The 234,789-nt window shown below is 43.6% G+C and overlaps 6 protein-coding genes, 1 long non-coding RNA gene and 1 other non-coding gene across 14 annotated transcripts; 6 read left to right on the forward strand and 2 right to left on the reverse strand.

The window, feature by feature from the left end:
• Positions 1-1,069: 1,069 nt before the first annotated feature.
• On the forward strand, positions 1,070-9,013 carry TAC1 (tachykinin precursor 1). Its single transcript, XM_068156822.1, has 6 exons — positions 1,070-1,149; positions 2,328-2,465; positions 2,548-2,644; positions 3,307-3,330; positions 5,021-5,074; positions 8,345-9,013. Exons 2-6 carry the CDS (start codon positions 2,343-2,345, stop codon positions 8,392-8,394), a joined length of 348 nt encoding a protein of 115 aa, XP_068012923.1. The 5' UTR covers positions 1,070-1,149; positions 2,328-2,342; the 3' UTR covers positions 8,395-9,013.
• A 14,844-nt stretch (positions 9,014-23,857) lies between these two features.
• Positions 23,858-42,553, reverse strand: ASNS (asparagine synthetase (glutamine-hydrolyzing)). Its single transcript, XM_068157075.1, has 12 exons — positions 42,455-42,553; positions 40,653-40,932; positions 38,380-38,617; positions 35,821-36,006; positions 35,414-35,515; positions 33,590-33,717; positions 32,465-32,591; positions 30,819-30,925; positions 30,017-30,117; positions 28,434-28,515; positions 27,526-27,681; positions 23,858-26,241 (listed from the first exon to the last, which is right to left on the reverse strand). Exons 2-12 carry the CDS (start codon positions 40,899-40,901, stop codon positions 26,032-26,034), a joined length of 1,686 nt encoding a protein of 561 aa, XP_068013176.1. The 5' UTR covers positions 40,902-40,932; positions 42,455-42,553; the 3' UTR covers positions 23,858-26,031.
• Positions 28,014-28,095, forward strand: TRNAS-AGA (transfer RNA serine (anticodon AGA)). Its single transcript has one exon. It is a non-coding gene; the product is annotated as a tRNA-Ser (tRNA).
• Positions 42,554-46,507: 3,954 nt separating the features above from the next.
• LOC137450482 (uncharacterized) lies at positions 46,508-54,195 on the forward strand. The gene is made up of 5 exons (XR_010989590.1): positions 46,508-46,550; positions 46,909-46,996; positions 48,769-48,904; positions 51,516-51,664; positions 53,756-54,195. It is a non-coding gene; the product is annotated as an uncharacterized lncRNA (long non-coding RNA).
• Positions 54,196-56,601: 2,406 nt separating this feature from the next.
• Positions 56,602-72,897, forward strand: C1GALT1 (core 1 synthase, glycoprotein-N-acetylgalactosamine 3-beta-galactosyltransferase 1). Of its 2 annotated transcripts, none has more exons than XM_068157077.1 (4): positions 56,602-56,667; positions 63,578-63,817; positions 65,390-66,057; positions 68,447-72,897. In XM_068157077.1, the coding sequence occupies exons 2-4, from the start codon at positions 63,595-63,597 to the stop codon at positions 68,654-68,656; spliced, it is 1,101 nt and encodes a 366-aa protein (XP_068013178.1). In that variant the 5' UTR covers positions 56,602-56,667; positions 63,578-63,594; the 3' UTR covers positions 68,657-72,897. The 2 variants fall into 2 exon arrangements, with proteins under 2 accessions (XP_068013178.1, XP_068013177.1); XM_068157076.1 differs by lacking the exon at positions 56,602-56,667 and adding an exon at positions 57,032-57,085.
• Positions 72,898-97,044: 24,147 nt separating this feature from the next.
• MIOS (meiosis regulator for oocyte development) lies at positions 97,045-112,342 on the forward strand. Of its 4 annotated transcripts, none has more exons than XM_068157079.1 (11): positions 97,045-97,188; positions 98,166-99,535; positions 99,743-99,841; positions 101,563-101,820; positions 102,905-103,074; positions 104,271-104,336; positions 104,942-105,100; positions 106,346-106,498; positions 108,143-108,347; positions 109,879-110,008; positions 110,470-112,342. In XM_068157079.1, the coding sequence occupies exons 2-11, from the start codon at positions 98,239-98,241 to the stop codon at positions 110,564-110,566; spliced, it is 2,634 nt and encodes an 877-aa protein (XP_068013180.1). In that variant the 5' UTR covers positions 97,045-97,188; positions 98,166-98,238; the 3' UTR covers positions 110,567-112,342. The 4 variants fall into 4 exon arrangements, with proteins under 4 accessions (XP_068013180.1, XP_068013181.1, XP_068013183.1 ...); XM_068157080.1 differs by having other exon boundaries at positions 97,045-97,159; XM_068157082.1 differs by lacking the exon at positions 110,470-112,342 and adding an exon at positions 109,587-109,650 and having other exon boundaries at positions 109,879-109,983.
• A 2,518-nt stretch (positions 112,343-114,860) lies between these two features.
• On the reverse strand, positions 114,861-118,215 carry RPA3 (replication protein A3). The gene is made up of 4 exons (XM_068157086.1): positions 118,117-118,215; positions 117,537-117,611; positions 115,727-115,835; positions 114,861-115,248 (listed from the first exon to the last, which is right to left on the reverse strand). Exons 1-4 carry the CDS (start codon positions 118,213-118,215, stop codon positions 115,166-115,168), a joined length of 366 nt encoding a protein of 121 aa, XP_068013187.1. The 3' UTR covers positions 114,861-115,165.
• A 26-nt stretch (positions 118,216-118,241) lies between these two features.
• Positions 118,242-206,783, forward strand: UMAD1 (UBAP1-MVB12-associated (UMA) domain containing 1). Of its 3 annotated transcripts, none has more exons than XM_068157083.1 (4): positions 118,242-118,360; positions 126,862-126,977; positions 185,761-185,846; positions 205,211-206,783. In XM_068157083.1, the coding sequence occupies exons 2-4, from the start codon at positions 126,896-126,898 to the stop codon at positions 205,466-205,468; spliced, it is 426 nt and encodes a 141-aa protein (XP_068013184.1). In that variant the 5' UTR covers positions 118,242-118,360; positions 126,862-126,895; the 3' UTR covers positions 205,469-206,783. The 3 variants fall into 3 exon arrangements, with proteins under 3 accessions (XP_068013184.1, XP_068013185.1, XP_068013186.1); XM_068157084.1 differs by lacking the exon at positions 118,242-118,360 and adding an exon at positions 118,532-118,622; XM_068157085.1 differs by lacking the exon at positions 118,242-118,360 and adding an exon at positions 124,561-124,654.
• Positions 206,784-234,789: the final 28,006 nt, after the last annotated feature.

Here is a 234,789-nt window from a genome sequence, read left to right on the forward strand (position 1 = left end):
TCCCATGAATGGTCTTTGGAAAGGAAGGAGGTCTACCACTGTCAGTAAGTCAGTGATAGCATCCTGGGGCAAGCAGAGGGGTGGTGTCAGGGGACTGATCCCAGCTCTTGAGCAGTCCCATCTCTCGAGCACTCCCATCTCTCTCAAAGGAAACACGATTAGCTCCTGATAAACTCTGCACAAGGAACTTGATTCAGGCTGTGGTACCATGCACCATGACAACACAGGTGCTGAGTGACCACCAGGGTTAACTGAGAAGCTTCATGCACAGCCCACTTTGGAGAGGTAAGATGGAATAACATTGAGATGGAATAACATTGAAATGGAAGATAACTTAAGCAGTTATGGGAAAGAATCTAAGCACTTATGAAGAACCTAAGCAGCTACCTGAGCCGAGTGCTAGCAGCAAAGCGAAGCTGTCATAGGGAGGGATGGAGGCAGGAATGCTGCTGCAGGACCGGCTCATTCCCAGTGAAAGCATTTGTCCCAGCAGAGGGACCAGGCCAGCCCTGCACTGAAAGTCCGACTGCAAGACTCCCAGCCAGACACCGGGTGTCCGGCTCCCCAGACCTGCACCCCTAGGGCTAGCCCTTCCCCAGCTTTGTGAAACCCTCGCTTCTATTCCAGGGCTGCCCCAGACCCGGGGAGGAGAGGACAAAGACCACCCAGGCTCACCACGGGGGACTGCCCTTCTGCCGTGCCCGCTCCCCGCTGTGTCCCGGTCCCTGCCCGCTACACGCCCCCCAAACCCCGCAGTGCCGCTCGCTGCGGAAAGCGGCTCTGCCCTCGATGCGGGCAAGGGAAGACAGGAGGGAAGCGAAAAGCAGCATCTTCACCCTTAAATCCGCACCATCCACCTGCACCCCGCATCCGCACCCATCCCCGGGAGGGAACGGGAATCCTCCCCCCACCTCAACGCTGCTCCCAACTGCCCGGGCCCCTCCACCTCCAGGAGGCACCGCTGGCGCGGGGGGCGGGAGCTGCTCGCCGGGGCGGGGGCTTGTGACGGGGCTGGGACGATAAAACCGGGGGTAATTGCGTTTAGGCAAATGAGGCTGCCTCGGCCCTCCCCGTTTCCAGGTATATAAAGTGGGGAGCGCTCCCACCGACGGCTAATGCGCACGGAGAGCAGTGTCCTCGCTGCAGACGGTGCGTATGCCTCTGGGAGCGTATCCTCCTCTCCGTCCGTCCGTTCGCCCGCCTGCCTGCCTGCCGTCCGTCCGTTCGTCCATCTGCTTGTGCGTGTGTCTGTCCGTCCATCCATGTGCTCCTACATGCATGAGGATGTGCTTTTTTCTATGTGCATGAGAGTGTGTGCTTCTGTATGTCTCCTATATGGGTGTGAGAGGGGGTCTCTGTGTGTGCATCTATGGGAGGGGAGGGTCTCTATACATGCTTGTGTCTGTATGTGCCAACATGTTGGGGTCTATATGTGTGTGCGTTTATGGGGAGGGTCCCCTATACAGGCTTGTGTCTCTGAACAAGCATGTTAGGGTCCACATGTGTGTGCATTTATAGAGGGTCCCCATACACACTTGTGTCTCTGTATGTACGAGCATGTTTTAAAGCCTATTCCTGTATGTTTACTGGGATGTGTGTGCACCTATAGACACGTCTGTCTGTATGTAAAGCTGTGTCTCTACACAGGTGTGTGCTTAAAAGGGCTGTGTGTACAGCTTATATACTAGCTGTGCTTGTACCTGTGAGGGGGATGTATGTTGGGGTGTGTAAGGTGTGAATATCTAGATGTACATCTACATGTGGGGTGTATGTGCGTGTGAAACTCTGTATGTTTAATGATACAGCTGTGGTGGTGGTGGGTTGATGGTTCAACTTGATGATCGTGGTGGTCTTTTCCAACCAAAACAGTTCAATGATTCTATGGATGGGAATCTCTGGATGTGTGTATCTGTGTTTTGATGTGTATCTCTAGCTGCATACATGTCTACATACATTGTGTGTGTGTATATCCAGAGGTTTCTGCAGCTGTTGGGGGTGTCGTGGGGGCGTAACTTTGTGTGTGCATGTCTATATGTGCAAGGGTGTGTGCATCCAGGTGTGTGCATCCATGGAGTGTGTGTGAGAGTCTGGGGGTTGTGTGAGGGCTGTGTGTGCAGGGTTGGGGCTCTGGGGATTGTGTGAGGGCTGTGGGGTTTGGGGGTTGTGTGATGGGTCTGTGCCGGAGATTGGCTGTTTCCGGGGTTTTGTGTGCGGGGCTGGGGACGGTGTGGGGTGTGAGGGCTGTGAGGGCACGGCTGCCTGCGGCCGCTCGCCCCGGCGGGTCTCCGCCTGCCGGGGGCTGGTGCTTCACCCTCTGCCCCTGGCAGGACGTGGAGGCGGCGATGAGACTCCCGCTAGCTTTGGCCGTGCTCCTGCTGGCCTCGGCGCAGTCGCTGGCTGAGGAGATAGGCACCGCCGACGACCTCAGCTACTGGTCCGACTGGTCCGACGGCGACCCGGTGAAGGTGAGCTCCGGGGATGCGGGAGCGGGAAGAGAGGTTTAAAGGTGGGGTTCCGCGCTGAGCTCCGGCCGCTGTCACCCCGCAGGAGGAGCTGTCGCTGCCCCTGGAGCACTTCCTGCAGAGGATGGCCCGGAGACCCCGGCCCCAGCAGTTCTTCGGCCTCATGGGCAAGCGGGATGCCGGTGAGCGTGGCCGGGGGCTCGGTCCCTCTCACACCCCTCCGCATGTCCCTGCTTCCAGTGCCCCTCCAGACCGCACAGAGATTGTCACTTGTTTTGAACGCGTTCAGCCTTTCTCCAAATAAGCAGTGTGGCTTGTTTGCGTTTGGGATTTTTTTTGGCGGGGGGGAGGGGAGAAATAAAAATCAGATTAACTGACTGAATGGAAAAGAGTGGGCTTCACTTTAAAGTGCTAAGTGCACACCACTTACAGCAGGCAAACACCAGAAAGGAGAAGCACAATCATTTATGGGTCAGCATTTCTGTTGCCAAACGGCCTGAGTGTGGAAATCGGTTGTGTGTATATTATATATTAAATAGTATATGTAATATATGATTTATAATATATATACTGCTGCCTTTCCCACATGTTTGCTGACCCAAGAATTGGTCTATGAAATGGTAGCTAAAGAGATCTAAATAATGTAGGCTTAGCTAAAACAAGTTCTTATGGTCTCTTCAAAGAGAACTGCAGTTGTAAATGATCTGGTTAAAATTTCCCTTAAGTGGCACACACAGGTTTTGGTATTTGATACTTCAAAGCATTGCACAGCATCATATGTATTTGCCAATCCTTTTTCAACTCTTTTTTCCCCTTTATTTTTCCTCTTTCCTTTTCCAAACAGGATATGGCCAGATTTCTCACAAAAGTAAGTCCAAACCCCAAATATTTGAAGTAATAGAAGATACTCAAATAGAGAATGGTGTATTCGAGGGAATTACTTAGAAAGTGACTGGGTTCAGCTAAAGATTGGCAGCACTGGTGGTAGAGAAATGTTCTGTTTCAGGGTTGAAACCCCTCCAGAGCAGCCCTGAGCCTGTACCTCATCTGAGCTGCTACAAGCTTTGAGATTTCAATCCACATTAATGTGCGGATGTTGCAGCTCTCTCTTATTTCCCATGGGGTGGGTTCTGTAAGTCTTTCTCATAGGCAAGGCAGGCTTGCTGCCAGGCTCGGAGAGGAGCAATTAAGGTGGCAAGATCTGGAAAATTAGGATAGTGAATTCCCAAATCCCCCGGAATAACTCCATGGGCGCTCTACATTATCACATGCTTTATGTATCTGTGCTCTCAGTATTGTCTGGGTGGGAATCAGAACCCCCTCTCCTCTCACAGCAGGGGCTGATTGATGATGTGCTGCCATATAAACAAGAATATCTTGTCCCATCATTAAGCCTGCTTTGCTTTGCTTCTGTATAACACCAAGCAGGAGATGGTATCATCAGCGTGGTGTTAACTTTGTTCTGCACAGTGATAGCTTCATTCTCTGACATCATCTGAAGATGTTTTGATAGGAATCAGAAGACTTTTAATAAGTAAAAATGATCTTGCATTCTGTCAGACCTCCTCTGTCCACAGAGATCGATAACAATCCTGGTCTTCCGTTAGCCATAAACTGTTATCACTAGGATTAATTATTGGAGGACTAATTAGAGACTGATACAAAGCTCATGCCAAATAACCTGCTGACTACAGTAAAAAAATTAACAGCTTGCTGAAGCTGCTGCAGCTTGAATTAATACCTGTGGGCTCTCAGGATCATTCATCTTCCTTTTGTTACTCAAGAAAAAATACTTCTAAAGAGAAATTTCTAAGATTGCCTCAAAAAGTCAGTTTAGAGAAGGAAGAATGGCTTCCTCTTCATTCCTTATCTGAAACTATAGCTAGCACTATATTTGATACATGATGTAGGCCAAAACTTGGAGTAATTTATCCTCCACATATCCAGTGCCTTGAGGAGCTCTAATGGGACAGGAAGGTAAACCCTGGACTCATAAATATTCCAAAAACAGAGGCAGACTGTCTAGCTCAGACGTGTCCAGACATCGAGTCCCACTGGCTTTCTCTCTCTCTGCCTTACCTGTGAGGAAAGGTTTCTTTTTTTTCTTCCATATTACATAAAACAATCCCACTACCTGGTGGAAAAGATGCATCACACAGATGCAGGCTGTACCAAGACACTGCCTTCTTGTGCATTTGCTCAAATCAATAGAAATTGTTGTGGGAGAGGAGTAAGGATCAGGTGTCTGCCATCGTTCTTCTATTATACGTTAAAAACAAACAAAACCCAACAACAATAAATAAACACAAAATAAAATGAGAAGTCAATCAGAGCTAATGAGAAGACATCCACTAAGTGTCCTGTGCCTTGATCTAGCCTGTTTAGTCTGATTAGTCAGCCTGTTCTTCCTTCTCCATTGTCCGAGAGTGGTGCGAACAGCTGGCCTGTGAGACTGAACAGTTTTGGAGCCAGCACCTTCCTTCCTTGTGAGAACACCTTGATTTAAAAGCCTACCTATTTAAAATCTGTTAAACCACTCTCAAATGTATGTTTTTCAGGGCATAAAACAGACTCTTTTGTTGGACTTATGGGCAAAAGGTCTTTAAATTCTGGTATGTATACAACAAAATCTGGTACTTGATAATACACAGCCTCTACATTCTGTTGCCTCTTTGTTCCAGCAGACAGAAGAAGCAGTCTTTATGTAGTCTAGACCCAGAGTTCTCTGAAAAAGGATCAGGATTTTCTCTGTTAACCAAGACATTTCAGGGTCTGCTTTACTCCAGAGCTTCACATAACCAGGCTGGTCTGATCTGCAGGCAAGGTCAGGTAGAAGTCCTGAAGGCACATACATAGAGTCATTGAATTGTTTTAGTTGGAAGAGACCTTTAGGATCAACAAGTCCAACCATTCTCTAACTTGACCCAATCTGGTGCTAAACAATATCTCTCAGCACTATCTTGCCCTGCCCTTGCCAGCAGCACACTATGCCAGTTCTTGAAGTGATAATACAAGAAGAAACCTAAACTTTACTGACACGTCAAGAAACATTAAGAGGCTCATGTAAAGCTGATTTAAACTCATGATCTGAATCCCAATCTCCTCACAGAAAAGGTTATCCTCATTATCTCTGGAGCAGAAGGTGGAAAAGCAGAGATCTGCCATTAACACAACCTCATTCTGCAGGTCAAGCTGTCAAACATTCCCACCCTCTTCCAGTGTTCCATTTTACTTTAAAAGAAAAGTATTTCAAGCTTTGGACTGCTACTGTGAATTTGTGTTATTTCCCTATAGCATCCATAAAGGGCAGAATTCCTCTCCCCCTGCATAACCCCTGTGGGTAACTTCAGACTGCCAGTAGCTCCTGGTTGCCATGTATCTGAAGGGTGCCAACAGGAAAGCTGGTGAGGGACTTTTTAGGATGTTGGGTAGTGATAGGACTAGAGGGAATGGAGCCAAGCTAGAAGAAGGGAGATTTAGATTAGATGTTAGGAAGAAGTTCTTCATCATAAGGGTGGTGAGACACAGGATCAGGTTGCCCAAAGAGGTGGTGAAAGCCTCATCCCTTGAAGTTTTTAAAGCCAGGCTGGATGTAGGTCTGGGCAGCCTGATCTATTGGAAAGTGTCCCTGCAATGGCAGGGGGGTTGGAACTGGATGATCCTTGACGTCCCTCCAACCCTGATAATTCTATGACTCTGTGATTCTGTTTCCTCTGCTCTAGGGCTGCACTGAGAAAAATCACTCACTGGGAACCATAAAGTGTCAGTTAATTCCCCAGAATAGGAATATATATAAAAAAACCCCAAAACCTAATACTTATTCCATGTCTGTGAAATTGCTCTCTCTGTTTTGTTAAATGGATGACAAAAGTTAAATTACTAGCTGACACCTTTATATTATGTGGATACATGGTGTGTTCTATATTCTGCAATTATGGTTGTCAGTAACTTTTATTTTCAATTAAACTCCTGTTCAGGCTGGCAATATTGCTCCCTGCATCATTTTGCAAATTGCCACCTATCCTGACTTATTTCTGTGCAATTTTATCTGTGGTGGCAATAGCTATTAAATGCATAACAATAACTGTAAATAGATCTGCTACCACAAAAGCAAATACCCTGGAAGTAAGATATCGGGATTGGGTTCCACTGGGATTATATTTACATTAATATAAGAATGTAAAATACAGCAAATGGTTTTGGGGTTGGTTTTTTTTTTTTTAATGTAAAGATTTTATTGCCCTAATTTCAAAATTGCTGCTGTGGGCAGGATGCTGCTATGAGGTATTTGTAACAAAAGGCAATAACGAAGTTTAACCCTATTGGGTTCTGCAACACCTGCCTGACAGGTAAAACTAGCACTGGCTGCTTTCCTGCCTCATTCCCTCACAGGAAGATGGTAAGAAGTTGCTTCTTGAGTAGTATGTTCAGTTTTAGGCCCCTCACTACATAAAAAACAGAAACAGAGGTGCTGGAGCGGGTCCAGAGAAGGGCAACAAAGCTGGTGGTGAGTGGCCTGGAACACAGGTGTAGTGAGGAGCAGTTGAGGGAAGTGGGGGTGTTTGGCCTGGAGAAAAGGAGGCTCATGGGACACCTCATTGCTCCCTACAACTATGTGAAAGGAACCAGGTGGGGGTTGGTCTCTTCTCCATAGAAACAAGCAATAGGATGAGAGGAAATGGCCTCAGGTTGCCCATGGGGAGGTTTAGTTTGCGTATTAGAAGAAACTTCTTCCCTGAAAGGGTTCTCAAGTGTGGGAACAGACTCCCCAAGGAGATGGTTGAATCCTCTTCCCAGGAGATGCCTAAAAGAGACAGAGATGTGATGCTGAGGGACACAGATTAGCGCCAGACTAGGTAGAGTCTGGTTGAATGGTTGGACTTGATCTTAGAGGTCTTTTCCCACTTAAACAATTCTGTGATTCTATGATTCTGCTTCTCTAGAGAAGATGGATCCTAATGACCATGTAAGCAAAGCAAGAGGAGTATGTGCTAGGACTGTCCTTACTTCTCCCTGATGAAAAACATTTAACTGGGCAGGACATTTTCTTGGTGCTGTGGTTTTCTTCTGCAGAAAGCCTCTGAATCCCCTGTAGGAGTTTACATTGCCTGATGCTGGGTGTGAGTGTGATGCTGGGTTAAAGCCTCGTGTGATAAGGAAGGGTATCGGGATGCTAATGTCCCAACCTTACTGATTTAGAACTGTCACTGATCCAAAATGCTCCCTGCAGGATGAATCCTGCTGAACCCCCCCACACTAACTGTCTTTCCATGCAGTGGATACTCTGTGAAAGAAATCCTCCTTTTGAGGTAGCGGTAATCTGACTTTGGTGAGCACCTATATGGTCAGGCTCTACCAAGAAGGGCTCTCTCATTGCTCTCTCATTTTAAGACAGACCATTTCAGGCTGCAGTTAGTCCACAGGTTAGCCTGAGGTTTTCTTAGCTGCTGCTGGAGATCACTGTGTGCAGAGCTTGGGGACAGGGAGGGCTTAAACCTGGCAAAGACCTGACCGTGCAGGACAGAAGAGGGACATTACACAGAAAGCCTCTACCCACAGATCAGTTTGAGTGCTCAGATGCCCTCAGTGAGATGGATGATTGGGAGGTAAAGAGGCTCTGAGTTAATGGTGCTTCAAGCTGCTCAATAGCTAAGAGATAGAAAGCGCTTCTCAGACCTTCAGCCTCCAGGGGGATAGTGTAGTCTGAGGGATAAAACTAAATCAGAGCAGCTCAGGGTTGGGCAGGGAGACAAACGCACAGATGGGATTCAGTGATGGGCCAGCAAGCTGCAGGTCTCTGGTGGTTCCTGCGACTTGCTGGGCTTTACACAAAGCTGCACGACGTGCTTCAGCTCTGCTTTTGCTTTTGTTTTTGTTTGCAGGATCCTCTGAAAGGAGCACAGCACAGAGCTATGAACGGAGGCGTAAATGAGACATTCCTGTGCATTATTTATTAACACTTTATTTGTTCCAATGGCCAATGCAGTGTAATATAAACGAACCACCATACAGAATAATTATTTATTTAATAATAACCAAGGGAGCTGGGCTTGGTTTGTTGGGGTTTTGGTTTGTTTGGGGGTTGGGTTTGGGTTTGTTTTGAGTTGTACCTTCAATAAAATGATTATTTTTCATATTGTGGCAGTGATACCTGTTGTGTAGGTGAGTGGTGGTTCTGAAAGGACCCTGGTGACGTCTCACAACAAAGCACATTGTTTGATAGAACTCGTAAAGTTCCCTTCACTATACAAAGAAAAAGCTTCTTTTCTTCATGGAAAACCAGTCTGTCAGCTTCACAGCCAGTGCAGAACAGAGCTGATGTACAGTCTAGTGCCTCAATTTGTTTTCCTGGTTTCTAATGTACTGTAATTCCCGTATCCCAAAATATATTTGTATCATTGCAGCATGTTTTATGTTTTGTGACTACGTATCTATATCTATTTAAAAACAAAAAATGGGGTGGGCAAGGCTGGAGTGGGAATCTGAGGTCTTCATTTCATAGTCTGGAATTTTATGACAGTAACATTTTAAATAAAAACTACCCTGGGGATTTTGCAACATACCTCCTTTTGTGATAGTGATGGAGTTATTTCCCACGTTGGTCTGGAATGAGACTTGGGTCTGAGTGACAGTGGTCTGGGACTGGAAAGAAATAGGAAATTAATGATTTCTTTTTGGAGGGATGACTTCCTTCCTCATGCAGGTTTGGTGAATGCTTTGTGGGCTTTGCTACAGGACGCAGACAACCCTGGGATCGCTCTGGGTCACACGAGGTGCCGTCCATCCTTAATCCATGGAAATCAGTTCTATGATTTGATGGATATTAGGAAAAAATCTTTACTGAAAAAGTGCTCAGGCATTGGAACAGGCTGCCCAGGGAGGTGGTGGAGTCACCATCCCTAGAGGTGTTCAAGAAACATGGACATGGCACTATGGGATATGGTTTAACTAATGGCCACAGTGGTCTTAGGTTGACAGTTGGACTTGATGATCTTGGGCATCTTTTCCAACCAAGACAACTCCATGATTCTAAGTGTGTTGACTGAATAAAAAGAGCCTGACACATCCCCCAGCTTAGAGTGGAATAATTTTCTGAGGAATTCATCCACTAATGCAGGTTTATTATTTGAAACCCAGGCTTTTAATAAATTTTAGTCCTTAGATTCACAATAATAGCACCTGTTGGCTCAAATCCATGCAATATGAGAGATAAATTTGTGAGTGTACTTATCTTTTTAATTAAAATGTCTGGTTACTATATTTTTTAGGACAGTCCAAAAACACTACATCCATCTTACCAGATGCCAAGGCAGCTGGAGATCTATATTCTCTCCACCAGCTAAAAGCTCTGTTTGATGCTATCACAGGAGCTTTCACCACAGTTGAATCAGTAGTGGGAACAGCCAGAGTGTACAGATGAAATTTCAAAACAAATAACACAGAGTGATTAACTGGTTTCTGTTTCACATTTCAGAAGTGAACTCAGCAATCTCTATTTCACACAAGGCCATCCCCACAACTGCACCCATTACGATCAGGTAGATGAAGGACCTCTCTCCTACTAGGTTAGGAGGGACATCTCAGCCTGCCCATGCTTAAAATAGACCAAATTTCCACCTAAGTAGGAGCTGGCTCCAGTGAGGTGGGGGACTAGATGGTGGGAAAACTGTGGCAGACTTGCAATGGGAACCACACTCTCATGAGACAGCGGTTGTAGTGGTACTCTGCCAGCTCTTTGTCTTACTAGGGCTAATTTTCAGACTAATAAACTTCTGCCTGAGCTCCCACTGAGCTCAATGAGGAGGGGGAAGCTGATTGCATGGCAACAGGATTGTTGAATAATGATCAGTGAAGGGTAAACCAAAAAGCTTTAAAATGCAGTTCCCCAAGCCTGGAGAGCTCCCAGAGCTCCCAGTCCACATGTGCTGAATTAGGAGACACAGTAAAGAAAAAGCCCTCTGCTTGCTCCTTGAAGGCTGCGCATCTCACACAACTCCCCACAGAAGTGACCATGGAAGCTAACATACTTACTTCAAGAGAAAGCCCAACAAGACAGAATGGACTTACAGTTTTGCAGGACAGCACAGATATTGGTTAACAGCATCCAGCAAAGGACTGGGATTGTTTTCTCGTAGAGCCACAGAATTATAGAATGGTTTGGGTTGGAAGGCACCTCTGAAGATCATCTACTTATAACCTCCCTGCTTTGGGCAGGGACACCTTCCACTCGATCAGCTTGCTCAAAGAGTCCCTTGCAACACAGCCTTGAACACTTTCACAGGTGGGATATCCACAATGTCTCTGGGTTTCACCACCCTCATTGCAAAGAATTTCTTCCTTATATCCAATCTGAATACACCTTTTTTTCTGTTCAAAACCAGTGCTCCTTGTCCTGTTCCTACAGACTCTGGTAAAAAGTCCCTCTCAGTCTATTTTTATAGAATCATAGAATGGTCTGGGTTGGAAGGGACTTCTAAAGGTCAGCTAGTCCAACCCCCCTGCAGTCAGCAGGGACATCCTCAACTAGAGCAGCTTGCTCAGAGACTTGTTGAGTCACACCTTGAATATCTCCAGGGATGGAGCCTCAACCACCTCTCTGGGCAACCTGTTGCAGTGCTCAAGCACCCTTATGGTGCAGAACTTTTTCCTACCATCCAATCTAAATCTGTTCTTCTCTTATCTCAAACCATTGTCCTTCATCCTGTCACTACAGGTCATTGTAAACAGTCCCTCTGCAGCCTTCTTGTAGCCCCCTTCGGGTACTGGCAGGCTGCTATTAGGTCTCACTTGAGCCTTCTGTTCTCCAGGTTGAACGACCTCAGCTCCCTCAGACTGTCCTGTAGCAGAGTCATTCCAACCCCCTGATCATTTTCATAGCCCTCCTCTGGGCTCCATCAGGTCCATCTCCTTCCTGTATTGAGGGCATCAGAGTTGGACACAGTACTCCAGGGCCTCTCTTTATATAATGAAAAGCTCTCTCTGTTCCAGTATTTCACTACCTTAATTGTAAAGAATTTCCTCATAGAATCACAGAATGGCTTCAGCTAGAAAAGACCTTAAAGATTACCTAGTTCCAACCCTCCTGCCATGGTCAGGGAACGCATACATGGTACCAACACCACCAAAAGCTACCAGTCAAATCCTGTTGGTAGAGGATTGAACAATGGTTGACAGATTTTACTTCTGTGTGGAAAAAAAAGGGGCTATATTTGTGCCTGCTACATTATATGATGGGTACCACTGAGAAATGAAGTTTTTGGTGTGATAGAAAAGAGATATTTTAAGAGATATTTTACATATACCTACAGCTCTCTGTTTGCAGAGGAGAAATTTTGCATATGCATTTAGCTGGGGCTTTTTTATTATCACTCACATGATGTACCCTTGAGTTTACTTTAGTAGAAGTACACCACAGAGCTGAAGAAATCACATTGCATGTTATTTGATTTTCTGAAAGTCTTTTATTTTTTATATACCACCCTGTGGTGGGTTACAGAGCACTGGGACTACACCCAGAGATATAGAATCATAGAATTGTTTTGGTTGGAAAATATCTATAAGGTCATTGAGTCCAACCAACAACCTAAGACCACCATGGCCATTAACCATTTCCCACGGTGCTAAGTCTTGAGCACTCCAGGAATGGTGACTTTACCACCTCCCTGGGCAGCCTGTTCTTATCTTTCCAAGTGTTTTCTGAGGAAAACTTTGTTTTACCCTCACTGTTGGTATTGCTGCATCTAATGTACCTAGCTACCTGCATTGCAGAGGAGATGATTTGTTGCACTGAATATGAAAAGCAAACCTCATGCAGCATTTACCATTACAATGGCACAAAGAATTTGGGCTGGAGCACTTTCCAGCCTAGATCATTTACATCAACTCTCAAAAAGAAAGAGCTTTGCTGCAGAACAGCAGACTAAAACTTCCAGACAAAACAAGACCAAATACCAAAATGACAAATTTCTTTTGCCTCCCATCAGGAAGTGTTTGTGCTGCACACAAACTGATGAGCCCATCACATGTTGCACATCAGCGGAAGGGTTATGGCTCAAGAAGACCTTCTTTAGTATTGCTCTGATATTATTAGTACATTTCAAAGATAATTGTTTATCATCAGTAGGTTTTACAAGTGAACTACACAGCCAAATGGAACTTCTTGTTCCTTTATTCTTTGCCAGACAAAACATTTGTTTTACAATCCTTCCAAGAACTTGTTCAAAAGACACCTTGAGAAAGACAACCACATCTCACTTCCTCTGGTTCCTTGTCCTAGAGTTATGGAGTTATGTGAGTCTCAAATTTGATGCTGAAAGAGAAATAAAGTTTCCAGGCAGTAGGTGAAGTGAATCCTTTAAAAATTCTTCAGAATGAAGAAGGAAAAGAGAAAATGCAGGTACAGTCTTTTATAACATATGGTGGGTTTAATATTGTCAAGGGTTTCAATGAGCAGCTGGCACTGTCAGCACTCCATATGATCGTACATAAGAACTCAGTCACAGATCCTCCAAACCATCAAAATGCTGGGGGGAAGTGTCATCTTGTGTTAGTGATTCCTTTTCTCTGCAGCTTTACAGAGCACTGAAACTTGATTCTATATAATCATTTCTGTGTTGCAGAAGATATCTCTTACCATGGAAACTCAGCTATGCCCTCCTTGGGATTGTTGTCACCACCTCATTCTGTTAATGGCTTCATCAGCATAAACATGAGATGATGATGCTACTACAGCCCCCATCCAGGAGGTAGGCACACCATAGAGTTGTTTTGCTTGGAAAAGATCATTGAGTCCAACCACTGACCTAACACCACCATACCCACTAAATCATGTCCCAGAGTGCCATGTCTACACATTCTTGAACACCTCCAGGGATGGTGACTCCACCACCTCCCTGGGCAACCTATTCCAGTGCTTGACAACCCTTTCAGCAAAGAAATTTTACCTAATGTCCAATCTGGATGTTAGGAACAAGTTCTTTACCATGAGGGTAGTGGAACACTACAACAGGTTGCCCAGAGAGATAGTTGAGGCCCTATCCCTGGAGATACTCAAGGTAAGGCTTGAGAGGGCTCTGGGCAGCATGATCTAGTTGAGTGTGCCCCTGCTGACTGCAAAGGGGGTTGGACCAGAGGCTGTGATTTTTCTTTCATTTTTATTAGCTTTTTGGTTTTAATTCTTCTGGCAATGTTAAGGAATAGATCTTGCAGGAAATAAAAGAGAGGAATTGTTTCTCTTTGTACTAGAGATTAGCAGCTTCATCTGAATGTGATATTTCAGTGGTCTGAGATTTAGAGCAAACCAGACACAAGATCTTTGGTTATAAAAAAAAAAAAAACTCACAACTTTTTTTTTTTTTAATATAATGAAATCTAACATCTTGTTCTTAAGAGTTATTCAAGTTCTTTCTTGAAGGAAACTGTTTGCAGGGGAGCACTAGCCCTGTTGGGCAGCCACAGTCCCTACCTCTCTACAAGATTTCTCTGAGAAAACCACGGTTGGAAACAGAAGCTACTGGAGAAAGAAACAAGATACTTAGTAACTCAGAGCAGCACTGTGGCTGCAATCCTCTCAGATCATTGCACTTATTAAACAAGCCTCAAAATAAACCAATCATGACCCTCAACCCAACACAGGCTTTAAGCATTTGAGCCAGCCGAGGCTGCCGTTGTAGTATTTCAGGATGATTATGGCAAATTTCTAAAGCTCAATGTTTCTTCAAAACCTCATTCTACTAAAACACTCAGGAATCTTTCTATTTTTGTCTCCTAAGAGCAAAGGAAATCAAAGTTATAATAGGGGAAACAACAAAATGCCCCTGAAGTTACAACAATCCTTTAACATAACTCAATTGAAAAATCAGGATCAATATGGCCTACACTTTGGGTTAGGGTTTTGATATTGATTCTTTCAGACTTATCTAAAATAGAAACAATTGAACAAGCCAGTGGGAAAGTCCTGGTACTAAAAGTCCTGATACTGAGAGCCAAGCAAAAAGGCTTGAGTAAAAGGATGTATTTCACAGAGTATCTTGGATAGAGCCATCAATTTCTGTCTGCTGAGTAATCTTAGCACTTCAGATTAAATTAAATTTGCTATTTCCCCATCATTTTTGGTATCTGAAGCAAAACAGATCTTCTCTTGCTCCCCTTTTTGCCTTGCCTTACATGCAAAGACGTCTCTTTTTATGCTGAAATACAGCACTCAAGAGAGCACAACTCCTCTTCCCTCGCTCCTGGAGTTGCTGAGGACAAAATATCTCCATTTGTAGTCCCTTGGCTGCTCTGCAGCTGATGTGTCCTCTGAGCTGGCTTTGCAAATGCCAGGATTTAGCAAACATCAGTTAGATATTTTATTCAAAGGCAAAAGCTAAATAATATTCTGTCACCAGCACTGCAACAATAAAACTATACTTGTACTGAGTGCCACCCACCTGCTTCTTATCAAGTCCTTAAAAAAAAATCAATGTCCTCATAAACCAACAATTTTCTACAAAACTGCCACACTCTCAGCTCCAGGAGCTTTCTGTCAGGCTGGCTAAGGTGAGGCATTTTTATGTGCATCTGTATTAAAGCAATACATTTGCCCAGAGGTGAATCACAGAATTGTTTTGGCTGGAAAAGACCTCTAAGATCATTGAGTCCAACCTTCAACCTAGGTCCACTATGGGCATAAAACCATGTCCCAAGAAGCCATGTCCATGTGTTTCTTCAACACCTCCAGGGATGGTGACAAGACCACCTCCCTGGGCAACCTGTTCCAATGCCTTTCAGGAAAGAAATTGTTCCTAATCTCCAATCTAAACCTCCCTTGGCACAATTTCAGGCCATTTGCTCTCATCCTACCACCTGATACTAGAGAGAAAAGATCAACTGTCACCTCACTCCACCCTCCTTTCAGGGAGTTGCAGAGAGCATTGTGGTCTCCCCTCAGCCTCCTCTTCTCCAGACTAAATAACCCCAGTTCCTTTGGCTGCTCCTCTTAAGAATTGTTCTCCAGACTCTTCACCAGCTGTGTTGCCCTTCTCTGGACACACAACTCAGCCTGAAACTCCAACTGCAGTGACTCCAGCCTGAAAGCTTTGTACCAGGCTGAGAGCAGGCTTTCTGCTGAGCAGACTGCCAGCTGCAGAAGCAGACTCTGAGAGAAAGCATCACCTCATTTCAGCACAATAGCTTCTGTGCAAAACCCACAAGGATTTCCAGCCATCAGTTCCCAGCCTGTGTGTGCACACAGAAAGAAAACCAATATTTGCTAAGCACAGGCTGTGATGGGAAGTTATTAACTCTGCATGACATATTTATTTCCCACACCTACTACAGGCTCGATGCGAGTGTGACCTTCTTCTTGGCACTGAAAAATTAGCAGTGAGGAATTAGCCACAAGTCAGAGGGCTGCAAATATTGCTGTGCCAGGGCAACTTTTACTCACAGGAGTAATGCAGGCATTTCTGATTCCCTCCTAGAGACTTTGGTAGAGTCAGGTCATCGCTGAAAAATATTTGCATATTGAAACTGTTTCATTATCTCATAAATGCTTCTAATTAGTCATTTGCATGGAAAGAGAAGAAGAATGGTAGCAAAGCTGAAGAGGCAAAGGAAATGAATGTAGATATCTCTTCAGAATTTTGTGGAACAAAAGATTTTTAAAAAGAGAAAGAAAATGTACTTATGAAGAAAGAAAAATGACTAAAATTATTAAAAGTCCATCTTGGCCATGATGATTAAGAAGATGACACCATAGTTGTAGTTTCTGTAATAGACTATTTCAATAAAACACTTGGGTGGAGGACACTTGTGTTTCTGCAGAGAGCTACTCACTGCATTTATTTTTTCTGTTCCAAGCTGGGCCCAGAAGCCTTGCTTAATTTAAAATGTGACAGGAGAAGTGTCTGACAGCTCCAGCTGCTTTTGCTCTGTTCTGCACTAGAGCAAAAATACCTGAACAAAGCCCTAGGCTAATCACCCTGAGCTAGCCTGAAACCAGCTAATTCTTTAAGTGTGAAGGAGTTGTGATTTAAACATAAATATATCATGCTGAGATGTCTGAACAAAAGTCCTGTAACCTAGCATCTTCCACAAGGACTATTGAGAAGATACAGGGAGGCCAAGAGACCTCTAAATCATGATAGATTTTATGTTGTTTCTGTTTATATGGAGCAACACTTCCTGCAATTCAACTTACTCAGGGTATCTTACTATCTTTACACAGATCTGTAAAGCACAGGGAGATGGTTGATAGAGGTTCTCGTGCCCCTCTACTCTGCCCTGGTGAGGCTGCATCTGGGATACTGTGTCCAGTTCTGGTCCTCTCAGTTCAATTCTATGATTCGAGAAGAACCTCAGGGAACTGCTTGAAAGATTCCAGTGCAGAGCTGCAAAGATTATGAAGGGAGTAGAACACTTTCCTTATGAGGAGAGACTGGGGGAGCTGGGGCTCTTTAGGTTGGAGAGGAGGAGACTAAGGGATGGCCTCATTCATGTTTATAAATATGTAAAGGGTAAGTGCCAAGAGGATGGAGCCAGGCTCTGCTTGGTGATGTCCAACAACAGGACAAGGGGCAATGGGTTGAAGTTGAGGCATAGGAAGTTCCATGACATGAGGAAATATTTTTTCCCAGTGAGGGTGACAGAACACTGGAAGAGGCTGCTCAGGGTGTTATGGAGTCTCCCTCTCTGGAGACATTCAAAACCCACCTGGATGCATTCCTGAGTGATCTGGTATAGGTGATCCTGCTCTGGATGATCTTTTGAGGTCCCTTCCAGCTCCTAACTTTCTGTGTGTCATTCTGTGTATCATGTATTCATACTCCAACCATAATCCACCACAGTTAATCCTGGAAAGAGAAACCTTAGTCCTGTGGACCTAAAGCATGACAAAAGCATTGGGAATCTTGCAGTGATTTTTGCTGGATTTCCTAACATAAACCATGTTATTTTAGAAAGCAGAGCTGGTGTCACAATACACACACACACACACATTCCCAGTGACCTTCCAGTTGTTAACATATCTTCCCCAGGAATAACTCATCTGCCACAATAGAGTAAGCTGTCATGCCAGGTTTCTCCTTCCACCACACTGGGCTGTGGTGGCAGCAACAGGGAAGAGGCTCCATGACATGATGGAGAACTATGAGAATCTAAATAGGGAGACTGAGGGTACATATGGATGCCCCACAGAGTATCTTTGACCTCAGCAGCATTTCTAACCCTGTTGTTATTGCCACGTTTTTTTCCATGGAAGAGGAGGCAGGAAGGATTTTCTGGGGTGGAAAAGCACAGATGGCAAAAGCTTCTGGTTGCTAAGAAAATAAAAGTCTCAGCAAGAGAGTAACTAATAGAAATGTAACAGCCTGTCATCTAGGAGAGCATGGCAGGGGTGTCACAACAGCTGTCTCACCTTAACCTGGGAGCCTGTCTCTCATGTTTTAAACCTACTGACGACACTCAACACATGAGCCTCTCTTCTACACATCAGCAATTCTTTGATGGGCACCTCTGCCATCTTCTATGGCACCCTCTGAATGAAAAATTCACACTCATTTTGGGGTCCATAAAGCTCAAAATTCCCAGGTACCTGCTCTATCTAGAATCACCTTATGGCACAGAGTTCTTGGCTCCCAGCAGTGAAAATATTTATAAATCAGTGAATTTTGAGGCAATGAATTTTGATAATTCACAGAAGATTTTGTAGGTCTTTTGTGAGACCTGAGCATTTGCAGCTTTGATTTACAGCATTATAGAATGCATCGGGTTGGAAGGGATCCTCAAAGGTCATCTTATCCAATGCCTCTGCAGTCAGGAGGGACACCTCCAACTAGATCAAGCTGCCCAGGACCACATCAAGTCCAATCTTGAATGTCTACAGGGATGGGGCCTCAACCACATCCCTGAGCAGCCTGTTCCAGTATTTCACCACTCTTATTGTAAAGAACTTCCCCCTGATGTCCAACCTAAATCTCCCCTGCTCCAGTTTCAAACCATTGCCCCTCATCCTATTACTACAAGCCCTTCTAAACAATCTTTCCACAGCCTTCCTGCAGGTCCCTTTCAGGCATTGAAATGCTGCTCTAAGGTCTTTGCAGAGCCTTCTCTTCTCCAGGCTAATAGCCCCAATTCTTTCAGCCTGTCCCCACAGGAGAAGTGCTCCAACCCTCTGATCATCTTTGCGGCCCTCCTCTGGATCCACTAAAGCAGGTCCATGTCTCTCTTGTATTGGCTTCCTATAGCACCAACTCAGGCTGGAGGCATGAGTGGGACCATCAAACCTCACCAAAGTTGGGCAGAAGACAGCACCTCAGAACATGGTCGGGAAATAGAACATAATGAGCCCCGATGTCCACAGCTGGCAACCTGTTTACCCACAGCATATCTTCCTCATGCTTCCTTATCAACCTGATTTCAGCTTGAGGAAACAATCAAACCTTCCTGCCCTGCCCTGCCAGGCTGCCAAAGGAGTTCCAATTAGTGTCAATTGGGATAATAGCTCTATTTGCATTTTGAAGCTATTATTAGCAAGTTGTCAGTCAGCCAGTAATTTGTATCACTTTGGTATAATGAGTATTTAAATATTTAAAAGAGAATGTTCATTCCTTTCTACCACCCCCTTCCTCTTTTTTTTTTGTGTGCTAAAATAATAATGGTTTTAATCAAAAGTAATTTGGATTAATATACATTTTGGTCCAGGTGTTAAGAGTAGTCTTAAAGAGCAGTGGTGAGAGATGTTAAGTAATAAGGGTTTATTAATATAGACAACCACATCCATCCTCACCAGAGGCAGAAATGGGAGGCTGGTTTTGCAGCCAGAGCATTCTGACCCTCCTCATGATTATATTGCAGGAATTAAGGTGATTTCCAATAATTTTATGTACCTGGGATTATAATTCTTTAAAGGACATTACAAAGGCTTGTAGTGATAGGACAAGGGGCAATGGCTTTGAACTAGAGAAGAGCAGATTTAGATTGGATGTTAGGAACAGGTTCTTTACCACAAAGGTGGTGGAACAATTGAACAGGTTGCCCAGGATGTAGTTGAGGCCCCAGCCCTGGAGACACTCAAGGTGAGGCTTGACAGGGCTCTGGGCAACCTGATCTAGTTGAGGATGCTCCTGCTTACTGCAGAGGGGGTTGGACTAGATGACCTTTGGAGGTCCCTTCCAACCCAAACCATTCCGTGATTCCTAATTAAGTACCCTGTACCACAAAAAAAACCCCCTTGTTTCTTTCCAAGGTTTGAATCTAGATGCTCAGTCTGCTGCTGTTCATCATCACACAGATCTCACAAAACATCTGGACTGGCCATTTACATAGATGGCAATTTACAGATATATTTAGATTATTCTTTTGAGAAGAAAGCATAAGTATGGCCTTTGTGATGTGCATCTAAAACTTCCTGGTAGGACTCATAGTGTTCTCCCTGTATTACTGTCTGAAATCCTTTGACCCACATGATAATCATGACACAAAAAATCCCAAACCAAACAAAAAACAAAACAAAACAACAACAACAAAACAAGCACAAAACCCCACACCACCCCAAACTTCAGAAGCAAAACTAGCATTCTTCATTACCCACCCCAGTATTATCTTCCACCTTTGCTAGATCTGGCGTTTTATACCTGTTGGAACTCACACTTCTTACAGAATCGTGGAACAATGTGGGTTGGAAAGGACCTTCAAGATCATCTAGTTCCAGCCCACTGCTATAGGCAGGGACACCTCCTACTCAACCTGCTTGCTCAATGTCCCATCAAACCTGGCTTTGAGCACTTCCAGGCTTGAAGTCTCCACAGCTTCTCTGGACAACCTGTCCCAATGCCTCACCACCCTTCACAGGGAAAAATTTCTCCCTCATGTCCAATCTCAATTGAGCTTCTGCCAGTTTGAAGCCATTACTCTTTGTCCTGTCACTCAACCCCTTTGTCAGAATTCCCTCTCTAGCTCTCCTGGAGGCTCCTTTCAAATACTGGAATGCTACTCTGAAGTCTCCCTGAAGGCTTAATTATTCTCAAACTGAGTATTGAATGTCTTCAATACTAACACATTCAGCTATTGCCTTCTCACCTGCAGCACCAGCATGAGAAACTCTGCACAGTATCTCGTGAGCAAGATCAAATAAACACTTTCTTTTTCTGCTTGGCTTTATCCTTGTTCTAATCTCGTACTTATTAAATTCCCTGCTACAAAACTCAGACACAAATCGCACCGACAAGTCTATGTGAAGGAAGAGGCTAAAAGCAGCAGGAGAGCAGGATGGAGGGCAGGAGTTTTCCCCAAGGATGAAGAGCGCATTTGTGCTGACATGCTGCCAGTGGCTGCCATCTGCTGGCTAGAAAAAGAAAAGGTAAAGTTTAAAGAGAAGGAGGGAAAAGTAAAATAAAATAAAAAATCATCCCCCAAAGCAAACCTCTTGCAGACACTGACACACTCTTTGTGACCTGCCGGAGGGGAGATGTCTCCCTGTCGGTTTCCATGGACAGTTCGAGGGGCAATGACAGGAGGCTTCAGAGCACCAATAGTCCCAAGCTGCTCACATGGGAGAAATATGGACTCAAGGGTATTGCCAGCTTCCTGTGTTGTAGCTCATGGGTCACTTGAAAACCAAACCAGAGTACACAGGGCAGCAAAAGCTGGCTGCCCAGCTAGTTGTCTCCTATTGGAAAAGTTTCCAGGCAACTGCAGTGTGCCCAGGCAGCCAAGAGGGCCAATGGCATCCTGGCCTGCATCAGGAACAGAGTGGCCAGCAGGAGCAGGGAGGTCATTCTGCCCCTGTACACTGCACTGGTTAGGCCACACCTCGAGCACTGTGTCCAGTTCTGGGCCCCTCAGTTTAGGAAGGATGTTGACTTGCTGGAGTGTGTCCAGAGAAGGGCAACAAAGTTGGTGAGGGGCCTGGAGCACAAGCCCTATGAGGAGAGGCTGAGGGAGCTGGGGTTGCTTAGCCTGGAGAAAAGGAGGCTTAGGGGTGACCTTATCACTCTCTACAACTATCTGAAGGCGGATGTTGGTCTCTTCTCCCAGGCAGCCAGTACAAGAACAAAAGGACACAGTCTCAGGCTGCACCAGGGGAGGTTCAGGTTGGATGTTAGGAAGAAGTTCTATACAGAGAGAGTGATTGCCAATTGGAATGGGCTGCCTGAGAAGGTGGTGGAGTCACTGTCCTTGGAGGTGTTCAGGAGGTGACTTGATGGGGTGCTTGGTGCCATGATTTAGTTGTTTAGGTGGGTTGGATTGGTTGATGGGTTGGACGTGATGATTTTGAAGGTCTCTTCCAACCTGATTTGGTTTATTCTAAATAAACATGGTTTGGTTTATTCTAAATAAACTAAAAAGATGGAAAGTGGTACTATGGAGAGGGGTGGCTGAAGTGCCCACAAATGGATCTTGGAAAGCAGCAGCAACAAACTTAGCTTGTGTGTCATCTCCCTACCCCCCCTGCAAGATACCACAGCATCATGAACCACTTCTCTGCTTCATTCTCTTCAGGCCCTTCTCTCCTTCCTCAAGCTTTGTAAATGAAAACAAAACAAAACAAACAAACAAAACCACCAACAACAAAAAAACCTAAACCACCAAACATATTTACATCAATAACAATGATTAAGTTTAAATCAAAATGTAAATGTGCATTACCTGCACTCAGGAGCAGACTCATTTAACTCCTTCAACAACAACTCTCTTATTTATGAGTCAGACATTAGGTCTGTCAGAACATAAGGTTGAAGTTCACCCCTCCAGAGCTTCTGTACTTTGATAATTTTACTTTTAACCACCATTTACCTTATTTCACATTAGTTCTGAGTGGACCCAGACCTCTGAAATTTGAATTAAAACACTCATTAAGGAATTAGCTTCCACAGCAAGACAAACACCAGTTCCTACAACCTGGTTTTCTAGAAGGCTTTTTTTTTTTCCATTCTTGGTGAAGACATTTAAATACACATCACCTTATATATGTTCATCAAATGACATTCCCTACACCAAAGGTCCTTGATAAGACACTCTTCAAATTCTCCTAAGCATAACATGCAGCTGCTTTTACACTTCCCTGTGATTTTAAACACAGTTGCAAACATTTTGTTTCATTTCAAACCATGACATCCAAAAATCTCTGCCTAGCAGGTCAAAGGTCCCCAAGGCGGCACCAGGGGAGGTTTAGGTTGGACATTAAGAAAAAGTTTTTCCATGAGAGTGTTGTCAAGACCTGGAACAGGCTGCCCAGGGAAGTGGTGGAGTCCCCATCCTTGGAGGGATTGAAAAGCCAAGTGGACACAGTAACGAGGGACATGGTTGAAAGGCTCTGCATAGGGACCTCGACAGACTGGACAGATGGGCAGAGTCCAATGGGATGGCATTCAACAAGTCCAAGTGCCGAGTGCTGCACTTTGGCTACGGCAATCCCATGCAGAGCTACAGCCTGGGGTTGGAGTGGCCGGAGAGCTCCCAAACAGAGAGGGACCTGGGGGTGCTGATCGACAGCCGCCTAAGCATGAGCCAGCAGTGTGCCCAGGTGGCCAAGAGGGCCAATGGCATCCTGGCCTGCATTAGGAATAGTGTGGCCAGCAGGAGCAGGGAAGTCATTCTGCCCCTGTACTCTGCTTTGGTTAGACCTGCACCTTGAGTACTGTGTCCAGTTCTGGGCCCCTCAGTTTAAGAAGGACATTGAGACACTTGAATGTGTCCAGAGAAGGGCAACAAGGCTGGGGAGAGGCCTTGAGCACAAGCCCTATGAGGAGAGGCTGAGGGAGCTGGGATTGTTTAGCCTGGAGGAGGTTCAGGGGTGACCTCATTGCCCTTTACAACTACCTGAAAGGTGGTTGTAGCCAGGAAGGGGTTGGCCTCTTCTCCCAGGCAACCAGCACCAGAACAAGAGGACACAGTCTCAAGCTGCGCCAGGGGAGGTTTAGACTCGAGGTGAGGAGAAAGTTCTTCACCGAGCGAGTCATTCGGCATTGGAATGTGCTGCCCAGGGAGGTGGTGGAGCCACCGTCCCTGCAGGTGTTCAAGAGGAGATTGGACGTGGCACTTGGTGCCATGGTCTAGTCATGGGGTCTGTGTTGATAGGTTGGACTCGATGATCCTCGAGGTCCTTTCCAACCTTTGTTACACTGTGATGGTTTAGTGGTGACCTGGCAGTGGTGAATCAATGGCTGGACTTGATCTGAAAGGTCTCTTCCAACCAAAACAATCCCATGACTGTACAGCATTAAATCCTGTCAAGTGCTCCCCAGTTCTTACATGCTGGTTTGTACTGGGGAGCTGCCCTTGAGAGCCACTGACAGGGACACTTGGATGTGGACATGGTCAGTATCATACCACACAAACCAATTAACTGGAGGTTAAAATAGCAGGTAGGGTTTATTCAAAAGATGAAGAGCATCGGTGTCACTGGGGTGGTCTCTCTGGGATATAAAAGTTTATTTCTCCTTCCTCAGAAAAAGATTGCAGTGAAAACATAATTTAATAATTTAACCAATCCAAAGCAAAAAAAAAACCCCACAAACAATTAATAAAACCCAATCAATACCCCCCTACCACTATTTTATCCACTGCAAGAACCCTACAGGTTGGAAGGCTGCTCTTGGGTCTCCCTGGAACCTTCTGTTCTCCAGGCTGAACAACCCCAGCTCCCTCAGCCTGTCCTCACAGCAGAGGTGTTCCAGCCCTCTTGATGGTTTTTGTGGCCCTCCTCTGGACCTGTTCCTCTCAGGTCCATGTTGTTATGTGCAAGTTCACATCGGGATGTGGCCACTAACGGCCATAGCTGGACAGCTCATGAGGTCTGTGGTACCACCAAGGGGTTTCAGGAAGGTTTCTGAAATAAAGATTCAAACACAGAATTTGGGGAAGTAATAAATAATCAGTTTATGAAGATTTTAAACCAGAATTGCTTATATTTTGTCTTTTAAATAACAATTGGCTTTGGTTTCCTAGTCAAGATGGACAATAACCTAGACTTGTCTTCATGCAAAGCATGATGCTAACTAATCAAGTCAATCTGCAGCTCAGTTATATTTCTTGACCATCTTTATGTTTAAGTTACCTTTAAAACTGCCCCCTTGTGCCCAAGTAGTCAATAAAAAGTTGTCCTGGGTAAAAAGTCATGTGTCCTTCAGTAGATCACTAGAAGTTCTTGTGTTCCTGAAGAAGCTTTTGCTTTTTTTCTTTCTTTCTCCATTTTTTTTCCAAGCAGGTTGTCTCATCCCATTGTCCTCAGCAAAACTTTTTCCTGAATAAATCTAGGGGTAACAGGGTTGGTTCTCCATACAGCTGACCACGTGTAGTTGAGCCATCACCAACACTCCACCTTCCCATCACACAGGTGGAAAGACTCTCACAAGAAGTGGAAAATCCCTTAAAATACTTAAGTCATGCAACTCCCAGACTGACACAAATCACCCAGTTATTACTCTGTTTGCAAGAGTAATAAATACATACTAAAACTGAAGCCCTTGACTTAGAAACAAAGACTTAACTTGGCTTCTATTGTCCGTTCTGCTCTTTGGTAACAGTCCCAGTATCTCCAGACATTTATAAGAATTGCACCCAGCCAACTGGTGGCTTCCCAGTAACAACTAAGATTTCCTTTCATTTCATTAACACTCAGCCCCAGCCTTATAAACTCCAGTAAGCAACTCTGCATAGCTATGAACACCTGAAGACCTTTTGAAAACCAGATCAAGGTTCTCAGGAATGTTTCAGAGCAGAGTTATAGAGACAGACAATCCAAATCAAACAGCCAGGAACACAAATCCATACCATGAGGGGAGTGACACACTGGAACAGGTTGCCCAGGGAGGTCGTTGGGGCCCCATCCCTGAAGATATTCAAGGTGAGGCTCAACATGGTTCTGGGCAACCTGATCTAGCAGAGGATGCCCCTGCTTACTGCAGAGGGGGTTGGACTAGCTGACCTTTAGAGGTCCCTTCCAACCCAGACCATTCTATGGTTCTATGAAATCTCTAATGAGAGTCCAATCCCTCTTAGCTCAGAGGGTCTGCAGCAGTTTCCATCATTTTGCCTTATTCAAGTCCTCAAAACAGAGCTCATATTAAAATATATTAAATGACTGCAAGGCAAATGAATACAATCAAAGTCACATAAGGAGCAGAGCTGCCAAAATAAGGTAGTTTCTTGTCCAGAAAGATATTTTCCCCTCAATTACAAACTTCTGGTACAGCAGGATGAAATTTTAACAGTACAATAACCACAGAAAGCTCTTATTTCCAATAGCATTGTCAAAATGCACCTTAAAGATCATTTAGGCTTTAGGTTTGCATAATTTATTTGTGTTTTGTTATTTTTTTCCTTTTTCCTCCCCCCCTTTTTGTTTTCTTTTTAATGTGTGGGGTTTTTCCCCCCTTTCTTTTTCTGTTTTGGTTTATTTGGGTTTTTTTTTGATTGGTTGGTTCTCTTTTGCAGTTGGGTGTTTTGTTTGCTTGTGGTGGGGTTTTTTTTGTTTGGGTTTTTTTTTTTATGGTGGTTGCCTTTTTTTCTTTTGCTTTTTTTTTTTGAAGCAGAGTGCATGCAAATTGCTTGCAGCACTTCTGTTTGGGGGGATCATTTCACCAGCCTATTCTTGGGCAGCAGACTTGTAATGTTTCAAGGTTCGAGCAGAAGGATCAGTAGCTTTAACCCATCTTGGCATCCAGTAGTGAGGCAACCAGTTGCTTCTCCCTGAGTAGTGTTTCTCAAAGATCTGGCGGTAGTAGTAACTTTCTTTTGTTCTTGGAGGATTGAAAGGGTATTTCTCTGATGCCTTTTCCAGCAGAAGGTCATCAACCTATAGAAAGAAGCAAAACTCCAGTTAAGCTGCAAGTACATTCAAACTTTTACAAGGCAATTTGCTGCAAGTTGAAGATGTACAAAGATCATCAACCACTGAATGTCCACAGGATTTAAAGTAAAAAGTCTCTTCTGGAGGCAGAGGTTTCTAACAAGTGAATCTTTGTCATAGGGTCCCTTAATCTTTAGGAAAACATAACTATATTCCCAGTGCTGTTAATATTTCTCTCTGTATTATACGTGGAGCCCATTTCTCTTTGGGCTCCATCATCTTTGTTAGGAAGTTCATAAAAACTTCTTTCCTATCCCTCTCTTTGCTGTGAGCCAGTAGGAACAACTTAAAGCAGTCTTTTTGTCATGTTAAGTAGCTTCCTGGATGGTTTTTTTCAGCTCACAGCTTGTTCTGAACAAAAGATCTGGGATGCAGAGTCAGGGACACCTGTGGTTGCTAAGTTGGCTAAGAAAGGGAAGATGAATAGTTAACACCAGTTGAGGCAATTTCTACAGCAGCTTCCACTGCCAACACACTAACTCTTCACAGCCATGAAATAAACTTGCCCCTGCCACACCAATGCTCAGTACAGGTGGCACAACACTGTTGCCTTCCTTGCCTGTAGATATACAGAAAGCAAAATGAAAACAAGCAGTTGGTGACAGAACACACAAACACCTGTACCCAGGTTTGACTATACACATTTCTGTGTAACATATCTCTGGTGTAAATTGAGTGCTATTCCTTTCTCTTGATGATTAAACCACCCCTGTACACCACAGGTATTATCCTTTGTCCAGAGCCAGAATGCTGTAAGTCTTCACAGGTTAGTAATGCAAGCAGAAAGGGCTTACCTAGGTATGGCTGGGTTAAAAAACAACAACAAATGACAAACAACAAAGGGCATTACAAAGCCATTACGCTGTTACTCAGCTGCAGACTAAGGTCATGTAAGTGCCTTCAGCTGAAGCAGCTGCTTTGTGTGAAACCCCAAAATTGTGTTTACAACACAATCTAATTTACAATCCAGATATCTAAATGATGTTACTTTCCTTCAACAGTCACTTCTGTCAGGATCTGGCATTTCTTTGTGTCTAGGATTTCAAATGCCTTTAACCAACTCAGATACATAGAAGACCACTGACTAAACTTCATCTTGCTACTCCATCATGAAGCTCAAGTTACTTGTCACATCCAGATTTAGTCTTCCAACTATGTGAGCTGCCTCTCCTTGGCAGCCATATCTATTACACCTATATGTGAAAGAAAAAAAAGAAAGTGGTTTTGTACCTGTTGATCAATATAGTCCTGAAGAATAGAAAACCAGGATTTCTTTACTGAGGCTATGCCATCACTGAAAGCTTCTTTAGGTCTCCAGAGTATTTCTTTGGGGAGCAAATTGGAATCTTCAAAGGACTGTCTTAAAAGGTATTTTTCAATTCCATTCTGTTTGCAGAACAAACAACAACATTGTGAGTCACAGGAACTGCAGTGCAAAGACCTGACTTTAAACATCTAAAAGATGGTTTCCTTTCAGACAGTCTGAAGATAAAAGGCTTCCCACTAGCACCAATAATTCAGTAAAATATTTAAGAGCATGTTTGACTTTAGGTAGAGAACTTCACCACTGAATTCAGTAGAATAGAATAGAATAGAATAGAATAGAATAGAATAGAATAGAATAGAATAGAATAGAATAGAATAGAATAGAATAGAATAGAGCAGAGCAGAGCAGAGCAGAGCAGAGCAGAGCAGAGCAGAGCAGGTTGGAAGCACAGGTAGTTGTGGCCGAGTGGTGAAGGCGATGGACTAGAAATCCATTGGGGTTTCCCCGCGCAGGTTCGAATCCTGCCAACTACGCAGGGGGGGCAGCTCTCTTTTTCCCCCTCAGGTGGCTCAGTTGGTAGTGCATCAGACCCTTAATGGGAAGGTCGTGTGTTCAAGAGACCCTCAAGATCATTGTGTCCAACCTATCATCCAACACCATCTAATCAACTAAACCATGGCACCAAGCACCCCATCATCCAGATCATCAGTAAAGATATCGAACAGGATGGGGCCCAGCACTGATCCCTGGGGGACACCACTAGTACCTGGCTGCCAGCTGGATGTGGCACCATTCACCATTTGGTGATGCTTAGGACAAGTATCAGTGAATCTGTAAGCCCACACTTGGGTCCCACCCCATTTTTACGCACCTTTGGGACTCGCAGCTCTGCTGGTAGGGATAAATAATAGGAAGTAAACCGATGATCCAAAAATGGGACTCTTAGTTCAAGACTAAACAGGGGAAACAAATACAAAAGACATTGAATCAATCCAACAGCAATCTACTTACAAATTCACAGAATGGTTTAGGTTGGAAGGGACCTCAGAGATCATCTACTCCAACCTCTCCAACATGGGCAGGGCCTCCCAGCTAGACTTGGCTGCTCAAGGCCCCATCCAACCTGGCCATGAACAACCCCAGGAAGGAGGCATCTACAACTTCCTTGGGCAACCTATTCCAGACTCCCACCACCCTCATACTAAAGAACTTGTTCCTAATATTCAGTCTGAACCTACTCTCAGCTTAAAACCATTCCCTCTTTGTCCTATTGCTAGGAAACCCTTATGAAAACTCCATCTCCAGCCTTCCCGTACAATCCCTTCAGGTATTGGAAGACAGCTCTAAAGTACCCCTGGAGTCTTCTCTTCTCTGGAGTGAGCAACCCTAGGTCCCTCAGCATGGGTAGTAAGCAGCATTCCATAACAGTTATGCTTTCCCTGTCTTTCACATACACACAAGGTGTTCTGGTTCTATTCAGAAGTTTCACTTAAATATTCACAACTATCTGCAAGCAATGAATCAATTTGGAAAGCAAAGTGTATGGCCTGCACAGATTCAATAAAGATATCAAGGATTTATGATGCCATCTGCTGGACAGCTGCTACTGCAGTGGATTCAAAGACTATTTAGAGTCCTTCTGGGTTTGCAACAACTATTGTTCCAAGTAAGCAGAAGCACATTTAAAAAGAAAATAAACCCTGTTGCCCTCAGAGAACTAATGAGGTGCTCACTGGGATTTGCATCAGCATTTGTGAAGATGCATCTGTGAAGGATTTCTGCTGTCACTGCTGAAATCCACATTTGTTTTCAAGAAACAATGAAAAGGAACCCATGGGGACACTATGAATCTGCACCATCTGCATAAGTTCTGTCCCACACCAGTGGCATATATAAAACCCCTGCCCAAGCAGGATCACCTAGGGCAGGTTGCACAGGAACACATCCAAATGAGTCTTGAAAGTCTCCAGAGAATGATACTTCACAACCTATCTGGGCACCCTGTTCCAGTGCTCTGTCACCCTTAAAGTAAAGAAGTTTTTCTTCATGTTGAGGTGGTACCTCCTGTGCTCCAGTTTGTATCCAGTGTCCCTTGTCCCATCCCAGGACACCACTGAAAAAAGCCTGGCCCCTTCTTCTTTACACTCACCCTTCAGATACTTATAAACATTAATAAGATCTCCTCTCAGCCTTCTCTTTTCCAAACTAAACAGGATACAGAACTCAAGCAGAGCACAGGGTGCACTCTATTTGCTAATATGATCATCCTGGAGTAGTTTAAACCCAGACAGCATGAATAAAATTATCCTACATCACGATATGCTCAATCACTTAATTCAAACAGTAACAAGTTAACAGTGAATGCTGCAATTTCCTCAACAGCAGCAGAACTTTTTAAAGAGCTTTTTGGGGTTTTAAATACCACAAGTTCCCAACATCCAAAGATTGTTTTACCCATGTGCTGCAGTGGTTCTGTCTGCACGGAGGACATCAAACAGGTAGAGCTCCTTCAGGAGCCTCTCACTTTCTTCTGCAGCTTCCTCAGGAGATGGTGCCTGTAACCAGACATAGGTATGTAGCACATAGACATAATGCAGCTGCACTGCAAGAACCAGCATTTGCTGCTCTGTGCTTCAGTTGCAGTCATCACAGAGTGATCTCAGAAATAACAAAAGCTACATACAGTAAATAAATCTCAGGAAGGTGAATAAATTAACCCCCTAGGATTTTCACAGAATCATACAATTGTCAGGGTTGGAAGGGACCTCAAGGATCATCTAGTTCCAACCCCCCGACCACAGGCATGGACACCCTCCACTAGATCAGGCTGCCCAGAGCCGCCACCACCAGCCTGGCCTTAAAAAATTCCAGGGATGGGGATTCCACCACCTTGCTGGGCAACCTGTCGCAGTGTCTCACCAGCCTCTTGGTTAATAACTTCTTCCTAATGTCTAATCTAAGTCTCCCCTCCTCTAGCTTAGATTCATTCCTCAGTCCTATCACTAACCAACATCCTAAGAAGTCCCTCACCAGCTTTCTCGTAGGCTCCCTTCAGATACTGGAAGGCCACAATAAGGCCTCCTTGGAGCCTCCTCTTCTCCAAACTCAACAACCCCAACTCTACCTCAGGGGGCCTCAAACAAATCCATGGCTGTGACAACTCGCAAGCATCACACCTTGAAGTCTCCATAGGTTTTTTCCCACTGAAGGGGAGAATGAGCTGCTGAGTAGCTTTCTGTATAGAGAATACATTTACCTTGTGAAAATATATATATCCTTGTGTCAGCTCATCTGATCCTTCTCCGGAAAAAATGACCACACTGTCCGTTTTTTTCCGTATATATTTGGAGACAAGATACATACCTTAAAAAAAAATAAAATAGATGAAGGTATTAAAATATAGCTACACATATGCATCATATATATATGATGCTACAAACAGCTAACAGTTTTGGATCTAGCAGTTTACAAGTGTCTCTCCTGTATTACTTTCTTCTGTAGCAAACAACTGCAATACGCTATCACAACATCTCATTGTCATTCAAAGCCACCGACAGCTGCACTAAGAGCTGCAAATGACTCCAGACTCTGTGCTTAATGCTTAGCCCTCAAAATATCAGAAAGATGTCTTTCTGTGATCCTGGGAATGCAGGAGAATTCACGTGGGAACACAAGGAGGAGTTGTTCTGACTCAGTTTGAAATTAAGCCTATGATTAACTCCTGCACAGTCCTTTTGAGCTTTGCAGAACAAAACTCCCAGCAAAAGTTGCTGTCACCGTGGGTTCAACTTGATGAAGTCTTTTCTCCCCTCCCCCAGTTATTTAAATTTTATATAATTATTTATTAACCAGAATTAAGCCTTGCCTTCATTGCATCTTTCCAAACAATATCAGAGACCTTAACAAAAGGGTTTTAATTCATTATTTTCTCACACTAAGAAGCTGCTGAAAGGTGGCTTTGTTGTTTTTCTCAAAGGAACACAGTATTTCTCATCGCAAAAATCTTACCTTCATGTACCAAAATCCCACACAGGCACCTGGGTTGTCACAACTGTGTTGCCTATTTGGCTTCCTAACTTTAAAACAATGTTTTAGGCTGATGCAAGATGAAGTAGGTGAAATGTTGCAGCTGGCATTTGCACAGAAGGTTGCACTGGCTTAAGATTTTTCAATCTTAGGAGGTTGGCAACCCTTTATAAGAAATGCCTGGTGGCTTCCTTAGTTTCTCAGAATCAAACATACATTACAAGAAGTCTACCTGGCTTGAGTACACATAGAAAGTGACAAGAAATAGTTCACTTTACTATTAAAATGATGCAAGGGTAATCGTAATCATTTGGCTATCATAACATTGAATACCTCAGATAAGCTGTAAATTTTCCCCCTTCTTCCAAGGTTCACACTTATCAGAAGGGAAAAGCTACACCTGTAGATCTAGTTTCTTTCTCATATAACTTGTTCTACATCCCAAAGCCTCAGGAACAGCTCTTTACAACTGTTTTGTACAAGCAGTGGCTTTGAAACTGATAACTGGTTTTGGCTTGGTGTGGTATCACAGACAAGACAGGATAGGACATGGGAAAATGGACACAGATTAGAACCAGAAGGTTTGAGCTAAACATAAGAAAGAACTTCAATATTTTGAGGGTGTCAGAGCACTGGGGCAGGCTGCCCAGAGAAGCTGTGGAGTCTGCTGTAGCAGTGCAATTGGACTAGATGATCTCCAGATGTCCCTTCTAACCCCTACCACTCTGATTGTGTGAAAACTGAGGAGCAGAACTTGGGAGTACCAATTCCTAGGTTCTGTGAGAGCTACAGGATCTAGTAAGATGACTCCATGATTTTACATAAGATTTTATCAGGGTTAGATAAAGCAAAGATTTCTATGAACACAACTCTTACCAATTGAAGCTCTCACTGTTGTTATGTCATAGGTTTCCAAGGAGAAGATAACATCCTCTATTGCCTGAATTCCCTCTTCAGAATTAAATATGACTTCATGATGTTCACTGCCTATATGTGCTGCCACCTGTTTGGAAAAGGTCACAACTATTTATTGCTTTTCAATTAAAACACTTTTTAAACATAGCCTGTGTTTAAAACACACAAATTGAATGACAGCATCAGCTCCTTTCTGCCCCAGTGAGAATTCAATGATGTTAGGCCAAAAAGGATGACACTGTAGCAGCCCCTCTGACTTGCATTCAGAGAGAACAGTCTCACTAATTACAGTATTCAATCAATGATTACATTGGACCATCCAGTTGCTTGCCCAAAGCATAACTGAATCTGGAGAGGCTCCAGGTATTTGTGCTAACGACAAAAAGCAGCTCAAAAGCCATGACAGGCTGGATACCTGAAAGGGTACCCCAAATGCCAATCAGTTTGTACAAGGCTCTCAATTCAATAAACTAACAACTAACTTAAAATATTTAACATGTACACAAATGCCATAAGCATAGGAACCACAGCATGGAGATTTACCCTGAAACTCAGAGGCAGAACTGAAATCACCCTGAAGCATTGTCCTTTGGGTTAACAATGCAATGGCAGTCTGCTGTGAAAACCTTCCAAAAGCAAGACAAAAGAAGTATGGCTCAATTATCTCTTTCTGAAGATTTAACTAAGCAGCAAATGTTGTACTAAATGGTTTACAGCAAACTGATCTTACATCATAGCTGTACATAGAGTCTCAAGCTGCGCCAGGGGAGGTTTAGAATCGAGGTGAGGAGGGAGTTCTTCACCCAGCGAGTCATTCGTCATTGGAACGTGCTGCCCAGGGAGGTGGTGGAGTCACCATCCCTGGAGGTGTTCAAGAGGAGATTGGACGTGGCACTTGGTGCCATGGTCTAGTCATGGGGTCTGTGTTGATAGGTTGGACTCAATGATCCTCAAGGTCTCTTCCAACCTTTGTGATACTGTGATGAATGTTTGGTATTGCTATCATAGTGTGAAGCTAGCACCATTACTATGCACCATGTAACACTCAGCAGCTCAGAACAAACCAAGAGCAACATTTTACTGTACCTTTCTGGCAGCCAGTAAGTCAGGACTGTTTTCCATTCCAATTGCAAAGGTTTGTAATGGATAAGTGATATTCATTTCTTTCATCAGTTTCAGAAGAACAGCTGCAACTAAACTGGAATCTAATCCCCCTGCCAAAAAAAAAGTTAAGTATTTGATTTGTTTTTTGTCTCCTCTTAGGGACATCAAACCTAAATAGTGGAATCACATGAGTGGGCTTCATTTTTAAGCCCTGTGAACCCAAGATACTTCTTGTACAAGTCCACATTTGTCTTAGAATAGGATAAACCAGGTTGGAAGAGACCTTCAAGATCATCGTGTCCAACCCATCAACCAATCCAACCCACCCAAACAGCTAACCCATGGCACCAAGCACCCCATCAAGTCTCCTCCTGAAAACCTCCAGTGATGGCGACTCCACCACCTCCCCAGGCAGCCCATTCCAAAGGGCAATCACTCTTTCTGTATAGAACTTCTTCCTAACATCCAACCTAAACCTTCCCTGGCACAGCCTGAGACTGTGTCCTCTTGTTCTGGTACTGGCTGTCTGGGAGAAGAGACCAACATCCGCCTGTCTACAACCTCCCTTCAGGTAGTTGTAGAGAGTGATAAGGTCACCCCTGAGTCTCCTCTTCTCCAGGCTAAGCAACCCCAGCTCCCTCAGTCTCTCCTCATAGGGCTTATGTTCCAAACCCCTCACCAACTTTGTTGCCCTTCTCTGGACTCGTTCCAGCAAGTCAACATCCTTCCTAAACTGAGGGGCCCAGAACTGAACACAGTACTCGAGGTGTGGCCTAACCAGTGCAGTGTACAGGGGCAGAATGACCTCCCTGCTCCTGCTGGCCACACTGTTCCTGATGCAGGCCAGGATGCCATTGGCCCTCTTGGCTGCCTGGGCACACTGCAGGCTCATGTTCAGCCTACCATCAACCAGCACCCCTAGGTCCCTCTCTGCCTGGCTGCTTTCCAGCCACTCTGACCCCAGCCTGTAGCACTGCATGGGGTTGTTGTGGCCGATGTGCAGAACCCGGCACTTGGATGTGTTAAATCTCATGCCCTTGGACTCTGCCCATCTGTCCAGCCTGTCGAGGTCTCTCTGCAGAGCCTCTCTACCTTCCAGCAGATTAACTCCTGCCCCCAGCTTGGTGTCATCAGCAAATTTACTGATGATGGACTCAATGCCCTCATCCAGATCATCAATAATTTGCCTTTGCTTAACAAGACAATCAGGCAACTGTAGAGAAATGAGGACGCACACAGAGAGAGGGGATCCTGCAGCATGGAAAAGAGAAAGCCCCAGGGAGACTTTACAGCAACTTTGAAGGGAGCCTCCAGGAGAGAGACTTTTTACAAACACATGGAATGACAGAAGAAAAGGTAATGGCTTCACACTGGAGTAGACTAGATTAAGATTAGCCATCAGGAAGAAATTATTCCCTGTGAGGGTGATGAGGACTGGAATAGGTTATAATAATTATGTTTTCTTTTTAGAGACCAACTTAAGCATAAGTCTTATACATTTAAGCACATACAAGGTGATTTTTTAACAGGAAAATTACATTTCTTTCCTCTGAGTATTTTTAACTGTCCATTTTTAGCTCAGTATCTCAACAAACCTACATGCCAGCCCAGAGTAAGCTTTAAAAGCCTAAGACTTACAAGACATTTGTAAACTAAGAATCTTTAATCACAAATGAAGAAGTTCTCTGCTCTAAATGAAGATTTGGGGTACACCACAGCAGAGCAGCCAGTATACTTCTAACTAGCATAGGATTAGCAAAAAGGAGATAAAATAGGGAATAATCATTGTGATTTTTTGCTGCTTACCTGACAGAAGACAACCAATCCTCCTGTGAGCCATCAAACGTTTTCTAACAGCATTTTCAAACAGAATACGGATGTTGCTCTTCACTGTTTCAAGATCAAAGCCTGACCAGAAAAGAAAAGTACAGAGAAAAAAAATAAATCCAACAAGTGTTATTTAGACCTTGCTGGATTATGCTCCTAAGAAACAAAAGACATCTGTCTCCATTTCCCTTGACAGTTTGCAAGTTCATCTTTGTATATGGCTACCTACAAACTGTTCTCAAATCCCTACATTATGAAGGTTCTTCCAGAGTTTGTTTTTCCCTTTAAATGTCACTTTTTCAAACCAATCAATACAAATTTCATATTAAAAGATTCTTATATTTTCACTTGAATCAGAAGAAGGTGCCAGTGCTTTGCTGGATTACCTGAAGGCAGAGCTTCCACTGTGTCACACGCAGCATGGAGTGGCTCATCTCTATAGCTATGAAATTTTACCAGTTCCACTGATGCAACCTTGCCAGAAGGCTTTAAATCCAACACTTCATAATGACCTGGCAGAAACGGTTCCACTTTAGAAGACAAGGATGTCGAATGCTTTAAGTTGATAAGTCCTACAGGTAAAATGGGGGGGAAAAATACCAAGTAAGTCACTTTCTGAGCTAGGATGTTATAGCTCACCTCTGTCTTAAAAGTATAAATAAAATTTTCTCCAAGTTCTAAATTTGGTATTAAAAATAAGCATCATTTTGAGTCACAGCCTGTCCTGGTTAGAGCATGATTCTTCTTGACAGTTGCACACACAGTTCTGAGCCATCTCGAGCTGATGCAGATAGTAGAAAAAGGAAGCCAGCAAGTTTTACTGATTGCCAAGTAGCAATTTAAGCCCTGTGAGCATTAAAAGCACTTCTCTAATTGACTACATGATGTCCAGGTCAAGGTTTAACATGCATAGGAGAATTCAAATGCCAATTAACAACTGATTTTGTGTTTAAAACTAAGTCTAGTCAAGCTAATGAAGAGTTTGTAGTAAAAAGATACCACTGGAGTGACAGCTTAATTGACATTGATTTAGTGATTTCATAACTCATCAGTTCCAGACTAATATCTCCCACAGCTACTAAATACCAGGAATCAGACTTATAGCCAAAACTCATTTCCATTCCTCTTGTGAAAGAGGAAGTTATGCACCTGCTGATCATCAGGATGCCCTGTGAGGAACTCCACAAAAAAGATACTGAACTGTGGTACCATGGGGACTGGTAATTCACTGTGGTTACAGGATACAGTCCCTAAGAAGCAGAGATGGCACAGCTCTAGTTCACAGTACTACTATCACAGGAATTAGCCTACACTGGAGCCAGATAATTAAACTGATATATTCCCACCTCAAATACTGGGTCTGTTTCTGGTGTACCCATCATAAGGACACAGATCTGTTAGAGCAAGTCCATAGGAGGACCACAAAGATGATCCAAGTCCTGGAACACCTCTGCTATGAGGATAGGCTGAGGAAGTTGGGATTATTCAGGCTAGAGTCCAGGGGGACCTTGGAGCTGCCTTTCAATCCTACAGGAAGGCGGGAGAAGGACTTTTCATAAGGGTTTCCTAGCAAGAGGACAAGGGGAATGGTTTCAAGCTAAAGGAGAGTAGGTTCAGACTGGATCTTAGGAAGAAGTTCTCCAGTATAAGGGTGGTGACACTCTGGAATAGGTTGCCCAGGGAGGTTGTGTATGCCTCCTCCCTGGGGCTGTTCAAGGCCGGAGGTTGGATCACAGTATCACCAAGGTTGGAAGAGACCTCAAAGATCACAGAGTCCAACCTGTCACCACAGACCTCATGACTAGACCATGGCACCAAGTGCCACGTCCAATCCCCTCTTGAACACCTCCAGGGACAGTGACTCCACCACCTCCCTGGGCAGCACATTCCAAAGGCTAACAACTCTCTCGGTGAAGAACTTTCTCCTCACCTCAAGCCTAAACTTCCCCTGGTGCAGCTTGAGACTGTGTCCCCTTGTTCTGGTTCTGGTTGCTAGAGAGAAAAGACCAACCCCTTCCTGGCTACAACCACCTTTCAGGTAGTTGTAGAGAGCAATGAGGTCACCCCTGAGCCTCCTCTTCTCCAGGCTAAACAATCCCAGCTCCCTCAGCCTCTCCTCATAGGCCTTGGACAATCAAGTCTAGTTGAGAGGCATCCCAGCCCACAGTGGGGAGGCTGGAGTAGACGATCTCTGAGGTTCCTTTCAACCTAAGGCATTCTATGATAAATGGAGGAAACAAGTAACTGTGAAAATCAATTGTAGTCAAAGTGTATTTTAGACAAACTCCCTTTTGGTACTGTTTGGATTTGTTTATGCAAGTGCCAAGACTAGAGATAATTACTTAAAGAAACAAAAAGCAGTGGATGTGTCACCTCAAAGGAAAAAACAACTGCCATCAAATAAAAGGTGTCACCACAGAAATTACCCCAAACTGCAGGAAGTGCCAGTAGGGCTTTAAAATTCTTGCCTTTTACTGATTTGCAGCTCATGTGGCATCATTTACCAGTTCAACACCAAGCATCAGGAACAAATTCCAATACAATTTATTGTAGCATAAATCTAGCCTAACTCTATGGGTTACATTTAGCTGGGGGAACATAAAACATCTTGAGCTCAATATTCTTATGATGACAGAATTATAAAATTAAATAATGATGATACATCTGTAAAATCATAAATAGTTATAAAATTAAATAAGCAAGTTCTTTCAGAGCTACTAAGGACAAATGAACGTCTTAGAGGTTTAGTATCTGTAGGGCTTTTTAATGATGCATAGTTCTTAGATTACTAAACAGATTTACTAAATAAATAAATAAATTACTAAATGTATTTATTACTGAACTTACAGCTCACTTTCTTTTGATACTAAAAAGAAAAGCCTGAGAAAGAAGTCTCCAACAGCAATACCTACGATTATTTAGGCACTAAGCGCAACTGGGATTACCTTTTGCCTCAGAACAGACACCCAAAAATCCGTCATCAGTCAGCACCTTAAAGAGTGGCCTGACTCCATAGGTATCTCTTGCCAGAAAGACTTTTCTGTTTGCAGTATCCAGCAGGATGAAAGCAAAGACACCATCCAGCATAGATGCTGTTTGTTCTATTCCTCCTCTGTTGTAAAGATGAAGGATAACCTCACCATCCACTAATGTCTGATATTCAAATCCAAACTGCTTCTGCAACTAAGAAAATACAAAGATAAACATGTAGGATCATTTGCAAACGTTGACATGAATTGAAAAAGCACCATTCATGTAATTGATTAATAAGATCATAGATCAAAAGTTACAGAAACATTTCTGCTAAAGAAGGAAATGATTCTTTTGGTCTCAAAATATCCAGGATCATCTCTCAGACAATGTACATGGCTCTACAGTCTTCAGCAATTCACATGAGAGCAAGATTTCAGGGATCCACTTCTGAGGATATTGAAATGTAAACCCATGGCCCTGGTGCCCAGAAGGACCAAGTCTCTACATCTCCCACAGAGAAATGACAGAAGCTGGCAGTCACTGTTTCTAATAAAAACACCACCACAGCTCCACAGAGGACCAGAAATGCAGACATTATTTATTGTAGTCTCAAATCATTTATGTAGTCACTGCAATTCCTCACTGTTATTTTTAATGCACAGAGAATTTCCTTCTGCCTCATCTTTCTCCATTCCTCAAACTAACCTACTCACTCTGTCTAGACAGCTGGAGTGGGGGAGGAAGAAATCAGCTGTCAGACTTAAGTCACACCAAATATTCTCCATGTTCTTGTGGTGCTACTCTCCAAATCCTTTCAAATATCTACCAGAGAGGAAAGGAAGGGGTTTTGGTAAAACAAACAAACCAAGAACTACACAAAACTAATTCTTTAGAATTTTAAATAAACTTCTTTGGGTTTACTTGTTATTTATGGGGCAAGGTCATGGATCAAACTGAGTCAGTATTAAAATAATTAAGCCATCGCCCTAAACAAGAAGCCAGTTTCACCAGTAATGCTTTCCTAGGGACTGTTCAGCCACCAGCCTGCAAGAAAAAGCTCTTCATAAAGACAGATCATGTCATAAGAAAAACTGAACAAATTCCTGCAGATGGCAATAAAAGCTTTGCAAAATTAAAGTCCCTTCGGGATTTTGTGTGTAGCACAACTGAGAGTAATTCTTACTGCTTTCAACAGCTGAAAAACCACAATGCAAAACACAACAAGTGTTACAGACTGTTGGTACAACGCATTTCACACATGCTGTAGGGCACAGTGTATGTCACACCTTTCAAACAGCCAGATACTGAAAACTGGGGAGGAAAAAAAGAGGAAAAATCCCCAGCCTATGCAGTCCAATTCCCAATAACATTATTGATGTCACTGACATAACTAACAAGACTTTAAAAAAGGTGAGTTTAGCAGTACTAAAGCACCTCAGATTATTTATACATATATACATAAAACTTTTAAACATTCAATTTCAACATGATTCAGAAACAGTCATAATTGTCAGATGCTTTGTACCCCAAATTTGGATGATCTGGATCACTTCTCTTTACAAGTGTGCCTGAGGCACACAGAGGACATTCAGCAGCACTATCACACGAACAGGGACACTCAGACAATTTTAGGGTTCCTGCTTGTTTTGTGCCCAAAAGACTTATTTAGGTAGTTCTCAAAACCCTTTCAAATCATCTGCCTGAAGCCGCAGACACCCAAGGACTTTGCTGCCACACTAGAATCATCTCCCTAGTGCTTTCTGCTTTTATGTAAATACATAAGCATGCATGCTACGCATTTATGTAAGTGATATTGCTAATCCTGATTGATATGCAGTAATAAAATGCAACACTCAGCAGCTTGGAAAATGACCTACAGGAAGAGGAAGACAATCTAAAAGCATTTGCATCCCAAAGAGTGAAAAAGGTGAGAAAGAGGCAAGAAAGAGGCTTGGAATTCCCATCCTCCAAGAGATAAGGAAGAATGCACCTTTAAGCTGATCAAAAGTGAAGATACAAATTCTTGTTGCCTTTCTCAGGCGATTTCTCAGTATTACAGGCTAAGCTAAACCACCACTGAATCACAGACCGTTGAGGTAATTTACTTCCTTTTAAATCCTAGTTATTTGGTAACTTCAAATTTTTTTCCTGATATTCTAGTCTGCCATGTTATAAACATTTTCTGAGCACCTGCCAGGTGGAAATCAAAAGAAAACAGAATGTCCTATATCTATACAAGGCTTACTTGTTTGAAATTGTAGATTTCTCCATTGTAACACAGCCACAGATAGGGGAATTTCTTCACCCGGATGGGCTGCATACCATATAACTGATCAACAACTGCCAGGCGGTGGAAACCAAAACAACAGTTGGTGAAGCCATTGACGTTCTCAAAGCGGAACGCATCAGGACCTCTGTGTGCTATCTTCATGGCACTTAGACACTGCACAGAAAGGCATTCATCGCTCCCAAACAGAGCCCAGATACCACACATCGTGAGGCTGTTGAGCTACCTGAAGGAGAACCTGTTTGAGAAAGACAGCAACATTATATTAACAGTTTGCACAGGAAGGTGGTGGAAAGCCGTGATTCCTGGAGACATTCAACATCAGGCTTGATGGGGCACTGAGCAAGCTGATCTAATTGGGGACATTCCTGCTTACTGCAGGGGAGCTGGGAGTAGATGACCTTAAAGGGTCCCTTCCAACCCAATGCATTCTATGATTCTATAAGTAAAAGCTAAACCCTAGAAAACAGAGATAGCAATCACTCAGCTATCACGAGGACTGACCAAGAAAAGAGTAGACCTTACTAACATGGGGTAAAACTCAGTTTTCCCAAAGCACAATAAACAACCTTTGGGCAGCAAGAAACTAATCTTAACTTCACCTTCAGGCACATCAAGGTTGTCTATGAGATATATATATATAATTTTTTTTTTTTTTTCAAACTGGGCATCAGGTATGATCTGTAGAATCACAGAATTGTTTCAGTTGGAGAAGAGCTCCTCTTGCATCCACTCAACACCACTATGCCCACTAAACCGTGTCCCAAAAGGCCGTATCTACAAGCTTTTTCTAACACCTCCAGGGATGGTGACTCCACCACCTCCCTGGGCAGCCTGTTCCAATGCCTGACCACTCTTGCAGGAAAGAAATTTTTCCTCATCTCCAACCTAAACCTCCCCTGGCACAATTTCAGGCCATTTCCTTGAATGAACGGCAGAAACGTGACCAGTCCTTTCAGTCTGAGGTCTTTCAGTAGGGAAAGGAGGCTTATCAGAAAAACAGGCTTTTTATCAAGGCCTGTAGCGACAGGACAAGGGGAAACGATTTCGAACTGGAAGGTGGATTTAAGCTGGACTTCCCCAGCACAATGCGCGGGCCAGATAAGAAAGGTGTGGAGGGAGCGGTGTTGTGCTCCCCTTGGCATGCCTCCTGCAGCCCCCGTGGCTCTCTAAACCCTAGCTAATGGCAGAGATGGGCTGAAGCTGTGACCTACAAGTCAAATGATGGCTCTGGGGACCTCGGCCCCGGGCTGCCATTTGGGTTAGGGTTCAGAGAACCACAACGCACAGCCTCAGGGACACTGGGGCTGCAGAAGGCACTGCACCGACATTGCTATCCCCCAGCTTTTCTCAGCTGGATAGGCGACAGCGCTGTGAACCTCAGCACATGGATCCGGGCTCTCCCACCACCTGGGGCCACTCCGCCTGCCTCGGTCTCCGGCACGCTTCCAATGAGCGACTGCAGACAGCTGGGTAGGTTCCCTCCGCGCACGCCCAGTATCCCCAGGCCCCTCCACGCGGCCACCCCTTCCTCCCGGGGCCGCAGCACTCCCGGGCCTGCCGCCCCCTCACCCACAAGCCGGGGAAGGCGCGGAGGCGGCGGGAGGCCGGTGCGGCGGCCAGCTCTCCGTGAAGGCCGCCTGGCACGACTTCGTTCAGCCCCTGGGCCCTCCAGCCCTGCTGCACCCTCCCCCTCTCCCGCCGCCACTGCCGACCCTGCTCGGCTCGGCCCAGAACCGCCGCCCGCTGCGGTGCCTTACCCCGTCGTGGCTGTAGGCGCAGGGAAAAGCACCGTCCTCGCCGCGGCGGGGGATGAGGAAGGCGGCTCCGGGCGGTGCCGGCTCCTCCCCTGCCCCCAGAAGCTGCTGTTGAAACCCGCCGCTAAGTTTCATCATGCATCTCCCCGCCCCTCCGGCCAGGGCAGGCGAGGGGACCTGCCTGCGCCCCGGGCTGGCGGGACCAGGTGAGCCCGGCCCGGGCCACGCCACTCCTCTGCCTTTCCCCTGCACCTCTGCCTTTCCCCTGCACCTCTGCCTTTCCCCTGCACCTCTGCCTTTCCCCTGCACCTCTGCCTTTCCCCTGCACCTCTGCCTTTCCCCTGCACCTCTGCCTTTCCCCTGCACCTCTGCCTTTCCCCTGCACCTCTGCCTTTCCCCTGCACCTCTGCCTTTCCCCTGCACCTCTGCCTTTCCCCTGCACCTCTGCCTTTCCCCGCACCTCTTCCCGGCAGGCCCCCGTGGCAGGGCAAGAGCTACTTTCCCTGAAGGGCTGTGGAGAAAAACGTGTACCACTGGGCATTGCTGGCCTCCTCAGGGCAGCTCGCAGCCATGGGACAGGCTTGTCCCTGCAAATCTGCCTTGTATCTTGTCAAATGTGTTGTCCAGTTACTGCGTGTGCTTGCCTCGAAACTGCTTTAATTGATTTGAGAGCGCGCTCCTGCAAAGCTTACACCTTTGGAACTGTTTCCTGAGGGTTTGGGATTTTGCTATGCAGAACTTGGCTTTGAATAATAGCTGCTGTGTGTAAAAGGGAGGGGTTATTGCTTACCTGACCTTCGTTATTGGATAGTTTTGTCTTTAAGAGTGCTAAAGGAAATGGAATTCAACTTTGAAGGCTAGGATGTGAAGTGCTAAGTACAAACCTTAATTCTCCACACATACTTCAAGAGGGCCATTAGTAGTAATTTGCATGCAGAGCACTTCCATAGCTTCAGAGGGCTTAGTGTAAAACTGCAGTGCTGTGCTTAAAGTGCTTCAAGTTTATGCAGACCATCAGCAGTAAGTATGGGCTGTCTACAGAATTTTTAAATGACCTTCAAGGAATCATTAAAAGGATAACTTCAGGCTTTTAAAAGCGTGCTTTCCGCCACCCCTCCAGGGAGGTCACAAACTCTGTGCTTTGAAAAATACGCCAAAACCCCCAACCAACCAAAAACAGTCAAAAGTGGTATTAACCTAGATTGTTTGGCTTGTTATTTTTGTTAGAGACTTTTGCAAACAGCTTTTCTTTACATCTTTGCATGGAGAAAATACAAATTCTTTTGGACAAGTCTGCTTTGGCTTAAATTGATGTCTGAACATTTTAATTTTATGAGCAATTCTGGTTAAGAACTAGATGTTATATCATACTTTGCGACAGTAAGTCACAACCATTTGATAAAATAAGAATCTTTTAATGAAAGTTGAAGCAGTGAGGGGAAGAAGCAGGTTGCAGAAAGTGGCTGGGTCAGGCTGGGCAAGCACCGCCAGAGAGGAGTCCTCATTAATGTCTGCACTCAGGTCACACTGGTAAGAGTTATGTATTTATCTTCCTCTTTGCTTGGATTTAAAGCTGGGGCTAACTCCTGTATTTTAGTATTTCTTGCATGCTTAATCCCCTATTTTAATGGAGCTGCTGATGTTAGATATGAGACTAATGGCAGAAGTTCCTCTTACAATCTTTTTAAACACCGGCAATGTTACTGTTTGTTGGTTACAATAGCTCAGGTAATAACGGGGATTTCCCTGTCCATTTCTCGCCTTTTCTCTACCGTTGCCAAGTCGCCCATTACTGTCTCTTATATTTAAATGTCGTTATTAGGTATCCAATCTTTCAGCATATCTGCAGACGGATACGTAATTACACTCTGGTCTCACAGATATGTTCTTCTCAGTCACATCTTCCCTTTGTTTTCTCCTTCCCGCAGCTATTACCATGTGTAATAAAGCTGTTTTCTTCTCCACTATACTTCTTTAAAGCTGATTTTTCCCCTCCATTTTTGTTAAGAGGAATTTGAGTTGATGCTAGTTGGATGGATGGAACAGGTTTCAACGTAAATATGATGTGCCATGAGTAGCTAAGACTTTCTTGTATTATCTGTTTAATACCTGAGAGTAATCATCTGGCCACAGGCTAAAACTATCTAAGGATGGCTGAAAAGCACTGTAAGAAAGTTCTTGATTAATTAAGAAGCACTTGGATTAGTTTTGTTTCTAATCAGCTGAAAAAAAAAGGCTAAGAGGTTTCTCTGAAGGCAACAGCTAAATGACTACTGTTGCTTGCCTGACTGTTACACTGAGCTGCTCTTTGTCAGCTCAGCTCTCAGTTCAGCACTGCTCATATCTGAAGTCTGTGGTCCTCATTTTTCCCACTAAAAATAAGTACCTTTGCTGCATCCACCGGATGTGGTGCTAACAGCATGGCTAGAAAACTGAAAATGAGAGTTCTGTGAAATCCACAAAATCCATCGGGAGAGGGGGCAGGACAGAGGAGAAAGTGGAGAGGTCAGAGGCTGTGATTAAGTGAGTCATCTTTTGCCTTTACAGCCATGACTAACAAGTTAACAATTGGTGGGGATTACACGAAGTAGCCTCCTGAAGGTGTCCCTGGTGACTTGTGACTTTTTGCATGAGAGAACACATTTCAGATGGTTTTGTGATGGTTGTTCTCCCAGCTGTCTGTTTCTATCCTGTGCTCTCAGCAGAGCCATACAGGAAAAATGAGTCTTCCTTGAACATTTGAGTTTGACCATTGCTTTCTGTTTCAGATCTTGTTTTATGCCAGCCACAAATGCATCTGTTGTTGATGGTGAAGGTTGCCAGGAGTGGATTCAAGGGCCAGGTCATTATGACAGGACTGTAAAACATCAGAAAAAGCTGAAGTGCCTCTACTTGGCCTTGCACCAGCCCTTTTCACCGCAATTGCTAGTGAGTAGCAGGCATTCTTCTTCCCAGCAGACCATCTGCATAGTCTCAGACAGTTGAAGATGCACCATTGCCAACAATTTCAGAGGTAATAAGGATAATGTTGAAACACTTCCTGGTTTTGGAAAGTGGGAGATTTTCATCTGTAGGAAGAAGAGGGATGTACCTTGTCTACACCATCATGACTCTTTGCATCTCCTGTCTACTTTAGCTTGGGCCAACTACTCTCCATCTGGCCTTGAACACATCCTGCATTGCAATAGCAAAACTTTTGGTTTTTTCCTTCTCCAATCCTAAGTGGTGTAGTAATGGAGTCATGGGAATAGGCGGCTTCGAGTTTGCAGATGCCTCAAACTATCCATTTCTCAACTCCCAGTGACTGAACATTCATGATGTAAGCTAGGCAGAGATCACCAAGATTCCTTTATTTTCCAGCTTGAGTTTTTTTCCTTTAGGTATTTAATGTACAACACTTTGCCATGCATCATCACAGGCCCAGCAGAATGTGATCTGCTACTGTCATAGAATCATAGGGCTTGAAATGGACCTCTGGAGATCATCAGGTCCAACCCTCCTGCCAAAGCAGGATTGCCTAGGGCAGGCCACACAGGAATGAGTCCAGGTGAGTCTTCAAAATTGCTAGGGAAGGAGATTCTCTGGGCAGTCTGCTCCAGTGCTCCGGCACCCTTACAGTGAAGAAGTTTGTCCTCATGTTGAAGTGGAACTTCCTGTGTTGTAGTATCAATTGCCCCTAGTCCCATTACAGGACACCACTGAAAACAGACTGGCCCCTTCTTCTTGACACCCATCCTTCAGATAATGTTCATAAACATTAATAAGATCTCCTCTCAGCCTTCTCTATTCCAGACTAAACAGCCCCACGTCTCTCAGCCCTTCCTCATCAGACATGTTCCAGGCTGTTGTCATTGTAGCCTTCTGTTGGACACTCTCTAGTACATTTGGCAGCTGGGTCATACAGTGGGAGAGATCAGGGGTGGGCAGGACTCAGGAAATGGTGGAAATCAGCTCTTTCTCCCCAGTCCCATGGGTTGATATAACTAAGATATCTCATACCCTGTCTATCTTCGCAGATGCAAAGGTGTGTTGGATACACCTACACTTACCAGGCAGTAATTGTGCCAGGTGTCCTGGTAACACATCTGACATCTGAAAGGTATTGTCATATATAGGCCAGAGGGGACATGGTTTAGCACCAGACTTTATAGAGTTAGATAATGGTTGGACTTGATGTTCTTAAAGGCCTTTTCCGAGTGAAACAATTCTGTGATTTGATGTGCAGAGAGCAAAGGCTTTTCCTAGTTTGGTTTTCCTTCCTCAGGAGAACGGTAACAAGATGCTCTTCAAATCTGAGTGCTTGCACTCAACATCTCAAGCAGAACCATTCTTTAATCCCTCTATCTGATTGTGTGTGGGGGGAAAAGGTGAAAAGATAAACTAGCAAATTCAAAAGCTGTTTAGATACCCAGAGCTTGAAGCTCCTGTTTGTCTCATGTAGTCTGCCTTTTACCCAGTGGGACTGCACACATGCCAGCTACCTTTGAGCTTGAAGCTTTTAAAGAACTTACCAACCCTCCAGAGATGTTTGAATGAATTCTGAAGGTAATTTTGAATATTTTTGTTATTTTTTTCTCTTTTCTTTTCTCATCATTTGGAAGGACATGCAGACTACTCTTCTCTCCTCCAGACAAAATCCTCTCTCATGGTATAATAGGAGCTGTCCTTCCCACTGGGAGTTAGTTCTCTGAGTTAATCCTTTTTTCTTTTCTTTCTGCTTAATTATGTTAAGCCTCAAAACAAATAAGGCTTGCTCTGACCTCAGAGTTGGAGGTCACAGCACTGAAGTGTTAAAAGAAAATCTTTTCTAGAGCCTGGGCATTCAGAACTGCAGTAAAGCACCAGGAAAGCATGTCTAGTGCAGCAGCAAGGGAGGACACAAAGTAAGGTGATTTCTTACTGTGTCACAAAAGAGTAAGCATTTTGCTCTACTGCCACATCTCTTTTTTAACATCCCAGCCCTTCCATTATCCCCCGTGTTTCTTAGTATAGACAAGAAAGGGCTGTTGAAAGAGCTGTTGGCCATACAGAGCAGACTGCAGGCAGGGCATATGGCATGCCAATGGCTCTATTGTCAGTAGGCCCCACACCACAGAGGAATGAAACACTGCTGACTTTTAACTGAATAGTAGTCTTGGCTAATGAGGAGGAATCCAGGGTAATTTATTCTCTCTTCCTGGGGAGGAGCTGGGGGGTTGCAGGGGGAAGGAACACACCACAAAACCAAAGCACTACTACACATACTTTTTTAACCACTTGCAGAATAAGAAAGAAAAATGAGTTGCATGGTATTGATTCTATAACTTCAAGCAGAATAATTCTCTAGAGCAGTAATGGCAGAATTAATTTAAACTCTGGTTCTTTTTTCCTTAGAGTAAGAAAGATTAGGTGTCACTGAATTAGCATTTAAAGTAACCCTTGCAGTCAATGGAGCTGGATTAGCTGCATATTGCAATCTTCAGTTCACTTTTTCATTGTAATACACCCATTGCAAGGTTTCCCCCAGTTCAATAGATGTTGTAATACAAACAAGACCCTCTTCAGGTTGAATACACCTAAATTCTGCTCCAAGACACATGGTTAGCTAGCATAAAGCTGTAACAGCTAAATCCATGTTTGAACATAAGGAACAGAGGTTTAAAATCCATTGGGATAACTGGACATGGATCATATAAAGTTATTTTGACACACATCAGTTGTGATGCTTTAGTTTTTCAAAGCACTGTATTTAATGTTGTGATTTGTGTCTGGGAGACAACACAAGTGTCCAGTGAAATGTGCTTAAATGCACATATATGCTTTCCTAAATGCAAATGAGAACACAAATGAGAACAACAGAGGAGGAAGAATGACTACTGAACACTGAATGAGGATCTTTTGTTGTTGTTAAAGAAGGTTAGATAGTCTTTTATTTAGAATAGTTCTGTCTTTTCTAAAAGATAAGGATGCAACTGCTCTTTCCCTTCACTAGGTCGAGCTATTACCTCAGAATGAGAAACTCTCACCCTGCTGGTATTAGCAGGCTTAGAGGTGCAGGACAAATACAGCAAAGGTCTGCACTGAAATAACTAGACTGGCAAATGTAACACTTTACAGAGTAGAAGACATTCCACTACCACACACACTAAGCCAATTATTTTATGCAACAGAAAAGAACGTGATAGTGAAGGTGATTTCCCCCCATTTTCTCACAGACACACCAAAATCAAGCTCACTTCATGTATCTGTTGGTGTCTTACTGATTCTGTTAAGTAGTATTGAACCCTTCAGATGATTGCCTTGGTCCTTCATTATAGCTGCTTTGCTTTTTTTCCTAGGAATTAGTTCTGAATTTTGCACAGAAGTTAACTTCACAGAATGATAGAGGTTAGAAGGGACATCTGAAGATCATTGAATCCAACTCTTCTGCCAAGCTAGGATCACCTAGGGCAGGCCACATAGGAATGCATCCAGGTGGGTTTCAAATGTCTCCAGAAAAGGAGATTCCACAACCTCTCTGGCCAGCCTATTCCAGAGCTCTGTCATCTTCACAGTGAAAGAGTTTTTCCTCATGTTTACAGGGAAGCTTCTTTCCTCCAGCTGCACCTATTGCCCCTTGTCCTATCATTGTACATCACTGAGTAGAGCAGAGCCTGGCTCTGTCCTCCCAACACTCACCTTTCACATCTTTGTAAACATGAATGAGGTCACCTCTCAGTCTCCTCCAAGCTAAAGAGCCCCAGCTTCTTCAGCAGGGAGACAGATGTTCTACTGCTTTCAGCATCTTTCTGGCTCTGCACTGGACTCTTTCTAACAGTTCCCTGAGGTCACTCTTGAGCTGTGGGGTCCAGAACTGGACAAAAGGGGGCAGAGTAAAGGGGGAGGAGAACCTCTCTCCACGTACGAACTACACCCCTTCTAATGATATACCCCGGGATGCCATCGGCCTTCTTGGCCACCAGGCCACCTTGCTGGTTCATGGTCATCTTCCTGTCTACCAGGACCCCCAGGTCTCTTTCCCCAGAGCTGCTCTCCAAGAGGTCAGCCCCAAACCTATAGTGGTCCATGGGGTTGTTCTTTCCTAGATGCAAGACTCTACACTTACCTGTCTACTGCTGCCTTCCAAACAGTACAATGTAATGTCTCTCCTCCTTATTCTTCCTTGTCTATAAACTCATCACAACAGGCTTTGTAAAAATAGGTTTAGCTCTTTACATACAGAGAGAAGAAAGAATTCTGATTACAAGAAGTGAAGAGAACCAAAAAGAGAAAAAACCCCAAACACCTAAAGAAAACCACTTCTAAAGGAACTCAACATGCAATATCAATTCAACAGGATTAAAGGAATTACACAATGATTGTAAAGTAGAAGAGTTAGTTCTGCAGTCTAATTCCTACTGAACAAATACCTCATCTCTTATCACAGATGCCAGATGATAATGTGGTTATTTCTACTAATTTAACAGGAGAATTTTCAATCTTAATGCCAGTATTTATTAAATTGTTAGTTTTGCTTTTATCAAAGAAAAGAAATTAGACAAATAAAATCTTCTATCAGCTCTCACAGAGATACAATTAGATGAGATTGATATTTTATAGCAGTGTTGAGTTTGAATCCCATTGTAGGTGACAAGGCTCCCATGAACTTCTTTGGCTACAAATAGGCCCTTCACCATGAGGTGAAGAGACACTGGAACAGGTTGCTCAGGGAGGTGGTGGAATCCCCATCCCTGGAAGTTTACAAGGTCAGACTGGATGTGGCTCTGGGCAACCTGATCTAGTTGGAATGTTCCAATGCCCCCTGTGGCAGGAGGTTTGAATTAGATGATCCTTGAGGTCCCTTCCAACCCTGACAATTCTGTGATTCTATGACTCTAAGATAGACAAACAAGATATCTGCAAGTGTTGGCCATGCCCAAGCTGTTCTGAAATACCTCTTTTATTACATATTTTATCATTAGAAAATGTATGGGTGTATTATTATTGAAGGATTTGACACAGAAAATATTTGTCCTTGCCCTGGCTAACTTTTAAGGTGCGTCCATATGTAAAATGCACAGAAATACACTCATCTATTCAGAAATATATCTGTAACAAGAAAAAGAGAGATGTGTTTATCTAAAGTGCTTAAGTAGGCTTTGCAAGGCTAGTTCTATAAATAAATCGGGGCCAGAAAGTACATTTGAGGACAGAAGGGTGACTAATGATCAGCACACACATCGGTGTGATTTATGTCCATGCCAAGAAGCATTCCTTGAGAAAATCTCTGGGCAAGGTTTACAAAGCAACACCTGCCAAGAGCTATTTCTAATAAGCAGTATGGACAACACTGAGGTTTTGGTCCCTCTGCAGTGAAAGGCTGCCCCAAGGGAATCCCAGAGGAGTTCCTAATCCGCCGATGCTCCTGCATGCTTCCCCACCACATGCTGCAGCACTGAAAATCAGTGTGGCTTTCTCAGTTTTGTGGTAATGAGGATCTAATTCTGGTGGGCTGCAACACGGCCCACAGTCCTCAGCTTACTTTGAACTGAAAAGCTGTGAAAAAATTATTCCAAGCAGTGGTTCCTGGTGCTGTTTCATCCATAGAAATATGGATGTAGTCCAGAGCATGCTGAAGTGCAGGTCTGTAAGCAAATACAAGATGAGAGGAAATAGCCTCAAGTTGCCCCAGGGGAAGTTTAGATTGGATATTAGAAGAAACTTTCTGACTCAAAGGGTTCTCAAACACTGGACCAGGCTGCCTAGGGACATGGTTGAATCCCCATCCCTGGGGGTGTTTCAGTGAGACAGGGATGTGGTGCTGAGGGACATGGTTTAGCACCAGACTTGGTCAAGTTAGAGAATGGCTGGACATAATGATCTTAAAGGTCTTTTCCTATGGCTGTGAAAAGTGCTTTTCTTGCAGAATTCCCAGATCAATAGCTTATTACACTTTGTCTGATGTTTCCAATCAAAATACAAAGACATTTAGTATTCTCTTACTTTGATTAAAAAACCCAAACAAAACAACCACCTTTTCTTCAAACTTTTTGAAATGTTCTTTAATTTATTCATATTTTGATTATTTCCATGTTCTGCCACTCAGGTTTTTTGGCATACACTGAATCATCATCTGTGAGCTCCCAATGGCTTGTTTTAAGTCAATTATTTGTTGTTATCAGCTCTGGTGAAGACAAATAACATTGTAGAGCTTGTACATTGTTTTAACTACAAACAGCACTGCTAACTACAAAGGTAAGTAATGTGAGTTTTTACATGGCAACTGTGCAAGAAATACAGCCAGTAAAGTTCTATATCGTAACAGGATGTTAGACTTTCAGCCAGCTGGTGCTCTTAATGGGAAGAAGGAAGGTGAGGTAGAACACTTGAACAAGGAAAATCCTCTTACTTCCTGGCTGCCTACAGATGGATGGGAAAGGGTTTGCTCAACAATGAGCTTCCCAGCTGCTGGGAGTGACCCAAGTGCTGATGCAGAGAAGGGAGATGTAAGAGGCAAGCTGCTGTTGGTGACAGTACAAGAAGGATGTGGACCTGTTGGAGCAGGTCCAGAGTAGAGCAGAAACATGATGCAAGGGCTGTGAGGACAGGCTGAGACAGTTGGGGTTGTTCAGCCTGGAGAAAAGGAGGCTTCAGGGAGAGCTTTGTGTGGCCTTTCAGTTTTTAAAGGGGTCAATCAGAAAGCTGGGGACAGACTTTAGCAGAGCCTCTTGTGAGAGGACAAGGGGTGATGGTTTGAAACTATAAGAGGGAGATTTAGTCTGGAGAGAAGGGAGAAATGTTTTACCATGATGGTTCTGGCCCAGATTGCCCAGAGAGGTGGTGGATTCCCCATCACTAGAACCATTCCAGGTCAGGGTGTTTGGGGCTCTGAGCAACCTGGTCTAGTTGCAGATGTCCCTGCAGGGGAGTTGGACTCAATGACCTTTAGAACAGAATAAACCATGTTGGAAGAGACCTTCAAGATCATTGCGTCCAACCCATCAGGTTGCCTGCTTAGTAGTCCCTTCCAACCCAAACGAGTCTGTGATTCTGTGATCTATTATCAGAGAATCACAGAATTGCCTAGATTGCAAAAGCCCTTTAAGATCATTGAGTCCAATCTTGAAGCTAACACTGACAAGCCCTGGACTAAACCACATTGCTAAACCATACCCCTATAATATAGATTCTATTATTATACATCTCATGCAGTAATCAAACACATGACAGTAAATAAGTGAAACTAGTTCTGCAATTCCATAAATGGTTACGACTTTTTCAGGACACCACAGCACCAAATTAATGTGGCCTGTCCCAAAGTCAAGGGGGCACAGGTGTGCTAAATTGAAATTCCACTCTCCTTCCTAAAGGCTTTTTTTCTGCTCCAGGAATTAGAGTAGGCATGGATCATAGTCCTACTTGATCAGGTCCAACTGTGCCTGCAGCTACAGTTTGTGAGTTCACAAGCTGGCACAGAATGGGAAGTAGGTTCTTCAGAGAGGAATGGCCTCACTAGATCTGAATGGCCAAGTTAGGGGAATTTTTGGTCAATAACATTAAGCAAATAAGGCATTGCATTTAATCTGGATGTCTGTTTGATCAAATAGGAGTAAACAGAACACAAAAGTAGCTTTCAGTCAGGACATATGGAAATGACTCATTAATCTATATTTCTGATGATCCATAAAAGCAATGGCATAAAGTAAATCAGCATAAGATAATTTATAATTTAATGTTAAGAAAATGAAAGAGTTCTCCACACAAGTGTGTGGACTGTGATCTGGTAAAGCTGGTTCCTTGTCAGCCATTAGCATGTAGATAGCTGCTTACAGAAGGAAATCACAGTTTCACTGCAGATATTTATTAGATAGCTAATTAAGCATTTAAGTGTCATGCATGCCAATGGTTTGCCAAATTGCACAGCTCACAACAGCTGCAGCATTTTGCCTCCCACCTTAACTTTCTGACAGCTTTCTTATTTAGATTCCTGTATTCTTAGACTCCTGCTCATGGAAGCAAAGAGTTGAGAGCAGTAGCTGATCTGTGGGTGGGCTTTTATGGTAGGGATGTACTCTGGAGCATTCTGCAGAGGGCACAGGGGTGAAGATGCCCTACAAAGTAGTTCATGAAGACCTACCTAATGATTAGGAATGGCATCAAGGGCTTGCTTTGCTCTGCACTCTCTGGAAGCGTGCAAGAAACAGTATTTCTGTTGAATGTGGCTAGCCCTCCAAAGTAGGGAAAGATCTCATTCCTTTATATATGGTGCCATGAAGACCCAGGTGATTTATTCCCTTTTAAATTAAATTACTACAAATTTAATTTCTTCTCCTTTTTTTTCCACAGCCACACATGCCAGAAGGTAAGTGATACTAATCTCACTGCCACATTTGCTGTGACATCAGTGTGTCTCCCATCAGTGCTGGGCTTACCCAGTAGAAGAGGAGAGTCTGCTGAAGGAGCAGCACATTTATATAGAAAGGGACTGTGGCCAAGCAGATCTGCATGCACCAGGCCTGCTCCACCTTTCCCAACTGGAACAAGAGAATAATTTTTCCCTCTGCACAGCCACCCAGAAGCTGTTCGTTATGCAAAGCAGTGTTGCACAGCAGGTGTTGAAGTGTTTGCTACCACTGCACACACAAGGCATGTTCAAGGGCTCTGAACTACCAGAGAGTGCTCATCTACCCTTAAGTGAAAAATAAACAACCCTGCTTGTATGCCTGCTGTGTAAATGTCCATGGTATGTAAATATCCAAGGTATGTAAATGTCTCCATATAAAATGAAGCAGACATTATGATGTGGCCAAACCAGTCACATTTGTTCAAGCAACTTTGTGCACTCCAATATTAATAGACAAGCTGTGGCTGCTCTCTGTTCAGTGACAGTTTTGGGCTTCCCAGGTCAAGAGAGATAGGGATGTACTGGAGTCCAGTGGAGAGCTATGAGGATGATTGCAGGACTGGAACATCTCTCCTATGAATAAAGACCCGAGGCTGTTTAATAGGAGAAGGCTGAAAGGGGATCTTATTAATGTCTATAAATTACTGAGGGGTGGGTGTCAAGATGAAGGTGCCAGCCTCTTTTCAGTGGTGCCCCTAACTCTAATCCTGAAGTAAAACAGAGATTTATGGTGTTTAGATTAATTTTGAATAGCTTAGAGGCTCGATGTGCTGTTTCTAAATTGCTATGGACTGAGTTGAGGAAGAGTTGGGCTTCAGAAGTGCAAATTGGTTGACTCAGTTCAATTGAAAATTAATCTAAAAACCGTAAATCTAGCTTTTACCTCAGGGTTTGGGTCAAGGTCAGTGTCAGAATGAGAGTAGGAGTGAGGATCAGGGTCAATGTCAGGGTTAGGAACAATAGCTCCAAAGTGGAACACAAGGAAGTTCCACCTCAACATGAAGTAAAACTTCTTTATCAAAAGGACAATGGAGCACTGAACAGGCCGCTCAGAGAGGTTGTGGGGTCTCTTTCTCTGGAGATTTTCAAGACTCATTCCTGTGTGATCCATCCTAGGTGGTGGATAAAACTGTCAATGTTTGGTAGGGATTAAAAAGGAAATGAGAAGACAGACATCTCTGTTTTGTCAGCAGCCTTTGCAGTTTCCATTGTCAGTGTTTATAGTTGAAGTTCTTATTGCCAAACACTGAAACTTCCACCCTACAACTACTGCTCAGCTCACTTCTGCCCTTTCTGCTATGATGAAACCAGCTCGAGGTGCCATTCACCAAGTTACCTGTCATTTTTAAGAGAGTTGCAATGTCTGGGATGGGCAGGAACGTGAAAACTATAGCCTGGAGCCATGCAGGACACTGAAGCTTCTTACACTGGTACAAAGAGGCAGGATTTCCTCTCTGTCCGGGGTGGGAGGGGGGGAAGATAAAAATAAGAGGACAAAACAGCACACCCCAAGAAGGTGGTTGTTTTGGAGAGAGGGAAGCAAAAAGTAACCACAGATCTATAGCCATGAAAGTGCAAAGGTATGGTTTGGACTGAACCCCTGGACAGGCTGGAGGAAAGCCTGAGAGCCATGGAGGAGGAAGAGACGGGGGGAGATACCAGTGTATGCAGTGACATCCACTTACAGCAATGCCCGTGACCCTCAGCACGGACCAGTTGTTTGCAAGTGGCTGTGCCCCAGTCCTTCACCTAAATAAATAAATAAAACATGAACCAAACAAACCTTTACTGCAGAGCTCCACTGTTTGCAAAATGTTGTATTGCAAACGACCTTTTACATCTACAATCGCTCTTCACACTTAATAGATTTTTCCTGTGGAAAGCTATCGAGCAATGCCACAGCCGTGAAAAAAAAGGTAGGCAGCATTAGCACGGGGAGATAAGGAATGATTTCAGAGGGTTCGGTTACCTAGCAACATCCTTTGCAGTTGCCTAATGGTATTTTGGAAGTGCAGAGGCTCCAAACCGGCTGAAGTCAAGGGAATGAGGGGCTGGAGAGCAGCGGAGCTCCGCAGCCTGGCCTGAGCTTACGACACCACCGCTTCCCGGCAAGAGCAGGCAGCCAGGAGCAAGGTAACCCTATGAAAGGGTGGAGAGTGGAGGTGCCCTGTCCGAGGCATTTCTTTACTAAACGTGTCTGGAGAGGCAGAGGAGGCGGCACCTCCGCTGAGATACCTCACCGCTTACAAACCTTCAAGCCGTCAAGTGACACTCCGCGCTCTCCCGCCTCTGCCTCGCCCCGGCAAGCTCTCTCCTTTCCACTCTCTGCCTTTTTATTGTCACCCGCACGCCTCGAAATCCTGCCCAGACCACTGAGCGAGCTGGCCTCCGCCCTCATGCCGCAGCACCGGCCCTGGCCACTCGCTTTCAGGGCAGATGCGGGCTCCACTCGCGGCCCTCCCGGCGGACGGGCTTGGGGGTAGAGGATAGAAAGGGCCGACTCTCATCCCCACGCGTGATTCCCGCCGGAGGGGAGGGGGCGGAAGCCCCACTCTCCGCAGAGCAGCAGCGTGGGACCTCGCGGTAACGCGCGAATCGCCACGCGGCTAGTCCCCCGGGGCGCGCAAGGGTTAAAGGCGCGCGGCTGCCCCTGGCCACGCCCCAGCCGCTCGCCACCCAATGAGCACGCGGCGAGGCGGGGTCGGGACGGCCCCGGGGGCGCGCAGCGCGGGGCAGCGGGATGGTGCCGGCCGCGGCGGCGCGTGGCGGCGGGTCTGGCGGCGGAGGCCTGCCTTGCGCGTGGCCCACGGCTGCTCGCGGCTCGCGCGGCTGAGGGCCTCCGGCAGCCGCTGAGGTGAGAGCGGGGCCGGGCGGCGGCGCCGCTGCCGGGCCCTCGGGTCAGGCCCTCGGTAGTGGGGGAAGCCGGTGGGCCGCTCAGGGTAGCACCTCGATTGGGGAGGCGACGTGAAGGAAGGTGTCTCCCTGTGGTGACGGAGCGGGAGGAGGTGGTCGGGGCGGTGCGGTGCGTGTCGTGTCACCTCAGCGGCTGTCAGGAGGGTGCCCGCAGGAGCTGCTGCTGAGGGAACGGCAGGTGTCTGGCTGCTCGCCCGGGAAGGAGAGGCTCTGAAAGAGGGGTCTCCTGGAGGATAGAGAGACCCTCAGAGCCGGCAGGGAGCTTTGCGGGGGTGGCACTTGCTCGCTGTTCCCCGCCCAGCCGCTTTCTGCCCCATGTAACCGGGGACTTCCTGGACTGACGTCGCCAGCTCTCTTCAGTAAGAGCTAGGGTGCTAACGGTCTAGAAAGCCGTGCTTTGGGCATGGTAACTTGTTGCTGAAGGAGGGTGTCAGTTTTAGGAATGAGGAAGAAGGTTACCAGGATCTTTCTTCCTCCTCACTTGTGCCTTGGATTGTTACATAGCTGATTTCAACGCTGCTGCTGGCCGCTTGTACCGAAATGCCTTGCTTTTTGCTGTAGTTTTCGGCTGAACAACCAAAGAGTTTTTGATGGGAAAAATTCCTCTGCGAAGAAATGCTTACAGCATTAGATTTATCTAAAAAAAAAAATGGAAGTGAAAAATACAAATCTGTGCTTAGTGGATAGGAAACGGCAGCAGTTCACAGTGATCCTTGGTGCAGGCAGCGTTAGCAGAGGTACCACTGCTTTGCGCTTAGTTCCCTTTCAGAAGCATGTAAATATATTGGGCTGATCTTAAAGGCCCTTTCCAACTGAAACGACTCTATGAGTCTCTGTACATAAAAAGCTTCTAGAAGTCATGGGACTTTCTGAGCAGAAGACCTTTCTTGGGCACTGCACAGCTAACTGTTTTCTACTTTAATCATGCTGATGCATCGCTTGACTGTTAAGGACACGGTAGCAAAGATCAATTTCATTGCTAATGATGTGTCTTTCCAAGGGCATTTGCATTCTATTTCATCCTGAGGCCTCAGAGCTTCCCCTTCCTAAGGGATACAAGGAAGAATCATGTCTGTAGATGGGCCGTGTTTCTCATAGTTAATTAGCAAATCTGAAAGTGATTATGGAATGATATTGGGGGAAATATATACAAAAATGTCTGGAGTTATGCCCTGCATTCTGTAAATTTCAAAATCCCAGGTTTGATTGATATTGGGGGGTGGGGGTATGGGGAGTGGTTTGTAATTTGTTTGTTTTAATTTTATTCTTCTATTTGTTTCCTCTTAAAACAAGTTAAAAAAGTTACACAGTTTGAGCTTGCTTAAGAGTATTAATTGTAAAGGTAGCTGAGGGGTTGGGGTTTTTTGATCAAGCTCCAGTATTACATATTCTTATTGCATAGAGAATCCTTAAGCTTGCTTTGGTTTAGGTTGCAGTGAAGTGGGAGTCAGTCTGTTCTCCCTGGTATCAGGTGATAGAATGAGGGGCAATGGTTTGGAATTGTGTCAGGGGAGATTTAGGTTGGATAACAGGAAACATTTCTTTCCTGCAAGAGTGGTGAGTTTGGAACAGGCTGGTGGAGTCGCCATCCCTGGAGGTGTTCAAGAAACGTGTGGACATGGCACCTTGGGACATGGTTTAGTGGCCGTGGTGCTCTTAGGTTGATGGTTGGACTCAGTGGTCTTAGGGGTCTTTTCCGCCTGAAACAATTCTCTCTGATTCTGTGAAGGTGACCTTAACCCTTGTTGGAACAGCTAACAGAGTGAGACGGTATTTTAGGTGAAGGCTCATCAGCTGGACAGCACAGAGGCAGAGCAGGGGAGAGACCCCAGTAATCTTGTTAGAGAAAGCGGCTCCCAGTTCTGTCACTGGAGAATCATTAACCCCATTGCCCAGCTGTGACGCACATCAAGATTAGTCAACATAAAGGGTCTTTGGAACAGCTTACAGTGGGGATAACTGACCACAGAATGTGGGATGTATTATGGGATGCGGAAGAAGAGCACCTTGTGACTGTACAACTCTTATTATGGGATTCTTAGGGAGGGGACTAAAGGGAGCAAACAAGATGGTTTGAGGGGGAATAATATGGGGAAATAGAAGGATGAGGGAATAAAAGACCTGGTCAGTTGTAAACAAGTGGCTGGTCACTGTGTTTGGCCATGCCTGTGCCTGGTTACCCACAGCCTGTCCTCATGTCTCGTTAAGTTTCATTTCCAGCTCTTTCCTGGATGGGAGGCCTCTGTGCTATATTCACATGAGCATATTGAGGTCTGGGCATCAGCAACTGGAGTGGTGCCATGAGTTACAGGGACCTCTGTGTGTGGTGTGCAAGCAACTGGAGAGTCTGGAGTGGGCAAGGGTCTGAATGCCAGCAACTGGAGCAGAGACTGTAAGTCACAGAGGCTTGTGCATCTGCAGTGCCAATAACTGGGGAGACAGGAGTGTTGTTTTGCCTAGTAGGCCAGTGTGTGGGTGCTAGTATCATGTAGGGCTGTCCAGTGAGTTGTACAAGAGGCATGGGAACCAGGTTTTGAGGCAGCTGTCAGTGTGGGATAGGTGCTAGTGAGATCAGATTTTCAGTTTGTTAGTTTGATGATTCAGGAGGCCCAAGACAGCTACTGGAGGGACTGTAAGATCTGGGAGCTGTTTTGAAAGCTTGTGTGGGTGTGTGTCTCCAAGTGAGGTACCTGGAGACAAAAGGATCCAAGGGTCAGTTAATGAGTAGGCTGAATGTCTAAGGCCATTTACTGGATATTCCTGTAGGGAGCCGTGTGTCTGAGGACATCTGCACCACCAACTGGAGTGGGGCTCTGAGGAGGTGGAGGATTCAGGGTTGGTTCCTGGATTCCAATGGCAAATCTCTCTTTCTGGGAAGAATTTCTTCCTAACATCCAGCCTAAACCTCCCCTGGCACAGCTTGAGACTATGTCCTCTTGTTCTGTTGCTGGTTGCCTGGGAGAAGAGAGCAACCCCCATCTGGCTACAACTTCCCTTCAGGTAGTTGTAGATGGCAATAAGGTCTCCCCTGAGCCTCCTGTTCTCCAGACTAAGCAACCCCAGCTCCCTCAGCCTCTCCTCACAGGACTGTGCTCCAAACCCCTCCCCAGCTTTGTTGCCCTTCTCTGGACACCTTCCAGCATCTCAACATCTTTCCTAAACTGAGGGGCCCAGAACTGGACACAGGACTCAAGGTGTGGCCTGGCCAATTTCTGGAGGGACCCATGTTGCCCAGTAACATTTTCCTTGGTCAGATAGTGGGTGGAGCAGCTAAAGGCCTGTCCATGCTAGTGTTTGTGTGAACCCTGGTTGTAGCTATGTGGATCTGTACGGGCAGCCATGTGCGTGTTTGCATGTGCAGCTGTGGAAATACAGCCAGTGCCTTGTTGCTGCCTGAACCTGGGGACATGGGATTCTAGCAGCCTTGTCTCCTTTTGGACTGACTGCTTCAGGAGCTCCTCACATAGGAAAATTACTTTTTCTGTAAATTTGAAGGTCACTGACTCTCAAAACTTGAGTTTTGGAAGATAATTGGAAGATAATGGAGGATAAAGGGACAATGGCTTAAAACTAGAGAAGAGTAGATTTTAAATTGGCTGTTAGGAAGAGGTTCTTTACTGTAAGGGTAGTGGAACAGGTTGCTCAGGGAGGTAGTTGAGGCCCCACCCATCCCTGGAGATACTGAGGATGAGGCTTGACAGGGCTCTGGGCAGCCTGATCTAGTTGAGGCAGCTCCTGCTTACTGCAGAGGTGATTGGACTAGCTGACCTTTGGAAGTCCCTTCCAACCCAGACCATTTTATGATTCTGTGATACTATGAAAGTAGTATAAAAACTGAAGATTCCTTTCTTGTTTATTCATGATGTTTATAAATACATACGGTGTGCACACATATGTGATCTTTAAAGGTCCCTTCCAACCCCATCATTCTAATATTCTCTACAACGGTCCAACCTGATATGAAATGGATAGAACAATGAACAGTTAGATTGAAAACTATAACTAGAAGCATTTAATATCAAATATGAAGTGCAGCTTCCCAGAAATCCTCTTTGCCTATGGGGTACTGCCAGGTCACCTTCTGATTTTCAAATGTGAAGAATGCCCTTCCCCCCCTTTAAACATTTCCAGTGCACTTAAAGTTTTGTTGTGGTTGTTGTTTTTTTTTCTCCCTTAAATAATCCAATTTAACATCATTCCATAGTTTAATAAGCAGCAATTGCTTATCAAGTACTTTTTTTTTCTCTCTCTAAGCAAGAGTAATTTTAACAGCTGCCAGAGCAGATAACTGAAATTGTATGGCAAAAGGACACCTAATATTGAGAAGTGGAACAACAGAGACTTTTTCTTCTAGTGATTGCTGTAGCTGTGCTGTGTATGTGCATGGATTTTCATTTCGCCTGCCTTTTGATCTGCTGAGGAAGGCATTATTTTATTCTATCTCCCTCTCCCTTTGTGTGTCACAGATTTTGAGGGGACTTTGTGGTGACAGATAGGGGAAGTCATAAAAAACCCAAACTGATTTTAGTACCGTGGATATTTTTCAGTGTCACAGGCTGCTTGTGCATATAGGCTTTTCCTTAAAAGTTTTTAGGGTTTTTGCCTTTTTTTGTTGAAAAGCACCTGATTGAACTCCTCATGTTTTCTCCTCAAGTTAGTAACACCTAAGACAGTAGAAATAATGCTGGGAACCAAATCATTTTTACAAGGGCCTGGGTCACAAATGGTAACACATTCCATTTTATTCTTGAAGATGCGGTATCTAAAGGCTCCACCAAGATGTAAAACTGGATTGAGGAAAGGCATATGATTTAAAAAATACTGTAATGTCCTTGTTTTATATTGAAGGAGAGACTGAGGGAGCTGGGGTTGCTTAGCCTGGAGAGGAGGAGGCTCAGGGGAGACCTTCTTGCTCTCTACAACTACCTGAAGGGAAGTTGTAGCCACGTGGGGTCTGGTCTCTTCTCCCAGGAAACCGGCACCAGAACAAGAGGACACAGTCTCAAGCTGTGCCAGGGGAGGTTTAGGCTGGAGGTTAGGAAGAAGTTGTACACAGAGAGAGTGATTGGCCATTGGAATGGGCTGCCCAGGGAGGTGGTGGAGTCACCGTCATTGAAGGTGTTTAGGAGGAGACTTGATGGGGTGTTTGGTTGCATGGTTTAGTTGATTAGGTGGGTTGGATGATAGGTTGGATGTGATGATCTCGAAGGTCCCTTCCAACCTGGTTTATCCTATTCTATTCTGAAACTACAGCAGCTCCTTAGCAGCCACAGCTCTAATTATGTGACTTTGATACACACTTTAAGTATTATTTTTATTTTGTGCTTCAAGTGATGTTCCCAGTTTCCTTTGTTCTAGCAGTGTGGTAGGAAAACTGTCATGTTAGGGCTGCTGTGCTCTCATATGCTGGAGATCTGCATGTGTGCTGTACATTTGGTCATGTCTGAAGGTGATCTGCATACCTGCTCTCTGTCTTCTCTGCTTTCCCTTCAGCACGGTGCTCAGACAGAAAGCTAATGTTTGGAGCATGTGTGGTTGCAGGGTGATCCATGCATCTTGCTTGGGGACAATCTGTTTCCAGTAGATTGCACAGTGAGTGAGTGAAGTGGATGCAGGCTAAATGAGTTGTTTTGGTGGCTGCAGCTCTTCCCTGATCCATGCTTTTCAGTCCATAATTTTCTTTTTTTGGCTCCCTAACTCGATTGGGTTCTGCCCGCTGACGTTAGCAATGAGCCTGCTGGAGGGAACATCATCCACTTGTTTGTAAGGCTCTGGCTTGAATCCAATATATATTTAACAGGCAATGTTCGTGGAGTTTGGTCATGAATTATTAGAAAATGTCTCAACCCTTTGCAATTATGAAAAGGCCTCAGGTCTCAGCAGCCTAAAATTAGTTTAAAAGTGTTTAATATATAAAAATTCAGACTTGTTTTGCATGTATAAAGTTTACCTTTTTGCAGGTGGAGGTGCTGATGCTGTTTAATTCTATAAAAGGTTATCCAAGTCCTTTAATTTCTGAGGAGCATGTGTGTGGCTGAAGTAAAGAGGCTTTTGTTACTGAAATATGAAGGGTTTGATGAGTAGAAGAGGCCTCAAGGATGATGTAATTTCTTGTTCCTTCAAATGCCTTTTAAAAATGGGTGTTTCTCTATGAAAATTCAGATGTTGTCATAGCCTCTTCAAAGTCTGTCTTCAGTACTTCCTAAAGTGGAAGGACTCCACAATTTTAAAGGTCTTTTCCAACCAAAACAGTTCTGTGAAAACTACTCTAATTTGAGGGTAAACTTGCTTTAGTAACTCTTCAAAATCCTCTTGGGTTTGACATCTGTTCAAGAATTCCTGTAATATACTCCTGGAATTTAAGTGCATTTCATGCCCATGTCGTATCTTGACCTGCAGGTCACCTTTGATGATCATCTTTTAGCTTTTTAAGAGACTTGGACGTTACATTTTAAAGCACAGATTTCTTGGAACAAAACCAATAAGGGAATGTATATTACAGATTTATAATTAAGATACTGTACCTATATTTATACAAGAATATATACATTTAAATGAATGTTGTATGTGTAGTCACTACTGTAATTTATGAATGTCCTTTATGATTTTAAGCTAAGGATGATGTGGTGTGCCTTTGGCATGAAATTTATCAATGGCTGTACAATTTAATACTCATATTTCCAGTGCTCTTGGGCTTCAACTTCTCTGCAAGCTCAGGGGAGCTGAATCTGAGCTAGAACTGAGATCTCTGCTTCCAGAGATTCAGGCCTTGATTTCTCCCTCCAGTCTGAGACTTGATTTCTGTACTAAGTAGCTTTAAGCTTAATATATTTTTCTTTTGTTTTTGACAGTGTATTACCATCAGGAGATGGCCTCTTCTAAGTCTTTGATAAGCCTTCTAACCTTCACTTTTGGATCAGCAATCGGATTTTTTGTCTGCTATCTCCTGTTCAGCATTATACTAGAAGAGCAGGCTAAGATCCAGCCTCATATCCTTCACAATGATCCACATGGTCAACACTCAGCAGAAACTGATAACATTCAGCTGCAAGGACAAATGAATTTCAATGCAGACTCTGGACAGCATAAAGGTATTTTGTTACACCTGTGTATATAATATTCCTCTTTTTCATGCATTGCAAAATGTTACTTTCTTCACTGCCATGAATTTGTATGAATCCCCTTTTCTTTCACTTGCCCCATGTTCAGGTTACATCTGAACAACTTTGTTCTCTTGAGATCTACTGAATGGTGGTTTTCTTTGTTTACATTTTTATTACAATACTGATTATTTTCCTTAGAGGCCAGCTTTTTCTCTAGTTTCTGTAGCCAGAGTTGTTTGTAGCAGGAACTTCTCAAATGAACTCCTGTCATCAAATGGGTGTTCTGCTGAGACTTGGAATTGAGGCCATGGGGCAGAGAGGAGCACTGTGGGCATTGCCAAGCTGATTATACAGCAGTCCAAACTCAGTAAAAAATGGAGAAATTCTGGTGCACTCTGACTTTTTTTTGTTGTTGTGCTTTGCTTCCAAAGCTAGACCCTTCTGATGTTTCACACCTTTGACACATCTCGTTAACACAGTTAGTGTCATAGCTGGGACAATTTGGATGAGAAAAAAATGCACTCTAACCCCTTTACTGAAGAAGACGTTAATAAGTAATTTGCTGTTTCAAAGTATTTAAACTGCAAACCTTGTAAGACAACTTTATGAGCATTTCACATGTAACTGTAGAAGATTGTTCTGAAGAAATGAGTTCAAGCCTGCAGTGGGCAGTAGTGTCCTCCCTACTCTAGTCATGAGGTCTGTGGCGACAGGTTGGACTCGATGATCTTTAAGGTCTCTTCCAGCCTTAGGAATACTGAATGAAATCTGATCTGTCATTGCAGAAGGTGTAAGCAGGAATAGCTTAGGACCAGTTATGCAGATCTCACTCTCCATGGAATATTCTTTCACATGAATTAAAATCACTCTGTATGTTTTCAAGTAAAAATGTTTCTCTGAGGGAAATGAATGGTTGTAAAACGTTGTTTTACACACCTCAGACAATTGGGCCTATTGTGGTGAATTTCTACAAGCAAAACCTTTTTAACACAGCAATAATGCTATTTTTTTGTAGTGTCCAAACTTCTCAGACTCTTTTAGGATAGGATTGAGCTTGATTTGGTGATAAATTCTTTCTGACTTTCCATCAAAAAAAATGATGCTGTTTTAGAGATATTTAATAGGTCTTGATAGTTAACATGAATATATCTAACAGAGCTTATTAGCTTTTTGACCTTTCTGTGTTGGAATCATTAGGTTTTGTTCATTGTGAACACAATGAATAGAGCTTTTAAACTTTCATTAGTTGTCCAGCAGCACAAAGAGGTTGCCTCCAAATTGTACTTTATGTACTCATCAAGTTTCTCTGAAGCCACACATCTGTGACCAGATACTCATTTTGATAGGGCTTTTATGCCTTCCTTTAGTTGAAGTAGCTTTAAGGATTTTAGCTTCTTGATTTTGAGAGTCTTGTTTGTTTTCTTTCCTAAATCTAACATTGATTTCATTAAGTGGTACATTTGGAGGCAAGCTCCTCTCTCTGCATGTCTTTTCTGATCTAGAAACAGATCTCTGTTTTGCAGTCAAGTTAATGCTGTTTTGGAACTTTTGTTTTCTTAGATGAGAATAAAAATATTGCAGAGGGACTGTATCAGAAGGTGAAAATACTGTGTTGGGTCATGACTGGACCTCAAAATCTAGAAAAGAAAGCCAAGCATGTTAAGGCCACTTGGGCCCAACGTTGTAATAAAATACTCTTTATGAGCTCTGAGGAAAATAAAGACTTCCCAGCTGTGGGCCTAGAAACCAAAGAAGGCAGAGACCAACTGTACTGGAAAACCATTAAAGCTTTTCAATATGTGTATGACCATTATTTTGATGATGCTGATTGGTTTATGAAAGCAGACGATGACACATATGTTGTACTGGACAATTTGAGATGGCTTCTGTCCAAATACAGTCCTGAACAGCCAATCTACTTTGGAAGAAGATTTAAGCCTTACGTGAAACAGGGCTACATGAGCGGAGGAGCAGGATACGTTCTGAGCAAAGAAGCTCTGAAGAGATTTGTTGCTGCATTTAAAACAAAGAAATGCACCCACAGTTCTTCTATTGAAGACCTAGCACTAGGAAAATGCATGGAGATCATGAATGTGGAAGCAGGAGACTCTAGGGATACAAATGGTAGAGAAACTTTTCATCCCTTTGTTCCAGAGCATCACTTAGTCAGAGGATACCTACCAAAAACATTCTGGTACTGGAATTACAATTATTATCCTACTGTAGAGGTAAGTCCTTAGGAACCTGGTACTCATTTGATGAAGTACTTCTTACAGTGTGTGTGATGTGTGAATTAACAGCTTAATGGATGATCAATAGAGTTGAGAAAAGAGAATTCTGTTGTGATATCCTGTCATACACCTTTGTGAGGATACATTGAATGCACTAATTGACTAAAAGGCAGTGCTCTGAACTGAGCGTTCTGGAAGAGCTCCTGAAGATTCTATTATGAATGCTGGTTTGCTGTCCTCAATAGACAGCAGAAAAGGATGAAACCTTTTGATGTATTTGTGTACTGGCACCACTGCTGCCTTTCTTGCAGTTAGTTTTCTGGTTTGTTCCCTCATATCTCACACTGTTCCTAACTTCTCCAGCTACCAGCATGGGTCATTCCAAGCTGCCTGTGCTAAAACTCTATGGCTTGGTTACATTACAGTCTAATGAGAAGGAGGGTGGCCCTGGGATACTGTGGCTTCTGTCTTGCCCACAGCAGTTGTGGACACCTCATCCCTGGAAGCGCTTAAGACCGGGTTGGATAAGGCTTTGAGCAACCTGGTTGAGTAGGAGGTATTCCTGCCAGTGGAACTAGATGATCTTGAAGGTCCATTCCAACTCAGGCCATTCAATGATTCTATAATTCTATATCTGCCTTACAGCTGCTTTTCATAAAACCTGTAGAAATAGAACTAATTTTGAGACTTGCTTGTGATGCTAGTTGGTTAACATTGTCTAAGAGTTCAAACTTGTTCTGGTAGGAAAAGACCATTGAGATCATCAAGTCCAACCATCAGAGAATCACAGAATTGCCTAGATTGGAAAAGACTTCTCAGATCAAGTCCAACTATTCTCTAACTCTACAATGTATGGTGCTAAACCGTGTTCCTCAGCATCACATCTGTTGAAACAATAGCACTTACATAACAGTTGTTCTCTTTAGTTTCTTTAAATACTTAATCTTACCAATTAGAGTTAGAATATTAGCAACTTATCAATAAGATCTTGTTAAAAAAAAAACAAAACCCAACAACCAGCCAAAACACAAAACTGTGTTCCAGAAGACCTTGTCCATCCTTGTTTTGGAAGGAGGCTCTGGCAGCTTTTGTGGCAATGCCAGCGACGAGCAGTGTGAGCAATCTGGCAGTGCAGGCCTAGAGCCTGACATGGTGGTAGGCCATGCTCAGCATAAATGCAGAGCCAGCTAGCAGTGTAACAAAGCAGTGCTGTGCCTGCAGCATGTAACTAAAACAAGGCACTGGTAGCTATAAACATAGAAAGTTATCTTGGAACAACAGGACGTGCACCTGCATCAACAAACCTTGCGTGTCATTAGTAGTTGGACCAATAATCTATAATAGTGTGATGTGTGGTCGCTCCTGGGGAACCAATGAAGCTATGCCAACAAGGCACTCTGAGTTTATGTAAGTTGTAGAAGTTCCCTTGCTACGCACTTCTGCCTTTCCTGTCTCTTCTTCTACACTTTACTGTGCTATACTCACACCTCAGGCCTGCTCCATAGGCCTGCACCACTGGGACAGTAAAGGAACAATACTCGATCATATTGGTCAGCTGTATTGATTCCAATCTCCGTCGCCCATAAGCTATGTGTGATACATTTTCATAGATTCATGGAATGGTTTAGGTTGGAAAGAATCTTGAAGCTAGTTCCAAACCCCCCTGCCATGGACAGGGACGCCTTCCACTAGACCAGGTTGCTCAAGTTCTCATCCAGCCTGGCCTTGAACACCTCCAGGGAGGGGGCATCCACAGCCTCTCCGGGCAACCTGTTTCAGTGTCTCACTACCCTCACTGTAAAGAATTTCTTCCTAATCTCCAGTCTAAATTTGCCCTCCTAAAGCTTCAATCAATTGCCTGTCATTCTATCACAACAAGGCCTTGTAAAAAGCCCCTTCCTGGCTTTCTTGTAGCCCCCTTCAGGTGCTGGAAGGCTGCTGTAAGGTTTCCTTGGAGCTGCCTTCTCTCCAGGCTGAACAGTCCTAGCTCCCTCAGCCTGTCCTCACAGGGGAGGTGCTCCAGTTCTCTGATCATCTTTGTGGCCCTCTTCTGGACCCACTTCAGCAGCTCCATGTCCCTCTTATGCTGGGGGCACCAGGATTGGATGCACTACTCCAGGTGGGGTCTCACTAGAGCAGTTTAGAGAGGAGAGAATCACCTCACTCATCCTGCTGGTGACGCTGCTTTTGATGCAGCCCGGCACATGGCTGCCTTCTGGGCAGCGAGTGCACGTTGCCTACCATTATGTTTTGAAGTATGTGCATGACTGATGATGGTGAATTATGTCCTGTGAGTCAAGTATGTGTTGGAATGCTTGCTGGATCTTTAATCCAGGGCCTGCTTTGCAATTAATTGCTGATTATTTTGGCTTGATCTGTGTTTCAGGGTCCTGGGTGCTGCTCTGATCTAGCAGTCTCATTCCACTACGTGGATTCTGTGACTATGTATCACTTGGAATATTTGATTTATCATCTCCGCCCCTATGGCTATTTGTATCGGTACAATCCTGATCAGGCAAAGAAAGCAGAGGAGCAGAGCAAAACTGAAGCACTGGAGGATAATCAGAAGCTAAAGCAAAAAATTTCTGAGAATTAGTTGGACTTGGAAGAGAACAAGAAGCCAGTACAGTGACTAAGAGCCTCCTCAAACTCCTGCGTGAAGCTCGTGGACTAGAAAAAAAGCTCGTGGACTGGCGATTCTTACTTCAGAAATCACCTTGGCAGTGCTTTCTGTCACTGTGTGCACAGCAGAGGCTGGATCTGACTCTTTGGGAGAGTGTGACCTTGCAGCTCTGCTCATGAAGACTTGGGGCCCTAAAGCTGTGAAATAGAAGGTTGTTCTGGTACACTAATATCTGGAAGAATGTGTACAAAACCCGTAGTGGACAGGTTCAGAGATAATCATACAGTATTGCTGTTACCAGTTTTTCTTCTCTATTTCCTCTCAGATGCTCCTTTAGGTCCATTCTCATATTAGAAATTGGATGCTGCACTGCCAGTAACTTCCTGAGGGCTTTCTCTAGATCCAAAATACCCTGAAATTCCTTTGTGTGAAATTGACCTTGCCCCATAAGGAAGGGAGAGGTGTGAAAATGGGAGTCTCAAGTCTGCTTTGCCTTAATCAGAAAGACAGGTTATGATGAGATCCACCCCAAAGGTTAATCTGAATTGTATCAGAAATGGAATTCACTGCTAGGAATTAGCTTAAAAACTTGAACCTGGATCACTGCTTTTCCAGGGAGAAACCCAGAAATAGTTGGTTTTGTTTAAATGGCTGAGATGATGTGAGCTGCTTACATATTTGGAGCTTACTTTTTGGTTGTTTTTTCAATTAGCTTCCCCTATGGAGTAGTTGTAAAAAATTCTTCTCAGAATGTCTCAGCATAAGGTAAGGCAGATGTTTTTGGAAACAGAAATCTCTTCCATCACACCTGTGTAAACTAGAAAGAACAGCATCTTAGCCAAGCTGCAATGGGCATTACAACAACTGGGTTTCAGCCAGTATTATAATCAGTTTGTTTCCATTGAAGTTTTCCTCTCAGTATAATTGGAGGTGGTGGAGTTAGCTTGTTCATTAGTTTCACAGGTACAAACATAAAGTGCAGGAAAGCCAATTTGACTTCTTCCCTACTCATCACTTCACTGAAGTGGTTTTGTTCCCTCCACTTTTCTAAAGTTTCTTCTGCATCTGCTTCTTGTTACTTTTCTCAGAGCAAAGTGTTCAATGATCGTTGTTTCACTTGTTTTGGAGCTGAAGTATATGGTTAATTCAGGTAAGAAAGCCTGAATGCAGGAATCTTCCAAAGTGCATTAACTTTCTCCACTACTTTATGAGTGTATCTGCTTCTTAACTGGAAAGACTTTCTTGGTGTGGGACAAAAGAGGTGTTTTAATCACTGAAAAAGTTTCAGAGGCCAAGCCTGTGTTTTAAAATGGTTAACATAAAGCTTTCTGATTTTCTCTTTTTTCAAAGTGAGTGAATAGCAATATTGGGGATAGGGTTCAGCTTGACACGTAGTGTGTCATTATTCCCCACTTGGACAATAGCTTCTTCATCTTTTTATCACTTTTCACCTTCATCATATTGATGAATTTGGACATAACCTGATTACCTCCAGTCATTGTTCTGGAATGGGCACATACTGGTAGCAGACAGCCTTATTTACTGCTGCTGTCCTTCAGGATGTTCCTGGAAGAGGATGTTACCATAAAGTACTGGAATTACTTTATTATTTTTTCCCAAAGATAATTCATTTACAGGTTGAAGTTCTGCCTGTTGTCCAACAGTAAAGAGTCTTTGTTCTCTTTCTGACCATTGCTCTGCATCATGATGGCAGTCTCTGGCTGAGCTGTCTCCTGGAGCTGAAGCACTGCATCCATCTCTGCCTGCGTAAGGGCTGGGTTCATAGCTCAAGTTTTAGCTAAAGGAATAGTTCCTGCAGGGTTAAATCTGTTGGTCTTTTATGAGCAAGCCTGTCTCTGAAGTACCAAAAGGGACGTGAGCTTTGTTTTCTGTAACCTTCAGTAGAAAATAAGAACTGCACTAGTTTCAAAAAGGAAAAAAAGTCTCTAGCTTGCTGCAGAGGGCTGCTTGTCCAGAGGAGAAAGGATGGTACCATCAGAGGTGCTTCCTCCTGTGAGCTCAATGTTTATCCCACAGGCTGCACAATCCAGTCAGACTGTGAAATCCATCTGTGCTGATAACTCCAGTGGCATTGTTCAGACATGCAGTTAACATTTTCTGGAATACTTTAAGGAGCTACAAAACGAAGTCGTGATCTCAACTTAATCTCTCTGTGAAGTCAGCCCATGTAGAAGATCTGCTGAACTGCTGCGCTGTTCCTTTCTTACAGCTGCCTTCCTCAGTTCATCCTTGGCCATTGAAAGATGTTCTGCCACAAAAGGCAGAACTAGTCTTGCATATTTTCTCCAGATTTGTGTCCTGTTGGCCTGTGCTGCCCTGTGAGGTAACATGTTTTCCTCTTCCTATTCCTGTCCTGGCTTTGCGGTTTCAGTTTCATCATGCTCGAGTCTCTGGTGGACAAGAGGACACAGGCAGTGAGATGGTTGAGCTTCATATAGGTTGGCTGCTGAGGTGGGAAGTCAAACCAGCTGAGCTCATGGTGAAGCCTTTTCTCAGCAGCCATTCTGGGGCTTGTGGGTTTAGCAGAGTGGGGCAGGAATATCCCTTTCCACAAGTCATGTGTGACCTCAGAGGCAACTGAGAAACAAAGGAAGAAGTTCCATTTCTTGAACTAAAGAGCTTACTACCTTGTGATAAATAGGTGGCCTGTCTGGAGAAATAAGAGTAGCCTTTTCTTCAAACATCCATTTCTGCTTTGTTTTCAAGTGTCCTTGTTCTTAAGCCTCTGAATCTGTTTCTCTAACAGCACTGCAAAGAATTCTTTTCCTTCCAGGCAAGCTAGAAAAGTATCGGTGGTTCCATTCTGTGATGTTAACAGAGGACTCTTGTTCTCTGGTGCATTGTATTGCCATAACAATCAGCTGATGCCTCTGAAATAACTGCTTTGGAGCTCACTCCCTTCAAAAGCTTCAGTAGACAAGGTTGGAATGTGACCTGTTAGTATAATTTTCATGTACAATATTACACTACTGTTAGTAGTCTGTTGTTTCACTCTCAGGTCTTTGTGCTTTGAGAAAGTATTTCTGGAGTTGGAATATTTCTGCAGCCTGAGGAGGCTCTTTGGATTTCAGGAGGGTAGATCTTTCTGAAGCACAACAACCTAAGTTCTCTTAGGCTCTACTGATTATTGCTTGGTGGTTTGGGTTTGTTTCTAAAAGGCTTCTTGATTTTGTAAAGCCTCAAAGCTTCCATTAGCACTGTGGTGATTTAAATGATTCATTTAAAAGGTTTGAACTTGCTTTCGTGAGAGTACTGGGCAGCAGTTGCTGCACTTAGATGTGGGCATGTCACAGTAGAGAAGGGTGCCATTTTAACCTTGGTTTAGTGGTTTTGAGCTCAGAAAGAATGAGAGTGCCAAGAGGTTACCCTCTGAGCATTGCTCTTAGTCAAACAATAATGTTAACCTTTGTTTGCAGACCAAGACCAGTTCTACTCTTCTTTCATTCCAGTTCATTTTGTGGTCTGTATTGGCCTTACTTAAGAGGTTAGACACTGGTCGTGTCAGCACCTGGTGGAAGCTCCTTTCTCAGTACCTTTGGTTTTTCAGCAAACTTCTTGTTGTGCTTTGCTAGGGGTATATACTAAAAAATTACTTCCTTTTTTTTCCTTCACATAATGCCATTTGTTCTTCTAGGCTTCCAGAGGTATGGATGTTAGTGGGTGGCTGATAGACCTCTTGCCAACAGTTTGCTGTCTGAGCAGGGTGTTTTCCCTTTGTGTGGCACAAGAGTGTTGGTTGTTTCTCTGGTGTACCTGCTGCTGATGTTGATAGTGCACGCACAGATGAAAATAGATCACTTAATCCAGGACCACTTGGAAAGGCAATTTTGTGCTTTTGTTTGTTTTTTGTTCTGTCAAGAAAAGCTTCTGTGGAACTCCAAAAGTGTAATTTTACCGTGTTGTATTTAAAATACTCCACAAATGTTAATGTTCTAAAAGAATTGGATGTTGCTGCTGGACAGTATGCTCCACTGAAAACCTGTGAATGTTTCACTTTGCTATTATAGGTAGTTGTGTCCCTCATGGCAGATAGAAGTTGGTGACGTGTCTGGAATTTTCACCATAAGGATTTGTTTCTTAAATACCTTCTTTGAAGTGCCTTTGATCAGTTTTTAGCATCAAAATTAAGTTGAGAATCGAGGAAAAAAAGAATAAAATAAAATAAGTTATCTCCTACACAGTTCATGTCTGTCTTCATTCACCCCTCCTGTATACCATGAACATGGCACAGCAACACCATTTGCTCTAATAAAAACATTATTTCTTTTCACCTTGGATGGATACAGGAGAGTCAGAAAGCTCCTCACACTTGCTATGCTTTCTCTGTTGTTATTTGTGCTTTGAAATCAAAGATGGTTGGGGTTTTTTAAGTGTAGAATTAGAACAGAATAGAATAGAATAAACCAGGTTGGAAGAGACCTTCAAGATCATGGCATCCAACCTATCATCCAACACCACCTAATCAACTAAACCATGCAACCAAGCACGCTGTCAAGTCTCCTCCTGAACACCTCCAGTGATGGCAACTCCACCACCTCCCCGGGCAGCCCATTCCAATGGGTAATCACTCTCTCTGTGTAGAACTTCCTCCTGACCTCCAGCCTGAACCTCATAAGTGATGGTTTTAGTCATGTAAGTCACAGAAGTAGGCTCCTGGGTTTGCACTGTCTTGTTTTTTTTAGTGTCCCTATGTTGTTGCAGTCATAGAATCACATAATGGCATAGGTTGGAAGGGACCTGAGAGAGCATCTAATCCAACCTTCCTGACATAGACAGAGATGCCTCACAACTAGACTCAGCTGTTCAAGGCCGTATCCAACCTGGTCTTGAGCAGCCCCAGGGTGGGGCCATCCACAACCTCCCTGGGAAACTTACTCCAGACCCTCATCACCCTCATACTGGAGAACATCTTCCTAAGATCCAATCCAAACCTACTGCCCCTCAGCTTCAAACCATTCGCCCTTGTCCTATTGCTATACACCCTTAGGAAAAGTCCCTCTCTAGCCTTCGTGTAGGATCGTTTAAGGTACTGGATGGCAGCTCTAAAGTACCTCCAGAGTCTTTTCTAGGCTGACAGACCCCAGCTCCCTCAGCCTGTCCTCATAGAAGAGGTGTTCCAGCCCTTGGGTCATCTTTGTGGCTTTCCTGTGGACTCCAATAGCTCTGTGTCCTGCTGCTGGCGGCATGAGAACTGAATGCAGTATTTGAGGTGGGGTTTCATAAGAATCCTGAGTGAACAGACTACAGCTGCTACCTCAAAGCAAAACTACTCAAAACTAACCAACCCTGTCATGAAAAAAAGATTTTCAGTGAACCTCTTCTGAAAAAAACCAACACCCTACTAAGATTTAAATGTTGTGCTTTCTACTCTAGCTTTCAGCTGTTGCTGCACAATAATGTTCAGACTATTTCACTTGGGGAGATGGGAGGTGTCCTTGCATCTGCAGTGTTGGTTGTTAGTAGGCACAAGCACAGCACAGCTGTGTTTTATTACCTGAAGTACTGCAATAGGCCCTGCTGGTGCTACTGACCTCTTCCATTTCCAAGTGTAAGAAGTGGGTGACAACCGATGTAACTGGGCTGAAAAGCCTGAATACTTTTGCTGAGGAGCAACAGTCAACTGGATAGATGCTAAAAGCTCCTCTTGGAAGCTGCAGGCGTAGGTTGTGCCAGTTTAGGAAAGATGTGCAGTTGGTGGAATGTGTCCAGAGAAGGGAAACAAAGCTGGGGAGGGGTTTGGAGCACAAGCCCTATGAGGAGAGGCTGAGGGAGCTGGGGTTGCTTAGCCTGGAGAGGAGGAGACTCAGGGGTGACCTTATTGCTCTCTACAACTACCTGAAGGCGGAGGTTGGTCTCTTCTCCCAGGCAACCAGCACCAGAACAAGAGGACACAGTCTCAAGCTGTGCCAGGGGAGGTTTAGGTTGGATGTTAGGAAGAAGTTCTATACAGAAAGAGTGATTGCCCATTGGAATGGGCTGCCTGGGGAGGTGGTGGAGTCGCTGTCATTGAAGGTGTTCAGGAGGAGACTTGATGGGGTGCTTGGTGCCATGGTTTAGTTGATTAGATGGTGTTGGATGATAGGTTGGACTCCATGATCTCAAAGGTCTTTTCCAACCTGGTTAATTCTGTTCTGTTCTGTTCTATTCTACTAGATCCATCAACTGCTAGGATCAAACTAGATCCAGCCTGTTGCAGGATGATGTGAGTACTGGAAGAGAACAAAAACTACAGCCCTGGGGAAAAAAAAGAACCTGTTTTGGAAGCATGGGCTTGCTTTATTTGCCCCCTTTTTGTTTTTTTTTTCTTCTTTTTTTGGTATGTAGCAGACTGAATTTGATGACCAGTTGTAGACACAAGTGAAATATCTTTAAAATGAAGGTGAGCTCACCTACAGAAAGCTTCAGTTGGCTCGAAAGAGTTAAGAAGACTGTTTCTTTGTGCATGAGTGTGAGACAAAAAGAAATTTTAAGTGTCTTACACCCAAGGAGTGCTGAGTTTGTTCTAAGGTGCAGGGAAGATAAAGCTGTGTAGTGCTTGTGGCAGTTTCCTCCTTTTGGACAATTGTTTCACCTTCATGGGGGCCTTCTATGGGTCCCGGAAATTTGGTAGTGAGGGGTTTGCTCTGACAACTCTGTGAGGAGGAAGTGACAAAATCAGAGGCCTGCAGCAAACATTTTCATTGTTCCCTATGTAACATAGACTTGGGAAAACAGCTGCACCATGGGATCTGACTGCGAGGTGTTAGGGTGGCATCTGGCATTGAGAGAGGAAAAGCAGTCACTGAATTCAGAAGTGCAGCCTGAGCTCTCCAGTTCTGCAGCTTTCTAATGGCTATTCCTGCAAGGCTGCTTGAAATGCCAGTACAAACAAATTACAGAGATTCTCTCAGCAGTGGTTAGTCAAAAAAGCTGTGGCAGGGAGACTTCTAAGCAGGCTTTTGTTAATGCTGCAGTTTAGATCTGATGTGGGTTTGAGCTGTGACCTGCTGGTTTTCCTTTCAACTTTTCTTTCCAGGCTCCCTCAGCCCCGTGTTCCATTGTAATGTTACTCTCTTGTGGTGAAACTGCAGGCCATGAAGGACAGTCCCTTCTTTCCTGCCCCTGTTATACTATCCTGTAAGCTTTGTTTGGTGGAAACCTTGGCTGCTGGAGGTTTGGGGCTGACTATAACTTCATACCCATGAGTCTAAGCTGGGGTTTCTCTGATGTGTTGGACAGCTTGGTCTGAGGAAGTTGTCACCTCTTTTGGACCTCTTTAGAGATATGATTTATCTTTAAACAGATTTTCTCTATTCTTCCCCCCTCCCCTTTTTTTTTCCCTTTCCTTTTCCTGCCAATAGTTTCATTTCCTGCTCTGCAAAGTTGCTTTCTGAGGAACATGTGATGCCAGCTGGGTTGCTGTCATCTTCATGCTGCCAAGGAGCTGCTGCTCACTCGGGTCTGTATGGGATGTAGTAGGTGTCTTCAATAAACGTTAACTGACTTACAGCACAGTTCAGAACCAGCCTGAATGAGTCACTACTACCACAGCAAGTGTTGGAACCATGTTCTCTCATATGATGCTTAAAATACTTCTCAGTTTGGTAGGATGGACAGCTGGACTGGCTCCAAGCTCCAGCAGCCAGTTGTGCTGGAGAAGTATGAAAAAAGTTTTCCTTGGAGAAGAGGGAACTCTTTGCAGAAGCAGTTTCTTCCGAAATGGACATGAATTTTCCAGCTCTTCACTAAGTGTTGCTACAGTCACCACCTTATTTTTCTCTTGGTGAGCAATCTTTTGCCAAGCTGAGTGCCAACAAACTGAGACGGAAACAGAGGTGGGAGTTTCACAGGAATGTTTAGGGAACAGAAACTTGAGGTGAGCAGCTTGCTTATTTCATTTAAACTTTGAGTAGGTACCTAAGCCTGCAGAACTGTCCTTCACTTGTACAAGACCAACCTGTGCTGCACGGCAAGCCCTGTCTTTGGCATCCTCAAGTCAACATGGTGCCTCATCCAGCTGGCGGCCAGTCACTAGTGGTGTGCCCCAGGGATCAGTGCTGGGCCCCATCCTCTTTAACATCTTTATTGATGATCTGGATGAGGGCATTGAGTCCATCATCAGTAAATTTGCTGACGACACCAAGCTGGGGTCAGGAGTTGATCTGCTGGAGGGTAGAGAGGATCTGCAGAGGGACCTCGACAGGCTGGACAGATGGGCAGAGTCCAAGGGCATGAGATTTAACACATCCAAGTGCCGGGTTCTGCACATCGGCCACAACAACCCCATGCAGTGCTACAGGCTGGGGTCAGAGTGGCTGGAGAGCAGCCAGGTGGAGAGGGACCTGGGGGTGCTGGTTGACGGTAGGCTGAACATGAGCCTGCAGTGTGCCCAGGCAGCCAGGAGGGCCAATGGCATCCTGGCCTGCATTAAGAACAGTGTGGCCAGCAGGAGCAGGGAGGTCATTCTGCCCCTGGACAATGCACTGGTTAGGCCACACCTTGAGTACTGTGTCCAGTTCTGGGCCACTCAGTTTAGGAAGGATGTTGACTTGCTGGAACGAGTCCAGGGAAGGGCAATGAAGTTGGTGAGGGGCTTGGAACACAGCCCTGTGAGGAGAGGCTGAGGGAGCTGGGGCTGCTTAGCCTGGAGAGGAGGATACTCAGGGGTGACCTTATTACCCTCTAAAACTATCTGAAGGGAGGTTGTAGACAGGCAGATGATGGTCTCTTCTCCCAGGCAACCAGCACCAGAACAAGAGGACACAGTCTCAGGCTGCGCCAGGGAGGTTTAGGTTGGATGTTAGGAAGAAGTGCTATACAGAGAGAGTGATTGCCCATTGGAATGGGCTGCCTGGGGAGGTGGTGGAGTCGCTGTCATTGGAGGTGTTTAGGAGGAGACTTGATGGGGTGCTTGGTGCCATGGGTTAGCTGTTTAGGTGGGTTGGATTGGTTGAAGAGTTGGTTGTGATGATCTTGAAGGTCTCTTCCAACCTGGTTTATTCTATATTCTAAAAGCCTGGTTTGCTTGAATTTCTAACCTAACTTACAGCAGCTACTTGCCCCCTGCTGATTTCTTTTTCCTCCTATGATAAAATCCTAATCCACAACAAGGAAAGCAGCTTTGTCAGTAACCTCAGTCACCTGAAGAACTGGATTAGCCGCCTGCCTCTTGCTGCTGCCGCCTCCCAGTTCCACCCTGAGTTTTTGGTGTTCCCCAGCAACTCTGGATGGTCTGAGGTAATCAAAGTCTTGAGTCTTCCTCCTCTGTTTAAGAACTGATCAAAACCCCTTAGAAATCAACATGCATTAATACCCTGCACCTTTAAAACCTTGGACTATGATTTAATTTTATTCCTTTCATTGTCCTACATGAATTCTAACCTAGGAATCACCCAAATGTTGTGCTTTTCAGTGCTGTCTCCTTTCTCCTTGCCCATGGACATGGAAAGCACAACACTGAAGACAAGTGATAAGTTCAGGCCAGATCCATGGTAGAAATCAAAACAAATAGGTATGTCTCTGTAGTTTTTTGGGGTTGGTTGGTTGTTTTTTAAGTGATTGTGGTCTTCAGTCTCTTAGCTCTACGAAGTTTGGGAGTACAATTTTAACTGTTCTCTGGCTATTCTATCTCAAATGGAAGATGTGGCTGTAAACTGGAGCCCATAACCTTCCTGGATTTGTAGCCCAGCTGAGCAATCTGTGGGAATTAACCACAAATCCTATTAAAATCAGACCTGGGGATCTGGCATTTTCCCCAGCACACAAGTGCTTCACCAGCACTAGAAGTACTAAACATCTACCAGTGAAACCAGCAGGGTTTTCAGATTCTATTTCAGACTCAGTTCTGGGCCCCTGGGTTCAAAAATGACCTCAGGGAACTGCTTGAAAGAGTCCAGCACAGAGCCACAAAGATGCTGGAGGCAGTGGAACATCTTCCTGCTGAGGAAAGGCTGAGGGATCTGGGCCTCTCTAGCTTGGAGAAGAGGAGACTGAGGGGTGACCTGCTTCCTGTTCATAAAGATATGCAGTGCAGTGTCATGAGGATGGAGGTAGGCTCTGCTGAGCGATGTCCAGTGACAGAAGAAGGGGCAATGGGTGCAGGCTGGAGCAGAGGAGGTTCCGTGTGAACAGGTAAGGTAATGGTGTGTAAAGCCAGTGTTCAAACACTGCTTAGAAAAGCAAACTCCCCGGTGGAGAAGCTGGCAGTGCTTCAGGGTTAACAATGAAACCTTTGTTCCTGTTGGTCAATGTTCAGTAGTAGTGAATGGGTGGTGTCTGTTTACCCTGATTAAAACATAATTTGTCAAGTCTAATCAACAGCATCCTGCTTGTAAAACACTTCCCTCTCAGGTGGCTTAGACTTTGAGCAGCTTGCAAAGCTGCAGCTTGTGCCTCTTGTTCAGATTCCTTCCAGTAAATACTTCTCAGAAGGCATTGGCCATGTTTTCATTTCAGATAAGCCTCATGACCTCTCCATGCAGAAGTTGTCTTATCAAATGTGGATCTGAATGATCCCAGATGCACACCAGTCCCAGTGGGACAAGTCTTGTGCATCAGCTGTTTCTTCTTGCTTTGAAACCATCATTACTGAAGTAGCATTTATGTGTCATTAGCCATTCTACAACTGCTAATCAGAAGAGGACACAAAACTGCTGGAGTGAGTCCAGAGGAGTACTACAAAGATGATCTAAGGGCTGGAACACCTCCGCTATGAGGACAGGCTGAGGGAGCTGGGATTGTTCATCCTGGAGAAGAGAAGACTCTGGGGACACCTTAGGGCTGCTTTCCAATACCTGAAGGGATCCTACAGGAAGGGTGGAGAGAGACTTATCATGAGGGTGTCCAGAGGCACAGGGCAAGGGGGAATGGTTTTTAGCTGAGGGAGAGCAGGGTTAGACTGGATCTTAGCAAGAAGTTCTTCAGTATGACAGCAGTGAGATTATGGAATAGGCTGCCCAGGGAGGTTGTCAAAGCCTTCTCCCTGAAGGTGTTCAAGGCCAGGTTGGGTGAGGTCCTGAGCAGCTGAGTCTAGTTGAGAAGCATCCCTACCCGTGGTGGAGAGGTTGGAGGAGATGATCTCTGAGGTTCCTTCCAACCTAAGCCATTCTATAATTCTAATGCCTTCTCCTTCAGAAAGAGTTAGATTCACAGACCATTATTTCATATAATCCTAGTGTAACTGCAAAAATATCCTGCTGTAAATGCAGTTGTGCCAGGCCATGCTTTGGCCAGCACTTCTTCAAGGAGCTTGAAGAAGAAACTCTCAGGAGTTCTGACTGAAAACCATCCCTTTAGTAACAAGCTGTTTACCATGAGGGTGGTGGAACACAGAACAGATTTCCTAGGGAGGTAGTTAAGGCCCCATCTCTGGACATATTCAAGGTCAGGCTTGACAAGGCTCTGATCTAGTGAAAGATGTCTCTGCAGAGGTTGGACTAGATGACCTTTGGAAGCCCCTTCCAACCCAAACCAGTCTATGATTTACAGCTATGTGGTGGTGGCTCTCGGGTGTGACCTGCTCTTTGCCGTACTCACCAGATCTGCAGCCCAGAGTTTCAGTATTGCTGAATGGGTTTTTTGGAGAGTTGTGGATTTAATGTGTGTTTTCAGCAGAGCATTTAAAAAAATCCATATGTGCTGGTGGCAAATTGCCACCCTGAAGGTTCAGTCCTTGTGGAGGGAGCATGTCCCATGCTAGTCAATAGTAGCAGAGAGAGGACAAACCCTTTTAAGTTTACACTCTTGTGTTATACTGCTGCCTGGGTCACTGAACTTGAGGGAACACCTTCATGGTGGGTTTTCAGTGTACAGCTACAGATCTTCATATTTCCTGCTGCCAGGCAGCACCATCTTCTCCCAGGCAACCAGCACCAGAACAAGAGGACACAGTCTCAAGCTGCGCCAGGGGAGGTTTAGACTCGAGGTGAGGAGAAAGTTCTTCACTGAGCGAGTCATTCGTCATTGGAATGGGCTGCCCAGGGAGGTGGTGGAGTCACCGTCCCTGGAGGCGTTCAAGAGGAGATTGGACGTGGCACTTGGTGCCATGGTCTAGTCATGGGGTCTGTGTTGATAGGTTGGACTCGATGATCCTCAAGGTCTCTTCCAACCTTAGTTATACTGTGATACCATGATCTCTGTTTAATGCCAGCCTAAGGGTCTCCACCTCACTGTTCTCAGGAGCTCTGGGCTGTTCAAGGTGGTCAGGTTTGAGGATGAGGTTTGCTCTTCTGGGATATCTACCTGTATGCAGCAGTGTAGATACTTGAGTAGCCCATCCTGGCCTTGTGCTGGCTCTCCTTTAACCCTGCATGGACTAGAGGACTTCTGTGTCTTTACCACCTGAACAATCCTAAAATGCTTTGTCATCTGTGCAGGGAGGTGTTTTGGCACCTGCGCATCTTCCCTTCAGCTCCTCTGGATCTTGTTGGTCCTTGTTGCTACTTTGCAATCAACTCCTTTCTGCAGCCTGGAGCCTCCCTTCTCTTCCAGGAAAGTGGCAGCTCTGTGAAAGTTCTGCTTATCATCCTGAGCAGTGCTATACAAAACCTCTCTTTTATGTCCTATTTTACAGCAGGGTTGTTAAACACCTCTGTGGTGTCTCAGTGCTAATGTGTACTCTTTCCACCATATGGAGAAGGTACAGTTCTGCTGCCTCGTGTGAGTCACTAATGAGAGGTTGACTTTGAACTCCTTCCAGTGTTGTATCGTGGTTAATGCACACTGGAGTTTATGGGTGTCAAGGTTCCCTTCTCCCTCTGCCTTTGTGCACTCATTGTGCCTGTTGCTTGCTGAACTTGGGGATTGCATTTCCTTTGTGTTAGATCTAGAAGGTTGGATCTGTGAGGGGTCATGCTGGGTGTATTGAGGCACAACAAAAGCAGAGAGCAAAATCTTTACTCCTCTCTTGGATCTCCTGCACCAGCTCATCACCTCTAGAGCCCTTAACCTCAGATTACTGGGATGAATAGCCTAGCTCAGAGTAAATGCTGTTCCATAGCTTCATGTCCAGCATGACACATTCTCCACCTGGCTTTGTACTGGAGGTACAGCTTGGAGCCAGTGACTTGCCTTTACTGCCACTGCTGTTACACTGAGCCCTGACATCCTTGGCTGCTTAGGTTTCCAGAGAGTGCTCCTGGGCTTGACATTCATTTCTAGATGGAGACTTGTTTGATTCAGTGGTGTTACAGTGGGTACAGGTGAAGTGGGGTGCTGCAAGGGATGTGATTGTGGGGGTATGCTGCTCTCTGGCTTTTATGCTTACACTGTGGTGTGTAAGGGCCTTGTCTAGAGCTGTGTTCCTGCTTCACAGAATCACAGAATGTTAGGGGTTGGAAGGGATCTCTAGAGATAATCAAGTCCAACCCACCTGCTAGAGCAGGATCATCAAGATCAGGCTGCACAGGAATGCATCCAGGCAGGTTTTGAAACCCACAACCTCTCTGGGCAGTCTGCTCCAGTGCAAGGTAAAGCCTTGGAAGATTTAGCCATGCAGTGCTCAATATCCGACTTGCTGAATGTCCTGGCTACACAGTGCCCAGTTTTAACATTAGTTGTAAGACAACCTGGACATCTGTCAGAGAGACTGAGGAGCTGGACAGTGGCCAGCAGAACATGTAATCTCATGAGGTGGTTTTAAAAGTCCTCAAGCTGCTTCCGAGTTGAGTTTTGGAAGGTGCTACTTCGATATGACTTGTAAAAACCTGTTGGTGTCTTGCTGTTTGCCTCATGGAGGCATCTTGTTGTTTTCCTCCTGGTGGCACTGTAAGGTAAGGCTGTGGTTGTTGGGACCCTGTACATTCAAGGTGCTGGGCTTTCTTCTTGCTGACATGACAAGGTCTGCAATGCTTGACTTGAGGACCAGTACAACGTCGTTACTCCATGTTAACCTCCACCACTAATGTGGACTTTGACTTATGTAAGGGAACTTTTGTTGGGTGAATTTTCTCCTCTTAAAAAGGAGAATGTTGACTAACTTATGAATTATAAAGAAATCTAACACAGCATAGATTCATGGGATGGGATGGGCTGGAAGGGGCCTTGAAGATCATCTAGTTCCAAGCCCCCTGCCACAGGCAGGGGTGCTGCCCACTAGACCAGGTTGCTCAAGGCCTCATCCAGCCTGGTCTTGAGGACCTCCAGGGAGGGGGCATCCACAACCTCCTTAAGCAACCCGTTCCAGCATCTCGCCACCCTCACTGCAAAGAATTTCTCCCTAATCTCCAGTCTAAATCTGCCCTCTTCAAGCTTAAAGTTATTTTCCCTCATTCTATCACTACAAGATGGCACCAAAAGAGGTAAGAAATCAGCTAAACAAGAAAAGTGCAGGAATGCTGCAATAAATCTACACTCTCCATACATTTGTCTCTACCAAGAGTGGTGGCTGGTCTCAGCCCTGCTATCTGTAGTCCCTTCCCACCCCCCCCGCCCCCCAAGGAATGTCTTTGCCAGCAATTTCCACATGAGAAAACATCATAATCAGTTTCCCAAAGGTATTTGGAACTGCAGTGCAGGAAGTGTAGAGGATCTTCAGTCACTTAAGGGTAAACAGAGGGGAAATGTGAAGATGTAGAAGCAGCAGAGGAGTGCAGACAGCAGGATGGTGAATGAACAGGCAGCCTTGCTAAACAGTCTGAACGGACCCTGGGGACAGACAGTGACTGAACTGAGTTAAGGCAAAAGATGAATTCATTTTGATAGTTGTTAGCAAGAGACTGGTAGAGCTTCCCAAAGTCAAGAACTGCTACTGCTCTACCATGAGCAGAGGGGGTACGACCTGCATGTTCATTTTCTGCATTGTCAGAAGTAAAGATGTGAGGAAAGGCATTCACCTTATAATGATCAGCTCTGCAGGAGAGAGAAGCCATTGTTAGGATCAACCATTTTTAGCTTCTATTGCTTAGAGCATTTGGCCTGACTCAGGCCAGGGCTCTGGGCAACCTCATCTAGCTGAGGACGCCCCTGCTTGCTGTAGAGGGAGTTGGACTGGATGACCATTCTGTGATCCAGCAGAAGATTTAAGGATTTCATGACTAAACTATGCTTGATTTTAACATTCTTATATGATGTAAATAATGAATTTGTTTGTTTGCCAGTGGAAACTGAGATGTTTTCAGTCAGTGAGGAGGTTCTATGGTTTTATCACCAAGGGATAAAGCAGTGGACACTGGCAAGAGGTGTCCTTTCCTGGTTTAGTGTCCTATGGCACCCTTGAGGATGCAGAGCTGGGTGAGCAGACACAGAAGCCATTGTTGCCAGGCAATGCTGATAGAGATTTAGAGCAGAGTTGTTCTTGCAGCAATGACTTCTGTAATTTTTTTAATGGTTTGCTAAATATCAGAGCTCTCCAAGTTTGCAGCCTGGGGATTCACAGAAAGACCTGAATGAAAAGAAGGATACTTCTTGCAGGGTACTCTGATTAGAGCAGCAGAAAACTTGTAAAAAAGCCCTTTATAAGTCTTCACTTCTGCTGCTTTGCCACAAAAGTTTAGTCAGCTCTGCATGAATGTGGAAAACAAAGCAGTGACCTTCTGGCTCACACTGGTTTAGAGGGGTTGAGAAGACTCATGGGTTTCTGCAGGTGGAGAAGCAGCTGCACAGTGCACAGCCAAGTCATCCTTCTCTTCCTTGTATTCAAGGCTCCTGACTCCCATAAGATGGGAGTTCACCAGGAGTTAGACAATGAGATGCAGCTCCTAGAAGAGGCAGTATAGACTCCCAGAATGGTTTGGGTTGAAAGGCAGTTTAGTTTGTGCTGTTGTAGGAAAACCAATGACTATTTCAGTTAATATAAGTAACTTTTTAGCAGGATCTAGTGTGAGGTGTCCCTGTCATGGCAGGGGAGTTAAAACTAGATGATCTTTGAGGTCCCTTCCAACCCTAACAATTCTGTGATTCTATTATTGTGCTTCCTGGGTCCTTGGTATTGGGTTTGGTGGCAAATGGCTTTCGACATAGAGGGACAGTGTGGTGGCCTGCTTCAGTGCTTGCTGGCAGCACTGGGATTGACAAAGCTTTCTAGATCAGGGTCCTCACACAGCTTCCTGAGCTTCCTCAGCATATCTTCAGAGCACATACATATGAACCAGGTGTGCTGTGTGTCCCAGCGGTCCTTCACTAGTACTACATGTCAGGTCTGACAAACCCCAAAGTGGGTTGCTGCCGTCATTGGACATTGTCAGGATGGAGAACTGAATGGGACCTGCTTTTGTGAAAAAATCATACCTGTGCAGCTGACACTTCTCACAGCCACACATGTGAGTTTTATCCTTTACAACATCACCTGCAGGACCAAATCCTGCTTCCTCTGCTTATGCAATCAATCAATATAAGAATGATTTATCATAGATGCCATAACTGATTCCATAGAAGGGCCACACAGATGATCAGAGGGCTGGAGCACCTCTCCTATGGAGACAGACTGAGGGAGTTGGGGCTGTTCAGTCTGGAGAAGAGAAGGTTCCAAGGAAACCTTAATGTGGCCTTCCAGTATCTGAAGGGGGCCTACAAGAAAGCTGGTGAGGGACTTTTTAGTGTGTCAGGTAGTGATAGGACTAGGGGCAATGGGAAAAAAATAGAAATGGGTAGATTCAGATTGGATATTAGGAAGAAGTGTCTCCCTGAGGGTGGTGAGAGGAGCCCCATCCCTGGAGGTTTTTAAGGCCAGGCTGGATATGGCTCTGGGCAACCTGATCCAGTGTGAGGTGTCCCTGCCCATGGCAGGAGAGTTGGACCTAGATGATCCTTGAGGTCCCTTCCAACCCTAACGATTCTATGATTCCATGATTTAGTGAAACCCAAGGAATATGCTGTATTAATTTGAAAATCTTTACTGCTTTGCCAGTTCAGTCCATGCACATAATTAAATTCAAGCCTGACCATCAGTTTTACCATAAAACCCAAGGTGGTATGCATGTAAAAAAGGCAGACCCTCGGATTCCTGGCTCTCATATCCTGCTTGATTACTGATCCGTAAGCAGACTTCTGTGTCAAAATGTCACTCTCTGAACTGAGCGCAGAGCTGAGAATGTCTAGACTGTGGTTTTGAAAGGAAACCATGCATAAATAAAAGAAGACCTGTGAATGGAGCTATCAACATAAAGTTACTCAAACCCCATCTCATTTCTGACATTCACTTCTTCCCATGTGCAGGCTGAGAGCTATGCATATATATATGAAGAATGATACTTGGAGTGGCATTGATACTTCAAACACAGGAGTACAGTTTTAGCTTACAGCTTTAAGTTACAGCTTTAAGTTACAGCTTTAAGCTGCTGAAGAGTGGCCAAAAAGAATGAAGCTTGACGTGACTGTGAGGTGATGGAAGTGGCAGATTAAAAACTCAACAAGCATCAGTGTATGGAACAAACAGGTACTACAGGAGCAAGACAGTTGCCAAGTTGCTCAGAAAGGAGCAACTTGTTCCTAAGAATTGTGTAAAACATACTCACCGTTTGAAAAAAGCAGTTGTTGAGGTAAGAAAATGTAAATGGCAAGACTGTACCACCTCGTGGAATGCAATAGAAACAGCACCAGCTGAGTCTGAACCACCACATCATTAGAGTTTTGATTTCAGGTCCAAAGACAAAGACCTTCCACAGCCAGGTGTTATGTTCCTGTATCCCTAAATTCCACATCCTTTGATTACAGACAGGCCTTTGTACAGCAGTGTGTGTCAGTCATGTTCTGCCACTATGAAACTTCTATGGTACATTAGTTCTCTGTACTTCTAAAATGTGCTAGAGATTAGAATAAACTTTATTAGAATAAACCAAACCAGGTTGGAAGAGACCTTCAAGATCATTGTGTCCAACCCATCAACCAATCCAACCCACCCAAACAGCTAACCCATGGCACCAAGCACCCCATCAAGTCTCCTTCTGAACACCTTCAATGACAGCGACTCCACCACCTCCCCAGGCAGCCCATTCCAATGGGCAATCACTCTTTCTGTATAGAACTTCTTCCTAACATCCAACCTGAACCTCCCCTGGCACAGCCTGAGACTGTGTCCTCTTGTTCTGGTACTGGGTGCCTGGGAGAAGAGACCATCATCAGCCTGTCTACAACCTCCCTTCAGGTAGTTGTAGAGAGCAATAAGGTCACCCCTGAGTCTCCTCTTCTCCAGGCTGAGCAACCCCAGCTCCCTCAGTCTCTCCTCATAGGGCTTGTGTTCCAAACCCCTCACCAACTTTGTTGCTCTTCTCTGGACTCGTTCCAGCAAGTCAACATCCTTCCTAAACTGAGGGGCCCAGAACTGGACACAGTACTCGAGGTGTGGCCTAACCAGTGCAGTGTACAGGGGCAGAATGACCTCCCTGCTCCTGCTGGCCACACTGTTCCTGATGCAGGCCAGGATGCCATTGGCCCTCTTGGCTGCCTGGGCACACAGCTGGCTCATGTTCAGCCTACCATCAACCAGCACCCCCAGGTCCCTCTCCACCTGGCTGCTCTCCAGCCACTCTGACCCCAGCCTGTAGCTCTGCATGGGGTTGTTGTGGCCGATGTGCAGAACCCAGCACTTGGATGTGTTAAATCTCATGCCCTTGGACTCTGCCCATCTGTCCAGCCTGTCGAGGTCTCTCTGCAGAGCCTCTCTACCCTCCAGCAGATTAACTCCTGCCCCCAGCTTGGTGTCGTCAGCAAATTTACTGATGATGGACTCAATGCCCTCATCCAGATCATCAATAAAGATGTTAAAGAGCACAGGGCCCAGCACTGATCCTTGTGGCACACCACTAGTGACTGGCTGCCAGCTGGATGTGGCACCATTCACCACCAACTGAGTTGGCCAGCTTCAGTTCCAGCTGGGCCTTAGCCTCCGTAATTTTATTCCTACATAATCTAACAGCTTCCTTGAACATGTTTATTCATAGCAGTGCCAACATAGCATCCAGAACTCTAGGTACCTCTATAGGGATTGATCATAGAGTTATAGAATCATTGAAGTTGGAAAAGACCTTTAAGGTCATCGAGCCCAACTGTAACCCAACTAACAGGACCACTAAACTATATCCTGAGGCACCACACCTACAGCTTCTTGAGCACCCTCAGAGGTGCTCCACCACCTCCCTGGGCAGTCTGCTCCATTGCCTGACCACTCATTCAGTAAAGATTTTTTTCCTGATGTTGAACCTAAACCTCCCCTGGCACAGCTTAAGCCCATTTCCTCTTGTCCTGTTGGTAGTTACTTGGGAGAAGTAACCGGCCTCACTCCAACCTCCTTTCTGGGAGTTGTAGAGAGCAATAAGACCTCCCCTCCGCCTTCTCTACTGCAGACTAAACAACCCCAGCTCCCTCAGCTGCTCCTCCTATGATGCTCTTCAAATCCTTCACCAGCCTTCTTGCTCTTCTTTGGACACACTCCAGGACCATTGGCAGCTCATATTCAGTTTGTCATCAACTGACACCCCCAAGTTCATCTCCTGCAGACTGCTCTCAAGCCACTCCTTGCCCAGCCTATGTTGATCTCTTAAGGAAATGAGGCTTAAGTGACACTCCCATCTGTTTTTCTACTTCTCTACATTCCTTTTCTTCATTCCCCAGTATATTTTGAAGTCATCAGTTGATTCAACCAGATTAATCAGAAAGACCTTGAGCATATTCATTTTTGACAGTTTTGGTGGTAATTGGAGACTGTGTGAAGGAGATGATAGATTCAATTCATGCTTTTAGTGGAGAAAGAAAACCAGAAGGTATCACCCATTAACCAGCAGGCAGAAGAAAGCAGCTGGGTGGCCAAGTGGAATGCATGTAATGCTGAGCCCAGTGCTGCAGGAAAGCCCAGTGAAGGACATGGGATTCAGGGGACATTACTGGTAAGGGGAAGGCATGGGGACATAAGAGGCAGTTTTATTTTCCTCAGTCTGTAATTGTACAAATGATGGAGTAGTTTCAAAGCAAACCAAAAAGAAATATGTAAGTGATAAGTTAGAGATGCAGAAAATTCTGAATCACGTTCACCACGTCCCTACACCTGTGTCTGTGCAGGCAAGTACAGAAGAAATCTTCTGGTAAGAACATAATTGGACTAGATGATATTCAGGGGTTCCTTCCAACCCCTCCCATTTCATGACTGATCATCCAGTCTATTAATAGCAGAGCCAATTGCAGCATAGCAAAGCTGTGCCTGCAGAGGGAGCATTCTAACTAGGAGAGAGGTGTGGGTGTGACTCACACAAATCACAGAATTGTCAGGGTTGGAAGGGATATCAAGGATCATCTAGTTCCAATCCCCCTGCCATGGGCAGGGACACCTCACACTAGAACAGGTTGCCCAGAGCCACATCCAGTCTGGCCTTAAAAACCTCCAGGGATGGGGCTTCTACCACCAATTTGGGCAACCCATTCCATTGTCTCACCACCCTCATGGTGAAGAACTTCTTCCTAATGTTGAATCTAAATTTCCCCTCCTCTAGCTTGGATCCATTCCCCCTAGTCCTATCACTATCTGACACACTAAAAAGTCCCTCCCCAGCTTTCTTGTAGACCCACTTCAGATACTGGAAGGCCACAGTTAGGTCTCCTTGGAGCCTCCTCTTCTCCAGACTGAACAACCCCAACTCTCTCAGTCTGTCTCCATAGGAGAGGTGCTCCAGCCCTCTGATCATCCTTGTGGCCCTTCTCTGGACACATTCCAGCACATCCATGTCCTTCTTGTAATAAAGACTCCACAGCTGAACACAGTACACCAGGTGGGGGTCTCACAAGAATGGCGTGGAATTGGCATTTGAGTTGTGGAAGTGGTGAAAAGAAACAGCACAGCAAACTCATAGAGAAGGAAGGAGACCAAAGTACTGAATTTTGTACTGCCTTCCTTTACTTTCCAGAAGGAATGCGTGCAGTCATTCTAATTACTGTTGTCAGGTGAAATGCAACCTGGTCTAGTGGGAGGTGTCCCTGCCCATGGCAGGGGGATTTGAACTGGATGTTGATTAAGGTCCCTTCCAACCCAAACCATTCTGTAATAACACAAGCTTCATCTATTTGTAGAACTTTTCATGAGCAGCAGTTGTGCAGAGCAGTCAAAACTTTCCCTGCCCAAACCTCCCTTTGAACCCTGCCAGAGGTGCCAGGGTGGATACACAGGTAAGGCTTTGCATTATAAGTTTATTTTAGGACCCCCTGGGCAGCTGTGGCCTGTGGAACAGCCTGTAAGCCACTGTGATGAAAACTAATGGGAGGAAACCAAACAAGTAAATGATTCCTTATGGTCCAGTATCCACATACCTACAACCTGCTCTTAGAGCAGCCTTGACCAAAAAGAGGGTAAGGTTGACTTGAAGTCATCTGCCTCTTCCTCCCATGGGTCACACATTCTTACACAGGGTCGTTGCAGGTGAAGGATTGAATTTTAGCCCCACATGCTTAGTTAATACCAGATGTCTCCCTGAAAAACTCTTTTGTAGAGCTTTCTACTAATCCTCAAAGTTTCTGTAGTTCTTGGCTTAGAGAAAAAGGCTTTTTTGTTTTATTTGGTGAGTTGGGAAGTGAAGCAATTTTTTTTCCCAAGGTGTGACACTTAACTGTCCTCCAGGGGATTCATTTCAAGAAGGATTAGTAGTGTTCTTTGATGAGGTCTAATTTATTTCCTGTTATTGTGCTTGTAGACAAGCTTGTCACCGTCAGCAAAACAGTGAACCAGAAAAACTCCACTGAAGCAAAAACTAGAGTTGAGTCAAGACATGGTAATGTATGAGATTCCAATGTCTAGTCATAGAATCATACAATTGTTTTGCCTGGAGAAGACCTCTAAGATCATCAAGTCCAACTATCAACCTAAGACCACCATGGCTATTAAGCTGTGTCCTGAAGTGCCACGTCCATACATTTTTGAAGATGTCCACCACCTCCCTGGGCAGCCTGTTCCAATGTCTGACCACTCTTGCAGGAAAGAATTTGTTCCTAATACCCAAGCTGGACCTATCCTGGCACAATTTCAGGCCATTTCCTCTCATTCTATCACCTGAGACCAACTCCTACCTCCTTTCAGGGAGCTGTAGAGAGCGAGAAGGTCTCCCCTCAGCCTCCTTTTCTCCAGACTGAACAACCCCAGTTCCCTCAACTGCTCCTCACCAGACCTGTTCTCCAGACCCTTCACCAGCTTTGTTGACCTTCTCTGGACCTGCTCCAGCACCTCAATGTCTTTTTTGTAGTGAGGGGCCCAAAACTGAACACAGTATTCGAGGTGCAGCCTCACCAGTGCTGGGTACAGGGCCACAATCACTTCTGTACTCCTGCTAGTCACACTATAGCTGATCCAGGCCAGGATACTCTTGGCTTTCTTTCTTTCTTGGCCACCTGAGCACATTGCTGGCTCATGTCCAGCCAGTTGTCAAACAGCACCCCCAGGTTCTTTTCTTCTGGACAACTTTCCAGTTACTCTCCCCCAGGCTGGTAGCATTGCATGGGGGTGTTGTGACTCAAGTGCAGGATCCAGCCTTTGGCTTTGTTAAATCTCATACAACTGACCTCAGCCTCGAGGGTCCTAGTGGATAGAAGGATGACCATGAGCCAGCATGTCCTCTTGTGGCCAAGAAGTCCAATGCCATTCTGGGGTGGATTAGAAGGGCTTTGGTTAGTAGATGGAGAGAGGTTCTCCTCCCCCTCTATTCTGCCCTGGTGAGGCCGCATCTGGTCCGGTTCTGGACCCCTCAGTTCAAGAAGGACCTCAGAAAACTGCTTGAAAGAGTCTAGTGCAGAGCCACAAAAATGATTAAAGGAGTAGAACATCTTCCTTATGAGAAGGGACTGAGGGAGCTGGGGCTCTTTAATCTGGAGGAGACTAAGAGGTGACCTCATTCATGTTTATAAATATGTAAAGGGTGAGTCCCAAGAGGCTCTTCTCAGTGATGCCCAATGACAGGACAAGGGGCAATGGGTGGAAGTTGAGGCACAGCAAGTTCCATGGAAAACTGAAAAAAAACTTGTTTCCCTGTGAGGGTGACAGAGCACTGGAACAGGCTGCCCAAGGGGGTTGTGGAGTTTCCCTCTCTGGAGATACTCAAAACCCTCCTGGATGTGTTCCTGTGTGATCTGGTATAGGTGATCCTGCTGTGGCAAGGGGGTTGGATTAGATGATCTTTCAAGGTCCCTTCCAACCCCTAACATTCTGTGATCTATGCAGCATGTCAGATCCCTTTGCAGAGCATTCCTACCCTCAAACAGATCAACACTTCCCCCCAATTTAGTGTCATTCCATAGCATTTGTTCAAGAAAAGTCATTAAATGACCAGAAGGCTATGTGCAAAATGAATCTTGGCTTCCAAGTACAAGCATGTTTATTTGATACTGAAACACACAGCAGACACTGCCAGGATTCTCTACTGAGAGCTAGTGGATATGAGGGTCTTTGTAAGATGGATATATTAAAAAGAAGACATTGCATCTCTGCTTTCCACATTTTAGCTCAAACAGGCAGGCCCCAAGCTGCAAAGGTTATTTATATTGCAACTGGATCCAGCCCAAATGTCCATGCACAAGGGACTGTGCTGGGGTTTTAATAAGCCTTCTGCTATCCAGTTACTGAGAATGGAGCTTGCTTGCTTTCTAGTGCTGGGCTCTGGCTGTCTGTAAATCCACCTCCTAGTTAGCCACAGTGCTTATAAATTTTTACCTTTGTAAAAAATTCTATTCTGACATGATGTGCTTCTGTTTTAATGCTACAGAAAACAGGGGGCTGCCAGGACTGAATGCATCCCACATGTTCCAGGTTTTGTTTTCACGTGAGTTTGACCTCTGGTACATAAAATTCCTGTCTAGCAGTGTGCACATATGTGAGCCATTTCTGAAAGTGCTGAAAGTGAACAGAGCTCTGATTCAGCTGAGTGGAACATTCCTATGTAATGATACTCAAAGGAATTTCAAATTAACCACTGTGTATATTTATGAGTCTCTTTTATCATATAAATGTTCTCTTTTATATATATATATATGCAAAGACTGTTGCTGCTGTTCTTACATTACTGTATCTTTTTTTTACATGAAAAGGATGAGAATTAGCCATTGCACTTCATTTTATTAAAACCAAAACCCAACCAAACAAAAAAAAACACCAAACCACAAAACAAAACAGAAGATTGTCCATTTCACTAAATAAGGTTTGGGGTATTCCTGCAGTTCAAATGAATTCTTTTTGCTTGTCACACCTTTGTGTCCAGAAAATTAGGAAGTATCAAATATTCTAAACTCTGTGTGTGGTGGTGAGAAAAGCAGAAAGGTGCAAAAAAGATCAGGGCAGGAGAGGAGATATCATAGTATCATAGTATCAGTCAGGGTTGGAAGGGACCACAAGGATCATCTAGTTCCACCCCACACTAGATCAGGCTGACCAGAGCCTCATCCAGCCTGGTCTTAAACACCCCCAGGGATGGGGCCTCAACCACCTCCCTGGACAACCCATTCCAGGGCTTCACCACTCTCATGGTGAAGAACTTCCTCCTCACATCCAGCCTGAATCTCCCCACCTCCAGCTTCATTCCATTCCCCCTAGTCCTATCACTACCTGAGATCCTGAGAAGTCCTTCCCCAGCCTTCCTGTAGGCCCCCTTCAGATACTGGAAGGCCACAATTAGGTCACCTCGGAGCCTTCTCTTCTGCAGACTGAACAGCCCCAACTCCTTCAGTCTGTCCTCATAGGAGAGGTGCTCCAGCCCTCTGATCATCCTTGTGGCCCTTCTCTGGACACGTTCCAGCACCTCCACATCCCTCTTGTACTAGGGGCTCCAGAACTGGACACAGTACTCCAGGTGGGGTCTCACCAGGGCTGAGTAGAGAGGGAGGATCACCTCCCTCGACCTGCTAGCCACACTTCTCCTGATGCAGCCCAGGATCTGATTGGCTTTGCAGGCTGCAAGTGCACATTGAGAGCTCATGTTGAGCTTTTTGTCCACCAGCACCCCCAAGTCCCTCTCCTCAGGGCTACTTTCCAGCCAGTCACTGCCCAGCCTGGATTTGTGCCTGGGATTGCCTCGACCCAGATGCAGGACCCTGCACTTGCTCTTATTGAACCTCATGAGGTTGGCTTGTGCCCACCTCTCCAGCCTGTCAAGGTCCCTCTGGATGGCCTCCCTTCCCTCCAGCCAGTGTGCTCTACACCATGCCTAGTGTGGATGCACAGAACCAAATCAAAGATGTGACTCTACTCAGATAATGCTCAGCTCCAGCTGTTCACCGTTTAGAGAAGCAATAAACATTATTCCCCCCCCCCCAGGATTAATGCACCAATCCAGGTGCATCATAACAAACAACAAAAAAGGAACTAACCAATTGTAAAGTTAAAAAAAACCAAACAACCACTACAAATCACATTTTTTATCAGATAATTGTGATTTTTAATTTGCTGACAGAGACTGTTAGGTAAGCACTGTGAGCAGCCACATTTGATGGGCAACATCCACACTGCCATACAATCAAACCTGTAGATCCATGCAAACTGTTGGATACAGCCTTTGCTGTGAGCATGATGTGCCCTGATTTTGTTGTGTTAATTGCAAAGACAGCTGCTCTGCAGGGTTCTTTGTAATACAGCTCCTGAAAGGAGATGCCTCTTCTCCATAAGCCATCGATATGGTGCATTCTGAATTACCCCACCACTGGGCTAGCTCTGCTTGATGGGCAGCTTCTAACTCCATGTAGCCATCAACAAACAGTGCCACAGGCTCAGTAGCAGTGAATATGCCATGTGAGGAGACCTGCTGGGTCTTCTCCTGTGGACTGACCACTTGCTGAGGGCAGAAATACATTAAGAGCCCTTCCACATTAGATAATATAGTTCAGCTTCATCTGAAGGACATCAGTTTATTGAGTTTGGGACCACTCCAACCTCTTTCTCATCCAGAAGATCTGCTGGGTCTTCTCCTGCTGGCTGACCACGTGCTGAGGGCAGAAATGCATTAAGAGCAGTTCCACATTAGATGATTTAGTTCAGTTTCATCTGAAGAAAATGAGTTTAATTGAGTTTGAGACCGCTGCAACCTCTCTCTGGTCCAGAACCCAAAGCACAGTAAATGACTCCACCGGGAGACTCACTTCAACAGCACATTTCAAATCCAGCCTAAACCACCCATGCACATCACCCAAGAAGACTGAGTTTGTCCATGTGGCTGCCTGAACTAGACTGCACATGCTGAGGTCTTGCTCCTCAGACTGTATCACACCCAGCTCCCAAACCCAGGGCAGGCTTTGTTTTATTAACCTGACAACACAGCTTCCTTTGCATCTGTTTTTCAACAATTTGGTTCATCAAAGTCAAGCTGTCTAATTGTGGTGATCTTTGTGACAATGGAGATGACTTGATGGAAATGGGGAAGACACTTTTAGCTTACATGACAGTTAACAGTGCCAAAGTCATCACTAAAACTGAGACATTTAAATATTCCCAGGCCATCTCTGAGGCTTTGTGTCTGAAGAAGAAATTAGTACTTGTAATTTCTTATATTTACTGTCTTATATTTCAGACAACTTTAAAGAGAGTTAATAATGGAGAAAAAAGTGCACATCTCCAGGGCTTGCAGAAAAGCAGATTCTGAAATTCTAATCATAAAGGGCCAAGAATGTTTTTTTCCCCCCAGGTGATTCGTAGACTCATGGAGTAGCTTAGGTTGGAAGAGATCATCTACTCCAGCCTCCCCGCCATGAGAAGGGTCACTTCTTGTGACCATTTATGTGGTGGTGAGAGAAAGTTCAGTTCTCCCCCACACACTTCTCAACTCATCTCAGCTGCTCAAGGCCTCATCCAACCTGGTGCTGAAAACCTGCAGGAAGGAGGCATCCACAACCTCCCTGGGTAACCCATTCCAGAGTCTCACCATCCTCATACTGAAGAATTTCTTCCTAAGATCCAGTCTAAAGCTATTCTTCAGCTTCAAACCATTCCCCCTTGTCCTGTTGCTAGGTGCCCTTATGAAAAGTCCCTCTACAGCCTTCCTGTAGAGTCCCTTCAGGTATTGGAAGGCAGCTTTAAAGTGCCCCCAGAGTCTTCTCTTCTCCAGGCTGAACAACCCCTGCTCCCTCAGCCTGTCCTCATAGCAGAGGTGTTCCAGCCCTTGGATCATCTTTGTGGCCTCCTCTGGATTCGCTCCAACAGCCCTGTGTCCTTCCTGTGGTGGGGACACCAGAACTGGATGCAGTATTTGAGGTAGGGCCTAAGAAGAGCAGGTGTTTTAAGACCAGGCTGGATGAGGCTCTGGCCAGCCTGATCTAGTATGGGGTGTCCCTGCCCATGGCAGGGGGTTGGAACTAGATGATCCTTGTGGTCCCTTCCAACCCTGACTGATACTATGATACTATGAATATAAAAGGGCAGAATCCTCTCTCTTGCCCTGCTGGCCATGCTTCTCATGATGCAGCCCAAAATATGATTTGCCTTCTGGGCTGCATGAGCACAGTGCTGGCTCATGGTGAGCTTCTCATCAATGCACCCAAGTCTCTTTCTTCAGAGCCACTGTCAACCCACTCTGCTCCCAGCCTGTTACTTCCAGAGCGATCAATTTCCAGAACAGGTTTGCCCAGAGGATGTGGAGTCTCCATTTCTGGAGACAGTAAGAAAACCCAGCTGGGCAAGATCTTGAGCAACCTGCTCTAGCTTGGCCCTGCTAGGGGCTTGATCTCCAGAGGTACCTTCCAACCTCAGACATTCTGTGATTCTATGTCACCAGGGATACCATGATCTCTGCACCTACTGCAGAAATTTCACTCCAAAACCAGAAGGTACCTTTGCAAGTGTACCTTCCTCTCCCTGCAGGTCCTCAGCAACTTCGTGTGTTGGGTACCAGACTTACTAATACGTTCGTCCGACCTCTCAAAGATGGCGAAAAATTCGTTTCTTAGCCTTCCAGCTAATCAGACAGCAGGTCTGACAAGACAACAAACCACACGAAAACACAGCACTGCACTTGGAGCACTGGAAGTCACGAGTTTAATAATGAAAAACCAAAGCAAACTTCACTTTGTCAAAACCGATGACCCAGACACAGAGGTTTGGAAAGAAATCCGCCCAACAAAGCCACCCAAACCCAACCCGAGGGTTTGTTACACTTCCCAGCCTGAGGGCACTCCGCATCCCGCGAAGCGCCGGCAACCGCCGGCGGAGGGGCGCAGGCTGCGGACAGCGCTCTCCGCACAGCTCCCGCCAGCGGCGCCCATGGGACGGCGGCTGAAGGGCGGCAAGCTGCGAGCACCGCTGCCCCGCGGAGCACCCAGAGACGCCCTGCCCGAGACCGGAAGTGAGCGCGGACGCTACCCGGCGGAGGTGTCCCCGCGCGCGCTGATGCCGCGCAACGACGCGCCGGAAGTGCGCCTGCTGCTCGGTCCCAGCGCGCCGGAAGTGTCACCGGTTTTCCTTCCCCCCCGCAACCGGAAGCCGTCCTGTGCTTCCCGTTCTTCCTCTTCGGACGGCGCGGGTGCCTGGTGGCGGGTCGCCGTCCCTTCCCCTTCTGACAGCGGCGGCGGTCGTCATCGTGTCGGAGGGTCCGCGGGGTGGGTGAGCAGCTGCCGCACCCGGGAAGGTAGCAGTTGTCCGTGCTCCTGATTGTCCTCGCCGCTGTGGTGTCCCCTCGGGCCTCAGCGGCCTCCTCTTTCTGCAGTCCCTGCATCGCGTTGCCCCTGGGTGTGGAGCGGCGAGGCGGGCCGGGATACGGCCAAGGGCCTCGGGTCTCGCAGAGCACATAGGAGCCGTGCTGGGGGTAACCAGCGGAGACACGAAGGAGGCTCGGGAGACGTAAATAACGCAGCCTTTTCATGTAGCCTAACCTAGCGTGGTGCTTTCTCCAGTTATAGAAATGATTTGTAGAATCTGTGATTCCTTTTATATCTCTGCACATGTAATGATTACGGACGTGCAGCTACTGAAAAAGTAAATGTAATCCAATAGTGGTGGGTTTTTATGAGTGCTGCTGAGCCAAATATGAGCAAAGACAAGGTAACATTGGGGCAGAAGGCAGGATTAGGAGCAGTAGAATAAGAGTAGGGAGTTGTGTTTTTGTAGAAATCCTCAAAGAGAGAAAACCTTTCTAGGTATGGTACAGCCTTCAGACAAAACAGAGTCTAATTTTGGTCAATTAGTGTGCTTCAATTCTCTTCTACGTGTTTCAGGGAGTGGCTCTGTACCAGCAGCACACCCACATGTCATGCCACATCACATCATGGCTAATCCCTTCCATATTACTGCCCTTAACACTGCTTAAAACCGTGGAGCTTGTAAACACAGTAAATGCTGTTGACAGTTTGTGGGTGGTTGTCTCAGTAGGTTGGTTCTGTCTCAGCAGGTTGGTTCTGCCTCGGTAGGTATGCACCAGCAAAACCAAAGTGTGCTGCAGGGAAAGTGAGGTAATGCAGAGAATGTTTAAGCTTTTGCCCTGAAATGTCTGTGTGTTAAACCCTAAGTTTAACATGTGGGATAAAAGTTATTTTTGTTTGAACATGATGTCAGACTACAAAGGAGTTTGGATTTTGACAACATTCCTACCAATTATTTTCTCAACAGTTTCCATATGCATGGATATCACCTGATGAACCTTCTTGCAAGAGCTTAAATTGTGTCTCGAGTTACCCCAAACATGAGTGGCTCCAAACCTGACATTCTATGGGCCCCACACCACGTCGACAGGTTTGTTGTGTGCGATTCAGAGTTGAGCCTTTACCACATCGACTCTGCTGTGAGCTCGGAGCTGAAGGCGGGGTCCTTGCGCTTGTCGGAGGAAACGACGGCAACCCTCTTGTCGATCAATTCCGACACGCCCTATATGAAATGCGTGGCTTGGTATCCCAAGTACGACCCCGAATGCCTCCTTGCTGTTGGACAGGCCAACGGTCGAGTGGTTCTTACCAGCCTGGGTCAGGATCACAACTCAAAATGTAAAGATTTGATAGGCAAAGAGTTTGTTCCCAAACACGCGCGGCAGTGCAACACCCTGGCGTGGAACCCGCTCGACAGCAACTGGCTGGCTGCTGGCTTAGACAAGCATCGAGCTGACTTTTCAGTGTTGATCTGGGATATCAGCAGCAAATATGCTCCAGAGACTGCAGTTGCCGCGGAGAAAGTAAGACTTTCATCGGGAGATCCGGAAGCAGGCCTGGTGGTAACGAAGCCACTCTACGAACTGGGGCAGAACGACGCTTGCCTCTCTCTCTGCTGGCTGCCACGTGACCAGAAGCTGCTGTTAGCTGGAATGCATCGGAATTTGGCTATTTTTGATCTGAGGAACACAAGCCAAAAGATATTTGTCAACACCAAGGCTGTCCAAGGGGTGACTGTCGATCCCTATTTCCACGATCGGGTAGCTTCCTTCTATGAAGGGCAGGTTGCCATCTGGGATTTAAGGAAGTTTGAGAAGCCTGTTTTGACCTTGACAGAGCAACCAAAACCCTTAACAAAAGTCGCGTGGTGCCCAACGAGAACTGGGCTGTTGGCTACTTTGACAAGGGACAGCAATATCATTAGGCTGTATGACATGCAGCACACTCCCACCCCTATTGGAGATGAAACTGAGCCAACAATAATCGAAAGGAGCGTCCAGCCCTGTGAGAACTACATTGCTTCGTTTGCCTGGCATCCCACAAGTCAAAACCGAATGGTAGTGGTGACTCCCAACAGGACTATGTCTGACTTCACCGTTTTTGAAAGGATTTCCCTTGCATGGAGCCCAGTCACCTCCTTAATGTGGGCTTGTGGAAGACATTTGTATGAGTGTACAGAAGAAGGGAAGGCTAATTCCTTGGAAAAAGACATAGCGACCAAAATGCGGCTCAGAGCTCTGTCAAGGTATGGTCTTGATACTGAACAAGTATGGAGAAATCACCTCCTGGCTGGAAATGAAGATCCTCAGCTGAAATCACTTTGGTACACCCTGCATTATATCCTTTGTTTTACTGCAGTTTATATCCTAAAGTAGTAATACCCCTTTATATGTAAACCAGTTCTGTGAGATGCATGAAAGTCTGTGCCTATAATGCAATGTCCTGTAAATTATTTGCAGATACAGGATGTGATAGTAGACTTAAAAAAACCCAATTCTTTTCAAACACTTGGGGTAAACTCAAGCTTCCTATACATGAAAATACTTATGAAGCAGTATACTGAAGACATGGATCAAAAACTAACAGGAAACAAAGGTCCCTTAGTTTATGCTGGCATTAAATCAATCGTGAAGTCATCTCTGGGTAAGAATATTCCAACTTTGCTAAGTTCTCTTGTAGTCTGTTCACAGAATGGTGTACTCAGGGGTTTGTCTTTTAAAAATGTTGACTATTTAAATGGAAATGCATATCACAGGATGTTAGGGGTTTGAAGGGACTTCTGGAGATCATCGAGTCCAACCCCCCTTCCAGAACAGGACCATATAATCTAGTGTAGGTTGCACAGGAATGCATCCAGATAGGTCTTGAAAGTCTCCAGAGAAGGAGACTCCACGACCTCTCTGGGGAGCCTGTTCCAGTGCTCTGTGACCCTCATGTTGAGGAGGAACTTCCTGCACTGTAGTTTACATCTGTTGTCCCTTGTCTTATCACAGGGCACAAGTGGGAAGAGGTTTGGTGAACTAAACAGAAATACTTTAAAAGTTTATCTTGCAGTAATTTCCAGAATTGTCAGTGTTCCTGGCAAGTTGGTAATCAGAAAAACAAAGTAGCCTAGGAGGTAGAGCTTCAGCTGAACTGTTTCAAACATTTGAGTTGTGACTGTGGTGCTGAAAATTCTTACTCCCCACCTACCTGGAAGAAGGTTGTAGTGAGGTGGGTGTGGGTCTCTTCTCCCTAGTAGCAAGTGATAGGATGAGAGGAAATGGCCTTCAGTTGTGCTAGAGGAGGCTTAGTTTAGACATTAAAATAAACTTCTTGACTGCAATGGTTCTCAAACCCTGGAATAGCCTCCCTAAGGAGGTGGTTGAATCCCCATCCCTGGAGGTGTTTCAGAGAGGCAGAGATGTGGTGCTGAGTGATATGGTTTAGCACCAGCCTTGGTGGAGTTAGAGAATGGTTGGATTCAGTGATCTTAAAGGTCTTTTCCAACCAAAATAATTCTGAGATTCTGTGGTTCTGTAACTTACATTTTCTGAAGTTCCACTCAGGGGTGTGGTTCTTTACTGTAGTCACTGCTAGTGTATTAACCACACTAACTTTTGGATGTTAGGAAAAAATTCTTTCCTACAAGAGCAGTCAGGCATTGGAACAGGCTGAGCAGGGAGGTGGTGCAGTCACCAACCCTGGAGGTCTTCAAAACTGTATAGACATGGCACTTCAGGAGATGGTTTAATGGCCATGGTGTTGTTGGGTTGATGGTCTTGATCTTGGAGGTCTTTTCCAACTGAAACCATTCAATGACTCTGTGTTTGTATAACTATGTTTGAATAAGATGACTTGTCCTTAAGTGGCAATCACCCCTGGTGTATCACATTGTGCCTTTTGTGCTCAGTGTGATTTTTATTAGTAGAGTCTATTGTTTGAGTATTTCTGTCTATGTTCATTTTTTGTCTTATTGTTTATGCTCCTTGGTGCAACAAAACCTTCCATCTTCAGTGCTGGGAAAGCTGGTAGCACCTCAATGCTTGCTAAGAAGAGAGCTGGTAGAGCAAATGCTTGGCTCTGTGTTATGTATTTTCAAGTTGCACATACTGATAACTCTTGTCAACTGTACCCAGAACCTCCAAGATCTTAGGAGGCAGAGGAAAGAAGCAAGACTTGGTTGGGAATTTGTATCAAGTTTAGATGGATCATTTGTATCAGATCTAAATAATTTTGTGTGTGCTGCTCCTTACTGTGGAGTTTTTGATTTAAGTACTAAAATGTGATACTCAGCTTTTGTGTTCTGGTGGAAATCAAAGCATTGGGGTAGCAAGGTAACTGGTGTAAATTTGAGCATGATTTAACTTACTTCCCATTTGTAGGAACAACAGAGAACCTCAGGCACAGCAGGAGTGGATCTGATAGACAGGCAGATATTATTCAGTATCTGAGTGAGGAGAGATCCTTGGCTTTGCAGCTCTGCGGGTGGATCAAGAAGGGAACAGACTTGGATGTGGAACCCTTTTTAAATTCCCTGGAGCAGGAGGGAGACTGGGAGCGAGCTGCTGCTGTAGCCCTTTTCAACTTGGACATCCGGCGAGCGATACAGATCCTGAATAAAGGAGCTTCCTCGGGAAAAGGTGCGGGCTGTGTTTAGTGGCTTTGCTTTTGGCACTGCAGCACCCTGTTAGATTTCTTTCTGTGAAGAGCATTGTGGAAGCTAGTGTGGAAAAAATGCCTGCTGTCTATAGTCACTGTTCCAGTTGTGTTGGAGCTTGAGACTCTTGACAGATCCTGATCTTTCACCCCTCAGGCTATCAGATGTCTTAGCATCTAGTTAAAATAGATGGTGGGGTCCAGAATGCCCTCTTGATGTACACTCAGAACTAGATTCTTTTGTTTTAATGGTTGCATGTCATGTGTATCTGCTTCTGTTGGACTGTCTGCAGCTTCCCACCAGTGCAAGGGCTGTGGAACAACTGAAATGTAATGTTCAGTGTCTGCAGAAGACATTTGTTCCACAGTAATATTTGTAGGAGTTGCCATGTGTGAGGGGACACATGACAGTGGAGCCAGGAGATGGAGGTATTTTTGTTCTGTGTTCTTGCCAGTATTCCTCCTACAACTCCAATTTGCATCTGTGCTCTGTTATTAACTTTAAAAGACCTTGCCACTGAAGTGGGTAGGTAAGACACAAAGGGAGCTGTTTGGATTCTTTTATTTTTCGTACTGCCCCTTTTTGGAGTCATTCTGACAGGAGTAACATTAGAAAAACATGTAGATGAGATAGATTGAATGGGTTAAATGAAGCTGATAGATGCAATTGTCATCCTCTAGGTTTGCTTAGTGATGGCTGTATTTGCAACAGTCTTTATCCTTCTTGTAGATGTGAATTATGGTAAGGACAATCTTTTATCATAGTGCTCTGAAGACATTTTGCAGTTCAAAATGATTTCAAAACACCAGAACCAGTGTAATGTTGCTTAAAGTATAAGTCAGGCTGTCATGGGTGTTGACTTGTGACTTTCAGAGCTGTTAACAGAGGCATTTAAAGCAGAAACTAATAAATGCTGGTGTGTGCACATTTCATTTACCTAGTGTTAATTCTGCTGCATTTTGCCCTGCATCCTGACAAAATGTCCTGTTTCAAGCTGGTGCTTTCCAGCACAGTTAAATTCAGATTGTTTTTAAGTGCTTAACTTGATATTGTTTTTAATAAATCAGGTGACCTGAACCTTAATGTAGTAGCAATGGCTCTGTCAGGCTACACAGATGAGAAGAACTCACTTTGGAGAGAAATGTGCAGTACTCTAAGACTGCAGTTGAACAACCCCTACCTGTGTGCTATGTTTGCTTTCCTGACGAGCGAGTCTGGTTCATATGATGGTGTTTTGGTGAGTAAATTCCTGTTAAAATTCTTTTAAGTAGTAAGTGCCTATATGTATGCATACACATGTAGGTAGGGGAAGTGCTATATACTGCAGGAATTAATCACAGAACCATAGAATGGCTTAGGTTGGAAGGGACTGCAGAGATCATCTACTCCAACCTCCCCACCATGGGCAGGGATGTTTCTCAACTGGATTTAGCTACTCAAGGCTTTATCCAACCTGGCCTTGAACACCTCCAGGGTGGAGGCATCCACAGCCTCCCTGGGCAACCTATGCTGGAGAACTTTTTCCTAAGATCCAGTCTTAACCCTGGTCTCCCTCAGCTTCAAACCATTCCCCCTTGTCCTGTCTCTGGGCACCCTTATGAAAAGTCCCTCTCCAGCCTTCCTGTAGGATCCCTTCAGGTATTTGAAGGCAGCTCTAAGGTCCCCCCAGAGTCTTCTCTAGGGTGAACAATCCCAGCTCCCTCAGCCTATCCTCATAGCAGAGGTGTTCCAGCCCTTGGATCATCTTTGTGATCCTCCTCTAGACTCACTCCAACCATTCCGTGTCGTTATTCTGATTAGGAGTTGTACAAATGACTAATGAGACACAAATGCTACTTTTGTAGTGATGGATTTAAAGCAGTGTCACGTCTAGTAAAAGGATTAAAAAGCAAAGAGTAAATATTCCTGCATTGCAGCAGCTGGAGTGCCAATATACTTGTGAGAAGTCCCTCTTCCGGGTTTCTAGTGTTGGGTTTTGGTTGGTTGGTTTGTTTATTAACTTTGTGATTTTAGGGAGGAACTGAGTCATCAGGCCAGTTGTTTTGTAAACATGGTGGATGAAGGTTTCTTTGGTTTTCTTCCTGCCTGTGATCTGATGTGACTCTTTGCTATCTGTATGTGCTAGAAGCACTAAGCCCAGATCTACAATGGCTTGCAAAGTTTCTTCTAGAGTTCCACAGAGGATGTCTTGTACCAGGCTGTGCTGCCATAGGAGTGTTCCAGTAGCTGCAGTGTTGCTCTGATGCCCCTATCTGAGTGTAAACAATCTGATGTTTAGTGTTGGCTTTGTTCAGATGTGATATTTTCTTGGTACATGATCAATTTCACAGTATTAGTTACACAATAGTGCAAATGTTCTGACTGTGACAAACAACCTGTTGAGAAAGTGGAAGCTTGCTTGTGATGCTAATACTGCCATTTTTCTCTCCCAAGTATGAAAACAATGTAGCAGTACGAGACAGAGTGGCATTTGCTTGCAAGTTCCTCAACGATGCTCAGGTGAGTTTGGGGTTGCACATCTAAGCAAACTGTTAAGCTGGGCTTTATTTAGAGGCAGAAGAAACTCTGGGGTAGGGGGGTGAACAGTAGAAGCAAGGAGTGACTTGCCTTTTCTCATCAGAGTAGGATGAAAGGTCTGGTCCTAATATAACCTGATCTTCAGTTTGTACCTTCAGCTTCATTTGTGTTTGTTTCCACCTTACTTGTTTGTGACTTCCATTAGTATTCATGACATGGGAGTCAGTTGAGTGCATCACCTGTATGCCTGTTTTATTGGTATTTACTCATTATTTACTTCCAGACATTTGCATTCCCCTGAATGAAGGCTTGGGTTTACAGCAGGAATGGTTTCCTTCTAAATTCACTGAAGTATTTACAGAATACACAACCTCCCTCTTTGCACTTCCTAACAGGAGGTGGAGAGTTTGTTGACAAATCCTTGAATTCTTGCACTACAGCAACAACCAGCAAGAAACATATCCAGTCAGCAGCAGAGACTTCATGAAAGCTGTTCAAATGGTGAAAAGTTTTGTCATGCTAACAGAAATGAGTCAGGGATTAACTGCCACTAAAAATTAAACAATGTCTTTTTTTGTTTTTAATAGTTGAACAGATTCATTGAGAAGCTGACAAATGAAATGAAAGATGCTGGGAATTTGGAGGGAATACTGTTAACAGGGCTGACAAAAGATGGAGTTGACTTGATGGAAAGTTATGTTGACAGAACTGGAGATGTCCAGACAGCAAGCTATTGCATGTTGCAGGTTAGTGTTCCACTGGAGAAGAAATGCTTACAGAGGAGAACTAACCATGGCTGCTTTAGCAGTGTAATACTTAAACTTACAGATTCATAGAATGGTTTTGGTTGGAAGGGTCCTGAAAGATCACCCAGTTCCAACCCCCCTGCCATGGCTAGGGACACCTCCTGCTAGACCAGCTTGCTCAAGGCCCCATCCAACCTGACTTTCAACACTTGGAGGCCTGGCACCTCCACCACCTCTCTGGGCAACCAGTTCCAGTGCCTCACCACCTTCATGGGGAAGAATTGCTTCATAATGTCTAATCTCAACTGAGCTGCTTCCAGTTTGAAGCCATTACCCTTCGTCCTGTCACTGTGTGTCTTTGTAAAAGGACTCTCTCCAGCTCTTCTGTAGCCCCCTTAAAAATCCTGGAAGGCTGCTGGAAGGTCTCCCCCCAGCCTTCTCTTCTCCAGGATGAACAATCCCAAATCCCTCAGCCTGCCCCCATAGGAGAGATGCTTCAGCCCTTGAGCCATTTTTGTGGCCTCCTCTGGACCCACCTCAACAATCCCTTGTCCTTGTGTTGAGGGCTTCAGAGGTGGAGCCAGCACTGCAGATGTGGCAGAGACAATGTATATCATGCCTGTTTTGTGGAATCTTCTCAAACACTCAGTGATAACTGTGAAGATGTATCTTCACTCTCTCTGCCTGAAGACAGCTTGAGGAGAAAGAGGGGAAAGAGACCAAAAGAAAACATAGTCCTTTGCACTAAATGTAGTGGGAGTAACTACTCCCCTGCTTATTGCTGCTTTGTTTCCTGACAAGTTTATTTTCCTTTTTTTCTTCAAGGATTTTGGTAGAGAACCCATGGGAAGATTTTTGGTTGTCTATAGGCATTTGTTTTGTTTAGTTTTATGAGGGACTTGTCTTGGCCCTTACACAGTGCTAACTATAGCTGCAACTGCGTTTAACTGCCTGTGCAATGCTGACAATGATACAGACCATATGTGAGAATGTTAGAATCCTTCATCTGACAGGCAGCAATTTTAGGAGGATATGGCAGCACAAGTGTTTTCAACAAGGGAGAGAGACCAAAGAAGACTTTTATCAAACTCCCATTAGAGTTGAAGAAAAGATTATTCTTTTTTCTGGACAAATTGTACTGTATTATTGCTTCTGTCTTGTAGAACACTTGTAAAGCTTTTTGAAACAGTGAATAATATGCATTGTGTTTCTTCAGTGTGTCTGACCTTTTTTCCTGCCTCTAAGGGTTCTCCATCAGATGTACTTAAGGATGAGAGGGTTCAATACTGGATTGAGAACTACAGGAATCTTTTAGATGCTTGGAGATTTTGGCATAAGCGTGCAGAATTTGATATCCACAGGAGTAAGCTGGATCCCAGTTCAAAACCTTTAGCCCAGGTAAATGTTAATTCTTGCCTGAAGTATGACCAGTCCAGAAAGGAAGGTGGCGTGGTGCTTCTGCAGGAATAAAGTTGCTGACTGTACCTTTGCTTTCATGAGGATTTGTGTGCAAAAAAAGATTTCAGCTAAGGCTGCCCTAAAAATGTAGCTGTGTTTCTTTTTCTAAATGCTGTTTTTAGAAAGGACTTGATAACTGCTGTGATAGAAAGTACAGGAATGTGGTAAACAAATCTACAGTGCTGGCCTCTCCTGTTTTATTTGTGTTCTTTAAGCTTTCTCTTTCAAACAACAGATTGTCTGTAACTTTTCAACTTTTCCCCATGTTGAAAAACAAAACCAAGAGATGTGTCATCCAGCTGAATTCAGCATCAGGGTGAGGATGATGTTAAAACTAGGGAACTGATTCAAGAACTAGATCAAATTAGCTCTGTTTTATTTGAAGCAACCCTCAAGGCTGTTTTGAAGCCCTTGAACCTTCAACTAGAAGTTGAAGCAGCAGAAGCTTGCATTATCAGTTCTGAACATACGCTGGATGGAACAGTAACACCCTGTCCAAGTATTATCTACTTAACATCTGGTGGCATTTTTAGCCAACATGGTTTTACCACAGCACTTTCCACTCTCTCCTGTCTGCTAAGTATGTGTGTTACAAGCCCTAGGCTCCCAGGGATTCTAAGGAAGGCTATTTTTGAATTCATGTAGCCATCACAGCTGTTTAAGGATAACTGCATCCATGCTGCTCCAGCTAGGAGAAAGTTGAGTTTACTGCTCCTTCCTGATGGGACCCACATAAACAGCCCTTAATGAGTTTAAACTGTGTGCTCCTTGGTATCAAGCCACAACTTGTTGCATAAGGTGTCCAGATAAAGATTATTAGGAAAATCCTCATGTTGAGGACTCTGAAGTGAGTCACCTGGCAATAAGTTGGGAGAGATTAGATTTAATTATACAGTAAGATGTGTAAAATTGATTTCTTCTGTACTATAGATACAGCTTTTTATTATCTTCATGGAATGGCTTGGGTTGGAAGGGACCTTATAGATTGTTTAGTTCCAGCCCCCTGCCATGGGCAGGGTGACCTCCTACTAGACCAAGTTGCTCAAGGCCCCGTCCAACCTGGCTTTGAACACTGCCAGGCTTGCAGTCTCCACAACTGCTCTGGGCAACCTGTTCCAGTCCCTCACTGCCCTCAAGGGGAAGAAATTTTTCCTAATGCCTAATCTCAGTCGAGCATCTTCCAGTTTGAAACCATTACCCCTTGTCCTGTTACTTCATGCCATTGTTTAAAGTCCCTCTCCAGCTCTCCTGTAGCCCCCTTCAAATCCTGGAAGTCTGCTCTAAGGTCTCCCCAGAACTTTCCCTTCTCCAAGCTGATCTGAAATATTACAAGTTTTAGTTACTGTGCATATTTTTACTTGCTTTGGAGGTAAGTGAACATTATTAAAGCCTGCTTCTCAGGACTGTGTGCCACATTTATAAGCCAAGGTGTTACGAACTCCTTCATAAGTAGCCTTGGCTTTCCAAGGCACTCTGTGGAACGTCTGCTAAAGAAGCGTTTGCTAGCTTGTAAATGAATTCATTCAGGTGTAGCAGAAGTGCAACCAAACCAGAAAAAAATTAACAGGTTTTTATTCTCTCTAGGTGTTTGTGAGTTGCAATTTCTGTGGAAAATCAATCTCTTACAGCTGTTCAGCTATTCCTCATCAGGGACGAGGTTTTAGCCAGTATGGAGTTAGCGGTTCACCAACCAAGTCGAAAGTCACAAGCTGCCCTGGGTGCCGGAAGCCCCTCCCTCGCTGTGCTCTCTGCTTGATCAACATGGGAACACCAGTTTCCAGCTGTCCAGGTATGACTCAGTGGGGATTAGTTACTCAGCTAGAGCTCTGATTAAAGAAGGCCAATGGTGTGTCTGTTGGATCGAGGGAGGTTCTCCTCCCCCTCTACTCTGCCCTGGTGAGGCCCCACCTGGAATACTGCATCCAGTTTTGGGCTCCTCAGTTCAGGAGGGACAGGGATCTACTTGAGAGAGTCCAGTGGAGGGCTACCAGGATGATTAAGGGACTGGAGCACTGCCTTGTGAGGAAAGGCTGAGACACCTGGGGCTGTTCAGTCTGGAGAGGAGAAGACTGAGAGGGGATCTAATAAATATCTACAAATATCTGAGGGCTGGGTGTCAGGAAGGAAGGGACAGCCTCTGCTCACTTGTGCCCTGTGATAGGACGAGGGGCAGCGGATGTAAACTAGCAGAGGAAGTTCCTCCTCAACACAAGGATCACAGAGCACTGGAACAGGCTCCCCAGAGAGATTGTGGAGTCTCCTTCTCTGGAGACTTTCAAGACCTGACTGGGTGCATTCCTGTGCAAGCTGTGCTAGATTCTATGGCCCTGCTCTGGCAGGCGGGTTGGACTCGAAGATCTCCAGAGGTCCCTTCCAACCTCTGACATCCTGTGATCCTGCCTAGGTAGCACTAGCTGTGGGAAGATCTTCCCTTGCACCTTTTCCTATTTGTATTCATGCTTGTCATTTGGAAGGAAGACCATAGCTGAAAGCTTGTCCATGTCCCATGTGGTTTTATGGTGAAACCTCTGCCTCAGTTCTTTGGTATCATAGTTCCATGGTTCTCACAGTTTTCCCAGTGAGATTGTCAGGGAAATTCCATGCTTAGACAAATGAAAAGATTCAAGTATTGTGGTGAGTAGATTAAAGTATTGTGGTGGTCAGTACTATGAGCTTTAAAAAATACAAAATGGGAAGTTTTCCTGAGATGCAGGGATGCTGCAGAAGTCTTGGGATGTAAATGAATTAATCTTCAGCTGGAAGAGGAAGGATAAATTCAGAGTGGTACACTTTGTGTCACTAAGTATGAAAAAATGTGTGGGTCATGCTGTCATAGCCAAGCAATAGCATGACTAGAACCTTTTGGTTCTAAATGTCTTGGTCTCAGAATTACACAATTTCCAAATGAAACTGATTTTGTCTGTATTTTCAGGTGATTTCTCATTTTTCCCCTGATCTGTTATGACTTCTATGTTGTGATTGTTCCAGTTCATCACTTAGGTTTTGTTGATGTTTTTTTCAAAAGCAGATTGTGTGTGCAGTGAAACAGGCCCCACTGAAACAGAAGGGATTCTGTCTGTATCATTTAACAGGCAAGTTTAGCACGTCTGTAAGATGTGAAACAACAGCTCAGCAAGATTGTGCTTGTTTGGGCATTCCACCAGTTCTTAAAGTTGCTTTGTAAGTTTTAAAATCAGGGCACTTCTTCATATGATGTTCTTACTTTCAGACTTACTCTGCTAGTGTTACTGAGACTGAAATACAAATGAAGCATAACGACTTACAAACGTCTTTGTGGGGGTGGGTTTGCTTCTGCACAGGAGGATCCAAGTCAGATGAAAAAGTGGATCTTAGCAAAGACAAGAAGTTAGCCCAGTTCAACAACTGGTTTACTTGGTGTCACAACTGTAGGCACGGTGGACATGCTGGACACATGCTTAGCTGGTTCAGGTAAGCTGGTGTTAAAATCTTTCTTACTTCAGCTGCAGTGAGTAGGACATCCTTCCTTTGCTTCATCTAGACTGGAGAGTAGAAAGAAATTCTTTATAGTGAGGAGAGTGAGACACTGGAACAGGTTGCACAGAGAGGGTGTGGGCATCCCCACCCTTGAGGTGTTCATGGCCAGGTTGGATGAGGCCTTGAGCAACATGGTATAGTGGAAGGTGTCCCTGCCCATGGTGGGGGGACTGGAACTAGATGATCTTCAAGGTCCCTTCCAACCCAAACCATTCTATTTGATCTATCAGTAGAATGTTTTGCTAGTTTAGAACACCTGCAAAACTTACCTATTATGCCATGATTTTTCTGAGACACATTGTCCCTGCACATACTTTAAATGTGTAGATTACAAAGTTCTCGTTAACCTTTTGTTTTTAAAGTGTTTTTCCTTTTTTCCTGCTGTTGCTATCTAGGGACCATACAGAGTGCCCAGTTTCTGCCTGCTCTTGTAAGTGTATGCAGCTGGATACAACAGGGAATCTCATTCCAGCAGAGACTGTCCAGGCATAAATATTGGTTGAGAAGGAATGGATGTTCATCATAGTCCAAGCATGTATTTGAGATAAAGGTCATTTATGACTTACTGTGAAAAAATAAATTGCTGCCAGATTAGTAAAATGCTGTGTGTATGACTGTGCTTGGTAGGAACAAGCCTCTGGGTGTAGAATGTGGTCCTTGTCCAGAAGATGGAAGCAGTTGAGTTCAAAACCCCTGGAATTGTGGACTCTGGATTTGCCAAAATCCAAAGAACTTTGTTACAAGTTTTCAGGGTGATGCTGATCAGCCCTTTGATTTGTTTCCTAAATGAAGCAGTGTTTACATGGTGTGAATGAAAGCGAACACCCGAGAAGTGTTCTTCAGGAGATCACAAAGCCGTGCTGTGGATTCCTCTGCTCATTGTCTGACCACACTTTCATGTATGCAAACCATCATTTCCTTCTGAGTTCATTCAAAGTGCCACTGACAATTTGTGTTCTGAAGACTTTTATTTTCAAGAAAAATCTTGTTTCCTTCTGTTCCCAAGTTTTGTTAGTAGTAAAACAGTATCTTTACAGTTCAAGGTTTTACTTAATTTACCTACAGACCTAGCTGATGGGAGTTGTAATGCTAAAGAACTTGGAGATTTTTGTCTCCTAGGGATGCCTGCACCTTAGAGAAGAGTTCCCTGAGAAGTCCTGTGTCTGTTTCAGTGCAGAGTGCAGGTGAACTATAGCAGGTTTCATTTGATTCATTTTCAAGGTAGTACTGTGAAGATCTGAAATCTCAAGGATTGGAGATCTGTAAATACTTCCAAGTTTTAAACTACATGCTGAGTTTTGATTGAAGACTCTTGGATAATCTGCATTTCCCAGTACTCCTAAAATAGACTGGGAAGTGTGAAATCAACCTGTATCAATCCTGCTTCTGGTCACTAGCAGACACCAGTCTGCTCTCAAAAAGCTGCACAATTGGAGGTCATTGATCAGAAGGAGTTCCAGATCCGTTATCAGCTGGAATTAAGATCATTTATTAACTTGAGAGAGAGTCAGTGATACTTTGCTAACACTGTGCTAGGAGCTAATTGGTGGTGTTGTCCTTGGTTTTGTAGGCAACAAAATTCACACAAATTAGGGGGAAAAAAACCAACCAAACAACCAAACAATAAACCAAACCTGTTTTAAGGTAATGTGATAATAACATCAGTTTATTTGGTGTGTGTTTATTTACTAGTAGAACCAGTATATGAGTTACTTAACACTTGTGTGCTATGAAATACTATGTGGAATGCTAGCAATAAACTGGTACCATACCACCAGGACTGTGAAAATCAGTGTTTGAAGGGAGAACACAGTTGTAATATACCACTGGTTCTAAGTGTTTTGAGTGGAACTGCAACAAGATAAACCATGGAAACTCCTTTTTTCTGTAGATGCACTCATCACATGATGATTATATTCAGGACTCTGGGGTTTATTTTGTTTTAACATTAATATTGGTTTATATCTGCTGCATTTATTCTGATGGAAATTTTTTTGCCTAATGGATAAAGGTCTTTTTAAAGTAAAAAAAAAAAAATATCAAAGTGGTACTTTTTATTTGTAGGCATGGGAGAATAGTTAATTCTTGGTTTTTCCCCTCCTCTTGTTAGGGTATTTATTTCTCTTTCCAGTATGTTTTGCACACTTCATGTTGCTGTTGAAGAGCTCTTCAAAATGCTCTCCATTTGTAAATGTAAACTGGGGTTTAATGTGTGATGCCCTATTTATATAAATACAGGCAATAAAATCTGCTTCATGGAAAAAAAGATTTGGATGTGTCAAGGATATGGTTTTTCTTGATGACTTCTACCTCCACATGAATGCAACTACTAATTTGCAATGCCTCATTCTCTTCTGTAAAGAGAACTCGGTGCTGGTGTTTCTGACTCTACCTGTTTGTGTCAAATTCTGTCACTTAATTAGATGCTTGCTGTGATCCTCAGCATGTCTTTGACGTGTTGTGGATTACAGATGCATGCATAATTCTGGCACAGTACAACTCTCAGCCCTGGCTGTTGTATTTGGTGATCAGGCTTTCAGGCCAGTAATTACACTATTTGCAAAACTGACAAATTAAGACTGACTGCCTGCTTTTGAATGATCAGATTTTCCCTTTGCTTTGATTTTAATTCATAAAGCTGTAATTTGGGGGGTGATTTGTTGTCTTCATTTTGGTAGCTGCAGTTACTTTAACGTTTACTGTTTTCAGGTACCTGCTCAACTCTGTTAAGGTTAACTATGAAGGGAGGCTTTGCACATTAAAACGGTGGGACCTTATGTGATCAGCATGAACCATTTCTTTAATGTCATGTCATGATGTGCTTTGGCCTGGCCTACCTTCCCTGAGGAAGCACGAGCACTTTCTCACTGTATGCACAGGCTGCTTGCACAACATGATTGTTCTGGTGTCCACAGCCAAGCAAGGACAGCAGAGCACGTCTGTGACCAGGATCAGTCAAGATCACAGTGACTGCCAGACAAGTTTGCATTGCTGTCTTGTCAGTGTAGACATTTCAGCCACAGTAGCCCCTCATTCACAGACTCTGTCTGGAGAGGAGCAAATGAATGAGTAGCACATAGCAGACATTTCTAGTTGTACAATGCTCACCTAGCCACAGACCACCACTGCAGGGCTGGATGGACAAGAGGAGTCTTTACTGACAAGTAATCCAGCATCTCCCATTCAGCTGTGTTCAAACCATCCAAGCCAGTCTCTGTAGAGGTTAAAGTGCTATGGCCATCTAGTGGCAGCCTGGATACTCTTGGTAACAAACGCTGCACAATGTTTCTAGCCTGGAGTGTAGTATTTTCTGAAATAGAATAGTACAAAAGTCGTCTAAATGCTGGATTTCATGCACTGCAGTTATGGGCATTCTACTGAGCACTGAAATGTAGCAGTGAAAGAACTACAGGGCATCACATGCCACATCTACTAATGTGCTGGAGGAGACCTGACTCCTACTTAAAGTCCCCTTCCTTCCCAGTGGCAGTAACTCTGTCACTGTCGTCAAACTGATCATTCACTCGGTTTGTAGTAACTCTGGTAACTCAGTTTTAAAATGATCAGTTCCTTCACCAAAACCAGAGATGTCTCTAAAAATACACAGAGCTCACAAAGCTAAATCTAGCCTACACCTGAAACATGCTTGTATGAAAAGTTGATGAACATGGGTAAGGTTTACTTAAAATGCTTTTGAAATATTTATTAATTCATAGAATGGTTTGGGTTGGAAGGAACCTTACAGATAATCTAGTTCTAACCCTGCTCTCAAGGCCTCATTTCACAGAGAGTATTTCCAAAGTTGTATTTCACTTTCATTGTGTTACCTTAAGAGATGTAAGAGTTCTGCCCCCTGCTGTTAAATAGCCTGGATAGTAAAACTGGGAACTGGGTAGAAGTTTAGGTGGTTAAAATCACCATGACAACCTGACTGAACCTGGTATCACAGTATCACTAAGGTTGGAAGAGACCTCAAAGATCGAGTCCAACCTGTCACCACAGACCTCATGACTAGACCATGGCACCAAGTGCCACGTCCAATCCCCTCTTGAACGCCTCCAGGGACGGTGACTCCACCACCTCCCTGGGCAGCCCATTCCAATGACGAATGACTCGCTCGGTGAAGAACTTCCTCCTCACCTCGTGTCTAACACTTCCCCTAGCGCAGCTTGAGACTGTGTCCTCTTGTTCTGGTGCTGGTTGCTAGAGAGAAGAGACCAACCCCTTCCTGGCTACAACCACCTTTCAGGTAGTTGTAGAGAGCAATGAGGTCACCCCTGAGCCTCCTCTTCTCCAGGCTAAACAATCCCAGCTCCCTCAGCCTCTCCTTATAGGGCTTGTGCTCAAGGCCTCTCACCAGCCTTGCTGCCCTTTCTCTGGACATGTTCAAGTGTCTCAATGTCCTTCCTAAACTGAGGGGCCCAGAACTGGACACAGTACTCAAGGTGTGGCCTAACCAATGCAGAGTACAGGGGCACAATGACTTCCCTGCTCCTGCTGGCCACACTATTCCTAATGTAGGCCAGGATGCCTTTGGCCTTCTTGGCCACCTGGGCACACTGCTGGTACTTCTGCTTTGACTCCCACCAAGAATAAAGGTTGTGATGCAAACTCAACAGTGCTTAAAATCCCCAAGCCTGACCAGACATCTTCTAAAGGTTTTAACATCAGTGTAAAGGGCAGCTTGTACTGCACTCTGTTAAAACTGCGTCAGCAAATGTGAACAAGGGTCAACGTACCACTGCAAACAGCACTCTGGTGTGTAACACTGACAGGAACAACTAAACGTAGTCAGATGGTTTTTATTTGAGACCGTTGTCAAAATGCAAAATACCCCTCCATCTTCAATAAGTTTCTATCAAGACAAACTGAAAAAGTTAAATATATACAGACAGTGAGATACCCACAGAAATGTTCTCCTCCTTGCTGACTACATTTCCAAAGAGAACAATCTTCACTGGCGATCCACGACACACCTAACAGCAGCTTCTCACTGTATTTGGTGGAAATAAATGCAACTGTTTTCGTGTTGCCAGCCAAGAAAGTTACAGTGCTGTTGTCACCCCTGAAGCTCTAAATGCATAAGAAAAATCAATTGTTCTTCTCAGTGCCAAATGGGAAATAGTCATGGAATTCATGAATAATTTTTATTGCTTCATTGTAGAGTTCCAGATCTGAAACAGGGCAAAGAAAATGGTTATGGTGCACAGGCTAAATTCTCCACAGGCAAATGTCAGTATCAAAACACTTCTTATTTTACAGCAGTATAGCTGAGCACTCCCAGTCCCCCTCATCCTCTCCAGTTTCCCATTCTCATTGCTGGCTTTCTGAAGGCTTATTTTTAGGCCTGCTAGGGGCAGAGTCACACAAGGTTCAGTGGAAGGTCCAACTGAAGTGGTCAGGAGTGGGAGAATCATCAAACCATGATCTAGACTGGCTCCAGCTGTGAGTCAGCTCCTTGACAGCACACTGGTATATTTTGTACAGAATGTTACCCCTGACACTCTCCTTTTCTACATTCTACTCCACACCTGGCAGCTTGAAGAAAGACCTTGTCTGTAAGAAAACATTCAGACAGGCTCTCAATTCTTACTTATTGAAGGGGAGTTCAGAACACAACATGAAAGTGTCATAATGTATATTCTTACTTACCAAATGGGCTCTTGTCTTCTCTGAACTGGACATACGACATGCACATGATGGTTGCCTGATTTGTTACTCTTCCTACTACTTCAATAACTCCTGAGAGCTCTTCATCTAGCTAGAGAACATATCAAATATGAAATTAGTATCACTAAATTAAGAGCTGTCTCAACCACACAGCACTTCAGCTAGAACTCTCCACAACTAGCAGTCTGTTCATGACAACAGATTCTGTTCCATGTCAAAGACAACAGTGCTGCTGAACACCTTCATCTCCCCCCCCCCCCAAAAAAACAAGACCCAAACCACAAAAGCCTTGAGCCACTAAACATTTACAGGTTTTGTAACAACCAAATTAGCACCAACACAAGAAAAAAAAAACCAAAGCAGCAACAGCAGAGGGAAGGTAACAGTTTGTAAGTATATAAAACTCTGTCATGTAACCCCTGAGCAGAGACTAATCCTGGACACAGCCAGCAATAGAATCCAGATTTTAATGCACTGCATTCAAACCTAAGCAAATTATAGAACTCTCTAAGAGCTGAGGAGGAGGAGCTGGTAGAGAGCAGCTCCAAGGTTCCAGATGAGGTATGATTGCAAATGATGTCTTAAGTAATCTTGTCAGTTAAGTGTTCAGAACAGAAAGACACTGCCAATAACAAGCTTTTAGTTGAATAAAAGAAAAAAATGAAGGCTAAAAAATATATCTTACTCCAAAATTATAAAGCTTGAATATGTTTTGGTTTTTTTCCTTTTTTAAGATACTAATTTTAGGAGTACAGCACAATTTTAGCAACATTCTTTCAATATCTAACTCTTTCTAGCAAGTTTCCTGGAACACAGAAATAGATTCCCTCCCTGCAAGTTTGGGGTTCTCTGTTGAAAGGAGGAACTACACCCATGCAAACAAAGGAGGTAAACAGTTAGAGAGCATTTAAATTAGCAAATCAAAAAGTTCTTCAATTTATGTTAGGCAAACCAGTGAGATGAACCTGACATGGTTTTTGTTTCTGCACACACCTGTTTCTTCCCCCTTGCACACCAACACGGGCTGTAAAGTGCCCAGCACTGTAGCAATGCATTTATGAAATTCAGCCATTTACTCAGTTATGGGAAGTTGTGGAACCCTTGGTCAGATGCTGACATTCTAAGATTGAACTAACCAAGACAGGAAACCTTATCAGCAGCTCAAGAAAGAAAGAAAGAGTTAAGGTACAGGCAGAACTTCTGGGAAAGACATTTTCTAGCAGTTTGCAGATGAAGTCAGCAAGCTCCACATTTACAATGTAAAGAACAGAGTAAAGACAAAGCAGCCAAACAGTGATGTGTATGACAAGGAATGAGTTCTGTCTCTTAACACCAGATGAAAACCAAGGCAGCCCATGAATACGAAGACTGCAAGTTAGCTGAAAGATACAAGAAGCAGAGGCAATGAAACATAGGTGGGAAAGGATGCCTATTTCTTTCTCCCCTGACTAAAACCACAGCCTTCAGAAGGGACAAAACAGATGCACATTTTCCCACATAAACTTAAGGAAAAACTTCTTCCCTTTGAGGGTAGCAGAGCACTGGTACCAGCTACCCAGAGAGGTTGTGGAGTCTCCATCACTGTAGGCATTCAAACCCACCTGGATGTGTTCCTGGGTGATTTACTCCAAGTGATGATGCTCTAGCAGGGGGAATGGACTGAATATCTCCAGACATCTTTTCTAATCCCTACCGAAACTCAATGCATGGACAGCTTTCAGCAGGGATAAAACCTCTGGTACCCACAAGAAGCAACCTAAAATACTTCCAATCAAAACATTCCCTAACTTACAGGTTCGCTCAGCTCCACAGTCGTATTTTTGCCTTCTCCATCGGAAAGCACGAAAAGCTTCCCACTCGGATGAATCTACAAAAGACAGCAGGATGCCTGTGAGCTCAGAAGGCAGCTCTTAATGTTTACCCGCCTCAAGCAGAACCGCTCTCCAGGCCTTTCTCTGAAAGATCCAACCCTTACAGCCACCTCCCGCCGGAGCCACCGGACCCTCCCAGGGCAGGGCAAGCTGCGCGTCCAACCCAACCCTTACAGCCGCCTCAGAATCACAGAATATCAATATGGTTGGAAAAGACCCCAAAGATCATCCAGTCCAACCTGTCACCCAAGACCTCATGACTACTAGACCATGGCACCAGGTTGAAATCAAGCAGGCTGGAGAAGACCTCAGAGCCACCGGGCTCTCCCAGGCCAGGGCAAGCCTTCCAGACGCCTCCCGCCGGACTCTCTCAGGCCAGGACAAACGACAGCAGGCAGCAGCACCCCGGGACAAGGCCTTCCCCGCCCTGAAGCTCCGCGGCTCAGCCCCCACAGGCAACCCAACCGGAGCCCTCCCCCCCGCCCCGAGCAGCTCACGAACCTTCTCAACGCGGCCCACGAAGCAGACAGGCTGCCCGATGTTCTCTGCTAGGTGTGCGGTGGCGATGCGCTTCCGCGGCCCCTCGTGGACGTCCCCCATGGCGGCGAGACTTCTTTTCCCGCCTATTCGCTGAGGCGGCACCGGGAAAGGGGAGGGAGGGAAGCGAGCGAGCGAAGCGGGGAGGAATTGGGGTAGGACTTCCCCCTTCGCTCTGACGCGACCCGGAAGCGGAGGCGGAGGGCTGGTGAGTGGCGGCGGCGGCGGAGCTGGGCGGGCCGGTGGGGGATGGCGGGGCGGGTGGCGCAGCTTGCCGCGGCGGGGAGGCCGGCGGAGGGAGGTGAAGCCCAGGGGGGCTGGGCTGCCCTGCTTCCCGGGGCTTCGCCTCCCCTCGCCGGCCTCCCCGCCGCGGCCTGTGCCCAGGCGGACGAGAGCAGCCTGGCCCGTGTCAGAAACGCTGTGACCAACGGGACCAGGGAGCTGGTTGTCTCCCTCTGTACTCTGCGCTGGTGAGGGCACACCTTGAGTAGTGGGGGGGGCCTGACTGCCAAGGAGGACATTGAGGTGCTGGAGCAGGTCCGGAGAAGGTCCGCGAAGCTAGTGATGGGTCTAGAGAACAGGGCCGGTGAGGAGAGGCTGAGGGTTGCTCAGTCTGGAGAAGAGGAGGCTGAGGGGAGAGCTCGTTGCTCTCCACAGCTCCCTGGAAGGAGGTTGGAGTGAGGTGGGGGTTGGTCTCTTCTCCAGAGTAACTAGCACTAAGGCAAGAGAAAATGGCCTGAAATTGCACCAGGGGAGATTTAGGTTGTGTATCAGGAAAACTTTCTTCCCTGTAAGAGTGGTCAGGCGTTGGAACAGGCTGCCCAGGGAGGTGGTGGAGTCACCGGCCCTGGAGGTGTTCAACAACAGTGAGAACGTGGCACTTCAGGACGTGGTTTAGTGCGCACAGTGGTGCTGGGTCGATGGTTGGACTGGATGATCTTAGAGGTCTTTTCCAACCTTAATGATTCTGTAATACTCTAAAAGGGGAAATGATATCCTGGGGTGCATCAAACACAGCATAAAGAGCTGCTGTCTTGAGGTGTGGCCTCAACCATGAGTGCTATGCAGGTTTGTGTGCTGAAATTACACCCAGGGGAGGGCATCAATGTAGGAGAAGGACTGTTTTTGGACAGCTTTAGAAGACTATAGAGAAGATGTGCCTTTGCTCAAATTAGAGAAAGCTGTGCTTTGTCTTTGAGAGTAATGTAAACACTTTGGAACTGAAGGGGAGAAACTAGGCAGAATTTGGTTGGATGTGTTAAAATATTGTTTTGTTATTTTGGCCTGTTGTATGCCTTAATTACAGGTATGCCAGTAGAAAATGACCAATTGAGATGTGACACATGTGCCTTCTGATAGACTATATAACTTTGCTGTGTAACATAATAAAGGTCTTTGCCTGCTTACATCTGGTCCAGAAAGCATTGCTCTGGGTGCATAAAACATCTATATGACAACAAATGGTGACCCTGACCGTGCACCTGGGTCATGGTGTATCAAGTGAGAAGTGGATAAGGACTCTGGGTTTGTCTGATTTGGAGAAAAAGAGTCTGAGGGTCAATCTCGTGGCTCTCTACAGCTTCCTGAGGAGAAGTGGAGAGCAAGGTGCTGAGCTCTTCTCCCTGCTATCAGTGCAAGGAAGTGGTCCACAGTTGTGCCAGGGGAGGTCCAGATTAGGAAGCATTTCTTTATAGAGGGTGGTCAAACACTGCAACAGGCTTCCTTGAGAAGTGGTTGATGCCCCAAGCCTGTCAATATTTAAAAGCCTTTTGACAGTACCATTAATAGCATGCTGTAACATTTGGTCAGCCCTGAAGTGGTCAGGAGGTTGGACTCGATGATCATTGTGGGTTCTTTGCAATGGAACTATTCTGTTCTGTGATTTTAATAGAATTTCATTTCACCATTAGAGAGCTTATACTTGATCCCCAGGGTTAGAGCCACTGATGGATGTGGCACTCTCATCATGCATCTTAAAAATCACAGAATCATTTTGGTTGGAAAAGTCTTGTAAGATCATTGAATCCAACCATTCTCTAACTACCAAGTATGGTGCTAAAGTCCTTGACTGTCTCTTGTGTGGAGAGGTTCCTCCCAGTTGCTTTTGCAGCAAAGGTTGCTAGTGGTATCCTGGGCTGCATTAGGTGTAGTGTTGCCAGTGATATTTCCCCTCTGCTCAACTCTGGTGAGGCCAAAGAGAGGTGTGAACGTGCTGGAGAGAGTCCAGCAAAAGGCCACAACAGTGATTAAGGGACTGGTGTATGTTACATAGAGGAAAGGCTGACAGAGCTGGGACTGTTCAGCCTAGGGAGTAGAAGGCTCAGGGGGATCTTAATGCATATAAATGCTTGAAAGGAGGGTGCAAACGGAACACAACCAGGCTTCTTCTAGTGCTGTCCAGTGACAGGACCAGAGGCAGTGGGCACAAACTGAAGTGCAGGAGGTTCCCTCTGAGCATGAGGAAACATTTTGTGAGCCTGATCAAGCACTGGCACAGGTTGCCCAGGGAGGATGTAGAGTCACGTTCCTTGGAGATGCTCAAAAGCCATCTGGAACTGGTCCTGGGCAACCAGCTGTAGTGGGCCCGGCTGAAGCAGGGGGTTGGACAAGGTGACTCCAGAGGTCACTTCTAACCTCAGGTGTTCTGTGGTTCTGTGATTTCCTGTTTCCAGAAGCTTTGTTTCACGGTAAAATTGAGAAAATCTAATTCTGCTGTGCTTAAAAGGCTGATCTTGATGCTGCCTGTGTGCTGGCTGTCTCTTCTGACCTGTTATGGGTTAGTTCATCTTCCTAATCAGCACAGAGTGTTCTTTGTTGGTTGGCTGGGTTAGCGTGGTGATAGCTCGACAAGCTGAACCAGCCTGCCAAGGAAGTAAGCTACTGCCAGAAGCTGTGCAGAATGGGCATGTGACTGCAAAGGGGAATGCTGGGGGGGTTGTATCTCTGATGGGGTGTAACTGGTTGTCATCTCCTTAGTGTCACTATGCCATTCATCTTTTCAGTAGCTTACTTGCAAGAGAATAAACCCATCTCCTTAGCATATCTTCAGAGACTTTAAAGGAGAGATCTCCTAACTGTAAAGGAGGAGGATGTAGCAGGCAGCTACAGAGTTGCTTTTACAGAGCTATTTGCCACATTTGAAGGGTAGAAAACCAGGTACAAATTGTTAGAAAGAAGTTGTCAGAAAAGCAGGTAGAAGTTCTTACAAATACTTGTCTGTATCACGCTTAACAGCTGTTGAAGGTTGGTTGTCAAAAGAACTGTTTGCAGGCAAAGAAGTAAGGTTCAATCTATTAGCTATTGTGTTCTATCTAACTAGGTTTCTGTTTTAGCATTCTCTATCTTCTTGAAGGTCTTGAATAGCAGAATCATAGAATTGTTTTAGTTGGAAAAGACCTCTAAGATCATGAAGTCCAACCACTAAATGTTGACACTGGTTTGAGTACTGTCATTCCACTCCTGTCTTTGCCTTTATCATGTCTGCATTTATTAGCTGACTTGGTTGTGGTTGAGTTCTCACGATTCAGCATCTTGGAGTGTTTTTTATACTTGGTTAATTTGGGTTGCATAGTTCTTGGTATTTCTGCATCCCTTGAACTTTATGGAAACTTTAAATATTCACATTTTATGTGAACAAGAATGTCTTTGTTAGTGTTTTGCATGTATCCATTTTTTGTATTCTTATTTCTCTTAACACTTAACTTTCCTGACTCTTCTGTTTCCAAGAAGCATAAACTAAAGGAATATGCCTAATGTTCATGCCAGATAAAAGAAACCTGGTCTAGTGGGAGGTGTCCCTGCCCATGACAGGGGCATTGGAACTAGATGGTCTTTAAGGTGCCTTCCAACTAAAACCATTCTATAATTCTATGAAATATTTGTTCTGTTGTTGTTGGGGTTTGTTTGTTTGTTTGTTTTCTTGTTCTTCTTTGTGTAGTAACTTACACTAGAACCAAAAGCTTTTAAACTTCTGTTTTGGTGTCACAGATACCTTCTTGGCTCTTAAAGTGGTTGTTCTTATGTCATAAGCAGAGTTTTACAGGACTGTAGACATCGTGCTCCTTTTCTGAATGCTTCAGCAGATGCTGATCTGGAAGAGAGAATTGCTCTGATGCTCTGTTATCTCCTTCCATAGATAATATAGCTTAAAGGGCTAGGTGTAAAATTATTCTGGCGCATTCCTATAGTCATTGTTCTGACCTCATGTCATCATTTATGTCATTTCCAGCAGTGCCACTGCAATTCTGCTTTGTTATATTTGTGGGCATCCTGTCTTCATCTAAGTCTGTATCATTGATGGGTTTAATATTAAATTGCCTTTCTCATCCTGCCAGTTGTAAACATGCAGTGAAAAGCTGAAAAGTAAAGCTAAATATGCTGGGATCGTCATTGTATAGAAAATTTCTATTGGATTTAACATATTAGTTTGGCTCAAAGGTCACCCATACTTCTTGTCAAAGGAGACTGACAAAATGCAGGAGGATTAAATTAACTCCTTTGTGCAGCTCTGTAACCCATCTTTGTCCAATCCTACCTATGCTCTGCGAGCCTCGGGAAAGACAAACTGTTTTTTGCAGCCGCTCAGAACTGCTGTAGTTCACAGTTGATTACTTGCTAATGACTGAAGCGCTGCCAAAAGCCTTATTCTTAACTATCAGCGACTGAGAGTGGAGAAAGAAAAAATTGTGTTCACTTTTTGGTGAGGAGGAAACATGAGGAGAAGGGAATTGTATATCCCTACCAAGGGAGATTTTTATCTTTAGGCAGTGAATTCAATTTCAGGTCTCCTATAGAAATAAAATCAATCCCATCTGGAAGGGGAAAGTGCTGTGCTATATAAGAGAAATTCCTGCAGGAACGTGGTGCTGTGTCTGAATGGAGGGTGTATTTGCAGTGATTTTGTGCTGACAGCTTTTGGGGAAAAAAACAACAGCCCACAACTAAGTTGTGGGTTTTTTTTTCTTCCTTTATTTATTTTTTTTTTTCCCTCTAGTCTGTGTAGCCATGCATCAGGGTCCACAAACTTCAAATGTAATTTTTACTCTGAAATAAAACTTGTGTGGAAACGGGTTGTTCTCAGCTTTCATTTACTGAAACCTCATCTTATCTGCAAGTAGTAAAACTCCAGCCTGATTCTGCAAGTGCTTAAACTGCGTTGTTATCTTCAAGAGCACGAGTGTTTCCATTCAGCTCTGTGTTTCTTTGTTGGACAGGGGCTTTGTTCTGTTTTTAACATGTAACTCAAGAAATGTAGGGGTTGCATTTCCTGTTACTGGAGAGATTTATGATTACTTTTGAAGTAATACACTTGATAAAATTCTTCAGAGAGCAAATAGCACAAATATCCCAGCATTGCCTGTCTGCAGCTTTTCCTTTACCTGACTGTAATGCATAGAGCTCTAATTTTTCTTTCTCTGCTCCTCTGTTTTCTTAGTCATTCTTTGTTATTTAATGAAAATTTAATATTCTGTTCAGCAAAGGTACAGAAATACTCCATCCCCAATATGAGCTATGCAGACCTGAGATCTACAACCAGAAGTTTTGTTTCTAAGTGGTGAATACCCAGAGGAGGAAACAGCCTCATTGAGCACCTTAGTCTTTTCAATATGTGGATTTCTTACCACTTCCCCTAACATTCCCAGTCACAAAACACAACATATGTTATTTTCTTACTGCTGGAGCAGTGATTTTAACTGCATGAGAACTTTCAGGTCTGAGCTTAGGGGATATTTTTTATTAGTTTCTTTAAGCAAAGGATGTGTGGTTTGGTTTTGGTTTCTGTTTGAGAAATACTGCTAGCAGCTACAAGGTAAAAATAAAAAGTAATGTACATGGATAGGATTAATAATGTGGGGTTTAGGAAAAAAAAGGGGATACCAGGCTGCCTTCTGTTAATTAAAGGAAAAAAATCTAGTATGAGAAAGTGCTTGTAACATTAATTTGGCTAGTGATTCTTAATTTCCTCTGAATGGAAATGTCAGCAGTGAAGTTTAGGTGTGTTAAATATGCAGGATTTAAATGCATGGTTCCCTATACAGCTCTACTGTGCCATGTATATACTGATTAAGATGCTTTTCTTTGTGCAAGAAAGAAGGGCAGTGGAACGCTTGTGGTAGAGCTGAAAATTGTACGGCAGTGCAGATCTCAAGGAGTAAAAAAAGTGTAACTGGAGCAACTGCAGCTCTGGCACCTGAAGTGGCTGACTGGAACCTGAGCCTTTACCAAAGCTGTCTGTAAGATTTGACACATCACGTTGATTTTGCTTCTTGTTGTTGCACACTTGGGATGAAGGTAAAATTGCATTTTAAACTGTTCCACGACTGCCTCTCCTTCATACATCATTGGAGCAGAAACCTGACTCTTGAGCATTACAGCACAGGTTTTTACCACTTGAGCTATGGGACTGACAACTCTAATTGGTAGCAGGAGAAGACTTATTCCCTGAGGGCTGAAAAAGGAATATGCTGCTGGCGCCATGTGTTGAGCCTGGGTGTGGGGGAAGGTAAGGAATAAATGAGATAATTAGGAGTTTCTACTGTGTAATCTCCACGGAACTGGAAATACCAGTATTTCACATAGTAAAGTAGGAAAACAAGCAGATAAAGGAATAAAGTGCAGACAAGTAACATTTATTTTTTAATTGCTGCATACCTGACATTGGATCACTAGTCATCCTCTTGTGAGCATTAGTGTAGTTTCTTTGGTTGCTAGAAATTGCACTGTGTCAGCGTAAGCAAGCAGTAGCTGGGCGGCCTGCTGGATATTCAGTCTTCAAGTCTCAGGTGTCAGACCAGGGTTTAAATCTTTGGTGCCTTTGCCATGTTCTATTTATGTTCTGTTCCTGAAAGCCAGTGCTTACACTTCACATGAAACTGTCTGTGATCTGGAGTAGGGAAGGGTTTGCAATCACTTGTAAGAGCAGAGTGTGAGGCACTTTATATCTGGTGAATAGTCAGTGCTGATTATGCAGTCAGTTGATACAGGTCCCTGTCTAGGGCAAAAAAAAGTCTTGCTTATGGTATCATGAACACTTGGATAGGAAGTAAGGAATTCTGGCAAACAATGAATCCAGGATTGTTACCTTTCCTTTATATATTTTTATATATATATATATTTTTTTTTTCTTATTTATTTATTTTGTAATCCAAACACTGCATGATAAGACTCTTCTCTCTTTCCCACCATCTAAAGCTTCTTTGTTAAATTTGTTGCTCTTGGTTTGTCTGTCCCTTCTCCTTTAAATGTTGGTGCCTGCAAAGTAAATCAGGGTTCTGCTTCTCAAACTCTACATTATTCCACTTTTCCCAGTTTAATGTTGATAATTTAGCAGAGGAGATCATCACATACCTTTCTTTAAACCATCCTCTTTGCATTTGGCACACGGCCTGTTTCAATCACAGACTACTCCATAAACTGGTGGTGTCCAGTGGTCCCAAGTTCAGCCCTCAAGGGCTGGAATTGATGACATCTTCAAAGGGTGACTGCTGCTGCAGTGTCCCTTTCCCTTTCTTACCATCCCATTAGTAGGGATGGGGCTGCTGTTGTGGGAAGAGGCTGAGGAGACCCTCAGTTACTGCATTCAGTAGTGGTGTTAGGTTGGTAGTCCTCTCAGTGAGCTGAGCCTGTGAAGATGTGCTTTGTATAGCTTTGTTGGCTGTTCTTCATAAGTGTCACTTCCTTATAAAGCTTTTCTTGGAATAAGAGAAACTTCCTTGAGTCTTAAAGTTCAGAATAATTAGAGAATTTGCTTCAGAGAATGTTTCATGGTGTATCCATGTTTATGGAGTGGTTCATAGGACTCAATTTTGTAAAAGCTGGCCCAACTGCCTGTGTTCTGGCTTAATGAATGCTCATGGGGTTTTAAATATGAATTTGTCCCTTTAAAGCTATTCAGAATTGCTTCTGTGTAATCTGCCAGTCTTGAGATAGATACTGAGCATAGATTTTTGCAGCTGATGATTTTATCCCCCCGGTTTCCTTGTTTTGTACTAGCTGTGGTAAGCTGGTGAATTCTTAGCTACTTCGGAAGATTCTTTTAATGAATTACAGCTAGGGAAAAATGGCAGCATAGGATTTTCTTGCATTTTCTTTTAAGGGAATCAGTGGCAACTGTTAATGAAATACACCCAAGTATCTCAGAAACTATGCTAAGATTGCTGGGGTGGGTGTGTTGCTCTCTTCAATTGACGCACAGACACTGAAGACTGAAAATCTCTGATGAAATTTGCATCATTGAAGTATTCCTGTATTACAAAGCTGCATTTTCTATAGGATCATGTTTTACACTTCAGGATTTAGATGCTTTACAACTAACTCTGATGACAAAGTTTGTCTAACAACAATTTGAAGAAGCAGAAAAATAAGGAAATGTGCTGGGTAAATGCTGAAGGGAGTTTCCCTTTTACACTTCTATTTAGAAAGGTTGAAGTTTGGGGTGGTTTTTGGTTGGTTGTTGTTGTGGGGTTTTTTGTTTGTTTGTTTTTTCAATGGTTCCATTCATCATTTTTACAAAAGAAGCTTTTATACTTCACTCTCTCCTGGCCTGTTGACATTACTATTTCAACAGTAAGGTGATCTATTTGACATCAAACGCTCGGTGTTTCAAACCTAGTGTAAAGAGTAAGATGCAATGTTATGGTCGTGGCTTTAGCATGGTGTTAAATTCTTATGGTAAATGCAATTATTTAACATGTTGTGTCTTTATTTTAGGTAACAACTTAGAAGAAGCAGAAAAAAAGAGGCTATGTTCAGCTTCTTCCGAAAAAGTCAGGAGTCAAAGAAGGTTACGGTGCCAGAGAGAGAAGCAGATGGATTTGTTATTGTGGGTAAGTGGTTCTTCTGTATAAAATTATTCTTGTCATCTTTGAAATGCAAAAAGTTCTTTGAGGTACTTAGACCAAATGAAAAGTTAAGAGAAGCCATGATAAAAATGGTTCAGAATTCTTACTTTTCCTGAAGGATATTCCTGTTCTCATCATTTGTTCTAAATGGCTGACATTGTATTTAGGTAGGGATGAACGTTCAAGAGCATTGAAAAACTTAGATTTCTTGTTTTCCCTCTCATATTTTGAGCAAGGAGAAGTTTCCTCCTTTCAAAACAAGAAAGCTTAAAGCTGAGGCTTCTAGCTTTATGACTAGAGTTGTGAGAAGAGAATATCTTACTGTAGTTGTTACAGGACTGGGGGTTGTTTCAGAATCCTTTCTTTTACTAGTACCCTCAAAGTCATTTTTATATTAGAAGCCAAGAAGTATCTTTGTATTTCTAGTCATGCTTAGTTTCTTGAAAATTATGGAGTGTAGGATGGTCAAAGTCTTTTTGCTACTCAAAAACTAATCCAAAGTTTACTCATCTCTGAACTGGTTAAATTTGCAACTATACCCAAGCTCTTTCACAGTCTTGTCAGATGGCTCAAGTGTGCAGAAGATAAAAATTCATTGCTGTCATGCTGTAACTGATCCTTTCATTTTTCCTCTTCTGAAAATTTGTGTTTTCCTCCTTGTAAATCTGTCATCATTAATACCAGCTTCTGCTGCTGTGATTTTTCTTTTTACTTGGTTTTAGCAGGAATCTTACAGTGTTTGTCCATGTAAGTTTTACTTCTTGAGCAGTTTTAAGTCACAAAAGCCTCTAGACTATTAAGATCTAACAATATGAGACTAGTGACAATCTTTCTGAGGAGAATGTGTATTCTTTGTAATACTGCTTCATTAAAACAATTCTGATTTCACATCTGTGACTCTGTGGTGATGGTTAACGGTTGTTTTCCACTAGATTTTATTCATCTGCGCTGGTTTTGATGGCTACTTCAAATCACTTCAGCTCTTGCATCATGAAAGGGTCAGAGGAGACATACTGTCATCCTGAAAGAGGCTGGAGACCATTTAGAGTTTCCAGTTCTGTAACTGGCACAGAGTTCTGCACCCAAGTGTTGCTTGTATCCCACAATTGCTGTTTCTGGGTTTGGATTCAATTTGACTTTATTCTTTTTTCCTGAAGTCTTATCAGGGACTATTTAAACTTAGTTTCATAGTTTCATAGTTTCATTCAGGGTTGGAAGGGACCACAAGGATTATCTAGTTCCAACCCCCCTGCCATGGGCAGGGACACCCCACACTAGATCAGGCTGGACAGAGCCTCATCCAGCCTGCTCTTAAACACCCCCAAGGACGGGGCCTCGACCACCTCCCTGGACAACCCATTCCAGGGTCTCACCACTCTCATGGTGAAGAACCTCCTCCTCACATCCAGCCTGAATCTCCCCACCTCCAGCTTCATTCCATTCCCCCTAGTCCTATCACTACCTGAGATCCTGAGAAGTCCTTCCCCAGCCTTCCTGTAGGCCCCTTTCAGATACTGGAAGGCCACAATTAGGTCACCTCGGAGCCTTCTCTTCTGCAGACTGAACAGCCCCAAGTCCTTCAGTCTGTCCTCATAGGAGAGGTGCTCCAGCCCTCTGATCATCCTTGCTTCATAAAAATTCATATCAAATTAATCTGTTAAATACAAACTTAACAACTATCAGGTTTACTTGAATCTTCTGTATTTCTTATTAATTTTTGCTCAGACCAGTTAATTTATCAAACTAATGAAATGGACTGTAATTTCATCTTCACTGACTTCTACTGGGCAAAAGAATTGCCATCAACCTTGGCTGTGGAGCATATCGGCTGTCTTGCTAGATGGATGTAGTTGCAGAATTGTAGGTCAGGATGTAGTTGCAGAATTTTAGGTCAGAATTGTAGTTTGAAGAATTGTAGGTCAGCACTTAAGGGCATACTTATCTAGAGTTTTTTTTATCAAGGAATGGAGGCAGTCCAACAAAGCATACAAACCCCAATACTTAGCTATTCTGCTAGTTGCCTTTGTATTACACAGATGGGGGGAGGTGTTCTGAAGCCTTTTTAAAATGTAGGTGTAAAATATTCTAGAATACCAGCACTAAATGACTTCAACAAATCTCTGTAGGATTATAAGACCATTAGTGTGAATACTGCTGTAGGCAATGAACACTCTTGAAGAATTTAATTTCTCATGTTTTAAGTTGGTTCCTAAGCCCACTGTTTCATTCAAAGCATGAAAGAACAAAAAGCCTAGTTCACTGATAATCTGTGGATGTGGGCAGGAGTGATTTCCTTTTATTCCCTGGAGAAAGAAGAGGAGAAATACATCCTCAGGGGATTAGGCCTTTGCAGCTTCTCTGGGCAACACGTTGCAGTGTCTCAATACCCTCATAGTAAAGAACTTCTTCCTGATGTCCAGTCTAAATCCACCCTGCTCTAGTTGAGAACCATTGCTCCTTGCTCTATCACCACATGCCCCTTATAAATAGTCCCTCCAGCTTTCCTGTAGGCTCCCTTCAGGTACTGAAAATACCTCAGGTACTCTTGCTCTGTAAACCCCCCTTTTCCCTACTGTGCTTTCCTAGATTCTTGGAGGCCATCTAGAACTAGTAAGCAAAATTTGTTATGCTTCTCACTACTGGAGCAAGCCTGACTTTTGCCTGTTGGAGAACAGAAATAGTCATAAATGTAAGAAATTAAGTGCTTTGAAATCTCTTCCCAGTAAGAACTTGTGGCATTTAAGTCAGTCTTGGATCTGTGAAGTTAACCAACATGTACCTTCTGTTTCAGTGCTGATACCTGAAGAGAAGGAGCTATACAGAGCAAATTTGGCCAGGCTTGCACCAGCATTAAAAACCACACAGAAAAGGAGGTGGAAACAATCCTATTTCATCCTGTGAGGTGGAATACAGCATAAGGCTAATATTTACTTCTTAATCAGAAAGTAGAAGAGAACTAGTGCTAGATGAAAGGTGGAAAGTTCAGGAATTTTTTGTTTGATAAGCAAGGTGTTGTAGAACATCACTACTACATGCTGTGACAAAGCCAGGAATATAACAGGATGCAGAAAGAGTACATCATTAATTCGTTAAGTTGTGGTGAATGATAGCAGAATTTTGGTGGTCAAGTGTGATTTGCTGTTTTAATCTCTGCAAGACATCCAAACTTTGTCTGTCTCCTAAATGAGGGACCTGAACCTTCTTCTGAGGTATTCAGTATTTATATAACTTGGTTAATTCACTATTGTAATTCCTTTATGCAGAATCATTCTCATCTGTAGGCTGGAGCATCCCCACTCAGGGACTGTGGAGAATATGATTTACAGCCAGCTGGATGTTTCCCTTTATTAACTGGGGTTACATTGCAAAAGGGCATCCTTAAATCAGAAAGTCTTCTGTACTGAAGTTATAGAGAAGTAAATGAATCAACCTAAGTCAGTCTTTAGTTCTGGATATCTTTACTGTTCCTGCAGACCAAGTTTATCTATATTGCGCCTCTCCAACTCCCCATTTCTGTTTTGCCATGAATTTATTCTGCATGCAGATTTATGGGGTACTTTTTGTTGTGGAAGGAAGAACTGGATAAATTGCATGCTACAATAAGGTATTATTATTTTCATACTCAGTAATAGCGATCTCTGCATAGCTATTAAAGAGCTTCTTAGGTGTTTGTTTCTGAGAGGAATGTGTATTTTGAAATCTTTAGGAGTGAATCTATTAGGAAAAGGAAATTTAATGTAGTAATTCTCCCAAATTAAAGGATTCTCTTCTACTAGTTTATTACTGCAACTCAAAGTATTTTTTTGGTTCCCCCCACTTTGTGTACACACCTCAAAGATGAAAGCATCAAGAGCTGTGTAAAATCTTAGTGTTCCTTCTGCTGTTTGTTTTCAAGGAATCAGTAGTAATGTGTAGTAGATTCCTCTGAATCTCTACACTGTTTTGTCATTAATTTTTAAAGAGCTTTTAGTGGTGCTAGTAAGGAAGGCTGGGCTGTTTTAAAATATGCTATTACTTTAAAGAAATGCAGAAGGCTTTGTGCCAGTTTGAAACAGGCAGTGTCTCAATGTCCTTTACCTTTTTGCATCAATGGCTTCGTGTTACCTATTTTTTTTTTAATATAACACTAAGTGCCTGTGTAGCTATTTCTAGCCTTGCAGTTTCTGTAATAATCAAGCTATTATTTCATTATGTCATTTCAGATTAAAAGCATTTCATGCAAGCTGAGATTTGGAGAACTCTTTTCATATTTTTATTTAAAGAATAGTTTATACATGTCAGCCTGTAAGTGAATACTTGTGATGCAAACCCAGAAGTTACTGTGTTAAGTGTTTTGTTTTTCAAGGTGCTGCTTTATGGGATTGATACTCAGTTAGGTGTTGAATTTTAGAGAGTTGACTGAAAAGGGAGGAGGAGGAATTCAGAAGAAACAGTCCTCTCCTGTTCCTGTTCTTTAGTTGCATAAGGAGGTAATGGCTACCCTTCATTCAGTAATGAAGTCAAACTAATCCTCTTGGGTACTAATTTTGCACAAAAACAAACTGTTTTTCAGTAGTACCACTAGATGGGGATTTTTCTTGTGTTCAAGAGTTGTAGGGCTTTTCTTTCTCCTTCATGCACATGCACACAGAGTAGTAGTAATTATCAGTACACCATTTTATTAGACTGTAGGTTTTCACCAGATTTATAAAAAGCTTTTTAAAGCCTAATATCAAATCTAGAATGGCATTCCAACCTAATAAAAATAATGAAGCTTGAAATGTTGACAGCATGTATCAAGATGTTGGCTTGTAATTCCTTCCAAACAGATCTGTTGAGGCCCATGTGGGACCTAAATAACACAAAGAAGTAAATTTGCATATTTTACAGCAGGGGGAAAAAACAGAATGCAAAAACATGAATAATTAGGAGCACAAGCTTCATGCTATATTAATACTGTTGAAAAGCATGTGTTGATTGTATTCTGAAAGCCAGTAGTGATTTGGTTGAGTGAACTCAGCATCTCTTATGCAGATTAAAGGAACTGGGTTACAGAACAACTGAAATTCATTGTTTTCCTGTATAAGGAGGTATATTTCTTAAAGGAGTTTTTTTTTTGCTTGGGTTCTGTATTGCACAGGGAATCTTTCTTTTTCATGCCTCGTCAAAGCCGGCTTCTGTTGACAAAGGGCTGTGCAATCCTTCGTTTTGCTTGTGCACCTCTAGATTTTAAAAGCAGTTATCTCACTGCCACAAATCAGATGTTAGTATTTTCAGCACTTCAGTGTACATGACCTACTTTTCTTTTTGTAGCATTTATTTTTGGGTTTGGTTTTTTTGTTGCTTTCTAAGATGTGAGCCCCTGAAACGCATTTGTGATGCTTCCACACTCCAAATTTGCTGACTTCTGAATTTACAGAAATGCCCTTCTTTGAGTGTTAGCAGATGAATAATATGAAATGTTGTGTTGGCTTCTGTTGATGGCAATTTCAGGATGTGTAACATACTTTTTAGGAAGAAAAAAAACCCCACAACAACTTTTAAAGTGGTAAATAGTATTAAAAGTTGTTTACTGATTACTTTGTCTTGCCCCCTTAACTCACAGCTATCTCAAAAATTACCTGGTTTTGAGCACTGTCTCAAGGGAGGAAAAAACCAGAATATGGAGGCTTCTTATTTAGCTTGTACAGCAGTTTTAATTCTGGAGAGACAGAAGAATTATGTGCTGCTGTATTAGAGGGCTTTATTTTAGGGCTTTAGGACAGACAAAAATACACACAACCAAACAGTTTTAATCTGGCTTTTAAGCACATCTTCCTAATTTGCATCACCAAAGGAGGAAAATGGTAAAATGTCCCAGCCTTTTTAGAAGTTGATGTAATTGTAAGAGGTTAAAGAGGCATCTGGCAAAAGGTTGTTTTGAGGTCACACATGCATCTGACAGTTTGCTGCCAGCCCTCTAAGAAAATACTGGTTGGAGTTGTGTTCCTGTTTTTCCTATTAACTGTCTTCTAACTTGATGTAGAGTAATCACTTTCTACGTATCCAGGTCTCCAAACTGCTGAAAGCTTCGGTCCTACTGATTGTAACTCTTGCAAATAATGATGGAAATAGAATATACTGAAATAAGAAAATAAGAAAATCCTTTCCTCTTTTTTTTTTCCCAACCCCCTAGAAATTTATCCTCAGAAAAGATGAAGACATTTCTTGGACATTACTATTCTGCAATGATGTATTTACATAGTTGACATAGTATTCTTTAACCTTTGCTTATAGTGAGGTGTTGGCTTTTGACACCTGGATTCTTACAATTTCACTAGTCAACAGCCTTTGTCTGTTGCTTCATAGCATTCTTAAAGCATTTTACAGTTGGAATATATGAAAGAAAAATACTGATTGCTTATTTTGAAACAGAGGAAAAAAACAGCAAAATGAGGTGTCAAAGTAGGGATTTTCAGGTGCTGGTTGTAAGTATTATTTCCCAGAATATAAGCTGGTTGTTAAATGTGTTGTAGAATTAAAAGCTTCTTTGCTTTGTAATGCAAAGAAAATAGTCCTTGATGTGATAATATATTTTTGGCCCAAGTCTGAGTTTCCCACATAAGGTGAACCTTACACCTAGGGCTAGCTGAAAAAGAGGAGGTCAAAAATGTGTTGCAGGAGTGCAAGTTGCTTACTCTGGCAAGTGATAAATTCAGGTTGAAGTCCCTCTTACAGCAATTTACAGCATGGCTAGGGCAAAGAGAGCCCAGGTCATTAGCCCATGCAATCACTGCCTGTCTGGCTGGAGTCATTCAGACTTCCACAGATGTTAATCAGTGTTGATTTTCTGTGAAGGAAATGTTACAGTGAGCTGATTTTACACACACACCTCCCTCTCTCTGGCAAATAAATGTTTTTTTATATCTTTTCAGTGGAAGAAGAAAAATTACTTTGCCAAAGAGGCATTGTTTGTTTATTTTAAATTAGTATAAAGGAACTCCAGAAGCTTCTGTTGTGTTTCACAAGTGTTTCAAGTCATGTCATAGTAACATATATATATATATATATGGCTTTTCTTTATAAATTGAAATATGGCTTGTCACCTTGTGCATGAAGGTGTTATTTTTTCTTTAGCTGCCCTTTCTTGATCTGCTAGATTAAGTACCTTTCAGTAAGGGCCAAAGAAATTAAAGGATGTAGGTGATTAATCCAGTCAGTTGTTTTGCACTTTGGTGCTATCTCATCTACTTCTGCCATAACACATCTTTAGTGGCTGCCAAAAATATAATGTGCTTTCTGATCTCTGCTCACACAGCTAAATGATCTTCAGCTTTTTCCTGCTGCTTTTCTCCCACAAGTAAAGACTGTGTGGAGTCAGTTCTGATATTGTTCTCTTTTCCTTCAATCAAAAATAAGCTCACAGAATTGACCACGGCTTGCTGGGGAAATTATGCAGTAATCAGTTTTTGGTGACCATGATCACTTCACTGATTTTGTACCTTTTGATATATTATTCTTGTGCTATTTCTTTTGTTAAATTATTCTAGTGCTATTTCTGCTATCATGGGGATGTCCTTCTGTGTCATAGTGAAAAATAAAGAGGAATGCAGTGACCCCTTAGAAATAGTGGGTTGTTTTGCTTGTGCAGTTTGTCTCTTTAGCAGTGAGCACACACTTTGCTGTTACTTCATTTAACCATGTACAGCACAGGATGTAATCACATTCTTAATTCTGTATATTGAATCCTCTGTGAATGCTTATTTGCTACAAAAACTCTATATGGGGCAGGAATTATAGTGGACAGAAAATCATTGAAAAGCATAAGTGAGTTTAACTCAGGAATATTGATACAGTGTGAGTGTTTCTCTCTTTCCCCTTTCCAGCAGCTGATATAAATGTGGAACTTCAAATACACTCAGCAGATGTTTACAGTCTCTTCAACCCCCTCTTGTTTTTGTCAGGGTGTCTGAGGGAAGTTAGGGGAATATGGAGTAGGTTAATGTGGATTTTGTATTTTATCAACCAGAATACAAGTACAAACTGTAGAGAGAGCTTTCACAATTGCTAGTTTTAAGTTGTGAGTGGTGAGGTTCATTTCTTTTTGAGATTGTGTTTGGTTTTTTCCTCCACCCTCTTTTAATTACCTTCAGATTAATGATGAGGTCTTAGAGCATGTGACTGCCATTCAACCTGTACAATATGCCCTTTTTTTTCAGTTAAAATGCACATGTTTCCTTAAAATGATCCAAAGTCCCAGACCTCTCCTGGAACTAAGGAAAATAAAATATTTTTGCTGTTAGACCATATAATCCTAATATCTCTTTCCACTGAGATCTGTTGTCTGCTCCAGCAATATTCTGCAGTTGGTCAGGAGTTTAAGCTCCTAGCTTTCCTATTCTGGGTTGAATCAGAGAGAAACAATTTAAAAGCCACAAGATTTAACTTCTAGCCTTCTTTCAGTTTGCACGAAACTTCAGTCTGTTGAGAGGGAGGGAATGGGACTTTGTGGCTCTTTCTTTGCCACTTTATTTTTTTCAGTGGGAACTTGTCTCTATAATTTTTCCTGAATGATTTCATTCTTCCATCTTGCACGAGGGGAAGGCTGCGACTAAGGAAGATTTGATTTACAAAAGCATTAGCAAAGCTGTTATAGATGAAAGCAGCCAATATTATCTTTAAAACATGGGTATTAAACACACATAGCAATGCACCCTTTATTAGGAAAAGAATTAGGAGGGAGTTTTTATTTTGCTAGAGCTATTTTACTAACCCACAAGTTATGTCAACACTGTTATAGAGATGCACAAAGAGCTTTCCTTAGATGTAAACAAAATTTAATATGCTGACTTCAGATGAATATAAACTTCATTTGAATATACCAACTCTTAGGAGAATTTACTCCTACTTTACCCCTGAGTGAACCAGAGGTGAGATCCAGGAAAGACCTAGTAGTAGTTTCCAACTTGTGCATTGAGATTTTAAAAAACTAGGAAAGAAGTGGAATGAAATTATCTCTGAAGTTTGGGTTACAAAATGTGATTTGAGCTTGTTTACCTAAAATGACCCACTGGCAAATGCTTGCAGACAGGCAGGAGGCTTCAACTCTTGGTATTCTCTAGGCTGAAGTATCTGAATCAAGGTGGTGTACATCAAGCACATCTGTCCACTTGATTCGAAACCAAAAGCTGAAGTTAGTGCAAGTTCTTGAGATATGTTTGGTGTGTAATGTGCTTGTTCAAGCATTCATCCAAGAAGCAGGAGACCTCTAACCTATTTCCACCTGGGCATTGCACATTTAGATGCACCTCTTCTAGCACTGAAGTCTATAATAGTCCAGTTGGGAGGACCTCTGCTGTTTTTATTGGCTGCACATTGGTTCTACTTCAATAATGCAAGCTGTAGGAGCTTCTCTGATACTGCATTAATCATTGAACTTCAGTGACCTGGGAGTAAGGAGACTGGAATGCTGGTCTCTACTCCCTAGCCCATCTGTGTTAAGGGGTTGTGCTTTTTTTTCTTAAACTGAAATGACTAAAGGTTAAAAAAACCTCGAAACACAAACCTCGAAACGACAGCGTGAAGAGACAAGAGTTTCTTCCCAGCTCTTGGGCATTAGGTTGACTCTGATTTGTTTCACCCTTCTGTTCCAGGCAACCTTTCCCTTCTGGATCAGCCAGGTTTAGTTCAAAAGGAAGGGGAGAAAGGTGCCCCAAGCAAATTAAGTGTGGCTGACCTGAAGGGCTCCCTGTGGGAGACAGGAGCTTGAATACCTTCAGGCTGCAGGGACCAGATCTCAGATCCATTGCTTCTTGAGTGAGCCAGTCAGGGGGTGAGGGGGAGAAGCAGCAGCATCTCTTGTTTGCCCCGTTTTAATTTCCAGGCAAAAAGTGCTTGTTATGCCTGGAACATGCTGTGGGGGAGGCAGGAGTTAAAGCTGCTTCCCAATCAGATCCTGGACACTTGTGTTTATGTGCAGAAGTGACAGCTAATGAATTTAAATCCTGAATGCATTTTGTGGCTTCTGAGACAGCTGCTTTTTTAGATTATTGTTTCAAGGGTACTTTTCCAGGCAGCATTCCCCTTCTGATCTTGTACATGGAGAACTACCCTTACTGTGGGAAGACGAGGAGTCGTGGTTTGTTACAGTCTGCTTTTCATTTTAAGTAGCATTAAAAACCAGACAAATTCTATACTCCCAAGTCTTTGCTCTTAGACTAAATTACCTTTTCAGGAATATTAAGAAAGTATTAAAGGAAAGAAGGGGGAGAACTGGAAGAAAAATAATTGAGGATCATACTTTTGAGTGCTGTACAACTTGTCACAGCCACAAATGCATTCATTATTGCTTGAAAGTTGATGAAAAGAGGCTCCACATTGTTGCTGGGAGGTGCGTTGCTGGAGCAGCTGTTGAGTGGAAGAGGGTGCATGCATTTTGTTTGTGCCGTCAGCCTGCCTGGGGGGCAGGGGCTGGCAATGCCAGCTGGTAAAAGAATGGCATCTTCTCCTCTTAAAAATAATAGTAAGAGCTAACCAGCACATTCTCACTCCAGGTGTGATCATAAGAAGTTATTGAGAGCTTCAGATTAGAAAATGTGCTGGAAATTTTAGTCGCCTGCATATTGCCTTTTTTTTAAACCCAAAGCACACAGTGCTGCTGTACAAGTTGGTTTAAAGTTGATTAGGGCCATAGATGTGGTGTTCAGATCCGTAGATGTGGTACTAAGGGCCACAGTTTGGCACCAGACTTGGCGGAATTTGGTAGTGCTTGGACTTAATGATCTTAAAGGTCTTTTCCAGCGGAAACAATTCTGTGATTCTGTAATGCAATAGTGTTGTTCCACTCTTTATGCTTATGCTTCTGAGCTAATTTATCTTGAATGTTTGGGGCATTTTTGTAGTCTTCTGTTTCAAAACAAAAGGGAAAGGCATCTTTATATTATTTTGGCTTTTTAAGACATCCCACCCCGATTTCTTGTGCTATCTTGTACTGGTTAAGCAATATGGGCTCATACCTGCTTCATGTCAGCAGGTATCTCTTGGGTGCACATCACACACCAAGCTCTAGCTACTCTTTTCTAATCTCCCTTCTCTAGCTTCATTTTCTAACTTCTCTTTGATGACTCAGATGTAAAGCTAAGGATGTCTGTGTTGCTCTTTTGTGTTCTTATTTTAGAAGGTGTGATATGTGTAGGTGATTTTGGTCTATTACTTTCCTTCTCCTTTTTCTGCCCTCTCTCTTGGGTTCAGAGAAATTTCTGAATCCTCTGGATTTATATTTCTTGAAATCTTCAGCACATTCCTGGCAGCATAAGCCATCTGTTTGCTTACATTCTGTAGCTAAAGTCAATGAACTTCTTGTGCAGAGAATGAATTACGAAGTTAAGACATTTCTGGTGAGAACATGTCTAGGCACTTTTGATCTTGACTCTGGAGATCAGGCTTAATGCGGGGTGCAAATGAACACACTCTCAGAGGCATTAATGCTTCTATTTCCATTCTGCTAGTGATGAATTCCCTTGTGTGTACCCTCTGTTCCCTTTGCCAACTGTGGAGCAACCAACAGTTAATTTTTTGTCTGTCTGTGTGACTTAAGTAGCATGAGTCCTCTGATGTGTTACCTGGAGCGTTAAGGACCAGTCTCTTGATGAAGTGTTCCAGGATTCCCTTGTAGCCTGCCCCTTTTGAGAGGACTGAACCATGTGCCGTGCCGATCTGCTGCCTCCATCTGAAAGTCTGAACATGATGTAACATGCTTCTTGTCCTTCTTGCCATCCTCCAAAACAGCAGCTTCTAACTGTGAACTCATATTCTCAGTTGTAAGTTGAATGATTTATCTGAAACTGAGTTGTGGAGTGCAATGTACAGGTAATCAGGGTAAGAAATGTGACCATCGCTACTTTAGAAACACACTGAAATGCTAACCAAGCCGGGGCAGAAATATCCTGAAGTGTATTTACTCTTGCTTGTTGTGAAAATTCTATCTACTTTTAGATTATCCTGGCATGTATATTAACAAAAAAAACAGAAGGCTCCTGGCATGTACACTTGATGAACAAAAAAATAAGAGCTTTCTATATTCTTACAGTTCCCACATTCTAGTGGGGCACTGATACAAAATAATTTTCCTTCTTGAGTGGAAACATCTTATCTGTACATATTATTATACACTCTGAAGTGGTGGACTTCATGATGGACTCTTTCTAGGAGATATGGTGAGGAAGCTCAGGAATAGTTTGCAGATTCCCTTGAAACTTTAGAGATGTGGGTTTTTAGGCCTTCCTACTTTCCCAAGCTGGATTTCTGTACAGTTGTTATTTTTGTAGGTAAAACTGAGGTTCACTTGCCAGTGAACATCATTCATGCTGTAGTCATAGTGGAAGTATCTTTGTAGATAGTCAAATAAATACATTTTGAATAGACAGCACTGTAGATCAGGAGGGCTTTGTTCTAGTCAGTTCATTATAAACTGGGGATCTGGTTACTTTTTTCCACCCCTCCCTGAAGTTCTGTCCCTATTTTCCCTTGCTTACATGGTGTAGTGGAAATATTAGGCTATGGAATTACTCCATATGGAACACTACTAAAACTTTACCTCATGTGCACCCCCTGCTTCTGAACATGCTCCTAGCCAGCCACATGTCTGTGGTTTTCTATTGCCAGTGAATTATTTTCTGAATAGTGAATTGAAGGAATAGCCTCAATTAGGCGTGTGCACTGGAGATAAATTTGATAGAGTATTCAAAGCTAAATATGAAGCAAATCAAGTCCAGCAGAGCTCCACAGTTCTTGGCTTTTTCATGTGAGATCTTCTAGCTACATCCTTCACACAGTGAAATAACAGGCAAGATAGCAAAGGGCTGAGAAAATACTGATTGTATGGTCCAGTCTCATAACACCAGTTCATTCTGTGTGCTAGTATTGTTATTCAGTGGGAGTGATACAGTCAGGTGTGTTAGTGTCTTCCATGATCATGCCCTCTTCACAAAGGCAAGTTTCAGGACATTAAGCATTGTGTATGATGGAACTACTGCAACTCAATCCTCTCTGTTAGTGCCTTAGAACATGAGAAGAAATGGGAGAGGGAACAAATATGTCTTTAATTTACCTTTGCACTAACTGATTTCAGGTGGCCTGTCTAGTAGGTTCATTTGTCCATGTAAATTAGAGTGCCCTTTTGACCCCAAAGCTAGCAAATTTCAAACCAGAGAGATAGAAAGAAAGAAGCAGAACTTCCCAAAGACATGATACAAACTATTAACTATCCCAGTTCAGAACTCAGCTCCTGCTGTTCAGAAGACTTATACCTTACAGAAACCAATAGCTTTTGGCCAGTTTCCAGACACTTGGGGGAAAAGTTTAGGTTATAATTATGCTTTACAGCTTTGTTTATTTAACCAACTTCATATTGCCCACAATTTACCCATGTCTGAATTAATTGATTAAAATAAGGTTATTAATTTATTAAACACTCTACCCATGTGAAAATTATAATTCTTTGAAAAGTGAACCTAATCTTTAGGTGATTGTATTTCACAGAGAGATATGATTATCTATATGAATTATTTGGTTCAAGATCCGACCACTGTAAAGTTTTCTTTCCCTCTGCGAAGTGAAAGCCATTTTAGTCTCCTAAGAAGTATATTTACCTGTTACTTATTCCATTGGATGTAAGCTGAAAGCTGGTGACATCTATTTTGTATGCAGCTGTCTGTGCATTTTCAATATAGGAGGAAATACAATCAGTTCAGCATGACTGGATTACTATAAATAGTTCTAGAAAATACCTTCATTTCCTTTCCACATTTATTTTTGTCATATGGCTTACTGACTCTTTACAGGATCTGTATGATGTAATCAACGTTGAGTTTTAGATTTCTGTTCTGAAAATTCAAAGCTGTGACACAGAGTGGTACCTGGACTTGAGGGGGGAAAAAAAAAAAGGCAATAAAATAGAGCTCATCTCATCCAAAACTTTTGAGCATGTTTTGCTCATTGTTTTTTAGGAAGGGAAAGAATTTAATTATTGTAGGTAACAGTGATGAAAGCAGGAATGCAATCTATTTTTCTGTTAAATGCATGGAACTAGCTACTATGTTGCTGCATTAGGAGAAAATACAGATTTTAGTCCTTTTTTTTTCTCCTTCTAGCAGAAACTCATTAGAGAGAAATTGGTTTGCAGTTTTTCTGACTTAATTTATGGATCAAAAAGTTTCAATTTTAAATAGTATAGTGGTGCTTTTTAAATGTATCATCACTGCCAAACTAGTGTGACTTGCCTGCTTCTTGCTAGATCTGGAGCATGGAGATCATGCATTTTGTGGTTTGGGTCAGAGGGGATCTGCAAAATCATCTCACTCCAAGCCCCTTGCCATGGGCAGGGACACCTCCTGCTAGCCCAGCTTGCTCAAGGTTACATCCAACCTGCCTTGAATGCTTTAAGGCTTGAAGCTTCTACAACTTCTCTGGGCAACCTGTTCCAGTGCTTCACCACCCTTTTGGGGAAGAATTTCTTCCTCGTGTCTAATCTCAGTTGAGCTGCTTCCAGTTTGCAGCTATTGCCCTCATCCTGTCACTCCATGCTTTGTCAAAAGTCCCTTTCCGGCTCTCTTAGAGGCTCTCTTAAAATCCTCTTCAGGCTGAACAATCCTAACCCTCCCAGCTTGTCTTCACAGCAGAGGAGTTCCAGCCCTCTGATATCTTTGTGGCCCTCCTCTGGTCTTCCTCTAAGATTTCCATGTCCTTCTTGTGTTGGGGTGCTCCAGGTGAGGTCCCATGACTGTGTAGCAGAGGGGGAGAATCCACTCCTTCAGCCTGCTGCCCATGCTTCTTTGGACGGGCTGGCTTTCTAGACTTTGAGTACACATTGCTGGCCCATGTTGAGTTTCTCATCACCCAGCACCCCAAGTCCTTCTTCTCCTCAGCTCTGCTCTCTCTTCATTTCCACCCAGCCTGTATTTTTGCTTGGGATCGCTTCAACTCAGGTGCAGGACCTTGCACTTTGACCTTCCTTAGGTTGGCATTGGCCTGCCTCTTCAGCCTTTCAAGCCTTAGATCTTCATGCTGACATGCTGTTATTTTTGCTTTCAGAAAGAAGTAGTTCAGCAATGTGGTGTTTTATTGGTCTAATAGCATGGTTTATATGTAGAAGGCTTGATAGATGAGCTTGACATTTACAAAAACTCAAGTAGCTGTAGCTTTGTTCCACAAACACAACTGAAGTGTTTTGATAGGGGCTTGATACTAATTCTTTTGGTTTGCTTTTTGAATGTATACTGTTTTTATCCTTTGTTTGGAATTATTTCATTTAGCTGCCTAAACTCTGGTGTGTTTTACTGCAAGCTTTAGTTTGTTGGGTGTAGTCAAGTCTACACTTGACTTTACCTTACTGAGAAAGTAGCTTTCAGGAGAGTTGCAAGAAGGTCATATGTTTGAGTTGATAAAAACATTAGCACTGATTGTTCCCTGGGACTTGTTTCTCACTGTTCTACATGGCAAGTAAATTTTCCATTAATTGTGCCCATGCCAGGGGAAGATGACAAGCCATCTAGTCATACAAAAGCTGGATGTTAAGGGGTGTGCCTTCCTGTTATGAAACTTGCTGCAATCCCCAAATTCAAAGGAGATGAGAATGTGTGCAAGACATGAAGAGCAGTGGAACAAGGGAGTGTGCAATGAAATCAATTTGCTGGAATGTAGATTGATCAGGCTTCCAATGAAGAAATAAAGCTGTGAGCTTCAGCTGTTCCTAAAGGCATCATAGTTTTATAGATTCATGGAATGGGTTAGGTTGGAGGGATGTTGAAGATTATCTAGTTCCAACCCCCCTGCTGTGGGCAGGGACACCTTCCACTAGCTCAGCTTGCTCAAGCCCTCATCCAGCCTGGCCTTTAACACCTCCAGGGAGGGAGCATCCATGTCCTCCTGGTGCAACCTGTTCCAGTGTCTCACCATCCTCACTGTAAAGAATTTCTTCTTAATATGAAGTCTAAATCTCTCCTCCTGAAGGTTCAATCCATTCCCTCATGTCCTATTGCTACAAGCCCACCATGTTAGGTGGCATATGCCAGAGCCTACTTTCAGAGTGCAATGAGCCAATGATGTTCTACACATGCATCTTTCCATGAAAGAAAGTTGCTTGCTTCTGCAAATCTCTATGCTGACTCGATGCCTGGATGACTTCATATTTCAATTTGAGGCCTTTAAAAGGGAGGAAAGGCATGGATACAAGAGAAACATTAAAAAAAAAAGCATGAATTTTTAGGAATCTCATGAACTGAGAGCAGATTGTCCCTGCTTTGTTCCTGGGAGCACAAGCTGCCACCTGGAACTGTGACGAGTGTTTGCCAGCTCTATGGACACATGCGTGGTTTCCGGAGCAAGTGTTAATCATTTTTGTCTGGAAAATGATTGGTTTAAAAGAGTATTGAGATGAGGTGGTTCTTTAGGTTCAGCAGCTCAATAGAACTTAACTCCTCCCCTTATTTTATGACTAGTGGCTGCTACAGGGTTTATACTGTAACTTCACAGTATCAGTTTAGTCCAGTGTAACAGGGAGGCTATATTTGAACTAAAAGTCAGATGTCTCACGATCTTTTGGGCATGTTCAAGGAAAGGAAGTCTTACTAAATGCCTTTTTTGGGCATCAGTCCTGTTCCAAACCTGTTAGTTCACTTAAATCTCTTTTTAAGTGGTATCATTTTCCCAGAAGTGATTATTTTCAGCCAAGCATTTTAACTGAAATTAGGAGCCTTTCCTTAAAGTTTTAGTATTTACCTTAAACAATGATAACCGTTAGTCATATGTTACAGTAAACTTTGTTCTTTCAGCTGTGTGTCCCATCTTTAGAAACTGAAAGCAGAGTTGTGCTTTTTTAAGGTTATTTTTGGATTGTGTTGCATCTTGTCATTGAGTGACCAGAGTCAGATAATTTGATTTTTAGCATGTACCATTTCTTTTCCTAAGCATTAACAAACGAGAGGGAATGGAGAACAATGTTTACACGTAGATTATATTCCATTTTAGATGTCTGTTTTTAATGACATATCCAACACGTTATTCAGGCACACTCTTGTGTCTTCCATGGCAGTCTCTGTGTATTTTCCTCTTCATATTTGCTTAACTGAAATATTCTGGTTTTATAGTAAAAATCTCAACAGTTCTAGCCCACCCCTGTTCTTCAGAAACATGGGTTTTCTGGAATGGAAGTGAACATCTGAGGACATTCAGACTTTGCCTGTAAAATGAATTGTTGACTTCCCAAGGATATGGTTAGCACTTAAAAGAAAAAAAGTCACAGAATGCCAGGTTGAAAGGGACCCCAAAGATCATCTGGTCCAACCTTTCTAGGTAATAGCATAATTGAAATGAGATGGTCCAGCAGGTTTTATAGCTGCATATGCTGAATATAGGAGAAGTGGAAAGAACTGGGCTTCTTCTGCTGGTGTGATTCTGACTCTGTTGTGCTCTGACTTGTCTGTGGTCTTCAAAATACACTCAGATTGGGGATACCTAGGAATGTTTAGCCATAGGTGCTGTCTTGTTCTTAAACAGTCACTTTTAACACTGTTAACATTTAGGACTACAGTAATTTCTGTTTTCCCTTGGTCTAAAAGTGTTTTATATTAGTTGCTAACAAATAAAATTGTTGGAGGGAGGACAGTGCTTTCTCCACCCATTGTGTTTAACAGATCACAGCAAAATTAGCCAGCTTGGCAGGGCTTGATGTAGAAGTCTTATGAGAAGTTTTCCATTCACTGGAAAGTCCTGTAGGTGTCAACTTTAAGGGTAAAATAGCTCGAGCTGTATACAACCTCTCATGACTAGTTGTCAGGTATACAACCTCTCATGACTAGTTGTCAGGTATACAACCTCTCATGACTAGTTGTCAGGTATATTTACATTTGATTTTTACTGTAGGGTATCTGGACAGCTGCTGATTTTAGAGTGCCACTAAAACTGCAGATGTGGAATATTTTGAAAGACTCTGGTTTGGGTTTGGTTTTGGGGGTTTTTGGGGTCTTTCTTTGCTCAGGAGATTTTTCTTTGACAAATAGCACAGGTTGGACTGGATGATCTTGGAGGTCTCTTCCAGCCAGATACATTCTGTGATTCTATGAATGGTCCAACAGTTAATCTGTAATAGTTCAGTCTGTGTTTGCTAAAGATCTTGTCTGATGCTTTACTGCTTGTTTGCTATTAAGGGCTGCATTCATCATAGTATCAGTCAGGGTTGGAAGGGACCACAAGGATCATCTAGTTCCAACCCCCCTGCCATGGGCAGGGACACCTCACACTAGATCAGGCTGGCCAGAGCCTCATTCAGCCTGGGCTTAAACACCTCCAGGGACAGGGCCTCAACCACCTCCCTGGACAACCCATTCTAGGGCTTCACCTTGGAAGGTTTGGGGGAACCCAGGCTCTTACCATTTGTTCCCTCTTAGACTTTTATCTTGATTAGTAAGTTTTATGTTTTGGCTTTTCTTTTGTCATTTTATATGGTTAACCACCTTAGTTTTCCACTACCTCCTGTGATAAGCGTGTTTAGCTAGCAAAGAACCTCATCCTTGATCTTTTATTTCACTTTTGCGCTCAGCTGAATAACATACTAAAAATAAACTAACTTTTGCTGAGATCTCTTGTTGACATTTGTGTTGGGTGAGTCATTGTAGTGTGTTGCTATATGATTAAGAGCTATTTTGGCTTTTAATCATACATCCATGTGGTGTACTCTTGAAAACAAGTAATTGAATGTGGAAAAATCTGATTTTTTGCCTTACCAATTAATTGAAGTCTAAATCTCTGTATAATATTAGACTCAGTGGTTGTCTGTTTTCTGAATGCATTAGAACTCTGCTACAGTGCTTTATTTTTTTTTTTTTTTGGCAGTAAATGCTCAAAACTTACATCAGCAATGACTTGGATAGTTTCAGTCACCCAGTACAGGAATGTTTATTGAAATCTACTAACTGGGGACACTGCTGATGCTTTGTGAGAAGAGGACCTGTAGAATCTAGACTTCAGATCAGTAATTTCAGGCTAAGAAAATGAGGGACCTGTAGGGGTTTTGTAAATAAGAATTTAGTGCCTGCAGTGTTCTGCTTTCTGTGAAAGGGTTGTAGATACAGATATAGGCTGATACTGAGCATATGTAAAGAAACTCAGGTTCCACCTAGGACAACTGATATAAATTTATATATAGCATTTACTGTCATCCATGGTATTTGCCATCTTGCATACTGTCAGCATAAACTGGTAGATAGTTTTTGTTAGTCCATGGTTCCATGTGTTTTTCTCCTCAAGCCTGTGTGTGTATCCCCTGAAAAGTGGCAGCCACGTACATTCCATGTGCCAACACTGCCAGAGTGCCTGCATCAGAGAACTGATCACCTGATTATCAAATACATGTTGAGAGAGTCTGGGCTGAGGGTGGTGATGCTGGGATAGGGATGCAGGTGGGGAGAGAGGAGATGACAGCACAGCTGATTTCAGCTACAGCTTGCACTTAACTGGTTGTGAAACCAGCCTTCAAGGTAAACCTATAGAGCATATGTGTACTTGCTACGTTTTTGTACATAAACATGCAATGAGGAGAGTCTAGAGCTTCTTGTAAAATGATTATTACAGTTGTCTCGATTTTTATAGTAAATGCTGCTCCTTTTTTTTTCACAAGTATGAATCAGAAAATGTGTGTGGGCAGTGCAGGGGAGGCTTGTTTTTGGTAGCAGTTCTTTCTCTGAAAACTGGTCATTTCTAAAACTCAAGACAGGAAAAAGTAATTAGAAGTGTATCTCAGAATGAAGTGAGCAATCTCTTTAACATAAATGAAAAATCTGTTTTAAGTTAGGGTGTCATGATTGTATTGATGCCACTAAGATAGTTACTCAGTAGTTAGCTCTCTTAATGCTTGCTGCTGTTACTGAGTGTCCTTGGTTTTTAATTACCCAGCTCGATTCATAGAATGGTTTGGATTGGAAGAGACTTTTAAGATCACCTAATTCCAACCCCTGCCCCCCGTCAGGGGCAGGGACACCTTCCACTAGCCCATCTTGCTCAAGGCTTCATCCAACCTGGCCTTGAACACCGCCAGGGAGGGGACATCCTCAACCTCACCAGGCAACCTGTTCCAGTGTCTCACTACCCTCTCTGTAAAGAATTTCTTCCGAATTTCCAGTCTAAATCTCCCCTCCATCAGTTGGATCCATCAGGTTAACTCAGTGAGAAGGTAGAGACCATGATACCTCTGCATACACATCTCCAAGGGGTTTAAGTCTGTTAGAGGCTTCGTCAATATTTTCTGTAGGTACAAAATTATGTCCTGGCACAGTTTAAAGCAAATCTGAATCTTGCTTTCTTAGTATCACCAAGGTTGGAAGAGACCTCAAAGATCATCACCACAGACCTCATGACTAGACCATGGCACCAAGTGCTATGTCCAATCCCCTCTTGAACCCCTCCAGGGACGGTGACTCCACCACCTCCCTGGGCAGCCCATTCCAATGATGAATAACGTAGGGAACATATTTTAAGCAGCTGCAAAAATCTTGGTATGGAAATAATTTTTTTTTCCTCATAAAAAAATCATACCAGCTGAAAAGTCCAGAGTCATTGTGGAGCCTTCAAGCCTGGAAGTGTTGAAAGGCAGCTTGGATGGACCCTTGAGCAAGCTAGTCTAGTAGGAGGTATCCCTGCCCATAGCAGCAGGTTGGAACTAGATGATCTTTTAAGGTGCCTTCCAACCCAAACCATTCTGTGATTATTTTATGATTCAGTTTGCCAACTTATGTATGACTAAGTAACTGTGGATTTTGTGACTATCTTCTCTTGGTTTTTTCTTCTTGTTTTATTCTTGCAGTAGACTATCACCAAATGGGATGAAGTACTTTTAGAACTAACTAGTACCTTCAGAACCCTTTTTTCCTAAGCTGGTTTACTGTCAAGGTTTCCAGAGGTTACACTTAACACTTTACAACCAGAATGCGCTGCTTCATAGAACACTTTGTAAAATTAGATTTGTAGGAAAGCACTAGTAAAATACCTGCTTCTTTATGCCATGCTTCAAGGTAACTATAGTGCAGATGTAAGATTTGTGTGTGTATGTGGAGGGTCTTCCTCCTCTCAACTATAGAAGAGTTTCTGCTTCTCTTGTAGTAGTGGAGTTATTTATCGTTTTATATCACAGTATCACTAAGGTTGGAAGAGACTTCAAAGATCATTGAGTCCAACCTGTCACCCAAGACCTCATGACTAGACCATGGCACCAAGTGCCACGTCCAATCTCCTGTTGAACACCTCTAGGGATGGTGACTCCACCACCTCCCTGGGCAGCACATTCCAATGACGAATGACTCTCTCCGTGAAGAACTTTCTCCTCACCTTGAGCCTAATCTTCCCCTGGCGCAGCTTGAGACTGTGTCCCCTTGTTCTGGTGCTGGTTGCCTGGGAGAAGAGGCCAACCCCTTCCTGGCTACAACCACCTTTCAGGTAGTTGTAGAGGGCAATGAGATCACCCCTGAGCCTCCTCTTCTCCAGGCTAAACAATCCCAGCTCCTTCAGCCTCTCCTCATAGGGCTTGTGCTCAAGGCCTCTCCCCAGCCTTGTTGCCCTTCTCTGGACACATTCAAGTGTCTCAATGTCCTTCTTAAACTGAGGGGCCCAGAACTGGACACAGTACTCAAGGTGTGGCCTAACCAATGCAGAGTACAGGGGCACAATGACTTCCCTGCTCCTGCTGGCCATACTATTCCTAATGCAGGCCAGGATGCCATTGGCCTTCTTGGCCACCTAGGCACACTGCTGGCTCATGTTTAGGCAGCTGTCAATCATATTTATTTATATATGTATTTATACTATTAAACATCATTTTATATATATAATAGTATATTTATATATCATTACAATCATTAAATATAGATTTATAGATTTATCATATATTTATAACATCATATTTATCATGATCATTTTAATTTTCTGCATATAAAACTTAGTGCATAGAATCAGCTTTGTGCATGGCTCCTCAGAACAGTTTTTAATGGTGTATTTGTGTTTTGCAGTTTTGCTTTAAATCACAGAAATGAAGCAGGTAGCTAAATGTCAGCAAGGATCTGTGTAGGCCTACATACACCATATGCATGGCATTATGTCTCTGTTTGCAGTGACAATAGAGATGCTTTAAAGAATAACAAAAAAATCAGTGTTTTGGGATGTTTTAAACAGAAAAAGATTGCTGATTTCTCTAGTTTATTGATTGCAAGTTCCTGTTAAATGACAGCTTGCTTCAAAGTCTTTTTTTTTTTACCAGAAAATACTCTTAAACACAGAACACAAATAATTTATTCCTTGCAACTGAAAAAGTAGATTTAATTTTTGGTTTTCAGTATCTACTTGAGGCACACGGAATGTGCAGTTTTAATTGACTTTGTTCTAGTCTTATGTATTAATTTCCAGCACTCACAAAGCTCTGGGCACAGAGCATGGGACTAGGTGCATGGTAGATAGAATTTTTCTTCCGTTGTCACTGCTCACTAACAAAAGAAACCATGCAGATACCGACACCACAGTTTTTGTCTTGATCTGACAGGCTTTAGTAGACTGGTTTAATCAAAAATGAAATCTCACTTTGAGAAACACATGTACACTATAAACCTGTAACCAGATTGACTTTTCAACCAGTGTGCAAATAGCACACAAAGAAAACTAGAGAATGAAAGAAAAATCACCTCCACTTTGCAGTATAAACAGTGTTCTCAGAGAGCATTGCTCAAGTCATCAATCTTCATATTTACCAAACTTGCATGGAATAGAAGTAGATGTCCAGCTGATAAAGAGTTTGTTTTTTATAGCTTCATTTATGACCCTATTACTGTCCACAGAACTCAGAATGTTATAAATGACTCCCAGAAGTAGATCAACTAAATTCTAGTTTAGTGCAGCAATGCTGGGTGTAGTAGGGGAGTGATTACACTGTGCCTGAGCATTCCTGCTGGCTATTCATTAGAGGAAGGGGTGTTGGATCATTTCTGAGCATCCAGCCCTTGCTTAAGCAAAACACTTTTGTGTATGTGTGAAGATTTTATTGTGTTAGTACAGGGACTGTAGCTTTGAAAGAAACAGTCCATTAGAGGAAAGAACAAGGTAATAAACTGGCTTAATTTCTCCTTTGGACATGGATATATTTAAGGCCAAAGGAAGACATTTTTCACTTGAGGGATGGAATAAAAAACGCTGCCCGTAGCTTTCAGAACAAGGCAGCTGCAGTTACTGATTCTCTTTTTCATCCCATGCCTTTAGTCTCTATAATAAAAGCTCTATTTCTGCTCTGATATAAACAAAAACATTGCAGAGCAGCAATTCCTGTTGGGTAATAACTTTGTCTTGTCTAGTAGCCAACTTTATGATGCAGTGTTAAGAGTCCCTGTCCTCAAGAATTTGCCATCTGAAAGGTAGATGAGAGTTGCACAAATCAAGGGAAAACTGTGGAGGTTTTTTTATCCCTTTTAAAAAGGAAGTTAGGGTGGTTGTGGCTAAATGGCAACCTGGTGTACATGATCTAGGGAACACAATTTTGGGAGTTGTCTGGAAAACTTAAAAATTTTGTTGTGTAATTTTTCCCACACATGGTTGATGGCATCTGGGAATTCATCAGAGAACACAGCTGATGTCTTCATGAGTACACTGGAAAAGAAAAATAGCAGCAGTACAAGTGGTGAAGGCTTGTTCTGAGTAAGGAGCTAATGTGGCAGTGAGGTGAAGCCAGAAAAAATGCTCAGAATGATTTTGGCATCAGCAGTAATTGGGGAATTGAATTATCTGGCACAAATCTTCATCAAATTTTCATGCTTGAGCTAAAATGATGCTCATGACATGCATAAGGACAACCTGTAGAGACTGGTGGAGACTAGAGTTTTGTGCATTACGTAGAGGTTTTTACTGACAGAGTTACTTTATTAATGGATGTGGCAAGTTGCCAGCTGTCACTGATTTAAAACAAATTTTGTCAACCTGACTGTCGTCTCTGCAGAAGGTTTGAGACCTGTCTGGTGCGTGAGCTTTAGTTTATCATGCCCCACACTAGCCTGTGCTTGAGCTTTCACAGAATGGTGGGGGTTGGAAGGGACCTCTGGATATCATCAAGTCCAACCCCCCTGCCACAGCAGGATCACCTAAAGTACATCACATAGGAACATGTCTAGGTGGGCTTTGAAAGTCTCCAGAGAAGGAGACTCCACCACCTCTCTGGGCAGCCTGTTCCAGTGCTCTGCCCCCCTCAAAGTAAATAAATTCCTCCTTGTGTTTAGATAGAGCTTCCTATGCTCAAGTTTATGCCCATTACTTCTTGCCCTGTTTGAATGAAACCTGTGAATGTTTTTTCTAATCAGCCATTTTATTGAGGTCATTACTACCTTTTAAGTAGGGGAAACTCAGTTACTTACACTGTTATAAGTTTTTCTCCAAGTCATAGTCAAAGTATTTTCCAGGGTGAATAGGCCTAGTGTTTTGCTTTGAAAAGAGATGAAGAACCATGAGAATTGTCTGTTCTGCTGAACAGCAGAACAGGATTGGTGACCAGCAGCTGTGGGGATGGGAACTGCTTGAGCTGCTCCAACTGGTGTCACATATCCCCTGTGTGAAGCTGTATTTGAGGGTTTGGCCAGATGGTGTCAGTTATGGAACTGAGAACCAAACTCAGGAAATGCAGAAGTTAAGGCTTGATTGCACAGTGTTAACTGTTTGTCCACACGCATCATCCTAACGGCTCTGATTAATGACAACAGGCTATTTGAAAGGCGAAATGTTGAAGATGTGCCTCTGCTTTGCTTTCTGTGCTTCAGAATGATCTTTGCCTTCTGCTAGGGATTCTTTGCTTTAGTGGCTTTGAACTTAAAAATGGCAGAAATTTAATTGAATTTGCCTTGTGCTTCAAAAGCAGATTGGGCTTTGAATGTTTAGTTCAGATTTTTCTCTCCCTGAATCACAGTATATGAGGATATAATTACAAGTTCTATTGAAAGCTTCTGTATTTCTCCCCTTCTCAAAGGAAATGCTGCACAGCTTAACTCTGAGGTAACCTGAGCTCAGTCACTGGTAGAGAGTTTGTCTTTCAGAATTATCGTTTGATTCATTTAAGTTTTCTTTTACATACTTTGTATGTTTGGTTGGTGAAATGCCTCTGGGCAGGACAGATTTTCTAGGCAGAGTTAATCTCTCTCCTGTTTGTCTACCAACACTCATAGTTAACTAGACTAGCTTTATGGAGCCACCAGCCCTTCTTTAGCTGTGAAAATGAAAACTGCTGCTGCTGCTGCTCCTCAGCCAGATAGCATCGGAGACAGTCACTCAAAATGTAGGTAAATTGAACCATCCTGGAAAGAAAAGAGAGTTGATGCTTTTGAAAGAGGAGGAAGAGCTGGCAGAGTGAGAATAAGTGGGATAGGCACCCCTATCCCATTTAGGGGTGAAGGGTTAGTAGGGGATGGGGATTTAGAATTGCTGTAAAACAAAATTCTTTCTTGAGGCCATGATTTTTAATGTCCATCAGAGAAAATACCAATTACAAACTATGTGCAAACCTGTAGTTAAATCCTGACAGTCATTCTGCACTCATATTCCATTTTCAAAGCTTAATTGCTTCTGGTTGTAGGCTTAAAGGCCTTCTGTGACCCAAAGCCTAATATTTCTGTTTAACTGATCTAGTAACATACATTGCCTCTACTTAGAGTCTTTTCTCCTACCTGAGTCCTTAGACCTTTCCAACTACAAACCACCACTACAGTTATTTTTTAAAGTCACTTGTTATTTTTCAGTACTCAGATTTATTTTATTCTAGTAGTCATCTGAGACTATGTTTGGGAATATTGAGAAGTTATTTTGGACATTTCCCTATTCATGCTTCCTAAACCAGTGTTTTACCTTTAACACAACCTACTCTGGATTCTCCAGCAGGTTGGGCTTGTTTTTCAATGAGGTAAGTAGACATAAGTGCTTCTATTCCAAGGATAGGTCCATTGTATGGTTACTGGGCCCAAAGCAAAGCATACCCTTCAAGTGACAAGCTGAGCTTATTTGAAGTGCCATCCCAGTTTAACTTTTCTAGCATTCCCAGTAACTGCAGCACTTGGAGTTGTGCCTTGTTTCCAAGCCAATTATTTGCATACGTTTAAAAAGCAATCAGATGTGGTCTGTTAGGTCAAGATAATATGTGCATAAATGCACATTCTTACAAATAAGCTGCTCTAAAATATAAAGTAGAGAAACAAATGTAGTGTGAAATGCTATGTAAAACGCAGGCATGGCATAATTAGGGCAGGACAGTAGCAATGCTGTTTGTTAGGACTTGGATAGCAACAGTCAATTAATTTCTCACAACGGGAAACAGCAAAGCATTTAACAAAGAACCATCATCGCTTTCTGCAGCAGGAAGACTCTACAAAGAATCACAAAACAGAGACAATTAATAGGTCATAAATCATGAATTAAAAAACCAGAAGGGACTGACTTTGTAGTGCTTTGGAAAGAAATCTCTCCTTGTACATTTTAATCACTGATAGATGTGTTATTTTTTTTAAGCAGTGTATGAATGATGCTCATTTCCATACAGCAAGCACAGCCAGGTTTGTATGTTGTGCTAAATAACATGGACAATGTAATTGTAGGCTTGATAACCTAGGCATAGCCATCATTATTCAAACTAACTGTAAGAAACTCAGATTATCAGTTCAAAGTTACTTGGTAAGGATATGATTAATGTTTTTTTTCCTTCCTTTTCCTCAGTACCAGAATAATGGAAGTGATCTAAGTTGGATAAACAGAGAGGCAGAGCAGCATTGTGTTAGATGCAGAGAGAAGGTAGTTATAAACAAATCAAGAGCTCAAGCTATTGTAATAAAGTCAAATCTTATGATAGAATGTCTAACTTAATATTTTGAATTGCCCCCAGGAAGGCTCAGTGCCCATGTCACTCCCATTTAGGTGCCTTCATTGAATTCCTTGTGCGGCATCGTGAGGGTATCTTTTGAGTAGCTTATATTCAGTAGCCAGTAGAACATTGCTCCTCTGTGGTAGTAGGCTTATCTTGCTTCACTGAAGTGAATTACTTCTCACAGGACCAGGATCAAACCCCATGGGAGGATACAAGGATATGTTAAGGGTAACACAATTAAGGGAAGAAATAACATTATCTGGAAGTGTTATCTGGAATTTCTCTCTTACTTTTCCAAACATCACATGCCAAGGCCTGTTGGAGAGGTACAATTTTCCATTTAGTTCCCCAGAACACGTGGGCATCTGCTTAGGAATTTTTTGAATAGGGGCTATGTTGGGAGAGGTTGATGCCAAAAAGATACTCAGTAGATTTTTAATAGCTGTGTTAAGCTGAGTAGTGATACCTTGGGTTTTGATGGTGCTGGTTTTCATTCTTGATTGCTTAGTATGTTGAAAATGTACATGACTTGGTATTAATTCTGCAGTTATGTGGGGAAAAACCCCTGTCCTTCCTTCTAATCTTTCTCTACCCAACAACAACAACAAAACACAAAAATATTGACCTCATTTAAAATAGAGAGATGAAGGCTAATGTAAATTGATTCCAGAAACAGTGGATGAAGAGGGAACAGGGAGAGGAAGGAAAACAACTTAGCTCTGTGTCTCAGACTCTTTTACCCACAGAGGAATGCTGCCAACAGGAATATGGACTAGCTGGAAACAAAGTAAAGTGATCCTTCTCAGAGCACAACAAGAGTAAAATAATGTCTGAGTTGCTGGGGGGGGGTGGGTGTTGAAGGTTTTTATATCTGCTTCTGGGCCAGTGCAGCAACGCAGAATTCCTTGCTCACCACAAGCTAGTCCAGCAGTCATACACAGATATTAATGAGCTTGGTCTAGTGGTGCTGCAGTCAGATATGTGCATACAAATGTTGTCCACCAGTTAATGTTTAACTTTGCTGGTTTGTTTTGTTTGCAGTTGGGGTTTTTTGTTCTCCTTTTGCAATGTTTTAAGACTTTTCTCCACAGTAGAAGTACTTTAAATGTAACATGGAGGAGCAGTAGCAGTGTGTTCGAAGTGCAGTTGCCTCAACCCCCTTGGTAGTAATAGGAGGTTGAAAATATACCAAAATCTTGAGGACTTATGGAATCTAATGCAAATGAAGCTTAGGGGTATAGACAAAGTGACGTTTTGTACTTAATCCCAGGCTGCAATTTAAACAAGTAATTTGGATTCTATTGGACATGCATAAAGTGTTTTTCTTTTAAGCTCCCCTATTTCGTACTCAGCTGAGCTCTGATGGCTTGTTGGTGCTGTTTTGTTGGTGTTTTTTTCTCCATGGGGATACTCCTCTGCCACTGCAACTTTAAAATGCCAGTAGCTTCTGCTGCAAAGAATTTAAAGGAAACATTTTACTTAGCAATGCTTTCAAAGCAAGAGGAAGGATTTGCAAATAGCCCTGGAGAAAGATACTCATCACAAATGCTTAATAAAAAATGGCTGCCTTGAAGTGCCAAAGACATGATGCATTTTGATTGCTATATTTGCTATATTAAAACTTCATGCAAAAAACAGTGTTGCTTTATGTGTGATAAGTGATAAAACTTCAGAACTCAGTGAATTGCTGATTCTTAGCTGGTCTGCAGTAAATGTCCCTCAGTGTTCACACCCGCCCCGTTCTGAAGCACAGCCTAGTGCTAGCTTCAAGTGCCTCTTTCTGTTAAAAAAAACCAACAACTAAAAGAGGAGAAATTATTTATGAATAATGGGAGAATAATCTCATGGGGCTGTGCCCAAGAGGCTTCCACTTAAGGTGCAGATAGGACTGATGAGTTCATTTAGCAGATCTGTGCTACCGAGAGGGCCTGACTGCTCCCCTGCACCTGAGTCAGTCTAGCCATTTGATTTCTTGGGTGATTTGATTTGTTTCACTAAGCTAGTGAAAAACAAGTCACCCACACATGCATGCACACATGCTTTGAGGTTTCCTGCCTGCTTAATAAACTGAACTGTCTTGCTGAAGCGTCAGAGTAACAGCAGAGACAGTTTGAAGGACTAGCTCCTTTAGTAAGTTTATACCTTGCCTTAGCTGTTTTAAAACTAAAGGCTAGGAGTGACTTAAAGAATCATGTTACTTTAGGTAAATACTCTAAAATCAGCTTGAGGTACCGTTCACATGTTTGGTGTTGCAGTAAAAATGCAAAGATATTCTGGTACTGTTGAACAGCTGTTGGAGCAAAGATGGGAAGCAGGAAGGCGAGCGCAGAAATGAAGTGGCCTAACTGGGAGATAAAAAGGCATAGAAGAGCTTAATTAAGAACAAAAGAAGACAGAAGGGGTGGCTTTTTTGTTCTGGTAACAATAACCTGCAAAGACAAATATTGCCATCAAGATAAGCTGATTAAAGCTGTGTCTGATAGTCTAAAGGAACATGCCCTTCCCAAATGTTGATTCCCATTTGCTTTAGATTTTCCATGAACCCAGGCAGCAGTATCATCCATTTTGCTGCTGTACCATTAATAGATCCATATTAAAAACAAATAAAAATTATCCCTTTTAAATCTAGTAGCTTTGTGCTTGCATTGCTTCATTAGAGTGAAGAGACTTAAAACAAGATCACTTAAAAAGTGTTTCATTAGTTTAATTGGAGCTTGCAAGCAGCATTTTGCTGATTCTGTGTGCTGGTTACTTCTCTATTCTCTAAAATGTGTGTGAGATAAAATCATCCCTCACCTGTTTTCTGAACCACTACAAATTTAGTGAGAAGAATGAACAAAAGTATGCAGAAGCCACTTGGCCACCAATCTAATGCTGGAGGAAGGAGGTCACTCTGCAAACTGGGTGATGAGTGTCTTTGAAATTTGAAAGTGATAACTTGTCCAGGATGGCAACTTGCATAACACAGACTGAAGTCTTCACCCACAAACTGTATGACAAGTCATTGTGCTTTTGCTTTCCTCTACTGCCCTATATAGCAGCGAGTTCAACCTCTTAGTCTTGTCTTTCAGCTCTTTATCTTGCCATTCCACAGTGCCTATCTCTAGGCTTACCTATCCAGACCAAACTTGTTTCAGTAAATGCTTTGCAGTAAAAACCTCAAGCTTACCACCTTACTATTATCAATAAAAAATATAAGCCAGAAAATATGTCTTACCTTTTCACACAGCCCTTGTTCTAAGTGACTTCCCATGTCCTGAATGTTGCAGTTCCTGATAGGAGATCCATAGTGAGGAAAGGAGAGGATAAACTCCATGTAATATGGCAAATGTTGCATTGCAGTAAGAAGAAACTGGGGTTGCTTTACTATATAAATGCATTTATTGATAGTACTACTGTGGTAGTACTGAAGCTAATGTGTTGCCACCTGAAATTTTTCTTTCAGTTGTTCACACTGAAAAATAGTTCTATAACTTTTTTTCAGGTGTGTGGGGGTTTGTTTGGTTGGTTTGTTTTGCTTTTTAGTGGAAAACATCTTGTAGCTTTTGAATCTGGTGCTGGTACATTCTTTCAAATGTCAGTGTCAGCTCTCCAGTTTCAGGTTAATGGAAGTGCAGATGATTGAGAACAAAGGGTTCATGTGATTTAAATGGGTTTAATCCTGGATTATTTCAGTCAGAACTCAACTTTAAAATACAGTAACACTAAGTGAGAGGGCAAGCTTGAATTTTTTGCTGCTTTTCATAGTAAATGAATGTGTATCAAGATTGACTTACTGACAAAGGTTGTGATACATTTATGGATTCATGGAATGGTTTAGGTTGGAAGGGACTGTGAAGATTATCTAGTTCCAACTCTTGTGCCATGGGCAGAGACACCTTCTACCTGACCAGCTTGCTCAAGACCTTACCCAGCCTGGCCTTGGAGGACATCAGGGTGAGAGCATCCTCAACCTTGCCAGGCAACCTGTTCCAGTGTCTCACCACCCTCAATGTAAAGAATTTCTTCTTAATATCCAGTCTAAACCTGTCCTTCTCAAGCCTCAATCCCTTCCCTCTCATTCTGTCACAACAAGCCCTTGTAAAAAGTCCCTCAGCTTTCCTGTAGGTCCCCTTCAGGTACTGGAAGGTCACTCTAAGATCTCCCAAGAGCCTTCTTTTCTCAAGGCAGAACAGCCCTAACTCTTGCAGCCTGTCCCCATAGGGACCCCATGGTATCCAGTTGTTTCCACTGCTCCCAAGGTATTTTATCAAAGCAAGAATTGAGTCCAAACACCGCTTCTTAGCCCTTGACATACTGCTGGGTCTGCTTGTTTCTGATTCTGATCTTATTTTTGATCTAGAGGTTGTGCCTCACTCTCTGCCACAAAATCCAAGTCAATCTTACATGGTTGGGATTTCAGGAAAAGGTACTTTTTAGCCTTGTGACACCCAGTCCAAACCTCTAGGCCTGATAAAGGACAAGCACAATGACTACTGTAGATGCCTAATACATTTTGGTGCTTGTGAACATGGATTGATTGTGGCTAGTTTTTATTTTACACAGCTGTCTAACTCAAGCTTCCTTTTGAAGCAGCTATGTATGAAGAATATATGTTTGAAAATGTGCTTCAATCAAATTTTGAGGTCTTACATTTTTGACCATAGTTTACATGCTCCTTACCAGCTTTTTGTTTTGAGTGCTGTTGTGCTTTTAGCTGGGGTAGAGTTAATTTTCTTCCTTAGTAGCAGGTACAGTGCTGTGCCTTGGACTGAGTATGAGAATCCTGTTGATAACACACTAATGTTTTGAGTTGCTGCTAAGTAGTGCTTATACTAAGTCAAGGACTTTTCAACTCATGCCCTGCCAGTGAGAAGGGTGAAGGGGGCACAACCAGGACAGCTGACCCAAACTGACCAAAGGACTATTCCATACCATATGACATCATGACCAGTATATAAACTGGGGGGAAAGGTGGCCAGGGGTCCACTGCTTAGAAATTGGCTGGGCTTTGGTGAGCAATTGCATTTGGCACCACTTGTTTTGTATATTATATTCTAATTACACTATTATTGTTGTTGTTATTTTTGTTATTACCCCTTCCTTTTTTTGTCCTATGAAGCTGTCTTTATCTCAAGCCATCAGTTTTACTTTGTCCCCAGTTCTCTCCCCATCCCACTGCAGGGGCAGTGAGCAAGCAGCTGCATGGCGCTTAGTTGCTGGCTGGGGTTAAACCACACCAAGCCCTTAAGGAATGTCACCTGATTTATCTTACTAACATTGCTGTAGTAGCAGGTCTTCCATCTGAGTGAATTGGAAAGTATTAGCAAAAGTAACAGCTACAAAAGGAGTTTCAGAATACTCTGTTATGGTTAGAACAACTTTCTTTTATTTGCATAATCTGCACCCTGAAGCTGATTCTGTTTCTTTTACTTCAGAACCTCCAGACTTGATAATGTTCTTGATGAAGCAAATTATTTAAGATTCAGTTTCTCATTTTCCTCACCTAGAAATATTTAGTTGCCATGAGAAAGGGGTGACATGTGATGATATGCACACATAATAGACAGCAAATGGGGTTTCCATTAAAAACTTGTAATTGTTTTCTTCCCTGAGGAATTCAAGTGAGACCTCGGGTTTATTGACTTGGATTCAGCAGGTGCCACAACAAATTGAAGTCTTTTCCTTGCCACTTTGTGTGGCCTCCAGATAGCCTGCATCTTCCTGTCTTCTAGAGTAACAGAGTCGAGTATGGAAAGTAGGGCAGGAGTCTTCCTTTGGGTGCATGTGAATACTTGAGTAAAAATCAAATGTAGATTCTTGAGTAAAAGGATGTAGATACTTGAGTAAAAATCAAACATAGATTCAAACTGTTACCTTTTGCTCCCAGAAGTATAAATTTTCAGTACATGCTGTTTCCCCAAAGGGTACTAAGGAGTAACAGTCTAAAATGAAACTAGTAGTTTTGCTTCAGGAAGTTCAAAAGTGTTGCTGAATTGAACTGCCTCAAAGATATTTTAAAAACAAACAAGCAAACAACAAAATCCAGCCTGGAAATGGCACAAGAACTTTGTGACAGGAGCTGCAGGAAGACCATTATAAATCCTTAAGAAAAATAAGGTCACAACTTAGCTGTAGAAAAACAAAGCCAACCAACCAACCCAAAACAAAAAGCTAAAGAAATCAGTTCTGTACTATGAAATACAAGGCTTTCAAAGCAGCATTTCCAATGAAACTGGAAATTATAATTTGCAGATAAATATTGACTTTTCTCTTTCACCATGTCTGTTGTTGTTGTTGTTTACAGAATTGGCTAACATTAACTTTAAAGACAATTCACAATTCTGTTCATTTTCATATGGAGTCTGTTGACCTAGGATACCAAACCCACCAGTTAGTTCTTGGAGGACTGACATATTTTAAAAAGAAATATTCAGAAGATACTCAGTGCTGTTAGTTTCTTGGCTTACCACTTTCAGACTACCTTAAAAAAAGCAACAAATATGTAAAGTTGGCTTTTAATGATGCTAAGCCCCTGAAGTGATATGTGTAGCCTAAACCCCGTCCTCATTAACTGGCAACATAAAATCAAACCTTTTCCATCTTCTAAATGTAGAATGAAAAGGTAGACCAAGTTTGGAGGGTTTCCTGATTTTTCATGTTGAATATTGTGAAGCCTTGTGTAATTTTTAGTCTGTACTTAACCTGGCATTTCTAATCTAGTTCAACAGGGGAAAAGGGAATAAAGAAATGAAATCACAGAATGTTAGGGGTTGGAAGGGACCTCCAACCCCCCTGCCAAAGCAGGATCACCTAGGGCAGGCCACACAAATGAAACTATAGACAGTATTTTAAAGAAAAATCCTTGATACAGCCTAGCTTCTTCCTTTTTCCTCCCCTTTTTATTATTATAATTTATTTTTTAATTACTGGGAAATGAGTGAATTTAAACACCTGGAAGGAGCTGGTTCTCATTTTTTGCACCAGTCAAAAATAGCTTGGGGAAAACTCCTGAATATTTTCATTTGAATGAAATGGGAAGTGGTTTCAGCTACATTCAGTTTATTTCTGGCTGAGACATCAAATGGATTTCATGTAGCCAAATAACTAAAAAAAGAAAACACAAATCTGTCTAACCACTCATTCTTTTTGAAGTATGAAAGATTAACTTTACACGTACTAGCCTGACCACCAAGAGAGTGTTGCTAGAACGCTGTAGCAAACCTCTGTAATCGTTTTGCATCTGGTATGTTCGTGGCATGAGTTTCAGCAAGGGGAGGAAAAAAGAAAAAAATTCTTTCCCAGCATTTTTGTGGGGTACATTTTGAGTGTCTTTATGGGGTTTTGTTGTTCTGCAGCCATATTTTGGTGTGGTTACCTTAAAAAAAAAAGAGAGACAAATACAGAAGTTGTGCACAGTGCATTGTAGTAAACACGACTTGTATCCAAATGATGTATTATGGCCTTCGCTAGAATGAGATTGTTTTATTTCTTATGTTGGAGAGAAATTGATTTTCTTGGAGGGCAAGAGCTGAGGATTTGATTGATATTTTTTTCTTGATGAAGGAAATGACATTTTTTGTAGAATTGGGTTAATTTATATCAATAATAAAAATAATAAGTATGTTTCGTGAGTTATTCTGTCACGGAATAGGAGATTTAAGAGCTCCACGAGTGCCCAGCTGAGTAGCAGCATCTTGATTTGTTGTGTTTTAAGCACTGCAGTTCCTTTTTCATACACCTACAAGTCTGCTGTGGATGGTCATTAAAATATCTACAGGAACCCGTGTGGTGTGTGCATGCTTGGGGGAGGGGTTGGTTTTGGTTTTGTGTTTTGGTGTGGGGTTTTTTTTATATTCATAGAGGAATACTGATGTAGAAATCAAAAGCTTGGAGTAAAAAGAAAACTCTTGTTTCCAGAATAGTGAAGACTTTTTTTTTTCCCTCCCCTTTTTTTTTTTCTCCCCCAAGTCTTTGAAAATTTGGAAGTAGTGTGGTTTGTTTTTATTGTGAAAACTCTCAGGAAGAACAATTCCGAGTCGGTGCCATTCTTCCCAGCTGAATGGTGCTTGGTTTGTGAAATGGAGCAGCTGCAGTAGTTTTAGCTTGGCTCACAAAACCATTTGCTTTTTAATCAAGAACTTCAGATTCTGGGGTGGTTGTTCATGATGGAGATGGCCAGCCATGCCCTGTGAGACAGCTGTAGTATAATTGAGACAGACTGTGTGAAGCAAATGGAAATGCTGGATGGATGTCTTAAAAGCAGAATATTCACTAAACTGTAAGTGAAGGTTTTAAAAGCATGAGAAGCCTTTGTACAGACAAGAATTTACTGCACAATGAAACATTTTGTGTAGTGATGTTCTTACACAGATTGCATAAAACAGGCTTTAAGTCTTCAGCATTAGCATTCAAGTTCTACAGCGATATAATCCAGGTTTTGGTGAAGTGTATGTGTAAATGCATAATGAGGAATGCCACTGGTCCAAAAACAAGGTCTCTTCCTTAAATTGTCTGAGATGTGTTGTTTGAATGAATGGTGTATGCATCACACACTCACACATAGGCTTCTTTTAAGGAATAAAGATACTTGTGTTTTATCAGATGGAACAGAAGGCACCAAGAGGAGTCCTTCATCTTTGGTAGCAGTTAGACATTTAGGCAAACTTGTTAAAGCAGATAAATTTGGGGAAATCAGTGCCTGATCTTGTCAAACCACAGACTAACAGTTTGGTTTAGAAGGGATTTTTCAAAACAGCAGTTTGATTAAACCAAACCCATCATTTCACATCACAAATCAATAAGTGCTGCCCATATGTTAGAAGGAAAAAAAAAGGAAACCCTTGAACTTTAATGTTTTTGAGTAATTTTATAGTCCCAGTTAATAACTATTTTGAACTTGGAGGAGCTAGTTGTGTGTTTTGTGCTGACATGCGTTCTTCATATATGTGACAAGTTTCTTGTGGATGAATTGTGCAGATCAGAATGTTTTCCTCTCTCCAGATAGGCTGGCTCATTCTCTTGCTTCCTTTTACATCAAGTCTAGCTTAACGTGTAAAAAAAGAAATACTATTCCCAAGTAATATGAAGATAACAGTCCTTGGGGCAGAAAATGATGTTGTTCCTAGATGTCCTTCTTTGTTTTCAAACACTTTGTCCCATTTTATGTTTCCAGAGAGTGCAGTCTCAAACCTCTGATGCTAACTAATTGGGGGGGGAGGTGGGAAGACAATGTAAAAGGGTTAATCCGTTACACTGGTATTAATGAGTCAGCTGGATCCCTGCCATTCTCTGCTTTCTGGTTCACTTAGCACCAATTAGCACAAATGACACTTAGTTTTGTGGGAAGCAAGCTAGGGTGATGGTAGGTAATGCAGGCATGAGATGAGAACAGCCTGGTCTCAGGTTAATACAGGTAAATAAAGCCATGCCATGTGGGTCGAGATAAGAAAATAATCCTGTTTTCCTGCTGGACCCCTGGGAACACTGAGAGTGTCGGTAGGGCTGGGGTAATTTAAGCTGACACGTGACAGATCAAAAGGTGGTCAGGTTGTTTTCTGAACGCCATTCTCTGATATGCTGCTGAGGACTCAAGGACTGCTCACCTGACAAGCACACATTAGAAGTAAGATGGTGAAAGAAAGTTATTATTTGTGTGTCTGTGCCGCTGAGAACCCCTTTCTGAAATCTGAGACCTCTTGTGATGAAGTTTTGGAAGGGTTTCATTTGGTATTAATGCAGCAATAATGCTTCTGTGGTCTGTCCTGAGCTTTTGAGTTGAGACTCTAGACAGTAATGGAGACACTCATTCTAAGATGAATTTTCATTACTTTTGATTGCAGCTATAGCTGTAAATTGATCACAGAAGCAGATGTGGAGAAGGAAATCATGCTTCAGAACACACTTGTCACCCAGTTACTTTTTACATTGTTTTTTAATTAACTTGGAAACAAATTCAAGGAAGGCAAACTCAGAATCCATCTCTTACACCTTCATTCAACATAAATATTGAAGTCCCTGAGAAGCTTTTAATCCTGTTGCTTTGTGCTTCTGATTTTGATTTTCTTATTACTAAAGCAGCAAACCCTGTTCTCGCCTTGTTCCTTCACTGCAGGCATAATTTCACCTGATGCCTAAAAGGAAAGGCATGCAGGGTGTCTGTAATATGGAGTAGACATCAGGCAAGCAGAGTGGGGTTGGAGTGTTTCCTGTGCCAGGGCATTTCCTTCCTCCCCAGATCTCTTTAGTTGCAGGGATGCTCATATCCTGTATCTGAAACTCTTCTTCTGTAGCAGAGCTTTTCTTCTGATCACAGAATCATAGGATGGAAGTGATATTTAAAGGTTATCTTGTCCAACCCTCCTCCGGTGAGCAGGGATATCTTTAATTGGATCAGGTTGTTCAGAGCCTTGTCCAATCTGACCTTGAGTGTTTCCAGGGATGGGGCATCTACCACCTCTCTGGGCAACCTGTTCCAATATTTTACCACCCTCATCATAAAAAAATGTCTCCTTTCTATCTAGTCTAAGTCTCCCCTTTTTTGGTTAAATAACCATTACTCCTAGTCCTCTTGCAAAGGGCCTTGCTAAAAGGATTGTCCCTGTCTTTTTTTTATGGGCCCCCTTTGAGTACTGAAAGGTCATAATAAGGTCTCCTCAGAGCCTTCTTTTCTCCAGGCTGAACAACTCCAAATCTCTCAACCTGTCTTTACAGGAGAGGAGTTCCATCCCCCTGATCACTTCTGTAGCCTTTTCTGGACCTGCTGCAACAAGTCCATGTTCTTCTTGTGTGGAGGCTCCAGAACTGGACACAGTACTCCAGGTGGAGTCCCACCTTTTCCCATTAAATTAGCCCCCACATCTTGACAAATTCCTAACAGGCATGGTCTTCTGACCTCCAGGTTGGTTAGATACTTTGAGAGTGGTTGGTTTTGAGACCTTATTATTCCTTTTCTTATTAATCCCACATTCCTAATTAATCCCTTTGGGGCAGGACAGGAAAACAACAACTTTTTTCTAACCAGAAAAGCTTTGACGGTAAGTAGAGTGGGATATCTCAAAGGCAAAATCCTGTATGCTCTTTTCTCCCATGTCTGATCTTGGATCTCTCTTTGGAGAACATATCTTATGAGGAGCAGCTGAGGGAGATGGGATTCTTCAGTCTGGAGAAGAGAAGGCTGAGGGGAGACCTCCCCTCACTGCTCTCTAAAGGAGCCAGTACCAGAACAAGAGGACACAGTCTCAGGCTGCGCCAGGGGAGGTTCAGGTTGGATGTTAGGAAGAAGTTCTATACAGAAAGAGTGATTGCCCATTGGAATGGGCTGCCCAGGGAGGTGGTGGAGTCGCCATCATTGGAGGTGTTCAGGAGGAGACTTGGTGGGGTACTTGGTGCCGTGGGTTAGCTGTTTGGGTGGGTTGGATTGGTTGATGGGTTGGACACGATGATCTTGAAGGTCTCTTCCAACCTGGTTTGGTTTATTCTAAATAAAGGTTTTATTCTAAATAAACCTGGAAGGAGGTTTGAGCCCAGATGGGTGTTGGCCCTTTCTCCCTAGTATCAGGTGATAGAATGAGAGGAAATGGCCTCAAATTGTGCCAGGAGAGATTTAGGTTGTATGCTAGAAAAAAAATTTCTTTCCTGCAAGAGTGGGCAGGTATTAGAACAGGCTGCCCAGGAAGGTGGTGGAGTCACCATCCCTGGAGGTGTCCAAACACTGTAAACATTGCACTTTGGGACATACTTAAGTGGTCATGGTAGTGTTGGTTTGATGGTTAGACTTGATCTCTTGATGAGATCTTTTCCAACCTTAATGATTCTATTTTATGACTCTCTGATCTTACTCATTTAAGAGTTGTTTGGCTGGCAGAGGTTTTGTGAGTCAGGAGAATCCAATTTTACCACCTTGCTGCCACTTAAAAAGCAAAGGTGCTATTTTCCTCCACTTTGGTGAACCTTACTTTGCTGCAGCTCTGGTGTTTGCTGGACTTGGTCAGTTAGCTCAATTCCAGAAAAGGGTGAGTTAATAAGTGGAAAGTCTGATGTTTGTCAGAGTCAGTGCCAGGGCAGGACCTTCAAGTGAGTGGAACAGGTAATCCCCTCCTTCATGGTGGTGAGTAATTAGATCAGCTCATGTGGTCTGCCACAACATCACCTTTATCCAGGCAACAATGAAAGGTGACTGATCATATTGCATGCAGGAGTTGCTCTGCTGAAAAAATCACTCCATCTTAGGCTCTCCTATGAAGGAGAACTGGTTCCTTCAGCCCTCTTCAGACTCTGTGTTCCTGTCGTTTAATTTTTCTGCAGTTTTGTGGACTTCCTTCTGGGTTAGTGCTGTGCTCTTCTAGTAAGGTGAATATCAGTTTGAAAGGCTTAAGTGATGGAGCCAGTTAGTTTAAGAGGGAAGACAGAAATGGAGGTTAGGAATGGAGGTGCATCCTTGGACATCAGTGAGCTGTTTTATTGCTTCTTAATGTCTCATCACTCAGTACTATTCAGATACCTGATAGGGAGCCAAATCTGCTTGCTGAGGTTAGAGCAAATTCAGCCAGCAGAAACAGTTCTTCTGGATCAGAGAGGTGAGTGGACATCCTGAGGAACCAGACTAGCCTCAGAGGGCAGAAGGGGAATGGGAGGAGCAGACAGCTTAAAACAGAGAGAAGAGGCTGATCCACACATTTTGGCAGCATTGAGTTGGTCTGAGGGCTGTGGACGGTGTCTGTCCTGCTGCCATGCTTGTGTAAACCTCAAGGCACCAAGTTGTCATACTCATCTCTTGGTTGGAAGAGACCTTTGAGATCATTGAGTCCAGCTGCTTTTCTAGAGTTTGCAGTCCCACCACTACTGCTCAGCTACTTCTGCTGAACCACATCCCACAGTACCATATCCATGCATCTTTTAACTAACCTCCTGGAATGGTGACTCCACCACCTCCCTGGGCAACCTGTTCCAATGCCTGAGAATACTTTCTGTGAAGAATTTTTTTCTGTATGCAACCTGGACCTCCCTAGGCACAACTTGAGGCCATTTCCTTTTGTCCTGCCACTTGCTGAATGTGAGAAGAGGCTGACACCCACCTTGTTCCGTCCTCCTCTTCAGGGAGTTGCAGAGGGTTATGAGGTCTTCCCTCAGCCTCCTCTTCTGAAGACTAACCAGCCCCAGTTCCCTCAGTCATTCCTCACAAGACTTGTGTTCAAGGCTCTACACTGGCTTGGTTACTCTTCTTTGGACACACTTCAGCACCTCAATGTCCTTCTTGTAGCGAGGGGCCCAAAACCGAACCCAGTATATGATACAAAATCAGTTGCCTTCCAGACAGAGGTCATGTCTTTGGGGGGCAAAATACCAGCTTGTGTGCATGGATCTGGATTTTTTCACCTTCTGGTTTGTCTGCACCTCAGTCTGCATAACAGCTGTGGGCAGATCATGGTGTGAGGATTTCAGGTTCTCCAGAGCACGTGTTCAGGAAGGGTGCACGTGAAGCAGTAACTGCATCATGGAAACTGGATTCTCTCTTGTTCTGTGAAGATCATTAATCTGCTGCAGCCGCTGCCTATCAGATACAGGAGTCCAGGTCATTGTGACCTAGAATTTTCTGCTGCCAGTTTTCAACGACTTGAATAGGTATCTGGTAACACAGCCCTTTGTGCTTGGGATTTGTTGGTTCCTTAGCTTGTTTTCTAGGGAGACAGTGGGGTGACATTGTTGGTCTGTGCTCTTCTCCAAGTACTGAGTACAAAATGGAGGTGGGAAGGAGGATGGCTAGAAATGGGAAGCAAAAAACAATATGACTGCTCTGGGTCTCATATGTGTTTGGGACCAAGGCATTAGTTCTGTTTGGTTTCCATTGGAGAAAACCAATTGCCAACTTTTCTGCTCCCTGAACCATGGAGGGCTGGCTTTGTTTATTTTCAGCACCATCCAGGAAATGAGGCTGTGAGGTTTCTAATTGAAGCTAGCAGGCCAGACCAGTTTGTTTTTTTAACTAGGTGTATGGATGTGGTTACTAAATTTGCTGTGGTTTTCCAGAGGGTTGATCCTTAGAGCAAGTCTGTTCTCATTAATTACCTGATGCCCCATTGTGTCTTTGGCTGAAATCTGCCAGGTTGAATTCAGAGCTGCCATCATGAGCAAAGACCTTACACAGGCAGCAGCCTTCAGTTAGCTCTGGTAAAAGAGAAATCCTAAGAGCTGTGTAGAAATGTGTCTTTATTTCTCTGAGTCTCTGTGTAGCATGGTGAGATGCTGGAACAGGTTGCATGGGGAGATTGTGGATGGCCCCTTCCTGGAGGTGTCCAAGGCCAGGTTAGACAAGGCCTTAAGCAGTCTGGTCTAGTGAAGGGTGTCCCTGCCACTGGCAGAAGGGTTGGAACTAGATGATCTTCAAGGTCTTTTCCAACCCAAACCATTCTAAGGATCTTTGAATCTCTAGTTTCCCACAGCCCACTGATGCTAACAAAAAGAGTAATTTCCTAATATAAGAAGTGTTTGAGTATTTTGGTGTGTTGAAGAATTCCGCCGGGGGTTTAATCCGTGCGTGCTAGTGCACCTTCAAAATTTTCCGTCTTGATTTGTGTCATGTCTAGAGTGGAGGCTGCATTTAGATCCACAGTGCTGCCTTCTGTTTTTCTCACGGTGAAAAGCAAGCCTGGTGCTGTAGGGTGTTTGCACAGACAGCCGAGCCACTTACCTGTCTGAGGATTGCTCATCCTGCTTCTTGCTCCTGGAAGCAGGGTTACTTTCCATCGCCTATGTGCCAGCTCTGCCAGCTCATTTGATGTCTCTGATTTAGCTCACTAACCTGGCAGCAACCTAACCAGCAAGTAAGGAAGTATGCATTTACCTTTTTTAACCAGTTCAGTGAGCTCAGGTGGCTTGCAAGAGCTCAGGAGACTTTGGGAGCCACCACAATGAAAACAACAGAAGCACAGAGGCCGGAGGGAGAGGCAGGACCGCTCCTTTTGGCAGCACTGAGCTGTTAGCCTGACTCAGCCTTGTTGTGAAAACTTACCCTTGGGTAATAATGTTCACACTGCAGGTTGACTGACAGTTCTTCAAATAGTAGCCAGAAGGGAGTTACCAGATGTGTGCAGCTTTTGTAGGGTGACCTTGTCTGTGGTGTGTTGTGTTTTGAAACAGATACTTACTCTATTCTGATCGTGTTATTGCATGAAAGTGTTCTGCAGAAAAATGACGTGTGCAGGGCAGACCTGTCTGGAAACTTGACATTGAGCAAGTGGGTAAGGAGCCACAGAACCTGGAAAAAATTGTACTTCAGCCTCTGGGACAATCTGCCTGTTGGATTTTGGGGAATTCAGAAACCTTTGCATTTCTGGTCTGCTCAGCGTTGCAAGCTCCAAAGCCTGAGACAGAGTGGTTCTTCATCTTTGAACATCAGGAAGTTTTTCTTAGATCTGATCGCCTCTGTTAGTGTAGCTGCCACGTGAGCACTGCTCTTCAGTACCCATAAGCCTGGGGTTCCCTTGAAACCCTGGCTGCAGAGTTACAAACCCACCACAGCTCACCCTAGTGGCTCCCAAAAGCCTCTGGGGAAGTGGGTGTTGCCATCACAGGAAACAGGAAATGCTCTTTTTTGGAAATTGCTTGTCTGCCTTTGTGCTCTTCAGGCTGCTGTGATCCTGTGTGGGTGTTTTGCTGTTGCTTTTATGACAAATAGAAATGGTTTGGTTTCAGCTGGAAGATGCCATTTCTGTGCAAGAGTTTAGGGAAGGGGCTGATGTGCACCTGGCATAAGTGACCCTTCAGATGGTTCCACACCATTAACAGCTGATGAGAAGAGTTCTGGGGGGCTATGACTTTCCTTCCTTTTCTCCAAGTATGTGAAGAATATGGTACAAAATACCTGCCACATGAGGAAAGGCTGAGAGAACTGGGTTTGTTCAGCCTTGAAAAGAGAAGGCTGGGGGGAGACCTTATTACCATGGACCAGTGCATCAAGGGTGTTTTCCAGGAGGATGGAGATTTCTTTTTACAAGGAGTCCCATGGAAAAGAACAAGGGGTCATGAGTCCAAGTTACTCCTGGGGAGATTCTGATTGGAATCCAGGATAAAATATTTCCCTGTGAGTACAGTTGGACATCGGAATCATCTTCTAGGGGAAACAGTGAACAGTTTTAAGACTCAGCTTAACAGGCTGCTGGGCCACCTCATTTCAACTATACTGTTACCTGGAAAAGTTTGGTCAGATAATCCTTGGAGGTCCCTTTCAACCTGGCGTTCTGTGATTTCTGTGAAAATCCTGGCAGACTTTTAAAATGAATTAGACTAGAATAGAATTAACCAGGTTGGGAGAGACCTTTGAAATCATCAAGTCCAACCCATCATCCAACACTATCTAATCAACTAAACCATGGCACCAAGCACCCCATCAAGTCTCTTCTTAAACACCTCCAGTGATGGTGACTCCACCACCTCCCTGGGCAGCCCATTACAATAGGCAATCACTCTTTCTATGAAGAGCTTCTTCCTAACATCCAGCCTAAACCTCCCCTGGCGCAGCTTGAGACTCTGTCCTCTTGTTCTGATACTGGTTTCTTGGGAGAAGAGACCAACCCCCACCTGGCTACAACCTCCCTTCAGGTAGTTGTAGACAGTAATAAGGTCTCCTCTGAGCCTCCTGTTCTCCAGGCTAAGCAACCCCAGCTCCCTCAGCCCCTCCTCTTAGGGCTTGTGCTCCAAACTAAAGTCCTGCACAGTTGCATTGTTTTCCTCTTTGCTTCGTGGGCAGTGTCAATGTCACTTCTCACTGTACACACAAACACTTTGATATTTCATTGAAAGATGCAGCCAGAATCTTGTCAGCTGGACTTTTGCATCTGTTACCCCTTGTTTCTTTTTAAATGGCCTGGTTTAACATGGTGGGGCTTTGTTTAGACTTTGTAAATTAAATTTCTCTGCTCAGAAATCCTCACTCCTAACTTCTGCCCTCCTCTTCAGACACTTGTAAGGAATTCTGCTGGTGCTTGTTTGTGCTGATGCTTTGATTTTATTTTTTTTTTTCCAGTTTTTTTCATCTGACAGATCTTTGCTGTAACATGAAACTGCAATTGAAGAGCCTAAAAATGGTTAGAAAGGTTTTGCTGGACTGAAGCCAGAAATGCTGAAAATCCATGAATGTTTAATGCCATTTACCTCATTGTCTTCAAAGTCGAGCTGGTTTTACTGATAGTATGTTGAAATGAACATTGCCATGGTGTTTACACACAAGTCAAAAGTAACCCAGAACTCCCTTAGTGTGGTTTCTTCTACAAAGCTGGCTTGAAAATGAGTTCCTAGAAATACTAAACCAGCTTAAAGCACAAAAGTAGGTGGAAAATAACACTTTAATCCTGGTTAATCCACATTATTGACCCATGTGCTCTCAAAAATCAAATAACTAACAAAAATTGTGTAGTCCTTTAATCATCTCCGTGGAGCTGGCTATTCATGAGAGAGGTCTGCTCCACTGATTAGCTGCTGTACCAGTTTGTGCCATTTCTGAGGACAGGTTAAATGGACTTAAGTTTTATTTTGTGGGGAGGCTGCCAGGTTCTTAACCTGGTTGGTTCATTTGGTTGTTTTTGGATCCCTTTCCTGAATCGGCGGCAGATCAGAAGGTGGTGGCAGTACAATGGAATTAGTAGCATAAATCAAAATGAATATTTGAAGGAGTTATGGAAGCTGAGATGTTGTGTCTGTTTTATTGAATCACTTACTGAGATTCCTTTCAGATGTAGGTCTTCTCTTTTTTTAACATTTAGAACCTTCGTGTAACAATTTGGGGGTTGTTTATAAACTTGTTACCACACAAAATCCAAACAGAGAGTTTAGACTTCTTTGTAGAGGAAAACAAAATCTGCTGTGTTCAGAAATACTCTGCAAGCATGTGTCAGAAAAGCAAAAGCAGCAGTGGATGTACCATAAGGTTTTCTGCTCAGAATTGACATCATATAGTCACAGTGACATGAGATTGCCAGGCTGCCATCTAGAAAAATGTGGAGGGGGAAGCTCTTTGAGCAACAGGATTTGTAAACCTTCTGGTGGAAGCTTAGATACTGTGATTGAACTTACTGCATCAGGGGGATTGGTTCCACACAGAAGCTGTATTTCAGTGTATCAGTATAAACTTGGTGTGTGGTGGTTTATGTTTTAAATTAGTTCTGCTTAACTTTGTTTCAGAATTGAGTGAGGGCTCCCGTGCTTGCATCAAGAATAGTGTGGCCAGCAGGAGCAGGGAAGTCATTGTGCCCCTGTACTCTGCACTGGTTACGCCACACCTTGAGTACTGTGTCCAGTTCTGGGCCCCTCAGTTTAAGAAGAACATTGAGACTCTTGAACTTGTCCAGAGAGGGGCAACAAGGCTGGTGAGAGGCCTTGAGCACAAGCCCTATGAGGAGAGGCTGAGGGAGCTGGGATTGTTTAGCCTGGAGAAGAGGAGGCTTAGGGGAGACCTCATTGCCCTCTACAACTACCTGAAAGGTGGTTGTAGCCAGGAAGGGATTGGTCTCTTCTCCCAGGCAACCAGCACCAGAACAAGAGGACACAGTCTCAAGCTGCGCCAGGGGAAGTTTAGACTCGGGGTGAGGAGAAAGTTCTTCACAGAGAGAGTTGTTAGCCACTGGAATGTGCTGCCCAGGGAGGTGGTGGAGTCACTGTCCCCGGAGGTGTTCAGGAGGGGATTGGATGTGGCACTTGGTGTCATGGTCTAGTAGTCATGAGGTCTGTGGTGACAGGTTGGACTTGATTATCTTTGAAGTCTTTTCCAACCTTGTTGATTCTATGCCTCTGAGAGGATGATGGCACTTTAAGTATAAAAAAAGTTTCTTGCTGTGGAGAAGATTTCTTACTTTATTTATGTAAAAGTTACCTTTAAGTGAGTGTTCTGTCCCATACATCAATTCATGGAATCATGGAATGGTTTGTGTTGGAAGGGACCTTAAAGACCACCTAGTTCCAGTCCGCTGCCATGGGCAGGAACACCTTCTGCTAGCCCAGCTTGCTCAAGGATTTGTACAACCTGCCTTTGAACACTACAAGGCTTGCAGCCTCCACAACTTCTCTGGGTAACTTGTTCCAGTGCCTCACCACCCTCATGGGGTAGAATTTCTTCCTAATATCTAATCTCAGTCCAGCTTCTTCCAATTTGAAGCCATTATCCTTTGTTCTGTCACTCCGTGTCTTTGTAAAAAGTCCCTCTGCAGCGCTTCTGGAGGCACCCTTCAAATCCTGGAAGGCTGCTTTAAGGTCTCCCTGGAACTTTCCCTTCTCCAGCCTGAACAGCCTGAACTCAGCCTGACTTCACAGGAGAAGTGCTCCAGTCTGTAGTCATCTTTGTGCCCTTCTCTAGACCCCCTCTAACAGTTCCATGTCCTTCTTGTGTTTGGGACTCCGGAGCTGGACACAGTACTCTAGGTGGGGTCTCAGCAGAGCAGAGGAGAGCAGGAGAATCACCTCCCTCAACTTGCTAGCCATGATTCTTCTCCCACAAAGTATTAGCTTTGCTTTTTGGTACTCTCAGAACTTCTAGAAGATGTGACAAAACCAGTTCTTGGTAACTCCCATGAATGCTGCAGGCAGCTGCTGACATGAGAAGGCTGGGTGTTGGAAATGAGGTTGTGTGTGTTCATTTGCTTATCATGGTGCATCCCACAGCAGCTAGTAGGACAAAGATAGAAGTGGCCCTAATACACAGAATCACAGAATCACCAAGGTAGGAAGAGACCTCAAAGATCATCAAGTCTAACCTGTCACCACAGACCTCATGACTAAGCCATGGCGCCAGGTGCCAAGTCCAGTCCCCTCTTGAACACCTCCAGACTGAGTGACTGATAGACAAATTTCTCTCTGGGATTTCCCCCTCTTGTTCATTATGTAAAAAAAAAAAAAATCATATTTAAGCATAACTGAAATGCTCTCAAGAGAATAAAAAATACTCCCTGGAATAGGAGAAATGAAGAAGTTCAGTTTCACAGAGACTTCCTTGAAGATCTTCCAATCCCTCTATCTCTCTACAGTAGCCCTGACTATTTTGCTGTGTTGTTATAGTGACCTCCCTTTGTTCCCAGTGACCATCCCTCAGCAGTATTTGCCAGCTGACCTTCTAGCAGGCTCAGAAGAACTGAGAGCAATGGGTTTTTCTGTCAGCAGGGGCATCACTCCTGTTCTCTCCTTACCTCCCATCCACAGGTGATTATATTCTGTAAAAATCACCAAGTCTTCTATCTCTGTGCCAGTTTCAACTATATTGGATGATGTTTATTCTGCATTATCAGGGACAGAAGATTGGTCATGTAAATCTCATTCCTTAGGAGACCAAAACCAGCTTGAATTTGCATTTATTGTTTTTTTGATAGCACAATTTGTGTTGATGCAACAAGCTTGTGTGCAAATACTAGGTTATCAGCACCTCAGTTTTTGATAGGCAAATAATTGTAATGGGTGCTGGACCTACTGATATGTGAGTTAGAGTGTAACTGAGAGCTGAGAAGCAGACCTCCTTGCAGGCAAATCTCTGTCCTCATCAAAGTGGCCTTCAGTGTGCTGGTTTCATTCTGGACATGATTGCCTTTAGTATTACCTCACAAATCAAACAGGGGCAGGGGACTCCTCATCTTGTAGTTGAATGAGGCTAATGAGATAATCTTAATTTGGTAGGGAAGAGTTGACTGTTACAATAAATCTCTACCTTTTGAACACCACCCGTAATCTGAGGTGGGTTTTAGAGGTTGGTTTAACTAGCCACAAGAAAATGCTACAGCTAAAATGTGTTTCAGGGGAGGTTCCTTGCCAGCAGGACTCTGTGTGAGCTGTGCTATTGTCTTCAGCTGAGTTTGTTGTTGTTACTAATGTTTCCCCAAAGCCTTTTACCGCTCATCAGTAAGAGGTAAAGACTTTTATTGTTTTGAGATTAAGCTTTTTATCAGCCTTCCAAGCAAAATATGAAAAAAGCAGGAAGTATTGTGAAGGTCATGACTGTCATTTTCTCATCAAAGGTAACGAAGACAAAGTTAGGCAAGAGAAACAGGCAAATACTACAATAATATTGTCCTAGCATGCAAACTGCTGCTTCTTTTGCACTTGCTACGTACCAGTCCATTCATATAGCTAAATGTAGACAGCTGTGGCTACCCAGGAAACAGATCTGAGCATGAACTGGAAAGAGATTATGTAAATTAAAACTAAACTTCTCCAAACATCTAAAAAATTAAGGGACTTCGTGTTTTATTCTTAACCTTAAAATAATATACTTAATCAGGAGGGTGACTGAAGTGATGGAGATGACCCTGACAATAAGCTAACACTCAGTGATTATGTAAATAATACATTTTTGAACAAAGAGATAAATCATCTTAGGAAACTTTGCTGTTTTTAAAAAAAAATAGATGAAATGGTTTACTTCCCAAGAAAAGTGATTCACTTGGGCTTGGGAAGGTGCATTTGTTTTGATGTGAAGAAGGAAGGGCTTAACTGACGGGAACATTAAAAGTTCTCTAGGAATGTCAAAAACTGAGACCTAATGCATGTGGAGACTGGCCTGTGACATCTAATCTGTGCCTTCCAGGCAGTTTTGGAGACTCTTTTTGTTAAGAACAATGTTTGTGATAAATGCTAACATATAATAGATGTCCCCAGAACAGTATCAGTCGAAGAAAGGAAGAGCAGTGAATAGTTCTGAGGTTCTCCCTGAGGCATGGGCACACACGCCCAGATAAATACGGTTGTTGGGTCAGAAGACTTAGAGGACAGGCACCTCTTTGTGTAGCTTTTGTTTTCAGTTCTTTCTTATGAGATGATGGAATACCAGGAGCCCTCAACACAGGAAGGACATGGACCTGATGGATCAGGTCCAGAGGAGGGCCACAAAAATGATCAGGGGGTTGGAGGACCTCTGCTATGAGGACAGGCTGAGGGAGCTGGGGTTGTTCAGCCTGGAGAAGTCTCCAGGGAGACCTAATAGTGGCCTTCCTGAAGGGGGCCTTTGAGAAGGCTGGAGAGGGACTGTTTGCAAAGGCCTGCAGTGATAGGGTGAGGGGCAATGGCTTGAAATTAGAGAAGAGCAGATTTAGGTTGGATGTTAGGAACAAGTTCTGCACCATGAGGGTGGAACACTGCAGCAGGTTGCCCAGGGAGGTTGAGGCCCCATGCCTGGAGCCACTCAAAGTGAAGTCAACAGGGCTCTGAGCAGCCTGATCTAGTGGAGGATGTGCCTACTCACTGCAGAAGGGGTTGGACTAACTGACCTTTGGAGGTTCCTTCCAAGCCAGGCCATTCTATGGTCCCATAAACCCTTGCTTGGACCTGTGTATCACTGGTTGTTTCAGTACTAAGGATGCATTGAGTAGCTGTTAAGTCTACTGCCTGCTCATTCTGATAGCAACTAGGTAAGAAAAGTGCAGCAGCATCTAGGGGAATGAACTCTAGAATGAGATTTCTGAAGAGCAAGATGGAAAATTGAGATCTACTGAAAGATAATGCTGTGGTGAAGGGGTTGAGTGTTTTTGTGGGCTGCTTAGAAAGGCTGGTTTGCACATACAATGGAGGAGAAAGTACTTAGATGGATGCATCACAGCAGTAAATCAGAATGAGATTGATCCTTAGCATTTCTTGGTGCTTGACATGAAAGTATCATGAGTTAAAACCAAAGTTAAAAAGCATTTTATCACAGGGGATTTTTGGCTCATGGTTGAATGGATTCTGGAGGTTTCTTTGAGCATGACTGTGGGCCTGGAAGTAACAAATAGCAGAGGCAAAGGCACAAAAAAACCCAACCAACTGAGAGACAGGAGAGGCTGTGAAATCATCTTTGGAAACTCAAAATTCAGCTGGACAAGCACTGTGGGAACATAGTTTCACTTTGAAGTTAGCCCTGTGCTGAACTGAAGGTTGGATTAGTGGGGTCTCCAGGGATGCCTTCCAACCAGAATTTTGCTCTGAAACTTTGGCTTTTGATTTATCAGCTTTCTAAAAGAGTTGGGCACCTCTTATAAGAAAGCCATATGACAGGGGGGTCAGGAGAGCTGGAATGACTTAGCCTCAGTGAACTGCCTAGAGATGGACTTGGATTTAAACTCTATGGGTCCCTTGTTTTAGGATCTAGGAAGGCTTTGAAAGAAGTAAAGCTTTTAAGAAATTGGAAATAAACCCACAGCAATAAAGAGCTTTTTGCAAATTTAAAAGTATGTAGAACTGAGACACCAAAACAAAACTCTACAGGAGCCTCTCTCCCTTTCTTTTTCTGTTGTCATCTGCCTGAAAGATTTCCATTGGTTTAGAAAAAAAAGCAAAAGTGTCTGTAGGGGAGTTTTTAACCTGTGGTTTTGCTGTGATCTTGATAGAGGGATGCAGGTAGAAAAGGCTGGCAGAATTGTTTAGGAAAATGAAAATTCTGCATTAAGGTCACCTGCAGAAGGCTGGGACACCAAAATGAAGCTAGGTGGCAATTTGGAGTGCCACTCCCCTAATCTTTAGTGGCGTGTTCATAGGTGGATTTGCTGTTCCTCTTCATTGGGAAAGGACTGAACCTTGTTGCTTCATGCCTGTAAATGCAAGAACATTCAGGATAACATTTACCTTCTGATAGTTTCCCCCTCCCTTTTACAACTTTGAAGAAATCAGTCTTTCAGGCTTTTTGTGCTGCAGGGTTTATGTAGATTTTTCTCATCCTTCTTTGGGATTATATTAGAGAAGGTACTGGTGAATTCTACTCCCATTCAAAGATTTATTTGTAGGACTCCTTACTAGCCAGCTATAAAACCACTGTTGAAACTCACTAGAAGGCTGCCAGAGACTTACCAGGTATGTGCTTAGGCTAACACAGACCTCTGTCTTAGCATGGGCTTGGACAGACTTCCTTCTCGTTCACCCTTACGCAGTTTAAACTCTTAAACTCTTGTTTTGCTGAGAGTTGCAGCTGTAGAGAATCTTTTTTTGCTGATATGTTGGGTTTTTAGGGTGTATTATTAGCTTGTTGAAATGAAACTGCTGTTGATATGAATATGTAACCAGGATGAGGTGACCTGAAACTAGGATGACTTCATTGTTTTGCCATCTATACATATTCTTATAAGGCTATTATGTTTTGGCCATGTGCACATGGAATCTAATGAGGATTAATATGTAGCTTTCATAGCTTTCAATGCTGGCCAGAGAGGTAGTTCCACTTCTAAGAAGAGAAAAGCCACCTATCCATCAATGTCCCATCTCTCCCTGTGAAGAGGACAGCAACTGCCCAGTGTCTTATCTGATTCAGATGGCTCATTGAGTGGTGTGTTAATCACTGGTGGGAACTGCCAAATTGCATACAGTTTATTATATTTAGCTATAATTGTGTACAGTCCATTCAAGAGGGCTGAACTTGGTGATCAGGACGAGGGGCAGTGGACACACACTGGAACACAGGAGGTTCCACATAAACATAAGGAAAAAAACTTGTTCCCTTTGAGGTTGGCAGAGCACTGGACGAAGCTGCCTGGGGAGGTTGTGGAGCTTCCATCTCTGGAAGCATTCAAAACCCACATGGTTGTGTTCCTGTGTGATTTACTCAGAGTGATCCTTCTCTAGCAGGGGGACTGGACTGCATGATCTTCACAGGTCCCTTCCAACCCCTACTGTTCTCTGATTCTCTTATCATTAAAGATACTTTCCAACCCAAACCATTTTATCATTCTATGCATGTTAACCAAGACTTCTAACGTTATTCCCTCTGTCTTCTGTTAGTTGTCTTGATCTCATGAAAGCAGCAAAATTTTGTGTTCCAGGACCTGCCAGCAGTATTGCCTGGTACCGCCCCACTGCAGTCCCCAGCTCACTCCTTGGGTAGGAATTGGCTGGTGAATATATTTGACTCCTATTGTGGATTGCAACCTTGGCACTCTTCTTTGTTACTAAATGAAACTATGGATTCTTCTGGAAAGAAACAAGGGCAACTAATAAGAGGCTTGAGAATGGAAAAGGCAGTGAGGAGAACAGCAGCTACTTGACATCTGTTGCTGATTGTCCATCTGCTGTATGGGGAAAGAAAGGAAAAGAACTTTTTACTAATAAGGTTGCAGTGGTGTGGAAGGAAATGGAAGATGTGAGACCTTGGCAGTGGGTACTGGAGAAACGAGCAAGGCAAGGAAGAGACTGAGCAGAAACATTCCATCTGTGCTGAAAGAGCTAGAGGCTGTTTAAAGAGGCTGTGAGAACTGAAGGACTCAGAAAAGTGATACTATCAAACCCCTTTGCAGATAATTGCTGTTGCAGGCACTCCTGAGATTCAGACCTTTGGAGGGGAGGGGAAATTCCATTGCTGCTTCAGTACCTCCCAAGACCAAAAGCAGTACCACTATTGATGGACTGAATCCTCAAGTTCAGTTTATTCTGGAGCAGGGGGCCTTGAAATTGGTATGTCTGGCCTGTCTTCCTCACCTCAGGGAGAAAGGGGAGGATTAGTAAGAAAGACAGGCAATAAACTGCAGTAAAACTTTGATGCTCCCACAGAGTCAGCCTCCCCTGTTTTCAGATCCTCCTAATCCTCTCTTAGAACTTTTTGTCTTTTTACTTCCAAGTAGAAGCCAGAATCCTTGGTCCTTGTCCTTTCTGTGCAAGGTAAAGAAGATAATGACAGACAACAAAGAGTTAAGTGTAATGGAAATAGCTTGTCTTTCTTTCCAAGCTGAAGGTGACATTTGAAAATCCATGTATTTGGTAGGTGGTTACTGCTTGCTGGTCTGCATGTGCTTCAGTCTCACAGGAGTCTTGCACAGCCCAGGACAAACTACAATCTGAGTTACAGAAGACTCTAAAATATATTTATACTTGGTTTGAATTTTGTAAACTGAGGGTGGGCTGGACTTTTAAATGCTCTCTGTTGATCATGACTACACAGCTTGAGGATAACAAAATGCTGGAAGAGGAAAGAGTATAAATAGAAGTGCCACTTCCTTGTTGAGTAGAAGCCAGACTTGTGGTCGAACCTTTTTAGATCAGAGTTTGCTGAGGTCCAGATAGGCAGATGAAGGCAGACTTCTGAAGAAATCAAAAATTCTGAGGTCTAAGGAGGGTGGTGCTGAAGCCTGGACTTGGGATTTCTTTTCCTGTGCAACACCTGGCTGCAGTTCTTGGAAAAAGATGCCAGTGGAACTTGGAGAATTTTGGTGTAAATCCAGCACCAGCTCAGAGGAAGGAGGAACATATATCTGACCAAGCATTGAGTGCAATGCCATTTATTTGAGCCTGGAAAAGGCTTAATGTAACTTAAACATAGTCTCCAAGACCGAGGATTTGAAATAAGGGCTTATCTGGACAGTAGGAGAAATATTTCAACTGCTTTCTTTTCAAACTTGAAAATATTTTTCCATTGATAAATAACAATTCACAACAAGAAGCATGATTTTTTTTTTTTCCTGGTAGATTTTTCCCCAGTGATGTCCTGCTTAAAACTTATTGCACTGCATTGTAACTGAATGCATCCTCAGCAGATTTGCAGATGGTACCGAACTGACTGGTGCAGCTTGTAAGTCTGAAGGACAGGATGCCATCCACAGGGACCTGGACAGGTTGCAGAAGTGGGTTGAGGAGAATCTGATGAGGTTCAATAAGGAAAAGCATAAGGTCCTGCACCTAGGTTGGGGCAATCCTAGATATCAACACAGGCTGAGGGATGATGAAATTGAGAGCAGCCCTGCAGAATAGGACTTCGGGGTGCTGGTAGATGAGAAGCTGGACACGAGCCAGCAGTGTGTGCCTGCAGCCCAGAAGGCCGATGGCAGCCTGTGCTGCATCAAAAGAAGTGTGGTCAGCAGATGGAGAGCCACTCTGCTCTGCTCTGGTGAGACCTCACCTGGAGTACTTCATCCATCCCTGGAGCCTTCAACACAGGAAAGATATGGAGCTGATGGGGGGGGGGGGTACAGAGGAGGGCCACGAAAATGATGAGGGGGCTGGAGCACCTCTGCTATGGGGACAGGCTGAGGGAGCTAGGGTTGTTCAGCCTGGAGAAGAGAAGGCTTCAGAGAGATCTAATAGAGGCCTTCTGGTAAAGGCTGGAGAGGGACTGTTTCCAAAGGCCTGCAGTGATAGGGCCAGGGGCAATAGTTTGAAATGAGAGAAGAGGAAATTTAGATTGGATGTTAGGAACAAGCTCTTTAATGTGAGGATGCTGGAAGAGTTTGCCCAGGGAGGTAGTTGAGGCTCCATTTCTGGAGATATTCAGGGTCAGGCTTAACAAGATTCTGAGCTCTAGTGGAGGATATCCCTGGTGACTGCAGGGTGGTTGGACTAGCTCACCTTTGGAGGTTCCTTCCAACCAAACCATGCTGTGATCTGATGCATAAACCATGTTTGCACTGCATGGGATGCTCTTTGTTTCTAATTTTTACATTTTTCAATGTATGACTTAGATTATTAATTTTTTAGAGGAGTTTTATGACTAAAACTTTGCATAGTGCTTTGAAACCAAGGAATATATAAGCCAGAATCTAATTGTTTTGTAAAAATGAATCATTTTGTCTGTTATCTCTTAATTAAAATAGAGCTTTAAACTTGCTCTAGTTCAAACAAATCAATTCAAGAACTGTCATGGCCTATATTTATACAGGAGGTTAGGCTAGATGGTTACAGTGGTCCTTCTGGCTTATCTGTGAACATATTTGCAGTTCAGTTCTGATGAAAGGCTTTTGGGGAGTGCTGGTGGGTATTTGGTAGTCACTCCCACTAAGGTTTTGTATCTGCTTTGTTTTCAGAGCCAGATTTCCGTTCTTTGGTTTTGCAAAAATGTAATTAAATAGCTGTCTGCATCAGGGTTGTGTTAGGAAAATGGGGTTTGGGGTTCTTTTCATCAGGGTGTTTTGGTGGGAGGGATGGTTTGGTTGGGTTTTCTTCCTGGTGTTCTGAGGGGAGGAATGTTTTGATTGTTTGGGGGGTTCCATCCCCAATGAAAAGCTGTTAACCAAAATGTGTGAAGTGCTCAAAAGAATCCACATTAGTTCCTGCTGCCAAAGGTCTGTGATCTCCTGGGATGTCTTTCTATGGGGTGTTTACCTTCATCCACCTTCCTAACAGGTGGAGAGACAAAGGAGATTGCAGAGTTGCAGTGGAGAAGAGAAAATACCAGATCAGGGAAAGGAAACTGGCTTCCAGTTAAGAGCAGAGATTAGAATTTCGGTCGATGAAGAAACCAAGGCAAACAGAACAAAACAAAACTAATTAGAGAAAAATTAGGAGTAGCTGAACAAGATGGGTCCAGCTATGGCAAGCTTGACAAGGTTGGGAACTGGTGGAGCTGGGAGGTGTGTGAGGGTTTACTTATTATTTGGGCTGGTAGAAAGAAGGATGACAAATCTGTTTGGATATTTGAGATGAGTACGAGAAAGAAATACACCCAAAATCCTGATTCTCTGGGAGAATTCTGTAACCTGGGGGCCCTGATGGACAGAGCCAGCAAGAAGGCCAATGACATCCTGGCGTGTATTAGAAGGTTCTCCTCCCCCTCTACTCTGCCCTGGTGAGACCACATCTGGAATATTGTGTCCAGTCCTGGGTCCCTCAGTTGAAGAAGGACCTCAGAGAACTGCTCGAAAGGGTCCAGCACAGAGCCACAAAGGTGCTGAAGGCAGTGGAACATCTACCTGCTAAAGAAAGGCTGAGGGAGCTGAAGTCTCTTTAGCTTGGAGCAGAGGAGCCCCCTCATTCATGTTGATAAAGATGTGCAGGGCAGTGTCAGGAGGATGGAGCCAGGCTCTGCTCAGGGATGTCCAATGATAGGTCAAGGGGTAAAAGGTGCAAGCTGGAGCATAAGGAAACATTTTTACACTGTGGGGGTGACAGAGGCCTGGAAGAAGAGGCCCAGAGAGGTTGTGGAGTCTCCTTCCCTGGAGACATTGAAAGCCTGCCTGGACACATTACTGTGTGACCTACTCTGGGTGATCCTGCTCTGGCAGGGATGTTGGACTGGATGATCTTTCAAGGTGCCTTCCAACCCCTAACACTGTGTTTCTGTGATCCTAGTGGACATCATGGGCAGCTTGGTCTGCCTGTAACAGTTTTAAATCCATTAACTCAAATGGTAGAAGTCTATACCAAGGTTCATGGCTTATGCTTGCAGGACTGTATGCCTGAAAAATTGGCAAGATGTTGGGGTTTTCACATGTGCTTCATTTTATTGTATTTTATTTTAAGCAGGAAGAGCTCTGCATTAAAGTTCAGTTTCCAAACACAATTTGAGTTGTGAAACGTTATAGATACCCCTACATTTTGGTCTCCTCAAGAACTTCTGACCTCTGGGAGCTAGATGTCAAAGTTCTGAGTCGAAAAAATGTCATTTCTCTCCAAATGAGCTGTTCTTAAGCTGGCTTTCCTGTCAGCGTTTTTACATTGTTGACCTTTCGCTCCTGATTTCAAACAAAGATTTCTTTTTATCCTAAAGAAAACTAATCACAGGGGGAAAAAAAATATATATATTCTGGATAGTATTAACAAACATGCATTTGGTCTCTTGGTCCTGAGTTTTTAGGAATGTTCTGTAAAGGCAAGGAGTAAAAAGTGTGTTTCTGTCTTTGTTAAACCTTTGGCGTAACTGTTTCACTTACGCGTGCAGCCAACTTTACCCAGTGTGAGCCATCTCACTGTCTTCAATCAGCTGTCCTTTTGCAGCTGACTGGCTACAGCTCTTCCCTTCCACACTTGATGCATCTTTGTCCAGCTCACTTCAGATGGCTTGCATCTTCACAAGTCTCCATGCTGCCAGCACTAAGTTCCCTTGACAAATCCTGATTTTAGGGAGGAGTATCCTGCGGAGTCTTTCCTGCTGCATCCTTTATGGAATGTGGGACTAGAAGGGAACACAAAAGGTCATTCATCTTCCTTGTCAGATGGCAGATGTTCCTTCAACCAACCTCTGAAATCTTCTGGAGGTGGACTGCTGTTTAGAGAGACCATTTCCTTAGGTTGTTTCAAGCGTTTTAAGTAGCCTTACTTCTGGAGGAACTGCCCTAGCCTAAGTTTGGTACAATGTAAATGTATTTGCATCCTCACCCACAGCAAAGGTACCAAAAATACATCTTAGTGTCCTCTTCATAGATCTGTTAACCATTTTCACACCTCCCAAAGCTTTGCAGTTTTTCATTGCAGGGTTTGTTTACAAGACCATGCAGGCCTCTTTATTTTACTGCAAATATACACTAATGATTTGACATGATTTATCTTCTTGGCTGGTACTTAACTCATTCTCATACAGAGCTTACAGAGTTTGGTTTTCATACTCTTGGGGAGGGGGAATTGTAGGTTAATTGACTCCCCATCTCCTTTAGTCTCCACCCCCTCATTTTTTTCTGTAGAGATGGTATGAATACAAGTGCTTTGGGTTATTTTATGTGGAGAATTCCTGGGGTTTTTTTTCAGGAAAGATCTTAAGTGTAGACCTTAATGGAATTAATAGGCATTAATGACCTACAAGAATGACAGTTTATTGGTCATTCTTAAAAGACACTATTAGAAGTAATGCTTGGGTATTAAAAGCATGCCCAATGACTAAGTATCGATGCTGGTTGTCATAAGATTCTTTACCAAATCTTGTGTTGTACCCAGGGCCCTGACTGTACCCAGTCCATGGGGGATGATGACATCGTGGAGCAAGTATGCACAGACCTGGGTGTCATTAGCTTCCAGGCTAACTGGGCACAGGCAGAAGCTGGCTGCTGTTCCCCACAGCTCTTGCCAGGTGTGCCTGTTCTAACTAAAGCTCTGGAGAAAATGGAACAGGACAGCCAAAACCACAGGCTTAGCAGAGGAGTTAAACTACAGTAACTTGAACCCTTTCATTTAGAATGGCTGCTGCAGGACTCTTTAAGGATACAGACTTTCAAAAGACTCCTTTGCAGAAAGCAGTCAGTTCAAATAAAAATAAAACTGGAATTATGTGACTAAATCCTTCACTTTTCTGCACTGGCTCCTCTTACATACCATTTACTGAGTAGCACCAAGAGCAGAAGGTGACAATCCACAAAATCTTTACAACTTCTTAGACTCTCTCCCTCCAACAGGGAAGATTGGAGAAACTAAGCTAGGTGGATATTTATTGTACAACATCTGAGAAACAACTGCTGAGGTTTGTGTTTTGCTGCCTCTGCCTTTTAATAAAATTAATGATGTAGCTTCTCCCTTTGCAATCAATTTAAACATCCTTATCTCTAGTTTATTGCTGTGATCTGCTTCTCTTAGACTGGCCCCAGCTGCAGCTTTTGGGGTAAACCAAATCACATCTCCCCAGTAAAATCCTGGGAAGAGTTAGCCACATCTCTGCAGTGGAGGAGGTCAGTGCTCAGCTTGCTCTGTACTCATTGTCCTGGCACAAAGTCAGACCCTTTCTCTCCGTAAGCTGCATTTCTCTTGCAGAACTCTGCACAGATATGCTCTGTGAGGAGAGTAGGTTACAAATGGGGATAGAGTAACAGTGCACATGTCTTCCCAGCCTGATGTGGGACTGGGATGTGATGGATGTGTGCACCTGGTATCACCCTTGCACCAGATATTCACTCCTACTGCTATGTTTCCTTTGTTTGACAGTTTGCCAGTATTAGGGCTTACTAGCTCTAAAGTGTGCAAAAAAGTGTGCAAAAATAGGGGCCTATTCTTTTCCTCTCTCTTTTTTTCCCTCAGTTTTTTTTTCTCCTTTAACTAATTGACACAGATTTGTTCCTGGGTTTTGCAGACCACTTCTCAATGTTGTTCTGTTTTGTTTTGTTGAGTTTTTGTTTGATTGGGTTTTATTTTTCCTCTTTCCTGGTGTTCAAAATAGTAAAATGCAAAAGGAGTTCCTCCTTTCCAAGGAAATGGTATAATTTGATTTTAGGAAGACTCAAGTCTTGAGTTTTTCTTATTCTGTATAAAATGTGAAGGCTTTCAGTGATTTTAATATGTAATTTTTCACTTTGCTAGGTGACACAATTGATGATCATAACAGAGAATCAAAGGATAAAACTTCATTTCCAGAGACCAGACCAATGTACAACCAACCTCCACAGGTAAGAGACTGTTTTCTTGTACACACATGATGAAACTCCCATAGCAGCCCATTCTAGAAGTATGAACGTCCTGCAGGAGAAGATTCATCATGCTCACACTTTCCTTGTGGTCTATCATACAGGAAGCATTGCTCATTAGATGGTGATATTATCAAGGTCACCAATATTGATTTGAAAAAGAAACAGTCAGAAGGCTGCTTGTGTGATACTGCTGAGTATCTTATTTTTATACTTAGGATGTGCAAGCATGAAATTGTAGCTAGAATGTTAATGAATTGCATAGAGTAATTAGCATGGTGAGTAGTGATGGAAAATGCAAACATTTACATAAGTCATTTATTTCCACAGCTACCATTATAAGTTGCATGTTATAAATGTGTGAGTATAATAGACTGTCTTTGTGTGTTTGCTTTCTGTTTCTCTGCTGTGTGCCTGTAAGTCTGGATATCTTGTTGTTCATCTGGTCTGTGTAAATATTTAATCTATGTGTACCAAAGAGGGCTTTTCAGAATGTTTCTCCAGAAGTAGCACATTTATTTTAGAATCATAGTACTGTCAGGGTTGGAAGGGACCTCAAAGATCATCTAGTTTCAAGCCCCCCTGCCATGGGCAGGGACAGTTTCCACTGGATCAGGTTGCCCAGAGCCACATCCAGCCTGACTGTAAAAATATCCAGAGATGGGGCTTACAACACCTCTCTGGGTAACCTGTTCCAGTGTCTCACTACCCTCATGGTAAAGAACTTCTTCCTAAGGTCTGATCTAAGTCTCCCCTCCTCTAGCTTGGATCCATTTCGCCTAGTCCTATCACCCCCTGATGCTCAACCCTCAGCCCTGTGTCAGAGCTTGTTGTGCAGAACTCAGCATCAGACAGAACTGTTCTTTTCTGCTGTCTGTGCTCACCATGAGTAGAGGAACCACAAACCTCTTATGCACCTGAAATACCAGGAGGTTTCCAGCTTCAAAAGGAGAGCAGTCTTGTGGAGAAGAACCTAGGAGTCCTGGTGGACAAGAAGTTATCCATGGGACAGCAATGTGCCCTTGTGGCCAAGAAGGCCAATGGGATCCTGGAATGCATTAAGAAGAGTGTGTCCAGCAGATCAAGGGAGGTTTTCCTCCCCCTCTGCCCTAGTGAGACCTTGTCTAGAATATTGCATCCAGTTCTAGGCTGCCCAGTTCAAGAGGGACAGGGATCTACTTGAGAGAGTCCAACAGAGGGCTACAAGGAGGATAGACTGGAGCAGTGCCTTACGAGGAAAGGCTGAGAGACCTGGGGCTGTTTAGTCTGGAGAGAGGACTGAGAGGGGATGTAATGAATGTCTATAAATATCTGAGCGCTGGGTGTGAGGAAGGAAGGGACAGCCTCTGCCCACTTGTGCCCTGTGATAGGACAAGGGGCAATGGATGTAAACTGCAGCACAGGACGTTCCACCTCAACATGAGGAAGAACTTCTTTACTGTAAGGGTCATAGAGCACTGGAACAGACTCCCCAGAGAGGCTGTGGAGTCTCCTTCTCTGGAGACTTTCAAGCCCTGCCTGTATATGTTCCTGTGTGACCTGTGCTAGATTCTATGGTCCTGCTCTGGCATGGGGTTTGCGTTTGATGATCTCCAGAGGTCCCTTCCAAACCCTAACATCCTGTGATCTGTGAACCAAAGCCCCAGGGCACAATGGTCCTTGGAAATGGATCTCCAAATAGCCCATTAGTGGAGTACTAGGTAGATTGGAGTTTCCCATCTTTGGGTGCTTGGATGGCTGCTGTGCCCTGATGATGATAGGTTCCTTCCAACCTGGCTAGTTCTGTTCTGTTCTGTTCTATTCTGTTATGTTCTATTCACGTCTTACAGTGACAGGTTTTCTCTGAGAACAGTCTAATGGAGTCTTCCATCAGACTGAATCAGCTCTGCTAAGCCTGGGGTTTCAAGATTTCTCTACCAGCCATAGCCTGGGACACACGAAGCTCCAGCCCTCTCCCTGGAGGTGTTCAAGGCCAGGCTGGACAAGGCCTTAAGCAAGCTGGTGTAGTGGAAGGTGTCCCTGCACAGGGGTTGGAACTTGATGATCTTCAAGGTCCCTTCCAGCCCAAACCATTCAATGAATCTTTCAGTTGCTGGGAACTTGCTTTCATTTGAAAATATGGTTTACAAGATATTAAATGTAGACTGTGGGACATAGCAGTGCTTTTAGAAGTGTGATTTAAAGAAGAATGAAGTAATACTTTGTCCATGGGTCACTTCCTTATTCAAAAGGGAAATGAGGTTGAGTCTGATATTGGAAGCAAGTGTCTTCTGGAGTGTTTTGGTAACTGTCACTATCTTTGGAATTTCCCATTTGCTTAGGAACTGTTGAATTTGTTTGTGCAATCACTGAATGTGTTTTTGTATAATCTGGCATAGATTATTTAACCACATGCAAAAATGAAAGGTTACACTGAGGCCATTTTGCTGCAACTAGCAACATGTAACAGAAGCTCCTGTAACAACTGCTGTACCTGCAGTCTGTATTGTTTGAAGAGGTTTTGATATGGTGTGTATGTTAGGGAAACTGCAGGCTCTAGAAACCTGTTGAAGGAAGGATGTTCTCAAAGGCCATCTTTAGTCCAAACAGAATCACAGAATTGCTTAGACTGCAAAAGATCTTTAAGATCATCAAGTTCAATCATTAGGCTAACACTTGACAAGTCCTTCATTAAACCATATCCCTAAACACTACATCTACGTGATTCTTAAGCACCTCCAGGGGTGGGGACTCCACCACCTCCTTGGGCAAGCCTGTTCCAATGCCCGAGAACCCTCTCAATGAAGAAATTCTTCCTAATGTCCAACCTGAACCTCCTTTGATGCAATTTGAGGCCCTTCTTGTTCTGTTATTTGTTTGAACAGACCAATCCCCACCTCTCTAAAACCTCCTTTCATGGAGTTGTAAAGAGCAATGAGGTCTCTCCTCAGCCTCCTCTTCTCCAGACTAAACAACCCCAGTTCCTCAGCTGCTCCTCACCAGCCCTGTTCTCCAGACCCTTCAGCAGCTTTGTTGCCCTTCTCTGGACCTGTTGCAGCACCTCAATGTCCATTTTATAGTGAGAGGCTCAAAACTGAGCGCAGTATTTGAGATGCAGCCTCAGCAGTGCTGAGCACAGGGGCATAATCACATCCCTGGTCCTGCTGGTCCCACTATTCTGATCCAGACCAGGATGTCATTGGCCCTCTTGGACACCTGGGCACAGGCTGATCTATGTTTGGAGGGCTGTCAACCAGTACCCCCAGGTTCCACTCTGCCCCAAGCCTGGAGCTCTGGCAGGGGCTGTTGTGGCCAAAGTGCAGAGCTTATCATCATCTGCTACAGAGAGTGGGAACAGAAGCACCTGCTTTGCACAGTCCCATGTGGAGCAGCCTCTCCATCTCTGTAAATATGGGTGGAGCTTTGGGAGGGTCATCTCCTGACACACAGGCAGTCCTAGGGAGATGCATTGTCCAGTAGAGTAATGAGTTCTCTAGGCCTAATCAAGCATGTATGATCCCACTGAAGTTGCTTCAGGCTCATGAACTAAAAGTCATAGGCACATTTAAGTGCTCTTCTGGATTAGGGCCAAAATGCTTAACGCTCTGCAGGGCTGAGAACTTAAATGAGTCTCTTTGTGACCGTGGAATACAACAAAGCTTCTCATTTTAACTGCAACACCATCGTAACAGAAAGAGAGATTGGGGGGTTATTTTGTCAAGCTTGAGAATTTTCCCTTATTACAGTACAATTTCCAGATAATTCAACCTCTCTTTGCTTTCACTGGGAATTTAAGGCTATAGACAATAATAGAATGGAAAGGCTGGGGTTTGGTATAGGAAGAGTGCTGGAAACCCCAGTAATGTGGTGGGGTTATTTTTGCTAATGAGCTGCTCCATTGGTAAAGCACATTAGTGCAACCATGTGTTTCTGTCCTACTGTGAGAGCAATTATGTAGCATATCTATTAGGAGACATCAGAAAATATTTTTGACAGATGGTATGGCTGTGAATTAGGATTTATCAAGATTATTGTATGACTGGTGGCCAGAACACCTGGGATTATTAAATTGATGTAAGAAACAACATGCACAAAGAAATAACATTTCTGGTAATAGCTGCAGTGGTTTGTTTCTACTTTTAAGAATCAGCTCTTGTTTATTTGCTATTGCAACTTCCTGCTAATCTGACGTGTGCTCTTTAGCCAACAGACAGCAGCAGATTTAATGGGTGAAATCTCTACCAGGATTAAAACAAACTGCCAAAAAGAGACCTCTTTAGATTGCAAATTTAAGACTTTTCTCTTGCTGTGTGTGGTTTTTTTCTTCTCTTTTCTTCTTTGTAGTCCTATTACTCCCTCAAATACTTAATAGCTGCTGCCTTCTATCTAAGGAGCTTGTTATACGTTTTCTAGGGCAAGAGAGAATCCCCGGAGGGATTGCTTAATCCATAATTATCTAATTTATATGTTGTTGTTATGGCCACTCTTAATTATATACCTTGCTGTGATACTTATCATCATAGGACATCATTTTCTTTATGAATCACAATCACTCTGCTGTGATCCTCATGCCCTTGCTTTTCACAATTTACTACTAACAACTGAGAACACAGCAAATAGAAAATCCTCATTTCCTGAAGGAGGCGGAAAATTATCTGTGGTTTTCTGCATATAAATACTGGTGTGCAGCATTTGGGGCAAGTATTGAGAATCAGATATTTTTTATATCTGAATTAGGAGGTAATATGCTTGTTAAATTGATCTGCTACGAAACGATTCTGGAGGGATGTAAATAAGTTTCCTAGGCATCTGGTTAGGAGTCATATGAATCAATTGGAAAGATAGAAATGCAGCATGTCAAGGAAGAGGTAATGGGAGCTGTGAGTGCACAGAGGAGGGGGAAATTAAAATTTCATTTTATTCTTACTCTTCTAGAGAAATTAGGAAGTATTGCTGAAGTTGACTGACTTCTAAGATACCCTAAGATACAATTCTAGGCCATGAATAATGTTAATGTGACCTTGTTTTCCTCTAAAAAAAAAATATTCTATTAAAATCAGTTGGTTTTTTCCAGACTTCTTATTGCCCATTTTTTACTAAAACTTGGCTGGATTATTTTCATTCATTTTTTGAAAAGGAGCTATTACAGATCATGTCTCTTATCAGTCACCCAGCTCTATTCCAGGCATTGGAATAGGTGGTGGGATCACTGTGTCTGGAGAGGTTCAAGAAATGCAGAGGTTGGAGTAGATGATCTCGAAGGTTCCAGTATTGTTCAGAGGGTCCCATATTTAAAATCCCAAGAAGGCTGCTCTGGGCTACATTCACTGCATCAATTTGAAACTTGCTACACTTGCCTTAGAGAAAGTGGGTTATACTTCAAAATAACTGGCCGATACTTGTGATTGGTTTTCTCCTTTTTGGACAAAATATTGTGTCTATAGAAAATGTTGCTGCTTAGATTGGCTTTCATTTTAAGCTCTCATAAGCTAGAATTCAAGTCATTAAGCATGGACTTTTCTCTGAGCACTGGAGCCACCAGAAGAAAGATTTGATGCTTTACTCAACTGTTGTGTATGATCCTGGTCTGTAGGAAGGGAAGTTTTAACATTATCTTTAAAGGAGGCTGACTGATTTTCAGTGTCCCTGGCTCTAATGGACATCATCTGTCTTAGCTCCCTCCATCCTTAGCTTGTAGAGTAAATCTCTGGCTGTTCTTCGAGGGGCTCATGTGCACTCACAGATTGAAAGGGCTGACATCTGAGAAGAAAAGCACAATGTAAGGTTGTGAGCTTATTGAGAACAAAGTTAATAGCCCAGTCAGCTAGAAAAAAATCAACTGTGTTACTATGCAGTAGCATATATACTTTATAAAGCTTCATTGGAGTGTAATATCCATATTGCTATCTGTTTGAAATATGGAAGAGGTATTTTCATACTAGGAAGACCTCCAGAATGTAGGGAGCAGTGGAATTCTGTCTGTCCTCAGCAGCTGGGCAGCTTAGCAGGGAAGGGAGGGTAAAGGTAGATATTAGATAGATAGATATTATATATGTGTGTGTGTGTATATATATATATATATATATATATATATATATATATATATATATATATAATATATATAAATTATCTATAGATAAATTTTATATATAAAATTATATATATATAAATTATTCTTAATAATATCTATACACACACATACATATATATACATACATATATATGTAGAATCATAGAATTGTTTCTGTTGGAAATGATCTCCAAGACCATCAAGTCCAGCCATTGACCCAACACCACCATGGCCACTAAACCATGTCCCCATGTGCCATGCCATAGAATGGCTTAGGTTGGAAGGGACCTTCGAGATCACCTACTCCAACCTCCGCATTTCTCAAACCTCTCCAGACACAGTGATCCTATTCCAATGCCTAACTGTTTTGCAGGCTGGCCAGCTTGAACCCAAACCTGTCTCCAGTTACCCCCAGTACCAGATCTGGGTGGTACCAAGTTCCAGTCCAGCATGCTCATCCCTAAAAAAGTCTGTTTCTGCCTGTCACATTGCAATGGTCTCACAAGCAACATTTTATAAACTGTTTTGTGTGTCTGTTGATCCAGGGTCAACCAGTGAGACCTGGAGGTGTCCTGTAGGGTTTTTCTTCACTCTAAAATGGAGGTTTGTTGTGTGTGCAACAGGATACCCATCTGGGGTTATCTCAGAATCTTGGTGATCATGGTCATATTAGGAATGTTATGTCCATTGTGTCCTTCTTAAAGGGAAGCATTATATTATTAGATACAGAGAACGGGAGTGGAAATTGAGAGATGTGAATTAACATGGCTGTCACCAACTTCCTCTCTGAACTCAGGTCTAAAAGTTCATTCTCAAAAACACCAGTGCAGCACTTTCCTGTAGCACTCTGCAAGTGTGAAATGCTGTTGGATGCTTTAACTTCAGTTGAGCTTTCATGGCCACAAAAACTGAGGAAGCCTTCCTTGCGGTCTTTCAGGATAGGATTTGAATGTTCTATCTGTCCAGCCAATACATGGAAACACAGCAAATGGGTTGGAGCATCCCTCCCTCCCACAGCCCTGCCTGTGAAGTCCAGAGTCAGTGCTGTGGTCAGTTTGGTAAGATCTGATCAACAGAAGGACAAAATCACCTCCTGTAGGCAAAGAATGACATGCAAACATGATCTGTTTTCATTATTTAATACCTATAAATGGCAGTGTAAAATGTTCATTAAACAGAGAAATTGGCCTGATTGGCAGCCTCTTTGTTTTGCAAACCAGGCTTTTGCAAAGGAACATACACTCCAAACAGTGACCAAGGCACATGGATCCAGAAGCACAATTTGCATACCTCCCTATTTAGTTTAGGCAGAGACTCACTATATGCTTGACTTAATTGCAAGCTTGTTCAGTTACATTGGATGTTTTTTTTTAGCAGGAGATGCTCAAATTGGGTGCCCAGATGTTCCCATCACATTTTTTTCCAGTCCTCCTGTAATTTTGGGATTTTCTGACTAGCTTAATCCCCAGATAAAACTCCTGATTATCGTGTGTCTCTTGCCCAAACACATGTGCTTGGACTAAAAGCCAGTAATGATGGTTCACTTTGCTGCTGTCAACAAATTGATTGGTCAGTCACCCTGCCTCTGGGAGAGCAACCCTTCTGGGCTTTCCAAATATTAAAATTGATCTAAAATGCAATGTAGATCATACATCACTTGATGAGACTGTGTGCTAATACAGCCTGATGGTACTGTGATAGTTACAACGTGATGCATAACCAAGAAACGGTAGCTGAAAGACTGTAGTAAAGGGCAGCTTATTAGTGATTCTAACCACCAAGTAGGGAAAATAACAATGGATTAAGGTTAGTTTCAGTCCTGCTTCCTGGGGGGGAGAAAAAAACCAAATGTCAGTAAGCAATCCAATGGAAAGGAAATATGAAGTGAAAACAGCTCCCAAATGCTAATATTGGTAAAAGGGAAATACGTGTTTCTGTACTTCCTATCAGTGTGGTTGGAGCCTTTCACCACCATGTGTAACTGCTGTCATTTCTGCCTTGAAAGACAGTTGTGAAAGACTGTGTACTGGATTGCAGATTTTCTTATCTAAAGCACAAAAATGCAAATTATTTACTTGCAAATTTAATTAATGAATTGTTTTTTTGCTTCCACAGTGTAGCCAATGCTAAGAATACTCCTCTACTGTGGAAATGCAATTAGTAGTCCTTCTTGATAAAATCAAGTATCTTTTAAAAGCAAGAAAAGCACTTTTCTTCCTTTTCATTACAGTCAAATTATCTTCCTTCCATAGAGAACCAGGAGGCTGAAAGAGGCTGCCTTACTTGAGAGAGATCATGCTATCATAGAATTGTTTGGTGGAAAAGACCTCTAAGATCACCAAGTGGAGTCGATCATCAGTAAATTTGCTGATGACACCAAGCTGGGGGCAGGAGTTGATCTGCTGGAGGGTAGAGAGGCTCTGCAGAGGGACCTTGACAGGCTGGACAGGTGGGCAGAATCCAAGGGCATGAGATTTAACACATCCAAGTGCCAGGTTCTGCACATTGGCCACAACAACCCCATGCAGTGCTACAGGCTGGGGTCAGAGTGGCTGGAGAGCGGCCAGGCAGAGAGGGACCTGGGGGTACTGGTTGATGGTAGGCTGAACATGAGTCTGCAGTGTGCCCAGGCATCCAGAAGGGCCAATGGCATCCTGGCCTGCATCAGGAGCAGTATGGCCAGCAGGAGCAGGGAGGTCATTCTGCCCCTGTACACTGCACTGGTTAGGCCACGCCTTGAGTCCTGTGTTCAGTTCTGGGCCCCTCAGTTTAGGAAGGATGTTGACTTGCTGGAACGAGTCCAGAGAAGGGCAACGAAGTTAGTGAGGGGTTTGGAACACAAGCCCTATGAGGAGAGGCTGAGGGAGCTGGGATTGCTCAGCCTGGAGAAGAGGAGACTCAGGAGTGACCTTATTGCTGTCTACAGCTACCTGAAGGGAGGTTGTAGACAGGCAGAGTTTGGTCTCTTGTCCCAGGCAGCCAGCACCAGAACAAGAGGACACAGTCTCAGGCTGCGCCAGGGGAGGTTTAGGCTGGAGGTTAGGAAGAAATTCTACACAGAGAGAGTGATTGCCCATTGGAATGGGCTGCCCGAGGAGGTGGTGGAGTCACCATCATTGGAGGTGTTCAGGAGGAGACTTGATGGGGTGCTTGGGGCCATGGTTTAGTTGATTAGGTTGGATGATAGGTTGGACACGATGATCTTGAAGGTCTCTTCCAACCTGGTCTCGTCTATTCTATTCTATTCTATTCTATTCTATTCTATTCTATTCTATTCTATTCTATTCTATTCTATTCTATTCTATTCTATTCTATTCTATTCTATTCTATTCTATTCTATTCTATTCTATTCTATTCTTACCATGGCCATTAAACCACATCCCAAAGTGCCATGTCCACAAACTCTGGCTCCTGGCAAGCTGTTTGCTGAAGGTGCTGTTGAGTAGTGCTCCAGACTGTGTATGGTGGAACTGGGAGTCAAATATCCATCCTTCCTTTCTCTTACTGCCTTGATTGTCTATGGAGAGAGCAGGTGGAAATTTGTGTTAGGAGATACTTGCCTAATATTTTAAACAGGACATGTTGAGAGTCTTCCTTCCGTGAGTGGATTTTAAGCAGCAGAACGAAAACCTCAAAACGAAGCACTTAGTGCAGCAGTTTTCATTCATGCATCATGGATGCACTCTCCCTGGAGGTGTTCAAGCCCAGGTTGAATGAGGCTTTGAGCAGCTTGGTCTAGTGGAAGGTGTCTCTGCCCATGGTGGGGAGGTTGGAACTAGATGATCCATAAGGACCCTTCCAACAAGAACTATTCCATGAATCTGCCTGAGAATCCATTTATGTTCCAGGCTGAAGAGAGAGGCTGTTAGGAAGATGCAGGGGTTTTGTTACATCACAAAGCTTCTGAAATCATGGTTGAAGATGTTGTTTGCAGGTACTGCTGAAGGAAGCTTCACTTAGGTTCAGACTAGTAATTCTGTTTTGTACACTCTAATTGACTTTTTCCTGAAAATGAAATCCAAGATAATTTGCTTTTCCTTCCCTCCTGTTGTGGATGGAAATTGTTATCACTCTTGTTGCTTTTCCTCTTGTTGCTACCAATGTTCTGGGGAGACACTTCACGGATGTTACTGGCTATGACAAGTATTCAAGGAGTACTGCTTCCAGATCTGGAGCCCTCCACACAGGAAGGACACAGAACTGATGGAGCAGGTTCAGAGGAGGGCCATGAAAATGATCAGAGGGCTGGAGCACCTCTGCTGTGAGGACAGGCTGAAGAAAATGGGGTTATTCAGCCTGGAGAAGAGAAGGTTCTGGGGAGACCTCATAGCAGCCTGCCAGTACCTGAAGGAGGCCTATGAGAAGGCTGCAGAGGGACTGTTTGCAAAGGTCTGAAGTGATAGGACCAGGGGCAATGGTTTGAAGTTAGAGTAGATTTAGATTGGATGTTAGGAACAAGTTCTGCACCATGAGGGTGGTGGAACACTGGAACAGGGTTCTCAGGGAGGTAGTTGAAGTCCCATTCCTGGAGACATTCAAGGTCAGGCTTGGTAAGGCTCTGAGCAACTTGATCTAGTGGAGGATGTCCCTGCTTACTGCAGGGTGGTTGGACTGGATGCCCTTTGGAGGTCCCTTCCAACCCATACTCTTCTGATTCTGTGATAAATCCCACCGTACTGAAAAGTTACCTAACGTTTGTACTGCATCAGGAATTAAGATAACAGCAAAATACATGTGAGTAGTTTGTGCTTGTGGACGACATGAAGTTAGAGAACAAATCCATTATCAGCATCTATCAAACTTCTCTCTTCATTTGCAATATACTGACTTTGTCCTTCAGCTGTGATTTGTGGCTGTGGAATGCACTGCTGGCTGCACTGCTGGCTATCCAGAGCTGCCTGCATTTTCAATTACAGTTCTTCTGGCTTGCAGTTTACTGACTAGAGTCATTTTCATGAACTTTTTAATCTTTCAGCATACATCTTACAGAAAAATAAAGAGAAAAAACAACACATCTGGCCTTGTTAGGAACATTCCTTGGCACTGGCAGAGGCACAATGTGCTGAACACTCTTCATGTTGCTTATTATGCTGTGTGAGATCTTTGCTATGAATAGCTTCCTTAGTGCTTTGAAGGAACAGAGGAACCAGATAAACTGTTCCTTACTAAACCAACACCTCTCTTTCTTCTAAGATAATTCTTATCACACTGTTCATGTTGCAGAGTCCAAAATTCACCTGTTAGGACAGTGCCCTAAGCTCAGGGGCCTCCAGAGGGGCCACAAAAAAGATCAAAAGAGGTTCTCCTCTCCTTCTGCTCTGCCCTGATGGGGCCGCATCTAGTATATTGTGTCCAGTTCTGGGACCCTCACTTCAACAAGGGCCACAGGGAGCTGCTTTGAAGAGTCCAGCACAGAGCTACAAGGATGCTGAAGGCAGTGGAATGTCTGCTTTGTGAGGAAAGGCTGAGGGAGCTGGGGCTTTTTAGCTTGGAGAAGAGGAGACTGTGGGGTGACCTCATTCATGTTTATTAAGATGTGCAGGACAGTGTTGGAGGATGGAGCCAGGCTCTGCTCAGCGATGCCCAGTGATAGGACAAGGGGCAGTGAGTGCAAGCTGGAGCATAGGAGGCTCCATGTGAACATAAGGAAAAGCTTTTTCACTGTAAGGGTGGCCAGAGCCCTGGAACAAGCTGCCCAGAAAGGTTGTGGAGTCTCCTCTGGAGACATTCAAGACCCTCCTGGTTGTGTTCCTGTGTGATCTGGTGTAGGTGATCCTGCTCTAGCAGGGGGATTGGACTAGGTGATCTTTCAAGGTCCCTTCCAACCCCTAACATTCTGTGATTCTGTGAACCCTGCTGCTGGGAGGGCATAAATACTGATACAGCTCTTCAAATATCACATTCCAAAGTGCTAAAATGGGTTGGGATAGGAGGAAAGAGAGGAGTGTAATTGTTTTAATTGTGGTGGGAAATGAAGGTGCAGCATTTTTAATGAAGGTTTAGAATTCTGTTCTACTTTCTCTTAGTTCTCCATATCTGTCTTCATGTTGGACCTTATCCCTGTTTTTTCAGTTTTGTGGTTTGCCATGGCAGATGCCCACCTTTGAGATGTTCTGGTTCTCTCTCTTTAAACAGTTACTGAATGGAACAATTAAATGCTAGAAGTTAGGAGTAAGGGAATAGTGTGGCCAGCAGGAGCAGGGAGGTCATTGTGCCCCTGTGCTCTGCACTGGTTAGGCTGCACCTTGAGTCCTGTGTCCAGTTCTGGGCCCCTCAGTTTAGGAAGGACATCGAAACGCTTGAACGTGTCCAGAGAAGGGCAATGAGGCTGGGGAGAGGCCTTGAGCACAAGCCCTATGAGGAGAGGCTGAGGGAGCTGGGATTGTTTAGCCTGGAGAAGAGGAGGCTCAGGGGTGACCTCATTGCCCTCTACAACTACCTGAAAGGTGGTTGTAGGCAGGAAGGGGTTGGTCTCTTCTCCCAAGCAACCAGCACCAGAACAAGAGGACAGAGTCTCAAGCTGCGCCAGGGGAGGTTTAGACTCAAGGTGAGGAGGAAGTTCTTCACCGAGCGAGTCATTCGTCATTGGAATGTGCTGCCCAGGGAGGTGGTGGAGTCACCGTCCCTGGAGGTGTTCAAGAGGAGATTGGACGTGGCACTTGGTGCCATGGTCTAGTCATGAGGTCTGTGGTGACAGGTTGGACTCGATGGTCCTCGAGGTCTCTTCCAACCTTGGCAATACTGTGATACTGTGAATGAAAGGACTAATTAGGTATAGAAATACCATTAAAGAATTTTGGTTCTATTAAGTTCAGTCTATTTTCTAGCTTCATTATCAAACCCTCTCCAAGTATTTCATGTTCCCAGTTGTTGTAATAGCGAAACCAGAACCTTAATCCTGTTGTGATTTGTGAAATTGTTACAAAAAACCCTATTGTGTTTTTCCAGGATGAGCAGAAGAGGTAGCTGGTTTAGATGCTAGATCTTCAGTCTTTCGTGGTACTGAAGAATACTTTTAGGGTAGAATTACATTTGTGTTTCATAAATAAAACTGACAGGCACATCTAGTATCTGCTAGGGTAGTAAAACTAACACATTTTAACTGTGGAACATTTGGAGTATGCAGAGTTCAAATGGCAGCCTCACAGTTCTTCCCCTCTGCAGAGATTAACAGGGTTAGGTTTAGCTCTTGGGGAGGGCAAGGAGCTTGTACCAATCACAGAAAGTCCATCCTGCATTTGAAATACCAAATTGTCAGAGAAGGAGCTAGTTCTAAACAATTACACTTTCCTAATTGCTTTGATGCCAGTAAGGATGTGCAAATGTCTGTGTTATTGACACTCAAGAGTGTGGTGTAGCAGAGATTCCCCTGCTGTTCTCTTCAGGACAGGATAACTCTGTAGAGAGCTTTGCTGCAACAAAGCAGAAGTGTAGATTGTTAGAGGTACTTTTCACTCTTTCTTTAGAAGGTTTTTCTTTACTATTTCGGCAGCATTAACCTCACCTTGACTCTCTTCTAGTCCAAGGAGCAGCTGAAAAGCATGCTTTAAAGAAGAAAATGAAAAGAAATTGTGAAAAGGAAAATTAAGAAGAAAAATCCCCCAAATATATGTCACAAATCACGAAAACTGTTCTTAAATGCTTATTTTTCAGTCTGGCTCTGTTTTACCCTGAGCAGCATTATTGATGAATGGGGGAAACCATGCTACCTATTAATCACATAACATTTGTACAAGGAGCAGGATCTCTTTAAGAGAGACAAATCACTGCTGTATTACAGAATGAGAAGCATAAGAAGCTGGGAAACAAGAGCCCAAAGCAAATGGAAAAGCTGATTTTCACTGACATCCATTCTTGCTCCTAAAAGCCTCTCCAAGGACTTGCTCGTAGCCCGAAGCTTTCAGTGTGGAAGTCTGCCCTGCTGCAACCACTGACTCCACCAGTCTTAGGCTAGTGTTACAATCCCTGGCTGTCTGCTAAGAAAGCAAGCCACCAAAAGCCATTTGGATGTGGCAACAAGCTACTGCAAGGTCTCCAGCACTACTTCTTCCATCTACTTTTGTTCTCCCAGATAGGAATAACTTTTTTTCTCATGTTCCTGGAGGGGATGCTGGCTAAACTTTTGAGTGCACCTTGGAAGAAAAGCAGCTCTTAGGAGTCACATGAAGTTTGCTAAACCACCTCAGGGGCATATGTATTGTGCTTATCTGGGTGGGTTTCTTCCCTTCTTATATAGAATCACAGACTGTTAGGGGTTGGAAGAGACCTCTAGAGATGATCAAGTCCAACCCTGCTGCCAAAGCAGGATCATCTAGGGCAGGCCATGTAGGAATGCATCCAAGCAGGTTTTGAAAGTCTCCAGAGAAGGAGACTCCACAACCTTTCTCGGCAGTGTTCTCCAGGGCTCCAGCACCCTCACAGTAAAGAAGTTTGTCCTCATGTTGAGGTGGAACTTCATGTGTTCCAGCTTATTCCTTGTTGTATTACTGAGCACCATGGAAAAGAGCCTGGTACCTTCATCTTCCCACCCAGCCCTCAGATATTTATAGACATGAATAAGATCCCTTCTCAGCCTTCTCTTCTTAAGATTGAACAGCCCCAGGTCTCTCAGTCTTTCTTCATAGGAGAGATGTTCAAGTCCCTTCAACATCCTCATAGTTTCTGTTAGACTCTCTCCAGTAGACCCCTGTCTCAAGAAAGTGGTGCATACTTATTGTAGTGTTGGGTATGGAGGTGCTTTGGTGTTGATGTTTTGGGTTGGTTTTTTTGGTGACATTTAAAAACTCTCCTGTCATGTACCATTCCCCCTGCTCCAGCAAGGTTTTGCTGATCCTTTTCTCCCAGCTTAAAGCTTTGCGTACAAAGTGCTGAACATTCAGAGCACCTTGGGAATAGTTTTTCTTCTTCCCTCTGTTCCTCTTTGCCATTGCTGTTTGTATTTTGGAAAGTGAGTCATTGTCCTCAATGGAGATGCTCACTCTGGAATTTCTACAAGTTTTCAAAAAAGGCCCTAAATACCACCAGCTGAAACACAGTTGGAAGAACAATCCCCTAAGACAAGTTCTGTTTCTAGATACATCACAAATAACTGCAAAATGCTCCATAAATCCTGAGTTACATTGTGCTGCACTATTGCTGCAATACCACAGAATTGCCTCAAATTGTATTGCTATATAGCATCGTAGAATGGTCTGGGTTGGAAGGGACCTCAAAAGGTCATCTAGTCCAACATCCTCTGCAGTCAGCAGGGACACCTTCCACTAGACAGGGAGGTGGTTGGGGCGCCGTCCCTGGAGGTGTTTAAGCCCAGGCTGGATGAGGCTCTGGCCAGCCTGATCTAGTGTGGGGTGTCCCTGCCCATGGCAGGGGGGTTGGAACTAGATGATCCTTGTGGTCCCTTCCAACCCTGACTGATACTATGATATTATGAGGTTGCTCAGAGTCTTGTCCAGCCTGACCTTGAGTATCTTCAGGCATGGGGCCTCAATCATCTCCTTGGGCAGCCTGTTCCAGTGTTCCACTACCCTCATGGTAAAAAAACCTCTTGCAAACATCCAATCTGAATCTTCTCTGATCTCAAACTATTGCCCCTCATCCTATCACTGCAGGCCTTTGGAAACAGACCCTCTGCAGCCTTCTCGTTGCCCTCTTCAGGTACTGCAAAGCTGCTATTAGATCTCCCTGGAGCCTTCTCTTTTCCAGGCTGAACAACCCCAGCTCTCTCAGCCTGTCCTCATAGCAGAGGTGCTCCAGCCCCCTGTTCATCTTCATGGACCTCTTCTGGACCCACTTCCTCAGGTCTATGTCTTGTGTATTGTCATTCAAACCTTTGACCATGGAGGAACCATCATAGAATCATAAAATGGATTGGGTTGGAAGACACTTTAAAGACCATCTAGTTCCAGCCTCCCTGCCATGGACCCCTCCCACTAGACCAAGTTGCTTAAATATATATCTTTAGATATTGTTTCTTTCATCCCTGTTCATTTGGATGGCAAACCAAGAATGAAGAGAGAACACATTCCATATTTGAATTAAATTTTATTACCATACCTTCTGTAATTTTAACCAATTTTTTTTTGGTTGTTTGGGTTTTGGTTTTTATTCCCTGGTGTTTGGCAGAATGTAAATTGTTTGGCAATCATCTAAGTGCATCCAATTAATATTTCTCATAGCAGGATTGTGTGTCATAGCATTTGGCCGTGCTTTGTTTAGCTAATGTCCAGAGAATATGCTGTGAATAGATTGTGTTCTGGATAAATAAGTTAGGCATTTAAGTCAAAAGCAGTGTGACTAATGTGGGAATATCAAATTCTCTAAGACTTGCAGTTCTATAAATGCTTGAAGAATGCATGCAGGAAAACATAAGCCATTTCCTAACCTTGACTTTGATTGCACCACAGAGCCTAATGCTGGTGTTTGTACTGCAACCAGCTTGGGCAATTTCCACACTGATGGGGGACTGATGTTCTCCACTAGTGTTCAGTTCTTCATTACCACAGTCACTATAAAAGCCTGCTGCTCAGGTTGGCTTCATCAAGATCCACTGATGTGGATTTCTGGTCTGTGAGTGAAATATGTCTTAGCCTATGTAAAGGATATCTTTATGATTTGGAAGCACAAAAATATGTCCAGCTTGGTAAGGTCTTGCACATTAGGCCAATAGGGCCCTGCTTACTGTAGAAGGGATTGTACTAGATGAGCTTTGGAGATCCCTTCCAACCTAGACCATTCTGTGATCTGAATATCACTGCAGTAGTTCTCAGGAGCAGTCCTACAACAGCAAAGTATGATGATTGACTGCAAGGAGTGTGCTAGGCATGGCTGAAAATTTACTGTTTGAAACCAGAATTGGTCCATAGACACCTAATAGATACTAAGATGAGCCACTACGGTGATGAGGGGACCTGAACTTAGAAGGAAAGGCTAAGAGAGCTGGATCTGCTCAGCCTGGAGAAGAAGAGACAGAGCGGAGATCTCATTAATACTTATCAAAATTTAAAGGAGGAGTGTCAGGAGGGTGGAACCAGACTCTTCTCAGTAGTGTCCAGTGACAGGACAAGGGGCAGTGGACAAAACTGGAACACAGGAGATTCTACCTAAATATAAAGAAAATATTCATCTTTTTGAGGGTGGCAGAGGACTGGAGCCAGACTGCCCAGAGAGGCAGTGGAGTTTCCAGTTCTAGAGGCACTAAAAACCTTCCTGGATGTCTTCCTGTGGGATTTACTCTGGGTGACCCTGCTCTAGCAAGGGAGTTGGACTTGATGATCTTCAGAGGCTTGCTCTGATTTCTTTCTTTTTCCCTCTTTCAAGTGAGTTTTGCCACATGCTAGTCTAATTTGCATTGTAAATTGAGTTCATCCAGCTTGTGGGACAAATAAGATCTAAACAGGTGCTCATAAAAGTATGATTTGCCAGACAAAATAAACAGTAGATTCTAGGGATTACTGCTTATCATCTGAATAGGACAGTGACTGAGGGATCATTTTTCCCTGGATTGTGGGAGTGGGAGGATGCCAGAAGGGTCTTTGAAGACTGAATTTAATTGATTCTTAGCTGTAACCTTTTCCAGTGTTTCATTTGGAGCTCTGTGGCTCCACTCTCCTCTTCAGAATATGGACAGATGAAACACAAACAAATCACCACCACTTCAAAAAAATGCCCCACAACTTATTTCTTTAAAGAGGGTGTGGAACAAATTATGCAGAGTGGAAATTAAAGGAAGTTTTAAAGTTTATAGCAGCTACAAATTTCAGTACTTACTTGAAGTGTTGGGGTGGGGGGAGTTAAATATAAATATCATTACCATAAAGTACTGTTCTATGTGTTCTGAAGTGTTCTTAGTAAGAGAATATGTCTGTAGCAGAAGATATTTATTCATTTTGTTATGATATTTGCCTTGAGCCTACTTGGCCATGATGAGAAGCAGTATCATAGAATCATAGAATGCTCTGGGAGGGAAGGGACCTCCAAAGGTCATCCTCAACTAGATCAGGTTGCTCAGAGCCTTGTTGAACCTCACCTTGAATATCTCTAGGGATGGGGCCTCAACTGCCTCCTTGGGCAGCCTGTTCCAGTCTTCCACCACCCTCATGGTACAGAACTTGTTCCTAACATCCAGTCTAAACCTCCTCTAATCTCAAACCATTGCCCCTCATCCTATCACTGCAGGCCTTTGGAAACAGTCCCTCTGAAGCTATCTTGTAGGTCCTTCAGGTCCCCAGAAGGCTGCTGTTATGTCTCCCTGGAGCTTTCTTTTCTCCACATTGGCTCCCTCAGCCTGTCCTCATAGCAGAGGTGCTCCAGCCCCCTGATCATCTTCATGGCCCTCCTCTGGACCCACTCCATCAGATCCATGTCCTTTCTGTGTTGAAGGCTCCAGAGCTGGCTGTGGTTCAGTGGCTTTGGTTGTTTTAAGTTTTGTTAACTGTGGTTTTCTGTAAAGCACTTTCTCAGCAGTGTATGTATGGACATGTATATAACAGACCTTACCAGCCACTCATGGAGGTCCATTTTCAATGCTTTGAAATAACCAGGGTGGGAGTGAGTTTTAACCATCAAAATCATGCCTTTGTTGGACAACATGGGAAAAAGCAGAGGAGGAACAAAGGATGGAGCTTCTTCAGTTCATGGAAGGAATTATGTGAAGTAATTTGAGAAAATAAACTGGGTTTGTTGAGCCTTGAGAACAGAAGGCTTAGGGGAGACCTTATTACCATGGAACAGTACATAAAGATTTGTCCCATGGGGAGAAGTTACTCCAGGGGAGATTCTCATTAGAATCCAGGAGAAAACTTTTCCCCATCAGAACAGTCAGACATTAGAATCACCTCCCAGGAGAAGCAGTGGGTTCCCCTCTGTTGAACAGTTTTAAGACTCAGCTTGAGAGGCTGCTGGGCCACCTGATTCCAACTGTACTGTTACGTGGAGAGGTTGGACCAGATGATCCTTGGTGTCCCTTCTAACCTGGCATTCTGTGTGATTTCCCCTAAAGAAGACAGGACATAATAACAGAAAGTCTCAGCAGCTCTAGGGGTTTCATAAATGCAGAGTGGCATTAGGTGGAGAAATCTCATTAATAATGAAAAAAAAGAAATGTTGGTTTAGCCTTAATGCAAGTCAGCCTGAGCTGGAGAACTCTATCAGTGTTTGTTTTATATCTACCTCTGAAACTGAATGGATCTGTTTGTATTTAGTTTGGTTTTGTTTGTTAGTAGGTTAAGATGGTTCTAAGCACAAAGCCTTAGCTGCCCCATGTGTGGCGTCTAAACTTCTTTTCTTCTGTTCTCTTTAGCTAAACACAGGGCACAGATCACAGCTGACTACATCAAGTACAGAGGTGGGAAATGAAAGGAGTCAAAATTTGGAAAGCAGCTCTTTGATGTCAGATCTTCTGAGTGATGTCCCCTTTGCCCTGGCACCACATGTGTTAGCGGTGCAGAGCACCCGTAATGACGTTCCTGACCAGCTGCTCACCTGCAACATCAGTGAGAATTTATCAAGGTTTTGGTATGACTTTACACTTGAAAATTCAGTGCTTTGTGACCCATAATGCTTGCTTGGTTTTTTTTTTCCTCTTTTTTTCTTGTTTGTTGTCAAGGAACAAGTCTTAAGGTGAAGATAAAGACTGATTTAATCAAATTAATATTTTGGGGGCCTGCTACTGGCATTGCATCAAAAGGATTGTTACACACAACTGTGTTATGCTTCTTAGCTTTAAGTGACCTATAACTTAACCATGCTAAATATATCTGTTTATTGCCAAAGAAATTGTGCAAAACTGTGTCAGCCTGAGCAGGAGACTGGCTGTTGGTGTCTACTTATAGTAGGTAGGCTGCAGAAACAAACATTTCATAGCTTCAAGATGAAGTTTACTCGTGTCTGCACTGTTCTGTTGTTTCACTCAGAGGTCCTTTTACCTGTGTTAAGATCATTTTCTACTGCTAGAAACCAGTATTAACACTGAAGCAATGCTGCTTTGCACAACTGTGCAGACAGCTTTTTAAGTTAAACCAAGTTTTAAGGCTTCAGAATTAATTATGAGCAATTAAATAATAATGAAGACTTACCAGAATTGGTAAAACTTACCCATTTCAAAGCGCACATCAGTTGCTCTGCTCCTTTCCCAGTAGATGGTATTTTTGTCCATCACATTTTGTGCCTGGAGAAGTCCTCCCTGCCTGCCTGTTGACTGCTGTTTGTTCTCAGCACCACATGTGTTCCTGATTTATACACAGATCAGCTTTTCCACTTTAACCTCTTTGCCCCCTGAAGAAGGAAATCTCAGGACACACAATTTTAATGGTCACACCCTTCTTTTTTTAATTTGTGTGCCAGAGATACAGATGGCAATGTTTAACAACAGGAAAACATTACATTGTTTCTTATCCAGCTAAATTAAATGGCTAAGTACCTAAACATGCCTTCTGACAGACCACTGTGTCCCCTGCTCACAAGCTTGGAGCCTGGTTTTCCCCAACTAAAACCAGAGCTGCTGTTGCATGACCAACAGTTCTCTGATGTACCATCATCATTTGTGATGAATAATGATCTGTGTCACACAAAAGACTGCACTTGTTTTCTCTCCAGGGTAGAATATTTATGTCCTACCAAATGTGAGTAGCTATTTTCATCTATTTTCTGTGTTTAAAATACAGACTTGCATCTTCTTGCAGTGTTTGAGATCAATGCTGTAAATGATGGAGAAATGAACATTGTGAATATGTCTTGGGGTGTTTTCATGAATTTATATATATATTTTTTTTTTAAATGTATGTATTTAATATTTTTGAAGTTATTGTTTCAAGGAAAGTATCTGTGGTGCACTGCAAAAAAAAAATTGCTAAATAAAAGTGAGTTATTTGTCACTTGTTTAGAGTCAATACTCAGCTTCACCTGTATTGGTTACGCTAGCTGTGACCATTCAGACTTCAGGGGAGCTTGAAGCTGGAAATTGAGTTTGGAAATCTTTTCAGTGCTGTTTAAAAATGGGGGCCCTTCTAATCAAATACATCCCACTTTCAGCTGATCTACTCTGTGTGCTGTGTTGGTGATGTGCCATGGTTTAGGTGGCATCCAGGACACTGCTCTGAGGACAGTAATGGCTGTGAACTGGGAAGTATCATAGAATCAGGTTGCTCCAGGCCTCGGCCAACCTGGCCTTGAACAGGGAGCGGGTATCCACAACCCCCCCGGGCAACCTGTTCCAGTGCCTCTCCACCTTCACTGTAAAGAATTTCTTCCTAATCTCCAGTCTAAATCTCCCCTCTTCCAGCTTCAATTCATTCCCCCTTGTCCTATCACTACAAGCCCTTGTAAAATAATCCCTCTTCAGCTTCCTTGTAGGTCCCCTTCAGGTACTGGTCTTGTGGAAGGTGTTCCTGCTGATGGCAAAGGGGTTGGAACTAGATGATCTTTAAGGGGGTTGGAACTAGAACCCAAACCATTCTATGAACCTTGACCTTGAACAGAGCAGTTTGCTTTGTGTTACCTATATATATATATGTAAATTGTAGTGACAGGACTGAAAGCAATGTCATCCCTTATGTTATTAATGTTGAGATTAAGACACGCAGCCAACTCCAGAACTAACAATGAAAGCCTGAGATTTGATCATGGTCCAGTGAAGTGCTATAAATGGGAGCTTTGTCACAGCAGTTTATTTAAAGTTACTTTAGTTCAGGGCAGATTTTGAGTTTCACTTGCAGTCCTCCCCATTTTCCCCTCTGCCTGGTGTGACAGCTTCCTTATGAAACTTTCTAATAAATCAAACATAACAAGACACTTCTTATTTCCTCTGGAAAAGTTTTCAGTACAGGCTCTGGAAAAATCTAATTTTAAATGTGGGGAAAAAAAAGGGGATTGAGACCCACATGTTCAAAGGTAAATCAAAGAATAATTGCATCCAGAGCAGCCTGACAGAAAGCTGACTGGAAGCTGGTCCTTCCAGACAATTCCCTGGTGACAAAGCCAGAAGTGGAACCAGACAAGGCCATGTCCAGCAGGTCAGTCAAGGGAGTGGCTACAGATCCAGTTTCTGATGTTTTCTGTAAAGTATGATCCAAATGTACTGCACCTGACAAATAGACACTTGTGTGGTCACAGAGGAGAGGTTTTGACCTGGAGCAAATGAAGGCAAAATGCAGAGAGCACGCTGACCATGGTAATTACAGCATCTCAAAATAACACACAGGTCATTGCATTTTTAGCTGGAGAACCTGTTGTGTTCACAACAGCACAAAAGCAACCTCCTGGCCAGTGGGTTGTTCTGAACAACAGCATAAAACCTGTGCCTGAGAAACTGCTCTGCTCTCCTGCCTCCAACCACCCTTGGTATGATGTGACAATTCATCCTGCTTTGGGTTCTCTCTCCTCAGCCTAGTGAGTAAGGAGGGGAACCGGAAGTGCAGATCCTAGGGGTGAGCTCTTCCCTTCTTGGGTACCTGCAACTCTTCTATTGATGATGGGGCAATTCCAAATTAACCAGATTTCCTTTCAAAGCCAGAGAGTGTCTGTTACAGCAACCAAGAGGCAAAAGGTCCTCCTCAAATTCCAAAGGTAGGCTCCCATTTGGTGCTGTAGAAAGGAGAAATAAGCCCATCTGCTGTGCTGCAGCTCTTCATTAGCACTGGCATTCTGTAATGAGCTCACAAAGTTAGAAAGCTGTGTTAGGCCTGGATAAGGTCCTTTCCAGCCCAAACCATTCTATGATTCTGTGATTATGCTCCTTAGTCCTTTTTTGTGTACGTGTAGTGGATAGCACAATGGTCCCTAATGCCCCTGTACATTAACATAAACAATGCAGCCTGTAACAATGTTTCTAGGCTGTGTTTTACTCCAAGAACTGTCAGTGAATGTTTGCTGGAAGTTTCTGTTCTGATGAGGTATCAATCAGAGTAGCTCAATGAGTTTTGCTGTATTGCAGCTCAGTGCTTCATTGAAAAATCCTTTCTACAGAAGCAAACCAGGCTGAGCGTGCTGTATGGTTTGTGTAATGCTGGAAAGCTTTCAGCCTTGTACTGCAGCTTATGAGGAGATAGAGGCTGGAAAAGCCTTTTTGTTATTTCTGGAGCAAAAGAGAATATCTAGCAGTGGAAGTTAGGATGACCCCAGAAAGATGCAGCAGCTGTAGAACAGAGACAAGAAAAGGCTTAGTTCTTCCAGCCAATTCAATTCAGTTTTCCTTGCTGCAAAGATAAAATAAACTCTTGAGATCAAAGATCTCATTTACAGGGCTGTCCTCTTAAGTCAGTCAACACATGTACTTCAATAAGAGAACACAAAAGAAACTGCTTACAAGCAAACAAAGGAAAAAGATGAGCCTCAAACATCCTTCACCTACCTGTTGGTGAGCATCAGCATTATGGTTAGGGTAGCTGTGCATGGCCAAAGCTTCATGGAACTCTTCTGGCAGGTCAGTTTTGGGCATCCACCTAAATCTCACTTGGAAAGAAATCTGAAGGAGACAGGCCCAGAAAACAAAGACTCAGGTGCAATGGACCTTCACAGTGAGAAGGGAAGTCTTTATTTGTAGCAACTGATACTTGTTAGCACTGAAAAAAGACCTTGGGCCTTTAGCCTGACCACTGTGTCACCCTTTTTATGAAGAGATCTGCTGTTTGTCTCCTTTCCTTGAGAAAATTGAGGAGTGTGTGGTGTTATGGAAACTGTAATTTATTTTTCTTTCCTCAGCTGTTTTTAGAAACTCCTGGTGCATCTGCTTGGCTTATTCTGCTCTTAAAGACATTTTTAGATTCCCATAACTCAGATTTTGTCTTTTTACATGTTTAGATAGGACTTTTGTCAAAGGCTTTATATTTATCTTGCCAATTGATTCAAAGGCTTTTTATTTTGTTGCTGTTATTGGACTGTAATGTCTTTTGTAGTTTGGTTAGTTCTTCAGTTGTTCAGCAAAACCAAAAAATACTAATAAATTAAAAATACTGAGAGTCCACCTTGCAGAATTGGTTTTGAGAGCACAGTAACTTAGCAACACTTGGTTTACTCGGCTTACCTTCCCTCTGTATATATTGATCTTCAACTGCTCTTGTACAGTGATTATTACATTATTAAGGTGATGCAATTGGGGATAAACAGAGAAGAAAAGTGATTCCTACCTGAGCATTTCCTCCCTCAAACCTTTTGTCTCAGATAGATCCAAAGTGGACTTGTAGGTACCTTTCATTAAGTGCCCGATGGTGTGTTAGCTCAGGCCAGAAGGTCCAAGTAGGGAGTTTCTCAGATACAAATCTCTCTTCTGAGCTTCCTCCATGCTGATGTGCTTAATTACAATCCCAGTCAGCCTAGTTTCCATCCACTAGCTCTTTGGCCAGTCTTAAGATGAGACTCACCCTCTGGCTTGTCCTCCCTTCCTCTGGCCACCTACGTAGGGAACCAAGCTTGAGCGCTACTGCCAGAGATGGCTCCAGCAAAGTCCCTGGAAACAGGATGAATTTATTGATCTCAGCCTGTTCATCCTGCTCTTCTCCTGATGAACTATTTCTGCAGAGATCAGACCTGTTGTTACCAAATGGGAATTCATTTACTTTTCAATAAGTATTTTGATTTGTTCAAAGTGGTTTAAGTCCTGACAGTGTGGTCTGGGCTTTCTTTGCTCCAAATGTAATGAAAGAGCTGGTCTGTTGCCAGCCACAGAGGGAGGAGGAGGAGGAAATTAGAATATGAAGCATTTAAGGCAAAAGCCAGACAAAAATAAAACTTCATTCTGTAGATAAAGTTTTAGTTACGAAGTCAACAGCAGTTCAAAGTAGAGAGCTGTAGAGGAAGTTCATTTATAATGACCACTTCCCACAATGGACCAGGGTAGAAATTCAGACTCTACTGTCCAGCTGTAGCCAGCAGCCAGTGGTTTTCTATCTGCTGTGTGCTGCAGCTCTGCGACAAAACAGCCTTGGGAATGGCCTTGCGTGAAGCTTAGTTGCCAGCAGATGATGCCTACATTTGTCTTCAGCATAGAGGTATTTTATGAACTCAAAGAAAAAGAAAAAAGCAATTCTGAAAGGAAAACGAGATTCTTGCACAAATGTGGATTCCTGCAAAGTTATTGTCATGTACAGCTTCATGACTGAGAACAGGATTTGTCCTCAAGGTTATAGCAGATTAAAGTTTATGAATATCTATAAGGTGGAGGTCATGAGGATGGGGCTGGACTCTTTGCAGTGGTGCCTGGTGATAGCACTAGGGGCAGTGGGTACAAATTAAAATACAGGAGGTTTCACTTGAACTTGAGGAGAAAATTCTTTCCTGTGAGGGTGGCAGAGCACTGGACCAGGCTGCCCAGTGAGGTTGTGGAGCCTCCATGGAGTCTCCTTCTATGGAGATTTTCAAAACCCATCTTGTTGTATTCCTGTGCAACCTGATCTAGGTTGGCCCTGCTTTAAGCAGGAGGGTTGAATTAGATGGTCTCCAGTGGTCCTTCCAACCTCCACCATTCTGTGATTCTATGTAAAAGTTGGGGCAACGGAAATGTGTAAATCCAGGTACATCCACAGGGAATGTAGGTACATACTATGTATGTTTGTATAGATGCAGAGAGTGAGAGGGGGTGAGAGAGAGGGTGGAACAGAGAGAGAGACACAGATACATACGTAGATACAGAGAGATAGGGGGAGAGAGAGAGATTAGTAGAATCATAGAATGGTCTGAGCTGGAAGGCACCTTCAAAGATCATCTAGTCCAACCCCTTCTGCAGTAAGCAGGGGCATCCTCCACTAGAGCAGGTTGCTCAGAGCCCTGTCAAGCCTTACCTTGAATATCTCCAGGGATGTGGCCTCAACTACCTCACTGGGCAACCTGTTCAAGTGTTCCGCTACCCTTGTGCAAAGAACTTGTTCCTAACATCCAATCTAAATCTACTTTTCCCTAGTGTGAAGCCATTGCTCCTCATCCTATCACTGCAGGCCTTTATAAACATCTCTCTCCATCCTTCTTGTAGCCCCCTTCAGGTACTGAAGGCCTCTACTAGGTCTCCCCAGAGCCTTCTCTTCTCCAGGATGAACAACCCCAGCTCCTTCAGCCTGTCCTCATAGATAGATAGATAGATAGATATGCAAGTTGATTATTCACAAGGAGCTATGTCATGTAAGGTCGGTCTTCAATTTCTCCAGAAGGATTTTCTTATGTCCTTTGGGTATCAGATGCTTCATACAGCTACTGGCTGGACACCTGTGTTGTTTTGCCCTATCTGCTGTTAATGATGCACCTACCTGTGAGTCCACGTGGAGAAAAAACACATAGTTCTTTTTTAAATGCCCCATAAAAAATAGTCCTTGAACTTTTCCCAGTTGTGTAGCTTGTGTGAAGGAACAAAGTGGCTATGTACATAGTATCACAGAATAACAGATTGATTTGGGTTGGAAGGGGCCTTAAAGATCATCTAGTTCCAATGTCCCTGCCCATAGGGATACCTCCTACTAGATCAGCTTGCTCAAGGCTCCAAGCCTCTGAACACTTCCAGGCTTAGAGCCTCCCCAGCTTCCCTGGGCAACCTGTTCCAGTGCCTCACCACCCTCATGGGGAAGAATTTCTTCCCAATGTTTAATCTTGATCCAGCTTCGTCCAGTCTGAAACCATTATCCCTCGCCCTGTCACTCCATGGCTTTGTCAAAAGTTCCTCCCCAACTTTCAGGTCCCTCCCCAGCTCTCATCCATAGAGGAAGATGCACTTTCTAGATCTGGGTCTTTGCTGCTTTCATGTGAAGTGTGTGCCTTTAAGAACCACTCTCTACCCTCATAATTCCTTATTATAGGAAATTGCAGTTGGCAGCAATCAGGTTTAAGTATTTAAACATTTTACATTTAATTGAGGGGATTAAATTCACATTGCCATTTTAAAATGTTTTCCCATCTTAACTACAAACCATGCTTGGATGTTCTCAAGCTTTTTTAAGGTGTTGATATTGGCTTGGTGTGAAAATACTCCAGTTCATAAACACAAACCCAAACACATCATTATCTTGTCATTTAAAGAAGGACACATTCCCTAGCAGGCACCAAATTGTTTATTACTTTCATTACTGCCTTCCCTTCTCCATCCCTCTCCCACTGATCAATTTTAAATGTCACATGTGGAAAAAAATCCTCATCATGACAGAACTGGCACAATCTGGTCAAGAACAGTGATCCCTCGTGGTAGGGAATCACATCCAGCTCATTTTTTGCATTTTCTTTTAATCTAAATGACTTAAATATTTCCAAGAATGAGGCTCAGGGACAAGGGATTGTGGGTGACCTCTCCTTTGAAGTGAAATAGCAAAAATGACAGGGAGAAAGTCTAGGAAAATGTGGCTGCCTTCCATGCTTTTTAGAAACATGCTTTGTTACTACTCAGAGTAGTAAAATGCTTTTCATTAACCACAGGCATACTACAGTGCAGCTCAGGAGGGGAAACCTGGTCTAGTGGAAGGTGTCCATGCACATGGCAGGGGGGTTGGAACTGGATGATCTTTAAGGTCCCTTCCAACCTAAACCATTCTATGAATCTGCACCCCACGTGTTTAACCTGACTGCAGGAGCTCAGCAGGCACAGGCTGAAGCTGAAGAGATGCTGAATGTTCTGGAGCAGGCAGCAGCCAGGGATTTGTTATGGCAATTATATAATTATTATGTAATTGCTGCAAAAGTGGGATTTGTCACCAAAAAATCAGGCATCCTCTTATCTTCCCAGTGCAGATCAGATAACACTATTTTTAATCAGGATTGTAATCCAGTTTCCTACATCCTCTCACCCTCTGGGTACACTGAAGCACCATGATAAAACTCTTCTGAAGAGGGTCTTAGTTCTCCATGCTTTGCCTTTTAGACTTGTGAAGTGTTGGGGAGACAGATTTTTATACACCTCTGGAAGATCTCTAAGAATTATTAACCGAAATGGAAAGCGAACAAACATCAAAAAGTTCAACTCTGAGTTTGCAGTACTTAAAACTGTAAAATAATATATAAAAATATTTTCCACTTCTAATAGAATGCTAGAATAGTTTTGTTTGGAAAAGGTCTTTAAGATCATAGAATGGTTTGGGTTGGAAGGGATGTACAAAGGTCAACTAGGCCAAACCCTGTGCAGTCAGTGGGATATCTTCCACTAGATCAGGCTGCTCAGAGTCTTGTCCAGCCTGACCTTGACTATCTCCAGGGATGGGGCCTCAGCTACTTCCCTGAGAACCCTGTTCCAGTGTTCCATCACCGTCATGTTGCAGAACTTGTTCCTAACACCCAATCTAAATCTTCTCTAACCATTGCCCCTGGTCCTGTAACTGCAGGCCTTTGGAAACAGTCCCTCTGCAGCCTTCAGGTACTGGCATGCTGCAATTAGGTTTCCCTTGAGCCTTCTGTTCTCCAGGCTGAACAACCCCAGCACCCTCAGACTGTCCTCACAGCAGAGGTGTTCCAGCCCCTGATCTGTGGTCCTCCTTCATCAGGTCCATGTCCTTCCTGTGTTGATGGCTCCAGTGCTGAATGCAGTACTTCAGGTGAACTCTTACCAGAGCAAAGTGGCAGAATCACCTCTACCTCTCTCTGTCTGCTGGCCACCATTATCTAGCATTCTTTAACTCTGTCAAGGTTGATGAAAAACCATGTCCCTCAACACCACATCTCTGTGTCTTAATATTCATTTTCTGGCAGAATAAATGGGAGCAAAACATTGAAACAGATCTTAATGGAAAATTCTTCTTTTCCTTCCAAGCCAAAAGCTGTAAGAATTACTGTTCTCAAAAACAGCTGGGTTCCTTTGAAGTGAAACTAAAACAGAAGATGATGGAGAGCAGGTCTTCTGAGGAACAGCTGAGGGAACTGGGGGTGTTTAGCCTGGAGAAGGGGAGGCTGAGGGGAGACCTCATTGCTCTCTACAGCTCCCCGAACAGAGGTTGGAGCCAGGTGGGGCTCTTCTGTTCCCAGCAGTCTCAAGTGATAGGAGAGGAAATGGCCTCAAGTTGCACCAGGAGAGCTTTAGGTTGGATGTTGAATAAAAACCAAACCACTAAAGCATGTGGAGAGTTTAAACTTTGATGGGTATTGACTTTCCAGTGGAGAATGGTAAAAGTGATTAGTTGCTTCTTTAAAAGTAAGGAGGAAGACAAACAATGCTTTAATCTCTGCTATCCAAATGGAAAAGCAACCATAAGATTTGGAAACCTCTGCTGGCTTCTTCATCATCGGTATCTGAGGCAGCCTTCAAACTATGGTTGTCACCATTAGTGAGCTCTGTGGTGAGGATCTTTTAATTGGAAAACAGACTTAGGACTGTGAAGTGTGTTTTGTGTATGGTGCTCACACACGCTCACAGAATGCATTGCATTGGAAGGGAGCCTCAAAGGTCATCTTGTCCAACCTCCCTGCAGTGGGCAGGGACACCTCCAACTAGATCAGGCTGTCCAGGACCACATCAAGTCCAATCTTGAGTGTCTACAGGGATGGGGCCTCAACCACATCCCTGATCAGCCTGTTCCAGTATTTCACCACTCTCATTGTAAAGAGTTTCCTCCTCATGTCCAACCTAAATCTCCCCTGCTCCAGTTTCAAACCATTGCCCCTCATCCTATCACTACAAGCCTTTCTAAGCAGTCCCTCCACAAACTTTTGTAATGTTTTCCTCATCAGGCTATGAGATGTAACACAGCTTGGTAGTGTCTACTAAGGGTTTTGGTCAACAGAAGAAGCACTTTTCATTATCCAGCCTCTAGATTTTCTTTTATCTGACTCCTCTGTTGATATCTGTAGCTTCTTATGACTTCTGTATTTATCTGACTCCTTTACCTGACTCCTCTATTGACTAGCTTTCTGTTTCTCCTCCAAATACAGTCATCTCCCCTAATCCATACTGTATTGAGCAATTGGTAAGCAACATTATTAATGGGAAGGCAGCCACCCCCAGAAAGCATCATCACATTGGATTTTGGAAGATAAGGATAAATTGAGCACTCTGCCTGGACCTCCCTTGCCTCTTTGCCTCACACAAAAGAATATATGGTCTATGGATAATTTATAAACAAATAGTATTATGTTATTGATTGCCAATCTCCATGGTTACTGGGCTCCTCCAGTTTCATCTTGGCTTCTGTGTAATTAAACCTTGTGACACACATGGATTAGGCTGGAAGGGCAGGAATTGTTACAAAGGACAAAGGAGGAAGTGTCCTTTAGTTTGCATCATGGCTTAAGTGGCAAAGCTCTTTTGTTTCTGTGTATGCAGTTGGTAAGGGTAAAAAAGCACTGTGCTCAAACACCTGAAACAGTTCTTTGAGTATTGGAGCACGGATGTGGTGGTGGGGTTTATCATAGAATCACAGAATGGTCTGGGTTGGAAGGGACCTTCAAAGGTCATCTAGTCCAACCCCCTCTGCAAGGGCATCCTCAACTAGATCAGGTGGCCCAGAGCCCTGTTGAGCCTTACCTTGAATACCTCCTGGGTTGGAGCCTCAACCATCTTCTTGGGCAACCTGTTCCAGTGTTCTGCTACCCTCATGGCAAAGAACTTTTTCCTAACATCCAATCTAAATCTACTCTTCTCTATTTCAAAGCCATTGCCCCTTGTCCTATCACAGCAGGCCTTTGGAAACAGTCCCTCTCTAGCCTTCTTGTAGGTCCCCTTCAGGTACTGCAGGCCGCTATTAGGTCCCAGTCTTCATCTATAGAATTGTTACACACCATCTGGGTACATTCTGCCTGTTGTTGTACTAGGAGCTGTAAGAATTACAGAATGCATCAAGTTGAAAGGGACCCTCAAACGTCATCTTGTCCAACCCCCCTGCAGTCAGCAGGGACATCTAGAACTAGATCAGGCTGCCCAGAGCCACATCAAGTTTGACCTTGAATGTCTCCAGGGATCGGTCCTCAAACACGTCTCTGGGCAGCTCTTTCCAGCATTTCACCATTCTCATTGTGAAGAACTTTTTTCTTATATCTACCTTAAATTGCCCCTGCTCCACTTTCAAAGCTTGCCCCTTGTCCTGTGCACTACAAGCCCTTCTAAACAATCCCTCCCCACCCTTCCTGCAGGTCCCCTTCAGATACTGAAAAGCAGCTATAAGGTCTTCTCTTCTTTAGGCTGAGCAAACCCAACTCTCTCAGCCTGTCCTCATAGGACAGGTGCTGCAGCCCTCTGATCATCTTCATGGCCCCACTCTAGACCCACTCCGGCAGGTCCATGTCCTTCTTGTGTTGGACACAATAATGCAGATGAGATCTCACCAGAGCAGAGCAGAGGGGCAGAATCACCTCTCTCAATCTGCTGACCTTGCTGCTTTTGATGCAGCCCAGGATGTGAACACCCCCAGCTTTAGAGCTGCTATGTTCTAATGTAACTTCAATGTAGCAGCAAGTACCCAGGCTTGTACAGATAGGTTTTTTTTAATGTTCTTTTTCTTCCTTCCTGCTGTAGGAAAGACCCAGACAATCAGTGGGATCATTGTTAATGGTAAAAAAATTATAAGAGCAATAGGAAAATACACACACACAATATTAAGTACCATCAAACTGTGCTTTCTACCTCCTCCCTCTATTCTGCAGTTATAATAATCTCAGACAGCTCTTGGAACAGCAGTATGGGAAAGTTTAAAGTAAACTTCAGTGAAGTTGACTTTTCTACCAAGCATGTTTTGAATACTTGTCTACGTCACCTTTGAACTGACCCAAAGCAGGTTAGTCCTCTTCTGGATACCTCAAATCCAAGCTATCAAACTACTTTCAAATGCAAATAGGAAACAGTGAAGAAAGCTTTTGCATCTTGAAATAACTTTAAAAAAAAAAAAAAAGTAATCCTCTAGCCTTCATGTCCTGATTATTCTTTCATTTTTCCTTATCAGGCTGTTTTACATTTAATTTTAGTTTTCCTCTTTCTGGATTCAGTTTCCCTGAGCTTCATCCTCGTGGCATATTTATCCTGCCGCAAGCTATTCCCTGAGCTTGTGGATATCTGCTTTCCAATCTAACTGCAGCAGTAACAGCTTTGAAGGGCATGGTCACCTTTACCACGGGCTCACTGACTGCTCCTTTTCCTTGCCATTTCTGCATGGTTTTGAACAGTAAGGTACTGCCTTGTCAATATTTTCATTCTCTCCTCCTTTTCTCTTTCTTAAAGGCCAAAGATTCCTTCCCAAATAAAGCACGTTGATGAGATTATTTTTTTCCCTTTCTTCTTGTTGGTTCACTCCAAATATGGAACTTTCGGCATCTGCCATCTCTGGAGGCTCCCAGTGGAGTGGATACTCTCAACAAGTAGCAGATATTTAAATAAGTAAAAACAAAAATAGGATTTACAAAGAGTCACAGAATTACAGAATCGTACAATAGCAGGGTTTGGAAGGGACCTCCAGAGATGACCAAGTGCAACCTCCCTGACAAAAGCAGGATCACCTAGGGCAGGTCACACAGGAACACATCCAGGCAGGTCTGGGAAGTCTCCAGAGAAGGAGACTCCACAACCTCTCTGGGGAGCCTGTTCCAGTGCTCTGTTACCCTTACAGTAAAGAAGTTTTTCCTCATGTTGAGGTGGAACTTTTTGTGTTCCAGTTTGTATCCATTGCCCCTTGTGCTACCACAGGACATCACTGAAAGGAACCTGGCTCCTTCTTCTTGACACCCACCCTTCAGATACTTATGAAGAAGTTTTACAGAATGTTCTTTCACATGAGCCACTGCAGAAATGAAAGGGTTTAAATACATAAAAGCCATAAGGTCATTAAACCAAGATGCTTAGGTCCTACTGTAGTCACAGAAGGACCAGAAGCAACAAAGAAACCCACTTTGAAAACACAAAGTGTCTGCAAGACTATAGAAAACAAAACATGTCTGCAAAGAGGATTTCTGGATGGTTTTGGCTAGATTAATCCCAGAAATTGATGATAGAAGCCATTCCAGAACTGCATTCAGATGACTCTTCCATAAGACCCAGTGAAGTAACAAAATAATTCTATGTCTCTGCAGAATTCCATCATCTCCTTCCTAAATGTCTAATTCCCTGAAACTTTTCCCTGCCTTCCAAAGAAAAACACTGGCCAAGAAGTGAGCCCAACTGAGCCCACTAGTGAGGACTGAAAATAGGGATTTGCAAAGTGGGCTCTGTGGAAAATTATCTTGAGATGTATATCACAGAATCACTATGACTGGATAAGACCTTTAAGATCATCAAATCTAACCATTATCCAACTCTTACAGGGCTACCACTACACCATATCCTTGGGCACCACATCAATAGACAGCTTCCAAATGCATCCAGGGATGGGGATTCAGCCACTTCCCCAGGCAGCCTGTTCCAGCCTTTGAGAATCCTTTCATATAGAAGTTTTTTTCTAATGCCTAACCTAAACCTCCCCTGGATAACTTGGTGCCATTCCCTCTTGTCCTGTTGTGACTTGTGACAAGAAACCAACCCTCATCTCACTCCAGTGTCCTTTCAAGGAGTTGTGGGGAGCAAGAAGGTCTCTCCTCAGCCTCTTTTTCTCCAGACTAAACAGCCCCAATTCCCTCAGCTGCTCCTCATAGGACCTGTACTCCTGACCCTTCAACAGCTTTGTTGCCCTTCTCAAATGAGCAATTTAAATGATGAAAAGTGGCTTCAGGAATCAAAGAGGTTGTTTGGTCTTCACTTCTTTCCACACAAGAACAATAAACTGCCACATATGCAAAGCTGGATCTGATTGGAGAATTCTGATAAAGTGTGTATTGGATCATTGGACATGAAACTCTTAATTCAGGAATGCCTCAGAGTATGGGTTTCCAATTTCTACTTCATGAATTTGTGCCAGCACAGCTTCCTGAGGTCAGGTGACATGTCCTGTCACTTTCAGGCTTTTTTTTTGCCTAAATAATGAACTGAATTTCACTGACATGCAGAAACTTGCACAAGGGTGTTTGGTTGACAGGCAGGGCTAGAAGCCCCTCTGATTTTCCCCTCCTGATTGTACCTTTCTGATCACAGAGTCATCAAATGGTTTGGGTTGGAAAAGATCTCTAAGACCATCGAGTCCAACCATCAGCCTAAGAGCACTATGGCTATTAAACCACGTCCCAAAGTGCTATTAAACCATGTCCACACGTTTCTTGAACACCGCCAGGGGTGGTGGCTCCACCACCTCCCTCAGCAACCCACTCCACTCACTGTATTACTTATTATATTTCTCACTGTATTAATCCTTGTAAACACTTCTAATTTTCTCACTGAAGACTTATTAATTAAACATGTGAGGAGTCATGGAACAATTAAAGTGGGTCTTCATCCTGAAGAAGTGGTCTGCAGGGAAGAGGAGCTGTACCGTAAGTGTGCTGTGTGCCAGCCCTTTATTGACAGAGGCCACGCTGGGAAAACCCAAGATCAAATCAATAACCTTTTGCCTAGAGAAGAAACCATCATGCCTCATAGATTGAGACACTAAAGTCTTCTTCTCTATTATTCTTAATACACAGTCCCTGTCATGGAGCTTAATCAGAATTCACGAAGCTGCTAAAGCTGAGAAAGATTATTGATTTGATTAAAGAAGAGGAGAAGATGAGGCTGGCAGAGGGAAGATAGGGTCTGCAGGGGAAGTCTTAGCAGCTATACTTCACTCCATGTTAGCTGGCAGGTTCACTGCTGTGAGAAACCAGAGGCATTTTTCTTCCACAGGAAGCCTGAGCACAACAGCCCCATGCTGAGCACCTAAATACCATAGAATCATAAAATCGTTTCAGTTGGAAAAGACCTCTAAGATCATCAAATCCTGCCATCAGCCTAACACCACCATGGCCACTAAGCCATGTCCCTCAGTTCCATGTCTACATGTTTTTTGAACACCTCCAGGGATGGTGACTCCTCCACGTCCCTGGGCAGCCTGTTCCAATGTCTCACCACTCTTGCAGCAAAGAAATTTTTCCTAATATCCAACCTAAACCTTCCCTGGTGGAACTTGAGTCCTTTTCCCCTCTTCCTACCACTTGCTACTTGGAAGAAGAGAGCACCCTCCAACCCTCAGTACAACCTCCTTTCAGGTAGGCAGTTGGGTGTTCAGCCTGCTGACCAGCTGCGTGGTCATGCTGTTTCTCTGGAGGAATCTTCCAGCCTTGGGAGACAGGGTGTTTGGAGCTGAGTCTCCTTCTGTCTCTCCTGCTGCAACTCTTCCATCCTACTTTTATATAAAATGTAATAAATATTAGGTTAGTTGGAGCCCATCCCTGCAAGACACAAGCTCTTTGCTCCCAGCCCTCACATTTTTTCATTCTGCCAAAGGAGCAAAGAGATGGAAAGAAAGATAGCAGAGAAGGAGAGGCAATGACTCTTGCCTGCCTTCCAAGGATGACAGAAAGGCCTGCAGCCTGACACCCTTACAGTGATGATCTGGAGCTCCTCCTACCTTCCCCCTGCCCTGCTCCTAGAGGTGCTGCTCCACTCTGGATATTTAATTACACACACAAAATCCCTATCAGCAGCAAGGACTGAGGACCCCCATCCAGGACAAGCTAATAACATGATCATCTGAGGACTAATTTAGGTAGGAAATTAAAAATCTGAATTCAAATAATCTCATGAAGAGGAAGGTCTCAGCTATACAGCTTCTATCTTCTGCATCATTCCAGTGCCAGGTGTTGCATCAAAGGAGGCATGAGCTTTTCCTTTTCCTCTTCCAGCTTTATTCATCTAGGGAAATCTGATCCAGATTACATTTGGGGATGGGGAAAAATTAAACTCACTGCTTCTGAAAATCACTGCAGCTATCTAGAACACTCCCCCAGCTGCACACAACCATGGATGTCAGCAGCACACCTGTGCAGGCAGGGTCCTCTAGCTAAACTGGAACTCAGTTTAGCTGACTTTATCTCTCCACAAGCAGGAGTAGCACAAGTCTCCTGGCCAGCAACCATTTTCTTGATAACAGGAGACATGCAGCTGCTCTTATCAAAGTAAAAGCTGCTGACAGTAGAGGTAGGAAAGAATTTTTGAGTTCCTCCCCATTGCAAAAGGTGGCAGGCTGGTGTTGGGTTGGCTGGGTGAACCACAGTGCTGGGTGGAATCCTCTCTGGCTGCCTACTCTTTCCAGAAATGGCCCTCCCCTACATGCCAGCCCAGACAGTTCCTTGGCTGGTGAGGGGGGGACTGCATCCAGTGGGAAGAGAGTGGGACCTAAGCACTTGCTCCCTTTGTTTGTCACTGGAATTGAGTAGTGAGCTGCAGCATGGCTCTGTGTGTGTGTGCTTACAGGATGCTGAGGGGATTGGAGCAGCTCTCTGATGAGGAGAGACTGTGAGACCTGGCCTCTATAGTCAGCGGAAGAGCAGCCTGAGAGGGAATCTTAACAATGCTGATCAATAGCTAAAGGGTGGAGGTCAAGAGTGTGGGGCTGGGCTTTCTGCAGTGGTGGACAGTGATAGGACAAGAGTAATGGATACAAACTAGAACACGGGAGGTTTCACTTCAACTTGAGGAGGTTTTTGTGCATCATGCAATCCTTCAAAGTACTAAACATGAGCATAACTACAAGTGGTTTTTCTTTATGAGACTGGAAAGCCATTCCAGGACAGGAAGTGAGGCCAGCAGGGTGGACCTCTGAAGGATGTTTTCCTAAGCAAGAAAGGGGCTGTGATAAAGCTCTCTCTGATCTTATGGATGAGGTTGGGAAAAGGTCAATGAAGAGAGAGGTGACTTACTCCAAGGTGCAGCAGACACTGTGTTTCCACTGATAATCTCTACAAGTCCATTGTGTGTAAAGGAGTGGGTGAGAGTTTAGAGATTACTGTGTGAGACTGAGTCACACACAAGAAATGAAAAATGATCTCTGGATTCTGGAAGATTTCTCTGGAAACATGAGAAGGATGTGGATCTGATGGACAGGGTCCAGAGGAGGGCCACAAAGATGATCAGAGGGCTGCTTTACCTCTCCTACAAGGACAGAGAGAATGAGTTGGGTCTGTTCAGCCTGAGGAAGAGAAGGCTCCAGTGAAACCTTATAACAGCCTCCCAGGACCTGATATGGGCCTCCAGGAGAGCTGCAGAGGAACTGTTTGTAAGGGCCTGTGGTGACAGGACAAGAAGCAATGTGTTTAAACTACTTCAGGATAGATTTAAATTGGACGTTAGGACAAAATTCTTTACTATGAGGGTGGTGAGACACTGGAACAGAGAAGTTGTGGACACCTCATCCCTGGAGCATATCCAGAGAAGGTCCACAAGGATGATCAGAGGGCTGGAGCACCTCTCCTATGAGGACAGACTGAGGGAGATGGGGCTCTTCAGTCTGGAGAACATAAGGCTCCGACGAGACCTAATTGTGGCCTTCCAGTATCTGAAGGGGGCCTACAAGAAATCTGGTGAGGGACTTTCTAGGGTGTCAGGTAGTGATGGGATTAGGAGGAATGGAAAAAAATAGAAATGGGTAGATGCAGATTGGATGTTAGGAAGAAGTTCTTCACCATGAGGGTGGTGAGACACTGGAACAGGTTGCCCAGGGAGGTGGTGGAGGCCTCATCCCTGGAGGTTTTTAAGGCCAGGCTGGATGTGACTCTGAGCAACCTGATCTAGTGTGAGGTGTCCCTGCCCATGGCAGGGGGCTTGGAACTGGATGATAGAATAGAATAGAATAGAATAGAATAGAATAGAATAGAATAGAATAGAATAGAATAGAATAGAATAGAATAGTAGACCAGGTTGGAATAGACCTTCAAGATCATCGCGTCCAACCCATCAACCAATCCAACCCACCTAAACAACTAACCCATGGCACCAAGCACCCCATCAAGTCTCCTCCTGAACACCTCCAATGATGGTGACTCCACCACCTCCCCGGGCAGCCCATTCCAATGGGCAATCACTCTCTCTGCACAGAACTTGTTCCTAACATCCAACATGATCCTTGAGGTCCCTTCCAACCCTAACAATTCTATGATTCTGAGTGTTTAAGATCAGGCTGGATGAGGCTTTGAGCAACCTGCTGTAGTGGGAGATGTCCCTGAGCATGGGGTTTGGAATTGATGACCTCTAAGGTCCCTTCCAACTCAAGCCATTCTATGCATGGTCCCAGCAACAAGGACACTCACAAATAAACACTTCAAAGGTGCAGCACAACCTCAGGGAGGAGTTGTTTGCTTTCCCAGAGTAAATGGGCACGTTCTAAGAAATCCCATCTAATTAGAACCATTTAGGATTGATTTGGTAAAGCATGAAAAAGCAGCTCATAGGAAATCGATTGACAGGTTTTATTGGTGCAAACGGCTGCACGTTTCCTCTGTGTATCTGGTAGGCTCCCTGTCCACAGGAGGAAAATAAAATAGGTGCAACTGATTATTCTGGCTCTCATCATCCAATTAATTTCTTGTAGAAGTTTCTTCCTTTAAGTAAGCCATGGAATATATCAGATCACATTTCTGATGTTGTTATTCTATTGATGTGCCATTGTTATTTAGAGGTAAGGATAATAGTAGATTAAAATCAAGGTTTCTCTTTCCAAACTGCTGATACAACACAGAATTTGGCAGGCCAACTAACTTAATAACAATAAACACTTCCTTTCCTTTCTTGAATCCACACAAATTCCTAACAGGCTGCTTTCAAAATCAATGTTTTGCTCCCAAAGATTCATGTTTCCTTGTTCTGCAGAGCACTTTTAATTAAAGCATGCCCATAAAAATCTGGAATGCTGGAGGATGAGGTTTGCTTGGAGCTGCTGCTGTGTGCTTGAGAGTGTGCTGCACATCTTGAAAGAAAAAAATGATGCTTTCAAGACAAGTCTTAATGTCTGAAAACAGCTTGTGCTGTACTTTTCATTTAGGCTGCTTTTGGAAGATGTCAAATTTTAGTTTGTACGTAGGCTCAGCCCAGCACTTTTGTACCAAGTGTGTAACGCTGAGCTGGGGAGTAAAGGACTTACAAGCTATAATTTAGGGGCAGGTGGGAACTTCAGAAGTTACTGCTGAACTGCTATTATTACCTGGATTCTGTAGTTTGGGCTTCCTTCTGCACTGGGGTAGAAAGGTGGTGGGAGGGAAGCAAAGCTATTTTTTGTCTCTGTGGCTGTGGAGATGTTATCGCTGCCAGGGGCTCCAGGAGCCCACGTGAGCTGAGGGATCTGTCTGGGCTGCCAAGATCTCTTTACTCTGCTCTTGTGAGACTCCACCTCGAATACTGGGGTCTCTACGGTGTCCCCATCACAAGAAGGACATAGAACTGTTGCAGTGAGTACAGAGGAGGACCACAAAGATGATGAAAGGGCTGGAACACCTCTGCTATGAGGATAGGCTGGGGTTGTTCAGGCTGGAGAAGAGAAGACTCGGGGGGGACCTTAGTGCTGCCTTCCAATATCTGAAGGCAAGCTGGAGAGGGACATTTTGTAAGGGTGTCTAGCAATAGGCCAAGAGGTAATGGTTTGAAACTGAGGGAAAGTAGGGTTAGAATGGATCTTAGGAAGAAGTTCTTCAGCACAAGGGTGGTGAGACTCTGGAATAGGTTGCCTAGAGTGGTTGTGGATGCCCCCTCCTCAGAGTGTTTTAGGCCAGGTTGGATGAGGCTGTGAGAAGCTGAGTCTAATTGAAAGGTGTTTCTGCCCACAGCAGTGAGGTTGGAGTAGGTGATCTCTGAGGTTCTAAGCCATTCTGTGATTCCATGATTCTATAACTGTGCTAGTGGGTCCAGAGAAGGGCAACAAAGCTGGTGAGGGGCCTGGAGAATAGGTCTGGTGAGGAGCAGCTGAGGGACCTGGGGTTGTTTAGCCTGGAGAAGAGGAGGCTGAGGGGAGAGCTCATTGCTCCCTTCCACTCCCTGAAAGGAGGTTGTAGTGAGGTGAGTGTTGGTCTCTTCTCCCAAGTAACTAGCAGTAGAATGAGAGGAAGTGGCCTCAAGGTGAACCAGGGGAGGCTTAGATTGGATATCAGGAAAACTTTCTTTCCTGAAAGAGTGGTCAGAGATTGGAACAGGCTGTCCAAGGAAGTGGTGGAGTCACCATCCCTGGAGGTGTTCAAAAAAACATTAGAATAAACTTTTATTAGAATAAACCAAACCAGGTTGGAAGAGACCTTCAAGATCATCGTGTCCAACCCATCAACCAATCCAACCCACCCAAACAGCTAACCCATGGCACCAAGCACCCCATCAAGTCTCCTCCTGAACACCTTCAATGACGGCGACTCCACCACCTCCCCGGGCAACCCGTTCCATAGCGCAATCACTCTTTCTGTATAGAACTTCTTCCTAACATCCAACCTGAACCTCCCCTGGCGCAGCTTGAGACTGTGTCCTCTTGTTCTGGTACTGGGTGCCTGGGAGAAGAGACCATCATCAGCCTGTCTACAACCTCCCTTCAGGTAGTTGTAGAGAGTGATAAGGTCACCCCTAAGTCTCCTCTTCTCCAGGCTAAGCAGCCCCAGCTCCCTCAGCCTCTCCTCATAGGGCTTGTGTTCCAAACCCCTCACCAACTTTGTTGCTCTTCTCTGGACTCGTTCCAGCAAGTCAACATCCTTCCTAAACTGAGGGGCCCAGAACTGGACACAGTACTCGAGGTGTGGCCTAACCAGTGCAGTGTACAGGGGCAGAATGACCTCCCTGCTCCTGCTGGCCACACTGTTCTTGATGCAGGCCAGGATGCCATTGGCCCTCTTGGCTGCCTGGGCACACTGCAGGCTCATGTTAAGCCTACCATCAACCAGCACCCCCAGATCCCTCTCTGCCTGGCTGCTCTCTAGCCACTCTGACCCCAGCCTGTAGCACTGCATGGGGTTGTTGTGGCCAATGTGCAGAACCCGGCATTTGGATGTGTTAAATCTCATGCCGTTGGATTCTGCCCATCTGTCCAGCCTGTCCAGGTCTCTCTGCAGAGCCTCTCTACCCTCCAGCAGATCAACTCTTGCCCCCAGCTTGGTGTCGTCAGCAAATTTACTGATGATACATGTGGATATGGCCAGGGTTTAGCAGGCATGGTAAAGTTGGGTTGACAGTTGGACTCTTTGATCTTAGAAGTCTTTTCCAGCCTTGATGATTCTATGATTCTCTCCCCAGAGAGAATCATGCTGGACTACAGACACAGTAACCAAAGCTGATACACAAATACAAAAGCCTACTGTACAGACTTAAAGGGGGTGTGTGTGTGTATGTGTGTTAACGTGGGGCTCAGATGTCACAGCGATGTCCACTTGATGCATCCCAATGGCTGGATCAAAGCAGCAGAGCGCTCACACCAGTGGATGCACCGCAGCTTCCAAACACATTGTGCAATGCCTTGTTTTAAGCAATCTAAAGCAATGGGACCTTTGTTCTCCTAAACTTTATAGTTGTTCTTCACACAGTGGCTCGTCTGGAACACTTGTGCAGCTATTCAAGTTCTTGAGTGTTTCTAGGAAACCACTGCCAATTAAAATTCTTTGCTTGCATAGAATAACGTGGGCTATTTTTAGTGTTATTTAGCACAGCTAGCTTGTAATATATGGAAAACAGCAGTAAAATACTGAAAATGTCATCTTGTTTTCATCTGCACAGACACATTTTGCTCGAGTGGCAGCAGACCAAAATGGGCTCTCTGACAGCTGCTTGAAAAAAAAACCCCAACAACCACCCAAATTCCCACACACATTCCTGATGATGTTTTAGCTTTCCATAATGCTCTGAGGATCTGGCTCTCATTTATGCTTCTAGACATGAGATTGGAGAGTTATTTTTACTTTTTACCTTTTGCTCACTTTGGTTCAAAGTAATGACTTCTCCACGTTTATAACCAAAAATAGAGTTGCTTGGTAAAATGCAAATACTGAATTTAAACTATGCTCTCCTGAAACCAACTTCACACACCTTGGCCATCTGCTTATCCATCTTAGCAGTTCTTTCTTATTCCAGAGAAGATATAATCAACAGATGCACATTCTTTCTCTTTTCATCCACTCTCCCACTTTTTCAGCTCTCCCTCCCAGTCCCCTGTTCCGGCAATTCACAGAATGGCTTATGTTTGAAAGGACCTCAGAGATCATCTACTCCAACCTCCCCATCATGGGCAGGGAGGCCTCTCAACTAGACTTGGTTGTTCAAGACCTCATCTCATCCTGGCCTTGAACACCCCCAGGGAGGAGGCATCCACAACCTCCCTGGGCAACCTTTTCCAGAGTCTCACCACTCTTGTACTGAAGAACTTCTTCCTAACATCCAGTCTAACCCTACTCTCCCTCGGCTTCAAACTATTCCCCCTCGTCCTATAGCTAGACACCCTTATAAAACGTCCTTGTGCAGCCTTCCTGTAGGATCCCTTCAGGTATTGGAAGCTTTCAGTTGACCCCTCCTCCTTCACCAGTAATTTTGTAACTGTCTATTTGTTGGAGTTTTTTTTCCCCCTTGTTCTTCATTTTTCTTAACTCTTTGTGAACCTAGGAGTCCTGGTGGACAAATTATCCATGGGACAGCAATGTGCCCTTGTGGCCAAGAAGGCAAATGGTATCCTGGGATGCGTCCTACAGGAACAATGTGTCCAATAGATCGAGGGAGGTTCTCCTCCCCCTCTACTCTACCCTGGTAAGGCCCCACCTGGAATATTGCATCCACGTCTGGGCTCCCCAGTTCCAGAAGGACTGGGATCTACTTGAGAGAGTCCAACAGAGGGCTATCAGGATGATTAAGGGACTAGAGTGTTGCCTTATGAGGAAGTCCCTTTCCTCACTGCAGGCTGCATAAAGGCAGGGTCAGAGGCAGCTGGAACCACCTCAGCTTCACAAATGGGGCTTCCAGTAGTCAATCCTGCAAGAAAACACTTGGCCAGCCTTAACCAGAGGTGTTTTCTAGAATCTTCCCCAATCTCTGCTCGCAGGAGATATCTGCCTTATAAGGGAGAACATAAGGAGGCAGTTCTTAAACACCACATGGTGTAGCTGAAAAAAGAGAAGCTTTTCTTAAGGGCAGAATTAATTCTCTATCATACAGATCTACTCTAGATTCTGTTTATATAATTATAAAGCATTATGGTTAATTAGTTGTGGTGCAGACTCCTGGAGCAGAATCTGGTTAGAGAATAGAATAGACTAGACTAGACTAGACTAGACTAGACTAGACTAGAATAGAATAGAATAGAATAGAATGGACCAGGTTGGAAGAGACCTTCAAGATCATTGCGTCCCAACCCATCAACCAATCCACCCCACCTAAACAACTAACCCATGGCACCAAGCACCCCATCAAGTCTCCTCCTGAACACCGCAAATGATGGTGACTCCACCACCTCCCTGGGCAGCCCATTCCAATGGGCAATCACTCTCTCTGTATAGAACTTCTTCCTAACTTCCAGCCTAAACCTCCCCTGGCGCAGCCTGAGACTGTGTCCTCCTGTTCTGGTACTGGCTGCCTGGGAGAAGAGACCAACATCTGCCTGTCTACAACCTCCCTTCAGGTAGTTGTAGACAGTAATAAGGTCACCCCTGAGACCTCAAAGATCATCAAGTCCAACCTGTCACGCAAGACCTCATGACTACTGAACCATGGCACCAAGTGCCACGTCCAATCCCCTCTTGAACAGCTCCAGGGACGGTGACTCCACCACCTTCCTGGGCAGCACATTCCAATGGCTAACAACGCTCTCTGTGAAGAACTTTCTCCTCATCTTGAGCTTAAACTTCCCCTGGCTCAGCTTGAGACTGTGTCCTCTGGTTCTGGTGCTGGTTGCCTGGGAGAATAAACAAAGCTCTCAGGCTCTCAACCATGACGGTTACCAACTTGCACTTTCGTGTCCCCTTTCACACTCTCTGGAAGTGATTTATAAGTTATGCATTCCAGTGGGTTTCAGGTTTATATTTTCTGGGGGGTTGTATGTGTGTGTTTGGTTTAGAATGTTACAAATTAGAAAATGTTGATCTGAAATGTCCTGAGATTCTCACACCTTTATGAAATTAAATTCTGAGCTCCTCAGTTGAAGACAGACAGGGAACTGCTTGAGAGGGTACATCAAAGGGCTGCAAGGATGGTTAGGGGACTGGAACGTCTCTCTTATGAAGAAAGGCTGAGGGACTTGGGGCTTTTTAGCCTGGAGAGGATTGAGGGGAGATCTTATCAATGCTTATCAATATTTCAAGGGTGGGTGTCAGAAAGGTGGGGCAAATCTTTTTTTCAGTGGTGCCCAGTGACAGGACAAGAGGCAACAGGCACAACTTTGAACATAGGAAGTTACATGAGGAGAAACTTAAGAGTGGAAGAGGCTGCCCAGGGAGTTGGAGTCTCTACATCTGGAGTCATTCAAATCCCACCTGGACATGTTCCTGTGTGATTTGTTCTGCTCTATCAGGGGGGTTGGACTAGATGATTTCCAGAGGTCCCTCCCAATCCCCAAAACCAGGGATGAGGTCCTTCTTGCCAAAGAATTTTGATTGGACCACAGTGTGCAATACTGCACAGGTTTGGTTTTCCAGCTACATTTTTACATTCTTTTCAAGTGATGAAATGGACACAGTGTTAGTCCCTCAAACCATCTGATGTCTTTGACTTTAATTAATTTTTTTTGCCATCATGTTATTTAGTGCCAAGTCATATTGCTGTGTCTGTGCTGCTACAGGTGTCTGGGGAGAGGTCAGTGGTTTTGGAAGTCTCATCAGTGTCATGTGAGCAGAGCTATAAATAATAATGAATTGGTATTGTTTGCTGTGTCATGGGATATGGTACTGGTTACTGTGCACACCCCAAAAGGCAGTGCTGAAAGCAAGAGAACTTGGAATATCTAGAATCATAGAATTGTTTTGGTTGGAGAAGATATCTAAGATCATCAAGTGCAACCTTCAACCTAAGACCACCATGGTCATTAAACCATTTCCCCAAGTGCTATGGCCATGCATTTCTTGAACACCTTCAGGGGTGGTGACTCTACCACCTCCCTGGGCAGCCTGTTCCAATGCCTGATCCCTCTGCCAGGAAATAAATTTGTCCAAATATCCAACCTAAACCTCCTCAGGCACAATTTCAGGCCATTTCCTCTCATTCTATCACCTGGTACTATGGAGAAGAACCACCCCCCACCTCACTCCAGCCTCCTTTCAGGTAGTTGTAGAGAGCAATGAGGTCTCCCTTCAGCCTCCTTTTCTCCAGACTCAACAACCCCAGTTCCCTCAGCTGCTCCTCACCAGACCTGTTCTTCAGACCTTTCACCAGCTTTGTTGCTCTTCTGGGCCCAAAACTGAACCCAGAGGTGCAGCCTCACCAGTGCTGTATCCAGGAAGACAATCACTTTATAAATGAAATTGAAGTAAAAAGGAAGAAGGGAGGAAGAGTGAATTTAGAGCATATATTTAGTGTAGACTGGATATCTACACTGCAAAATGTAGTACTCAATATATTTACAAATCTAGAAAACAAGTAAAAAGAGCAGTCCCCACTGAAAATGTCACAGACTGAGACAAACTCTCAGTTTCCTGAGTGCATCATGAAAATAGTGGGATTTCAGATAACTTTGAAGGAGGGCTGTGTAGGTTTCTCTTTACAGTCTATTTTGGGGATAGTTCTTTAGAAGAAAGCCAGAGAGCCATGTATGAAAGCTTGTGAGAGAAGGAGATGTATGGGCAACTGGAAAATGGCATATTCAGCTTGGAACAACAGCACAGAAAGATCACAGGATCACAGGATGTTAGGGACGGCGGGGGGGAGGGATTGAGGAGGAATCTCTCTATGCTCCCAGGATGGGGAAGCTTTTTGGGTTCCCTGGGAGTTAATTCTTTTCCTCTGTAGCACTGAGCACAACCTCTTGTCAGGCCTTCTCTGGATCCCTTTGGCTTGGTTCTCGCTGCTGCTCTCACACCTCCAAGGCACCACTCATGGCCTGGCTCCCTCAGGTTCTCTTGTAGAGCCCAGGCTTGCAGCAGGAATGAGCTCTGCTCTTGCCTTGCCTGGGCACTGTATTAATGATTATAGGACCACTGGCTCTGAAACAGGTTTGAAAAATAACATAAAATAGCATAAAATAAAATCCTGTTTGCACTTGCATCCTTTGTATTTTGTGTCCTTTTAAGTCTTTTTGAGTTAGAAACCGCCTGGCATTTCAGGTGCATAAGAGGCTCATGGTTCCTCTACTCATGGTGAGCACAGACAGCAGAAAAGAGCAGTTCTCTCTGATGCTGAGCTCTGCACAACAAGCTCTGACACAGGGCTGAGGACTCCATCCAGGAGAGCAGCTCTCTGCTTTGGAGATCTTAAATGTAGATGATAAAAGAAGTTAATATGAAGATAGTTTGTTTGCTGAATGAAATGGAGTAAAAGGAAATAAAGAGAAGAAAGGGTGAACAAAGAGTGAAGCCTACTTGATCTAGCCACCACTTGGCTGAACAGGAGGCACAGGCTCACGTTACACTCCTCTGGAATGATAATCACACCCTTCCCCAAGCCTGACACACCACTGGGAGGATTATCCTCGCATGGAAGCCTAGATCCTTCTCACTGATAAAGCTTGCTGATCTGGGAAGTATTTGGCAGAACTGTCGCCATATACACAAACGGAGGAGCTGACTCTCCTAACTCAGAGGCTTGGTATGGGGAGGAGTCTCTATCAGTGTTTGTGCCCTTCAGATCAACTCCACAGATTACCTATGTAACTTGTAGAACAAAGCCCATGCTTTCTTTAGGGAGCTTTGAGGTGGTTTTACTCCTTGGTTTCCAAACCTTTTGGGGTAACATTTTTAAGGTAACAGGCTGTTCTTCTTCCATTGCTTCCCCACCCACATCCATTCAGAGCTGTCTTCAGATGCCTTAGATTCATAGAATTATAGAATAGCAGGGGTTGCAAGGGCCCTCTGCAGATCATGTAGTCCAACCCATGTGAGCTAAGAAGTCAAAAAATTCCTTTCCTTTCCCCTTCTTTCCAAATGGAATGGGTTGCTGAGAGAAGCTGTGGATGCCTCATTCCTAGAAGTGTTTAAGACCAGGCTGGGTGAGGCTTTGAGCAACCGGGTCTAGTGGAAGATGTCCCTGGCCATGGCAGGGCAGTTTGGTCTTGGTGATATTAAAGGTCCCTTCCAATTTAAGGTATTTTATGATTCTATGATCAGCTGGACTTCTTACTCCCTTTTTCTATATTTCTTATCATGAATTATCTCATCTACCATCCTTTTTCCAGCTCCCTTTTCTGTTTAACGTTCCCTCATAGAACAGACATTCTGCTGGGAGAGCCAAAGCCATAAGTCAGTACTACAGGAGATCTTTCACTTGAGACATTTCATCCTGGCCTTATAAAAACTGAACAGTTGCATCAAAGAGTTCAATTTCTGCATGGTGATACTGATTTCAGCTGTTTATCTGGGTGTAGTAGTCCTGTCTCAAGCATCAGGAAAATCATGTGTCCCTACATCCATTCTATAATTCTTTGAGCTGCTTGGCTGGCCAGTCCACATTTGCACATGACAAGCTTGGAAAGCATTTCTTCAAGTAAAGTGTAGGCTTTTTGTCATTTAAGACTGTGAGGAATCTGAAGAAATGATCCAAAAGATGTTCTTCAGTGGAACTCCTCTGATCCTTCAAAGAAAGAACTCTCTTTGTGGGCAACTAATACATATAGGTAGATGTTCCCAGTAAGACTTTTCTTTCCAAGGACCCATAAATCTCAGATTACTCTGGAGAGTAACAAATGTTGCAATGCTGTTCTTGATTACAGGTAAGACTGTAACAGCTCTGACTGGTAGTGATTCCATAATTATGTTTGATTATAGACAGGATCCTACTGTACCAATGCAAAAGATTATTTGTTGCCTTCTATCAGTTTCCTGGATTCCACTGAAGACCAAGAACACGCCATGCCAGCACACACAGCTTGCTCAGCTGCCTTCCTCAGAGCTTTGTCACTAAAGTGTGGCATTTAATAGTAGGACCTGGGTGTGCAAAATCTTTTATAGAACTGTAATTAAACCACTGTGTAGCTGCGTCGGTGATGGTGACTTTATACAGGGATCCTGAATTTCAGCAGCTCTTAAAGGCTTGATCTTGCTGAAAAAATAGCTTCCCTCCACAGTACAGGGGATAAAATTATTCATGCTTTGACTACCTTACAGTTACAGCAAGAACCAAAATGCCAATAAGAAATAAACAAAAATGGTATCTGTAACATTCTCCATGTTTCCTACTGCCACTGAACTTAACAAAGACTCAACTGAGTCAAGTAGCCCTCCCTGCGTCAATGAACAGCAACAACAAAAACAAGCATGCCTTAAAATTCATTCTCCAATGCCACATCTATTTGATATTAAATGACTCCTAGAAAAAGGTTTCCACCTCTCCCTCTGGGAGATTGTCCCAGCTGCTGAGACCTGTCAGCAGTTCCCTTTCCTTTGTCTTTCTTTTAATGGTGCCTAAGTTTTGCATTCTATTTCACTTGGGGATGTAAAAGCTACAAAGGAAATTCACCTTCCCAAACCTGCTTTTAAATGCAATTAAGGCTGTGACATGAACCCACAAACCTGAGTTAAAACAGTTAAAACAAAGAAAAACATCATATATTTCACTTAACTAGTAAGCCACCTCCGTGGTACGCTTTTAAGTTAACTGCACACTTCCTTGTTTTTGCAGGTTTGGTCCTCAGTGTTATGTAAATGCACTTTTATTGTATGTAAATTAGAATTAGGCAAACTGTTAAAGGCTGGTTTATAGCTGTCACACCAACAAACCACATTCACAAGCAAATATTTGTTCTGCAGGGGGAATATATTATCTGCCTGGAAATCATAATTCATTACAGCGTTTTGCCTTACAGCTGTGAATCTGCTCTGGCCCCATAACGTGTTTTCTGCATAGAAGCTCTCCAAATGGAACATCCTTATTAAGAGCATGTCATTTATGGGATAGTAAACCCTAAAATTCATAGATTCATAGAGTGGGTTGGGTTGGAAGGGATCTTAAGTATCATCTAGTTCCAATCCCCCTGGCACTGCAGGGACACCTTCCACCAGCCCAGCTTGCTCAAGGCC

The sequence above is a fragment of the Melanerpes formicivorus genome, unplaced genomic scaffold (assembly GCF_026170545.1).
Source record: "Melanerpes formicivorus ecotype bairdi unplaced genomic scaffold, bMelFor1.0.p_v2 SCAF_35, whole genome shotgun sequence".
NCBI classification, from domain to species: domain Eukaryota; kingdom Metazoa; phylum Chordata; class Aves; order Piciformes; family Picidae; genus Melanerpes; species Melanerpes formicivorus.

What these genes read in the sequence shown, in the direction of transcription:
- UMAD1 (XM_068157083.1), top strand. Translation starts at nt 126,896, where the DNA reads ATGTTCAGCTTCTTCCGAAAAAGTCAGGAGTCAAAGAAGGTTACGGTG. An exon ending in AGATGGATTTGTTATTGTGG is followed by an intron (nt 126,978 to 185,760) that starts GTAAGTGGTTCT and finishes TCACTTTGCTAG; the next exon opens with GTGACACAATTGATGATCAT. An exon ending in TGTACAACCAACCTCCACAG is followed by an intron (nt 185,847 to 205,210) that starts GTAAGAGACTGT and finishes TGTTCTCTTTAG; the next exon opens with CTAAACACAGGGCACAGATC.
- ASNS (XM_068157075.1), bottom strand. Translation starts at nt 40,901, where the DNA reads ATGTGTGGTATCTGGGCTCTGTTTGGGAGCGATGAATGCCTTTCTGTG. An exon ending in AACAGTGAGAGCTTCAATTG is followed by an intron (nt 30,926 to 32,464) that starts GTAAGAGTTGTG and finishes TTTTTTTTTAAG; the next exon opens with GTATGTATCTTGTCTCCAAA. An exon ending in CAGAGCTGCGAGTCCCAAAG is followed by an intron (nt 27,682 to 28,433) that starts GTGCGTAAAAAT and finishes TTCTGCAAACAG; the next exon opens with AATGGAATTGAAAAATACCT.
- RPA3 (XM_068157086.1), bottom strand. Translation starts at nt 118,215, where the DNA reads ATGGGGGACGTCCACGAGGGGCCGCGGAAGCGCATCGCCACCGCACAC. An exon ending in TCGTGGGCCGCGTTGAGAAG is followed by an intron (nt 117,612 to 118,116) that starts GTTCGTGAGCTG and finishes TGTCTTTTGTAG; the next exon opens with ATTCATCCGAGTGGGAAGCT. An exon ending in AGAAGACAAGAGCCCATTTG is followed by an intron (nt 115,249 to 115,726) that starts GTAAGTAAGAAT and finishes GCCCTGTTTCAG; the next exon opens with ATCTGGAACTCTACAATGAA.
- MIOS (XM_068157079.1), top strand. Translation starts at nt 98,239, where the DNA reads ATGAGTGGCTCCAAACCTGACATTCTATGGGCCCCACACCACGTCGAC. An exon ending in AGGAGCTTCCTCGGGAAAAG is followed by an intron (nt 101,821 to 102,904) that starts GTGCGGGCTGTG and finishes TTAATAAATCAG; the next exon opens with GTGACCTGAACCTTAATGTA. An exon ending in AGTTCCTCAACGATGCTCAG is followed by an intron (nt 104,337 to 104,941) that starts GTGAGTTTGGGG and finishes TGTTTTTAATAG; the next exon opens with TTGAACAGATTCATTGAGAA.
- C1GALT1 (XM_068157076.1), top strand. An exon ending in AGACTCTGGACAGCATAAAG is followed by an intron (nt 63,818 to 65,389) that starts GTATTTTGTTAC and finishes TTGTTTTCTTAG; the next exon opens with ATGAGAATAAAAATATTGCA. An exon ending in ATTATTATCCTACTGTAGAG is followed by an intron (nt 66,058 to 68,446) that starts GTAAGTCCTTAG and finishes TCTGTGTTTCAG; the next exon opens with GGTCCTGGGTGCTGCTCTGA.
- TAC1 (XM_068156822.1), top strand. Translation starts at nt 2,343, where the DNA reads ATGAGACTCCCGCTAGCTTTGGCCGTGCTCCTGCTGGCCTCGGCGCAG. An exon ending in TGGCCAGATTTCTCACAAAA is followed by an intron (nt 3,331 to 5,020) that starts GTAAGTCCAAAC and finishes TATGTTTTTCAG; the next exon opens with GGCATAAAACAGACTCTTTT. An exon ending in CAAAAGGTCTTTAAATTCTG is followed by an intron (nt 5,075 to 8,344) that starts GTATGTATACAA and finishes TTTTGTTTGCAG; the next exon opens with GATCCTCTGAAAGGAGCACA.